The sequence below is a fragment of the Ciconia boyciana genome, chromosome 2, assembly GCF_034638445.1.
Source record: "Ciconia boyciana chromosome 2, ASM3463844v1, whole genome shotgun sequence".
NCBI classification, from domain to species: Eukaryota; Metazoa; Chordata; class Aves; order Ciconiiformes; family Ciconiidae; genus Ciconia; species Ciconia boyciana.
Genome location: NC_132935.1, coordinates 89716587 through 90004944, shown reverse-complemented (window position 1 = coordinate 90004944; position 288358 = coordinate 89716587).

The following is a 288358-nucleotide window of genomic DNA, read 5'->3' as shown; positions in this document are numbered from 1 at the left end:
ATGACAAGAAAACCCATGCTAGACTGCACATTTCCTCCTCTGTTACATAAGTGTTAATTAACAACGAGTATTAATGAAATATCACAAAGATTATTAATCCAGAGAAGCAGTTTGGCACTGAGGGCTTCGCACACAACTGAGTAGCCACTCATTAAGTCAACTGCAATAACTGGGAAGTATGCATGCTCTTTGCCCAAGGAAGTGTACAAATTATCTTTTGTTCAGATTGAAATAAGTACATTCAGAATGGACTAGGAACATTTGGCTTATCATTATGGTTCAGATAACAAATGGAAACTCATTTTATGCTGTGATAAAACAATTGTCAGGGTGAGCCCACATTTCGTGCTGGTGTTTCTAAACCTGAAAATGTCATACTACCTGCATGGTTTTTTAGTTCAGATGCAACAACCATGTTCCACCACTTCATCATCCAAGATATGAAGGAACAGCATTGCAAAGTTAGCATTTCTGCCATGGCATAAGGAGACTACCGTCAGTCTTCAGTTACTGCCTAACACTGCACATAATCTGAATGTAATCAAAAACATAGTAAACAAGGGCACATCCTAGTAAGCATCTAGCCCAGCTTCTGTCTCCAAAATGGACATACTATTTAGGAAGATCACACAGGCCTGGCCACTTTCTGTCATCCCTTCCATTCCCTCAAACCACCCCAATATTGAGCACCGTTGTAGGGGTAGCAGAGTGATACAAAATACATGTGTATTGTGTTTTCAGTATAAGTTATGCTTAGCAAAACATAGCTATTGCAATACACAGTTCAATTGCAATACCAATGAGATTCCCATTACCGGTCTTGTCTCTAAAATATGGTTACTATCACAATGCTGGGTATCCTGAGTCACTGGGAAGGAATACGTGGGTTGAAACCAGCTGAATACTGTCACTCTCTTCAAAATACTTTTGCTAATTTTTTGTACTCTATGTTGGGCTGAGCCATGTATTCACTCCCCCCATTCTAGTCTGGCTAACTCAGGGAGACATTTACACCTCCAATTAATCCACTCGACTGTTGTTCATCTAAAACAAAAGCCACCCTCTGGTCCCTTTTGAGTGAAGATAGAAGTCAGCTTCTTTGCATCATTCTCTGGGCTTCACGGGCACATCACCCTTGCCCATCTCCACTGAGCATTCTTCCATCATAGAGGTTTATTCATTGAGTCACATTCCACCCCTAGGGGTTTAGTCAGTCACACCGTGGTAATTGACTTTCTTCTTCATATCCATTGGATTCCCTTTATCCACATTCTTTCTACCATATTTACAGAAGTGTTACACAGTTAGCGAGGCAGGTCCTCCCTCCACAGAAACCACACTGACTCCCAGACAGCATTTATCCATGTGCTCATATTTGTTATTACAGATTCTGCCATCTTACCAGAGATATACACCAACCTCATCGCTCTGTAGCTGACAGAATGTCCTTAGAGCCCTTTTGCAGATAGGATTGCAGTGGCAATATTCTACTCCTCTGGTAAAGCAGCTATTTGTAATGTTGGGCTGCAGACCAAGGTCAGTAATTTCACATCTGAATTCCTTCAGAGTCCTCTAGTGAATACCATCCTAGCCTTACTTGATGCAACTTGTCTATCAGATCTAATATAACCCATATATTTACTTCAAATTGAGCTAGCTTCTCTGCTCTGTCTGTTAAAAAGGATGGGTCACTGGGAATCTCTCCAATACCTACAGCAAAGGCCAGCGTAAAGAATTCACCTTACTTCTCTGCTGCCCCTCTGACTCTTTTGTCATCAAGCAAATACCAGCAGCTACCTACCTGGTTCCCTGGTTTTAAAGTATTTAAAGAACTTCTTCATATAAGCTCAAGCATGGCACCTGCCATATTTTGTGGCCTTTCCTGTTCTTCTCACTTGGAGACTTTATTCCCACCACTTTTTTTTTTTTTTAATGTTGACCTTTCAGTTTTATTTGTTTTCTGTTTGAACTGCAACTTACTTGGTCTTATAATAAAAGGGATTTTTAACAGCCTCCAGACTGCTTGCATTTTCTTGCACTGCTTCTTTTAAGGGGTGTTGTTTATTTTTGACAATTTTTTTATTTTCATATAGTTCCAACTCTTAAAATTGAATATGCATGCACTGAATCTGTTTTGCCTGTTGCCTCCTACTACAACATTAAACCTAATTGTACTATGGTAACTACCACAGAGGACCTCAGAACTGGGTGCTGAGCAGCACTCTATCTAAACCAGAATGGCCTATTTTCTTGCTGTTCCGAGTAGTTTGTCTCAAACAGCCAATTATTGCATCTAAAAATGGAATTGACCTGTATGCAGTAGGTGAAATTTCCCACTATTGCTGCCTGTCTTAAAATTGCAGTTCGACAGATTTTAAACACTGTGTTCATTACCTTTCCTAATTATGGTGTGAACAGTACAATCAATACAATCTTATTATTAGTATCTGGGAATTCTACCCACAAGGATTCCATAGTACTTCTCTTTTCCTTTAAAACTTGTCCCATTACACTTCACATAATTTTACACGCACACAGAGCTACTCCCTTCACCCTCCCATCAGTGTAAACTGCTTTGATTCCTGTAAAGTTGGTAGCTTGGTAACATCACGTCCCATTGAATTTCCTCCTTCTGAAATGCTTGCTTGCAGGTGTCACTTAATGTCATAGGTTCTACATCTCTTATCTTACTTTTCAGAATTTAGGCTGGTATAAAAATATTTCAAAGCTTTTACACTCACTCCATCAACTTAATACCGCACATACGAATCAATTGGCATTACAGGTGAACTAATTTACCTCCTTTGTTTTTTGTGTGCTGTTTATTTCTCAGACTTTTCACAAGTGCATTGGACATTCTTCACATCACTTTAAACCAGGTGATCTTCTGTGCCTCTAAGCTTTCCCTCAATTTTTAAGTTTCAATATTCCTCTGTAACCTTTCTAATTGACTGCCATCAGCCTGACTCCATTATGATTAAGATGCAGCCCATCCTTCCTATACAGTTTCCTCTTGTCCAGAAAGTTTCCTCAGTTCCTAATATAACTAAATCTCTCCTTTATATCACGTGCTCATCTTGATATCATTTGCCTCATCCACACATTGAGACTTCAAATCTCTGCCTGGCACTTGGGATAAAAACATGGATGATCCTGTGAGGTCCTGGACCCTGGTCTCTGCTAAGCAGCCAAGTTAGACTCCTAAACACCTTTCCTACATCTTTGTGATAATGTGTACCTATATTGCTGGTACCAACACAGATCATAATTACTGTCTGTTCCCCCACATTCCTGAACAGACATCCTCTCATGTCCGTTACTTTTGTGCCTAGCACACATTACCATTGCAGTCCTACTTGATGTCAAAAAAGCCCATGTATCCATGTATCACTGAATTTCTCCTTACTATCACCTGCTTCTTCCTACTTGTGACCACCCCTCTGCTGTATCTTCAGTACAAGAGGACACTGATCTCAGCTGGAGCATGGATCTCATCCAAAAGACTCCTTGTTAGTAGAGTGTTCTGCATCTTGGCAACTTGGTCCTTTTATGTAGCACAGGGACTTCCGTAACAGATGTGAGGCTATGCTGCAGCTTTCTTGTCAGGCATCTGAAAGAGCCTCTCTGTCTCCCTAATTTACTTAAATTCCACAAATCGCAACTAAAGAGCACAAGCCTGTTTACTTGGTACTGGGGGATGCTTGCATTGTGTTGACAAATACAAAACCTGCCCTTTGGATGAGTCATTATACGTGCTGCACTTTGTAACAAACTGGGTAAGCCCTGCTCTGCTGGGGGTCTCCTGTCTGCATCTTGCGATTATTTTATTATTATTATTCTTTAAAATCTTTGTGGACTAATACATTTTAGTTTTTCTTTTGATGGGGTGATTACGGTTATTCTCTTAAGATAACCACCAACAGGTGAGAGATATGCAAGAGCATAAGAAGAAAATAACATTAAAGAAAGTCATCAACTATGCTTTTCCCTGGACCATGTCAAGATTTCGATGATAAAAAGCTACAGACTTTGTTCTCTTCCATATGTCTTGGGTGATCAGCTTTACGGACTTTAACTAACCTTAGCTGGGTATCCAGGCAGAAGAGATTTCACATTAAGACTTGAGCAGCAACCTGCACCCCGTATTGAATATTTATGAGGAAACTGCTGACCGAGATAGCCATAGCATCCTGTATCTCATGATGTTCACATTGATTTTCTGTATTTAGAGATACTAGAGAAAAACAAATAAGTCAACTCAAGAGCCCTGGTTATTAGCTCATATCAACTTAGGTATACACATGCATACAGTAGGTTATCTGAAGCAGGCCTAGCCATGTCAGTAATCAGATCACACAGAATGTGCCTACAACACCTTTGTCCTGGGCCTGATCCAGAGCTTTAACTTGTAAGCATCCTTACCTGCTGCTGTAGTGCGCAAATTATCAAGCAGCCATGAACAACGTCTCAGCTGGAGATGGCAACTGACAACACAGTAGCAATAAGAAACAGCTTGTTCAGCCATCCATCGGTTGTATCTGACTGGGTGAACACTTGTCTACTCCAGCAGCCATTTACTTACAATTCATTGAAAGCATCTGTAGCAGTGATTTTTATGGAAAAGGACTAGCTGCAAATTATAGCAGAGAGACTATTCAAGAAGCTACTCTCACTCAGATGTTTCTTATTGCACCCAGGAATCCATTTCTGCCTCCCAGTCCAATGTTTTACATGGCACACCATGCTGAATTAAAAAAAAAAAAAAAAAAGACCTCAAGCATATTAGGGAGGACAGACTTTTCTCAGGTTTTAGGGTTTTCTGAAGAATGAAATTTAACACAACCTAGGCTTGCTGGCTTAACAGTACAACTAGGCAGTTATTTAACCATACAGACATGCCTACAGAAAATTCAATAATTAGTACAAGTCAGTCCCTGCAGCTTTCTTTCAAGAAAAAGACAAATAGCTTTTTGCCTCCAGAACTCCACAGATTAAGTTATCCTGTTATTTCTAAAAGGTAGCTTTAAGTAGAATATTTTGGTAGTCTAGAAGAAAGTTTATAAAGTCTGGGGCAGATATGATGAAGTCTGCGTTCTGATTCTCCACAGAAAGCTTGTGAAGGAGTTGGCTAAAATAGAAATACAGTGGGGATAGAAAGGGGAATTAATTAATATTTAAGATAAAGCCAATTCATGAGTTTGAAACAAATCTACTTTCCATTCTATTCTTCTATTCTCCATTTTATTTCATTGCTTGGATCACTTAAAGGAAAAGAAAAAAGCAAACAGAATTTTTATTAAAATTATCTGAACTAACTTTTTGAAAATTTTCCTCCACTAAAAGCCTGGCTTCAGTAGTAAAAAGTAGTTTTTAAGCAAACCAAAAGATTTAATAGTTTTCTATTAACCTACCTAAAATCTTTTAGAAAAAACGCATTGACAGGGTTTATTTTGAGAAAAATGCCTTTGAAAAGAGATATATTTAAACAAATAAGCAAAAAAAGTGCTGATCATTGTATTTTCATCACTACGTACAAGAGAATTAGAAGCCTGATTGTAGAAGAATCAATAAGAACAGGTGGTCAATATAAAACAATAATTTTAAATAGCAAAGTAGTACACAGATACTTATAAATATCCTCTCTTCTGTGGGTCAGTTTCATGATCTCTACCTGTTGTGAGTAGCCATTGCTGGAACAAATGTAGAAGGATATAATTTTTGAACAGCCTGGGTGCTCTACAACATCTACCAAAAATCAATTTCTACCAAAAATCAAAATAAACAAAACTATTGATTACATACTCCCTTTTCTGTTTTGCTCCAAAAGACCTGACTACTTACCATTGTATCCCAAGTTAAAGAGAACGGACACTACGTTTTGCTTTAATAAATAGATCCTATTGCGAAGATGCTTAAAAGGTAAATCAGGACTTTGCATAACTGTGGGACACATAACTGCAGAATATAGGAATAACCTATACAGCACGTGCATTCAAAAGCCCTAGAAAGACAGCTTTGTAGTACTGAGAACTGAGCATTATAGCACATATTAAACCTGGAACCTGTAACAAACACATGCAAACAATCTGATATTTTTTTCATATTCCTGACTCTTCTCATTACCATCTCTCTATTTGCTACCCCTTCCCAACGTTTGTTCCTACTTGCAGACTATTAACAAAGCCAGGGCACCAAAGGACAGTAAAGTGAAAGTCCCCTCTTTTCTTCCACTCCATCACAGTCCTAGTGCTTGCCCCATTCATTGTAGTTTGGTTTTCTGAGTACAGCTCACTCCAAATACCAACCGACTTGCTCATTTGGTTTTCTCAGTTGCCAGGATCCAGAAACTACTGTACGCCCACCTTTTTATCTTCTTTCTCCATTTCATATTTACCACTTTTTTCCCTATGCAAGGCTGTTGTAGCTTGCTACAATTCCTATTATACCTCTTTCTTTGCCTATTGCTCAGCTACGCCTTTCTGTTCTAAGCTAGCTATGTCTCCCACAGTTTTTCCACTGGAATAGAAAACTGCAGAATCAAACAGAAGAGCAGTTGCTATGATATGTGTGTTAAAGACATCAAACAGCAACCACAAATGCCATCTTTTACCTCATTTAAGTTTTGTAAGTAGAAACAGAAAAATGTCAGTGTGGTTATGGAAAACTGCTATGCTGTTGGCAGAAAGACATCTCTGATACAAGTCAACATACTCATCTTGTCCCTCTATGAATTCTTTCAGCTACAGTATAATTAGCACACTTTTTCTGTTTTCTTTTTTTTCTTTGGAAGGAGGACAAAGAAATATGTTTTCTAATGTAAAGGATATGTTTTCTAATGTAAAGAAATATGATTTTGTTCAATTAAAACTCCTTATAAACATTGTCTGTAACATTAAAACCTCTTTCAGTATTTAAAAAAGAATTAAGATCAGAACATCTCGCAAACTAAATATCTCCTTTAATACATTTCTAAAACAGAAATGAGAGTTGAAACAACACTTTTGAAAGAGAACAAAACAATATCTGCTCCGAGCCGTCAACATTTTACTTGCAGACTGAAAGCCTGCAGGAAGAACGAGCTTAGAAGCGACACTAGGAATGCAGTTTCTGCTAGACAGGAAGAGGAAGCCAGTAGTAAGTATAGGATTTGCCAGTGATACATAGGTTCCTATTAGACTCCCTTTTAGGGGATAACTGATCCAAACCTCATCCTAAAATTAAAGGCCCTATCTGAACTGGGAAGAGGGGAAAGGACTAAAGCACCCAATGTGGGATAACAAAATGAGTAGGATGACTACCTAGTGGCTAGAGCTAGGTTGTTTGGTTGGTTTTTTGTCTTTTTTTTGTTTGTTTGCTTGCTTGGTTGGGGTTTTTTTGTTTGTTTGTTTTTTAAAGCAGCAACAGTGTGCTTGAGTCAGTGACACGGTTGGAAGCCAAAAATCTCCCAAGTCAAGACTCCTTGTTCCCTTTCTGGCCAGCAGACACTACATCCTCATTAAGGTGTAACACATACCAATGCTCTAAGCCATAATCTATTGATATAAAATAGCAAATTAAAAAAGACAGCATTGTTCCCATTTTGATCATGCCTGCAAACAAATCCAACCCAACACAATATGTTTGTGTCAAGAGAATACTATATCCTAAATAAATTAATGCAAAGATATAATTATGTAAAAAGCCTCAATACATTTCATGTTAGTGTTTATTATTTTATCTTAGTCTTAAGTACTACTGCAATTAAAATTTCATTATCAGCTAACAATTGACCCATCCCTGAACATTTTGTAATAATTAAAGAATATCACCCCTCCTCCAATTTGCCCTCTTGAGTTGCATAAATATACAATGTGCCTATTTAAAACTGAGATGCCTAATAGGAGCAATTAAAACTTTAACAAGTCAAACATTTAGCAAAAATTCCAAAACAGGAATCAGAAAAGCAACCAAGCAACCTCCTCTCTACCCCTTTTTATATAGTTTCCTTCTAAATTCAATAGCAAAGCCTGGGACACATGCAGGAAATCAATTAATTTGCTACTGCCTCTTTGCAGGGATTCATTAGCAGGCAAGGGAAAAATAGCAGCAGGTATGGGACATACAATTGCTGTCTGAATCTCTAACCAGAGGAATTTGAGCTGACAAAGAAAAATCGACTTCTAGCTGCGTTTTCCTATTGGTTTTCTATTCTTGCCTAGTTAACTTTAATAATAGCTAACCAATAGGAAAACAAAACAGCAGGAGAGGGCATTCCTGTGAGCCAAATCAATCTCCACTGAAGTGGTAGCCACTGCTTGCCCCAATCCCAGGCACCAGAATGCTCAGGGACTGAAAAATAAAACATCAGCAAAGTTAAAAGTCCAATACAAGCTATGGCATATCCAAAAGGTTAGTCATGTCTAATCTGTTCTGTTGCTGAAGCATGAGTAATGTCCTGATATCAAAGTAACTTTCATAAACATGAGTTCTGATTATTTTAAGTTTCATCCTTTAAATATAGTCTTCAACCCAGCCTCAGGTTGTTACAGCCCTTAAAATAACTGAAGAATCCTGCAAAACTTTCAAACAAAGGAATCTGAGTGCCCTTCACAATTCAATCAGCTTCCTCAATGACTCTGGTATAGCTGAAGCCTCCTGTGGCTTCTGTTTGAAATCTGGTATAACAAGTATCCATTTCAGAATACGAGATTGGTGTTCAAAGTTGAGGTTTTATTGAGCAGAGAAAGAAAGAACAAACAAAAAGAAAAAAACCCTTCAGAATTATCATCTTAACACACAGAATAGTTTATCATTTTACCTTTGGACTAACAGCAATAGAAAATAAAAAACAAAGAACTCTTTTCTTAGCAGAAGGAAATCTCTGAGTGGGTGCATAAAAGGAAATTAAAAAAAATCAGAATTAAGAATGATTCAAAACTAGTAGAGGCTGACTCAAAATCATATCCTCCCAAAACTGCTCAAAAACTTATAGTTACATTGGCACAAGGGATATTCACACTGCTAGTGAGGGAGGGGCTTTGGAGATGCTACGAGGATATCTTCCCTGCTCCAGGAAAGGAAAGGTCTTGGCTAGAAGAAACTGCGACAACATATGCCAAATATCCTGCTTTGCTATCCAGCAAGCAGCGGCTGATACTATCTGTTCCAAGCTCTCCTTTTTTTCATGCACAGAAGTACAAACAATGATGGTTTACATGGTATTTAGAATTAAACTCTGCATCTGGATTCAGATTAAGCCTTTTTTCTTCCTTGCTTCTAAGCGTATTTAATATTGTGGGTGGTATGGAACCAAGTGACCAACTATTAGTCAACCTAGAGTGACAGGTTATTCCTTTGATATAGTAACTTCTGGCAGCTCCCTATTTCAACTCTGTATTTCAGTTGCTTGGTTGTTTTCACATAAAAGAAGGTGCTTCACTAATCTCATTTGGATGTCCAGGAAGGGTATTTGAGCTAAAGCTGCTATCAGTATGAATTTAAGTTTAGAAAACTGCACAGAACTAATAGAAAGGAGAGCAGCTTCTTAGTCGAGAACACCTGAAGAAGAAACCAGTAATTCTCTATATATCCACCACTAGGATGCTCTTGTATTTTGTCTATAGTAAGGACTTAATGATTCTGGATAGGTAGCATCAGTTAAAGTCATCACTGAAACAATCTGCTTGTTATTTCTGGTTGGTCTAATCCAGTTAGAAACTACTTATTGCATTACCTTTGGCTTCTACAGTTAGTTTCATTATGGTGCCAATATCTGTACTTCTGTTTCCAATAAATATAGCTAGCATGCTATCTGTCCTCTTAATGAGGTTCATTAGGCAATATTTGTATCCCATTTTCAGTTTGTTTTTTAACTGTGCTAATGTTTCCATTGTTCTGGTGAAATCTTCCATGTTGGCAACGTGCCTCAGAAAAGGTATTTCAGGAAGCTTAAGCCAAAAATCAGTCAGTCATGTCTAAGAATGAAAATGGGTGCAACTATTTTTTTTTCTCATTTAGGAAAAAAGTCTGTTCAAGTGTGCAGCTGATGGTCTTTAACATCTCTGCACAGATGTGCAGAAAATAAAAATCTATCCAATGGAAAAATAAAAGGAACCCAACAACACTAGCTCTGATATTATCATAGATTGTATCATAATGTATACACATAACAGGGGAGAATTATGATTATTTGCATAATGCAACATCACTTTTTAGATTTTTCTGGCCTTTTACTGCTTGGCTTAGCAACTTTACTGTTCTTTTGCATACTGTTTATTTCCAGTAATTACCCCTTGCTACAAAAATGTTAGGCTTTTGGGTTGGTTCCATTTGGATTGGAAATTGCAGAAAAAAAATTAACAGGGTTATTCTCAGAGTAATTCATTTATTTACTGACACATACTCAAAGTCCATTTCTCTCAATAGTAGTATAAACAGGCAGAATGAATGCACTCACAAGGCTGCCATGTCAACCTTTTCCTCCTTCAGCTAGGTACACAGTTTTCTGCCTCTTCATCTCTGTTTCTTGAAAAAAAAAAAAATTCCATAATCCTCCATTCTCTTTCACCTTCCACATCGTTCATTACACCAAAAAATCATTCTCTGGTCACTTTATGCTATGTATACACCCAATTCCTGAAACTGGGAGCTCACCATTTGTAGATTTTACATTTGTAAGATCTACATTTTTGTAGACAATTTTATGTAAACAATTTAAAAAACAGCTGGTAATTCTAAGGTGTTTAGCTGAAAATGCATGAATTTTCACTGGACACACAAGAAGTCTGCTTTGAAAATGGGGTCTTTTAAGATGTTTCAGGCTGAGCCTTGAAATTAACCTGTTGTTTTGAAAAAACATGCCTGCATATAATAGCCTTCAAAGTGTTTATTACAGTACTAATGCTAACACAGTTCTGGAAATTTAGAATGCAGTGAGTTGGAGCAGTGGAAGACCCAGAAAGACTCATTATAAATCTAGAAAGCTTTCTCAGGCATCATGTGCCCTCACCTTTGTGGGAGGTGTACATGAAGATTAACAAGAAAATACCTTTTGCCGCCTCAGCAGCAGGGAGCAGAATAACGGTTAAAGTGAGCATCAGATGTATTTTTGAAAGGGAAGATGAGAACTGAATAGGTACTTCAGGAAGCAGAAGCAAGAGTTTTAGCAGCAAGTTAGAGTTTGCCAAGTTCAGTTCATTCCCCTACCCAAAGAATAAAATGGGAAATAACACTTAAGCTACTTTAAACATTCTAGTTTCCCTGATAAATCACATATCTAGACAAATACCCAATTAAACGATTCATTGAAATGAAATATATGTGTCTCTTTTTTCTATTGCTCTAATATTTCATTTTATAGTCTCGGTAACATTTTCAGGTGTGTAGTTACTGCAGAAGGATTACACATTTAATCTAGAGTCATAACTGAAAACTCATCACTGGGAACCAAGGCCAGGAACACTTCTGACTGCCAGGGAGCAGGACAGAGCTTGGATTCTTGAGAGCCTCTACCAGTATGCATAGATGTCACTCTTCTATACAGAGGGAATAGTGAACGAAGGTTCATAATGAGAGCCATCTTGGTAACAAGCTTTTTATTTCCTAACCCTCTCCTTACCTACCTATCTGGATTATAAAAACATAATCACTTCTCCATATTATTTTTCCCTGTTTGTTCCTGGTGGCAATGCTTGTACAGTTTGGTAGACTATAGGCATAGAAGAAGGCTCAAGAACAGTATTTGGTAGGTCCCATGCTACATAGATATTTCTGCCCATAAATCATCTGTGCTTCATTGCTGCATGACCACCTGATCTCTAGGCAGCTGGAACTTATGCACCACAGGCACTCTTGCTGTTGTTGCTCATGACATCATACCCCTGAAAAAGGATCATTCAGCCAACTTGTTCAACTGCATCTCCTACGTAATGTCTCTGCAAGACACCATACCTGGTGGCAGACTTGGCAGAGCACATACATCTGTACCTAACCTACCTACAAAGCAATCCAAAGCCATGCTGTGGAACAGAACTGACTCAGGCTTTATCCTGACAGCTTGTTTCTTGCATTGAAGCCTGTGGATGCAGATAAGGAGGCTGAACATCACATAAGGTTCAGCCATAGCACAAGTTGTTCTGGGAACTTTAACTATAACACAGAGGGTGAACAAGTACAGAATGAACACAGTGAGAATTAGAGAAGAGAAAAAACAGCAGGGAGGAAGAGAGGGATGGAAATATCCATATCCTCAGATATGCAAGAACAGAATAGAAGAATGAAGAGGTATTCAAAATACATCTCTGAATTAGAACTCGACTAAGGAGACTAATAATACCTGTAGAATCCAAAGTCATGATTTGCGCAGATCTGGAGAGGTAGAGCAAACGTCTGTAGTTTCCTGTGATAAGGTCAATTGTAGCAACCAAGTAAATTACTTAGTATGTATATTTATGGGAGCATTTGACAAGAGAAAAAGAGCGTTAAGTCCACACTGAAATGCACATGTATACAAATCTCAAATATTTCAAAGGCTGTTACAGCACTATACAAACAAGCCTTGCCAAGGAACCACTACCCTAGCTAAAGCTGAACAGCTGTGTTTTTGTTGCCACAGACAGATGTGAGTGAACTCCTAGCAGCAGATTACCCATGTTACCTATCAATCAGTCACTTTCCATGAATTCGAACAAAGGCATCTGGTCTTGTTGTTGTCACAGCATTGTTCCACGCTGTCAAACTATGCTTTCCTGACTGCTTTCAGATCCAAGAGCTATGCAACGGGGCAATATAGAATTGCAGCGATGAGGGTGTTATGTGCAGAAATTATTTGCTTGATGTAAACAGATCTGTACTTCAAGCCACATGCAGTATCTGTCTTTCCCCCCCTCTCCCCAGAGGATTTAAATTTTTTTTTTTTTTTTTTATTTTCCTACAGCAGCACATTACCGGAATGTAGAAGTCAATTATTATATCTAATCCCACACATTCTCCATACAGGACATAGGATCACAAAGAGAAGTGTTCAGAACTTCAAAAACACCAGACAGCTTTTAATCCTTATTTAGTTCCTTTCTGTATGTATCTTATGACTCCATTTTTAATTACAAACTACTTATTTTCCACAAGATTCCTACTTAAATCAGAAACTCAGAAAGGATAGCAATTGCTTCCTGGTTGACTAGTCAATATTGTGCTTCCTATTCAACACTCATTTTGTGACCTCAAACTTTATTTACTACCTGCTGTTCAGGTTCTGCTATGAAGACAGAATTATTAATTCCCTTAATAGATTTTTCTATAGCTCTCCTTATTCTGGCATCCAAGTACTTCACAAAAAATAATAATGGCTACAAAAACTCATGAGATGAAAAAAATATTTCTCCCATTTTACAGACATGGAACCAAGGAAAAGAAAAAGTAAGATGTGTAGGATTTCAGACACCTAGAATCAGATTTTTCAGATTAACTGCTTTCAGGTAAGTATTCATATCTTTATAGAACACGGCGCCTTGTCTCTCCATACAGTTACTTTGAACAATCTTATCTCCAGCCCTTGCAACTACTCTACCATTACATGAAGACCAGCTTTAGACTTTCTGTACAGCAAAGTAATTGCACCAGATCACATCGATTCTTATGGTTATTTTCTCTGTAGGTTCTTGAGTGATTAATAAAATATCTGACCTTATGGTATAGCCTCTCACTGGAAGCACTGGTTTATGATTCCTGTCCTAAACTGTACCGGCCACCTACTTCCACAGACCCTGCAAGCCCTAAGAGTTCCATCCTGACAGCAAGTTTTGCTCATGCTAACCTTTTTCCTGAATGTTTTAGGAAACTCAATTTTAAAAATTCAAGAAGTACCTTGAGGAAGAAAAAGAAAGCAACTTTATTAATTTGAAGTATTCACCCTTCTCTCTCAGACCCTTGAAGAAAGGAGGACATAAAAGAGGGAAGCTAAATACAGCATAACAGTAATTCAGAAGAAACTAAGCACTGCTACTGAATGGCAAGCAGAACTAACACATAAAACCTCTATTTATTTATGTTACTAAAAGATTCCTTTTATTCCCCAAAAGGAATAGCCAAAGACAGTTTTATATCAAGATATTCTTCCTTTCTCCCCCCCATACTCCTAAAAGAAAGCACGTTGAGAAGAGGTGAGTTACACCAAGCATACTGCTACCTCAGTGAATAGACAGGAGTCAGAGATGTCACCTGCTAGATTCTTTCACCAACTTCTCCTCTCCCTTCCTTTTATAGCTAACTTTAGTTCTTCAGTTGCAGTTAGTATGAGATGGCTTACACTGGGTTCATCAGTCCTCACTGTCTGTAAATAAGGTATCTCACTTAAGTTAATTGTCTAGACTGTACATAATCAAGAGCTGTCAGACGCAAACACATTGTTCAGGACAGGATAAGTCAACATCTACAACTACATCCTCATTGACTACACAGCCTGGATATCTAGGCTTCACACTTCACTTAGAACACTGAAGACAGAAGAGATAAACAACTTACTTTTAAAGCATAAGCAATTAGACCATAGGCAAGCTTAAATTATTAGCAACTATATTTCAAGACAAAAAGCATAGCTAAAAACTGCAGACATACTCAGAACTATAACATGAGGCAGCCTTCTTTAATTCAGGCAACTTGAGAAAAAACAAACAGCCCCTAGTTAAATTTTCACAAAGCTTTCATAGGAGATGCCCATTTTAAAAGAACAGCTGTTCCTGAACATTAACTTAGTCACAAACAATTCATTTTCCCCACCTTTTAGGTTAACAAACCTTTTCTTCTGCTCATCAAGTCAGTCCTCTCTAGCCTCCTTAAACTAAAGGAGAGAAATACCAATAACAGTAGAGAAATTCTCTAGTCACTGCAGCAACAGCAAATATAATGATTTCCAGAAGCCTGGTCTGAGCAAAGGCCTGTTAAAAACAGGAAAACAGCACAGGTGTACCAGTAGCAGAGCTAATGAGCAGCACATGTTTTCACTTAAAACCCTTAATTTAAAGCCTCTTCTGAGCCAGGAAAATCTTGGGAATAGAGATAACAGGCAATCAGCAACCCTATCAGCCTAAGAAATCAAGATTTGAATTCAATTTTATTGCCAGTATACTGCCAGGTCAGTACTTACTAGGTGGTTTTTATTTATTCAGTGGAGAAGAAGTCATGCTTTTATAGTCACATCAGCTAGAAAGGATTTCTGAGAGTAACAACAGAATGAGGAAAGGCTTTGAATTGTTGTGCGCAGTCATACTGCTTTACCTTATACTGTATCTCATTAACTTGCTTTATGCAGAGGCTTAGAACAGCATTAGGGTAATAGAGACTGAATAAAGTTTATCTTGTATGTACCTGTTAATTGTCCCATCTTGAACTTAATCCATGCCATTAAGTTCCATGCCAAAGTGATTACAAGCTTACTCAGGTGATCAGAAGAGATTTGGTCTTGTTCCACTGGTGCACAGACAGCTAAAGGTCTAGTAGCTTTCTGCCCTCTTAGCTCCTTGCTTTGCGCTCTTATGCTGCAGCTTCCGATAATGAAGGGAAAGCATGTTGGCAACCCACTGTGACAGAGAACCTGCAACAGTAATTAACAGGTGACTGCTTCCAGCCCCTTCTCTGCTTTGTTGTTTTAGACATGGGGATGAAAGGATGGAGCACAGACCGATGAAGAAACAGGAAAACATGGAGCCAGGACAGAAAGACAGGGACAAATAAAATCTGAGAGCCCTCCCAAAGCAGGCGGAAGCATCCACATATACGGTATCTGTTACCTTGTCTAAAGTACCTCTGCCCTTCCTTAAAAGGGCTTTGACGGGACAGAATTAAAGCCTCTTCCTAAAGACACTGGAATTGTTTCTACAAAGGAACAGGAGATTTTGGAAGATGACCTCCACGTGATGGAAGGAACACTTTACATCTGGAATTACCTCTATACCTTCCTAGTCCTAGCTTGCCTCACTACTGCCAAGTGGAAAGAACTGCAGAAGTCGTATTGCAACAAGAAGAGCCTTCTGGGTGCAGAAACCTCTGCCTGACTTGAAGAGGGGCCTCCAGGAAAACTCTGCTCACACGCCCTTGGCTGGGCAGCGCCGAGCACGCCTCTGCTCTGCAGGCGTTTGCTGCCTCCTGCTGCCCGGCCTTTGGGATGGCTTTCTAATTTACGGAAAGGCGGCTACTTTCCAAGGGATGCAGGGATAAATTTAGCATCTAGTGTCAAAGAGGACCACAAATTACAGGGATTAACACCCAAGTCGTTAACGCTATGTGCTCAGATATTGAATATGATGGTTGAAGAGGTCAAATAGCTGCTTGAATGAGTTTCTGGAACTCGGATTCTGCTAGAATGGAGGCTACAAATGCAGTTTACGTGAAAGGGATTATCTTTCAAGCCCCTGGTTGTTTGACACTCAGAAGATCCCATGACATGCTATGGTGCTTCCCTGACTGTGTTAAGTTTATTAGGAACTAGGAAAAGCGTGGTGCTCTAACTAGGCTGAGATGTTGGCAGAGCTGCACTTCGTTTCGTCAGAATCCCTCGCTCTTCTTCCTTGCTTAAAGGGAGCACTTAAAACATACCAAAATGAGTTGCATTTCTGGGTCAGAAAAATGCAGGTGACAAGCTGACAATAAGCTTATGTCTCATAAATGCCTACATGCTGTTTTGAAAAGTCTAGTAGATTTTAAAGGCCCGGGTTAAGCAAAGATTGCCTTTTCATCAATAGCTACTATGTTGATAAATATGTAGTTGTTCCTTGATTGCTGTCTGAATTCTTTATCTCTTTTGCTAATATCTTTATTAGAAATGGACTTCGGAGAATCCCCTGAGGTTGGTTGTTTTGGTCCATAGGAGTAGATTGTTTTTGTAAAATGGGGCAGAGATGACTCTGTATTGAAAGTGTGGCAAATTCTTTATCTAGCTTTAATTTTTACATAAATACATTTTTAGAAAGATGGATTGCTTCTTATGGGATAGCTTTAAAGTATATTAAATGCCATAAATCTTTGTCTGTAGAAATCGTATTCAGAAGAGATGGATTCTAAATGAATAGATTTTATTCATGTGGAGAAGTTTAAAACAATCATGACAAAAAGTCTTTCAGAAGATGCTACAGATGAAATGTTTATGCTCAACTTTTCTCCTGACTCCACTACCACATACCCAACTCTCATTCAACCCCCCCCTTATTAGAAATTGAAAGGTTTACTTTATCCAAAACAGAAGATTTTCAGATATTAAACTTTCTTGTAGGGTATTAGATTTTTGGTAATCTCATCTGGTCATTTGCCAGAATGCTTAGTGCACATGTTGCTCTAGTTAGATAAATGGATAATGACCAATGACTTTAGCTATCAGACTGAAGATCAGTGCTCCTAAAAAGCTCTCAGGTAAACAACAAAATGCATTGGTAGACAACACAAATGTTTACAGAAAGTGGGACTAGTGCATAACTCATGCATGCAAGCAAATAATAAATCAGATGGCTATGCATTTTAATAAACAAAGACAGTGGCAACTATAAGGCTGTTACAGTCTTATAGTCTTTAGCTGGGAACTAATGAACAGAAAACAGAATTGATACAAAAAGTATAAAAATAACCCCAGACTGGCACCACCAGCAATGAACTCCTCTGGCTGAAGAGCCTGGAAGGCTGATGACTTGCTGAATCAGCTCCACCTTTCTGCTTGAGGAAGACAGACACTGTAGACCTTTGGACCCAAAAGGAGTTAGCATGACACCAGAGAAAAGAGGCAGATACTAGGAGGATTTGGGGTACAACAGTGTTAGCTGGTATGAGGCCTTTGAAATTATACAAATGTTACAATTATTGTAACTGGACTAATGATAATAAATTTGCTGTATTTTTTATTAGGCTGTTAAAAATAATTAGACAAACACTAAATCCTTCGCTCTACATATACAGCATGTTCCCTTTTGCCCATAAGATTTCTGAGTATAACAGCTTGAGCTGGCCTAAATCCATGCTGCTGCTGAAAGATTCACTACCTGCCCCTTAAAAAATATAAATACTCATACTAATAGTAGTACTACTAATAATATTTCCAATCAGATTCGGTCTGTGACTGAGCAGCCATACTCACTATCGCTAGAGAAAGGAAAAGAGGTAGAGATCAGGGAGAGAGGATGCAAGACCATTCCTTGCAGGGCAAACCAGTTTTGGGATGAGTTTAAGCCCACGTCTGAAACCTCAGTCTTTGTGGCTTCTTAGAGTGGTTTTCTGTAAACAGTATATTTTCATGAAAATTCAAAAAAACTCAAGACATTTCCAAAATGTAAAATAAAGGCACTTATCCACAGCTGAATGGAGTTGGAGGGGGGCTTTAGTAGAACATTTTTGTGTTGGTATTTTGTCCTCACTTCTAATTTTTGTTCCATTTACTACGGCCACATAGTGAAAATCTTAGAAAACAGAGGCACACACAACACAGAAGTCCAAGTTAAACACATTGCATAGTCCTTCATTAAAACAAAAGTCTTTATTCCAAACTATTTTAGAGTTTTCTACAGCTGTCTTGTATTTAAATACTATACAGTAAACAGAAAGCCCACTGAGAGTCCAATGCCAAATATGGCATAAGTTTTATGCATAAAATAAAAAGTATTGTCAATAATCACAATTCAGTGCGTGAACCATACAAAATAGAAATCCTTCACTTACAAACACTCCTGCCTCAAAAGTAAAGGAAATGGAGACAAAGGGTTTTAATTTAATATTTATATTAAAAATGCTAGTTAAGTATCTATTGTGTTCTTCAAAAAATCCACACAGAAGTATTGCTAATGGGTATAAAAGTTACTTTTATATTTTATTCTTATATTATATTTTATTTATATTATATTTTATAGAAAAAACTTATATTTTCTTCTCATATAATAGAGGATGATGCTTTGGGATCAGAACTTCAAGCAGTGATCATTTTTCAGTCTTTCTGCTTACTGAAAATCAGAGAGTGAGTTTGTTCTCCCAGTCCAAGTGCTGCACAAGACTCTAGTTCCATGGAAATGAAACCACCTGCTGACATGCACATGCAGATTTACTTCTCAAAGAAGCCATGGCAGACAAGGAGAGAAGAAATAGGGGAAGTGTGGTGTTTTCTTCTGCTTTACCCTGATGTAAGTCCAGGATATAGCCAGGAAACATATCTGAGCCTGGTTGTTTGAAAGAGTTCTCTGCATCTTCAGTTCAGACAAAGCTTTTAAAGTAGCTGTTTCTACTCGATTTCCCTAGCTCAGGGCTTTGGGACAGGAGCAGCATGAATATTTGCAAGTTCTAGAAACCCTATGGAAGTGGACAGGCCAGCTGTAGAGTGGAAGTGTAGGGCTAGACTGTGGAAGCTAGAGATGTTCAGAAGCACACAGTATTTTGCATAGATCTTATGAAGTGCTGCCATGGGCTTCTGTAACACACACGGACTGATTTTGCAAATTCATTTATAATGTGAGTAGGCCTGATTTATACTGCACCTCAAGTAAGTTTCACCATATCTCAAAGATGAACTTACTAGTTCTGACCTCAGGTTAGAGGAGCTGGTAGTTAGAAATGTTAGAAACTTTCTTAGTGGCAAGAAATAGCATTTGAACACAGAAAAAAATATTAGAAATGTTTCCCACATCCTTCCACAAACAAACGCCACCCAAGCCACTGCTGCTGTGCTACATAAAGGGTAAATTAATATTAGAGATGCTATTCACTAGCATACTTAGATTCCAGCAAACCAGATGTGGTTGTTCCAGTCCTTATGCCAGTGTTATTAGCAAAGTTCACACAGTGGTTTGGAAATCTTTAGAAAGAAATGCCACATGAAGAGCAATATTATTACTACTATTATGCTTTATTTGGGAGGTTTGAGCTCTTTCTGTTTATTCTGTTCTTTGATTGTTAAAAACCTCAGTTGCATGTATACCAGGCACTGAAAAGATACCAAACAATGCATTTATTATCTGTTATTTATTATCACTGACCAAAGAGACACATACTACCTTTTCAAGAAAATAATTCATTGCCTTAAATAACAGTATGACTAACATTTATTCAGACGAGCCAGTTCTTAGAACATGAAGCTTCTGAATTATTTTTCTTTTAAATACAGAACAGAATTAAGCTTTTGTACTGCAGACAAAAGCGCTTTTATTACCTGACCACCTAAGTGGCAAGCCTTCTACATTATACCATAATTATGATTCTGGGATGCAAGTGACATACAATATTGCAAACTTTAGTGTTTCTGCTACTGACAGTGTTAATGCAGAATAATAAAGACATCTTTCATAATAAAGGTAATTGTAAAACGCTTACAACCAGCTAATAATTTAGAAAAGGTTATTCAATAAGTATACAAAAAATGCATAGCATGGGCTACACCAAGATAAAACAATTCCTGAACTGAAAAAAAAAAAAGGTAGACAGTAGATACTTAGATTCAAACTCATATCAATGCATATACACCACTTTAACATGAGATAATTCATATGTATGAGAATGTACGAGACTGAGAAATGGAAGTTTCACTGAGATGGGAATGTTTTACTTCCAATGCAATATTATTTTCCGATGCTTCTCTGAAACAGTCTTACTGGGAGTTTGGTTACTTTGGTCCTAGGCATGTTCACAGTGAAATCAGGGTAAAAAAACTCTATGGATAAAATCACAGTGGTTATTTCATTTACTTGCTGACATCAGTAGAAAAACAAATGAAATTTCTCTGGACCTACATATAGGTAGCAGCTGCAATTTTACACCTTTTTAAGTGCAGAAGCTAAATGAATAAGCCCACTTAATTTAGCATATAGCTGAAATGCTTCAAGTCGACCCCAGTTCAACAAAGCAGTTTAGTACACGCTAAAATCGATATTCAGCAAAGAATTTAAATATACATTAATCACCAAAGACATAAATAAATTTGAGCATGAACTTCGAAGCATGTGTCTGAGCGCTGCCTTTGCAAAGATATTTAGATGCCAAAATATGAATATAAACACCTTCTGAGATTTTCAGAAATGGCTAATTTGGAGAATTAATTCTCAATTAAATTCCGGAAGTAATTTGCACCTGAGTCATAACTAAGTTGATTACTAGACATCTTGCACTTTACAAAGCTAAGCCATAGGATCAAAATATAGACCCTTGACCTTCATTTTTGGTACTGGTGAAAGTAAAATAGATAATCATTATTCTCCTTGTAAATATCTGAGCATTTGGTGTAAAGAATGGTGTGCTGTGTACAACAAATATATTGCTGTGATGCTATGGATCTTTGCTCCCGAGGAAGACTTTATTGTTTGGCTGTACCTGATGGTATGCTTTCTAATGTTTGTGTAGAAATGAGTGGAGCTCAAATTTTTATTCTATAAACTCAGCAATATCCAGAAAGTTAAAAGTTAAATCTTTCCTAGGTGAAAGTTTAAGAAAACTTTCAGGGATAGTGAACGAGTAAGCAATACCTTTGTTTGTTAGGTTTAAATACCTTCCAGCAGTAGAATATAAAGCCCACAAAATTCACGTAGGTTTTCCTTTGGTGTAACACTCATAATGAAACACAAAGTGCTCCTTAGATCTTGCCATGTCCAAAAAGATTCAGTCTTCAAGATGCTCAGGTCAAAAAAGCAGCACAGTAAACAACAGCCATATGGACATAGTAGGAATCTAGAAATTTTTTTTAAAGAATATGGCTTGTCAAAATATCTTCTAAGGAAACAACTTCTTAAAAAATTGTAGAAAGTAATAATTGTCACAGGAAAATTTGTTGACAAAAATACTGTTGTTTTCATCAAGAAAAAAAGAGAAGGGGCAGGAGGATAAGACAATTCTATACACAATTAAAAATTAGTCACTACATGTGTATTCCTATAGCATTTGTTACAGGAAGATGATTAATCCTTATAGTAAATAAATATTACAGTAAGTAAATTTCCTACCTCCTTCCATCATATCTGTTTCTTTTCTGCTGAATTATCTTGCTTTTCTGAATACTGAGATACACTGAATAGTAGAAAGGATAAAGTTTGTCCCAACCACACAGATGCAACAAAACTATTTCATATTACCTTGAAGAAAAATATTTCAAGAAGAAAACATTGGAGAAAACATCTCAAAAAAGAAAGAATGTAGCAATATTTAAAAGTGAAGGAGAGTACACAGGAGCAACAGAAAAGTGATGACGGGATTTCAAAAAGCAAATACTAGATAATAGATTAAGAATGCAGAAACCTGAAGGAAGAGGAGACAGAGATATCTATTAGAAATAGTAGGAACAGTTAGAAAAGAACAGTGATAGCCAAAACAAGAATGTTTGTTGGGAGATAAATTGAGAAGAGCTGGAGTCAAAGAAGATAAAAACCAACCAAACAAAAAAGCCCACCAAAAAATCTAAACCCCAAAAGCAAAGCCCATAACAAAAAAATGGAGAAGAGAGATGAAACTGCAGAATATTTAACAGAGTGACTGACTGTCTAATAGGAAAATTGAAGTAAATCTCAACTAAACCTGGGAACAATTTGTCATTCTGCTTCCCATTTTGTTCAAAACAGTTTAGTTTAAACTTGTATCCCTTCTCAGAAGCCCAGCTAACAATCTGTTTCATGCAAGTGAAAAAGATCTTCATTATTCCCTACATAAATACCAGAATACACCCACAAGGTGTTGGCATGCAGTGATTTTTGGAACTTGGTTCTAGAGAATGATTCTGTGTGAAGAAGAACCTAGCACTTTTTGACATTTTCTGGTTTTTAAAAACCACTTAATAACACAAGCAGATTCTAATGGAGGCTCACAAGCCCACTATACCAACAAGAACACAAGCATAAATTGAAGAAGCCACACCAACAAAATCAGAATTCAGCTTTTTTTGTACATCTTTGTGTTGCTCCTCTCTCTGCACTGCTGTTCGAGAAGAAAAGATAATGCTTGCATTATGGTTTAGGATTATTTACCTCATAGCACGATGTGCCTGTTACAGAACTTGTGCATGAAAATGACAGAGGAAGAGGTCTGAGAGAATGGTGTTTTATTCCCATTCTGCCCAGCAAGCACAGCTACGTTGGTACATCAGAAAAGAGAGGGTATTTAAGCTTGTATTGTATAGGCCTCAAGGCATGGATTACCAGTTACCTACAATATATGAAAATGAAGCCATCAAACTTTAGTGAATTTAAGGGGAATTAGATACCTGTCATTGGTTCTTTTAAAAGTCTCAGTCTGAGAATCAAACCATATTTAACTGTCACAAATGGATAAACATGTGAGGTATCCTTATGGGTGAACATAATAATAATTGCTTAAAATAATAGTAACATTGATTTTTATTTGTTTTTGTTTTGCATATCAATATCACTTGCATTTTTTGTTTTCAATTCTAGTACCTCTTGTTCTTTTTTCTCCTTTTTTCTTTTTTTAATTTTTTTGTGTGTAGACTCCCAAGCCCAAAGAATCATTGAAAAAACCTACTGACTGTGACTGAGACACTTTTACAAATGACCACATTCCACTAAGCACTGAATGTGCATATAATAAATGGCTATTTCTATATTAAGAAGCTTAACATTCAACATCTACTGAAATTCTACTTGCACTAAAATGTTCAGAAATCAGCTTAGACTACATACTTCAAACAGTGAAGTTACCAAACATATTGCATTTTGCTTTTAAGTGAATTAATGCTCTTGCTTTACACATTATTTCCTGCACCTAGGAAGGTATACATCCATGGCCTATCAATTCCTACACTGTTTCCTCTGATACAGTGGAATACAATTCCTCTGTTTCTTCCTTTAAAATACTGGTCACTTACTATGTTTTATATTTAATATTAAATCTGTTTTATTTTTCTAGTTAGACACAGAGGTTAAATAGCATGTTTCTGTTTGAATTAGCTTATCTTTCAAAATCTGCATGACTGTAATTATCAGAGATAACAATTTCTGTCTGTAGAAGAACACAGACACTCTGCAAAAGAATCCGTATCTTGGAATCACCGGGTGAATCATTGCAGCTATTCTGGAAACTGCCTGCACAGAATAGCTTTCACTACTAGGGCCTCCCTTTTAATCAGACTTCACAACATTGTTTTAAAGTACCCTTCTTTTCAAAGCATTTTCTTCCTTTAAGACCTCTTGCAGTAATATTCATTGAGAATTAGCCCAATTAAGCCTAAAATTAGAATTAGCCAACGTTAGCCTAAAAAATTAGACTAAAATGTGAAACACATTACTGTCTCTCTGTGACAGCTGCCCCCGCCCCGACAAAGACCGGGGGCATTAGGACCGCTGCGTCCTTACTGTTCGCGCCCTTACTTTCGCGCCGTTAGGGGGACGCGTGCGGACCGGCACGTACACACCGTGGGCGAGGAGCAGAAGTTGAGGCCTTCAGGCCACCAGAATTGGCCACAGGTCCGATTCGACCGGGGTATAAATGGAGCCCCGCCGGAGGGCAAACCGGGTCGTTCCTCCTCGGAGCAGCGGGTCTGCGGTCGGGGGCTCTCCCCGTGGGTCGGGGGCTCTCCCCGTGGGTCGGGGGCTCTCCCCGTGGGTCGGGATGCCGCCCAAGGAAACTCCTCGAGGCTGAGAGCCCTCATCTCATGGGTGAGCGATTGTGCGCATTCTGGATCCTCGTTTCCAAAGCTGGCTGTGCAGTATTAATTCCTCGTACACCCTCATGAACTTGTGGTTTACTGATGTTGGCGAGTTGAATGATTTTGATAAGCCTCATTTCTAGTTAGTTTTGCTAAACAATTTTGGTTTAAGTACGGTTTAGTTTATCGCCTGCCTAATTCAATTTTGTAAGCCTCTGTGACATTAAATTGGCGAAGTCAGCAGGATAATGTCACTAGAGGAATTATTATGGAGGCACAGATGAAGCCCTTCTTCCCCAGCTATAAAATGGGTGAAGGAGAAGTGGTTTCACCCAGCAGCAGTTGTGAAGAGAATAGAACAATGCTGTGGAAATAATTGATGGTAAAGGGACCATGTGTGCCATCCTAGGCACCTGTTTAATTCAAGCTCAAGATCATCACAACAAGTGTGAAAGGCGAAACCAAAGACAATTTGAAGAAACAGAAATCAATTGCTCAAAAGGAGAACTGAAAAGAGAGAGTGGACACATCTATTAGAAAAAAAAAAAATTGAGATCATGCTAGCAGAAGTGAAAAAGCCCTCCAGTGTTGTCCAAATCCGAAAGTTAATTGTGGGCGCAGTTCCTGAGGATTGGGATGGGCACATTTGGGGAGACTCCGATGAAATTAGTTCTGAGGATACAGAGGAATTGGAGGAAAGGGACATGCAACCTCTTACTGAAACACAGGGGCATACAGGCCCAAAAGGTGGGAACCCCCAAACCATTGTTCAGCGAGGCAACAGTTTCACCCCCTGGATGGGATCTGAGCTCAGTGAATTACAAGCTAGGTTTTCGTGCAGAGCGAGAGAAACAGAAACTGAGTGTTTGCGGCATGTCTCTTTAATGGGGAGGGGGGATTGAATACTGTCGAGTGACAATGGGGCTAGGGAATTTTGGGGCCTCGGAGTGTTTCTGAGTGATGGGCCGGCAGGCGACCAGTCAATCATGTCTAGAGTGGCTTATTGGGCTGGAGGTGTGGACCCCAAAGAACAAGGGGAGCCTATTACTATCTGGTACTATCAGTATTACTATCTGGTTGGAGTTAGCGGAAGGAGTACAGGAGGCTGCTTGTATTCAGGCAATGTGTGAAAGAGGGCAGCATGGGGTACCGGTGGCTGCACCGGTGGACCCCAGCAACCTTAGACCCTTCATTAGAGGGCTACCGGATGCTTTAAATATACATGTTTAGTCCCTCAGAGAAAGGATCCCAGAGGGCCATAGAACACAATCAGCAAAACCCTCAGAATCCGCCCACACGCATGCTGACTTGGGCAGAGACGTTACCCACTATAGTTACTCAGGGGTGAGAGATGGGATGGACTGATCCAGGCGCTGGTGCAGACGGGAGTAGGAGGGTTCGACAAGCCAGCTGAAACCCCCACCCTGGATGGCCTCCCCGCAGGGAGACTGCCCCTTCCCAGCATAGACCGGATCGAACCTACAATCCAGGAAGGAACGGCCTTTGGTGAAAAGCACTAGCACTGGGAGTACCCCGGGCGGGCAGCGCTGCGGGCAATCCACTGACCATATCCAGAAACTGGTGGAATTGCTAGAGGGGAAAAACGAAGATAGAGGGGAAACACCGGCAACCCCCCTCCCCCACAATAGCACAGACACAATTAACTGTTTCATGTGTTTGTGAGGGAAACTGAATGAGTTAAAAACCTAGAAGCTGCGGTTTGCGTTTTGGGCCGCCCACTCCGCATGGTGAATTCCTGCCAATGGTCCGCTGACGAGGAACTTTATATTCATGTCCCTGTGGGTCTGAAGCGAATAAGTTTAGAGTTCTTAATTGATACAGGGGCCAAAATTAGCATTCTAAATAAGCAACAAGCTGATGAGTTAGGAATTAAACTGTCGAGAAAGACTATAAACATAATAAGGGTGACGGGTGCAGCAGAAAAATGTCCCATAGCTCAAACTCAATTTTGGCTACCTGGAGAAAAGTGGATGACAGCAGTGGAGGTGGCTCTAAGCCCTTATAAGGGAAATATAATGGAACTTGATGTATTAGTGGGCAAACGATGGTATTTGCCTAATGGCAAGGTGTGGAGTTTCAGAAGCAGAGGAGCAGAGGCCATCCATGTTAAAACCCTGCAGCTTGCTCCTGTGCTACTCCAATCTAGACTAACCTGTATCCCCCAATATCCGCTACCAACTGGTGCTAAATGGGGCACTTCAGAGGTAATTAGCGACCTCAAGAAGAGACAGATCATAAGCTGCGCACACTCCTCTTACAACTCTCCAGTCTGGCCAGTCCGTAAGCTGGATGGGCAATGGCATTTAATGATCGACTACAGGAGATTAAATAGTAATACCCCACCACTAACCACTGCTGTCCCAAACATAACTTCAATAGTGACGGCAATACAGGCAGCTGCCCCAACATGGATGGCCACCCTAGATGTTAAGGATATGTTTTTCATGATCCCATTAAAAGAGGATAAGCCCCAGTTTGCCTTTACTTGGGAGGGGAGCCAATACACCCTTAATTGACTCCCACAAAGATACAAACACTCCCCCACCATTGCTCACAATGCCTTGGCCTAACTCCTTGACACAGTGGAGGTGCCGTCAGGCGTCCGCATATATCAGTACATAGATGATATCCTAGTTGGTGGAGATAACAAAGACCAGTTGGGGCAAGTGGCTGGAGCCATGTGGAACCTGTTGACTAAAAATGGGCTAAATATCCTGCCTTCCAAATGCCCAGGTCCTGGACAAGAAGTTAAATTCCTGGGAGCTTGGTGGGTAACTGGAGCAATTGCGGTACCCGACAACACCCTGTCAGCTATTGAGGAGGGGCAAACTCCAGGCAATAAGACAGAATTACAGCAATTGTTAGGTACATTGGGCTATTGGAGAAAACATATCCTGGGGTTTCAGTGTTGCCCACCCTTTATATGACTTGCTCCGAAAGAATAAGGAACAGGATTGGACTCCATGACATACAGAGGCCCTTAATGTTCTCTAATGTAAAGGATGAACTTAAGGCCTATCAATCAGAGGCTAGGCCCACAAGACCCGTTGAGGGTAGAATGGGGGTTTGCAGAACACGCCTCCTATTGCAGTATATTCCAAAAGGGACTGAGGGGGCCAGCTAGACTTTTATTATTCTCTTCTACTTCATTCAAGGAAGCTGAACAACAGTACTGAGAGTGGGAGAAGGGACTCCTCTCACTTACTAGGTCAGTTAAGGAAGCGGAGGGGTTACATATTTTGCAAGATATTGTAGTACAAGGCCCTTTCCCTCTGCTAAATTTGGTCGTCAAGGGATCACCCCTTCCTGAGGGAGTGGTCCAGAAGGCCACAATATGAAAGTGGTATGCCTATCTAGAGGGAGTTAGTCAGTTACTGCCATTAAGAGAGGGTGCGGTCAAAGCCTCTAAGCTCCAACAACCTGTGAATCCAGACCTGGTTTTGCTGGGACAAGCCTATAAACCTTCCCTGATCAAAGAGGTGCCTGAACTGACCACAGCCTCAGATACACAAGGAGTGTGGTTCACAGACGCATCTGCCCGCCAAGTGGGATTCAGGTGGCAATATAAAGCAGCGGCATTGGAAATTGGTACCAGGAAAACGATTAAAGAAGAGGTTGAAGGCAGTGCACGAGTAGGATAATTGCAAGCCCTCCTACTGGCAGCAGAAAATAGCACCGCCATAATTTACACTGATTCCTACGTGACCTATAAGGGTGCCACGGAGTGGATATGCCAATGGGAATCCAATCAGTGTGAAGCAGGCTGTACAAAAGTCTGGAAAGCTGGAGACTGGCAGCAATTGTTAGAAATAGGCAAATCACAACCCTTAAGTATGGGATGGGTAAAAGACCACACAAGAAATGGAACCCCGGCCACGAATGGAATCAACAGGTAGATCACCTAGCCCAAATTAAGGTAGTAGATAGCGAAAAGGAAGATTGGGGACAGTTGGCTGAGTGGCTGCACATTAAGTGAGGCCACTCAGGGAAAGCAGGTCTCTATTATGAATACCAATCCAGAGGCTGGCCAGTGTGCATGGGAATATGTGAAGCAGTCCTTATGGCTTGTCCGCAATGCCAATAAGGCTCAAGGCTGATCACCCAAATCAAGCTTCAGCCCAGCATATTAGACAAGGCAAGGCTCTTTGGAGCACCTGGCAGACTTACTATGTCAGGCCCTTGAGGCCATCCCATGGGAAGGGATATATTTTAGTAGGAGCAGAGGTGGTATTGGGACTACAGCTGTCAGCACTGCCACCGGAGATCAGATGGTCCAAGTGTTGAGAAAGTGGTTTAGTATTTTACCCACTCCCAAGTGCATTCAAAGTGATAAGGGGTCACATTTTACGGCCACGGTAGTGCAAGACTGGGCTTGAGGGGAAGGCATCAAACAGGTGTTCCATACACCATATTATCCTCAGGCTAACGGTATAGTTGAACAGACCAATGGTTTGATTAAAAGACATGCTGACGTCTCATGCCACAACTGGGACATACGATTACCTCAGGCAGTCTTTATTGTTAACAACCGCTGGAGAAGTTATGAAAACCCCAAAATTCGAGCATTTTGTCCTACGGGACCGTTAATGGGCAGTGACCCTATACCAGATGAGAAAAGGGACCAGTTCCCACTACAGACATATGTGGGCCAACCTGTAATGGTGAAGCTACCCTCCATTGGTATTGTACCCATGACCCTGGCAAAACCCAGAGGCTTATATGCCTGGGAAGCTCTGGACGGGAGCAGAAAAACCCACCGTATTAGTGCTCAGTGGATAATCCCTGACTTCTAACCCTGAAGCTCAGTTTCAAGCCTGAGGCCCAGCTCTGTGTTTTTTTGCAGGACAATGAAAAAGTGGACTGCCTCGACGCTCATACTGGCAATGGTGATAGTGACCAACGGAAACGACTAGGACCTGGATGACAATATGGTAGCAAAAATGATAGTGGGATTCACCCAAATGATGAACTTAACCTCTGTAACAGTTTGCTTGCCCACATCCAAATCAGCAGGAGACCCTTTACCAATCTTTGTGCAGAACATTAACATATCGCTAACCCCTGCTAGCCTGGGAGCAATATAGTAATTATAGTTGAAGATTTAGAGAGATTGAGGGAAGAGGCTATACTTATATTGTCTACAGTTGGTCACCAGGTGTGCTAAATGCTAGTTCAGTATGGAATGCCAGATGTGATTACATTCTTCAGCCTGCCCATGAAGCCACGGGGTCGTGCTGGAATGGCACTACACCATGCCCCGAAATTCCATGGGGAGCTACTGAATATAGTGCGCGCTTAAGCAGTGATGACCTCTCCCTACAATATACAAAGCCATTAAATGCCTCACAGTGCATCAAACGCTGCAAAGGATAATAATGAATGTCCCAGCATGTGTAGTCAAAATCTGTGGGACTGCCCACTCAACTGCATGTGGGCCAGATACACTCATGCGCCCAGCTGGTATGGGGGAAAAGATAAGGTATTCCCAGTAGGGAAATCCCTGCTCTGGAGCTGTTAGGCAGAGATCAGGTGTAAAGACATAGATGAAATGTCACTGTTACGGCTATATCCTCCTGCTCGGGAAGCTTTAATACAGGGCTGCATATGTAGCAGTACCAGTTACTTACGGCCCTCTGCCCTAGACTGTAGTAAGACAGATTACTGTCGTCCCCTTACTACCATGCCAGGTTCATGCCAAACATCCTTCGTCTCTGCACCTCCTAACTTATTGTGGGCATGTTTTGATGGCTGCCTATATTCCCGATTATACCCAAACCATCCTGGGACTAGCCTGCACATTAGCCATGCTTGCTCTCTCTCCCATTTATCAGGAGGGATCCATGCCACACAAGTGGTGGGATCATAGCCCAAGGACTTGCAGGGGGAATGGTGGGAAGGCTCAACATGAGTGGGATGGTGGCTGGAATCAATTTTTGGGATGGGAGTTGCTCTGCTGCAGAACTGGCAGGTTATTCTGGAACTGGGCCTGTAGCCGTCATCCTTGGCCAATGCCATGTCTGATAGTTTGGGCCTATTAGATAACCAATTACAACATACCAGTAGAATGACTATTCAAAACCGAGCTGTATTAGATCTGATGCTGTTAAAGGAGAAAGGTGTATGTGGAGTCCTGAACCTATCAGCAGATGAGTGCTTTGTCCATATCCCGAACGTGTCAGCACCTCTTCAAGACCAGCGCAACAAAATTTAAAAAGTAGCAAGAGACTCAGAGGCAATTGTTGCTGCACTAGGGACTAATTGGTTGGGGAAAGTTTTCGCTATGTTTGTGTTTTCTTTATCAGGACGTCTAACCAGTCTTTTCCAATCTCTGATAATAGTTGCAGTTGTGATTGTTGTGATTCATATTGTTATAAGTTGTGTTAAGTGTGCAATAATGAAATCTGTGTTAACCATGGAGTATACTCCCTCAAAATCTGTTCATGTAATTGATGTTCCTTTAGACTCTGTTCCTATAATTGATGTTCCAGTACAGCCTTAAACAACTGAGAAATGATGATTCACAGTGAGCATCAAGCTTGCCAAGACTGCGCTCCCTTTTCATTTTGGAGGCAAGAGGGGACTGTACCACCACTCCAAGAAAAGCAGTCAAATCATGACTGTGGTCACGGGGTGGATTGTGTGGCAGGTGCACCCTCCCTGATAAAAGACCGGGTTCATTAGGACCGCTGCATCCTTACTTTTCACACCCTTAATTTTCGTGACGTGATGCACACCTTGGGCGAGGAGCAGAAGTTGAGGCCCTCAGGCCATCAGAATTGACCACAGGTGAGATTCAACCAGGGTTGAATAATATGGAATTGGTTGAATAAATGGAGCCCTGCCGGAGGACAAACTGGGTCAGTCCTCCTCAGAGCAGCAGGTCTGCAGTCAGGGACTCTCCCCTTGGGTCAGGGGCTCTCCCCGTGGGTCGGGATGCCGCCCAAGGAAACTCCTCGAGGCTGAGAGCCCTCATTTCATAGGTGAGTGATTGTGCGCATTTTGAATCCTCGTTTCCAGAGCTGGCTGTGCAGTATTAATTCCTTGTACACCCTCCTGAACCTGTGGTTTACTGATGTTGGAGTGTTGAATGATTTTGATAAGCCTCATTTCTAGTTAGTTTTGCTAAACAATTTTGGTTTAAGTACAGTTTATTTTTAGTTTATTGCCTGCCTAATTTGATTTTGAGCCTCTGTGACACTTTCTTTTTTTTATTTTATAATATTAATCTAGATTTCTATAGTAGTGGAAGTGAGAGTGCCTATCAGAAAGCATGCATAGTCACAGAAATTATTAGCAGGAAGTTAATTAGCACATCAACATTAAACTTGATTTATTCTATAAAGACATTTCCATTTTGACACCTATGCTATTCCCCTACTGTGACAACGGTGTTGTATAGATGAAAATAATTTATCATTCAGCTAGTTAGCTACGTGCTTTTTAGCAGTATGGACATAGCAGAGAACTCACCAAGAGCTGCTTAATTTGCTAGTCCATACTAAACTTCATATTCTCCTGACCTTCTTGCTAGCAGTATTTGAACTTGTCCAGGTTTGTCTCCCATTAGCTATACAGTAACAGCTGTGTAGGTGTAACCTACCTGAAGAAATTTTTTTCTTGTATAACAAATTCAATATCTTTTGAACAAAACACAAACACTAAATAAATGAAGCAATGGTAAATAATAGGTTTTTTTGTTTTGTGATTCTTTTCCTGATTCTGACAATTTAAAAATTTAAAATGTTTTAATGTAATTTAATGTAATTTAAAATGTGATTTAAAAAAAAAAAATGTTTTCCAACATAAGTTTAAGTTTGAGACTTAAAGCATAGCTGTACAACCAAAAGGACAAACAAACATCTTTTAGATTATCATTGACAATCTCTAAATTAACAACAGACCAGTAACATGAGGAGAAAGAACAGAAAGAACTTTGGTTATTTAGACTCTAAGCCATCAGCATTTCATTATTCAAAGCACCAGACATCATAGTGATTTTGTTATCAAAAATTCCCCAGTTTGGGATGACAAACAAAAATATTAGCTCGGGCTTTGCCTTCAACATTGTCAACTTCTTTAAAGGGGGGTCTGAATACTTATGAATTCTGTGGAGTGCTTAATGGCATCTCTTCTAGAAGTGCTCCTGCAGGTGCCTTGCTAGGCACAGTGAAGCTCCTTACAGGACATACTCCAACCGTGTGTTGCCTGTGTTTGCTTTCAGAATAAGATGTCATTAAAGGATTTTTGTGTTTGTATATTGTTTTCAAGGGGGAGGAAAATGATTTTTTGAAGGTTGAAAGAAAAAGTGCTAGTGACTACAACTGTTCTAAACTTTAGCCTCAGGAAGATATGACATTAATGACCTACGATACTAGGGTGGGAGGTGAAACAAGAGCTTTCTCAGTAAGCTGCACAAGGTTTTTATCAGATTGCTAAAAAAGTATTTCCATGCAGGACTGAAAGAGACCTGAATTTTGGAGAAAATTTCCTTGTAAAATACCAAGAGACACAATCAAATGATCTTTGTTACAACATAGCATCCTCAAAAGGCCCTCAGCAATTAGAGCCAATAAAAGGCTTAGGCACTTGCAAGCACCTTGCTTAGGCACTTGCAAGCACCTTACTATCTGCTTGGTCCATAAAGAACAATGCAAAACTTGAAGCTACATGCCTGGGTTTACTGCACAGTGTGTGTAAAGAATCAGGACCCTTTGCAGAACAGTCTCAAAACCACGTTCACACTGAGTAGAAAGCAGCCAGATAGCTAACAGGAAATTCTCTTAGAGTTTAGGTGCCTGTCCTGGTTTTAGCTGGGATAGAGTTCATTTTCTTCCTAGTAGCTGGTATAGTGCTGTGTTTTGGTTTGCATATGGGAATAATGTTGGTAATACACTGATGTTTTAGTTGTTGCTGAGTAATGTTTACACTAGTCAGGGACTTTTCACCTTCCCATGCTCTGCCAGGCGCACAAGAAACTGGGAGGGGGCACAGCCAAGATAGTTGATCCAAACTGGCCAAAGGGCTATTCCATACCATATGACATCATGCTCAGTATATAAACTGGGGGGAGTTGGCCTGGCCAGGGAGCAGCGATCACTGCTTGGGGATGGGCATCAGTCAGTGGGTGGTGAGCAATTGCATTGTGCATCACTTGTTTTGTACATTCTTTTAGCATTATTCTTATTATTTTCTTTTCCTCTGCTGTACTACTAAACTGTCTTTATCTCAACCCATGGGTTTTACTTTTTTTTTCCCAATTCTCTTCTCCCTCCCACCAGGGGTGGGGGGAGGGTGAGTGAGTGGCTGTGTGGTGCTTAGTTGCTGACTGGGTTTAAACCACAACAGTGCCTAATTCAGGATTTCAGAGGCACTATTTTTTCAATTTAGGATTTCAAGGAATGGAACACAGCGTGAGCTTGGTTTTTATCTGTTCCAAAATATGGCTGCTGAACGAGCCATTATGTCAATGTTCATAGCACCACCTACGTTTTATGTAATATTTCAGAGGTTTTGAACCCTCTCAGGAAATTGGACGTATAAGATATAGGCTGTTTTCAGCCTGAGAATGTTCAAAGCCATATTTCCTATTTTTCAATTTAGCTTCTATTAAGGAAGTGAGAAATGCAGGACTACTTTCAGGATAATTTCTGTCTTTTGATTGTTTAATATGAAATGTATAAACTCTGATGGAAACAGGACTCTTGATTTGTCCCACTTTTTTTTTTTTACCCGCATTTTAAAAATAAAGCCACTGTGACTTTTTGAGGGGTATGTCAATTTTAAAGGAAGTTTCTTATCTTTGCTCTTTTTGCTTCATAGCTGTAGTGGCTTTGCCTGGAAAATAAAAACAGCCAAGCCTCAAAAATTTTATGCAGTATCTACCTAAGCTGTATCTGTATAGTCCTATAGGTTTATACAAAATCAGTAAAGGAGAAAATCAGTCTAAAGGCTACGAATGAACAAGGTTATTGGCTTGTATAAGTGCAACAACAGATAAGAAATCTCTGTCACAAGATAAAGTGAATGAAAATGAAAAACAAAAATGCAAGCCAGGTAGTAATGGAAAAATCTTCATTAAAATAATTAGAGCATGAAGAATCTGGGTTTCTTGTAAAAAAGGTATGCATTTAATTCCTAAGTTGTACTCAAATAAAAAGAAACTTTAGAAGGAGTTTCACTGTCCGCTTGATAGCTACCTGTTTAAAAATAAGAAAGATTATTTTGTAAACTCTGTATCGCGATATTTGCAAGAAGAATATATATATAAAAAATAAAATAAAATGAAAGATGATATACTTTTCTTTCTTTAATGGAATATTTTGTGGAAAAAGATTTCCAAACTGTCATATTTCTTACAGTTACTTATTTAGAATGGTTTATTAAAAAAATTCATTTGAAGTATACTTCTGTTTATGAAAAGTAGTTCTCTACCAGTCCCACAAATTATTTGAGTGTTTGCACACTCTATTTACTAATTAACTTTATGTTAGAAAACACAGTGATATATCACAATGCCAAGAAGACTGATAAAGTCACCTTTGGGTTTGGTAGTTCATGAGAAAATAGAATTTATTTTAGGATGTTTAGTTTTTAAAGGGCTGTAATTCTAGGGAAAAAAACCCAAAACTTTTCCAGGTAAAATTCATAACGGGGCAAGGCTTACTTTATCACCAGACTTCCTAACTTGGTACAAAAGAAGAGTAAGATTAAAGTCCTACTTGAGTACTAATGTCTTTCTTGACTATTTTTTAAAAAGAAAAAGCAGAAAGATGGATTTTTATTCACCAAAAATATACATAATCCTGTGTTTAAACTTCAGTCATATGATTCTGCAATCATTAAACTACAGCAGAACTAATCATGAGCTGAAAATTATGCAAGGGATTAAGTACCTCACTGAATCTGGCTTTAGGAAACAGGTCTCTCTCTTTTTTTTTAAAATCATACTTTACTTTTAAGCTACAAATCAGTTTCCCTACAGATTGGGATAGACTTTGTCCTAGACAAAAATACTACCTGTACAGGTAGAGCTTTTTTTTCTTTTCAGAAGTGAACCAAATATTGTCACGAATTCATTATTTAATGAATCATTCTTGTTAACAGTCAGCTCTAACATTTTTTTCATTTTCACACATTTTACTTTGAAATACCGTTGAAAAGCTGAACTAGGCTTATGTGCACAAAAATTTTTACTAGTCTTGTTTTTATGTTGATTTCTATCATCTCCTTTTTTTTGTTAATTCAGAAAGTGCAGTCTTCTAAAATGTAGTTTGACTACGTCACTAAAAAAGACAAGAGCCAAAATGAAGTTAACACCTGAACAAATTCCTCCAGATCACAGCAGTGAATTAGTAAATCTAATGAAGCTTCAAAGTAATAATTGGTAAACATTTGCTTTGTACTAGACAACTCTCTAAGTATCAAAGCATCAAATCATTAGAACCACTTAAAAATGGAATTCAAATCTTATTAACTCCTTGGCAGACACAACATCTAATGTTTCAAATCCTGCCAGGACATGCACAGAAAACAGTTTGATTTGGAACATAAAAAGCATAAAATAATACACTTAATTCAAGGTTGTTGCTGTTAATGCAAAAATTAAATAAATCAGGATGCACAGCAGAGTGACACTAAAGGTGGCTTTTGAAAAGCTAGTGGTGATATCCATTTGGCAGAAGAAAAGTAGAGATTTTGGGGAAAAGGTAGGTAAGAGATCTTCAAATAAAACTGATATTAAAGCATTTACATTTTATATATTTAAATAACATCAGGAAAGATCAAATGCTAGAAGATTCAGCATGAAATAACAATTTGTTTTATCAAATATGACGAGAAATAAATTATTTTTTTCCCATGGTACTTAAGATATTCACCCTTTAGCCTTGGGAATGAAGCTAAAAATTAAAGCGTATCCTATTTTCTATGGTCATAGGTTGTGTTGCTTTTCTGTGGATTTTCATTGGTTAACAGTATTATGATCAGCATTTTAGCTCTTTTATGATAAGTATTTTAGCTGATTTTTTTAAAGAAGTTTTAACTGTACTACCTTAACAGGAAATCAATCAAACTGCATGTTTATATAGTTTAAGTTTGCTTAAGTCACTGCAGAAAACAGGGTCAACAGCAGTATCCCAGCTGTCATCAACAGCAGCTTTGGGCTTCCTGTACAGCAGCTGCTGTTTGTGATTTTATGATATGCCATATGACTTCATGGTATAGCTGTGTTCCTCAACATTATTCCCTAATACAAAAATTGATCAATTTATCTCTTCATAAAATCTGATCACATTGGGGATATTTTCTTAAAAATACCTAGCTGGCTACTGTACCCTGTAAGACACAGCCACATTCGGTTAGAGCAGAGCTATGCATTCAGTATGAAAGCCTTCCTGCCAGTATGAAACTTTTGGTATGAGAGAAGGTGTGAGAGATGATATGTTCTAAGGAAGAATGTGTTTATGAACACTTACTTACTAAAGGAAGGAAGAGGGGGGAAAAGAGAGGATAGATGCACTTTGTGTGTGTATTTGGCAGAAGGACAGACTCTTCAAAGTAAGACATTGCAGATGTATGTAGATTTTTGTTACTAGTTCAAAATAGCTTGCCAAAGTTTCACTAGTATCAGATTTCCTACGTTAGCACTTGGTGAACATAGTTTTTCATCTGACACCAATGATCATTTTCAGTTTGATATAGTGTACTACCAGTAAGGCCTTGCTCCTGGAAAATTAAGATACACAAATGCCAAACTGTTCCACAGTTGTGGAACAAATGCCAAACTGTTCTTCAACTGTTCCACAGTTGAAGAACAAACCCAGCAATAAAATTCTGCAAAGTTTTAAGCGCTAATCTCAAATGTGTGCCAAATTTAGCTAATAATATGCCTAAATAACTGATTTCTAGTTTGGGGATAAAATCGTGGGAAATTCATAGGTGGGAGATTTTTGTTTGGGTTTGGGTTGTTTTTTTTTAATTTGCATTAAACCAGAAACTTAAAATACTAGGAAAATGTCATGGTTATGTGTTTAACTATATAAAGGATTTGGCACTAGTGTCTGAATAGAAAGTGCTGAGTTTCACACAGCTCTAACCAGTTGTGGGAAATCTAATTTTCTTTTACTGTGAAGGTATTGGAGTTCTATGGAAAATGGTATACACTGTAATAATAAAACTGCTGAAGTTGATCCCTGCCCTGAATGAAAAATGCTGTGTGGTGCCACCTACAGTGAAAAAAAATGTTCAAAGGAAAAACTAATTTCTCCTCAGTCACCACAAACATGTTATCACATCTTACAGACCAAGTACCTCAAAACAGTCTAATCCAAAAACTTCAGGAATCCTTCTGCTGATTGCACTGGATTTTGGATTGGGCCCCTAAACAGGGTCATCCTGGTGTGGATGCTCTACTGTCATCTATGTATCACACTGGCAGATTTACTCGTGCAATTTCAAGTTACTCAGTGGCAGTGCAGATGAAAGCACTTCAGAATAGAAATAGAAAGCAATCCTGTAATTGATTGAATATATTATGTGGGTGACAGGCTGAAGCCACAGTGATTTTTTTTGTGACTTTGTATATCCTGTTCACCAGTCTTTACATTGCCATTTACACTGAGGTTTTATTTACATATATATATTTATAAAAATATATAGTATATTATATGTCATAATCCAAAGGGAAATAGTTAGCAACCTGCTACACCACTTAGACATACACATGTCTATAGGGCCAGATGGGATCCACCCAAGGGTACTGAGGGAGCTGGCAGAAGTGCTCACCAAGCCACTTTCCATCATTTATCAGCAGTCCTGGCTAAATGGGGAGGTCCCAGTTGACTGGAGGTTAGCAAATGTGATGCCCATCTACAAGAAGAGCCGGAAGGAGGATCTGGGGAACTACAAGCCTGTCAGTCTACCCTTAGTGCCAGGGCAGGTTATGGAGCAGCTCATCTTGAGTGCCATCACGCAGCACATACAGGACAACCAGGTGATCAGGCCCAGTCAGCATGGGTTTAGGAAAGGCAGCTCCTGCTTGACTAACCTGATTTCCTTCTATGACAAGGTGACCTGCTTAGTGGATGAGGGAAAGGCTATGGACATTGTTTACCTGCACTTTAATAAAGCCTTTGACACTGTTTCCCACAGCATTCTCCTGGAGAAACTGGCTGCTCATGGCTTGGATGGGCATGCTCTTCACTGGGTAAAGAACTGGATGGATGGCTGAGCCCAAAGAGTTGTGGTGAATTGGATTTAAATCCAGTTGGTGGGCAGTCACAAGTGGTGTTCCCCAGGGCTCAGTATTGGGGCCTGTTTAATATCTTTATCAATGATCTGGATGAGGGGATTGAGTCCACCCTCAGTAAGTTTGCAAACGACACCAAGTTGTGCGGGAGTGTTGATCTGCTTGAGGGTAGGAAGGCTCTACAGAGCAGTGTGGACAGGCTGGATCGGCGGGCCAAGGCCCACTGTATGAGATTCAACAAGGCAAGTGCTGGGTCCTGCACCTGCACTGCTATGCTACAGGCTTGGGGAAAGGTGGCTGGAAAGCTGCCTGGTGGAAAAGGACCTGAGGGTGTTGGTCAACAGCTGGCTGAATATGAGCTGGCAGTGTGCCTAGGTGGCCAAGAAGTACAGTAGCATCCTGGCTTTTATCAGAAACAGTGTGGCCATCAGGACTAGGGAAGTGATCATCCCTTTGTACTCAGCACTGGTGAGGCCGCACCTCGAATACTGTGTTCAGTTTTGGGCCCCTCACTACCAGAAGGACAATGAGGTGCGGGAGCGTGTCCAGAGAAGGGCAATGAAGCTGGCAAAGGGTCTAGAGCACAAGTCTTAAGAGGAGCAGCTGAGGGAACTGGGGTTGTTCAGCCTGGAGAAGCGAAGGCTGAGAGGAGACCTTATCGCTCTCTACAACTACCTGAAAGGAGGCTGTAGTGAGGTGGGTGTCAGTCTCTTCTCCCAAGTAACAAGTGATAGGACAAAAGGAAATGGCTTCAAGTTGTGCCTGGGGAGGTTTAGACTGGATATTAGGAAGAATTTCTTCACTGAAAGTGTTATCAAGAATTGGAACAGGCTGCTCAGGGAAGTGGTTGAGTCACCATCCCTGGAGGTATTTAAGAGATGTGTAGATGTGGCACTTTGGGGACATGGTTTAGTGGGACTTGGTAGTGTTAGGTTAATGGTTGGACTCAATGATCTTAAAAGGTCTTTTCTAACCTAAATGATTCTATGATTCTATATAATAAATTATATATTATTATATAATATTATATATAATATATAATACATAATTATAAAAATGTAAGTAAACTTGATATCTTAATGAAGGAGATTTTTTTTATTATGCACTTACTCTACTTTAATTGTGTTTTTATGAACTGCTACAGTGCCTTGAGCTTTGCAGTAAGGGAGTACTTTATATAAAATCATCATCATAACATTCATTTAACTGATGTAGCTAACAGTTGAATTCATTTTGCTTTCACAGTCACAGGGGCAAAAATTTGAAGGTGCTAGATTAATAACTTTGGGGTAATATTGTAAAACCAAGACCTTTATCCATCCCTCATATCAATTCCATCCATCCCCAGCTGCATCACTAGGAATCTTAAATGTCACTTTGTTGTGGTTTAGCCCCAGTTGGCAACCAAGCACCACAGAGCTGCTTGCTCACCCTCCCCCCCATGCCAGTGGGATGGGGGAGACAATTGGAAGAGCAAAAGTAAGAAAACTCGTGGATTGCGATAAGATCAGTTTAATAATTGAAACAAAATAATTGTAATAGTAATAATAATAATAATAATAATAATAATAATAATAATAATAAATTGTAATGAAAAGGAAAATGAGAGAGAGAGAGAGAGGAACAAAACCCAGGGGGGGAAAAACAAGTGATGCAACCACTCACCACCTGCTGACCAACACCCAGCCAGTCTCCAAGCAATGATCGCTGCCCCCAGGCCAACCCTCCCGAATTTATATACTGAGCATGATGTCATATGGTATGGAATAGCCCTTTGGCCAGTTTGGATCAGCTGTCTTGGCTGTGCCCCCTCCCAGCTTCTTGTGCACCTGGCAGAGCATGGGAAGCTGAAAAGTCCTTGACAGTGTAAGCATTACTTAGCAACAACTAAAACATCACTGTGCTATCAACAGTATTCTCGTGCTAAATCCAAAACACAGCACTGTATCAGCTACTAGACAGAAAATTAACTCTATCCTAGCTGAAACCAGGACACAGTGGTTTCAAACCAGGACACAAAGAGGCTGGGGACCAACCTGTCATTGTCTCCAATGACATCCTCATTAACAACCTGATAAAGCACAGACTACATAAGTGGACAATGAGGTGGAATGAAATCTGGCTCAACTACCATCCTCAAATGGTTGTGAGCAGTGGCATGAAGTCCAGCTGGAGGCTAGTCATTAGTGATGTGCTCCAGGAGTTGATATTGGGGCCAATACTTTTTAACATCCTCACTAACAACCAGGATGATGGGATAGTGCACCCTCAGCAAGTCTGCAGACAATACACAACTGGGAGGAGTGGTTGATAATGCCACATGGTTATGCTGCTATTCAGGACATTGACAGGCTGAAGAAACAGGCAGACAGGAGCATCATCAAGTTCAACAAAGGGAAATGCAAAGTCCTGCACCAAGGAGGAATAACCCTATGGCTGGAAAGCAGCTCTGAAGAGAAGGACTTGGGGTTACAGTGGACACCAATGTGACCATGTGCCAGAAATGTGTCCTGCATTAAAGAAGGCCAACATCATCCTGAGCTGCATTAGGAAGAGCAGTGTCAGAAGCAGGTGGAGGGAGGTAATCCTTCCTGTCTGGTGAAACCAGTGACGTGCCCATTTCTGGGTTCCTTGGTGCAATAAAAACAGTCGTACTTGAGTGAGTCCAGGGAAGGTCCATGAAGATGATTAAGGGTTTGGAGCACCTGTCATCTGAGGAGTGGCTGAAAAGGTTGGAACTTTTTAGCCTGGAGAAGAGCAGACTTGGGGAGGAATCTCATCAATGTGTATAAATGTCTTGGGGGCAGCATGTCAAACACTACAACAGGTTTCCCAGAGAGGCTAGCTGTCTCTGACCTTGGAGATAGTAAAAAACCAACTAGAGCAACCTGCTCTAGTTCACTCTGTTTTGAGCAGGAGAGTTGCACTAAATTATCTCCAGAGAAGCCTTCCAACCTCAACCATTCTGTGATTGTGTGGAGTTGCAAAGATCAGATATAGATTGAAGCTTCAGGACTCTAGGCATTCGTGATTTGTGTCTGGGTTCATGAATCAAAATGAATCATGATGGTTGGAATAACTAATTTTATTTTTATCTTGTATACTCTTTATCTTATCATCTCATGCCTTCAACATCTAAACTGTCTCAGTCAACAACAATTCTGTTTATAGTTATTTGAAATGAGTGTCAGAGGAGGAAAGGGTAAAATATTTTGTGTAAGAACTACCATTTTGACTGTAGCACTGTTCTTAAAGATCTCAATCCAAGTCTGGTACTAAAATAATCCTAGGCATGTCTGCAATCATGAAAATGACATTATAATCCTCAGGAAGTGTCAGATGAATTTGAAATGAAAGCTTGTTTCCTCTTTCCCTAACTCTTTGTATGATACAGACGGCACAAAGAAAACAGCAGAGTGTTTGGGAGGTTTTTTTCCCCTTCTGTTTTCTCATGGAATTTAATTTTTTAGATACCAACCATTACTTACTTAAGATGTACTTGAATTGTAGATATAACATTCTATTGGGTGTATGTGTCAAGGGGCTGGTAGTGGTGGGCTGCAGGGGCGGCTCCTGTGAGGAGCGGCCGGGGCTGCGCCGTGCCGGACACAGCCGGTTCCAGCCGGCTCCAACGGCCCCACCGCAGGGCACAGCTGAGCCCCTCAGCCACGGGCGGGCGCCTCGGGGAAAGCCTGGGGAAGGAAGGGCAAAACGCTGCCCGGCAGCCGGGGCTGAGGGAAACGGGGTGAGAAACAGCCCTGCGAGCCCCGAGGGGAGAGCAGGAGGAGGGCAGGAGCTGCTCCAGGCGCCCCGGCAGAGAGGCCCCTGCGGCCCCGGGGAGACCCCGGTGGGGCGGGTGTTTCCCTGCAGCCCGCGGGAAGGCCCCACGCTGGAGCAGGGGAGGGGGTGAGGAGGAAGGAGCAGCAGAGAGGAGCTGTTATGGGCTGACCGCAGCCCCCCATTCCCCATCCCCCTGCGCTGCTTGGGAGGAGGAGGTAGAAGGGTCAGGAATGATGGAGTGAAGTTGACCCTGGGAAGAAGAGGGGTGTGAGGGGTAATGAGTTGTTTTTGCATTTGTCTTTTTTTCTTACCATCCCACTCTGTTTTTAATTGGCAATAAATTAAAGTAAGTTTCCCTAAGTCGAGTCTGTTTTGCCTGTGATGGTAATTCGTAAGTGATATCCCTGTTTTTATCTCAACCCACGAGAGGGAGATTTTCCACCTATTTTCTCCCCCTATCCCATTGAGGAGAGGGAGTGGGAGAGGGAGAGCAGCTTGGGTGGGTGTGTGGCAGCTAGCCAACATCAACCCACCACAAACATTTGAAATTACAACTTGAAGAAAACTTTGCAGATAGATTAACAACTGCACTTTGGGGTACTTCACTTCCATTCCTTCTGGTGCATCTGATGGTTTGAAATGCTATGAAAGGCAATAAAAAAGAAAACATTTTGTTTAGGGATAAGCTGAAACTCATTTTCTCACATTTCTCCTTACCTGGATGTGCAGGTATTCTGAAGACTTAATCACCATCACCGCCTGCCATTGCAGAAGTAGAGCTCTAAAATAAAATATAAAAATGTCTTTACTACAATTAAAAAAAAATACAGATCATTAGGACTGCCTTGTCATCTCTCAGTAACTGAAAGTTCTAGACCTACATGACAGACTGTTGTTCTAATATATCTAGACTAGATAAAATAAAAATTTATCTGAATATTAATTCCATTTTTAGTCTTCTAGCATCAACTGAAGTAAAAAAGGAGTGAATCTTCCTATCTCACTGTCACCCCTTAACAGACCAGATCAGCAGATTGTGCCGTGGAAATTAAGAAAATATCAGTCCAAGATTCTTTTACACAACTTTGCCTGAAAGGATCATCTTCATTCTCCAAAGAATTTTTTGGCAGAGAACACATATGTGAAAGTCAGTCTATAGCTCTACCCCAGAACAGAGTTGATGTCTTAGTCTAATCTGCCAGTGGAGGCAGTTTACGGAAAGATGACAGACTTTACACCAAAGCAGCTGAAGAGCACATCTGGTTTGGGGATAGTCACCTCCAGTAAAAATGGTGAACTTAAAAAATGGGCAGATGCAGGAAAACAAAAAAGCAAAAGTCCTTAAATAATTTTCAATAGTTCAATAAAACTCAACTCCCAGATGAGCCTTTCTCATCTCATTAAAGAACAAGAAGATTCACTAAAACTTCTTGCACTCTTTTTTATTAAAGGAAATCTTCTGAAAGAGGCCATAACATAAGAACAGGTGGTAAATATCTGGTGAATACCATAAAACAGAGATAGGAGAATGTCCTGGTTTCAGCTGGGACAGAGATAATTTTCTTCCTAGTAGCTGGTATAGTGCTGTGTTTTGGATTTCATATGAGAATAATGTTGATAACACACTGATGTTTTAGTTGTTGCTAGGTAGTGCTTACACTAAGTCAAGGACTTCTCATCTTATGCTCTACTGAATGAGAAGGCTGGAGATGCACAAGAAGCTGGGATGGAGCACAGCCAGGACAGCTGACCCAAACTGGCCAAAGGGATAGTCCATACCGTATGATATCATGCTCAGTATATAAACTAGGGGAAAGCTGGCCAGGGGGCTGCTGCTTGGCAACTGGCTAGGCATCGGTCGGTGGGTGGTGAGCAATTGCACTGTATAGCACTTATTTTATTTATTATTATTATTATTATTATTATTATTATTTCCCCTTCCTTTTCTGTTGTATTCAACTGTCTTTATCTCAAACCACAAATCTTACTTTGTTTTTTTCTTTCCCCGATTCTCTTGCCCATCCCACTGGAGCGGAGAGTGAGTGAACAGCTATGTGGTGTTTAGCTTCCTGCTGGGTTAAACCATGACAGAGAAATATAATATATACCTTGCAAAGATACTTCTTGAAATACGGGGAGCAAATTATTGGATTGAGGGAATTTAAGAAAGTGCAGGTGTAGAAATATGAAGATATAAAATATGATTAAAACTAAAAAAGGATGTTGTTTAAAGTCTAAAAGATTTTTGTGCTTTTGTTCTGTTCTCTTTGTCCAGAGTTCAACATTTCCTAGGTCCTGAGAAGTCATGCAAAAACCTTATCTTGTTTTCAAGGCTTACTTCCTCTATGATTAAACAATCTATGATTAAGCAATCTATTGACCCAAATATGTAAGACAACATAGGACAATTGGTTATAGCAAGTGTAATTTATCCATTGACCATCTTTATCTACCAGTGTTTACTGTGAACTGTTGATTGAATTTCATTTATGCCAAGTGAAAGGATTTTCTGTAGTGGAAACGTAATCCTTACAGACATGAAAACAGACTAGCAAAGAGTGTTGGTTGTTTGGGTTTTATTATTTCTTCTTTTCTTTTATTTCTTTATTTCTTACATGTGCTTATATGCTTGGTAGAAAGACAGAATTTGATGGTTTCCATAGTAACATTTTGGGACAGCAGGCCAAGCAGGAAGGCCTTGTTCACCCACCTATGTTTTTAATACAATTCTACCTTCCACATCGCTGGCACAGAATATATACAGACACAGAGATATGAAAGCAAGTTGCAGGTAAGTACATTTGGAAAAAAAACAAACCACAACAAAGCAATAAAACCCAAATCCAACCAAATCTAACAGAGCTAGATGCAGATGATAAATATCCTGTCAAGGCAAACAATGTCAAGTAAGCTGAATTAATTTCTGAATGATACATAATCACCCATCATTTAATGGTAACTGGGAAATTTGGAAGTATTTCCTTTTCTCTTCCTGATTATGGGTCACATACAGACTCAACCTTTACACCTTCAGGGAAAGAACTGATGCAAAGAGAAATGTTGATTCTAATCAGCATTTAAGTGCTTGCTTTTGTTTTGTCGTGGTTTAGCTTCAGTCGGCAACTAAGCACAGCCGCTCGCTCACCCTTTCCCCCGGTGGGATGGGGGAGAGAATCGGAAGAGCAAAAGTAAAAAAAATAAAAAAATAAAAAAATTATAATAATATTGTAATGAAAAGGAAAACAACAAGCGAGAGAGAGAGAGGAACAAAACCCAGGGGAAAGAAAAAAAAAAGTGATGCAGCCACTCACACCTGCCAACCGATGCCCAGACAGTTCCCAAGCAGCGATTGTTGCCCCCAGGCCAACTCCCCCCAGTTTATGTACTGAGCATGAAGTTGTATGGTATGGAATAGCCCTTGGGCCAGTTTGGATCAACTAGCTTGGCTGTGCCCCCTCCCAGCTTCTTGTGCACCTGGCAGAGCATGGGAAGCTGAAAAGTCCTTGACAATGTAAGCATTACTTAGCAACAACTAAAACACCAGTGTGTTATCAACATTATTCTCATACTAAATCCAAAACACAGCACTATACCAGCTACTAGGAAGAAAATTAACTCTATCCCAGCTGAAACCAGCACAATGTTGACACTGGGCAGAAGCTAGCTAGAGCTTCTATGCTTGTATGGGATTTTGTAAAATCACACTTTCAAATTCTGGCTCCTAGCAGGAACAAAAAAATGCAGATGAAGGGTATACCTGCCGTCAGCGCCTTCTCACTGTCACTTACAGATCTCTGAGGTATTTAATGGAGAACTGTGCAGTGCCCAGCTCCAAAGTGCTGCCTTTTAGAGGATATCTTTGAGGTATCTCTTGGAGGTTGAACTTTCTGGTAGGAAATGATGAAGGCAACTTAAAACAACTTGCTTCCTCAACTGGAGTTTTATTCCAAAATAATGGAAAAGCTAACAACCTAACACCAAAAGCTAGAGCTGCTTGCCTGAAGGACCTCTCCAAGTCTCCTTTTTTCCCACACGCAGTCTCCCTATCTTTTTAAAATTTGCATCCCAGGTCTTCTATCTAATAAAAATTTAGCTTTGGCAAGCACAGGTGTGCACTTTCTGTGCAAATACACGTGCAAGTGCAAATGTAAATGTACATGGACTCACCTTCCCTATCCCTTACCCCTCCCCTTTTGCGTATTTCAGTCCCACTGCATTGGTTTATGATGTTCTAACACTAAAGAGTTATTCACTGTACAATCGTTAATTAAACATACAATCTTTGGATCACCTTGAATATTTCAGAGTCTGCGCACAGCATGATACTAATAGAGGTGACAAATTTGTTATCAATTTGTCCCTTCCCACTTGTTAATGTTAGGAGTTTTTGTTATCGTGGCTTCCTACTTGGTTTTATAACAAATAGACCATTACACTATTTATAAACATATCCTGAAAGCAACAGTGTGGAATCTTAAGCTCCATGGTTGGTTTTGTTTAAGACTAAGTATCATAGTAAGATGTGGATTATTGTACTAACTAGAAGAAGATGATTAATTTAAAAGCATTTTTTTAATAAATGCAACAAGAGCTGCTACACTTCAGCATGCAAACACCTTAAATGCTCTGTAATGTAACAACACAATGAAGTCATAAACAATGATACACAGTATAGGTACATCACGAATTAGTTGAACTTTCAAAACTTTATCTGTATTGTTTTTCATTTTGGTTTTGTGTTAAATTGTACTCCTGTTGTTACCTTTAACAATTTATTCTAATTCATTTAATGACTTTTTCTAATTCTAGGAAGATAATACTGAGATGAGGTGAGAATAGCTGGAACGGAAGGTAGTATGGTGTAAAAGGAATTTGGGAGATTGGAAAAGAAACACTTTTTTTTTTTCCAGGATATCATATTTTTTTGATGCATTTGCAAGCTCGCAGCATAAGGGAAATTATCAGAAACAAAAAGCTACAAAAGGCCACCTGTATGCTTTGGAGAGTACACTGCTGTTCATATGATATTTCTTAATAATAGATTTTAAAGTTGCATAGTCTTTTATAAGAAGGTTTTTCCTTTGAAAAAGAAGAGGCCATGTTTTAATATCTTATATGACTTTCTAATATCAATTGTGCATTGCTCATCCAAACATTGTTTTATATTCTTTTTTGTTTCACAACAATAAGATTTCATTGAATTCTTCAATTGTGTAGACCTGTACTGTTAACGGCAATATGGTATCATCCCACCTTCTGAACCGTTGATTTCTATTGTTACACTGGACTCCTCTGTGGGATGCAATAAAGAGAAATTATGATATTTACATTCTTCTTTCATACTTTTTGAGCAGCGAAAAGGCAGGATATGTCCAAAATGACAGAATTCATTCATCCTTATTGTAGTTTTCTAACTGATGCATGTACCCAGTCCACCTAATCTAAATCTGCACAGACTGTACTGATTTAAAGAACATATTTTAGAAGAGCTGCACTCGCATGTAAAGTATATCGTAGCACATTACTCTAGAACGTGAAGAGTGTTCAATCACCTCTGTAAACTCATACTCCAGGAATTCATACCAACTGTAGAGTGAACACTTCTCTCAGCAGTTTTCTAAACTTAGTTTCACTTGGATCAACGAAACCAAAAGCATAGTGTGGCTAAGAATCATTTATTTCCACCTCAGAAGTGATTCTGCTTGTCCAAAAAAAAAAAAAAAAAGAAGTTAATGCAAGGAAGCTCTCTGTCTGGCCACAGTATTTTTATAAAATACTGAGTGTGCACTAATTTTTCAGGTGAAAGTAGTCAAGCCTCAGTGCCTCTGGCCAACTGATTTTCAATGAACTTTCTGGAAAATGTCCAGAATTATATGTGGAGGTAATAGCTCAAAGGTGACTTATTTCTTTCCTTCATAAATATCAGCATTATGCCTATGCAGTGAATTAGAAGACTCGTTTTTCACTATCAGAAAATTTTATAAAAGAAGTAGCATGGACAGGGACAGTATTTGCCACTGTTCAAATTTTCAGTACTCAGTAAACAACTATATGAAAAGTTCTTATAACTTTCTCAATATTTTATCTTTTAATTTATCTTTTATCCAAACAATGTAGTTGTAGGCAGCACTATGTACTATATTATTACCATATAATAGACATTATATTCCCTCTCTGTATATAAAGATATAGACATATTCAGAGACACAAAAAACCATGTGATTAACTGTCAAGATTCATTACCTATTGTTGATAAAGCCCAAACTTCAAAAGAGAGCTGAACTCCTGTTTCACTGCTCCATTAAAGCATATCTTAAAACAATCAAACAGTTTAAGTACCTTGGTGAGTCTAGGCATTGTCTATACACAGCCTCTTCCTAAGACCAATTGCGTTGGGAACTATTTCAGATGGACTTGAATCAAGCCCCTAGTTAGGGAGCTTTTCCCTTTTGACTACAAAAAATTTTATATCTGCACTTAAGTTGGAAAGAAAGGATGGTTCTCAATAAGCATGAAAACCAAAAGAATTCTTTATCGCTTTCACAACATGGGCAATTACATTTGTATTTCTGTAGTTAATGGCAATTACCAGGCTGATTTTGCTTTCAGGTCAGTTTTAGAATTTTTAACTTAACAGTTTTACACTCAGTTTTTTCCTTGCTTTTTGATCCAACTCTTTCCTCAGTGGAATGAAACATTCATATCATTACTGGGCCCTTCTCTTCCTTCTCCACTAGACCCTGATGGTTATTGGCCTTGTCCTGGGGTTTAAAGGATGCAGTTTCAATACACCTGAAGAAGTGGACATTTAAATGCTGCTCTTATTTCCTACAAAAATTCTCTAACAACTAGGCTATTACATAAAAGTCCAGAATCACATCCTTCTCTGCCAGTGCCTAAAAGTTAAGACAGATTTAAAATGTTTTTATGAGGAAATCAATCCTGTCAGTCTGTGTTAGAGATGATTTATTATCACCTACTACAGACTGAGCCCCAAAACAGAGGACAAAATTAAAAGAATACTATTTTCAGATCCCAGTGATGTGCAAAACCAAGGTGGGTGTCAAGTTTCTTAGTATTGTTGAGGCTGTGGCTGTTCTGATCATGTTTCTGAAACACTGTTAAGCTGAAAAAAGAATGTAGCTATGACATCCAAGTTTGTATGAAATTGTATTGGAATAAAGAGTTTGTGAGGTTATAGTTTGAATATCAGGTACTTGAATCATGTCTCTTTCTCACTTTAAATACTAAAAATCTTTACAGAATGTAGTAACTACCTCAGTCTATTCATTGTTCATAATTTATTTATTTAAATTTTTCCTCGTTTTTGGGGGGTCTTTCTTAGATTTGACTTTTTAGTACTGTCCCATTCCTGGTCTTCTAATTGTGGCATATTGTCCGAAGACAGGAATGAAGGTCTACTTTAATCAAATTGAAAAGAAGACTATAAAAATTCCATTTCCTTTTCCATAGTAAATGTATTGAGAACCTAATTAACATTAAAATAATTTGTTTTCAGGATAAAATAGAGAATATCTTGTGAACCAAAACCATCATTTAGTTAAAATGCAGATTACAAGGGCATGATTTTAAAGATATCACACTTTTTATTTCTACAGACCAAAGGTAGAGATTAGATCGTATTAAATTGCATAAAAATGTCACAGTGTTCAGTGCTTTCTCCTGTGTTCAGAGTCTTTTAATCTGTGCTTATCCTTAAAGATAGTAATAATGAGAAATGTGATAATCATAAAACTTACTGTTCAAAAATTACACCTTCTTATTCAGTGCACCACTTCTGGGATTATATCTGCTCATTTTAATGACAACAAAATAAAGCTTTTACTGCTTTTTACTCTTTTTAGCATTGAAAAGTTAGAACAGAAAAGATAAATTTAATTTTATACTATCATGGTTATCATAAAAATTGTAAACTGAATTTTACTTATAGGATTTGCTTTACTAGTTACCATGCTCACATCAGGAATGGAGAGAAACATAATCCTTTTAAGTTGAATAAAAAGTTTTGATAAAACTAAAGTCAATCAGGGAAGATCTTTTTTGTTAAAATACAGCTCAGGAAATTCCAAGTGTCTTCAGATTCTTCCCCATCTACTCCACACGTATCATAGAAGAGCATCTGTCACAACACTGTGTTCCATAAGAATATAATGTTAAATATTTCATAGTTTGAAGATGGAGTGACAATCAGCAAAAAATCAAGTGCTGTATAGAAGCCTACTAAATAATGTTAATAAGAATGTAGAAAAACTTACATAAAGCATCAACCTGGTACTTTTTGTGCTTGAGTCTAACAGTGTATGAACAACATAAAGCACCCATTTCCTCTCCAGTGAAATGTATCATCATTTATGAAATAAGAAAAGGAAAAAATAATTAGTAATAATGAGTATCTGTAGACAGAGTATGGAAAATAAGGAATACTTAATGCAATTGCCTTTTTAGGATGGACTGTATATAGGTAGCAAATAGTTTTTCAGATTTACTGGAACACATACAAAATTAGCCATCTTCATGGAAAGAATATTATGCTGGTCAATAGGTCAGCTATTTAGTCTTGTGCTGCATCCCAAAGAAATCAGCTAAGGATCTATTACTTCTATATGCATCACTGTGTTAGATTTTTGTTTGTTTGTTTCTGGAATGCAGCAGTGTGGTTTTAAAAGTGTTGCATCAGTTCTACAATTAGTTTTCTCTTTGGAAGTGCTGCTGTAAACAAGAGGATTTGCTGTCTATCTTAGCCAATCCTATTTGTGAAACAACTTTAGTTCATTGGAACTTGATACTGGTTACAATGCATGAAATAGGATTCTGTTTCTACATTGCTTTCATTGTCTCTGCCATAAAGAAAATACGTTACACTATGAAAATAGCCAGTTACATATCATTGAATTTTCTCCAAGGCAAAGATAATCCTGAAAAGCCTTCATTTCTTATGACCTGGCAAAAGATCAGAAGCATTTCTTATCTATCTATCTATCTATCTATCTATCTATGTGTGTATTTATCACAAGGGTATCTGAGTGCTCAAAAGCATTTAAAAATGTATCCGATCAACTCAATGTGTTTGTGTCTTGTCTCATAGTAGTGGGCTGAATTCATCAATCTTGTTTAGTTATCAAGAATGTTTTTTTGTGTGATACATCTACAGGTTCTCTCTGAGATATAGGCAGTGATTCACCAGGGAGTGTGGGTTCCTATCCCTCACTTAATCAGGGAGTTGCTAATAGGCCAGTCAAATAGAAGTGATGACAACCCTATTTCCAAAGAGGCATTTTCATGAAGAGGCTTTGACAGAGAAAGACTGAATCTGAAAGAAAGCCTGGAGGACTCCAAGAAAGAAATGGGATACAAAAATTATCCACCACCTCTACAAGACATTCTTTGAAAAATTGAGTGGATGAAGCTGAAGGCCCTGAGCAGACTGGTCAGGAAAAACTCTGAAGTGAATCAGCTACGGAGAAGGAGTTATTGATCTTAGTGTAAGCAGTGCAAGTGTTGCTTTCCTTTTTTCCTCATCCATACCTTTTCTAATAAACATTTATACATAGAACACACTATTACATATTATATACATATATTACATACATACGCTTATACAGGTGCATATATACATATGCGTGTATAATCTTTACCTCGCATCAGCAGAGGAATCTAAAAACAGGGTACTACGACATTTTAACAAATCCCCTGATTCTTTGCACTGTATGCCGTCATATAAGCTGCAGGAACTGAAAGAGAGCTGTTACTGCAGGGCCAAGGGGATGAAATGTCTTCCACTGTCAGGACAACCCAGAAAGCTCTCTCACATGCTTCAGGGCAGCGCAGAGCATACCTGTAAACCGCAAAGGTCCCAAAGGAGTGCATGATTTTTGCCTTACAGGTATATAAGGCTTTTTATTTTCTTCAAAAGTCTTACACTCTTGGAAAGTAAACTTATTTATCTGGGAAGGAGACAACAGGCTGTTCTTTAAGACTTGGTAGGCTTTTAAAATGAGAATGTTTTTACCTTTCTGAGTGAAAGAGTGGTGAAGACTCAAAGGAAGACTGTCACTAGCAAACCACTCCTCCTGACCTTATTTTTTCCTTCATGCAGATCACCCAGTGCTATCATGGCCCAATTATGCTTCACAGATCTGACAGAATTACAGCACTTGATGACAAGATTACACTCTGTATTTTTTCTCTAATTAGCGTGTATCAAAGTATCCAGAGTCCTTTTGATTTCATACTCTGACTGATGATAAGTCCATATTTATCCCTTACGTACCTTACTGAGGATCCGTACTTCTTAGTCAGGATGTCAGATCACTAACTGTAACCACAAGGTGAGTAGTTTCTCCTGCAATGCTCACTGGCTTCTTTTCCTTCTGTCCTTGTTTAGAATGAAGGTGATTAGACTGAACACACTTACATGACTTCACTTACTTTCCGTAGTTGCACAATATGGCTTTATATTTTGTTCAAAGACTGTAGGCCATCACTTTCTTCAGGTATGACTGGATAACAACCTTTTATTTTTGTATTATATTAAGATTTAAATGAAAGAGAGGACGAAATAGGGCAAATCATCAATTTGTCACTACATTTGAAATTCCACTAACGTTACAGAGGTATCTTCTGATAATTTACCTTATTTAAACCAGATGGAAAACAAAAATTAAAAATCAACCATTCTTTCTTACCTTCTTGATTTTGCATATACCTGTACATATTGAACAGCACTTCAGACAGGAATGGCAAGGACCACATGGTTTTATGATCAAATACAGAACATTTAACATTTATAAAGAATAGGGTCAAAAGGAAAATCTACTTAGTTTTTTCAGGCCCTTCTTCTTTAGTAAATCTTCTTCTGTACATGCCTCTGCCAAAATAATTGCAACTGAGTCAAGACAAAATTACTTATTTGATTTAAAATAAAATGTTTTGTTTCTTTTTTGGATTCTTTAACTCCTTTATTTAACTTTTATTTTGATTCATAAAATATATTTTGGGAAAGCTGAAAGTCAGTGTGTGACTGATGTCTAAAAACTTCCAATTTTGATGAGTAAAGGGGAAAAAATGTGACAGTTTTCACAGTGACAGTGGGATTGGCTACTCACTGCTGCACCAGGATGAGGAAGGTAGATCAGGCTTTTTAAAAGTAACTAGCAGAATCAGCCAGCACCCATAAATTTGAAGTAACAAGAGAAGCAAATACACGAACACACAGGATGTCCAGCAATTCCCTAGAATGGGTTGGGAGCAATTTCCCCTACATGATATTCACAAAGCAACAGTCTTTGAAATATCATTCAGCCACTTTCTCAGAGAAATGTGAGCTCTTCATTGTGTTTAAGCATAAGCAGGCATACAGGAAGTGGAAAATTAGTTGAGGTTACTAATGACATACAGAAAAAATATACCATGAACATGTAAAGGCAAAATCAGAACAGGTGAGCACAAAGTGAAAAACAGTTTACTGTTGCTGCTTATTTCTGAGACTATATGGAGAATGAGTAATTTCCAAAATACTAGAGAAGGAAAAAATAATACCTTTCTTTTAAAATAGGTAAGGGAGTTGCAAAGAGAGGAAGAAAGATTCTGTGGAATTGTAGTCCACAGAACCAAATTTCAATTCCTAGAAAAAGAGAAGCATGATCTATTTCTGTAAATAGCTGTTAGATAACAAGGAGACTAAAGTCAATATGGATATAAAAAATAAATCAAGTCAGATCAATCTACCTTCTTTTTACAATACCATAACATGAGGAGTTTTGTAGACAGGAAAGATGTCATATATCTTGACTTTAACAAGGTTTTTGACACTGTCTCAGAGACATTCTCATAAACAATCATTGGATGTTTTAAGAAGAGGCTAAACAAACATCAATCAGCGGTGACACAGGTATAGCTCATTTCACTTTGGACATGGGCTGATCTTCTGAAGCCACTTCCATTTCTGTGATTTTAAGTAAAATTGGCTTCCCCAAATATTTGATATTTATTACTACTCCACTCAATTCTTGCATCATTTTTTCAGTAGTCATGTGTATTTGAAAATCATTACTTCAGCTCCAAAAATCTTGAGATTTAAAGTCCAATAGATGAAAAAATAAATGTTTTAAATTGCCTTTTAGTTGCTCAGCCAGACAGACAGACTTGCCACAGCAATCAGAAGGGTTAGGTTTTTTTTCTTTAAATTGAAATTAAAAAACCCATGATTCCTTGAAAGGGGGCTTTAAAAAAAAACTGTATCAAAAAGGGTACATGAAAATTAGTTTGAGCTTGAAATAGTCTCACATACCAGTGAAACACTAAGGAAACAAGCTGTATCAATAACATTCAAGTTTCAGACTCTATTAATAAAAGGGACAGGACTTCAAAAATTCAGCCATATGTTTAAAACAGAAATCTAACGTGAGGGAAAAGAAAATGAGAAATCAGACAGCTGGCTTGTCAATTAACGTTCATGTCAGAGACAGAATTCTCACTAAGTTATTTTTTGGTAGAAAATGTTAGTTAATTGAAATGACTTGTGGAAAGGCTTTTTCTCTTTTTTGGGGGTTATAAATTTATTGGTTTTCAGAACACGGGAAAAGAAGACTTAGAAACTATTAAAATGACTCATTTTGACCTTTAGTTAGAGTAAGAATTTGAGCTTGGAGAGATGAAATTCCTCTTGTTTAAAATGTATGTTGCTCCTGAGGAGAGGATGGTAGTTAAAAGGCATATGTGACCCTTACAAAAAAATTACTTTTCAACATGATTTACTTTTCCAATCTCAAGAACTCTTGCTGTGTTGAAAAACAGTTTCTTACTTGCATCTGCTGCATACCACAGCTATCATGGCCACAGATAATCAGAAGGGACTTCTGCATGTCCTGCCTGTGTGTGCTGATACAAAGTCCTGCCTTCCTTCAAGGAGCATTTGAAGTACAGGCCTTTACAGCCTTTCAAGAATGCTAAGCACTCTTGTCAGATTGACACTCCTTGTTTAATTACTACAGAAAGACAGGATATATATCTGCTTTCTTGTTATTAGGACATAATTATAATTGAATATCTGCAAGGATTATCACTTTAAATGGGATAAAAGTATAGGAGACTGTTTTAAATTTATTGGGATTGGAAAACTGAATGTTATTACAAGTCGAATACTGGATTGCACAGAGTAACAGGAGGAAAAGCTATGCACAATGGTCTTATACTAAAATGAAAAGGACATTCCTGAAGTACATTTTGAAATAAACATTTAAAAGACAGTTCTGCTATGTCAGTGTTGCCAAACTCATGTTTTAATTGACATTGATCATAAATGAAGGGCTACTCAAAGAGAAAAATCTCCTGGCCTTGATCTGAACCCCTTTCACCAAGTCTGAAAACCTTTTAGGAGAAATGTATCAAAGAAGACTCAGGGAAACATGATCTCACTCCTGCAGCCACCATGGAGGGTGGACCATGAAGAAACTCTCACAATTAACAGCTCAGATGAAGTGTGAAGTTGCTACTTCCCAAATACCAAGAGACAAACTCTGTGAGTACTTCCTCTGCATGCTGTTGAAGCACAAAATTAAGTAGGCTACCTTGAGCTTATTTTTAAATCAAAACAATAGATGGGAAGAGGCCACAGAACCAGATACAGCACTCAGCTATCAAGCAGATCCAAAAGCATGCCTTGAATCCATGGCAGGAGCTAGCTGAAAGAATTAACTTCTTGCATTCTCATTGTCCAGCCAGTGACTGAAAGTAACCTGGTTGCCTGGGGAATGGACACCACATCGTAGGTGGGGCCTGACCTCAGGCAGAGACTGGTGGCAAGTCTCAGATGTGAAGTGGTAGTTGGGATGAGGGCTTGATTATGTGACGGTTCCCCACACTGTACCCAAAAGTACCATCTGCACACTGTCACGGTAGCTCAGACAAGAAGCACATACCCTGCCAGGTTATTTTGGGAGACGGATGAAGGGCACCAGCAGCCAGTGCCTTCTGGATGGGATGCACTGCTTTCCAGCAGAGACATATGCTTGTGGTGATTTGCTCCAATTTCAACTGAGGAGTGACAGGCACCAGCATGTCAGCAGGCAGTGTCATAAGTTGCCTTTGTCACTAACAGCAAACATGTGCCTGCTGTCCTCTAATTTGAGTATAGGAAGAGTAGTGGTTCAAGATGCTTGCTGAGCCAAGAGTCAAGACTCAGATCTTGGCCAACAAGCAAGGTGAATATAACTAACAATTCTCCACATTGGCCCAAGCCATAGATCATCATGTCATCTTTCAGTAAAAAAAAATTTGTGCTTTATTTGTATCTTAAAAGTTTATTTTTCTTTCTATTTTATTTTTCTAAGATTAATTTTGCAACATGTGAATGCTAAACCTGGATGCACCTTTGCATTTACTAGTCCAATGCAGATTGTTGCTTTTTCATTCTGCATTTATCCGTCTTCCTCACTACACCATTTTGTCACTGCACATATTTAAAAGTGTCAGTTCTTTTCTCTTGCAAAGTTGGACTGTTTTGAGCTGAAGCTTCCACATAAATAGGAGCTTGTAACTGAACTTGAACTAATGAGCACTGAACTTGCATGTCACTTCTGGAATGTGGAGAAACACAAAGAAGCTAAAAATGCTTTCACTGGAAGCTAAAAATGACTATTCTTCCATGTCTGTTCCTAAGTAGCTAGTAACTGACTGAGCAGAAAAAGCTAGTGTACTGAATGCAGGACAAGACAGCTTATGACTTCTGAAGAGCTGTCACTTTTTTGTCCTCTTTAGCAGAGCGAGAATTATTTCAGCTACAGCTCAAAAAAAGTTTTGGGGGAAAAAAACCTCCAACCACTAAACCCAAAACACCAAAAACAAAACAAAAAGCCTGAGAGCTACCTAGATTTAAAGTTGCTTGACTTGGAAACTGTGGTGCAGTCTCTGCACACAAAGTAAATTTTAAGAAATAAGAAGAAACAGGCTTTTTTGTAATCTGGGACATTCACAAGATTCATTCCTGAACAAATCAAACTAAAGAAATAAGTCTGATCATTTAGCAGATCTGGATGGATAATTTTTTTTTTAGCGAGAGGGAATATAAACATTCCAGAGCATAAATCAGAAAGTTAACTCAGTTGTTATCTGTTGGTTTCTATTTGTTCTTTCTGCAACATTTTTCTAGTGGCTGCTTTTTAAGTCCAGTAATAATAGAAGGCTTACAAACACTTGGATGTATGATCACTCACCCTAATATTTGCAATGGAAATAAGTGACACAGTCATTAAAAAAAAAGCTTCCTGTGGATTAAATGATGGGAAAAAAAAGTCCTTTATGAAGAGAAAGGGTGAGAAATAAATACAAAATAATTCTGTAATTCATTTGTTGGCAGGTGTTTGAAATGTGGTTGCATAAGAAATAGGACTCTGCACAGTAGTAAAACAGTTTTTTCTTGAAATCCCAGGTCAAAGATTTGGCAGGCTCTAGATGTATTCAACATTATTTGAGAGTTGAGCAAATGTGATTGAACTCAGCAAATATGATCAGCATTGAGAATGCCTTCTGTGATGGAGTAGTAGGTCAATGAAAGCATAAAACAGAATGGGAGACAATGAATTTTAATCCAGGCATTTTGCAGATACATTACTGGAAGCCCTGTGGAGGGCTAAACAGATGCTGGAAGCCCTGTAGATGAATATACAGAAACTTTCTGAAATTATATTCATACAGAGCTCTGGCACTAAAACAACAAAGTATATCAAACTATACTCTAGGTTTTACAAAACCACCACATCTATTCATATGTTCAAAATCAATATATCTGGAGGCAATACCAATATATATTTTTATAGATAACCTTTGCTGCACAAACAGTTTCTGAATTTCCTAATATGATCTAAATTTCCCGTCTCTCTCTTTGTACTTCAGTTATTTCTGACTGCTGCAAAGCCCCAGAAATACTTTTGTTCGTGACTCCTACCTATGTTAAATTGAGATATCCAAACCAGGAAACAGGGTGGATCCCCAATTATTTGCAATTGAGTTACCAATTACAAGCTATTTACTGTTTTAATGTAATTACAGAAAGGAAAATTTCTAGCAGTTCTCTGCAGGCTAGGGAAGTGTTTAGCAATCACTGAAAAACATCAAACAATTTCTAGAAAATATAACTTTTCTATAAGGCAGTTTTCAAACGAGCTATGCTTAGATTCTGTTCAAGTCCAGGCATCCATGGTAATGTGAATCAGGTCTCAGTCTATTGTCTCCATACTCTACATATGTTAATCCATATAGGCCTGCAGGCACATCTTCTGTTTCTATAATATATATTTTAGGATTCTTTCTCAGCTGCATGCATCAAAGAAAGAAGAACTTGTCCACCACCCTGTATGTCCTTTTGAAAAGGCAGTGAAAGACTGTCAGCACTCAAGTGACCAAGCCTGCTGACTGCTAATTAGATCACTGCCCAAATCAGCTTAAGTGCAGCTTTTAGTAATCTAAACAAGTGCCTCAAACTCCAGATAAAGGTTTTGCTCTTTGTACAAAGAGAGGAAGAACAAAGAATAAAAGTTGGTAAAAGAAGTGCAGAGACACACAAAATCAGCAAAGAAAACTGTTTGCATTGCATCCATTAGTATGTGCAGAATACACATTATGTACACACAAATACTCTCTCTGAAGCTGACTTAGTATGTTTCCTTATAAAATTTTTCTTGTTTCCATTGCCTTGATGTTGTGTTAAGAGTTACCGTTGCATTGGAGTCTGAGGAGTGGCTGGGGGGGGAAACCCTCCTGTTGAGTCACGAGGTTCAGACAGGACCCCCTTGCTTTCTAAATTCCTTCTCAGAGAGGAGTCTAGGTGCGGCTAAGTCCAGTCTTAGTCTCAGACTTGGTCAACGGTTTATTTTCTAAGGACTGTATATGCAGCCATTCATCAGAGTTAAGGCGACAGTGTCAATTTAAACGCGCTGCACCCCCAGTCTAGTCGTGTTGCATGAAGTATCATGGCCACACGTAAAGAGTCTGGTCGTGTTCAATAACTACCATGGCTAGATTAATAAAGAGTGCAGTTTATTAGAGCAACAGACACACAGATTCTTTGGATTACTGGTGATAAATTCACTGTCTGCAAAGCACGTGCAAATACCAAGAGTATGAGTGACACTGCCGGCTATAAACGCATTAAAAGATAATAAAGCTACTCTAGAGAAATTTCTAAGTTTCCCAGGGAGGCACTTCGAATAACCAAGTGTTCGAATCTTACCCAAAGGCGTCCCGATGCGGGGGGAAGAGAGGCTCAGCCCGTCGGCTGATCCCAGAGGTCAGAGTGGTATGCGATGGTGTCTTCCCCAACATTCTCTTTCTCTTAAGCCATTTTATACTCTTTCACCTTTTGGGTGGAGCTTGAGTGACTCTAGTCATACCTTTGTTTAGGACTGGTGTAAAGTTTTCTTGCTTTGCTTTTAAAGGTATAGGCTAGGAAAAATTCAAAGCGCAAGCTCAGTGAGGGGTGGTCGCACCTTGGAGGCGGGTAGCTTTTGGGATGGAGGTGTGTTTTGGTATTATAATGATGTTATAATGAGCAAAGTTAATCAAAGGACAGCATTTTGTCAGAAACATGACAGACTGTTGGCCCAGGATGGCGAATGTGCAGCTTACTGGTCACACACAGTACCTTTGAGTTCCCATTTAATTGCAGAGCCTGGCCACGGTGTCTCCACACCGCTCCACCGTCCGAACAGTACCTTCTTAGAGTCAGTACACCAAGCTCCCCTGGCGTCACCGATGTCTAAGGTTACAGGCCTAGGGAACTTCCATGGAATGGCCTTGCATATCAGCTGCATTCCACCTGGGAATCTTCTTCAATGCTGTACCTTACCTAAAAGTGTGAATATAAGTTTAATTTCTAAGTCACCTCCAGCAATTATCCCACACTTGGTGAGGGGAAACTCAAATAATGTTGTGGTTTTTTCTTGTTTGTACCCCTGCTAAAGCAAATTTGGAGAAAATAAACCTCACCGGAGTCCCATGGGTGCTAATCAGACCCTTCACAGGCCTTCTAGAACTGTATGTTAAATCATTTGAGTTCAGCTCTGATTTTGTACACTACTTATACGAAAAGTTAACCAACAACAAAATCATCACCATACTTCTTAAAGCATGAGGGAAAATACAGTTAGCCTGTCAGGAAAATAATCCCTTAGAATATTTAATAGAAGACTCAAAGCTTTGGGAGGCAGTTGTATAAAATATTTACAAGGAATTGTTTAAATTAGAGATGAAAAAAAATTGCACTCCCTACGTAATCAGTATGCAAAGCTTTTTTTCCCCAGCATCTCCAGGACTACTCAACATTTTGTGGGCTTGTGCTTAGAATGAAAAGCACTTGAATTTACTGGGCAGTTAAGTAGGGTTTCACATATTATTTATATTCAAAGCTCAGCTTTCTTCTTCCAAAACAAGAAGCAGCACCATCAGAAGAGGGTCAGTTGTCACATAAACATTCCTTTTACAATAATACCTAACAGTAGAAATGGAGCATGACTTAAGTACACCTAAGACTCTGATCCCTTTGAAATACTGCCATCTCTTGAAGTACACAAAGGTTGATATATTTTGTCTGGTAGTGATAACACATCTTTTATTTCAAATTCAGTGATTACCAGAAGAAATTATAAAAGCATTTATTAGCTATTCAAAGAAATCTTGCCTACAGATAAATAATCTGGCATGATAGAAAAGGACTGCCACTCCCTAAAGTTAAACATTATTACAATTATATGTTTATTTACATTTGTAATAAAATATTAACTTTAACAGCTTTTTCCAATGATATCTTTATTTCTGCTTAGCAACAGTCTTTATTGATTTCTTTACAGAGTTAAAATAGGCATGATTTTAAAATCTCATGTAGAACACTTGATGTTAAGCAACACAGCAATAAAAACAGCTTAACAATCACATTAAGGCTTCAACCTTTCAAAACTCCAAGCAGTCAGATATATCACATCCACAACTTCCCGATTTCTTTTTAGAAATAGACAAAGCACCTAACTGAGCCTGAAGAGACCTACGAAGAAATACTAAGTATATGGGGAACCTATGCAGTCATTTTGCTATTTTGGGCTTCTTTCTCTATAAAACTATGAAAATGCTACTATGTCCTTTGTAAGCTGTTTTAAGATCTTCTTAGGAAATTAGCTATACATGAAATAGGCATTACTAACAGATAAGGAATACCATCAGACTGACCTGTTGCTGCCTTTTCTGATTGCAATGAAAACAAGCAAAAATAAAATTTTCCAATTATTAGAAAAATGAGAAAACAGCATTAATTTATTACTGGACTATCCAATGATTCACATAAAATACTTATCATTTATATAATTCAGGTAGTAGCTTGCTAAAAGTGAGAACAAGGAATGTCCAGAAAAAGGTCGTCTCTCTCTTTTCCGTGCTTAGCTGCACAGAAGGTAATTTTTCTTTATCACCTCAATGAAATGAAGGCTGACATAGTGGTAAAGTCTAACGAGATGTTTTAGGAACAACAGGAAGCAAAATTCTAAAAGCAATGCAAGACAAGTAAATGCAAGTTTATGAAAGTGAATTATACTCATGCAGTGGTTCATGGTTGTTATTACAAATCACCAGAGGAACAGAACAAAATGGAAGAAAAGAATGTTAAAATATGTACATTTACATAATATCTCATTTCCCTGAGCAAGTCACGTGCCAGAATTAGAACGTGTATTGACTGTAAACTGGTCAAGATTTTGCAAAGTTCAGTGAGGCAGGAAAAAAGTTTTTACCAAAGAGTATATGTTTGCTATAATATAGCAAAAATTTCAAACAATTGCCATAAATTTGTTCATCAACCTACAGAGTTTTAATTTGCAGACAATTTATGTGTAACTATAAAATTACCTTCTAACTTAGTCCAAGTTTCTAGAAATATAAATCATAAAAAGACAGAAAAGTAGTTCACTGCTCAAAGAGGTATGTAAGAACAATACAGATGTATTTCTCCCTTGCTTTACATCTGGACAAACATTATTGTCAAATTTACACTACCTTCAAATTAATGTAGAGGGATACCAATTCAAAACCATAGCATTTTGCACCTTCTTGTACAGGGCAATGATTACAAGCTGTGAAACTGCATTTTCATGAGAATTATAAGATCTAATTCTTTGTTGTAGGTTCTCACAACATATAAATATGTTTCCTTCTGTGAAAAACTTACACTGAGCAAGAAAACAGTCTGAGGCACAAATTGTATTTGCAGTGTTATTCAGACAGCTTGGTCACAACAGAAACTACAGGAGGTTTAGAGTCCCTGGGGAATCTCTTCCCTCACCTATGGGAAGTTGAAACAATAATGTATATTCTCTGTGTAGTGTAATCTTAACTGGAAACCCATAGAGGAAAAAAGAGTTTTTTCTCCTACTGAGGTTCTTAACAAAACAAATAGTGCAGGCATTTTCTTCCTATTTAAACAACAAATCTGACCAAGTCTCCCGCAGCTCTCCTAAAAAAAACCCAACCAACCAAAAAAACCAAACCCCAAACCCTGTGTAGTAATATTTCTGAAAGGATGTAGCTTGATTCTTCAATTGCTTGCTTCCTATTTACTCTTTCAAACTCATTTCAGATAGAGAATCAAGCACATAACCTAGGTTTTTTCTTCAGCCCTTTTCTGGATCTGTGCATCATTCAGAAACCAAATAAGGAATTGAAAGACTGAGCTACTTATTCCGGTGAGAACAGCTTTTCTGAAGGTGTGAAGCCCTATTGAAAGTCCTCCTAAGAACTGCTCTCCCACTATTAACTTTTATGTAACTGCTTCAATGATTATATCATATATTAAATCAGTGAATTATTAAAATTCATACTTTGCTTCATCCCCCATTGACATGCATATAAGCTAGTGTTAATAATGTATTTCTTGAATTATATGTGTATCTTTGGTATATCAATTTTAAACACGTTTATCTTTCATGTAATAGTAGACGTGTCATTTCTTCCCTGGTGCAAGTCATTGTTTTTTCAGGCTGAAATCTGGGAAAACATGAATGATTTGGATAACTCTTCCAAAATAACAATATCTTTACAATGTAGTTAGACCGTTCAGATTTAGTCTTCACTTAATCTGGAATGGACCTTTGTTCTCTTTAAAGAAACCAGATGAATGAATGACAGAAAGACATTTGATCTGTAATTTTGAATCAGTTTGGAGAATTTGCATAGGACTGACAAGCCAGTGTGTTAATAATTTTAGTCTGTATTTGTGATTAATCTCCACAGAGCAAAAACACTGACTATAAATATGTGAGAAAGATGGCATGGAAAATAATTTTCTTTAATTGGTATCATCAATGACGCATTTGCAAACGTAATTATTCAAGCTCCTTTCTAAGAAAGAAGTTGAGCTTGACTCCAGAAAGCAAAAATTGCTAAAGCATAGTTCATATTAGGCTTTCATATATCTACATAAACCATTATTTAAACAAAGTGCAAATTTATTTCAGAATCTTACTTATTCATCATTTTAATGAATGGATTTAAAATTATCTTAAAATTTTGAAAAGTTCCAAGTCCATCATCAAATTTACTTTCCTGACAGTAAAACTTTTGCATTACTGATGATGGTGACCCATTCTGTGGCTACATCTGAGACACCCTGTCCCTCCCATCTGGCCAGAGTACTACACTACATGTATCCTTCAGTTCTAAATTCTGGTCTGAATTTTCAATTATACTAGCACATGGAATAGAATATTAGCACTATTATTCTTCAGAAATCCAAGCCACAGACTAATGAGACAAGCGAACAGCACCCAGCAGCCTCTGAAATATCCATAGAAAAGATGCAAACTCTCTTATTTCTTTCTTTCTTTATTTTTACAAGTGGTATTTCTGATGCTGGTGAAGAATATGTCCATAAAAGTGAAGTTGTATGGTTGGAATTTGTACATCAGGAATTTGCAAATATGGTTGGAATTTGTACATCAGGAAAACTATGATATGGTTGCCATCATGGAAACATGGTGGGATGACTCGCACAACTGGAGTGCGGTGATGGATGGCTATAAACTCTTCAGGAGGGATAGGCGAGGCAGGAGAGGCGCTGGGGTAGCTCTATACGTCAGGGAGTGTCTGGATAGTTTAGAGCTCGATGATGGTGATGATAGGGTGGAGTGTCTATGGGTAAGAATCAGGGGGAAGGCCAACAAGGCAGATATTGTGGTGGGAGTCTGTTACAGACCACCCAGCCAGGATGAGGAGACTGATGAACTATTCTATAAGCAGCTGGGAGAAGCCTCACGATTGCTATCCCTTGTTCTTGTGGGGGACTTCAACCTGCCGGATGTCTGCTGGAAATACAATACAGTGGAGAGGAAACAGTCTAGGAGGTTCCTAGAGCGTGTGGCAGATAACTTCCTGACACAGCTGGTGAGTGAGCCAACTAGGGAAGGTGCCCGGCTGGACCTCTTGTTCACGAACAGTGAATGACTTGTGAGCCATGTGATGGTTGGAGGCCGTCTTGGGCAGAGTGATCACGAAATGATAGAGTTTTTGATACGCGGAGAAGCGGCGAGGGGGGTCAGCAGAACTGGCACCTTAGACTTCTGGAGGGCAGACTTCGGCCTGTTTAGGAGCCTGGTCAACAGAGTCCCCTGGGAGGCAGCCCTAAAGGGCAAAGGAGTCCAGGAAGGCTGGACATTCTTTAAGGAGGAAGTCCTAAAGGCACAAGAGCAGGCTGTCCCCAGATGCCGAAAGACGAGCTGGCGGGGAAGAAGACCGGCCTGGCTGACTAGAGAGCTCTGGCTCGAACTCAGGAAAAAGAGGAGAGTCTATGACCTCTGGAAGAAGGGGCAGGCAACTCAGGAGGACTACAAAGGTGTAGCAAGCTTGTGCAGGGAGAAAATTAGAAGGGCCAAAGCTGAGCTAGAGCTCAATCTGGCTGCTGCTGTAAAAGACAACAAAAAATACTTCTTCAAATACATTAGCAGCAAAAGGAGAGCTAAGGAGAATCTCCAGCCCCTAGTAGACGGGGGAGGGAACACAGTGACAAAGGATAAGGAAAAGGCTGAGGTACTTAATGCCTTCTTTGCCTCAGTCTTTAATAGCAGGGCCAATTGTTCTCTGGGTACCCAGCCCCCTGAGCTGGAAGATAGGGACGGGGACCAGAATGGAGCCCCCATAATCCAGGGGGAAATGGTTAGTGACCTGCTGCACCACTTAGACACTCACAAGTCTATGGGGCCTGATGAGATCCACCCAAGAGTACTGAAGGAACTGGCAGATGTGCTCACCAAGCCCCTTTCCATCATTTACCAGCAGTCCTGGCGAACTGGGGAGGTCCCTGCTGACTGGAGATTAGCCAATGTGATGCCTATCTTCAAGAAGGGCCGGAAGGAGGACCCAGGGAACTACAGGCCTGTCAGCCTGGCCTCGGTACTGGGGAAGCTGATGGAGCAGATCATCCTGAGTGCTATCACATGGCATGTAGAGAATAACCAAGGGATCAAGCCCAGCCAGCATGGGTTCAGGAAAGGCATGTCTTGCTTGACCAACCTGATCTCCTTCTATGACAAGGTGACCCGCCTAGTAGATGAGGGAAAGGCTGTGGATGTTGTCTATCTAGACTTCAGTAAAGCCTTTGACACTGTTTCCCACAGCATTCTCCTGGAGAAACTGGCTGCTCATGGCTTGGGTGGGTGTACTCTTCGCTGGGTAAAGAACTGGCTGGATGGCCGGGCCCAAAGAGTGGTGGTGAATGGAGTCTACTCCAGTTGGCGGCCGGTCACAAGCGGTGTTCCCCAGGGCTCTGTGTTGGGGCCAGTTCTGTTTAATATCTTTATCAATGATCTGGATGAAGGGATCGAGTGCACCCTCAGTAAGTTTGCAGATGACACCAAGTTGTGCGGGAGTGTTGATCTGCTTGAGGGGAGGAAGGCTCTGCAGAGGGACCTGGACAGGCCGGATCGATGGGCCGAGGTCAATTGTATGAGGTTTAACAAGGCCAAGTGCAAGGTCCTGCACTTGGGCCACAGCAACCCCATGCAACGCTACAGGCTTGGGGAAGAGTGGCTGGAAAGCTGCCTGGCAGAAAAGGACCTGGGCGTGTTGGTTGACAGCCGCCTGAATATGAGCCAGCAGTGTGCCCAGGTGGCCAAGAAAGCCAACAGCATCCTGGCTTGTATCAAAAATAGTGTGGCCAGCAGGTCTAGGGAAGTGATCGTCCCCCTGTACTTGGCACTGGTGAGGCCACACCTCAAATACTGTGTTCCATTTTGGGCCCCTCACTACAAGAGAGACATTGAGGTGCTGGAGCGTGTCCAGAGAAGGGCAATGAAGCTGGCAAAGGGTCTAGAGCACAAGTCTTAAGAGGAGTGGCTGAGGGAACTGGGGTTGTTCAGCCTGGAGAAAAGGAGGCTGAGGGGAGACCTTATCACTCTCTACAACTACCTGAAAGGAGGTTGTAGAGAGGTGGGGGTCGGTCTCTTATCCCAAGTAACAAGTGATAGGACAAGAGGAAATGGCCTCAAGTTGCACCAGGGGAGGTTTAGACTGGATATTAGGAAATTTTACTTCACTGAAAGGGTTATCAAGCATTGGAACAGGCTGCCCAGGGAAGTGGTTGAGTCGCCATCCCTGGAAGTATTTAAAAGACGTTTGCATGAGGTGCTTAGGGACATGGTATAGTGGTGGTCTTGGTAGCGTTAGGTTTACGGTTGGACTCGATGATCTTAAAGGTCTTTTCCAACCTATACGATTCTGTGATTCAGTGATTCTGTGAATTATGTACCATGTTCTAGAAAACAAATAAAAGCAAAACAGAGAATGCTCATGAAAATGTAGCCTCACATATGATATAAAATATGTTATTAGATGCTGTATGTTCCAAGAGCTGTATAATAATATTTTGTCCTAAATCAATTTACTCGGTGACAAATTATAAAATGGAACAAATCTTAAACTCTTAAAAATGAAACTCCTAAAAATTAAATGTTTCATTGAGGCTTTTAAATTAGTGTAAGTAATGCAGAACAATTTGCCAATACACTTCTAGTGAAAAGCTAAAAGCTTTATATTGAAATAATCTAACAGTAGAGAGAAAGGGCATTACATGAGTGAGGTAGAAAAAGGAAACTAACTGATACAGAACAAATGCTACCAGAATGAGACCCACATGGCATAACCAAAACTCCATTAGATCATCTAGGATGAATTAGACATAATCCAGAAAATACCTTAATGTTTCTTTCAAGGATAGAATTAGGAAAAATACTTGTTACTTAAACTGATTGGTTCCTTCTGGCCTCTGAAGAGGGGGGAGAAAAGAGTACCTTGGACAGATATGTATCATACATGGTTCTTTGCAGTTCGATATGCATTCTTACAATTAAAATACTAAAATTCAAATTAAAACCAATTCAAGAAATGAGATGAATGTCAGCAGAGTTACTAGTATTTGTATCAATGAAAAGTCTCAATGACTGTTCAACAGCTGGTTTATGAACACCTAAGACTGAATAATTAGTAGAAATCTATACTCCTGAATGCACGTTGCATAAGTAGGGAAAAATCCTGTCTGAGTTCCCTATAAGAGCTTTTCCATTGACTAAATAGTTTCTTGGAGATGTCATCCTTAATGTGTCCTCCAAGTTATTATCCTCCCTGTGTTGCACATTGCCAACTCTTGCAATATTATCAGAAGTCCCACAGTAATGTAATTTTTCTTTTTAATACCAGCATCTGGACTCAAGGGATACATGGGAATATTACGTTACAGTTATTGGGGAGGAGGAAGTGAGACAGGAGAGTATTTATTCTATTTGCAGAGTTGTGCAGAGAAACCCCCCAAATATCAGCTGCATACATTCAAAAGCCTCAGAAAATATAGGCGAGTCAAAAAAAAGGAATGCAGACACTTTATGTAAAAAAATAACAATAAAACTGGCAACTTTGTAACTTTCTGTGGATAAATGTTTGACTTTTGTTACCAGTTTTGATAGACGATGTGCAGATGGATTTAGTGAGACTGATAAGAAACGTATCTCAGTGGATCGCCTGAGATATCGACAAGTTTGGAAAGAGGAACCTGTTTTTTCAGGAGAAATTATAAAATGCAATTTCTGTGCAAGCATGACTGTAAGACTCAGGCAGCCTCTTGCTGAGCCTAAATGCACTGCTACATTTGGGGGTGTGGGGGGCATTCTCCTCCTGCTCAGCAGCAGAAAAGGTGCCCGCGGCGAAGAGGCGCTGTGCCCCCCCTTGCCGCTGTCGAACAAGAGGCCCGTGAGGGCCCAGAAGTGCCAACGGCCACCGTGTACCCGCTGGCCACAGAGCCACCAGCTGGAGAGCAGCGACAGGGGGTCACTAGGCCCCGGCTCCGCGGGCAAAGGGGTAGCAGAGGGGAGAAGGCGGCTGCGCGGCTGCGGGAGAGAGTCAGGTCACTCGAGGAAAACACACAGCGGATGGGTGCAGCCCCCAGTGGGACAGCGGCCTGTGACAGCCACCTCAGCCACTGCCCTGAGGAAAGGGCTGCAGTGGCAGCCGGCCTGCCCGCGCCCCTGCCAGCTCCAGTGTTGCTTCTGGTTTTCTCAGAGGTCATGCACAACTAGTTTGACTTGAAACTAGTCATGACTGGCTTTCGTTAGAATCTCGGTTGACTAAGTATTTACTGAACTTTGGTGTTCAATAAAAACTGACACAAGGTTTCGTATCAAAATTTTCATACAAATGAAGAATCTTTGTGGAAATATTGAATCCTTAGATGCTACAGGCTAAGTTCTGCCTTCATCCTCACTTGTGCCATTTCAAAAAAGCATCAGTTACATTAGTGAGCGTAGAATTTTACCCTGGGTTGACCAAATAGCGTGCTGAAGATGATAGTTTCTTAACCATTCTTCCAATTAACTCTAGAAAGGAGTCAGACACTGTCCTTCTATCCTTTCATAAGCACTTAGAGACATAAAATCCATATGCCTTTCACTCTCTACTGTCATACATCACAAGCTTTTACACTTCTTTTTACAGTTCCTTTTATACCCAGAACGGCCATTTCACTGTGTGTAAAAGCTTGTGGTGTATGTAATGGTAGAATAAACAATTACAGACTATAGATGACACATTGTACAAAAGGAGAGAAGAAACACAGCCTGAATGACTGTACAGAGTAAAAGGGATAATAGCAGAGGGGCACAGAGGATAGAAACAAGGGAGGCAGAAGCAGGTGTTAGATTTGGTTTGGCAGTCTATTTTCTAAATAGAGGGAACTGACAGAGTAAATTGACAACACCGTCTTCCCTATTACTTAAACCCTGCGTAAAGATAGAGAAGATAGTTTACCAGGAACTGGCTTAAATTAGACATGTAAACCCAGCATCTCAAAAGTGTTCATACACCTAATTCCCTGTGAAATAAATTAGTTAGGTTTAAGTCTCCTTATGCCTGAGTTCATCACCTGTGAAACAGGGAGAACATATACTGCATAAAAAATTTCAGTGATCAACACTACATTGCTATGATAGGCAATCTGAAAATTTATGCTAATATATAGTGCGTATAGAGGGAGGTGTGTATAGTCCCTGAAGGGGACAACTGGTACCAAGGTCAAATGGAATTGCCAGGGCTGACCAAAGGCCAGCCAAGGGGAGAAACCAATATGTCCGTCACACTATATTCCCTCTAGCTCCATGGGTTTCGGGATCTGCTTTTTGGCAGGACAGGATCCAGAGAAGCTCATGATAGAAAATCCTGTTAGCAAAAGGACAGAATCATAGAATCATACAACAGTTTGGGTTGGAAGGAACCTTTAAAGGTCATCTAGTCCAACCCCCCTGCAATGAGCAGGGACATCTTCAACTAGATCAGGTTGCTCAGAGCCCCATCCAGCCTGACCTTGAATGTTTCCAGGGATGGGGCATCTGCCACCCCTGGGCAACGTCTTCCAGTGTTTCACCACCCTCATTGTAAAAAATTTCATCCTTATATCTAGTCTAAAATAAGCTTGCTTTGCTTCAAAATTGTTTACCTCTTGTTTACCCTTTGTGTCCCAGGCTTGGCTACTATCCAGTGAAGTGGGAACTAGATGAACTCTTACTTAAAGATGTTTTATTTTCCTGGTGACAAGAAGAAAAACAAACCCTATCCCTCTGCTTTGCGAGCATAGGAAACAGGGTAATTTTTATATCATTTTTATACTATGTCTGTAGCCTGGTTTCCCAAGAAAATAACACTTCTTTCTGTCAGTTTCTCCCTGAAATCCTTGGAACTTGTTGGTCAGTTTTGATCATGTCTAACAGAGGTCTCGGTGATGTGAAGATCAGGTAAGCATCATAAAAATAGGAAGTTGTATAGAGAAACTTTATTAAAGCCTTCACTGAAGGGAAGAAGGATGAGCTCAAGTCTTTTTAAACATTAGAGACCAACAGAGGAGAAAGCTATTATAAATGACCAAACTACAGGAAAATTTCAATACAAGTTCACTATATTATACACAACAGTGAATCTAGCCACAGGACATGAATATTTAAGGAATCAGGCTTCATTACTTCTGCTCAGGATGGAATTACTTGCTTGGTTGTATCTCACTGGTATTTGGTAGTCCTCATCATGAGCTAGGCATTGTACAAGACATTATACAAACACAGAACAAAAATGTGTTCCCCAGCCAGAAAACTCACTATCTTGAGTAATTGCCTGGCTTTGTAGGAAGGAAACAGGAAGGAGAGCGGGAGAAAGAAAGGAAGAGAGAAAGAAGTGTACAGGACCCATTACTGTGTTTTTGCAGTTTTAGAAATGATTTTTTATGTTCTCCTTTTTTAACAGTTATAAGATCATCAATAGATTTCTTTACAGTCAGTTGATTTTCACTTAGCTGTACTGTGACAAAGATGATCAGTTCTTGACAGAACCTGACATACAGGTTTCCAGTTGGATAGAACTACAAAATTCAAAATATTGACAAATTCATCCCTGGCAGAACTGTGTAAACTTCAGCCAAGCATCCCAATTATACTTATGTGAATAGTCATTTTTAAGTAGTCAAAAAAAAATTTAATACACTCCAATCTTAAACAAAGAAAATGAGGATTTTGGTTCCTTCTTGTGGAAAACAAATCTATTTAGATTAAAAGATTAAAATTTTAAAACAATGTCTAAAAGCACACAGTTTATTTGAGAAGGATACTTGTTCCTCTAAAGAGCCCAGAGTAAACTGCTGAGAGTTATCAGTTTTTACCCATGTACACACAATCATGCCACTGATTTTGAGAACAACTCCAGAGTCATGCGAATAGGATTTACCCACAGTGGAAGACACTAATTGTCATACGCACAGGAGGGAAGGTTAAAATTTCAGATTAAATAATTTGAATTATTTGATTTGTCCAAGTTTGCAACCTCAAAGCTAATGTCATTGTGACTTTGTGGTTTCTATCCATGTATTCTTTGCAGTGCCCTAAACAGATTTCAGTTAATGGTTCAAGCCCTAGCTACATTAAAGATAACATAGAAGTCTTTGAAAGAGTAAGACAGTTGTAGTCCTTTAGGACAATTAAGTTTATAAAATTAAGGAAGAAGAACTTGACAGCTTGGAAAAGAAATCTCAGTGGGCAGGAAGAGATCTAGCTATGCAGTGTCTTTCTAGAGTTTATTAAACAAATCCAGCATGACCATTTTAGAAAACACCAAAGAACTGTATGATTCCTATGGACTTTTCCAGCACCACAGGAATGACCTTCAAAGCAGTCACCCACTTGTATTTGCCTCACCCGTGTTCTTTTTTCCCTTAAATCAGGTAAGAAGCGAAAACAAATAGAAAAAGAACAGCAACAAATGAAGCAAAACATTTCCTCCTGCCCCTTGCTCTAGCCTCTGACAGAACTGCTCCATCCTAGAGGAGAAAACACAGGTCTGAGCATTTCACCAGAACCCTGGTTGTTTACCAAATATTTTTATATATATTTTTACATAGTGTGGTGATTAAATAGACAGGCAAACTGATGGTCCAACTGTAAGTTTTGTCAAAAACCTTCAAATTACTCTTCCTAAAAATTAAAATTGAATAGTTCAAATATTGCTTAGGAGTGTTTTGGATAGTGCCAGGGCTTTTCTTAATATGTTCAAATGAACAAAATTTATTTCAAAGCAAGAACTTGAATGACAGTTTTTCCCATTGTAAAACATAGTCCTAGAGAGTTACACTGATTTTTATTAGTAAGTAAAAGACTCAGAAAAATGTGGACAGGTGACTGAACATGGTATTTTTCAAAGCTGTTTCATTAAAGCTGTGTCAATAAAAATCACAAATTTGCCACTGAAGATTATTGAATCCCAAATTCTATACTACCAATTCTGTGCTAATGGAAGTGTGTCACTTGCAACAATAAGTTTAAGTGAAATTACAATAAGTTTAGAGAAGTAGTTAAGTCAAGATGGCTGAATGCTTCAAATCAAGCCCATTGATACTGGAACTGCTTTTCATGGTATGAAAATTAATAAACTGCTATGAAAATGCTCAAGTGAAACTTACTGTAGAACATAACTTTGCTCAGTGTAAGCCTGTCATTCACTGCTTAGAAAATACCCCTGCTGAAATAATTAGATCAAGCGTTTGACTTAAAACTAAGCCCTGAAACATAGACCAGAAGTGCTGTCATTTAGAGGATGTAATCAAAGAATATTTTCTGCTTAATTCCATGAATTCTGCATCAGGACTGAGCCAGCATCAGGTAGGTTACCAGTGTGTACCGCTGAGGGACAAAATCCAATGGTGTCTTAAAAGACATTTATATTTACATTAATAATTTTAGTAGTATAATTTTTTAAAATTGCTACTATTGGGAGATTTTAGTAGGTTTCATCTTTTGCATATAATCCTTCTCATTTAACATTCAGAAAAATAAGATTTTAGCCAGGTACAAGTGAGTATAGTAAGTAAACACTGAAAAAATGAAATTTCATCCCATGGAAAACAATGAAGGCTTAAATTTTAGTTTCATGTTGAATTGGAATGAAAGCCAAATTTAGGATTTTTTTGTGTTACATGAAATATTTTGAACACATTCTGTTGCAAGCTAATGGAAATATTTTGCTTTTTACCCTTGTAATTTTGAGTGTTATTGCACAGATGTTATTCCAGTAATTTTACAGAAGCATTTAGATGAAACTGGTTCTTGCAAAATTTTTATTCAAACTAGAAGTTTCCAAGGGACTTTTTAAAAACACATAGCATCACTAGTTCTATATAAACTAGCATCACTAGTTCTATATAAACAACTTCAAAACCTCTCTCTGTACTCTGTTTTCCATACAGTAAGACCATTAAAATATATATGATATAGAGCTATATTTAATTCTCATATATTTAGGATCAAACTGTCTGTTACATTAAGTAGACTCACAGATTTCTATATAGCTACATCACTCTGCATCAGGCAGCTCCTTCCTTCAGAGCCATCACAAACATATGCACACATATCCCTGTAGGCACAAGTCTCCTTCATAGGAGATATATTTCTAATCCATAGATTCTGATGGAGGTGGCACATACACAACATCAATTTGATCTTAAGTTTTAGTTTGAGGGATTTTAAGGCCTGCATCTTATATTAAAACTGGTAGAAAGGTGCTTCCTCTGGATTAATGGGCCCACATGTGAGCTAGCAGGTATAGATAAGCAAATAGAACTAATGTTCTGAGCCTTTCTGTTCCTCATAGTCACAGATTATTCACTCTGATCACTCTGCTTTTTTGTATGATGCAGTTTCCTGCAGGGATTTTGAGATGCAGGTCAAAGTGAGAAAAATCTTTGAAGTGTTCAATTTATATGGATGAACCATAGCCAACCAAAATGATTCTTTGATGAGCTGTGTGTAGAATTCATCCTGAAGTGCCAGCAAATCATTCCAGAGGGGAAGGACGGATAAACTATTGAATTCCCTTCTTGATAAAAAAATGCAAGGGAAAGGGATAGAAATCACATTTTAATATAACATACTATATCCATATTCTCTATACAAACAGTGTATCAACAACAAAACCCTGTAATGGATCTCATAGAATCTACCTGTCTATGAAAACAATAATTCCTTTTTAGGATAAAACCACTTGAGATCAGCATGGAAGTGAAAACAAATAACTCAAGGTGAAAAGTTAAATATAAAATGCACTCTTAAGATTTTTCACCTTTGGCATCGTTACCTTAACGTAAGTAAAAACACATAGAAACTGACTTGTGGTGATCACACACATATGGAGAATATCCGTGTTTGATTTTTTTCCTTCTCAAACAAAGATTTTTTCTGTCTTAATGCCACAGTAGCACCTGGTCATTTACCTTATGAGCATTCCTGAGCAGCACTAAGGACTACAGAACACTGAGGAACTGAAAAGACGGATTGGCCAGGAGTGCAGAGATGATTTATAACAGATTTTTCAACTACTATTTCCAGTAATCCAGTTCCATGAAAGAAAAGAAGTATAGATATGCCGTCAGGATGATAAGTGCTCCTGCTTCTTCTGTGGAATTGGAAACCAGAGAAGTGCTTGAACCAATACGCTTTATTAATTTAATCATGAAAGTATCAGGAAATAGTATATTTTAATTTCTATATTAAAAATTGTTTTTATATTTACATTTTTTCAAATCAAGAAATGAGTTAAAAGGGAAAAGCAGTTGATAGGACATGGAGAAATGAGAGTTCAAAGAGCAGTGATGGACTTTAGAGATCATCATTCAGAGATGCTGTTCAGATCAGATATTTTTATATTCACTGCTTCCACATACTTGGTGACATCCAGGGACTCATTGACACTAGATGGTGACTGATTATGATTAGATGCCATTCTTGTAAGAATCACCTTTAGAAACTGTTATTTTGCAGACTGATTCTAACGTGTCAGCAAATTGCTGTCTCCCAGAGCTATATTTTATAAACAAGAGACGCTGCTCTCTGGAGACAGAAATGATTATGTGGAGCTGAAGTTGTTGCAGGGACTGGGGGAAGAATCCCTCTCTAGTAGAACAGAGAAATAAACTTTCTTTTTTTGCAGTTAACCAAGCCTTTCCTGAATACACCTAGAATATTGAGTTCTGGGTGGTTTTTTTTTTTCTTTTTTCTTCTTAATTAAGACCTTGGGACTAATGCAGAAGTGCTTATAATTTCTGCTGTTCCATTCCAATGGAATTCACTGAGTAATGCTAGTTTTTTTCTGAGCTCAGACAGTGGGCAGTTCTGCCTGTAATCTCTGAGGTAGATTTTAGAGTTCCTTGTTATCAGATATGCAAGGAATGAAAAATGTACAATGTGATTTAGACATCAGAACCTGACTATCAATTAAATGTACCTTTGAAATTAGAGTTCATTAATGCATATTCATGTATTTAGATTTTAGACTTTTAAGATGACTGGATGTAATACACATTATTCATAAAATACAATTTTCATGTGGTGTTAGTTTCCAAAATCCAATTTCTATTTGAAAGTTTGTTAGTTATATTCAATAAACTGATCTTACCTTTACATTAAAAACATAGCTATAAAAATATCAAAGTCATAATGAATATTGGTATTGATCAATTGACACTGCTAGCAATCAAAGTGAGACCATTAGGGCTGAATAAGTAGCCATTCCCTTAAAAATTAGTGAGGAAGCGTGAGCAGGCAAGGGAGAGTGGAACAGACTGCTGGGATGTTAGAGAGACTATTTGAAATGTCCTTGTTGGAATTAAGCTTGATTTCATCCTTTATCTTCTATGAAAAAATATGGATGTATTGGAAAATGTAATAAAAAATGTTAGGGAGCCTGGACCTGGGTAAAAGTCTGATGCCCCTGTAGTCAATAGCACCTATTTAATTTCAAGTAATGGTAATAATTTTAAATTATATAAATATTCTTAACTACCTACAACAAAAGGATGTCCAGTATAACAACCAAAGATGGACTGCAGTCAAATACAGTTAACCAATGTGTTCAGGTTCTCAGAACTATTATTCTTTTTAATAAAAAAGGACGGTTCTGGTAATTCCCTATTTTATGAATTCAGCTGCATTCTTGACGGCAACATTTATAGTGTTTGATGGTCATAGCATAAATCTACAGTAACAATGCACTGAATTATTGATCCAGAATTGGTATTCTCTGTTATTTTAATATGAACAATAAAGAATGTTATCAACAATCTTAGGAAGAACAGTGTTTCATTTTCTGTTAAAGAAACTGAGGACATTTGCTAACATTGTAAAGCCTGAATGTAGACTGGGGCTTTTCTGTTTGTCTGAATGTCTTCCATCAGAAAATATTAATCCATTAATCCATTGAAATAAGAAGTCAATTTAATCCTCTGTCTAAACTATTTTTAAAAAAAGCTTAAATAGCTCAGTAAAGTAAAAAAGTGTTGTTTTGACTTCTCCATATTAAAAATGTTTTAAATTTGAAGCTGTGTTTTGAAATATAAACCAGTAATTTAAATAAAATCTTCAAAATAAAAAAATATTTTAATGACATTTATTTTTGCTTAACTTATATTTCAGCTAAAATAATAATAAAGTTCAATTTTTTTATTTATATGCCCATTAAGGTTAGAGTATTTGAAAATTCATAAAAATAAGTTCACAGATGGATAAACTTTTTTTTAACCTACTTCTATCTGTAAATTCAAAATTCTGATTCATTCAATTTTGAAAGTTCAAATTCTAAACACTTCTGGTTATCATTGGTCAGATTATTAGCATCCATAAAGATTCACCAATACAAGTTGTGGCAAAGCTATGTGTCACGTCCCCATACTCACTTTAAAATTTTGCTTCTCAGATGTACACACACTTCTGAACACAACAGAAAAAGTGAAAGAAAGCACTTTCTTTCCCTAGAATTCAAATTTAGTTCTATGGAAAACACACCTGATGAAACAGAACTAGCTCCATTATTCCATTTATTTTCCTCTCCATTATGCAATGCTAGCAAGTGAGAGGAGTAAAGGCAGCAATGTGGAGAAAAGGATGAACTAAAAAGTATTCCCTTCCCCCTCTTTTAAAAACAAGTAAGCAGCCCCCATAAAACCTGAGACAGTGGAAGACTGGGCTTGCCTTGTCTCCAGAGCTCTCTTGTACTCCAGGTTTTTCCAGCTTGTGAGAACATTCAAATACTGAACGTTTCCTCTGTTTTGTAATTTCACAGCAATAGTAAAATGTGTAGGCCTCTTTCTTTTTCTTGTTTCTTTGCTAACCTGATCTTCACTAACCCATTGTCTCTCTGCATCTTGCCATAAAACAAAGTAAGGTCAAGGGACCTGCACAGAAGATCCAGTTTTTAGGAATAAAATGTCAAGATGGATGTTGTCAGATCCCAATGGATGTGATTAACAAAATAACAGCCATGTCTCCACCAACAAGCAAAAAGGAAACACAAGCTTTCTTAGGCGTTGTGGGTTTTTGGAGAATGCATATTCCAAATTACAGTCTGATCGTAAGCACTCTCGATCAAGTGACCCAGAAGAAGAACGATTTCAAATGGGGCCCAGAGCAACAACAAGCCTTTGAACAAATCAAATGGGAGATAGTTCATGCAGTAGCCTTTGGGCCAGTCCGGGCAGGGCAAGACGTAAAGAATGTGCTCTCCACTGCAGCCAGGGAGAATGGCCCTACCTGGAGCCTCTGGCACAAAGCACCAGGGGAGACTCGAGGTCAACCCTTAGGGTTTTGGAGTCAGGGATACAGAGGATCCAAAGCCTGCTATACTCCAACTGAAAAAGAGATATTGGCAGCATATGAGGGGGTTTGAGCTGCTTTGGAAGCAGTTGGTACTGAAGCACAGCTCCTCCTGGCACCCCAGCTGCCAGTGCTGGGCTGGATGTTCAAAGGGAGAACATCATGCAACTGATGCTACATGGAGTAAGTGGGTCTCATTGATCACGCAATGGGCTTGAATAGGAAACCCCAATCACCCAGGAATCTTGGAAATAATTATGGACTGGCCAGAAGGCAAAGATTTCAGAATATGATGAGAGGAGGAGGTGACGCGTGCTGAGGAGGCCCCACGTTGGGCGCCAAAAAGGACTGTGGTAGTTTAGCCCCAGTTGGCAATTAAGTACCACACAGCCACTCACTTACCCTCCCCGCCCTGGTGGGATGGGGAGAGAATCGGAAGAGCAAAAGTAAGAAAACTTGTGGGTTGAGATAAGAACAGTTTAATAATTGGAACAACAACAACAACAAAATTGTAATGAGAAGGAAAACAACAAGAGAGCAAGAGAGGACCAAAACCCAGGAAAAAAACAAGTGATACAACCACTCACCACCCGCCAACCAACACCCAGCCAGTCCCCAAGCAGCAATTGCTACCCCCCGGCCAACTCCCCCTAGTTTATATACTGAGCATGACGTCCTATAGTATGGAATAGCCCTTTGGTCAGTTTGGATCAACTGTCCTGGCTGTGCCCCCTCCCAGCTTCTTGTGCGCCTGGCAGAGCATGGGAAGCTGAAAAGTCCTTGACCAGTGTAAACATTACTTAGCAACAACTAAAACATCAGCATGTTATCAATATTATACTCATACTAAATCCAAAACACAGCACTATACCAGCTGCTAGGAAGAAAATTAACTATCCCAGCCAAAACCAGGACACACGTACAGATCACAGTCTATAAGGAGGTCATAAAAAGCCATTAATGAGGCAGTTGAGAAGCATTAGTCATTGAAACTTTTAGGATAATGTGAGGGGAAGAACACCTCTTTTTCTCCCACCCTTTATGTGCACTTCCTCTTCAAAGTCAACCTCTGTCAAGCTCTTGAACTACACAAATGTATGCATACAGGTTATGTAAAGGCTTATGAATACCAGATTTACATTTTTACCCCTACTTTAATTGAAAATGCAGTAGCGCTTACAAATTATTTCCAACCCAAGTTAGGGATTACGAGTTGATTAGTTCAGAACACTAAGTTAACCTGTTCGGTTTCCTGTGGGTGTTACAAAAAAAAAAAAAAAAAAAAGCCACAATAAAATATTAATTTTTAAAATTACTGCTTATTCAAATAATTAATTGTACTGGATCTTTAACTATTCAAGCAAGCCTACTTACAAGCCACTTTTTGGTAGTTTATACATAAAGTAGACCATTAGCAATTACAGAAGCCATTAAGCAGTTACATTCCAAAAGGGGGAGGGAGGAGAGATGTATTTTCTCATTCAATGAATCTTACTCAGTAATCTTCTTTACATTTAATAACAGCAATAATCTGAGGAAAAGTCCTTTCTTTTTTGACTGTGATCTTCTGTATTAACTATGATTTATTTGCAATGTGCAAGTCCTTGATTTTTCATTCTTCACACAGCATTAGTTGTACTATTTTAAAAAATGTTATTTCCTTGATTGCATTATTATAAAGAGAGATTCAAAATTCCCAACAAAGTTTTTAAGTCAGAACATTTTGAATACATTTGGGTTAAAGCCAACAGACACCCCAACTACCCTTCACAGAGGTGACTGGGACTAAGTAATCTCTGACTATAATAACTTGCATCCTCAGTGCTCTTTAGCCTTTACTCGTTAGCCTACACTCAAAAAACCCAAAGCATACATTTTCACATCTGTTGAACATCTGGTTAACTATTTCTCACTAAGCAAATGAATATTTATTAGGTGGAATGTATGTTGCTGATGCCTTAAGAAGCAGGAAACTACCATTCATTGTCGTATGGCCAAAACACTTTCTTGAAGAAAAGCTCTATAAAACAGTTGTCCCAGCTCAACATGTCTTAATCAAATATAGTAGTCTAATCTTGTTACTTATTCGTTTGTCAACATGGGAGAAATTCCTGTAACAAACAAACAAACAAAAATAATTCAACAGTAGCTAAAACTATGTTAATTACATCTACCAGCAACAAGGTCGCCTTCAAATCTTTCCTCACACACTACTGAGTTTACAAATCACAGAATGGTTGAGGTTGGAAATGACCTCTGGAGATCATCTGGTCCACACCCCCTGATCAAGCAGGGCTACCTAGAGCCAGTTGCCCAGTATGATGTCCAGATGGCTTTTGAGGTCCAGAGAGAAATTAGAACATTTCTAGTGTCAGAGGTAGCTGAAGAACCCATGAAATGTGGGTGTTGCCAAGGATGTGAAGAAATCACAGAATAATGTGATGTTTTTGTGGCATACTGTACATTCTCACACAAAGATTGAATAATTAAAGTGCTATAGAAGTAGATAAGGAGGAGAAAATCTGAGTTTGATAGGGTAAATCTCTCTGCAAATTTGATTACAAGAAAGCCATCACAAAAGATTTTAGAATTGTTCTTATCTGCTAGGTTAAAAAAAGAAGACTCAAACCATAAAAATATTTCCTAGGTCAATCTAATAACCTGAAATCACACACACCGATTTTAGTACTAATGTTGTAATAATCAAATGTAGATATAGAAATTCACTTAAAGATTGATGCTGATGCAGAAATTCACATAAAGATTGATGCTGCTATAGAAATCCACTGTAGAGCCCTACCCTATCTCCATAGGAACTTATACAATGTACCTTTGTCGAATAAGTAGGATGCGGCTGTCGAAAAGCAGAAGTGTAACTGATGTATTACTAGTCTAGTTAGTAAACCATGAAGAACCGCTTGGATCTGCCAAAAAGGTAGGAAACTAGGGGAAAGGTAATTCCGGCAGGGGGAGATCACAACCACCGACTCACGGACCACCTACCCCAGTTATACCCCTGACTCAAATGATAAGGTTGAAGAAAAACAACTAAGCATGCGTACTAATTTACATGCTAGGCGAGGAGATTTTAACCAACCACTTAACAGAACAATACTGCATATGTATTAGGAAGTTGAATATGTTCATACTTGGTGTATAAATAACTGTTAATTTGAAGGCTGTGGTGTGCTGTCTTGGGACAGGCACCCACATCCGCGCAAATATGCAATAAAACACCTCTGCTCTGTGTGTATATTGGCATTTTGCACGCTGGGTAAACGAACACTGATTTTTGGGACAACACTAACTGTAGTCCAAAGCAGATCTTCAAGTAAGGGTTTACAAGATCTCCACATAAAACATCAAATCTTCTTACTGGTTGCAGATAAAAAGAGTATTCTTGTCTTCAGTTGCTATGTGTATAGATATAAACCAGCTAAAAAATCAAGCTGAAATCTATGGTGTAACATGGAGAGATTAATAAATACTTTGGAGTTGTAATTCACAACATTTTTGTAGGTAAGTCGCTCTTGGAAGACTGGCTATTTTCTGCTCTTCACGGAGCTTGTTTCAGTATATCATCAGCTATGGAGTGCTCGTCCCCTCCTTGCTGCCATCACTTTTACTCCAGCAAAACCAGTTCTGAGACCAATTATGTAATATTCAAAATAAGATTTGACTCAAAGTCATATAAAAATTATATACAGCTAAAATAAGCTATACCTGTGCATGTTTAATTCAAAATGTTGGAATTTGAAATTGCTAATTAAAGACATTAGTGAATGTCAATACAGCATTATTTTAATGACTCCAAGATAATCCCAGAGCAATCAATTTAGATCAGAATGAGTTTATTGTAAAGTGCCAAAGGTGGGGAAAAAAATGTTTCCTTAGCACTACAAAGTAACGATTTCTCAAATGAATAATGCCTGCTCAGAATTTAACTAGATAATTACTTCATTTGCATTTGTTAAGGTGATAAGAGGAATGGAAAAGACAGCTCAGTGGGAAATGATGTAAGTGTTAAAAGGTGACATGCGAAAGACAGTGTTCCTCAAAGTTCTGGCTTACCAACAGAGCCCATTTTAAAAGGAACACATTTATTAACCTAAGCATCCTGGTGGGAAACAGACAAAGCAGAACAAATATATAATAGAAAAATACATTACATCACACAAATCTCTGACATGCAGTTCAGAATGACTGGAGGCTGGAGCAACCAGATATACTTCTGTTCTTGTTTGTATATAATGAATTTGAGGAACGACTAGAAGCCAGAAAACAAAACTGCTGAGGTCTATTTCCATATCTGCTATTGCAGTCTTGCAGAAACAGAAATTGTGCAAGTCATGGTCAGTCCTGCAGAAATAATATTAATTTGAAGTGAGAAAAATAATTTCAGCCCTGTATAGTGGCCCTGGAATGACCCTGTGCTTTATTAAAGGCGAAGAATTCTTCTGTTTTTTTTCAGCTCCAGGCTATCACATTTAGTTTTTGCAAAGATGATTAAGCACCTGCCTGTTTTTAAGTGCATGACAAACAACTAGACTTTTGACATACTTAAAATTATGTATGTGCTGTGATCAGTTTCATCTCTAATGCTTTCTAGCTGGTGGGGAATATCCACAAACATGTACAGTATACTTCTACTGGTGGTATATACATTGCACTGGTATGTTGTGGAGCTGGGCTCAGTGCTAGCATGTGCTCCATCCTTACTTAGCATGTGAGGGAAATAAGTTCCAATTTCTCTGAGGATTAGAGAGTTCTGGTGAATATGGACCTTACTACTTTTATGGTAAGAGCCATCCCCGGTTGCAATATTTACAAACCAAGGCCCATATGTGTTTAAATATGCAAACAACATAAAATACAGATAAGAACTTTGTAGGTTTTAGTTCATTGTCCAGTTGTTATGCAGTGGTCTGGCATATTTCATGTTCTAAAACTGGGCAGAGTTTTACACTTCAGGATACATGTAAATATCTTAACATCGCAAAATGTTTCTCCTTTGCAACTGAGTGAATTTGCCCTTCATGTGGGGTTCAGCAGCTTTGGTAGCAGCTAAGGTTCTGACTCCTTTCTAAAAAAGGGGCCAAGTATATCTAAATGAAGGGTTCTTGAAACTTGTGGGGAAAAAACAAAAAAAACTCTTGAGGCTCCAAGTGGACAAATAGTTGCTCCAGAAGTTCACTCTGCCTCTCCCTCTCCTCCCACCCCCAGCCTTCCCCTGATGTCTATCATTTTGATCAGTTAAGTAATACCATATTGCAGAAGAGGGGTTTTTGCCTTTATGCTGCTTCTTGTTCTTCTCTTCCCAAGCTTATACGATATTTTAGAAAAAGTGCACTATTTCTGCTGTTTACATGTTGCATTTCTTTTAATCAAAGATCCCACTCCTTCATACCCATTAGCCAAATCATAAGGATAGTTTATCATTGTCATTATCATTATCATTGTCTCAGAACAAGACCTCAATTCTGAAATGTTAAAAATCCATTGATGGACTCATTAAGGCAAAGTATTTCTTGTTTGGTTGGTTTTTTTTCCTTTTTCAGAGAAAGAGTAGGATAAGGGAAAGAATTATAAATATATATTCAAGTAAAATATTAATATTATTTCTTTGAAGAAATGTCTGAAAACAACAATGATAAGGATATATTTCTAAATCCTTCAAAATCATGATGAAAATCTATTTTATCAGAAAGTCCCTCAGAAGGTCCCTCAGAAGGTACCAGAGCTTTTGAGTTGCATTCACTGTGTAAGGAATTCTGAATACTTACCTTTTATTTCCATTTAGATGCTAAAGAGATACATCATGGACTATATTACTGAAAGTGACATTTTTGTCATCTGTTTTAATTCCAAGTTAAATCTGTAAGCAGGGAAAGCAAGAACATTATTCTGAACATGATAAGAAAAGATCTCTAAATGTTATCCACATAGTGTGTCTACTAGTCTTTAATGAGACAAGATTAGAAGGCCTGAATGAATAACAAGTTGGAATGCTGGTAAGGTAATTTCTGCCTAATTTCTGAGTTGTTTTCACATTATTACAGCAGCGTTCAAACTAAACGTTCTGTGTAGATAGTCAAGAAGGCACAAGAACCTTCGGGGGGGGGGGCGGGGTTAATAACACGACATTTTTCTACCAATTTAAAAAAAAAAAAAAAAAAAGGAAAGTAAAAGAAAACTCATCTAAGACTAATTACAATCAATGATGAATTTCAAAGTCATGAAAAAATTCAAGCAGAAAGAAATAATAATGTGAAAGATGAAAAGATGACTAGCTCAGTTGAAAGCCAGCCTGGTGGAGGCAGAGACTAATGTTGTTCATTACTGATCAGAGAAGGGAAGCCAAAGGCATGACATGTCATATCAGAAAGTGACATCATCCACACTTAAAAAGTCTATTTTGCGATATTCTTTTCTGCAATACTCTGTTTCTGCAATAAGGGTTCAAATGTGTTATAACAGTATATCAGATGTATGGATTTGCAGCATTTTTAAAATGCTGCTATAACAGGATGTTATAGCATAGACAAGGTATAGAAGCAACCTGGATTATAGTACACATCTGTCCATTTCCTTAAAAGCATGATGGTTATAATGAATTCCTTCTTTTTTTTTTTTTTTTTAAATACTGGATGACATCTGAGATATATGTATATATTGTGCCGATAATTGCTGTGTATAATTTGTGATGTTCTCAGGTGTTGACATGTTGACAACTGGAAAATCGAAAGCTGGATTGGTTTCTGTTTCCTAAAGCTGGGGGAGCATAATGTTGATGTTTTCTTCCTCGGTCTAGGTTTTGCTTGGGCTCATTTATGTAAGTTTACTAGCAAGTTGTACACTTTACTCTTTCTTCATTGGTATGTAGCTCCACCTTAGATCCCTGTTTACTATCTAAGGGGTGTGTTACATATATTGGATACTTGTTTTTGTTCTCTTTCTTACCCCCAAGGCTGTTTTTTCCAGCTCACAAGGATGCACACTTTGACAGCCAGTTATTGACCACTGGCAAGTTATTTGTAGTTCTGGGCTTTCCAGCATCATCCTGTATCTATACTTTCAAGGTCTCTGCTGTCATCCTGTGCTTTTACTCCTCCACACTGTATTTTATATTGTGGTCATACTGTATTCATTCTACACAAAATAACTATTTGCTGTATATTTTTATCTATAGAAATTAGTAACAGTAGCCATTACACCATGATATTGTTTTAGCTTTTGCTAGGCTGTATACAAAATAGGTAATTAGTATGCTCCTGGTCATTAGATAGTTGCTGGGTTTTTTTTAAAAAAAAGCCCTTCCAGGCAGGCCACAAGTTCAGAGAAAGCCTGATAGTCCTGTGTTGTTCACTTAAGTCCGTAGAGGGTCACTTGCAATGGCGGCTCCATATTTAATGGCTCAGTCCGGTAGCTAAGTACCGATTTCTCTTACATGGGACATACTGGCTACTACTGAAGGCAGTTTGCTCCTCTACATACAGCAGTGAATTATTAAGTTCAGAAAGTTGAGGGGGATTATGTAAAAGAAAAATAACAATGTCTTTATTTCAGGATAAATATGGTTTCTTAGATGCCTCAGCATCTTTAGCATTAATAGCCTTACCTCTCAGAACAGAGCTTGTATTTTTTTCAGAATTAAGGCATTAGTGAGTAAAGACATACCCAGAGTCACAGAAATATGCTTTCATATCAGTGAACAAACTGTACTGCAAATGACAAAATATAACATCTTGGAAAATTTAACCCTTTTCACAAGCTACTGCTCCCCAGAAACAAGACACCCACTCTTCCTATTTTCTTACTCTGTCCTTTGTGGGATAAGATTTAAACAGCACCAAAACTCCCTTAATATGAACTGAAGCCAACATTCAAATCATGTGTGTATGTGTGTGTATGTGCATGCCTCTCTGTGTTTGCGTGTGTGTGCATGTGCGTGTGTGAGTGTGCATGCATATATAAACCCAAGAAAATTTATATATAGCCAACAGATGTCAAGATCAGCCTTGTGACAGTGGCAGTGGCAATGGCAATACTTTTTTTCAGGCTGCCATTATACAAGCAGGTACCATAATAAGTGGGAGAGAAATCAGAGTACATAATTGCCTGGTTCAAGAGCAAGTACCAGCAACATCGAGAGCGAAACAGGTGAGATACGTAAAACAACTTTTGCAGTTCCAGCACCATGCCTTTGATCAAAAGTGCTCAGACACAAGTGACCTCTCATAAATGTTCTCTCTATTAAGATAAGCAAGATAGCATTTGATCTATTAACTGCTTATATACAGTCCTAAACCAGGATTCTACCCAAGCTTTACTAGTGCAATAGGTGCCAGTTACATGCATTGTTCTGCTTTTCTAGCATGTTTTATTTAGTCTTTAATTAGAAGGGATCCAGCACTTCCCAGGAAATTTTGAAGGACTTTGCAACATGTGTGCTATAAGCCTAATCTTGATATTTTCTCCATCATTCTTTAGTGAGAAATTACATTGGGAGAATCATAAAAAGATTGGATGTATCATAGAAAAATTTAGTTTGGAAGGGACCTCTGGAGGTCATCTAGTCCAACTTCTCTGCTCAAAGTAGGCCTAAACTTGGAAGTTAAATCAGGCAGTTTAGTCCCTTGTACAGTCAAGTTTTGAAAATCTTTGAGAATGGAGATACAAATCTCTCTGGGAAATTTGCTCTAGTGCTTAATCACTCTCACTGTGATTTTCTTTTTCTTTATGTCCAGTCAGAATTATCCCTGTTGCAATTTGTGACTGACTATTATTTGTCCTTTCGCTAAGGAAGTCTGAGAATAGTCAGGCCTCATTTTCATTATATCGTTGCCCCCCCCCCCCCCCCCAAATAGCTGAAGAAAGTAATTAATGTCCAAATGTCCATTCTACTATTAGCATTCTCTTCACTAGTCTTAAAAATCTCAGTTTCTTCAGTTTCTCCTTGTATGTTACATGCTTCGGACATCAGACCATTTTAGTACCCATTTGCTGCACTCTCTCCAGTTTGTCAGTGTCTCTTGTGCTGAGGAGAAGCATGGGGACTGAAAACTAGGCACAGTATTACAGACGTGGCCTTACCAATGCAAAATAGAGATGAATAATCACTTCTCTTTACCTGCCAACTGCACATTTACCAATGCATCAATATGCAATTGCTTTGGCCCTCCTAATTCAATCCCTCTATGGCTGGGTGGCACTGGTATATTTCTCTTCAGCAGTCTCTTCCTCTTCCCACCTCCAATTCCTTATATTTTTGTGTTTGAGCTCAGTCAGGAATTTCCTATTCAGCTACTGTGCCCCCAAGCTATGCCTGCCCACTGTCTTGCACAAGGGGATGGATAACTCCTGTGCTTTGAGAAGGTTGTCCTTAAAAATTGGCCTGCTCTCCTGGGCTCCTCTGTCCCCAGGGCAGCCACTCAGGGGATCCTGCCTACCCATTCCCTGAACACTGTGAAGTCTTCTCCCGAAGTTCAGGAACTTTGTTCTACTACACACCTTTCTCTTTTCTTTTAACATCTTAAACTCTACCATCTCGTGGTCACTGCAGTCAAATCTACTCTCGACTTCCACAAACCCAACCAGTTCTTCCTTATTTATGAGTAGCAGATACAGTAGGGTACCTCCTTTAGTATGCCCATGCGGCATCTGCAATGAAATGCCTCCCAAAATTTCCAGGCCTGCTTGCACCTTGTAATGTTGCCCTTCGAGGAAACATTAGGGGGTTTTAAAGTGCTCCATCCTGCAATCATGAAGCTTCTTTCAAAGGTGTTTGTTTTGCAGAGTTACCCTCCTGTTGGAACTCTAAGAAAACCTTGTATCTTTTACAAATACAAAAGAGAGTATTTAATAAACTTGCTAAGCCAATGCAATTTATAAGTTTTCTTCTTCAGTAATTAGGTTTAGTAAAGTATGATATATTCATTCTGTGAACCATCAGACAGAGGAGATGGTCAACCTGCCCCACCGCTGAATTGTTTTTCAATACTCTGTCTCCCATTTGGTTGAATAATCACATTGAAGAGTCAGTTTTACAAGAGATGGTTTCTGTTTCTCGATGTGGCAATTAAAATTATAATATAAGCATTGGATGTTATAAACTGAATCTTTTGTGATCAGGTAGACGTACAATAGGCTGGTTTAGGGCCAATGTTTGGTGTTATTCTTCAGATTAAGTCTTATTGGGTCTCTCCTGGGTAAATTTATTCTCTGTGCATAAACAAACTTCCATTAATGTGGCAGCAGCTGCTGCTTCAACTGTTTGGCTAGGAGCTGGGAGGAGAGCTTCCAACAGTATACAACTTTGACCTTTCCCAACAGGTTGCATTGAGCTCTGTATCACACAAGGAAGAAAAAGAGTAGTTTGACTAAAAATATTGATAGAAAGGCAGAGGAAAAAATAGCCTGGTCTGAAACTCAATGTGATAAAAGCTAGGTTTCATTATGTTGATCATCTGTTTGATTCAGGGCACAACAAAGTCATGGTGTTGAGACACTTTACTCATATAGTGAAAATATAACTACACAGAGGGGGACAACAGCAGCTTCTTTTCTGAAAATCAGAGAGTGAACAACTCTGTTGTTCAACTGAAGAGCCAATTCTACCACCTCTGCTCATTTCAGAATAAGTCTGAGCAAATATGTCTTTCAGTATGCTCTAAATGTCAATGGAGTCTGATATCCTGGACAAATCAGAAGGTAGTTTGTAAAGTGAGAATTTTGCAATAGACTCATGGGGAAACCCATTGGTAGCTTTTTTTCTTCTTTATCAAAAGATAGCAGAAGAACTGTTGTATTTTGACTGTCATCTCTGTCTCTGTGGCATCAGAGACTGCTTGTCTCAGTGTATATCATCAAGATAATTCACTTGTATGCGTAAGAATAAAACCTGATAGTAGTGGAAGACTGCACAGCTGTTTGTGAGGATGCTTTTGTGGGATTTTTACCAGTGGACTGTACAAAGAATAAGTAAAAGTTAATAAAGTTAATAAAAGGGTAGTGGTCTGGACCTCATAAACTTTGATCATTCACCTGCGATTTTGGGCATATTATTTTAATCTGTACTTTACTTCACCTTTGGAAATGCAGTATGAGAGTAAGATAGATGTGTCCTTAGCACTTACTTGTCTTTTGCACAAGTATTGTGAAATGGTCAGCTCTGGTTCAAAATCAACAGCATCTAAATGCACTTCACTAAGTTTTCCTATAGGAGTTTTCCTCAAAATAATTATAGGGAAGGAGCCTTCAGCACAAGAAAGACATGGACCTGTTGGACTGGGTCAGGAGGAGGGCCACAAAAATGATAAGAGGGATGGAACACCTCTCCTATGAAGAAAGGCTGAGAGAGTTGGGGTTATTCAGCCTGGAGAAGAAAAGGCTCCGGGAAGACCTTATCAGTACTTAAAGGGGGCTTATAAGAAATATAGTAGGGCATGTTGCAATAGGACAAGGGGTAATCGTTTTAAACTAAAAGAGGGTAGATTCAGACCAGATATAAGGAAGAAATTTTTTACAGTGAGAGTGGTGAAACACTGGAGCAGGTTGCCCAGAGAGGTGGTAGATGCCCCATCCTTGGAAACATTCAAGGTCAGGTTGGATGGGGCTCTGAGCAACCTGATCTAGTTGAAGATGTCCCTGCTCATTGCAGGGGGGTTGGACTAGATGACCTCTAAAGGTTCCTTCCAACCCAAACTATTCTATGATTCTATGATTCTATTTCAGACCATAAAATTGGTTTGATTGGGAAGTATGTGTCATAAATGAGAGTGAAGATGATGTTGGCAAAATTGGCCACAGCTGACCGATAAATAATTACCTGAGAGAGAAAGAGCACAATATGACTGACCCTCATCATGCATTTTAATTATGGGTTTTAATTGCCTTTTGAATCCCATAAAAATCAGTGGCCTACAATTCTTTAGCTGTTTTTTTCTTAGCTGTACAACTGTGCCAGCATTTGTCTAGTGCCTGTAAAATATTAGAGGACACACTGTCTTTTAGCAAGGGATGAAAAAACTTAGAAAGTTGAATTAGCATATCCTTTTGAATTTTGTCCTATTAAAAAACTCAGCTTGGCAACAAAGTTTCTTAGATTTATCACCTAAGAGAAACACCAGAATGCAGACAAGCTAAAAAACAGAAAAATAAAGTTTTGAAATGTAAAAGAATATATAAAAATACATATGCAGCTCTCCTTCTTGCAGTATTTATTTGTCTGTGATGAAAAAAAAAAAAACAAACCCACAAACAACAAAAACACAACCCTCAACAGCTGTAAAGAAAAGCAATTGCAGAGAAGCTTTCTTGTTTTATAGACCATTCAGTACCACAAGTGCAATGGCCCCTAAAATTATTTCTAGTTATTTAAGAGACCTTTGATTTCTGAAAGCTCTAGGGAGTTAATTTTGTGATGTCAAAGATACAAGTTAAAATGTGACAATTCAAAGATCCTCCAGGGTCCACAGATTCACTATGGAACTAATTTCTTACTCATTATGTGAATGAAATGCAGTAAGAATTTATTGGGTTTCATAAAAAAATGCATATGTGTACTTATATCTGTGTTTATAGAAATGCATCTGTGTAGCTTAGAATAACTCTTGCAAAAGCTGACAGAAAATGTTTGGAGGGGTTGTCAACAATTAATCCAAAAATTTAGAATTCAGTTTATTAATTCTTCCATAAAAAGTTCCCACTCATATCAGAGCTTTCTGCCCCTTTTGCAGCTTGGTCTTAACACAGATCTTCAGTTCTGACACTCAACATTCTTTCTTTCCTCTGAAGTTACCAACTGTTCTTCTTATCTGCATGTGTCAAATATTCAGCCTGCATTACTGGAGTAGATGTTATTCATAAATAGTGTTGCTAACTGTGCTGATGAGGTTAAACTATCTTCAAGAGGTCCTTGAAATTGGAGGAAAGGAATAAATGAAATAAGGATGTATATGGTTCAGGTAAGCCATTTTGTGTATAATCCAAAACAGAGTTGATTATCCAAGCATATTAAAAACTTTTGAGGCTGATAGATGACCCTGTGAAAAAATATATATAAAAAAATTTATTAAAAAAAAAAAGAAGACAAAAGGTAAGGTAAAAATGTCTTTTTCATGACCCATCTTTGAGTTTATTTTTAAATAGTGGGAATGCACTTGAAATTCCTGTTGAAGGAGTGGAGGGAAAGAGGACTTTCCGTGCTTTATCACACAGTGCAAGAAAAAGATTTGCATTCCAGAAGCATCTTACAAGGTAGTTTGGTCTCCATGAAGTTCATTCAGATCCAAGATTGAGGAACTAAAGGAAGTTATGGAGTCAGGCAGAAGACCCACTGTGGTGTAAAGCTGGAGATCACTCCAGGCTGCTCTGTGGCCAGCGAATCTTCTTTTGATGGAGATTTTCTGTTCCCATCTGCTGAGCCCAAGCTACACATAAACCGTTTCAGATTTCTACCCATTTTATCTCTTTGGAGGTCTGATATTTTTATTTATCATGCCTCCATTTTATCCTCAGGTTGGCAATGAATAAGCCAAGAAAATACCTATCACTTGTCCATATCTTCAGTTTGCCAAACCCTAAAAGCATAACCCAGTCTCCCTCCCTTCTCTCCATGTTTGCATTCACAATGTGAAAATTCTCATAAACTGTTGCATCGAATAATGGTATAGCTAATGTAAATTTGGATGTTTTATGCATATAAATATTTTCCCTTACATGGCATAATTGCAAGCCATATGTTGTCAGATTGACAGAATTTTTAGTTTGGTGTGTGTCCGTCCCACCCCCATGCCATTACTACTACAAACAAATCCCAGACAAAATTAGTGTAGTCAAATACTCTATCTGCAAACTAGTTAAGCAGCTACTCTTCACTGATTTGGGTAGTTCAGCATATCCATACAACAGGATGTGTTTCGCTCTTCTGCACTGTCAATCACAGTTTCTAGTTGCTACAACTGAGGGTCACACAATATTAATTCACCTCCTCCAATAAGGAAGGGAGAGGGACCTCATTATTGTAATAATAATTTTTCTGTTTTACCTTTTACTGTTAAGCCTTTCCAGAGATCTAACGCAGTAGATTATTGCCAAGAATAAAAATAAAATTTAATTTATAACTTCTTTCCCTACTTACATACCTCCTTTTCTTGGGCAAAGCTACCTCACCATCCTTGCTGTCATGGAATTAATGGCAGATAACACAAGTACTACTTCCTACTAAAAGGAAGCAATTTTTGTGCAAGTGTGGCAGACCAATATGAGTATGTTTCCTGTCTGAAGTTCAGTACGAAGTTGAAAGTAAAAACAGTATTGCTCTGCTTTAACAGCACAAACTGCAGTTGAATCATAAACAGTAATGCAGAGCTCTGAGGTCTGGGTATGTTTCCAAGAATATGCTCTTAAAATGAGAAATTTTCACAAGTACAGCTTCAGTAGAAGTAGGGCTTACATTACACTGAAATTAAATTTAAAGAAGTTTCCTCTTACTCTGTCAGTATTCAACAAGGTTAATAAAATTATTTATGCATTTGTCCCCCAAAATTTTTCTTTTCAGATGTCTTTGGAAGAAAAATTGATTTTTAATGGAAAGTATTAATCTGTTTTTCTTTTTTTATTGAATACATTAAACTTTAAAAAAAAAAAAAAAAGGATCCAGTAATCCTTTTGGGATTCTTTCTTTCATTCTTCTATATAAACTGAGTTTTTTGTCCAATTTTATCTGTCATAGTTTATCATGACACAGAGAGAAGATATGTAAAAAATTATTCTCACAGTGCAAAATGGAAAGCACAATGAGAAACACAAATAAAGGAGGAATAGAAGGGGAAACTAAGTACGCACCCAGAATTCCTATGAAGTGCTATGAAATAATTTCCCAAACAAGATTTTTTTATTTTTAGCAAAAGTGTAAGGATGCTAATTTTCAGGTTTGGGACAATTGTCTTTCACTTCCAAGCTTTTACTGGAAGAAAAATAGAGAAGCCATTTCACTCTGAATGAAACATGAAAACCAACTAAGGAAGGGTACAAAGCACCCACTCATACTCTTCTGACTCTTGGTCTCTTGAGCCATACACTTTTACCTGAAAACCTGGCACAATAACATCAATGGTGAGATCCCCTTTTGCATAGTAGCAAACAGACACATATAAGTTTCCCTTATAACATAAGGCATGGTCCTTTGTTGTTTGGCCTTTGTTTCTTCAGTTTCTGGAAAGTAAATGTTCATACCCATATCCTGTAGATATAAGTACAGATTTCTCATATGAATTATCTACATTTCATATAAACATAAGTAACATTTCTTACGAGAAAAGGGTGAGTCAAAACTATAGCTATGGATAGATTTTTGGTTGCAAAGATTTCTTACTGGGATCTACAATAGTGCAAGCTGGTTCAGACGGTGAGCTGTATTTAGAGCATTAATCCAGTAACAGAATGGTAAAAAGCCTTTGGTATTTTTAATAGGTTAAATTCCAGTACTTGTCTTGCAAAGAGAACTCAACGCTCAAATATTTCCTGACCTCCAATGTATGCAAAGGTGAAAACAAATCTATAGCCATGGTCAAAACCCTTACGTTTATTCATAACTAAACTACTTACAGACTGCTCATTAATTGCAGCCATTACTTATTAGGTTGTGATCCCTGGCTCCTACATTGCAGAGTACCTTTTACCTACCACCCCCTTGTTTTAATTAATCTTAGGAAAAAGATCATAATTTTGTTTAATGTGCCTAAAGGTGAGTAACTGAGAGCACTGAGAAACTTCTACACAGTTTTGTCAAGTACTGACCACTATATGTCACAAGAAAACCAGCTCCCCCTGTAAACCACAACCTTCTATCCCAATATTGTCTAACACCCTCTGTAAGCAAAGCAGTCTTAAACACAGCCATGGATGTATTCACACAAAGTCTTACTGGGTGTGCCTACAGAGCACACAGGAACAGACTCAAAGACCAGCCTGCATTTATATTTGCTGCCTGTCCATTTAATTTATCTGCTCTACTCTTTCTGAATGCCTTTTTGTGTAATCTGCACCCTGGAGCATGTACAAGCACATGCTAAGTAAAGGGGCTCTGGTCTCTGCTGTCAGATCTAGGTTACCGTATCTGGTCTTGCAAAGAGGGCCAGCTAGGACAAGTCTGTATCCTTCCCACCAGGACCATGATAGATCAACTGCTAGCAGAGCAGATGGGATTGGTAGGTGGCCTGAATGAAGCTGAATCCTGGCAGCCTGCAGAGGAGACACAGAGCCAAGAGACATGCTGGATCATGAGCACACTCCCAGGTTTACCTTGTCAGAGAACACAACAGTGGTTAACCTCAGTGGTGTCTCACCTACAAGGAGCAAGACCACAGCTGGTAACGCACAGCATATGGAATGAATGCAGAAACAACACATTGGAACTGTATAGCTAGGAAGGTTTTCTGGTTAGGGACTTTAACACTGATTCATTACTCTAAGGAAGAAATGTGTATGTTAGCAATATTACCTGGCTTGACTAGAGCAGACATGAATTAATTCCCTGTACCTAAACATGCAGTGGAAGAGTAAGTAGAAAGTTTGAAAAATGTGGGATGAATGTAAATCAAGGCAGTTTCTGACTTTCACTTCAGAAAGAAAAATGTTTTGCTGCAATAATCAAGATGACTCATTCTCTAAGCAAAAGTCTTGTTTACCCCCATCCACCCCTGAAAAGGAAAAAAAAGATAAAATCCAAGTGTTGAGTACATGTTAGTGTGGGACTGAACTTACCAGCTGGGACAAAACTCTTCCAAGAGTACAAGTAGAAAAATACAACAATCCTGAAGGTGACTGCTTATGGGAAATGCCATTAGTGAAAAAAATATTCTGTCATCTTGTAGTGTGTAAATTGATAGTGCTGGGCTTGACAGCTATGAAATTAACTTTGTACATTACGACAATGGTTCAAATCTTCTTCTCTATCTTATACATTAAACCAGAAGGGTATAATGGTCTTTGCAAATAAATAGAAGAGTTTTTATTGAGATTAAAGCAGAAGTGAAAAAGCAGTTGTCTTTGCTAATGGCAAATGGGAGGGTTTCCATCATCACAGGGTTTTACATGAGTGAATAGACCTTAAATAAAGATGAAAGCTTGGCAATACAAACAGTAAGCAGAGTATAATTTTCCTATTAAAAAAAATGCAACCCCAAAATTCTGTTATTCTTAAGCTTTCTCTTTCTGACTGCCTGTACTCAATTTTATATATAGGTTAAATCCTGCACTTTTATTAATACATGTTTTCTGATTAGTAATTAAGAATGTTCTAGTGTCTAAGAATTAAGGACAGTATTAGGGTACTGTAAATTGGCTAATTTAATCCCACACCCAGAGGATGTATTAATGACATAAATGAGAGAAAGAACATGAACATTAGAACAGTAGTAACTTATGAAAGGGTGTTTTTTCTAATCAGTTTGACAGATGCCTCACAAGAGCCTTGGTGTAGCACAGTCTTCTCATTCCATATGACAAAGGGCTCAGACTTCCATATGACAAGTGTTTCTCATACTTCCAACTCAGGTTTTCAGTTTGGTCCTTTTCTGAGTGTATAGTATACTGAAGCAACCAAAACTGAGTAGGCAAGGGGGCTTTTTTTGTTTGCTTGTTTGTTTTTAAAATGAATGCCAAAATATTTAGAACAGTGTGAAAGGGTTCCCCAAATCGTGCATCCACGGGATGGTTCCCACTCAAAAGCAGGTCATAGCTACTCGTAAGGGTTTATTCAGTAAAATGCTGACATGGTGAACTATATTGTCTACTATTTTCTTTATTAATTTAATATTTACAGTTTCTAAAAAATAAATTGACCTCTATAAGGAATAAATAATCATTTGGAAGGTTTTTTATTACTTTTTTTTTTTTAGATTTGCTTATGGAATTAAGATATGCAAAGATTTTCTCATAAGGAAGTGTAGGAATCCCAGCAGAAGCTAATGAGATACAACAAAATTACAACATATCATTTAGATGGTGTTTTTCATCTTTAAAATATTTACAGGCCTTAATTAACTAAACTGAAACACACCCAATGATATGCCATTGTTTTTGTTTATCTCCATCATTTTTGACAACTAGGAAAATATATAGAAAAACAATTTTTATGCAGAGTTGTGGAGTGTGTCCATGTCAGAGATGAATGTAGAAAATGGATATTATTTGTTTTATACAGGAGCCTTGATGTCATTAGACAGACATTATCTGATGTTAACAAATACAGCTGAATATGTTCCAGAATAAGAAAATGTAGATCTTTTTAGTCTTAGAATGTTTCATCTGTCTTCTACACATGGAATATTGCATTCCTAACAGTGTATTCTCTCATGCATTAAGTAGTTTGCTATTTGCAAGTAATTTCCAATTCCTCTGTTCCAGGAAGTGGCATAGATATACCAGATAACAACTAAATGGTTCATTTTGCTTGTTTCGTAATTTTGTCTCTGTGGTTTTTTCCCCACTGCACTTCTTGTTCAACTCTTGCCACAAATACCAAATCACAAGATGCATTTTTTTATTAGGTTACTTGTTTGTTTAGTAATTTTTTATTCTAGCTAAAGGTGTTCCTTCATATTGTGCACCAGCTAGAGCTGATTTTATTTTTTTATGGATATCTGTAAGCTGTCCTTCTGCTAGCTATTTCTTTGGCTTCATTATCCCACTGAAAGATCAAAAGCAAAATTTTATATGCAAGCAATGTGATGCAGAAACATGCTTATCACACCTCAAGATCATGTCTGCCTCCTAAAACAGAAAGAGACTTGTATATGCTGGATCCAAATAAACTACTTTAGTCTGTTCACACACTACCTTTCAGAGAACAAAAAAGAACTGTTTTCCTTTCTTAATTCTGAAAACTCACTTTTGTTTTCCTACTGTTCATGAGCAATGAACTGACATTTTAGCAGAACAATCTATCATAAACCCAAAATATCAGTCCTGAGTGCTAACAAACAGTATAGAGCCCATCCAGGCATACTGAAGTTAAGATTGCATATTTCCATATGAATGGCTTACATTTGTCCATACTAAACTTCATCTGTGGTTCTATCACCCAGGCTGTGCAACTGGCCTTCACCTTTACCACTCCATAGTACCTGTTAGTGCCAACTGTCATCTGACTATTTCTTTGATATTGAGCAAAGACCCTCCAGGGCATACTCCTGTAGTCTCCACTTAAAAAAAAAAAAGAAAAAAAAAGAAAAAAAAGGTCATTTATTTCAGTGTTTTGTTTCTTATCTTTTAATAAGTTATTTATCCATGTGGAGACTTGCTGTCTTATCTCATGGCAGCTTAGTTTCTTTAAGAGCCTTTGCTGAGGGATTGTGTTGATTGCCTTTGGAAATCAAAGGATGTCATATCAACCTTTGTGCACAGGCTCATTGCTTCCTTCAAAGAACTCCCACAGATTTGTGAGTTGTGACGTGAAAGAAGCCACTAGTTCTATTCTTTACACTAATTCTTACCAGTCTTTCCAGAAGAAACAAAGGTGAGCATCACTGGTTTGTGTTACACAGGTGGAAGCTGCTGGGAAGCTGCCCTGGAATGCTTTCGAAAATTGGTGGCATATTTGCTATTTTCAAGAGGTTGGACACCACAATCCGTAACTCACCTGTCACCAATTTGAGTTCCTTTAGGTCTGCTAGGTGAACATTTGCTGGTCCTTATTTACTGATATTTAAAAAGACGGGTAGTCAAGAGTCAACATATTTCTTAGGCCAATTCACAGACAGACTGATAGGAGATGCAACTGGTAGAGATTTAGAGGATGATAATATGCCAGTCAGCATAGTTTCTGGGCACATTTGAAAAATAAAACTCATAGCAGCTTTAATTGTTTTTGCAAGGTTGATTTATAAAGGTAACTGGTATAATAGGCTTCTATGGGGCATTTGACTTAATCCCGCATAACAGCCTGAATGAAATTAGCATCATATAGCATCAGTGGAAACCTTATTAATCATTTTAAAAGCAGTTTAATGTTAGATCTCAATGGTAATTTTAATGAGAAACAAGGATAATGTTAATAGAGTTCCACAGGAATCTATTCTTGGCCTCATGTTATTTTTATCTACAGTTTAAGTAAAAATTTGTAGAATAATACTAAATTTTTAATACTGCCAAAAGCGAGCTCAAATACCTAGGAAGAAAATCCAACTCCTATAGGTAAAGGTTGAAGACAGCACCACACATCAATGAAAAGACTTTCAAAAACAATTGCTAGCTGATGGTATTACACTTCAGATTAAACGGTGAATGCAATGCAGATACCCAAGTAGAGTAGTGTCAAATAAGAAAGAGGAGCTACTTTCTGTGGAAAAGGCTGTCACAAAACCAGCACTGATTAAATTATTTCAGGTTTGACATCAGTCATCAAAAAGGGGCCTGAATAACTGGAATTTAGGAAAAATGGCAGCAGAGTAGCTTGAGAGAGAGAAAATTTGCCTTCTAGTGAAAAACTTGGAGAATTCTATTTGCTTAGTTTACTCATGAGAAGATTAAGAGGTGTTTTTATCTTACCTTGAAGTACCAACTGAGGGAAAATATTTCTGAAAGTAGATGAGTCTTTAATTTGGATGCAGGGAAAAAATGTAACAAGGCACAGTAGTTGGAGGCTGAAGACAGTCAGGCTAGACAAAAAGTACATTTTTTTAACAGTACAAATAATTAACTGGTAAAAAGTTGCCTACAAAAATTATTAGATTTTTTCATTATTTTAAGTTACTGGATCAAGATCAAATGTCTTTTTATAACTCAGAAGCTATGAACTTCAGACAATTTGTTCTGTCTTATGCAGAGGTTCATATGGCCCATTTTGGCTTTAAAATTTATACATTTCCAGATACATTGTGTACATGAAAAAGAAATTGTAGCATATGGAAACAGAAATCTTTAAAGTCACAAATTATACCATTTTAACAACTCATTTCCATTTGTTTGCCATTTCTTTTCCTGTTTTCATACCAGAAAAATATTTAAATGAAATTAGTATTGTTTCACTGGAATATAAGAAGGAAATAAGTAGAACAATGTGTGTCAAAGTTCAAATAAAACGTTTAACATTAGAAAAACCTAGTCCTATTTTCATTGTTTGTCTTCTCTATAATTATTTCTGTTTATATTATGCTATTACCAAAGGATCCGAACAGGAGCAGGGTCTCATTGTTCTAGGTCCCAGAAGAGCTTACGATTAACAATACAACCCATAAAGAATATTAAATACAAAACTCTGTGGCTGCTTTTTTGTTTGTCTACATTCTTAGCAGTGGTTAATGGTTCCTATGAGCCTTGCTTCAGGAAAAAAAAAAAGTCTCAAATGTTGGAATCTTTAAGGAAGTTGCAGCTGATGAAGAAGGTTATTGATAGCAGGAAATTTAATGGAAAAAATATGAGGTCAGCACTGTTATAGTGTTAATTACCTTATCCATGGATATCCAGTTCAAGAAATTTTTTTTTGCTATATCATGAATTTTTATGCATATTATATATCTCCCCAACAAGTTGCAGAGAAGAAACTAAACTGCAGGGATAGAGAAAACCAGTAAATATTCGTAGTAAATCTGTGGTTGTTCTTGCCTACACAAGTATAAAAGTTTTTGCTAAATGCAAGCTGCACCCGCTCTATCTGTATTGTGTGTTCCATGTGTAAGACCGGACTAATTGATAAAACTATACAGAACAATGAGAGGACTTAATGCTGATAGCTGTTAGACACCATGACATAAAGGGATCCAAAACTCTAAAGCTGTTGTTATGCCTTTCCTGAAGCAAGTTCTGACAATGTCATTCACGCTAAGGAAGTGTTACAGCAGCTGTTCAGAATAAGCACCAGGCAAACCTACATAATGCTAATATGGACGAATAAATAGCACTTTCTCACTTAGCAATGGTCTCAAATTGATATGATACCTTTTACTGAAAATCTTGCATCTTCTCATTTTCCATAGTCTAAAGGAAGTGGCCTTTCTCATCCATAAACAGCTGCTTTATTGGTGGACAGATTCGACACACCAGAATAACTGGTGTTTTAACTTTCCAGAGCAAACATTTGACAGACAAAATCTGTCAACAGGAAGTCTCAAGTCTGAAAGTTAGAAATGGGTAGTTGACTGCAACTTTGCCCCTAAGGAACAGAAAACATTGGGGAAAACAGAACCAGTAATAACATTAGTGTGCCCAAATAATTTTTTTTTCTTTTGTCGAAGTGTTAATTTTAGAAAGTTAAGGCTTTCCATAGATTTTTGCATATATTTGAGCATTTCCACATGTGCAGATATTGAAGGTAATTATTCAAATGCATGCAAAGAAAATTGGGGTGAGGGGGAAGCAACCTCAGCACTAAACAAGAGCAATAAACGATGGGAAGGTACAAAGTAAAAATAAGAAAAGTTAAAGATCAGTAGGAGTTTGTTGTGAAATAACATGAAAATAGAAATCTGAAGAATCTTGAAATACACCATTTATTATATGAACATGCTGGTCACCAGCACAGAAATGGCAGATGTTTTGTGCTTGTGACCTGATAATTTTTAAACTATGATATCCTCTGGAGTTGGAATAAAAACCAATAGCTTGTAGAAAACAAGCTCTATTGAATTAAAAGAGATCCTTGAGAAAGGCATAAACGAAGAGCCTTATGATATCTTGCAGTTATATCAGTCTGTGCAACAGTTTCTGTTTTCATGAGCTCCAGAACTTGTGCTGCCTTTTCTAGTTTTATTACTTGGAAAGTTGATAAGGAAACAGCTGTAAGGTTTATACCCAAAATGATAACTATGGGTTTATATCTTTCTCTCTTTAATCTGATATTCTTCCTTCTGTCACTTGTGCTACAGAACCTTTTTCTAAGTACAGTACAAATATAATTTTGGGTTTTCACCAGGAGTCATGGCCTCTAATTGCTCTAGGCATTGCAATTACTTGCTGCAGTGTAGTTTAGTGCAAGGGCAGATGGAGATCCTGTAAAGCTCACTACATTTGATGCCACACAGCATACTTCATACGTTATATTCTAGCATAAGATGTTACTTAAGCAACAGATGTACTTAACCAAATATAGGCAAGTTTCTGAACAACAGATATTTACTTCAATATTGGTGTTAAGGTATTCTATTTGCAGTTCTATTTACATTGGGGCAGATTTTATTCTACAGCATGCTTAAACATATACTTAGATTCTATTGAAGCTAAGCACTCAAACAAACAGCAAACATAATGGTTAAATATGACCTACCATATTCCAAATTCAACAGAAGTAAAATTAAAAGACAGAACAACTTGAGTGCTCAAGGTCTGTAGGATAGGGGAAGAACTGATGGGAAAATGCAGATGAATGGGCAACGCCTAAGGATTCAGTCTTTTTTTCTGAAACAGAAGAAACAAAATTACCACTGATGTCTGAGGGGGCTGTGTTGTCCTATAGTGGCTTTTTTTTTTGTCAGCAGCTGGATGAGTATCCAAGTGAGAAAGTGGGAACAGATTGCAGAAACTTGCCTAATATTTTTTCTTATTGTACTGGTTTTAGCTGAGATGGAATTAGTTTTCTTCATAGCAGCTCATATGGTGCTATCTTTTGGATTTGTGGCCAAAACAGTGTTGATAACACAAGGATGTTTGGCTATCAGTTTCTTAGGGAAGCATTAATATCCTCTAAATTTCAATATGTAACTTTAGTTGTATTGTTGTAGGTAGTCATTGAAACTCCTTCAGTAACAAGTAAAGTATATGAAGATGATTTAAATAGCCTACCTGTTTTAAAATTCTCTTGTAGATCACAGATGGGATAAGTCACTCCAGGAATACCAGGCTATCTGCATTAGCTTTGGAGACATCCCATAGATCTGGTTTAAATTAAACACCTGACTTTCACATAACACAATGTAGGCAAGATAAATCTTGACCTTTATGCACTATTTGTTAAATATAATAATACTTCTTTATATTGCAGGCTCAAACCAGTAAAAGTAATGAAGATCTTGACACTCAAATATTATGCAAACTGAAGCCAGAAAAATATTTAAACATGAATTTGCAGATGTAAAAAAATTCTTTATCCATGTAGGCAATTTTCAGAAAGAAATATCTCTGTTACCTTGCTTGGTGAGATCCAAGAAAGACTTCAATATTAAATGACAGCTATCTTTAGCATAACTTTTTAAGATTTGGACTCCTGTTTCTGAGTTTCTCTAACTAAAATCTAGCCTTGCTAAAATTCAATGCAGGCTTATGTTTGCACACAAAGTATACAAAACTAAACAGGTATAAAAATGTATCTTCTAATTGTTCTCTCACCCTGTAGGGTTAAGACTAGATAGTCAAAATTCCTTTGCAATATGAGGTATAGCAAGTGTAAGCAACACAAACGATAGAAATAATAATTTAAACAGTCTATATCACTCTGAACAACTAGGGAGTGAACACATTAACAACAGTCTCAGAGAGAGAAACTTTGAGTGCTGAAAGTACTGAGAGATTGGTACCATACATTATGTCTGAAAATTACTAAGGGAAAGTTTAGAAGTTAACAAATGAACCCATTTTAAGGGAAATTGAAGCCTATCTATTTCCTTTCAAATGTGGTAATTTAATGGTTTTATAGTGTGCTTGCATGTATGAGATAGAGAAAGAGAAGGAAAATGTGATCCTTTCAAGAGAGTAGGACTTGAAAGACGATGCAGAGGTTTATACACTAGCTGCAGTTTACCCTCCAAGCAAATTTATATAACTGTAAACAAAGAGTTCCACTTATCTAATTAGGAAGTAACAAATGCATGTAATAAAATCTTAATTAGTAAATGTAATATTTGGTTTTGATTAAAAATCTAACATCTAAATCAACCTTTTGTATAGTCAGAGGAGCTCTACCTCTTTCATTTCTGGATAATAACATCAGTTTTATGTGGAAGAAGGGTCTCTTTTATGGGTGCATCTTACCATTTCCTGTTTTTCTGACTTCTTGTTTGCATTTCTTAGGGAAACAAGTAGAAAATAAAGTCAGACTAAAATTAGAGATTTGATTTTGAAAATTAATGTATATTATGCAAATTATTAGAAAATACTTAAGTAGGAATTTAATTTATTTTTCACACAGTGAAAATGGGCCTAATTAATGAAAAGCCTGCCAAGAAATTATTAGCTTTTATACCCTGCCAGTGATTCTTTTCTTATCTGACTGACATCGCAGAACTAGCCAAAAGCATTCTTCAACTCAAATGGTAGCAGTAGGAGTCTGTGTACAGATCCAAGGAAGAAAAAAAAACCACAACAGCCAAAATAAAGTGACTTGAGCCAATCCTTTGCTCACCTCAAACTTACATCAAGCCCCCTGAAATCAGATGAGCTATTTATGTGACTAAAGACTTAACTCTATCTTAAAAGGAGATTGTTCTAGCTTTCTTAAAAAATCCTGCTATGAATTCTCTAAAATATTGATTGGATATATAAGGAAGAGGTTCGTTTTGTTTTTTTTTCCATTTCCCATGCAGAACAGAGGGGATTTGGATGTCTGGAAAAGCTTCCAAGCCTATGAAATGGGAATTTACATACTGCTTTCACATATAACATCTCTGCAAAGATTCTAATGATGGGGCCATGCGGTTACAGCTGCAATGCTCAGAGCTAGGGTAGCAGCTATAATCATTCTGTGGCAACATCTCCTTGGAAAACACTGTTAAAAATGTAGAGCCCATAAATTATGTTTCCCTCTAACAACTATGTCTGTCAGGAGAAAACAGCAAGTGGTCAGGCCATAGCAATACAGGTCAGCAGTCCTCCTTTTGAAATCTGTACTCACACCTACATGAATGGCAGTATTCTGTGATAGTTTAAAACACACATCATTAAAAAAATGGAAAAATTTCTTGTCTTCTAAGTGGTCTTTCCAATTATATAGTTTCAAAAGAAAACTGATTTAAGTCTGAATCAAAAGAGTTGTCTCTCTAAGAACATACTGTCTGGTATCAGAGTACTGTCAACGTTAAGATCTGGTATAAATCCTGACATCTTTAAGATGTGCTCACGTGCAGTAGTTCAACCACATATAGTTATATTGTAGTAGAGATGTAGTATTGCAGTCACCTCACAGTGATTAATTTTCTATCACAGTTTTTGTTGCATATTCTGTTCCCTAAGGATACCTAATATGTCTACTCTAACATTGTTATAACACATTCTGGTGCATAAACTTTCAAACAGCACAGAGCAGCTCCAAGATCTTGATTAATAAAAATACATGCCTTCACTATGTAAGAAAAGAAGTCTAACAGTTCCAACAATGAGGAAGAAATGAAGAATTGAGCTGTTTGTCCTGTGAAGCAACAGGGATAAAAAATAAATGTGCATACATTAAGATAGTGTTTGATACCATGTGTGCTTAGGCCCTGTACTGGTTTTGGCTGGGATAGAATTAATTTTCTTCACAGTAGCCCCTAGGGTGCTAAGTTTTGGGTTTGTGATAAAAACAGGGTTGATAACATACCGATGTTTTAGCTATTGCTAAAACAGTGCTTGCAGTGCTGTGCAGTGCTTGCACAGTATCAAGGCTTTCTCCATTTCTCGCTATGCCCCCCACAGTGAGAAGGTTGGGGGCACACAAGAGGCTGAGAGGGAACACAGCTGGGACAGCTGACCCAAATTGACCAAAGGGATAGTCCATCCTCAGGAATAAAACCAGGAGAGGAGTTTATTAGGGATTGCCATCGCTCAGTGACTGACTCAGCATCCATCAGCTGCTTGTGAGTGATTGCTTTTACATCACTTGCTTTTCTTTAGTTTTGTCTTTTTCTCTCTTACTTATTAACTGTCTTTACCTTGACTCACGAGTTTTCTCACTTTTGCACTTCCAAATCTCTCCCCTCTCCCTCATCCTGCTGCAGGGGGAGTGAGCGAGCGGCTGTGGGGTGCTTAGCTCCCTACTGGGGTTAACCCACAGCAGCCCCTAATGCTATTTTGGTCTTAAGCATACAGTTAGTAAACCACACATATATCACTACTCTTATTGGTTGGAGAGGATTTTTAGTATTTTTATTTTTATTATTTTTAGAAATAATGGTCCATAACAGTGCAAGTACTTTTTTAAACATCACCAAGTAAGGCAGGGAAGGAACATCTAAAGGATCCGGGATTCATAAAACCTTTTGTGTTACTCCCTTTGTGGGGAAGGTGCATATGCACAGTGTCTACTACAAGATGAAGCTGATCTCAGCTGAACTCTTTGAACACTTCTAGAATACTGCTACTGTTATAAAAAAAGAGGAAAAAGATGCATACCTAATTTGCTGAATTTAGATACAATTGTCAGTAAATCATCAGACAAAGGGTCAAAACTACAGACATCAGAGCAGTTACTTTATCTCAGTTGCAGCATGTGCAATTTAAATATGTATCTGGTAGCACTAGGAAATAGGTAGGTTTAATAATGACTGATAACAGTAGCTGTTAGAGAGACTAGGACTGGATAGAGCATTTTCCTCTACGATCTAGCTTGTTTGTAACCATTTGCTGTAATTATCTGATGGACATCCAGAAAGAAAGACCTGATATTGACTCTGAAATAATTTCAGTGAACACATACATCAGCAGCAGATTAACCATGTGCTGGCTAGTGACCCCCTACATGATCTACCAGTAGAACATGGCAAATTCCTGTTGTGCGTACACCTGACAGCTCTAAAAAGGAAATTTGCCAAGCATATCAGGTTAGCAAGTGATTGCTTGCAAGCAAGTGATTAAATGGCAGATTATTTTCATTTAGCAAGAGGAAGAATAATGAGTCAAAAATGTTTCAGAGGGCTGAGAGCAGTGCAAACTGGCATATTGTGCCTGATGCTAAATGAAGTCACAGGAGCATGATTTAAAGGCAGAATGGACTGGAATAATTACTCCCTGTTTAGAAAAAATAGTTAGCTGATGAGGATTTGAAGGAAATCTCAGCTGCCAAAGGGACCAGCATTTCTGCTATTTGTGCTGTATCTGCCTGCTTCAAAACGTATTGAGTATGCTTCTTAATTTCAAAACACAGATATTCACTATTCATGCTCTCAAATGCAGTCTTGGCAGTGATATATGGTAAAGCCAAGTCTTGAATTGTAACTTTTTGAAAATAAGACAAAAAGTTATTACACTACGGAAAAAAAATTCCCTTCAGTTTTGTAATGAGAAGGGGGGAGAGGTTGAAGAAGTTTATCAAGGAAATATATAGAGCTTGACAAAAATGTTGACCAAATAAGATTATTATCTAATGGAAATTATTTTTTATTTCATTACTTTTTTTTTTAGTGAATATGTTCGGATAGGAATGCTTGACGAAACAGTGAATTCTCACCTAGCATTTTTATGAAATGTCATTAAAAAAATCAGAAAACATAGCTAGTCAGCAAATGAATAGCAAAGGTCAAATCAGTACAAATCAGTACAAACCAATCCCTTGTCTTTTTACTGACGATGCCTCGGCAATGTCAGTGATGTGCATGTGAGATACTCAGAGAATGAATGTGGCATCATTTCACAGGATTTTTCCAGTCTCACTATACAAACCTCTCAGTCATGGTAGTTACTTACTGCTTATAACCTAGATTCCTATTACACAAAGATCCGTGAGGTTGAGCATATTTTTCCCATCTCAAAGTTCTTTTGAGAAACCATCCAGTGCCATGTAAATCAGCAGCTATCCCATAGTCACAACAAAACTGCTCATGTACATCAGCTGACTATTATTTTTAACTAACTTCAAATAGAAAAATATATTCAAATAAAAGAAAGAGTGGGAATGGCCTTTAGCTTCCAGTGTAAATTTTACAAAAGGAAATTTGAGAAAAAAAGTCCATTATTTGCAGACCTTGCCTGGGTTCCAAATTATTAAGGAGTATAAGAAGTATTATAATAAACCACATGCTGTGAATCATTTATCAGTTTGTAGAAATATATCTGTACTGACTATAGACTGGAAATATTTGAATACTCTATGTAGCATACATAGAATATGTATATACATACATATACTCTCCTCTCTCTCTTCTTCTCCCAGAAGGAATTTGACTTGTATTCCTTCATGACGATCTAAAGTACATTCAGTGAATTTCATTGTTTTCCAATGGCAACTGTATTGAAACTATGACATGCAATTATTTGACTGGCAGGAGAAATGTCCAAATAATTTTACTCTATCTCTGTAGTCAGTAACACCATACACTGCACACAAGAAGGTAGAGGATGCCTTTGTGGGCATATTTGTTTCCAAATAAAGACATAATTTGTAATTCAGCTAAAGGACTTAGGGGACTTTGAGTATAATCAAATATGACAGAACAAATATAAAAGCGAATATGTTGGCAACAATCCATGTTAGTGGATGTGTGTCTGACTACAAGACTGACTTTCATTTCAAAGCACCTCCTTCCTCATTCCTGTATTGCTGGTACTATTATAATTACGTGGAATGAAGCTATTTTTTATTTTCATTGAAAACTGTTGATGATGGTCTACATAAAAGTCAGTCTTGCTTTTACCAATTCTTTGCACATGCTGCCTTGTGAGTATGGGAATAATCCCCAAGGCTTTAGTGAGTCTTACTGCATCTTCATGTTGAGCTGGCTAGCTGTACTGCACTTATCTTTCTTTTTCTTTCCTTTTTACACATAAACACCTGGGCTAGTTGGGGTAGAAATACACTATGATGTTAAAGGAATGGTGCAGCTGTATGAGATGATGCTGTTATTACTATTACCTTGAATGATACTTGATAATCCAATAGACATGCTCAAGATATAAGATCTTTCTTTCCCGACACTCTTGTGCCTTATTTTATTCCATGTTGTTTTCTAGCAATGGTTTTTGGCACATTACACCAATCCAAATATTTCTTTTTCTTCAAGCACCTGTTGAAAGAAATCTACTCTGCCTCCTTAACTATGGCATATCTTTACTATCTCTTGGGAAGCCATATTTACACTTGAAAGATTTGGAAAACCATTAGTTACAGCAAAACTCCCATTTTCTAGCAAGGATGTCAAACCAGTAGTGAAAATCCAAAGTGAGAATTAGTATTGGCAAAAATTCAGACTTTTCACAGACCGATATTTCTTCTTTTCCAGAGAAAGCATTCTAGAGTGTGTATTTTCCCATGGAATAAGCATTTTAGAAAAACAAAACAAAACCAAACCCCAAAACAAACAAACAAACAAAAACAGAAAAAAAACCCCAAAATAACCCAAAACCACACAACATTTTGTTACATCCGAAATGTTTGGTTTACTTGAAATGAAATGCACTCTGTTGTATCCAGCTACAGAGAAGCACATGGAGTGTTCCATGTATCCAGTGAGAGTACTGGGCTGCCATGCTCACAGAAAAATCCATTAAGATGAAATATGTGTTCAGAAATGTATACTGGTTCTGACAGGTAAAACGGACAAAAAATTCACCATGTACACAGCCCAGCAGAACAGGCTGCCCAGAGAGACTATGCCGTCTCCATCCTTGGTGGTTTCTAAGACCCAACTGGATAAAGCCCTGAGCAATCTGGGCTGAATTCAGTGTTGACCCAGCATTGAGCAGGAGATAAAGTGACAGCCTCACAAAATCCCTTCTCAACCTGAATAAATCTATGATTATCTGACACAGAAAACTAAAACCAAAGACAGACACACAAAACTCCTAACAGGATATACAGGCTTGCATTTCTTTCACTTAGGAATGGAGCTTATAATTTAAATAATTGGTCTGGATTATGGGATGTTATTTTCTAACATGAAAAAGTCAACGATCCCGAGAATTGCAGAGAAAAACCTACCAGTTTTTCTCCTTCTAAAATAATTTTGCCTGAAATGTTCATAAGACATAAATTTAAATCTATTAACTCCATATATTATCTTATTTTACTTACTAAATATATGTTATCTTGTTGCATATATATAAACTATAATGTGTGATAGTTAATGTACACCTAATAATACCTTAAAAATGCACTATAATAAGTAGATGTTTGATAACATTTCATTTTCTATACCCAGATTATATACCCTTGCAGTTAGAATAAATAATTTTAGGAAAAGCATTGTAACTCTTAACACTAGCTCTGATCTTACAGTGATGCCAGCTTTCCAGCATTCTGTCCAAGTCTTTCCTACCTCAGCACCACCAACACACATGCACACAAACTTAGGCTTGATGTTTATTATTCTTCCTGCACAGTGCTGGAAGAAACATTATAGTCACTGATGTTCTGAAAAGTATAGAGGGATTGATGCAAGAGGAGACTGAGATCATGCAGCTAAGATAGAGCATGAATAATAAAGTAGATCCTGTTTGAACAACAACTGCAAAAGACCTTATTAGTTTGACTTGAGCTTAATGTTTTGGAGATAGTTAACTGTGTGAGGAGCAGGATCCAACACGAGACTTGATCTTTTATACATCATTACAAAGAACTTCAGAGGGGCTAGGGAGCCCGTGGGTGAGAGCACCTACTGAGCATGTAGGAGTTCTACCTATAATTGCATTTCAGCTCAAATATACAGTTTTATTATTACCTATTCAGAAAGCTTGCAGACATTTTCAATATATGAGTTTAATTCCAGTCTGAAGAACCTCAGACACAGGCAGACTATCTGCTCCATAAATAGTTGATATTCCATAGGTTATTTTCCCATTTCCTTTTTTTAATTTTCTCCATTTTGCAGTGTAAACCACACTCACATCTGTATGCTTTCTCTCACAGCAGGCCCTCACAGAAGGTTCCTGTAGAATCAACTGACCAGGATTCTGCAGATAAATTAGAGTGAAAGGTATATGAGCTTTATTTCTTTAAAAGGGTGATTAAGATTGACAGAGTTGGTGCTTACATATGAAGACCACCAAAATGGAAATTAATGTGGCTGATTACAGAATGAGCCAACAGTGTAATGCAGTCGTGAGAATGATGAGGCTGTCTTATATTTTAACTGACATTACAGATATAGTCCTACCAGTGAGTAAGGAACTAGCAAGATGTTTAAAGTACTCTGTACACATTTGGTCATCTTTTTTTTTTTTTAAAAAAAGGTCATAGGAATGAATAGTTACAAGGTTGAAGAGCCAAATATGGAGCCTTTCTTAAAAGAGGAAAAATTTTGTCCCAGTACCTGTTCATATCTGGATAAATGATGTAGAACAGCAATGTCATTAAATTTTGCAGATATATAGTAAATAATGCTAAGAACAAAGCAGTCTTGCAAAGTTTGTAGAGAATATGCATTACTTGATAACAGAGCCTCAACTGATCTTATGTGTGCAGGTACGTATAAAATCATGTTTGAAAACTAAGAATGAAAATTATATTCACCAGCTAGGTTAGCCTGTGTTTTGGAAAGCGGGAAGTCTGAAAAGGCCTTTGCGAAAATGATATATAATTGACCCAAGATGAACTCTTGGTGCAGTATAATGCTAAGGTAGCAAAGAGAGCTGTGAAAACACAGAGATGTATAAAGGAGGAAATACTCAATGAAAATGAGGACTAGACTTTTCACAAAGCTCACAGAGGACAAGCATACAGGACACATTTTATGGCTCCTGAGAGTGCTTTGGCTGCATGTGTGTGACAGAGCTCCTTTCCTGCCCTTACGGCTACTCCAAGAAATGGTATCTTGGACAATTCCCTTGTTGACCAACTGTACCAAACAAGCAGAACCCACTGTGTTTGGCACGTATGCATCCTTGTATCACAAGCATCTCTGAAAGCAACTGATTTAAGTGATGCAGAAACTGTGGATCGCATACTAGCTTTCAATTCTCAAAGGGTACACAGCACACTACATAGTGTATATGTAGCACATTACAGAGTCCCAGCTGCATATTTTCTTACCTTTATCTTATATAACTCGGCTACGGCTAAGTTTCTCTCTTTCCATGCAGGGGATGAGACTAATTGCTGCAGACCTTGGGTCTCCTGCTCAGTCTGTGCTTTACTCACAGTGTGCTGACAACATGCCATCTTTCCCAACCAACATTTTTAACATTTAAGTCGTCTTTTATTTTAGACTCTGAGCTTTGGAAATAATTAGCCAAACGTAAAATATGCCAAGCTGTATATAACTATTTTCCATGCTATGGGCATAGACACTCTTACCTCAAGTAGTCTGCAGATGCTTACTCCATATATCATGTCTTTGCTTTTATTTGCTCCTTATCTTGGAAAAGCCACCGTTGGTTTAACTCCTGGCAGTCAGATTAGTATAAAATAGATACATTTAGAGACTACTGTATTTCTAGAAAAATTGCTATACTTGCTCTCCTTTTATTTTCCCATATCCTGGCATTAAAGATCATCTTTTAGAATGGTACATCTTTTTTTGGTGTCCATGCCTTAAAAAAGCTACAGACAAACAGAAAGCTTCATAAAAAACACTACCTGAATAACCTGAGGTTTGAAAAAGGTGGTTTGCAGAGTTTCTAGTATATCCAGGGAAAGGGTAAGAGGTGACTTGATTACAGCCTATAATTACTTACAATGAGAAGATTTCTGATTGCAAATAGCCCTTTAATTTAACAAATGAAGCATAACGAGATCCAATATTTGAAGGTGGAAGTTAGATGATTGATATTAGGATAGGTGCATATTTTTATCAGTGAATCTAATCAACTATTTGGACTATTTACCTAGGGAAATACTTGGTTCTTCATCACTGAGAACTTTAAATGAAAAGTGTGTGTTCATGAAAGATATGTAATAGCTCAAGCAGAAATTATAGACTTTACATAGGAAACACTTGAAGAAATTCTGTCTTGTATTATGTAGTTCTGTAGTTCTGACTAGGTGATTATTATGGCCCCTTCCAGCCCTAAAAGTTGAATGAAATTTAGTTCCATTAAAATCAATGTTAATTTTGTCACTGACTGGAATCAGGATTTCACCATCTGAGTTTACACTAGACTACTTTACAGCCTCACTAACACTGTAAAGATACCTTTAAGTATGCAGAAATGTAATCATATTTAATTCCCCTCAACACTTCTAGGGTGATGTAAAAAAGCCTTAAATGTAATGCAAATCGGGCATTCCTAACAACTAGAAATTAGTACTTTTAGCAACTGGGGCTGCAAGATTGTGCTTTAACTGGTCTCCTACCATGAAGTCTGAAGAAGCACAAACTCAAACTTGCCAGTTGCAAAGTTTTGCTGATTACAAGTGAAGGTTCATCAGCTGTAAATCAATAGAAGGAAAGCAAGTGCTCCTTCTGCCTTGTGCTTAAACTCGCATTGTCTTTGAGGACAATTGCCTTGGACAATATAGAGGAGCCTTTACATAGCACAAAATTGTTCTTTCCTCATCTGTAATACAACAGTAAGCCACTGTGTCAGAAGGCTGTAATAAAAAGTTCATGTGGTACAGTGACATTAATAATTAGATGTATTAAGAAATTTCAACGCAAGTAAAAATTATATTTAGATTTAGGATTTTCATTGCTGCAAGGAAGACATGATACAGTTATAAAAATAATCAGGGATACAGACAAGCCAAAATGAGTTATACTACTTAGATTATCTCTTAGTAGGAAAATAAAAGGATATACAGTGGAGTGAAGAGGAAAACCATAGATAATTTCATTTCTTAAGTGTTATTAAAAATAAAAAAACCCAAAGAACTCACCACTCATAGATATCAGAGAGACCACAGTGCTTAAAAACATTAGATATTATGTCCATTTTGTGTACTTAGATGTTCAGTAAGGGGGGGGTTAAATTGTTTAAATTTCTATGTTATTAAGTTTACATAGGCTAAATATGTCACTGTTACTGTGGAGCTGGAGCATCGTGTTTATCTACACAACACCTCATGGGGTAGAGTAGAGCTGTTATCTCCCATTCTGCAGGTTGGACTCTGTGCTGGTTTTGGCTGGGATAGAGTTAATTTTCTTTATACTAGCTAGTATGGGGCTATGTTTTGGATTTGTGCTGAAAACAGTGTTGATAATACTGGGATGTTTTAGTTGTTGCTAAGTAACGTTTATACTAGTCAAGGACTTTTCAGCTTCCCATGCTCTGCCAGGTGCAGAAGTTGGGAGGGGACACAGCTGGGACAGCTGATCCCAACTGACCAAAGGGCTGTTCCATACCATATGATGTCATGCTCAGTATATAAAGCTGGGGAAGAGGAAGGAAGGGGGGGACATTCAGAGTGATGGCGTTTGTCTTCCCAAGTCACCATTACGCGTGATGGAGCCCTGCTTTCCTGGAGATGGCTGAACACCTGCCTGCCCATGGGAAGTAGTGAATGAATTCCTTGTTTTGCTTTGCTTGCATGCATGGCTTTTGCTTTCCCTATTAAACTGTCTTTATCTCAACCCATGAGTTTTCTCACTTTTACCCTTCCGATTCTCTCCCCCATCCCACCGGGTGGAGAGTGAGCAAGCGGCTGTGTGGTGCTTAGTTGCCAGCTGGGGCTAAACCACAAGAGATTCGTGCAAAGAGCCACAAAACAAGATACCCCAAGGATTTCAGCACCTGACTGCGGCCTTTATCAAGGGACATCTGGAAGCATCTGTCAGGATGTCAATAGTGTTACGCGTCCAACAACTGAGCAAGCAATTCAGCCACAGGGACTGAGAAACCAAACACTGTAATCATTCAGCGCCAGTGCTGGCTGAGTGTGACTGTCCTTAGAAAACAGCAAAAGTGTCTCATCTCAGCTGCAGGCATCCTACAGCCAGCAATGTTGACACATGGACTGTAGGATAAAGAAAATGTTGTGCTTTAGCCCCCCCTTTCTTTTGTGATCTGGTAGACAGTAGAGACACAGACATAGTGGTAGTGAGTCCACCTCTTGCTAAAGGGATGAGGAGCACTGTGGATAGTGCAGGAATTGTTCATCAGATGGATTAATTATATCATGCACCTACATGACCAAGCAGACAGAGGAAAACCAGCTCCCTTATCCACCTCAAATGCCATTAAAAGCTCAGCTACTGGACAGATGCATAATGCAGAACGATGAGGCATATTTTGTGAGAAAAGCAATGTGTGGGTGCCTGTATCTGAAACAGTTCAGGGACAGGCATCCTGTGTGGGATGAGGCCCTTAGAGTCAAAGAAAGGTACAATGAGTAAGAACACATCAGTATGGCATTTCCAGCTGCCTACGTACCACACCACACACAGCTCATCACCTTCCTGCACCCTCTTTTGTAGTTGCATCCACTTAATCAAGAGAGGAATTTATGCTATATAGTCAGACCCTTTTTATCTGTTTTTTTGGCACAAAGTTCATAAATCTCTGTCATAGCAGGAATGTAAGTGCAGGCTTCCTAAATCTAAGGCTGGCACTCCAGCTTTCCAACTTAGGAAATTTAAATCTTCTTTATAGGTAAAAATAACAACTGTCATCACATCCTTTAGGGACAGATTACATGCTAATGGACCACTGTGAGATTTCTTGTATTGAATCATCTAATACTGGAAGTATTTTGGTCAAGAAGATAGCAGACTAGGGTCTTTTGTCTGTTTGTGAAGATAAGTCTAATTTTAAAATACAAATAACTCAAATACATTTGTATGTATAATCTGCACATCATTCTAAATGCTACATTATTTAAAAACCCTCAGGTAGGAGAGATTAAAAAGTCCTACCGAACTACTGCAATGAATATGATTTTTATTTATTATTAAATGGATATTAATGGACTAAAGAGATGGTAAATATATTTTACATAAAAATCATTTAGTTCTAATACAGCAAATGGAAAGATGACATGCTAATTTCTAACTTGAAAAATTCTTCCTTTCACATCTTAGCTGCTTTGCTTCCTTTTATATTGATTTTGGGTTTCCAGACAATGAGATTACCTTTTGAAGCATTCACACAGCAGAGCATAAGGACAAGGCTATAACAAAACCATTAGATTCATATAAATGAGTCTCTAAAGACTTGAGTAAAGCATTATTCTTTGCCCAGCAAGTGATCAAATTTCTCGTTTCACCCATCCATCACAGCAGGTGGTAAGGAAGGGTATTAAGAAAGCAACTAAAGTTTTAGTCCATCAGAGAAGAAATCAGACTTTTGATGACCCTATGCTGAAACACCCTGTTAAAAAGGAAAAAAAAAGTTTCAATTATGCTGTCAAACAATTCTTAGACAACCCTCTCATTGGGTTACGCCTGTTATTAACAAAAGACAGAAGAGGTAACATTAAATGTAACAGTAACCTCTATATCAATTACAAGACCAAGTACTCATGGAAAACATTCGTGTCAGTATTTCCCGTAATTTAGTACTCATGCACTTGAGCAGTAAGCAATGCAGCAAGAATATAAACTATACAGAGGAACTCATTTGGATAAAAATGAGATCTTGAGTGCTTAGACTCAAAACTGAACCATGTGCAGACTGAATTATTTTTTGAAAAAATCTGATTTTGTCATTGAAGGCAGAAAAGTTTCTTGTATCTCTGCATTTCCTTGTTCTCTGCTAAACACATCAAGAGACAAAGATGGGGTGGGCACAGGAGGAGAAGAGGGAAACAGTAAAACTGTGACAAGGGCTATTGCCCTGAAACAAAGCCTTGCCTGTGTGAAATGTCTGCCTCAAAACCAAACATTTTGGACTGACAGGGTGGACAGAGCACAAACTGAATGCAGGGACAAGCGGAGCCTGCACTACACTGTTACATGTACTGGAAAAGCATTAAGGGCAGTCCTGAGGGAGATGCCTCAGTCCAGTCATTTTTTTTACAAATTTACAGACATAGGTGTATTTCTTTATTACAAATAAATAAGATCAAATGATAGTTTCAAAATCGTTGTCATTTTTCCATCAAAGTATTTCATTCTAGTCAAATTATTCTTTGTGTTGTTTATTAGAATAATAATAGAATATATTGATTTTTAAGTATTCAGTGGCCATAGAAATGGTAAGAAAGGCCACAGAAAACATTCCTGTTTCCTACATTTGCTTATGCCTTCTCTCAGGTGACTGGTTACAGTTACACTGAGGAAGCAAAACATAAGGAACAGGATCATAGCAGATCTCAACAAAGGTCAGAACTGTAGCATCTATTTGGACTCCTAAAAGGTGGGCACTACAAAAGCTGAAAAGTGGGAATGTAGTTGCACCAGGAATATTCACTGAAGCATAGTCATGCTCCTCAGCTCCACGTAAAATTAATGCTGCCTGAAAAGCCCACATTGAAATTAAAAGAACAAAGAGCTGACCGGGAGTCTGAAACTTTGTCCTGTACAGATACTTGGGACAAGTACATAGAGGTACAGATCCGGTACCTTTGTATGTTTTGAAAGTAACAAATCAAATGCTTCAAGGGAGATAGGTAGTGGTATACATTATTTTCAGGCCTTGTTATTGTCTAGAAATAAAATAGGTAGGAAGCTACATAATACTGTCAAGACTGAGGCAACTCAGGATGTGTGGGAGCAGAAATGCTGATGGTGGAGGTTATTTGATGTAAAAACCCCAAGAGGTATTCATAGTTTTCACACATCTATAGGACTGCTGAGTAAGTGAATGGGAATTTGAGAAGCTGGAGAAGGATGTCAGAATTCTATATGTAGGCATTACATTATATTTTCATCCCAGTTTACTAATTTATTTTTGTAGATCTCCACTTGCATAACTGCAAAAGTAGGAGGGACACGACTTGCACTCCCTGGTCAAAGAAACTGTGTGTGAGTAGGGCTCATTTATTATAATTACATCTGCATCACCCTGCCATTTGGTCTTCTATCTAGGGAAATGTTGGCTACTTAGCATCAATTTTTGCTTCAGCCTTCTGCTGTATCCCAGCACCACCACTACACCATGCAACAACTAGCTTTGATGTGTAAGTCAACATATGGCCATTAAACTATTGGCTTCAATTATGAACATAAGGACTCAGAAATGTGACTTATTAGTATGAAATTATTAAGTTCCTCCTAGAAATGTGGCTTCATCTTTCAGTCAAGCAAAAATACACACAGAACTAGACTTACAAGATGCAATTCTCTCAGATGTTTCCATTTTTATTTCTTTTAAAAACCCTTCCTTTAATAAAAGTTTTATCACATTTAGATCATTTGAACTTCCTCACATTTCTGTGCCTCTCTTTTGATCTTTTGATAGATGCTATACCTTGGGGTTTTTTGGTAAAAAAAAAAAGCTTGTAAATGGCAGTTTCTGAATCTTCATATGTATACAAGATGAAGTTTCATGTCAATTTTCCCCAAAAAATATTGCCGTAGAAAGCCCAAACTAGTTACCTCTGAACATTATTCTCAGGAAAAGAAATTTGGAAGTACTTTGGTCTCCTGTTGTGGTGAAAACTCACCCAAAGTTTTTGAATTGCTTGTTTAATAGTGATAAACCAAGGATGTTGTTTCCTGTAAGCTCTCATCTTGCTTTCTCTATTCTGTATAATTAATCTTTCCTGTCAAGTTTACCATTTCCCTTTGGTATTCTCATTAACATTAGTCATTAAAACAAGATTGGTCAAAGCGCTGGAAAATCTACTCTAGGGAAAGATATTGGTTGTGCTTTATATCACTTTATTTAGAAAGCATACGCTATTCTACCAGAGTAGTTTAAAATGCTGCAGTTATTTCCCTGCAAGCTTCAGTGTTTTGGATGATTAAAATAGATTCTCACAATATTTTTATGACCTGCTATAACTTTTCCTGTCTATTCCCTGTCTTTATACAAAGATACAAGGAGTAGGACACATATGCATCACCTACTTAGTTCCACAAAACTTAGAAGGGCAAATAATGGAGAAAGTGACACAATGCTTCAGACAGCCCTTGAAGCTTGATTCCAGGTTCCTAAAATCATAGAGAAATAGGGTGGGAGGGACTAAAAAATCACCTAGCTTCTCTGTGTCCCCAAAGCAGGGTTAAGTACAGTTACATATTTCTGATGGATGTTGTCCAGCCTTCATATATGTTTCAAAATATTTGTTACCTTCTCCCTAATAAATAAAAAGATTATAAACCATAAATTAAATACTATTCTCTGTGTGAAACATTATCTTTTATTTTGACTTGTAGCTAGTTCTAACCTCTTCCTCAGCTAATGCATCTTGGAAAATAACCACCTGGTCCCTTTTTACAGAACTCAATAAATTCACATGGTGGAGAACATGCTAGCGAAGATAGTTTGGTGGGAGAGTTAGAAATTAAGGACAACCTGTTTTGGTGCTCTTAAAAGGAAAAGAGAGAGAAAAAAATCTTTTGTGCTTTATGTTTCCACTTTCCTCAGACAACTTCTACATAGATTGTGACTGAACAAACATTAAAACAAAATGGGGTTTGGCGTAAGCTTCCCAGTAGCTTACATTTATGATAAGCTGATACAAAATTAATTTTAAGCAGAAAATCAATTGTTTTGATACTAGTAACTTCCAAATACTTCACAGACGTTTCTGTCTTGTAGCCAGGCCTCTCCTTCTCTTTAAAAAATACTTCCCTGAATTAATAATTTTCAATAATGTATCACTTAGAATGGAGGGTTGGTCATAGATATGAATGGAAGATTGTTTATATCGGAAAGAAAATTAAGTGCTGCTTACTTTGCCAGAAATAACTGCCTCTGCCTCTGCCACTGCCTCTGCCTCTCCTCCTCTGAAGCAGATTTATCACCATTATTCATTCCTGTATGTTGTCCTAGGGAACTCTTTTATGTGGAAATGTCACTTATTTTCAGATGCCGCTAACTTAAATTGCTTTACAGTTTCATTAAAAGCCACCATTGCTGCTGGCTGCTCAGTAGACATCTCCGATAGTAAGCTCTGGTGTGCTCTTTACAGCGAAGTTGAGAGGCAATTAACTTGTGCTTTCCAGTTTCCCGATAAATAAAACATTTTTAGGAGCTAAATGGTCCTGTTTCCTCTTTTTCATTACTGGCCTACGAGTACCTGCCATTTTCAGAACACTGCAGAACTAAGGACCTTTCCAGTTTCTTGCATTTGTAAGCCCCAGCATGACAGCCTGTGGCTGTGAGCATGCAGCACGCTCACTTATACTAGAGATGCTGCTAGTCTGGCTGGGGTCTATCTAGGCCCTTAGACCAGCCAGCCTACTAGGGGACACTGAGTACTTTTCCATTCTGCTATACTAAGGTAAAACATTTTTTTATGTCTCTAAACCCCTGCTTTAGAGAACAGGGATGACCAGATAGACTTTTGACAGCTAGCTTTTTGCTTGACTTGGCTTCTATGCTAAAATGTATATTAAAATAGACAACATACTCATTCGGGTTTCAATACAGTGAAGGTTTTCTTATCGGTTTATAATTGCCATTTTGGAAATAAAAGAAGTAATTTACCTGTTTCCAATTGTAATCCTATCTTACACATTCAAGAGTTAGGTTAGACTTCACCCCAAGCTCTACTTAAAGAATTATTTTAGGTTATTGTCCTGGTTTCAGCTGGGATAGAGTTAATTTTCTTCCTAGTAGCTGGTATAGTGCTGTGTTTTGGATTTAGCATGAGAATAATGTAACAACACATTGATGTTTTAGTTGTTGCTGAGCAGTGTTTATACTAAGTCAAGGACTTTTCAGCTTCCCATACTCTGCCAGGGAGGAGGTGCACAAGAAGCTGGGAGGGAGCACAGCCAGGACAGCTGACCCAAACTGGCCAAAGGGATATTCCATACCATATGATGCCATGCTCAGTATATAAACTGGGGGGGAGTTGGATGGGGGGCAGCAACCACTGCTCAGGGACTGGCTGGGCATCGGCTGGTGATCAGTTGCACCACCTGTTTTTTTTCCTGGGTTTTGTTCCTCTCTCTCTCTTGTTGTTTTCCTTTTCATTATGATTTTTTTTTTCAATTAAGCTGTTATTATAACAACCCACAAGTTTTCTTACTTTTGCTCTTCAGATTCTATCCCCCATCCCACTGCGGGGGGAGGGTGAGCAAGCAGCTGTGAGAGAGTACATACATATGGGAAAAAGGTGGGGAAGTGGGTTTTATTTGTTTGTTTATTTTTTTCTCCCGGTGGCTTTAGATAATCAGATCACCATGGGTTAAGATGGGTGGAGAGCTTTGGGTTTCTTTTTTTCTCCTTATACTGTTCTGTGGACATAATAAGCTGTCAGCAATTCTATTTTTAAAACAAAAAAATCCCATAACCAGAAAAAAAATATTATTACTTCCAGATAAAATGTTGCAAGACTGAAACTTTCTGCAATAAAAACATTTCAGCTGTTCTTGCACCTGACTGAGATGAAATAAATTGAGCCTGTGAATCAGCAAACTCTTTATATGCAGAGGCATCATATGACTTGGTTTGTCATCTCTCCATCTGCTGGCTGGTTCAAACTCTACTAAGCAGCTTGGGTAGCGCAAATAAAGAGGGAATTCAGAGTGTTTGCAAAAAACTTTATTGATGGCATACAGCTTGTATTCAGTTTATGTAAGAAATGAACAAAACCGTTGTATGTGTTAATATACCATAAATTAAATGTACTTGCTTTGTTAAGTCATATAAAGAGTATGATGGCAGATACTGAGCAATGGAAGCAGTAAAGTAACATTGGTCATTGCCTATTTGCCATTAAATATTATGCCATGCTGGGTGATCCTGGTCTTCCAAAGTGTATGTTGAATGGGATACAGTGAGCAAAAAATAAAGGGAACAGCAAGGAGGACAGTGTTATAGGAATATGATCACATATCACGTATGTGATATGGGGCCTTACAGAAAATAACAATAATAGTAGCCTGTTCTTACATATGTTTCATAATATCATTATCATTTTTCCTATTTTGTAAGTGGGTAACCTGAGCCACGAAGCACTGAAGTGACAACAGGTCAACAGTACTTCATTAGGCTGTGCATCTAACAGGAGTTTAGCAGCTAAATCCATTTTAGTTGACATACTGTACAATATTCTAAAACTAAAAAGAGCACGTTATGGGGGCATGCTTGTTGACAACATGGGATTAGTTAAACCTGAGTAGGAGTTTAATGACAAGCTCAAAAGTCCAGAGTTTGGATGACTTTTTATCCAGGCAAATCAATATAACAGCAAGATATTCCTTTTAAAAACACATGAAAGGGGTACTGAGTGTGACATCACTGCAGACTGGGAGAGGCAAGAACAGCACAAGTTATGGCAATACTCTCTACCTTCATGTCCCCTTTTTGCTTACAAAAAGCCACGGGCTTACTTCTGCCAGACACACCAGCAGGTGCTGAAAATGCGTAAGAAATCCTCAAAACAAGAAGATACTGTGTTGAGATTTTAAATTTCCACTACTGTCACTTAAATTGACATGGCTATAGCCAATATGTCTGACCTGCTGTTGACTACAACTGTGGAAGAACAAGCACTAAGAGAATAAACAGGCACCTTAACTGTATCACACTGCCTTGTGGAAAACTTGTGTCATTATTACTTTCCAGAAAACTTACTGGCATTATCTAGGACTGACAACTGCTGAGAACAAGCCACATAAACAGCTCTTTGAATCAAATTTGATTTTATCATCAGATGCTGTACATTGGCTTTCAGGGCAATTTTAAGCCTCAATGAAGCCAAGTTTTCTGTGACTTTAGGACCACTTCTTTCTGCTACCCTATTTTTAATAAAAAACATCATTTCAGCAGGCTCCTTGACATGTTTTTGAGGGAATGCTTTTGACATCCCTTCTTAAGTTGAACTGTAGATATATTTTATTCATGTTGGCTTCTTCCTACAAGCACACTTGAAAAGCAGCTGGCCTCTTTCCTCACCTTTTGGTGCAGTTTCCTAGCACCTGCCATTTTTATAGTGTCATACAAATTAAAGATTGTCTTTCTTCATTTGTGTTTGTATACCGCAGAGTAAGATAACCTTACAGTCAGAAATAAGAAATAAGCATGATTATCTTAGGCTTATCAGATACCTCTTTAAGTAAACAAAAATGTGCATGAAATAATTGACCCATTTTTCTTCAAGCGTATTGGGGCAGACCAGGAGTAGCTCCACAGAGATTTGTGAAACGATGTTAACATAAAAGGCTAATGAAGATGGATGCGGTGCAAACTTGGATTTTGAAGCTATTCCACAATGGTTAATAGCAGAGAAGACAATCCCTGAGGTCCCCTTCGGATGCTTCAAAGCCAGTATACTCAGTGGACAGCGCTAAAAGGAAACAACTTTTCATGAGACAGAAATCTAACAACGGTGCTTTCTGGTGAGTGTAGCTTGAGACTATATGTCAAATAAAGTATCTTCTATACAATGTAGCTGTAAACCAGCAAGAATGTTTGGCTATAGAGAACCTAAACAAATTGATCAGCCACAATATATTTTTTATTTGAAAAAGTAGGTGTAGGAGATTTGCTAAAAGATTAAGAGCGTAATGTACAGTAACTTGAGTGTTCATATCCATAATACTAAAATATGGAAATGGACATTTTAGCAATGGTACTTCTCTGCTAATGTTACATCTACCATTCATGATATGCTGTCAGTATAAAATTCTAATAATAGCCTCCTATATTATATATGTCCTCCTTACCACTGAAGAAAAAAAAAAAAGAGCACCATAAATCATAAGTAAAATAAGATCCTTGCGCAAATCTTGGAATAATAATAATAATAATAATAATAATAATAATAATAATAATAATAACAACTACAGGTCCCTTGCAATGAAATATTCATTTATTCTACCTTGCATATGAACTTTTGCCCTCAGTTGATATCAATAAAATGTGACACTGAAATGCAGTTAACATGACACATTTTGCCCAGATTTTAAAGGAGCTCTCTGTAGTATTCCTGCATAAATTCCTGTGGATATGTTAAAGAGAGTTTATGTATGACTTATGAGATAGATCATAGACTTTCATTAGAAATCCTTTCGCTCTTATTTTTAGACTTCCTGCTTATTGCTTTTATCATTCCAAAAGATATGTTGCTAAATGTATCTCTAATTTTTTTTTTTTTTTCCCTAACATCATCATTCAAATTCAACCATGTAGTAGATTTTTAATCTATGATAAAATAGTACACAGGTAGAAAATATTAAGAACCAAGAAAAGAATCTGAGTGTCAGTTTGCAGACTTAGATGAGCCTGAGATTCTCAGAGCAATACTGGGAAAAAAGTACCTTTGTCCTTCACATTGATGGGCAAAGAACTGAGTCTTTCAATGTGATGTGCATAATGATCTACATCAAAGAAAATGGGTACAGAAAGCTGATGATTGCTTTTAATCTCCTCAGATTACTACTACAACACCTAACATTTCCAAGACTGGAACAGGAAAAAAAAAAATAATTCTTCATTTTTAAGTTTTAAAACTCATGTGAAAGAAGAAAAGCTCCCATATAGCTAGAGGACTGAGTTTTCTCCACTTCATTTCTATTCAGGATTACATCATGTCTTCCAACATGACAAAATTTTAGTCCTATTAAATAAAAGTGCCTTTAACTGCACTTGGAATAATACCTTGTATTTCATAAAAGGATGCATGCTTTATACAAATAGTGCCAAACATGGTAGAAACATAAATTCTTCCTCATCCTAAGAACAGTCTCAGCTCTGATTGGAAGGGACCACTGGCAGTGAAACAACCATATTTATCATGGCATGCCAGAAGTTGTAATGATATGCATGGAAAGCAAAGATTATAAACAGAAATCTGGAAGTGCCCACGTAAGTACAACACCCTATCTGTATCCATCGCAGTTACCAGTGTTTCAGAGAGAAGAAGAAGCAAGCACACAAACCCCAAACCAAAATAATACCCTCCTCCCTAGTTCTCCTGCTTTATTATACCAAAGTGACATTGAGCGTTGAGGAGGAAAAAAAAAGGTTTCCTGGTGATCAGCCAAAACTAAGGCATAAGATTAATGCAATATGGATACTGGATGTCAACATGCTGGATGTTCAAGGATTCAAATCACAGGATTTTCTGTGACACCTTTTTTGTCTCTTAAGAAAATCCTACTTTCCTCATTCAAGCATTCTCTTCTTTCACCAAACAGTACATTTTTTTGATTCCTTCTCATCCCTCCACATTGAGACAACATTTGTGCTTTTACATCATTATAACTAAAGATATGATGTCCCAAAGAAGAAGGGCATGGTTAGGGAAGATGAGGTAGGCTCTTTTGACAGAGGTCTACCTTTCTCGCTCCTCCTTGTCTGCAGGACATCCATACTGGGGAGGTTGTGGGGGAGGGGAAGAGAGAGAGCCATGACCCAATGCTGAGAACCCGCAGCTTAAGGAGAATTGAAAGACTGCAGAAAGGAGCAGGAACAGACAATTTGGTTTCACAGGGGTCAGAAAATAAAGTTTCCTGAGGCCAGAGTGCACTGAGCACAGTTGGCTGAAACTCAAGAAGCCACTGGGCTAGCTGACCCCAAGTTAGAGAGCATGGACATAGTGGGCAAGGAAAGAGTTAACAAAAACCCTTTTTATTTCTCTTCTGACCTGGTCACTTTGAGATGTTGTTATTTAGACTGTAAATATTCCAGTTGAAATTCTAATTGTTTTTTCTTTTGTATTGTTTGAAATCCTCTTGGTTGATTTTGGAAAGCGCTTGCTAAGAAAGTCTAGGCTGTTTTACTCAAAGCACAGGGGTCTCGACAACATCAGCACAAGTGCCACCATTTCTAGTCTTTTACTTGTTTTCCCTCAGTCTTTTTCCACGTGGAATCCTACTTGTTTCCTCTAACAAATATGAAACAAAAATGTTGCTTTTCCCTCTCTAAAGGTTGATATGCAGACCCGTAAAAAAGATAACTGGGAGCAATAAGTCATTCAAGTCCTTCTGAATGCTACTGGCATTAGTCCTGAAAATCCTTGTTACAATTCCTCTACAAGAGCAACTAAACTTTTATGAAATATTTACGACTTTTCAAAAATTATTACAGTGGTGTAGCAAGTACCTTACATACAGGCCATCTGCTTTAGTGCATTGTTTGATGGCATGTTGGCATCCTATTATGGAAAATATGAAGTAAGGTAAAATAAAGTTCCCCAAGATTTCATAATTTATTTTGTATAAAAGTATCAGCAAGGAATATATGAAAGAGATGACTGTTTTTCTTTAAAAGGAGATCACATGAGAGAGCGAAGGAACAGGACTTGTACAGAAAGTCAATGCAGCAAATTTCTAACTGTTAAAAGATTTTAGGAATGGAGAGTGCCAGTGATCATGTTCAACAGCATTTCCATTTTAATTGTGAAAAACCTTAATGAGTGGCTTAAACAGCAACCTGAATTAGACCTCTGGTCACATATGACCCACAGTGGTCATTTCAGCCCGCAGCAGGCTAAGCAAGCTTTTTACACTCTTTCTCTTACGTTAAAACAAAACAAAACAAAACAAGAAAAAAGGCAGTCTGAGGTGGTTAAGCAGAAGTAATGACATGAAAATCTCTGCATAATTTCTATTGTAAATAAAATAATCTTCATTTTCCTTTAGAAGCTTGGATTTCAGTGTTTCTGATATCCTAAAGGACTTGTTTATTGTAACAATTTCCCGTAAGTCACATGGAAAGGTGTTTTGTGGTTGTTTTTTTTTTTCTTTTTAAATCAAGGAACATCAACTGTTCTGCTGAAATGAATCGTCAAAACAGAGCCAATTCACCCCTTGCCAATTAAGAAACAAATTAAGAATATACGTAGTGGTTATTTGAATACAGAGCAAGAGAAAAAAATGTGTAATCCTGTCCTCACAGATTTTCCTCTCCAAGCCCTGGGAGGAGATAGATAGTTCCCCAGCCAACATCTTAGGGACAAGAGGTTGCCCTGGAGTGGCAGGTCTTTCTCCAAGAAACCAGACAGTTTTTGAAGGACATGCTCAACTGTATGATTGTAGAGTATTGCATACTCTACACACAATAGTGTGTATGCAGAGGGATAGCACCTATCAGGATATACGTTGCTATTATATGTGCACTGTCTGCAGAAAATATGAAAAAGTACTCAGCAGAACATAAACAAAATATATTGAAGTGATACAGGGCAGAGAATTCAAGGTTAAAGATAGATTTTGATCCAAATATATAAGCAGCATTTAACTAATGTGAGCTGGATGCTGGAGAATAAAAATCCATAAAAGGATTAAAACCAGCTGGCAAATGACACTTGGGGGCCCTTTCTGACAGTAGGAGGGTGATGCCTACAGACAGGAGGGAAGCAGCCGTGAGTCCCCCAGGGGAACCTGAAAGACTGCCCTGAAGGTTTTGGTCTGAAAAGCGTGGTATGGGAGGGGTAGGGAAGCACAGACTAATGGTACTGATTTGCAAATAGCAGATCACCACCTCTCCGTTTTGTCTCAAGTCTGTATATCTGAGGGGAAGAACAAGTGGAAAACAACATTGCCACAGAAAAAAATGAGTATTTAGGAGCCCTGTAGTCTGAAGGGATAATCACCTTTCACAGGATGGTTTTTACATTTCCAGAGATTTCTGTGCCTGTTGCTGTGTTGTATATCTCAAAAAGAGTAATTTTCCTCTTCAAAGAGAAAATTTAAGGAGTACTTATATAGTCTAGTCTTCATTCAGTTCTTAAAATATTAACTGCTAACTCATGAACAGCAAAGTGGCAAAACTCAACACTCCTGGAAAAAAATGTATTTTCATTGTGAATTTTAAAAATATTTAAATTATTAAAAAGGTGTAATCCTTAAGTCATTATGTCATTTCAGACCCTATTCCTGTCTTGCCTGTGTTCTCACAAGAGGAATCCTCACCATCATCCTGAGAAATCTAATTGTGGTAGGTTGACCTTGGCTGGCTGCCAGCTGCCCACCCAGCTGCTCTCTCACTCACCCTCCTCAACTGAACAGGAGGACAAAAGAAGAGGGAAAAGCTCATGGGTTGAGATAAAAACTGCGACACTTACCAATTACTGTCACGGCCAAAACAGACTCAACATGGGGAAAGTTAATTTGATCTATTGCCAAGTAAAATAGAGTCAGATGAGAGTAGTAAAATAGAGTCAAACTAGAACACCTTCCTTCCATTCCCCTTTTATTCCCAGGCTTAGCTTCACTGCTCCATGCCCTCTACATCCTCCCCTCCGAGGAGCGCAGGGGGATGGGGAATGGGGGGCTGCGGTCAGTCCATAACAGCTCCTCTCTGCCGCTCCTTCCTCCTCACCCCCTCCCCTGCTCCAGCGTGGGGCCTTCCCGCGGGCTGCAGGGAAACACCCGCCCCACCGGGGTCTCCCGGGGCCGCAGGGGCCTCTCTGCCGGGGCGCCTGGAGCAGCTCCTGCCCTCCTCCTGCTCTCCCCTCGGGGCTCGCAGGGCTGTTTCTCACCCCGTTTCCCTCAGCCCCGGCTGCCGGGCAGCGTTTTGCCCTTCCTTCCCCAGGCGTTCCCCGAGGCGCCCGCCCGTGGCTGAGGGGCTCAGCTGTGCCCTGCGGTGGGGCCGTTGGAGCCGGCTGGAACCGGCTGTGTCCGGCACGGGGCAACCCCGGCCTCTCCTCACAGGGGCCGCCCCTCCACACCCCACTGCTGCTGCTGCTGCTGCTGCTGCCGCTGCTGCCGCCAGCACCTGCACTTTGTACAGATACAAAAGCAAGAAATAGGGACACATTTATTATTCTGCTTTGCAGGAGGCAGGTATCTTGGGAGACAGGTAGAGGAAGACTCCAGTATTCAGATTCTCAGAGAAGCAACATCTTAGACCTATTGATAAAATCTGTAAACAAACTTGCTGCATTCAGAATTACAAAGATGTAGTAATTCCTTCTTTTTTTATAGGTAATGATTTTTATTATTTATTATTTCATTGTATTACAGTATTTTCACTATAAAATAACAAAGGCAATGAAGAGACCACATTAAAGAGCAGATCAATAAAACAGAGTCATCATAAAATCTGTAAATAAAATAATGTTGTGGGGAAAATATCCCTGCTTGAAAAAGAAACTGATACAGCCATCAACAAAAACAATAGATCTATTAAGAACAACAATACTACCGCCTGCAATCATTATGTAAATGCAAGCTCTGTGCCCACTCAGAAATAACCTGTTAAGCAGAATACTTATGAACCCACATGATTAGGCACAGCATGCATAAAGCTGACCACTTCCATTGCAGGGGCATTACAAAATGACAGCAGGGTACATGCAGGATTTGTCTCTTAAATCCTGAAACTTGCATGTATAAATTCAAACTGAAATTGCAAGAAGTCACACTCTGATATTCAAACACCATTAGTGGCAGTTGCCTCAAAAGTCATTTTATCATCTTACAAGCCACGTGATTCTAATACAGTAATAAAGTTTTGGGGTTTCTTCTGCCTGTTTTTTCTTCTTTTTCCTGATGGTTTCTTATGCTCAGCATTCAGTGCACGTATACATTGAACTTTGGTCTGTAGACATCAGGCCTAAAAGCTTTCATTAAGAATTAAAGAAAAAAACAAAGGAAAAAAAGGTTAATATTATTCCACATCACAGTACTCGGGAATTTAAAACAAATATGTAACATCAGGAAGCTTCTAGAAAAATTTTGAGAGCTGAAGACACTGGAAGCTTAGTAGCTTTGAATTGACTCAAATGATATACTTACTAAAGGAGGAAAAGAAAAACAACAGACTCTGAATTTGCTCCTGAGCAGGTATTTCCTTTCTGTCAGTTTTAGCATAAGATCTAAAACATCATGTCATATCAGCGATACCCACTTCACCTTCTGTTTTCACAAAGCTTTTCGCTCAGGCTTCAGCTGGTGTTATATATGAGACACACAAAATTATTTTTTATCTGCCTGGCAGTGACAAGAGACTGTTCAACCTAAGATGTCCAGGGCAGAAATTACAGAGTAGAAAAAACCCAGACGTTTTAGAATATTGTGTTTTCTGTGGGAACTAAAGAAAACCTGCCTAAAACTGAAGGTTACCTGCACATTTCTGTAAACTCATTTCAGTCAGACAATTTAATCACCTGATGAGCACTTGCCAAGCCAAGAAAACACATCTGATATTCCTTTCCTGATGTCTTTGACAGTACAATCTCATCTTCCCTTATACTAAGACAATCTGTTGCTCTCTGGGATACTAGGGTCTCCTTCAGTTCTGCATTCATTCCACTCTGGTTTCTGATGTTTGTAATTTTACTGTTGTGCAAACGTTATCTTGAAATTCTTTCAAGCAGAAAGTGCAGCACATGGAGCCTGTAACAATACCATGGCACGGTGACCTTACAATTCCCATACCCATACCTAAGTAGTTCCATCAACCATAGTAAAGACTTGTAAAGCAACAAAACCACAAGAAGGATTTCTTCATTAAAAATCCTGTGTTAAATTTTTATTGAAAGAGTTTAAGAAAGAGAGGGATATAAGTTTCTGCTTTCAAAGAAAAAAACTGCTAGATGTTTCTCATTCCAAAGGGTTCCATTAAGTGAAAGCTACAAACTTTTGACTGAGGAATAAGAGTTAGTTCATTGCTGTTGTCTCAATAATCGTATTAATTCTAGCAGAGCTTAAATGTTCTAGTAACATTGGACTGGCAACTTAACATTTATAAAATATAAATATAATAACAGGCACAAAGTTTATATATATAACATAGCTATAAATATAAATAATGCTTCATACAAGAATGCTAGAAGTATTTTATTTTTTGGAGAAGTATTTTCTTTTTATCTAGACAGCTGCTCAACAAATACTTTTAGAGAATATATATAGGAAACAAATTTCACCATCTAGTGCAATTTTCATACCTTTTTCTAATAGATTCTATATTATGCCTGGTTTTTGGCTAAACCAGAGCACAATATTTAACATAAATATATAAAAATACTGAAGAAATACTTTGGGGGATAATGAGAGAAAGAGGGGTGTTTTGGACAGCATCTTCATTGCCCCAATTAATGTGTTTGTATGTCATTTAATGTTCTTGTACCCATTAGGTCACAGCTGCTCAACAGATATTCAACTTCCATGCTCCTGAGGTGAAAAGGTAGCTGAGATTGGCCAGACAGTTTTCCTCAATTTTTACTGCAGCTGCTTTGGTTTCATTGCATGGGGTTACCTGATTTTTTTGACTGATGTATGAACATAAGCGACTGACCATAGATCCCAGAGACTAGTCTGTCTCCCCCTCCCTGCTATAATTTATAGAAAAAAAAAAGTCATAATGGGAGGATAGTGAGCAGAAATTTCAAATCACAATGTCTTGCTTTGGATAACGAGAAGATTTAGGCAGTGAAATCAATAGACTACATCCAATAAAATAAAAGTTCTGTATCCATGATTATTTCTATTTTTAGCCCTAAATCTCTGAACTCTGATAATTAGTAATTTTAGCTGCTATATCACAAGAACATAACAGAACAGAGCTGCATGTTCAACCTGTCAAAGCTGCAGAATTTCAGTGTAGCGCAATTAGAGCTAGAAAGGTTCTCACTTTTTAAGAGACAGTGTCTCTACTGAATATAAAACCCCATACAGTCAACCTAGTAGCCTGTGAATGTATGCAGGACACATTCACTGGGCTGCCTGGCTTGGAGGCAGAGTTCAGCCGTGACCCTGTCTTTCCTCATGTCCTCCTACCGACAATTAAGAGGCTAAATACTCTCTGTGACATTGGCCTGGCAGCTGTGCTCTTCAGACACACAAGATGGCCACATGATCAGGGCACTCTTCTAGGAGTAGGATCTTAGTTACAGCTGTTCCGGTTTAAAAAATTGTACATACACTTCAAATTGTACATTTTACGTCCATCAGGTTGTTAGAATTGTGGATCACCTACACTGGACTGTGACCTGAAATATTTCTTAAATCTATAGTGAGTTTGGGTATTGGTATTTTTACTGTGATTAATCCTATAATATGAATAAAGGATCAAGGCCCTACTGCACTAGGCACTATGAAGAAGAAAAAAAAGTATTTCCTTTATTTCTCTATTTCCCTAATGAACTTTTTTTTAATTAACAATGACTATACTATGTGATCAAAATTTATTCTGCAGCGTAAATTTACACTGAGAGAAAAGGGTTTTAAAATATTTTGAATACTTTAACTCATTCAGAAAGTAAAAACATAAAATCAGAGCTACCTTGATGATTAATGAATAAACTCACCTTCCTGTGTATAACAAACAGGCAAATTCTGTTTGACTACATATGTTCCTGAATTACATCACTGATTAAAACAATTACAGAAGCACAGACAGATTTGTGCTGTCTCATCCTGGGATTACATACATCCCTTTTGCGGCAACTTTCGTCCTTCTATCACAGTAGCCACTAGAAACTAATGTATATGGATCTGTGCTACCTCTAACACTACATTACACTTTATTATCACCTGTAACACTGATCTGTGCTTGTCCAAGAATTAAAATCTTCCATTTAACTCAGAAATTTGCAATGCATGCTCCTCTTGAGGCATTGCCATGCTGCATACTTTATTACTTCTTTTTCCAGTATAAGGAACTCCAAATTTCATTCACTTTTCCACTTTGTAAAGAACAGAACTAAACAATGCTAAAGAATCAAGAAGTTACAGTTCATGTTTATAAACATTTGTATTATGACCATGCATGTTTCATGATTTTAACCAGGTGGCTGTTTTCCACAATACCTGAATTTCTGCAGGGTAAAAGATCGTGGTTTGGAGAGGCAAGGCACTATGTCACTTCGCTGTTCTGTGAGGGCAAGGAAGAGTAGCTCTTCTACCTGCCAACTTGTCTTCCAAGTAAAATCCCTCTGGGAAAGAGGTTAGCAGGGGACATCCCCTAGTGCCACAGGAGGTGTGAACTTAATTCAGTGGCAGGCATTCATCTGCTGAGAATAGGCACAAGGGGGTAGTGAAAAAAGCAAGATCTAGCAAACTTGCAGCTCCCTTGGGCAGGCATGTCAGAGAGCTTTTCACCTCCCTTTGATCCTTTTCATATAGAATGCCCCATGTTTGTATTTGAGTTTATTTCCTAGGATCCAAATCAAACAGTTACTTTTATCTATTCCTGTCTCATAAAGTTTACTACCATTAGTACTACCATATGTAGAGATCCACCAATCATGTAAACTACCTGATAACTCCAAAACTACCTGATAACATGTGATCTACCAATCATGTAAACTACCTGATAACTCCAAAAAATGAACGGGGTGCTACAATAAAACAAGAACTTTTCCAAAGTTAGAAAATAATGACAATAGTTCTCCCACTTCTAGTTACTCACTAAGGGGTCCAAATGTTGTTAAAATTATCTTCATATATCAGGGCTACTGTAGCAGTTATTTCAGCTGACTTAAATATTCTGAAATTTCTGAAATAAACTTTCTATTTTTAGTGTTTTAATATTGTTTTATTCTCAGAATAAAGAAAGTATTATGGACAAGATTACCACAGTAATTAGGTACAAAAGTACCTAAGTCCTTTAGGAGTCTGAATTTCCATTGACTTTGGGGAAGGGATGTAGAAACTTTTGAAAACACTGACCAAAATTATTTTTCCAAAGTCACACAGGAGGTCAGTCACAGAACTAGGTCTCTGGAGTGTTGGTACAGTCTCTTAACAACAAGACCATTACTACTGGAACAATCATAATTGCAAACAGATTACATTTCAATTAACTGCAAAAAAAGATTTTGCAAAGGAACTGAATTGTAATGAAGTCTACAACATTTTTCTCCTACAAACAATCAGTTGAGGAAAACATCACATGTTTGTATACAATTAGAAAGAGAATCTTCCCTTTGAACAGAGCACACTGTCATTGCCAGCTATGTACTTTGGCCAAAACTGTTGAGGGATTTGAATAAAGTAACTAACTAACTAACTAAATAAATGATATTCTATACCTTATCAGAGGCTACTGTTTTTTCAGCTGTATTAAAGCTTTGGAATACCCACGCTAAGGGAAACATTCTACCTTTTATAACATTTTTCAATGTTCTTATCTCCTCAGATGGGTTTCTAAAGAGCAATCCAGATTATGGATGCAGAGATAACATTGGGTTAAGCAAGTGTGGTGCAAAATTTGGAAGGATAAGTAAAAGAACAAAAAAATGTAATATTTCCCTGTAAATTAACTTACTGTGTACAGCAGAAAGACAGTAATAATTACCAGTTATCTACACATATATTCTTTTCTGTAGATTTAGGAGAAGGCACACTGAAGCATGAGAAGATTTGCACAAAAAAATACAGTTTATAAGTTATTAAGAAATCAAACAAAAGCTTTTAGATTGTGTCTAGTTTTCCCTACAATGCGATTAAAACGTATCTCCTAACTTGTGGCTTTCTAAATTCATTCTGAACTCTTGCCTCTAAAGGTGTGCAGAAGAAAGAATTCCCTTGTTTTCTGGAGTATGACTCATGTAAAGAAAAAATTCCTAAAACACAGATGTGTTCAAATGAGACTTTTGCAGGCTTGAGTACTTCCATGGTTCCAATGACAGGACTGATGGCTTCTTGTGATGTTGTGCTCGCCCCTCCCCCAACCTGACCTTTATCTCCCGTAACCCTGCTCAAGCAATAACCACCCGTGGCAGTCGTAACGGATGCATCTGGTCGTCATGGCTGCATCTGGCTCAAAGTGGACTTGGGAGACAGATAACAACACAATAGCTATTGTGTGATGCACCCACCTAACCAGAGTGAAGAAACTAAAGTCTGTGGTCGGCATGCAAATATGACTATGGGTCAATCATCTTACCCCCATAAATAGTGAGCAGCCCAAGAGCCCTTTGAGCTCTCCTGCACAGCAGCGGGCTGCACGCCAGGATCTCCCCTTGAGCAGGGACGCCTCTCAAGGTTACTCCTCAATGTTGAGAGATTCCTTGCTGCAACAGATCCTCAGTAAGTAACTAACAGTATGCTAAAATTTGAAATCTTAGCTAAGTGATCTAAAGAATTGATTGTGCATATATAATCCTTTAGACATAAACTGTTGACCAAGTCTGGGGCTAGGATTTGATCCAGCTGCACCTAGACTTCTCTCTGAGAAGGAGTTTAGAAAGCAAGGGGGTCCTTTTCTGAACCTCATGACTCAACTGGAGGGTCTCCCTGACAGTTTTGTCCTGTCCTCTACGCAGTAAATCATGAAGTGTACCTTGCCATCAAATCTTGTTAAATCACTGTTGCATTTACCATTGAACCTTGTTAACTCACTGTTTTATGTCAATAAAATATATTTTTGCTTCTCTCTTACGAGTGAAGTGCATCACTCCATCTGCGATACTTCTACTCTTGATCTGCTTAAAAATGCCTTTTTAAAGGCATCGTCTTTGCTTTTGATGAACCACCTTTCTCAGGCTGTTAACAAAATCCACCCAACTATTTCCCAGCTAAATGAAATCCTAATTGCTCTGTGAAGTTTTTTGAGCAAGAACTGCAAGCATATTTTGTACTGGGTCCATCAAACTTAACCCTAGAGAAAGCTCTCTGTTTCTCTTTCTCTTTTGCCATGTAGTCCACTTCCCAAAGACTTCTGATTTTCCAGCATGCATATTCTCTCCTTTTCCATACAAACATGCCTTTTAAGTCCATGGAGAGGCAGTACTGGCATCATCATAAGCCAGCAAGCACAATGATTAAAGTACCACTGCTCAGATTGGGCCTTCTCTATTTACTGCTTGGGATAATTATTAACATTGTAAAATATCTAGCTACCTCTGGATACTAGTGTAGTAAGAGATTTGTGCATCCTCTTCTGTCCAAATACGTCAGTGTCTTGATCTACCTTGAGCTCACTAAGTTAAGCAAAGTCCTCCTTTCCTTTTGTTCAGACTCGTGTTGTTTCATGCCAAAAATTTGAATGGGGCTATTATTACACAACAATAAAATGTTTCCATGTATGTCCTTCCTACTCCCCCAAGGAAGAACTGGTAAAAGTCTCTTCAAACTAGGTGAACCTCTCCTATAACCTATGGCTTAGATAGTTTTTTTGTTTCTTTAAAGATTCTCAAATTATGTTTTGCCATTAGAATCTTTAATGATGTAAAAACCTAATTGCACCCTAATTAAATGTAGGTACTTTATAGATTGTGATATACTCTTCAAAATATACTCTGATATACTCAAATTCAAAAAACATGTAGGTGTGGCACTTCAGGACATGGTTTAGAAGGCATGGAGGTTGACAGACTAGATGATCTTAGAGGTCTTTTCCAACTTTACTGGTTCTATGATTCTATGATTCTTTCTTATTGTAGCAATTTAAAATTAACTTTGCTTTAAAATTTACTTTCTATTAAGAATATTATTATTAACTACAACTTTCTACCATTATTTGAATTCTTCTGGGCAGAAAACAAAAAGAAAGCTGAAAAGAAGGGAAAGAAAAAAAGAGAAATGGGGCAAGCAGAGGGGTTGGAAACATAAAAAAAACCCCAAAACAGTTACTGTCTTTATAAACCTTTTATCTTTAGTCTCCAGCATATTGTCTCAATGCCAGCGACATTTGTCATGAATCAGTAAGTGTAAGGTGTACAAACCAAATAAATCTGTTAAATAAATACTGAGCAATGAAAATAGCAACGGGCAAGCATTGAGAAGTGGAAAGTACAGCCATGGATTTTGTCCATAATAATTTCCTGGAGACATCTGACATGCACTGCAACATTATCTTTTTAAGCAGTCCTCCAGACTGTGGCTCCTGAAAAAAAGAAAGTATTTCCCAACTCTCCAGAAATAAAAACCGTAGTAATGAAATGACTCTGTGTGCCATGTTTTACCGTCTTAAATACCATGGGAGTAACCACTGTAACTTTCGAGGGCAAAACTGACAACTTCATAACTGTACATAAAATATTGTAAACAAATAATTTTTGTTGACAAGAATGATTCATCACACAAGAAATAGATTTATAATCAGACCTTTCTCACTTTGAAGACTAGACAAACACCTGTGGTAATGTGGATCAACTGTAACATTGTTTAGTTTTGGAGGGGGTTTTTTGAATACACATGCACACACACAGAGTTACTTGTCTGGCTCAGAGAGCCTTTCAAAGTAATAACGTTTTGGCAAATTTCTTGACTAATGTGTCTTCAAAATTCTCCAGAGCGGAAGGGAGTGTTGTATTAAAGACAAAATATGCTTCTGTGGGATTTCACCTGCCCAAAGAAATAAGCATGTGATTCTTTGTTTCATCTGGACACACAGTAAAGTTTAGTAATATAGATGTTCAGCTGGAGGTTCACTGGGTAAATGTTAAAGCAGGGAACTGTAAAATGCCCTTAGACCTAACAACAAATATCAGTGCTGTTTGATGGCAGAATTCAGTCATGGCCCTGATGAACTTTACAAGTCAACTTTATTTTACAGTCTAGAGAATTGTCTCAAACTTTTAAAAGCTGAGCCCAACCTCCAGAGGGGAGTTACATCAATCATGTCATCATTCTATCTCTGTAAAGACCTATCCCTCTGCATTTATCCCTCTGCATTCATCCTCCCTCAACACCACCGTTATTGCAGCCAATGCTTGTACAGGATACTTCCTTCTTTCATACGTCATTGAATTGGTGAATATTAATAGTGACATTTTAAGTATTACCCATCACATCCAAATTAGTGCCTGTTAACTAAGCAGGGAGGTTCACACAGCAGCCCCTCATAGAATGAAATTAGATATAATGGTGCTTTCTGGCCTTAAAAAATCAGTATTGTCATACTTATTATTAGTTCGGTTATTTATATTATATTCACATTCCAGCAGCTGGTTTTGTTGAGGGAAACAGGAGACTAATTAAGAGCTGAGAAAAAATATTTGTAGAACTCATAATTTTCATATGAACATTTTAAAAAGATTTGTGCTAAATAGAAAAGCCAAACTATGTCAGTGAGCAAGGCAAATCAGCAGTTTTGAATTGTAGTGCTTTGCAAAACTATCAGGGATGACTTATAGGGGCAACTGAATTAAAAACTCCTTTGGTGGAACACCAGGTCCGCCAAATTGGCATAAATGCATGACCTTCACTGGCCTTGGAGTCTTAAGGTCTCTCAACGCCTGTTGATTTTTCATGTTTATTCCTGCTAATAGGTTTTTGTGATGTTTACTAAACAAATAATTGTGTTTATTCCTTTTTCTACAATCTCCTTTCAGTCTGTTAAAAATGGAAAAAAAATGTTCTGTCAGTCTTGTTTTTATTATGGAACCAACACCAAAAGCATTTATTACATTTTTGCCCAGCTTGCATTCTTGCTCAACTCACATAAACTGCAATAAATAAGCTCTGAAAAAGGATGAAAGTATATTTCAGAATTTGGCTTCCAATGTAGGACTATTTTGCTGAAGTTACTTCAAACTGATGTGGGTAAGCTATTAAATAATTTTACTAAATGTGAAAAAAAAAAATATCCTTTTAAGAAAGTCATCTTTAAAGTGGTAAAATACTAAGTCCAGACATTGTTCTGAAACAGTCATGTTTACATCATTGTACAAAAAGTTTGTCTTGCTAGCTCTGAAAAAAAAATATCAAGTTCCTCAGTGATACTTTGCCTTGGAATTTTATGGTTTGTAAAATACTGCTTTATATAATCACTTACAATTATTTATTATCTTGTAAAAGATAAGTCTTCTGTGGAAAATTACCTCTTGCTCAAAACACATGTATTATTTTTGTGCATGTGGAGTTACGTGCATTTTTTTTAAGTAAAGGTATTTTATTTTTCATCACTGCACACCGAACACAATTAATTTTCAACCTAAGGTTATATTTTATTGGGTAGATGATAGAAATTTTTTGCTAGATTCAGCAGTCCTATCACATAGATTCAGAAACAGTACAGTAGAAGATCACAGTTTTAAACACACGTGGTTAAGAGCAAAGTTGGATTCACAACTAACACTGTGATGTGATGGTATATAAAATGGAAAAAAAATATAACCAGATGAAAAATAATTTTCCATTTTAAAACAATCTTAGTTTCCAAGAACATTCTAAGCTAGGTCCATCAAAACTTTCCAGTATTGGCCTGTAATTACTTTTACAATTTTTTTTTATATTGCCCCTTCAAACTAAAAAACAAACTAAAACAAAACCCCTTAAAAATATCCTAAATAATTTCTTTCATTTTTTTCCTCTCTCTGTGAAAAAGGAGTTTTATTTGAACTGATCCATTCCTAGAAATATTTTCTTTTTCAGTGACCTGATACCTTCTGACATTCCCAGATTGTAAATGCAGGGCTACGGATATTTAAACTAACATCTTGTGAATGGAAGACTGCATACATGGACACAATAAACAGATAAACAGAAACACGAGGCACTTCCTGCTCAGAGCAGATTTTACTTTATAATCTCACACTGAAGTATGCCAAAATAATACAGGATCAAAACTGAGGGACAAGTGCCAGTCAAATTAAGGTACAACAGAAAATATACATAAAATGCTCATTAATTCTAAATTATACGCAGACCAAAAATAAATTTTGTATCTATGAGTTCATCAAAACTGTTCAGGCTCCACCAAAGACAGTAGTAAAAACCCTTTCCTGCTTTCAAGGTAACCAACCAAGATATCGTACCAAACAACATGTAGTTTGGACTAAACACTTACTCAAGCACACAGGCACAAGTTTTAGGTGGACTGCCTGGGGCAGGGTCTACAAACATAAGCAGAACTGCCTTCAGGTCAGCTCTGGCAGAGTAACTGTCACACAGATGAAACAGCCAGGAGGGAGGGAAGGGGGTTGTTAGCTTTTCCACTTAAGGATCCCAAACACTAGATTGAACCAAGTGACAAGATAGCTATGGTCCTGCTGTCTGGTTTGTATATATCAGAGGTTTATAAAGCCAGGTTTACGTTTACCACACAGACAGAAACCAGGGAGCATGGGGGAAAAAATAGAAAAAACTTTTGTTAGAGGGCAGAGAAGAATTTGGGATCAGCCAGAAGGAACAGATGCTACTGCTGGGTTAAGACAAATCCATTTCTTCAAAATTCTCCTTGACTCACTTTTAACCCCTTTTGTTTCTTCATCTTTCTGATATCAGGACAACCCAATCTGCACCCTTCACATTTGCGGTAGTGACAATTCAATTTAGCTTTTATTGCAGAGACGTCTTGAGCCAGATCTGGCTACATACTGGCTTAACCCCCTCCTTGGAACAGCTGAGCAGCAAAAGGTGAGACTGAACTTGGGTCTTTTGTGTCCAGAATAATTGATTCAGCTGGGATAAAGAACTAGATCAAGTACACTTGTCTTTGACAATTAGTAATATTCTCACTCCTATCCACTGATGTTAGGAAAAGTTTTCCTTTACTTCAGTGGGCACTGGGTTGACCCTTAACCATACTTAGCTAAAAAGATTATTTGTCTCTGAGTTGCATGCCTTGCCTTGGCTTGTGCCTAATATAAAACAACCCCTGCACCGTCTGTTTTTGAAGACTCCAGGCGGATTCAATATAGCATTAAGGGTTTATGTTTGTACTATCTCTGTTTTGTGAGGACCCCTCCCTCCACACAGAGAATGAAAAAGAGTCTAATTTTAAAAAGAGCAAGGCAGAAAGTGAAAGAAACACTTCCTTATTGCAAAACAATGAATTCATCAGTGATGCAAATCCACTTCCGATTATCTTTTATTTTTGTTATTTTTCCTCAGCCACCAGGAGCCTCACATCCTTCTCCACATACAAAATGTCAATGTCTGTTTCTTTGACTGTCCATTGAGCATTTGAATGATAACCATTCATCTGTCTCTCTGCATGCATTCACAGCTAGGATTGTAATGGAGCAATCAGCTGCGTGGAGCCAATTACTGTAATATGCTACTCAAGAAAGCTGATAATGGAACCTTATTTATTTATTTATTTTGAGCAGGACATTTTAGTTTAAGTATCAAAAGAAAGATGCCATCATTAATATTAACCAGGAGCATTTTTAGTTTATTAATTTTTTGAATGATATTTGCTAGTCCTAATTAGCTAACTGTTTTTATCATAATAATTTTTAAGGATTTCTATTAGTTCGGGGAAGGAATTTAATTAGAATATGACATTATTTGATACTGCAGGGAGAATTTAGATTCACTAGGTAAAATTAAATAATGTAGCCTTAGCCTGTGAAATGTTTTTCAAATTATTTAATTAGCCAATTACAGGTTATTTAAGCTGTACATGTTATTTACCTTGAGATACAATTCCCAGTGTGGTTTGATTCAGCTGATAGGTTTCAGGTTTGCTCAGGCAGTATTTGGACTTGGTGACTTTGGCAATGTGTATTGTTGTTAAAAAGGCTTGCTTGAATAACAGATCCTACAATGCCATTGGTTTTGTGGATAACCCTGTACTCAAGCTTAAATTCAAAGTTTCACATGGTTCTCATGAGCATTCTTACTACGCTGCATTAAAACATATCTGTTGTCTACCTAACTTTTTTTCTTTCAGTCCATCCATTCTGAAGAGAAATTTCCAAAATGCCATATATACTATCACAGAGAAAATAAATAAAAATATTTGAGATCTACAGTTCTACTTCAGTGAGTAATTTAGTATGCTGTAAAGTGATTGCATGAACTCTCCCTTCCCCCTGAAAAAAACCTTAACCACAAAAACATGTCTATATTTTTCCTAAAGCATTAAAATGTAGCTCAGTTTAAGTATCAAAAGCCAGGTGAAGAGCCAGAATCACACAGAGAGGCAAAAGTCTTTCCTTGCTTTATATGGATAACAAGAGGCCATGCTCTGTCACCCTTTGAACACTCTAGAGAATGCACAGGCGAGCAAGAGTCCTTATTATGATATTCTTCTGTCCTGAAAGGTGTATGACTGTGCTGCACCCTTGCATAAGGAATGTTGTATTGCTTTCCAGTTTCCTTAAGAACCACACTTAACTCCAGCTGAGTTATAGTATTCCTGCAATTCAAAGTATGTTGTTTGTCAAGTAATGAAAGCAAAAACATGCCCTTTCATAGTAGGCTGAGACCTTGTTCTATGGTTAAATGAACAACGTAACAGGCCACTACTAGAGAAGGCAAGTAGCTCGATCCCTGCTCACAAAAGACTTTCTTGCTAGAAGAGTGAGTTAAAGCTGCAGTTCATGAAGGCTGCTGCTGAAGGTGGGCAGTGGGAGCACGCAGCTCTAATTCCCCTCAACCTGTAGTGAGGAACCGCATCCTAAGGGTGCCATTTCCTGTTATTTATAGCTTAGCCTACCTCACAGTTTGGTGATAACCAAAAAGGGTGATCCCACAGCCACCTCTGGCTTAAAATTAACAAGGCTAAGTGTTCTTTCCTCTACTTGACTAACTGCTCCTCATCCCAGTTAAGGGTGAAGCTTCTCTTCTCCCTTCAGTGAGCCACTGGGTTGTCTCTGTGTGACATGCTCCTGACAGTAGACTATGTCTGATGCCCACCCATGATCCAGCCTGGCCTTGGCCTGTCTCCAGGGAGGTGCCTGATGCCCGTGGCTGGGGCTGCCTTGGTGGCCCGTGGCTGCCCTGCTCCTGGCTGGGGTAGTGGGATGGGCCCTGGCTGGTGAGGCCTGTTATGCACTCAGAAAATTCTGTTTACTACGAAGAGATTTCAGGAGGCTGTAAGCCTTCATTTTGAAGTTTCAACCGGTGCAGATAAAAGAGGGGTAGAGGCAAATAATGAAAATAGGAACTACCTTCAGCAGATCTGGAAAGAGCATATGAAAACTTATAAAATGAGAGAATAAAATAGGTCTTGTTTATCAATAGTGTTACTGAGAAAGAAACCAAGGAATTCCTAAGAAGATTTGTGTTTCAGTCAGTGCCCTAAAGAACTTTAAATCCAAATTCATTAAAAAGAAGTAGGCTATAACTATAATTTGCCTTTCATTGGAGAAAAGAGGGACATAAATGCAAGGTGTTTAACGTTGTAAAGAAAACTCCATGGCAGAGCTTACACTGAGCCAAGGTTTCTCATTGTTTAGAGGTATCATGTAATAATGAGATCATTCTCATCTTTTTGTCCTTTGAACAAAATGAGTCTTTTCTGGTTTACTTTCTCAGGCCTCTCCATTTAGGTCAAAGAGACGAATTACTAAAACCTTGCTGTCTGCGGCACAAAAGACAACAGCTCCTCATCCTCCTCCTTAATAGAAACATGCCATAAAAATTATAGGGTGCAAAATGTTAATAACACAAAGTCTAGAGTTTCACTGGCAAGTTTCTTAAAGCGCTCCAGTTCTGGGAATATTTCATATTGTTAATTATCTAGGTAAAACAGAAAGAAACATTTTCTTGCATACATTACAGTCACAATATGCTATTGCATTAACCTGTAGTGATATTTGCATTGACCTATAATGGCATCGCGTATACAATGCAGCCATCTCAGTCCCCCTGTACGTGCTAACAGCTCAGAAAAGTTATGGCATACAGCTGGAGCTGTATATCTGGTGCTTCAGTGACATGAATGGCAGCATTACGTGTCTGGCACTCCCCAGGATCACAGTAGGATTTCCGAATAAGTTTCTTTTTTTCTAACTTGGTATGGAAATAAACAAGAAAAACAGTGAGGATCTGAGCTTGAGGATCATTCTCTAACGTGCTCTTTATCACAAAGATCTGAAGCAAATCAGTGACAGGGTTTTCCCAGCTAGACTGTTACAATGTGCTTTATCCTTGGGGTTGTGCTTAAGGCTCCAATCATACTGACTACAAAGCTTTTGCCCTTATGAATTTCTCGAAATGGGGGCATGCCTCCCTCATGAGGGGAGGTGCAGGAGATGCATATTGAAGGGCTGTGGAATCAATAAATTGGTTTGCAACAGCAGAGCATACTAGTTACATTTCAGGGAGGAGAGAGGATGTAGGACTTACTTAGGCGATGCCTTTTCTTAAGGAAATCAAAAGAATGAGGTTCTTCTATAATGAAAAAAGAATTAGATTAACATGGCTGGTTCTGTGACAAATACCAACTACATGTAAATACACATGCACAAAATATATGCAGTATGTCATATCTCATCTTCAACTCTGTACTGCATAATGCTTCACAGCTGGTGGCAATAACACGAAGTAAAGCAGCCTTTCAGGTAAAATGCAAGTTTGAGTTTCCCTGTAATAGAGTAAGTTGTGTACATAGGAAAATACCTGAGTTGCCTGCAGATTGGCTTATGCTCTGCAAAAGGGCATTGATTGACTTACAAAAGGCAATTGAGAAATTCCTTATTTCATTCAGCTTACATTCAAAGAACTCTGAAAAAGACCATTTTAAGAGGTAGTAACACTAAGAGACAAGTTTCCCTGCATATGTAAATGCATGAGCTCAGGTTTTGTGTGCACTAATGACTTTTACTGAATTTTTAAAAAGTAAAATGAACATTTATGAACCAACCATGAAAGGGAAATGTAGAAGGAAGATGCATTATACATTATGAATAACTGCAACTTGGAGGGGTTAATGATTTAGAACTAGATCTAATAGTCTGTATAAATGCCTACATAGAGAAGGAATTTTTCATGATTTGTAAGAAATTAGATATGCAGTAAAATGAATTATACATTAATTTAAACATCTGCCTTTGACATACTTCTGAGATCGATGTTCTGCTTATTGGCCTTTCTATACAATAGTCTTTGCAAAGCAAGAACTCGGGTAAAATAGTTTCAAGCAGAAATCATTTGCTACTAGAGCTCAGTAAAACATCTTAACAACATAACTTGCTTTATGAAAGTTCTGCATTAAAAAAAATCTACAACATTGTGGGATAGTAGACCACATTATACAGGAAATAACTTAATGAACTGATCTATTTTCTTATTCATGGCCACATGGACTTTGCTTCTTATTTGCAATTCTGTAGGATCATTATGGCAATGACACCAGTTGCAAATGTGGAACAGTAATCTGAGGACAGCAGTTCCGCAGCATGTGAGGTTAGTCCATTTTTCTCATATGGTTGTTCAATGACCGTCTCTCCAGAAGTCCAAGACAACCGCATCTCAAATTTTGATCCAAGAACTTTGGTACAGGGAGGTAAGAGCAGCACCCTCCCACCTACAGCACAGGTCATTCCCTCTCTTTGAGAAATGAGAAAACGAACTTCTCATTTCGCCATGAGAAAACGAACTTCTTCCCAACCTCTCTCCTTGAAGACAAGAGAAGAGTTTTGCTTTCACTTTGTACAAGCTTTAATAGGCTACTTTTTCCCAGTATGCAGGAAAGCAGAGCAGAAAGAAGGCTTTCAGTGCAAAACTGGATTTGGTGTTACAATTGAAACTACAGGAATCATCATTTTCTCTAGCTTCAATGATTATTAATAAAAACCTATAACAACATTAAGGACTCAAATCAATATTCATATTACTAAAATGCTAGGAAATCCTTAATGATTTCATTTCCCTTGAGATTTCAAGCATATTTAAACAACGCTAGGCCAAATCCTGGCCTGTTGTGCATTTTGAAATCAAACTATTAAATCTCTGAGTTATTTCAGCAGATTTTTATGGGGTACAATTAAAGACAGAATTTATGATATTTATAGTTACCCCCAAAGACACATTGTTAAAGTTTAACTTCAATTGCTGGATTTAGCAGAAATTATCTGGAGGTGTGAGAATGCGCATATGTATGCCAAGACACTGGAGAGACCAGAAACTAAGAAGAAAGAAATGCATTATATGAAACAGTCCTCTTCCTGAATTTTCTAATTTGTGAAAATGAAAGCCTTCTGTGGGGGTCACATATCTCTTAGTAACCCTCTGCTGGAAAATAGACCCCGATAGAGCGGGTTGCACGGGACATCAGTATGGCTGCCTGTCAGTGTGCCTGTGTGAGGTCCTGTGTTGCTGGCTCTGCTGCAAGCTACTGAGGAGGCCAATTGCTCTGGAAGCCTGAAGCCCCGGTTGTCTCCCTCCATCCCTGCCTTGCAGTTTCTCAGCTGTCTGGGTTTCCAGAGATTACGAGAAACCCTGGCTCCTGGGAAAAAGCGATACAGAGTGATTAATTCTCCCTCACAAAGAATTACAGCATTTGGAAGTTCTGTTGCAAAGTGGAGTAGAATCAATTTGTTATAATCTTGTACACTCTAATAAATATTTCACTTTTTTAATCTGGAACAGAAACACATGCTGTAAAAATACACAGCCAGAAATGAAAAGTCTTTTGATGTGAATGTATACAAGTTCTTAAGACTGAATTTTTTTCTGTTACTTGCTATGCACAAATACCCTGCTGAAGTTGATAAGTACAAATGTTTTTTTGTACCTCCAGTTTTGTTTTTGTTATGGAACAAGTAAAGGTGAAGATTGGCTATAGACTCCATATTCTGATTTGGAGTTAGAGATACCTGAACAATTTATATTTTGTTATGTATAAGTTTATTCTCAAACACCAGGCATGCATACTTGATACACATATGGCAAAAAAGGAGAATTACATTTCTCACTTTACTATGCATACGTATATGTATGCACACAGATACACACACACACTATATTTATATTCATATCCTAATTCTTTCCCTTTATGAGCATTTTAAAAGCTTAAATTTTGAAAGGAAAAAGAAATAAAATTTGGTTTTGTGCAGAACATATATCCATCCTACTCCAGTCCAGTCAAAACCCCCACATCCAACAGCCCAAGATGCTGTCAAGTTTATAACTGAATTCGAAGTCATCTCTATTTCCATAAGAAATGAAAAACAGGCAAACAAGTTGCTCATACAACAGCCATGTAATGGGTTGTTTGCTATTTCTGTTCTGGTTCAGCTACTGTTATAGCACTAGTACACTGGTTCTGCTTCTGGGAGGAGCTGCAATTCACATTAAAAATTGTATTATTTCGCATATAATTTCAATAGCACTGTGGGCAGTAATCTCAGAAAAGGTACCCTTCTGTGGGATGTCAATACTTTGACCCTAAAAGAATAAAGACACTGATCAGATTTAAATTCATATTCTGTGTTTCTACCAACAGTAAAATGGATTCCAGTATAGCTATGAAGACTGAACCCGCTTCAGGCTCTGAATAAGCTCCCTGGTTAGGAAGTAGCAGTTGTTTCAACACAATGTTATCTCTCCATGTTAATTTATTTAATTACGATGATTTATAGGTGATATTGCTTCTGTCTCACCTTGATGGTTGCAAAGACATTATTCACTATCAGACGCTGTGCCTTTTGTCCAATCTTCTAAGTGTCACTACTAAGAGAAACTATGCAAAACATTTTAATTAATACTGAACACAATCAAAGTGAAGAGAAAAATGTTCATTGCACTGCTTCAGAAAAAAAAAGTTATAATAAATGAACCCTTTAATGTTCCTATTTGTAGTATTCCAGTGAACTATAGAGGTGTCGTGGTTTAGCCCCAGTCGGCAACCAAGCACCACACAGCTGCTTGCTCACCCTCCCCCCCGCAGTGGGATGAGGGAGAGAATCTGAAGAGCAAAAGTAAAAAAACTCGTGGGTTGAGATAAGAACAGTTTAATAATTGAAATAAAATAAAATTAAATTAAATATAATTCTCAGCCTGGAGAAGAGAAGGCTGCAGGGAGACCTTATAGCAGCCTTCCAGTACTTAAAGGGGGCCTATAGGAAAGACGGGGACAGACTTTTTAGCAAGGCCTGTTGTGACAGGACAAGGAGCAATGGTTTTAAACTAAGGGAGGGCAGATTTAGACTGGATTTAAGAAAGAAATTTTTTACAATGAGGGTGGTGGGGCACTGGAACAGGTTGCCAGAGAGGTAGTGGAGGCCCCATCCGTGGAAACATGCAAGGTCAGGCTGGATGGGGCTCTGAGCAACCTGATCTAGTTAAAGATGCCCCTGCTCTTGCAGGGGGGTTGGACTAGATGACCTGTAAAGGTCTCTTCCAATCCAAACTATTCTATGATTCTATGATAAAATAATAATAATAACAACAACAACAACAATGAATTGTAATGAAAAGGAAAACAATATGAGAGAGACAGAGAGAGAGAGGGGAACAAAACCCAAGAAAAAAACAAGTGACACAACCGCTCACCACCCACCGACTGATGCCCAGCTAGTCCCCTAACAGCGATCGCTGCCCCCCAGCCAACTCCCCCCAGTTTATATGCTGAGCATGATGTCATATGGTATAGAATATCCCTTTGGTCAGTTTGGGTCAGCTGTTCTGGCTGTGCTCCCTCCCAGCTTCTTGTGCAACTGGCAGAGCATGGGAAGCTGAAAAGTCCTCGACTAGTGTAAGCATTACTTAGCAACAACTAAAACATCAGTGTGTTATCAATATTATTCTCATGCTAAATCCAAAACACAGCACTATATCAGCTACTAGGAAGAAAATTAACTCTATCCCAGCCGAAACCAGGACAAGGGGCTATTCAAAAAGGGTGATTTCCATTTTTATCATTTAGAAAGTATCTAATTTTATAACATTTTAGAATATTTTCTGTTTTTTCTGATCTAAGTGTATAACTTATGCTTATTTTGTTCTGTAAATTCCACACTTCCAGAAGAAAAGGTGAAGGGAAACCATAGAGAAGGAGCATGAGAGAAAATATTGAAAGCTAGTCAGGCTATAAATTTTCTAATTATGGTACTAATAAAGGATTATTCAAATGCTGACATTGTGACAGAGAGATCTTCTGACCTTCCTTATCATCATTTTCAGTTCATCTACTACAACTTCCATATAAAGTTTCTGCTAACAATGTTTATTTTGGTCAGATTATTTTATCTAGGCATTTGTTTGCTCGATTTTGCTAGTTACTTATCTGACATCTCTGGCATTTCTGACTCTATACCCAAGGAAGATCTTCAACATAAGTTTCCCACTATACCAGTGCCACATTACCCTTGTAATATGGGTTTTTACGTTTAGTTCTTTTATCCAAACCTATGCTTCTTACTAGAAAATTGTTAGAGCTGCAACTTGAAATGACCCAAATTTATTATATAAATACTCTGAAAAACCTTGAACTAGAAGTGCTGCAGCCAGCTAATCAGAAGATAAGATTTTTCTCCAGAATGTCAAGAGTTTTCATTTTTATTCTCTTCACATTCTTAGAGTGGAATTATAAAGAAAATTGCTACCTTGCAGCTTTCTCAAAGACCTTTATGTGGAATTTCAAAATCGGCATATGTAATTATGATTGTTATTGCCATTGTTTGTTACAGCTATGAGAAGAGGTATCTAAACCTGGTGTATATCAACTCTGCAAATTAGTGCACAAGCTAAAAGTATGTTTTCTTCCTCCCTCTCTTTTTTGGTCTTTCCCTAACTCCATCTTAGAAACAAAGCTCAATGGAGGGACTATTTTGAAAGGATATTTGTAACTCAACTCAGATTTCTTAAAATCACATTTAAAATTTTCAGAGAAATTTGAAACTATTTTAGAGGAGGATAGAGGGGAAGACCAAGTGAAGATTAATCCTGGATGAATTTGTGAACATTGTACCTTCACAGTTTTTCGCTGAATGCTGAACATCTATTAAACTGACTGGAACTGAGAAATGGACCAAATTTTACCCTTAGCTACATGTTCTGCAATTCATGGTAGTGGAGATTTTAGAGATACGAAACTGGTCCATTTAAACAAAACAAAAAAAAGTCCTGAGGCTAACTTTAAAGGTTAAGCAGTCTTTCCTCCTTCTCCTTTGTTTCTTCCTTCAATATTGCCAGCTTCTTTATTTATTAATTTCAGTTTCCAAGATGCTCAGATGGTGGATGGAGCGTCTTAGTCTAGTAATGACATGAGTCTTCATTCCTTCTTGTAAAGAAAATAAATTATCCCTGAATAAATGAAAATAGATTATCTCTCTGCTGCTATGTCAGTCTTCTAATACTTTTCTTCTGGACCTCTTTGACAGTGGTACCAAAGCAACATTCCTCAAAGAGCTTCATAATTCCTGTTTGGGAATTATATAGTTTCTCTGCAATGCAGGTCAGTCCTTCTGTCTCCCAGAGTAAATCACCTCTGTGTACAGGGGAAATCTGCATATCCACTCAATTCTTACTCATCATAAATTTTCTCTGTGAAGGAAGACTAAGTCTCAAGCACAATGTAGACTTCTAATTTATGTTTCTGTATGTTTAGGTACTACAATAGGTACATAAAACTACGTATTAAAAAACCCCTCCTCTTGCCACTGAGATACTGTAAAGTCCTTTAGATTTAAATGTAATACAGAGAAAATGGTTAGGATAGTAAGGGTCAACTGAATCAGGGCAGACAACGGGACTTAGAGATAGAGAAATGGAGCTTGGAGTTATTAATTGAGGAGGATGTGGTATCTCAGCACACAGAAAGAAGGCTATCTATCTAACTGAAGGGACAAAGAAAGGATACTGGTAAAAGAGCAAGGAGATGAAAGGATTGAACTTGTGACATCCCCTAGCACAGACCTTTCCCTGTTACCAAAGGTGAGCTGCATGTGTAAATGGGTTGTACAACAAGGCCCAAAGAGGTAAAGCTGTGATCATGAAACTGTTTTGCTCACATTGACCTCATCAAACAACTGATGCTCATAGGAGGATGGGTTTGTACATGCAGAACAGCAGTTTCAATGTGAAAGGGAAAATATTGCTGAGCTATAAACTCAGGACATACTTAATGAAGCATCTGAGTTTACCTGGTGCAGAGACAGGCAATGGAATTGAAGGGTGGTCACTGCTAAGTATATTACAAGAATCCTATCGAACTGATGACAATTCTCTTTTGTTGAGAAGGAACTTACCAAGGCTAATTCAGGGCTTTTGGTAAGCCATATAAAGTTTCACTCCCACAGTTTTAGATGCTTTAGTCTATGTACTCTGAAACATATTATAGGCTTCATATTAAAGCATGTACTAAACAGAAAAGCAGTCAATCATTTTTATTGTAATAATTTGCTAAGTAGGATTAGGACTAGCCAGTTAAAGATATGATATTCACAGATATAAGGGTCTGTGTATTCACTGTGAATTGAAACACGTTGAGGCAGGTCAACATTGTGGCTTTCATTTACCTAACTCAAAATTGGAGCATGTAGTAAACACTGCAGACTAACTGTTAAAGGATGAACTTAGTAAAAGAAAAAAAAAAAAAGGACTCAAAATATGAACATAATCTAGTAAAAAAACAGAGTTAATTTATTGTAAATGTTCAGTAAAACATCAGTAAAGGAAGATTTTCATTAAATATATATAACAAGACAGTTTTATAAAAAAATTACACCTTTTCTCCTTTTGAATTAAAATACAGCCAGTAGTGTTCATTATTTATATTTTAGGCAATATGTGAAATATCTACATATTATTTTGGTCTACGAAGTAGTATTCAGTAATGCAAAAATGAATGTAAGTTCAATATATTATATAGTTTCACATATGTAGGATTTTTATATGCATAAATAGAATATTCACTCTGTGAGAAAAGAAAGTACATGCTACTATATTTTGGAAAAAAGTATTTGAATCTATCTTCTCAATGCAATAATTCATGCCACAGAAAAACTTTATACCATATTGTTGTATGGCTTTTTCAGAGAGTTAGTGGGGAATAGGCAAGGCACAAATAGTTGAGAACAGCAACATGACAATGAGTTTTGGGAAGGTTTATGGTGGTGTCTGTTTTTAGGCATTTATTGCAGTGGACATAAACTCAACTTATACCTTTAGGGTGTCAATTGCAATACAGTTGGCCAGAATGTTCCCAGATACCTGATTTAATAAGAACTAGGTAAAGATAAAAACAGAGGGAGGAATGAGAATGAAGTTTGAAGACTAGAGGCATAGAACATGACTGAAACACCATTCAATATTTGTTCAATATTTGTTCAATTGTTATGACAAACGAGATTAAACCTGATGCTTTGCTGGCCAGTGATAGTGATATGAGGAAAAAAATGTTTCAAAGAAAATATTTACCATAGCAGTCAATAGCTAGAAAAAGTAGTCAAGCCTAGATGAGAGGAGGAGAAAGAGGACACCGATAGAATCATGGTAATTAGTAATGCGTATCAGAAATGGTTACTAATGGGACAAATCTCCAAAGAGAGGAGGAAGATGGGTAATCTGGAGTAGGGTAATTAAGAGGAACCAGACTAACATTCTTGTTCAGCACACACCTCCTGTTCTAGCTGAGGCAAATCAATATTTATGTGTCTGCCTAAACAACTCCCTCCTCCTCCACCCACAGCATCTCCTCCAGCGACTCCATTAGAGATGATTAAAGGAAAAGGCAGATGCGACTATGAGAGAGGGAGAGAGGGACTGAGGAAATCCGTTTAGAGCAGAGTCATACCTGACTTTGTCAAGAATGTAAGGAATCTCCTTTTCACATTTATAAAAATTTCTATGGTAGTAACAAGTGGTACTGAAGTGAAAGCAGAACAAATGAATTACTACCATCTTTTGATAACAGATCCACTGATGATAATTTTCATCAACCGTCCACCAACAAAAGTCTGGCCCAAAAGAGGCCAAAACAATGAAGTAATTAAAGGAAAAGTATGTATACATCCAAGATGCTACCATCCATACAGAAAACAAAATCTTTTGTGGACTTGGATTGCCATCTTTTGGCAGAGGTCATAATGGACATGACATTTGCAAGGATGACGGGAACAGGTGCAACACACCATCCTTTTTAATTTCCTTTTCAAAGGGAAAGCTTTAGGATGGATCATCCTTAAATTACTCCACTGTTACGTGCAATGAACACATCACTGTAATTCAGATGTCGTATCAGAAAGATATGCTTTTGTTCTGAAAACGTAATATTCTTGCAATAAACATAAAGTTTCCATTAGAAGGTAATAGCGATATTTGATTTATACTTGTGGTGTGTAGAATACTTCTCTTGAGAAAAATGTGGGAGAAGTAAGGTAAGGAAAATGCAAAGGAAGCACCACTAGGCTGCAAAGACTTGTACATTTCCAGACAACCATTTTGAGATGTAGAATGTTACAGTATCCTAAAAATTGTCAATTTATTTAAAAAAAACCCTTTCTCCAATTGGCTTCAGCTACAATTCAACTCTATCTTAAAATAAACAGTACAACATCATTTGCTTCAGAAGATTATGTGTATTTATATTTCATTATTAATTAAACATCTAAATTTTCCTAGAATGAGTAGTGTATTTCTGCCTAAACTTTCGTGTCATATTTTTTCTGGGTCTTACTTTTCACCTTGATTACTTCAAAAAGGCCAAAGTTCAGACCTCACTCTGAGTCTGTGGTAATTCATTTTGCTTTAGAAAAGAATGGAAAAGATGTCTGTGGTGGGTTGACCTTGGCTGGCCTCCAGGTGCCCACCAAGCCACTCTATCAGTCCCCTTCTCAGCAGGACAGGGACAGAAAATACTATGAAAGGCTCGTGGGTTAAGGTAAGGACAGGGACAGCACTAGGCAGTTACTGTCACAGGTAAAACAGACTTGACTTGGGGAAATTAATTTATTGCCAATCAAAAGTCAGAGTAGGATAATGAGAAATAGAAAAAAGAATTAAAACACCTTCTTCCCCCCCCTCCCTTCTTCCCAGGCTCAGCTTCACTCCTGAATTCTCTACCTCCTTCCCCCAAGCACAGGGCGATGGGGAATGGGGGTTGCAGTCAGTTCATTAGATGTTGTCTCTGCTGCTCCTTCCTCCTTACACTCTTCCCCTGCTCCAGCATGGGATCCCACCCATGGGAGATAGTCCTCCAATAATTTCTCCAATGTAGGTCCTTCCCACAGGCTGCATTTCTTCATGAACTGTTCCAGCATGGGTCCTTTCCATGGAGTGCAGTCCTTCAGGAACAGACTGCTCCAGCATGGGTCCCCCATGGGGTCACAAGTCCTGCCAGAAGACCTGATCCAGTGTGGGCTCCTCTCTCCCTGGGTCCACAGGTCCTGCCAGGAGCCTGCTCCAGTGTGGGCTCCTCTCCACGAGGTCACAGCCTCCTTTGGGCACATCCACCTGCTCCAGCATGGGGACATCCATGGGCTGTAGGTGGACATCTACTCCACTGTGGACCTCCATAGGCTGCAGGGGAATCTCTGCTCCAGTGCCCGGAGCACTTCCTCCCCTCCTTCTTCCCTGACCTTGGTGTCTACATAGCTGTTTCTCTCACATATTCTCATTCCTCTCTTCCAGCTGCTGTTGTGCAGCAGCTTTTTTCCTCTTCTGTTATCACAGAGGCATTACCACCGTTGCTGATTGGCTCAGCTTTGGCCAGCGGCATATCCATCTTGGAGCTGGCTGGCACTGGCTCTATTGAACATAGGGGAAGCTTCTGGCATCTCCTCACAGAAACCACCCCTGCAATACCTGCACTACCAAAACCATGCCATGGAAACTCAGTACAATCTCTAACATGTTTACCAGCAAATTATCCAGAATGATAGCAAAATATTTAATGAGAGCTACAGACAAGGTCTATGTATTTATATTTTTTTCCCACAAAACAGACTACTAATAATTAGAAAATTAGAGAATGCATTAAAAATATGATGTTTTGGAGATGCACTCTCCTCACAAATGTATTATAAAGTGATGTCCTTAAAAGGAAATAAATCACAACTTAATAATCTAGAAGGTTTTTGAGCTCTATTTTCCAGCCATTTTTTAATACCCCTTTTCGAGTTTATCATTCCATCTTTCCTCTGAATTAAATCATTACCTAATTCAGTATTCTTTAATCAATAGTTCTTTTCTGATACAGAAGTCTCTCATATCATAGAACCTTACACATACTGCTATTATTCTATTCACTAGTTAAACAGGTAATTCCAGGAGAAGTATTTTAAGTATGTTTTCAGGCAAATATATGTTTCTGGATAACCTGACAACTGAACACAATGATCTATTGGAGACTATAGGTCTTCCTTTGATGAAAAATTTAACTTGCCAAAGAACACAGCAAATGGAAAAACTCCCACCAGATTCCTTTCAGGAAAACTGCACCTCAGACTGTCTTGATGGCAGAAGGAAAGATGCTACACTGTGGTTTCAGATCTACCATTATAAAGCCTGCCCAAGGTACTCTGAAGGTGCCATAACCAGAAATTATGTATTACATCCCCAACAGAAAGAATTTGTATGGGTCTATTCATTACGTGACTTTGAAACCTTGCTAAATTAAATGCCCAAATCACATACAGTTCTTCTTGGATGCGCATTTCTATGACTGGTGTTTAAACATTATAATCTGTATGGTAACACAAACATCTTTTTCTAATTTGGGAGTTCATATTAATCAATATTTTGCACTATGGGCAGTTTCAACAACTTCAGTGCAGAGAAATGTTTCTTCCAAGATGAAGGTGGCAAAATCTGGTCCTTTTTGAGTGAAAATGAGAACTTGGGCCATTCTGTGGGAGCATTTTCATGTTCTGCAGAAAACTCCATTATAATGTCTTAGCTCTGCCCTACTGAACCTGGAGTACTTGGAATAATCAGTGCCCTTTTAGCCTGTTTTTTCTGCAAATGATGTAAAATCAATCTTAAAGGATTCATGTCTACGCTTTTATGTAATGTTTACAAACACAGAAATTATATGTAAATTAATGTAAATCACCTGTTTATATGCACTGTAGAAACTACCTAAATCTCATTTGTCAGGCAGCAGGAGGGAAGAAAGTCACAAAATGGCGGAGTGGTAGTAAGCTGACCTAGAGGCTCATCACTGCAAAATAAGCTATTTGACAATAGAAACAAACAAACAAACAAACTAGAGCTATAATCTTGGCTTTTACCCAGAAAAATAGCAATAAGCAATGAAAAGGCAACTGACCTATTCCATAGAAAGAGATTTACCATGGAAAGTGTTAGATATTTCCTAAGTGCATCTTGTTGATGCTAGGTACTGAATATAATGTATCTAAAATCCTTCACATCTCTCCTCTACTTAATTGATGGAATTAATTATACTGGAAGAAAAAAACAGAGGAAAAATGGTGAAATTTTTTTTTGTTTTCATATCCAACAGTAAAAGGAAAGAAATTAATGGAATACTAGAGATTTCTGTGAGTTTGGGGACTGAATTTGATATTGTGTTACTAGAACCATTTGTGACTTTAAAAAACCCACTGGCTTTGAGAGGCTTTCATTTTTTGAAAACTGTTTTATACAGTTCGTCAGAAGTTTCCCTCCAGCATGTTACTTTTTCAAGAAACTGTATACACATCTTCCTTTATACCACACCGGCAGCACATAGGGGACTTAAAATGAAAGTAATTTACCTGCAGGTCTAGAACAGATACAAGGCAGATTATAAAGCACTACTCAGGTATCTTGAAAACTCAGGATCAGTATCCATTACCCACTGACTATTTTGCAAAGCATACATAAAGATATAAGGAAACAGAAGGAGAATGAGAAAAAAAGAATCCTTCACTTGTTTAGGGAAAAAGCTTTGAGGTAGACACACCAGGAAGGCTGTGTGCAGAAGATTCAAGATCTTCTATAGATGGCATTTTTTCCTGTTGAAATGCACACACCAGCCCTCTAGTATTGTCTGTGAACAGATTATGTACAAACATGTTAAACTTGGACCTTGTTCCCAAGAATGTGACATACTCTTCATTTGTTCCTGAGAACATTAGTCTGTTTCTCCATGAGGTAACTTCCTTTAAATGCATTCCTGTCTTTCATACGACATTTGCCAACAAAAGCTCTGAGGCTTACTTCCCTTGCTTTCCTCCTAGCCCCAACCCTCAAGCATGCTGCAATCAGGGGCAAATGTACATTCACATTTAAGCATCAGCAAGATTTCCCCAATTTAATTTACTTGCCTGCATAAATAATTTTGATTTTATTCCAAATTCTGATTTTCTTTGTTCCAGAAAAAGGTTGGTAAATGCAAAATATTCCATTAATAGGATAGAAGAGCTCTAGGGCCCATAAGTTTGTGCACAAACTTACCACTGACTTGTAGGTTTGGAAAAAAACTCCTACCATGAAATACTAAAATAGATTAATCTAGAAACTGTGTGTTAGAAGTCTTCATTTTCTTTACTGAAACATCAAGTATTGTAACCTACTTCCTACATTATTATTTGGATTGCTCCTGAAGTTTCAAAAATTGAGTTTCTTTGATGGTTTTCTTCTTTCTTTACTAAGATCTTATTTTGGAAATTGAAGCAGTTAATAAATAGCTGGGCATTGCCCAAGCACTTATAGAGAGTAACATACTGGCAAAACATAACACCGTAGTTTGTCACAAACACGTTAATGCTAAATAGTACTTGATGCTGTTTTAATGATCAGAGTTAATTGTCAGCCACATATTTGAAGAGGGAGGAGAATGGAAAAGTTGTTGAACTGTTGAATTAAGTTAGATCAGTTCATAAAATCAGCCAGCATTCCAGTATGGGATAGGCAGCTGTCGTGGTTTAACCGCAGCTGGCAACTAAACACCACACAGCTGCTCACTCACTTCTTCCCCAGTGGGATGGGGAAGAGAATCGGAAAGGTAAAAGTGAGAAAGCTCGTGGGTTGAGATAAAGACAGTTTAATAGGTAAAGCAAAAGCCGCACACACAAGCAAAGCAAGGAATTAATTCACTTCTTCCCATGGGCAGGCAGGTGTTCAGCCATCTCCAGGAAAGCAGGGCTCCATCACGCGTAGTGGTTACTTGGGAAGACAAACGCCATCACTCCAGATGTCTCCTCCTTCCTTCTTCTTCCCCAGCTTTATATGCTGAGCATGACGTCATATGGTATGGAATAGCCCTTTGGTCAGTTGGGATCAGCTCTCCCAGCTGTGTCCCCTTCCCAACTTCTTCTGCACCTGGCAGAGCATGGGAAGCTGAAAAGTCCTTGATTTAATATAAGCACTACTTAGCAACAACTAAAACATCTCTGTATTATCAAGCACAAATGTTTTAAGCACAAATCCAAAACATAGCCCCATACTAGCTACTATACAGAAAATTAACTTTGTCCCAGCCAAAACCAGCACAGCAGCTTGCAAGGAGTTAACATGTTCTTAGCGCTTTGTGGTCTAAATTACTTTTAGAAAGTAATATCCATATTGTACCTTGAAGGAAAGCCTAAGCAGTAAACTTGAATGGCTGCCTGAGTTGGTAATCATTTCATAGAGACAAGACACTGCACAAGAAATTGCTCTGCAGATAAGATCCCTTGCAGAAGAATTAAAATTATATTCATATTATTGATGTTCACTGGGAGCCATAAAAAACACAAGACAGCCAGGAAGTGGCATTTGTTTCAAATCACTGTCAGAAGCACCTGAAGGACACTCTCAAAGTCAGTTTGATCAATGATGATGAATATATTGGTCAAGCTTTCAGTGCAACTATAATGCATTTGGAAGCCTTGAGGAAATACATCTGGCAAAAGGAAATAGGACAGATATGAGATATCCCTACTGCAAAGCCTTTCCTATGACCATTAATCCAGAAATGTGCACTACCTTACTGAGCAAAGTGTCTCTAAATTCTTCCATGTCTCCTCCTCAACTCTGTTTATGGGGCTTGGGATCTCCCCTGTCCTCAACTCCTTGATATAAGCACTCTGAAGAGTGACCATCTTTTCATGTTTTGAAAGGAGATCAGCAATCACGCTGTCTGAATGAGACTTATGATCCCCACTGCCAACACATACATTTTGCTAGAGGTGTCAAGAAAGAAACCATTGTGTGATGGTTGCACTGGATCTCTGACTGCTGTGGCTGGATGCTAATATTCTGTGGGCATTTACACAAAGCTGTCAGTAGTGGAAAAATGTCACATGAAAGTTTAAAGATTTAACCTGTGAATCTGATGGGGACGATGGCTGCAGGTAGGTGGAGGGTGGGAGGGAAAGAGATGGAATAGTATATACCACCTGTTTGAACAAAGGCTTCTATATATCACAGAAGAGGCAGAGATAAATAGAAAAGAAATCAAATTGCTGGAACCAATGTCAGAAACAAAAAGAATCCAAACCAGAAAGCAAGAAACGATATATCATTACTTAAACTGAATTGGATTACTGGAGCCCTTCCATGAAAGTCATGATTTGTTCTCCTTTATAATTTAGTCTTTTCTTCAGACACCACAACCCATGAGCAAAATATTCTGAACTACTACAGCATATGGCACTTTATGAGGGGGGGTGACTGATATTCTGCAGTTAGCAGTGACATTGATGGCACTGCATAGCAACAGGAACCTGCAAATATTTGAATTTTGTTTGAAATAAAACTCATTTCTATTTGTTGTTTTTTTGAAAATTATTTTCAGTTAGCTTCACACCTATGAAAAGTGACAGATTAATGTCACCAGGGCTATCAGTCTGCTATTATATTATTGCACACAACAGATATGGCCTTGTCAGCTGCCATAGCTGTGAACTTTAACTGCGTTCCTTAGGGGTGATAGGATAGCATCCAAATCACTTAAGTACTTTGATATCTGAAGAGTATGTTGGGAAGTGTATTCAGAATACCATACCTCATAAAAGAGACAACAACAATTTGATTAGGAGTAATTTCTGTCTGTTCTTCTATTTGCTGATTACTGGAGCAAATAACAGTCAAAATAGCTCAAACAATTTAAATATGTGTGCAAAAAAAGGCTCACTGAGATGTTTAATTAAAAATTATGTGTTCACTTGATGTTTTCCAATATCTAAAAATGTACTGTAAGCACTTTAATGATTTATGTTCTTTGCTGGTTTTTTTTTTAAAAAAAACCAACCATGTGCAGTTCTGGAAAATGAAGAATTTTTTTTGTAGGTGACATTGTATGTTTTTGAACATTGTAGTAACTTACATTTACTGACCATATTTCTTGATACTGCATTTTTTCATTCTTTCCCCTGCAAGTGTTTCATTTGAATTCAGGCTCCCTAAGAGCTGTAAAACCCTGCACATGAACTTTTGCTCACAGAGCACACAAAGCATGGATTTCAGCATCATGTCTTCCCTGTACTGCAGGTCCTGTTCCTGAATTTAGCAGGTATAGAGAAAAGCAGTGAGTAACCAACTAAATGCTAACATCTTACTCAATTATAAATTGTCTTGGATGGAATATAAACATACCTTTTAAAGTTTTGTTAAATTAGGGCCTAAAAGAACTTAGTCGTACTAAGAAGGCTGATAATAAAAGCATCAATTAGTGTTAATTTTGGCAATGTAGTCCCTGAAAACTGCTTCTTAATTCACACACTTGTAGGATGCCAGACAGACAGCAGGCAGCAATAACTTTCAGTTTCTTTTGCCCTGTAGCCTGGTTCTGCACGCTCACATATACTACCAGCAATGTACTTACTGTTGTACATTAAACAGTCTCCAATCAATAGGCTAGATTTGAACTGACAGCTATGCTATGTATTTCTCCATTAGCTGAGGCTGTTTTTAACAGATACATGTACAAGCAAAGGAAACTAAAAACATTAGAGCTCTGCAATTTTATACACCACTGAAACACAAACAAAGACTTATTATTTACCTTGGGCTTTCTAATGTTGGAATTAAATATGTCATTCTGCAACTATATTTCCCTCACTGCTGATACATTGGGAAATGATTGCATTTAAGACTTGAATAAATAACTTAATGATTCAGGTCAAAATCAGTGATTTGTATTGAAAGAGTCAAGCTCGTTCATGTTCTGAACATTCTTGTGAGAGCATTTAATTTCTTGAGAAGAAAACTTTGACATGAATGGCAGAGAGTAGTTAGGATCAAGTATAGATCTCATCATCATGCTTCTTTACTTTAAGGATAGTAAATACTGTATGAGGTTTACAAAGTTGGTTTATTTTGCACATTAGTCACAACCACGCTCTTTTCGATAGGACAATTAAATAGACCATTAGTCATTTTATAGGGTATTTATTCACCAGCCAAGAGGAAATTGTTACTCTGCTCTGAGATGAGCTGGGTAATTCCTGACAGGTAAAATCAGAAACCTTCTTCAGAGATGTGTGCATATCCAGATGCCTACCTTCAATTAATTCCAGCAGCAAGTTTTATTACCCTGTCCTTATAGAGTGCTTAAGTACCTACGCAGTAAAGTTCCTTTCAGCTCTGTAGCAAATTAGTTGCTGGATCACAGAACTTGCCTCTCAGGAAAGGCAGTACAAAAGCTAAGGTCAATTAAGTTTGATTTGGCTTAGCTTACAGATTCATCTTTAGATGGCCTAAAATGACACCAATTCACAAACCCAATTCTGATCTCTTTAAAGTATGGTTTGAAAGATGCCTGGCATCCTTGTAGAGAGGCAAAATATAAAAAGGTCCTCAAATTTATGTCTTCTTTCACCAAGGCAAGCCCAACTGTCTCTTTGCAAGGTCACAGCTAGCAGATTGCAGCAACTTTAAGCAACAGACTTTATATGAAATATCCATTCATACAAGTAGACTGTTCATCTAATTGAAGAAAACCACGTTCCAGCCTGGCACTCAGCACGCAAAAACAATTTCAGTGCCTCCTATAGCTACCTCTTTTTCATGGAGAAACTGTACCTTGCTCCATGATATTAGTGTAACATGAAACATACATTTGGAGGCTTTCAATTGTGTCTGTTATACCCCAGTTTAGACAGTGCTAATCTGAACAGAAGGGAAAGAGGGAAAAGAAGGGGACTGATGTGGAAAAATGTACCAACAAATACCAACAAATTTATCTAGTTTATGAACACAAAATCTTTACAGATAAAAAGTTTTCCATCAGCCTGCACCTTACATAATGCAACAAGGCCTGATAAAATAACTCCTTGTGGTAAGTTGACCTTGGCTATCAGCCAGATGCCCACCCAGCCACTCCCTCACTCACCCTCCTCAACAAGACAGAGACAGAAAATAAGATAGAAAAGCTTGTGGATCACGATAAAGACAAGGACACTTACCAATTACTGTCATGGACAAAACAGACTCAACATGGGGAAAATTAATTTGATCTATTGCCAAGTAAAATAGAGTCGGATAGTGAGAAAAAAAAGACAAAACTAAAACACCTTCCTCCCCATACCCCCTTCTTTTTTTTTAAGATTCAACTTCACTCCTCCATCCCCAACTCCTCTACCTCTTTCCCCTGAGAGAGCGGGGGCAGGAGGATCGGGAACGAGGGGCTGCGGTCAGTCCATAACAGCCCCTCTCTGCCGCTCCTTCCTCCTCACCCCCTCCCCTGCTCCAGCATGGGGCCTTCCCGCGGGCTGCAGGGACACACCCGCCCCACCGGGGTCTCCCCGGGGCCGCAGGGGCCTCTCTGCCGGGGCGCCTGGAGCAGCTCCTGCCCTCCTCCTGCTCTCCCCTCGGGGCTCGCAGGGCTGTTTCTCACCCCGTTTCCCTCAGCCCCGGCTGCCGGGCAGCGTTTTGCCCTTCCTTCCCCAGGCTTTCCCCGAGGCGCCCGCCCGTGGCTGAGGGGCTCAGCTGTGCCCTGCGGTGGGGCCGTTGGAGCCGGCTGGAACTGGCTGTGTCCGGCACGGGGCAGCCCCGGCCGCTGCTCACAGGGGCTGCCCCTCCAGACTCCGCTGCTGCTGCCGCTGCTGCCAGCACCTGGGCACCTGCGCCCGGCACATCCTGCTCTTTCCAGAGAGAACAGGAGGCCTGAGTTTTCAGTACTGGCAAAATGGAAACAGGCATTACTTTGGAAAAGTCAAAGGAGGTATGCTGATTATTGTTGACTGTAACTAATGTGATGCTTTGATGTATGCAATGGAGATAGATCGTTAAAAAGCAGGGGGAGGCTATTTTACTGGGAGATAAGTTGTTTGTATTTTGTTGACATAGGACAATTATTTATGTAAAATTCAGAGAAGTACTAGAAGAAATAAACTTCTCAATAATTGAAGTGGTTTTGTTCAATTTTAAAAGCAGAAAAATATATCTCATCTTAGGGAAGATTTATAAACGTTTCTGGTATTTCAAACGGGTAATGCCCTTGATAGTCTTTAACTGGCAGAACTTCTGACAAATGAACATTAGGATGTGTTTTATAACAGGAACCAGCCTCTACTTATCTCAGCCCAGAATACAGATACCATACATTCACACTTGTGATGTCTGTAGGTCCTCATTAAGCCTCTTCTTACTTCTGGGACTGAACCAAACACAGAACCCTTGTTACATGAACACTTTCTTACCCTACTTTTAGCTATAGACCAAGACACACAACCACCACCTATGACAGAAGCTACCTTAATCTGATTTTGAGATGCTGGCTGTCTGTATTTCTAGCTAGCCACTAACTAGTTTGACAAGTAGCCAAGTCAGAAACCACTCCTGGGGCTAGTGGCAGCCAGTTCCTTTACCTGGAATCCATGAAAAATGCTATGCTGCAGAGGAAATTCAAGAAGACCTTGTCACCCCTTCCCCTTGAAGGGTGCTGAAAATGGCAGAAATGACACTTGAGCAAGAACTATGGTAAAGAAGTACTCTGGCAGCCTGTTCTGATAATTTGAGATATTGGATTTAGCCCTTCAGCAAAGCTAAGATAGCAGGTGGTTTGAAACAACACACCATGCCAGACAGATGCAATATTCCTGAAGACTTACAGTCTATGCTCAGGTCCACTAGTACACTTATATTAGTGGAACTCAGAAGAATAAATCACACCATTAAAACAAAATTATGAATATGTGATTTGTACTTAATTTAGTAAATTAGGCCCTTTTAAACATGCAAATTTCATTTGTATGAGTCATTAAACCTAAACTAATATTTCAAAATATAATATCTTAATAAGTTTGATTATCAGGCATGTTTTATTAGAAGGATGCTCAGTTTCTGAATTAACAGCCCTCTCTTCCTCAAAGTACTAGCAAAATTTAGCTGAACTTGTGCTTTGAAATGATCAACAGTAGCTCATATGCATGTTGTGAGAAAATTGGCACATACTTCCGCTAGCAGTCACAGGAATTAATCCTCAAGATTTCATCTCACTGACATGAAATTATTCCCTCCTGAGTCCACTATATTCCTTGCAGCATTTAATAGATAATTATTCTTGATCTACTTTCATGACCTACTGAGTTCCATTCCATTAACATTTTTGGTTTTTTGCTTAGACTGAGTTTCTCCCTGTATTTGCTGCTCCTTGTGTCCTTCTGTCAATCTGCATTTCATATTTTGTATAAGCTGTATCCACAAGCTGATGACTAGAGTTTAGAGAAATTTAAAAATACATTTAGGGCCACTGAACATTAATGCTTTGTTCTTGTGGATTAAAGGGTAACATCTAAGAACAGGAGCTGTAATCAAAGTCATGAAGGCGGTCTACCAAATTGATTGTGATGTTTTAACAATGATGCCTTTACCAAAATCCTTTAACAAAAGTCAACAGTAAGCTCTTTATTTTCATTAGTGCACTGATGAAACCATTGATGAATCCACCCATGTCAGCTTGTCCTACAGCCAAGTCTATTTATTTGAATCAGATGGAGACACACGTTCCCTGAACTCTAGTGATGGCCATGTTGTAGAATCACTGTGTTAGTTTCAGCTTCATCCCTTAGGGACCATCAGAGTAGCAATGACATTAAGCAACGCTTCATTCTTGGATTAGTATTTTTAATTATATTAGATGATTATAGACGTGAGCAAAAATGGCAGAAGTGATGACAAATGGATTTTCCAGCACAGTTCATTAAAATGCAGTTCATGCAAATGTCTTAAGGATGTCAAATAGGTGAAAATATGTAAGACAGGCAAATCAAAACTGATTATAAAAGCTGCTGAAGAAATAAGAGTAAGATAAAAGTTGACATGAAAGGTTAATTTAAGCAGTGAGACTGTTTTAAGACCATTGGTCTTAAATGGTTATGTAAGACCACTATGCTGAGATAATCTAATGATTGTTTTTTAACTTGCTGCAATCTGGCCTCTAGTTTATGCAGACATTGTGAAAATTGCCTTTAGGTAGCTTGGATACCAATGAAAGTATCTCTCTATCTCAGCTCAGGATGGACCACAAAGCCATTGAAGCAACTGACTAAAAATTGTATAGCTAAACTACAGTGATATCAAGTGCATGCAGCCACACTGCACAGAGCCAGAGAGACTGGCATTTCGGATAGGAGCATGAAGTCATTAAGCAAGGTCTCCCTCTTTCCACGCACCTGAGTCTGAGTGACAGAAGGCATAGTCACTTCATGAGGGAAGCACAGAGGGCACAGCTCCTGGGAGCAACACAGCACTATTTGGAAGCATTATCTTACTTGAGATGCTGCTTGATGAATTAGATCTACCAAACCTGACAGAACTGCTTCCAGTGCTACCAGGGTACTGACATGGGCAAACTAATCAATATATAATCTAGGTAGCATAAATGTAGTTTAGCTATTTCCATATAGATTAAACCTTTGACTGTACTGTGGACATACCCTAATTTACCCAGTGGTGATGGTAGTAGCAGGTGTGTTGTATTTATAAAGTTCCTTGCACAATCCCACTACTGAAGAAAGTTTTTCTTATGAGAACTGTGAGGTGGTTTTCTTGCAGGGTTTTTTCATTCCACAGTTTATTGGTATTTTGATGTGGTTTTCTTTAAGAATGTTGTCTCACTGAGTGGCTTTGATATAGTTAGAAGATGTGGAATGGATGTTAGATATTAACCTGCCAAAAAGAGGTTCATTGCTGTGACGGACAGAGGCAGGGGAATGTTCTATTGTTTTAAGCAATGTGCTTAGTTTGAGGCAAGAAATTGTGCTTTATTATATTACTAGCAGTATTATTACTAGGTTAGACCCACCTTGCCTTAACTGATATCCATATGATACTAACTATAGGGAACAATTCTTTAATTACTGGTATCATTAACATTCTGAGTCAAGAGTTTACCGTACACAATAACACTAAACCAACTAAGAAAAGATGGACTCTGTTGTTTCAGAGTACAAGCACAATAACAGATCTTTAATCCAAAGAATTTACAATCTAAATAGTTAAGAAGAAATGTTATCCTTATATTTTGTGACTCATTCCTACTTTAAAGAGCAAGGCTGCAGGAAAATTCATATTCCTGAAGTACATACTCTAGAACAAGTACTTTCTTAACTATACATGTTAATTATGAAACCTGGATCCCTTTAAATTCAGTAGCAAAGCTCCTCCAGATTTCAGTGGGTCCAGAACTTTGTTCTGACACTATTTTCCTGTTAGTTTTGGAAACTATCAACTCCAGAAGTCCTTCTGCACTTTCTAAAATTCAAAGTTTATACTTGTTCTCTCTTCACTCTCTTCTATAGTATCACCATCTAAGTATTGCTGTGTGGTACAGAATGAATGTCAAGTGCTCCCCATTTATAAGGGATATAGATTTGAAGTGTTAATATGCCAGCTATTGACATTTCTAAAGAATACTGCTGATTGGTATTGCAGCCCAGAAGCATCTTTTCAACACTAGAGCAAAGGGGATACATCAACAGTAGCAGTACTCAATCATAAAATTTTGACAGCATGGGACAACAGAAATTATTCCTCCTTCAAGTCCCAGAAAATTCATTTTGGAACCTAAGGGAACATGAGACCTCTGAAGAGTTGCTGTTTCTTAGATTTTAATTTGTCTCACACTTTGTCCTTTCTTCTACCTGCAGGCAAACATCATCAACACCTTACTATTTCTGCTCCAGTTATATTGACTCTTCAGTTCTCTGTATTTGCTAATCTATTGATATTTTTCTTAAATACTCTTGAAATAACTGTTTTGTCAACCTTGTCCTTAAAGGCAGACAAAATCCAAACAAATCTGCAAATCAAATCAGCAGAGCTATGGATAATAACAAAGGGAATGAAGCTGACTATAGCTGATTTCTTCTTGCTGCTAGACTGAGCAGACTGCTTCATTGCTCCGCACCTGCTAACCATAAGACATATATCTGAGAAGTGCAGATAAGATTACTGCTATAATTTCTTCCTAATCCTGTTTCCTTTGTTCCTATGAACAACCGCCTGGATGCAGCACCTGCCATCACAGACAACCATGTCATATAATCCCTTTCATAAACTTATCAAACAACATTTTAGAAGTATTTAGGCTTCTTGATCCTGCTATTGCTATTTTGCTCAAAACCATCACAGCTCTTTTTGTTAGAAACTGTCTTTTGTTTCTCATCCTTATTTAGTTCACAGCTAGTTTTTACCCATTTGATCTCTTGCCCAAAATTGTACACTGGTAAATAAGGTGAAATGATAAGCATGAAGTAGGAAAATGAGCTATTTTAATTAAGAACAGTCAGAACCATTCTGTTCAGATTGTGTTAGACTAAATCCTGCTCCTTGAAAGCCTGCTGGGTGGTGTGTCTACTCTGTTTGGGGGGTACTAGGATTAGCTTATGGAGATGTCCTGGTTTTGGCTGGGATAGAGTTAATTTTCTTCCTAGTAGCTAATATAGTGCTGTGTTTTGGATTTCATATAAGAATAATGTTGATAACACACTGGTGTTTTAGTTGTTGCTAAGTAATGTTTACACTAGTCAAGGACTTTTCAGCTTCCCATGCTCTGCCAGGTGCACAAGAGGCTGGGAGGGGGCACAGCCAAGATAGTTGATCCAAACTGCCCAAAGGGCTATTCCATACCATATGACATCATGCTCAGTATATAAACTGGGGGAGTTGGCTGGAGGGTAGCGATCGCTGCTTGTGGATTGGCTGGGCATCGGTTGGTGGGTGGTGAGCAGTTGCATCACTTGGATTTTTTTTCCTCTCTCCTCTCTTTTGTTGTTTTCCTTTTCATTATATTATTATTATTATTATTAATAATAATAATAATATTAATATTTCCCCCTCCCAATTATTAAACTGTTTTTATCTCAACCCATGAGTTTTCTTACTTTTGCTCTTCCAATTCTCTCCCTCATCCCACCAAGGGAGGAGGGTGAGCAAGCGGCTGTGTGGTGCTTAGCTGCCAACTGAAGCTAAACCACGACAGTCCTTTTTGGTGCCCAACGTGGGGCTCGAAGGGTTTGAGATAATAATAGTTTAACCAGAGCGTATTAAGGAATTTAGATCTGTTAATAGTTGCGGGCCACAATATTGATTCATCTATTCTCGATACTGGTTTATCTGATCTGCACCATGCTCATTTTTTGCTGTACATGTTAAAGACTGGTGTTGGTTTTTGCAGTTTGCTGTGTTTTGCAGTGCTTAGTGATGTTTTGCCTGTGAGATTTGTTATTAAAACAGTGGCCTTGAGCTTAATTTGGTACCTGAGTTTTGTACTGAAGCCATTCCTGTACTTCAGGTACCACCTCATGGAGACAATTAGCAATTATACCTCTTCCTCTGAGAGGTTTTTTTTGCAGGAAATACAGGATGGCACCTTTGCTACCTTCTTCTATGATGTTTCCTCCTTCATTACAATAACTTTTCAGTATCTTGAATGTCCTTGGGTAGTTAAGATCCTTCTGTTGGTATTTCTTGGGAATATTGTTTTGGTTTTGTCTAAGGTTAATAAGCAATTTAAGAATATCCTCCAGAGATCTGCCCCAAGGCTGGATAGTTATAAGTGGCAGGGTGTGCGGGATAGCATGGGAAAATGCCTAGGATGGTCGGCACCTCCAGTGTTTTGGAACTTCACCCCTGAACAAGTGCAGAATCCTCAAAAATTAGTAGAATATTTGGAAAAAGTATGTTGTCACCCTGTCATTTCTAGGGAGACACAAATCACTGCAATGTGCTGGGGCCTGGCCCATGCCTACCGAGTCCTGTTCAACACTATTCAGGACCCTCAAGGGGAAGAGATGGTTTCTGGATCGTCAGATCCAGACAAAGTGACGAAGCAACAAGGATCATGGCTACTGCAGCCCCCCTGGCGACAGATACTGTGGTTGAACCAGGGAACCAGCCCATGTCAGTATCAGTCGGCTCTATACACAGGAAGACATCTTCGAGGTGAAAGTCAGCTTGTTTAGAAAGAGAGGATGAGAAAGCAGTGCCATCACAAGGAGAGGCAGAGGAAGAGGAAGAGGAAGAACTTATGGACAAGAAGGAAACCCCCGATCCCTATCCCTGAGTGATCTGTGAGATATGCAAAAAGATTTCAGCTATTGTCCAGGTGAGCACACTGTCACCTGGCTGCTCCGATGCTGGGATAACGGGGCCAGTAGCCTGGAATTAGAGGGGCCACCTCCAGCCAGGTGGAGGAAAGGGACAACTGGGTTTACTGGACTGTGTGGATTCAATGGCCTGGCACATCAGACCCACGGAAGTATAAGGCTCTAGTAGACACCCATGCACAGTGTACCCTAACGCCATCAAGCTATATAGGGGCAGAACCCATTTGTATTTCTGCAGTGATGGGGGATCCCAACAGCTAACTGTATTGGAGGCTGAAGTGAGCCTAACCAGGAAATGAGTGGCAAAAGCACCCCATTGTGACTGGCCCAGAGGCTCCGTGCATCCTTGGCATAGACTACCTCAGGAGAGAGTATTTCAAGGACCCAAAAGGGTACCGGTGGGCTTTTGGTATAGCTGCCTTGGAGATGGAGGAAATTAAACAGCTGTCCACCCTGCGCGGTCTTTCAGAGGACCCTTCTGTTGTGGGGTTGCTGAAGGTCGAATAACAACAGGTGCTGATTGCTACTACACGGTGCTACTGACGCATTGCTACCGCTGGTGCACCGACGGCAGTATTGCAACAACCAAGACTGCCTGATTCCCATCCATAAGCTGATTCGTCGACTGGAGAGCCAAGGAGCGATCAGCAAGACTCGTTCACCATTTAACAGTCCTGTATGTCCAGAGTGAAAGTCTAATAGAGAGCGGAGACTGACGGTAGACTATCATGGCCTGAATGAAGTCACGCTGCCACTGAGTGCTGCCGTGCCAGACATGCTAGAATTTCAATATGAACTGGAGTCAAAAGCAGCTAAATGGTATGCTACAATTAATATCGGCAAAGCATTTTCCTCAATCCCTTTAGCAGTAGAGTGCAGGCCACAGTTTGCTTTCACTTGAAGGGGCATTCAGTATACTTGGAATCAATTGCCCCAGGGGTGGAAACACAGCCCTACCATTTGCCATGGACTGGTCCAGACTGCACTGGAACAGGGTGAAGCACCAGAAGACCTGCAATATATTGATGACATTGTGTGGGGCAATACAGCAGAAAAAGTTTTTGAGAAAGGGAAGAAAATAGTCCAAATCCTCCTGAAAGCTGGTTTTGCCATAAAACAAAGTAAGGTCAAGGGATCTGCACAGGAGATCCAGTTTTTAGGAATAAAATGGCAAGATGGATGTTGTCAGATCCCAATGGATGTGATTAACAAATAACAGCCATGTCTCCACCAACTAGCAAAAAGGAAACACATGCTTTCTTAGGCATTGTGGGTTTTTGGAGAATGCATATTCCAAATTACAGTCTGATCGTAAGCCCTCTTTATCAAGTGACCCAGAAGAAGGATTTCAAGTGGGGCCCAGAGCAACAACAAGCCTTTGAACAAATCAAATGGGAGATAGTTTATGCAGTAGCCTTTGGGCCGAATGATGCAATGGACTGTTAAAGACTACACTGAGAGCAATGGGTGGTGGGACATTCAAACATTGGGATACACATTTAGCAAAGGCCACATGGTTAGTCAACTCTCGGGGATCTGTCAATCGAGGTGGCCCTGCCCAATCAAAACTTTTACGTACTGTAGAAGGGGATAAAGTCCCTGTAGTGCACATTAAAAATATGCTGGGGAAGACGGTCTGGGTTACTCCTGCCTCGGGCAAAGGCAAGCCCATTCATGGGATTGCTTTTGCTCAATGACCTGGGTACACTTGGTGGGTAATGCAAAAGGATGGGGAAGTCAGCTGTGTACCTCAAGGGGATTTGATTTTGGTTGAGAATAGCCAATGAACTGAATGGTATGATTTTAATTGCTATATAAAACTGTGTGTCATCACTTTTATGGTTGCTATACACCATATCAACGGTATTTCAGTAAGGATCACACAGATTAATGAAGAATGAACTTTGATGAAATCAAGCGAAGTGCAGCAGTGATGGAACCAGAACTGGCTTAATCATGCAACAATCCAACACCACACACTATCTCTCCTGCCCTGAAGGACCATTATGACAGATGGAACCCAAAGTCATGGACGAAATGAACTCAACGGACATTTTAGAGGGATGGCCCATAGACCAAGGGAATGATATCTTTGTGTATATATCAAAAGACAGGGAAAGTGGTGGTGATTAATTGGAATGTATTGGAAAGTGTAGGATGGGGTGGATACTGTCCTGGTTTCAGCTGGGATAGAGTTAATTTTCTTCCTAGTAGCTGGTATAGTGCTGTGTTTTGGATTTAGCATGAGAATAATATTGATAACACACTGGTGTTTTAGTTGTTGCTAAGTGATGCTTACACTAGTCAAGGACTTTTCAGCTTCCCATGCTCTGCCAGGTGCACAAGAGGCTGGGAGGCGGCACAGCCAAGATAGTTGATCCAAACTGGCCAAAGGGCTATTCCATACCATATGATGTCATGCTCAGCATATAAACTGGGGGGAGTTGGCCAGGGGGTAGCGATAGCTGCCTGGGGGCTGGCTGGGCGTCAGGTGGTGCGTGGTGAGTGGTTGCATCACTTGTTCCCCCCCCCCCGATTTTTTTCCTCTCTCTCTCTCATTGTTTTCTTTTCATTACAAATTATTATCATCATCATCATCATCATTATTATTATTATTATATTTTATTTTTCCCAATTATTAAACTGTTCTTATCCCAACCCATGAGTTTTCTTACTTTTGCTCTTCCGATTCTCTCCCCCATCCCACCAGGTGGGGAGGGTGAGCGAGCGGCTGTGTGGTGCTTGGCTGCCAACTGAAGCTGAACCACGGCAGCAGATCAGTGTGTCCCACATTGATTTTTCAAGTGTAACCTGTATGAACATGCATATGACAAGAATCACACACGTTATAGATTAAATCAGCTTAGTGACTTCTAAAGTAGAACTATTTCTTCTTGTTCTAAAGGAACAACTAGACATAGATTTTCTTGAATCATATCTTTCTTTTTCACAGCATTTTCATACAACCATCCTATGGTCAATTAATATATCCAGTCCCTGCTCTTTACATTACCTGAGAATAGCTATCTTTTAATAGAAACATTTTTCTCTAGTTGTTAAGTACATGACGTTGTGTTTGTACAGCTGAATTTCATCTCTTTTCTGTTACTTACCTCTTCAAGACTGCTCCATTAACAGCATCCCTCTGAGTTGACGCTTATATTCTGTAAAACTTGTTGCAATCTTCCTTTTTGGCCTGTCTACTTTGTAAACTTCTCATCCCTCTTCTTGTTTAAAAATAACTTCTTCATCATCATGTTTGGTACTTAATGGAAGCTGTAACAGATAAGATGACTGTGAAACAGTCCATCTTCTCTAAGAAAGCTGTAAGGTCAATCTAATACTATTTTGTTAATGTGTATCACACACACATCAAGGCTTTTTCATTTGACTCAATTGCTATAATAATTATTTCCTTTAAGATTTATTCTAACTGCATAGCCAAAGTCATTCTGAAAGTCCTGTAGGTGCCTCAGTAATTTTCTTTCCTTTCCATTCAACTAATACAATTACTGATTATCAATACATCTTTTTTTTTCTTCAAGCCTCTATTTGTTCCATAATGATTTACATCATAATAACATAACAAATTATCACTATTCCCTAAAAGATAGAATACAATAGAATAGAATCATTTAGGTTGGAAAAGACCTTTAAGATCATTGAGTCCAACCGTTAACCTAGCACTGCCAAGTCCACCACTAAACCATGTCCATAAGCACGACATCTACACGTCTTTTAAATACCTCCAGGAATGGTGACTCCACCACTTCCCTGGGCAGCCTCTTCCAATGCTTGACAACCCTTTCAACCTTTTCAACCTCCCCTGGTGCAACTCCAGGCCGTTTCTTCTTGTCCTATTGCTTGTTACCTGGGAGAAGAGACTGACACCCACCTTGCTACAACCTCCTTTCAGGTAGTTGTAGAGAGTGATAAGGTCTCCCCTGAGACTCTGCTTCTCCAGGCTAAACAGCACCAGTTCCCTCAGCCACTACTCATAAGACTTGTTCTCTAGACCCTTCACCAGCTTCGTTGCCCTTCTTTGAGCACACTTCAGCACCTCAATGTCTTTCATGTAATGAGGGGTCCAAAACTGAACACAGTATTCGAGGTGTGGCCTCACCAGTGCCGAGTACAGGGTCATGATCACTTCCCTAGTCCTGCTGGACACACTGTTTCTGATAAAATCCAGGATGCTGTTGGCTTTCTTGGCCACGTAGGCACACTGTCAGCCCAACACCCCCAGGTCCTTTTCCACCAGGCAGCTTTCCAGCCACTCTTCCCCAAGCCTGTAGCGTTGCATGGGGTTGTTATGACCCAAGTGCAGCACCCAGCACTTGCCTTGTTGAAACTCATACAACTGGACTCGGCCCATCAATCCAGCCTGTCCAGATCCCTCTGTAGAGCCTTTCTACCCTCAAGCATTTCAACACTCCTGCGCAACTTGGTGTCATCTGCAAACTTACTGAAGGTGCACTCAAGCCCCTCATCCAGATCATTGATAAAGATATTAAACAGAACTGGCCCCAAAACTGAGCCCTGGGGAACACCACTTGTGACCGGCCGCCAACTGGATTTAAATCCATTTACTACCACTCTGGGCCCAGCCATCCAGCCAGTTTTTTACCCAGCGAAGAGTACACCCATCCAAGCCATGAGCAGCCAGTTTCTCCAGGAGAATGCTATGGGAAACGGTGTCAAAGGCTTTACTAAAGTGCAGGTAAAGAACATCCACAGCCTTTCCCTCATCCACTAAGCGGGTCATCCTGTCATAGAAGGAGATCAGGTTAGTCAAGCAAGGACCTGCCTTTCCTAAACCCATGCTGACTGGGCCTGATCACCTGGTTGTCCTCTATATGCCGCGTGATGGCACTCAAGATGAGCTGCTCCATCAGCTTCCCTGGCACCGAGGTCAGACTGACAGGTTGGTAGTTCCCCAGATCCTCCTTCCGGCCCTTCTTGTAGATGGGCATCACATTTGCTAATCTCCAGTCAACTGGGACCTCCCTGTTTAGCCAAGACTGCTGATAAATGATGGAAAGTGGCTTGGTGAGCACTTCTGCCAGCTCCCTCAGTACCCTTGGCTGGATCACATCTGGCCCCATAGATTTGTACATGTCTAAGTGGTGTAGCAGGTCACTAACCATTTCCCCCTGGATTATGAGGGCTTCATTCTGCTCCCCATCTCTATCTTCCAGTTCAGGGGTCTGGGTACACCAAGAACATCTGGTCTTACTATTAAAGACTGAGGCAAAGAAGGCATTAAGGACCTCAGCTTTTTCCCCATCCTTTGTCACTACATTTCCTCCCACATCCAACAAAGGATGGAGATTCTCCTTAGCCCTCCTTTTGTTGCAAGTGTATTTATAGAAACATTTTTTTATTGTCTTTTACTGCAGTAGCCAGATGAAGTTCTAGTTGGGCTTTAACCCTTCTAATTTTCTGCCTGCATAAACTCACGACATCCTTGTAGTCCTCCTGAGTTGCCTGCCCCTTCTTTCAAAGGTCATAAACTCTCTTTTTTTTCCTGAGTTCCAGCCAAAGCTCTGTTCAGCCAGGTGGGTCTTCCCCACCGACTCATCTTTCGGCACATAGGGATGGCCTGCTCCTGCACCTGTAGGATTTCCTTCTTGAAGTATGTCCAGCCTTCCTGGACTCCTTTACCCTTCAGGACTGCCTCCCAAGGGACTCTTATCAACCAGTCTCCTAAACAGGCCAAAGTCTGCCCTCCGGAATTCCAAGGTAGCAGTTTTGTTGACCCCTCTCCTTCTACGAGAATCGAAAACTCTCATTTCATCATCACTGTGCCCAAGACAGCCTCCAACCATCACATCACCCACAAGTCCTTCTCTGTTCACAAACAACAAGTCCAGCACGGCACCTTCCCTAGTTGGCTCACTCACCACATGTCAGATGTTTCCCCTGCTTCCTTGAAATACAATTTCCTCTGAGTTTTAGCAGCTCTGATTTGGAGAAATTGGCATTTTTTACAGTTAAGTTGTTAGTATCTCAGTGAAGCTGATTTCACAATAGCTCTATGCACACATGTTATCAGGGTAAACTGTAATCTGCAGTATAGAGTATTTGTAGGCGTGCCATAAATAGTTATCTTACTTTATGAAAATATACCTTTTTTAAATCAAGAATTTGAGTTACAACCCACTTTCTCTTATTCTTCTATGTGATCTGGTTGTAAAGCTGTTTTATAACTTTCCCGTGTCTGATACATTACCACCACTAATTGTTTTATTCAAGTTCTCACAAAAAACTTCATTAGTTATGATGACCAAGAATATCCAGACACCACTATTTCTAGCACTTTTTTGTCACCAATATATAGTGGGGAAATAATTACCAGTAACGTTGCAATTTCTAGTAGCATTAATCTCTCAAGTAAAATACAGAAGTCTATATTTATCTCCAACCCTTGAGGCTTGTGGAGAACTCTTGTAAGACCACCAAAATAAAACTGCTTCTATCACCTTTCCTCAAAGTAACTTTGATCAAAATAAACTTCTGTTTGCTCCATTCTGTCTGATTTTATTTCTTTACAATTTATCACTTCATTAACCAACAATGCTATCCTACCATCTCAGCTTTCATTATTCATTCCTGACTATCACATAGCTTTAAATAAGTGTGTTCTAGTCATGTTATTAGATATTGTACTCACCAGTAAAAAGCACATATATTGATGGAAAATACACACAAAAGGAAAGCTTAGTGGTCAGAACTGGTCAAAATTAATAAAACTATAAAGTAGTTGTATGAAACTAGAGTTTACGGATGCAAAGGTATGTATAATCACAGCTAAAACCAACTTAATAAATAAAAAAGTTGAGGTCATAAAAGGGCCACTCAAGCACAGCTTATGCAATGCATTAAGAAGAACAAATTGAAAAATTAATTCTGTATTGATGTCTAGCAGTAGTTTTACAGTTTGTAGCTGTAAATAAGTAACTGTTTGTTGCTCATAGACTTTACTTTAAATCTATCCTCAACTGTTTTTTAGCCTGGACTTCATAAAGAAGCAGAAAAGTTAAGAAATTAATGGAATTTACCTGAGTACACAGTAGCTTCTTTGATGTAATTTAGACAGGAATGGATTTTTTTTTTTTAACCCAAAATGATGTTTTAAATCAGAACTAACAGGATCAAAGCAGGAATCACTTCATAAAATGCATTTGTTTCTGTGATGCTTAGATTAATTACCCTAACAGTCCAATGAATATCTACAGTGTCAGTGTCCCCCAGGGCCTTGGATGGCTCTTCAGACACCTGGCGTCATTTCAGACCACAAATATAATGCAGACGCACATAATTTTCAAAACAGATGTTATCAACATTGCATAATCTAATTTTTTAACATCAATAATCTAACACTCAATCTGGGTTTCCATTAAGTCAGCTCAGAGCCTGCATTTCCAGGTCCAGCCTCTTGATCCTGTTGCTCCCTGCTCCTGACAGGTGCATTTCTGCCATGCTTCTGCTGCACCTGCCACCGCTGGCCTGGCAGCTCAGGTAACCTCCTGAGCTAACAAGGAAGGGCAGGAGGCAATCTCGTCTCACGCAACTTCACCAACTTTCTGGTCTCAGATTTTTAAAGAATAACTGCTTTTTTCTCCTACATGCTACTGAAAACTAAATTTTCTTAGCTCCCAAGTTTCACTCTAAGTCACTAAGTATTTTCCATCCTCTAGCTACCTCACTGGGTGTTCAGAATGTGCTAATGGACATTGCATCCTACCTGGTCTAAAATCAACAGACTAGTAACCATTTGCAGGGCTCTTTTGACTGTACAGTTTATGAGGTAGAGGATTTCTAGCTCTTTGAGGCCTAGTAAGAAGGCATTATGAGATGTTTAACTGTGCATCCTCAATATCTTCAAAATTTTATGTGCTTTAATACATACACACTAGTTTCTAAAGTTAGTATAATGCTGAAAATTTCAATGGGCGTCTTTCAACAAGTCTTTTTCTAATTAGTACACTTAACTGTTTAAAAATATGCTTTATTCACCATTTTAGTCTTAGCCATAAAGCTTTCTTTTCACTGGAGTAAAAAAAAAACCCCAAGCTTCAGGTGAGATCCACCCAAACTGATATGCAATGACTACAAACAAGGCTGAATGTGCTGTCCCCACCTGCCTTATGGAGGCGTTCAGCATTCTTATTGAAAACTAACCCAGCATAGGTCAGCCACTGTCAACAGGACACTCAGGTATGATGGATAGTAGCTTAATTTTATGCATACTGTAATTCTTACAATAGTCCCCATGTATTCAAAAGATACTGTTTTGAGGAAGATAAAGAATTTTTTTATCACTACTTTAAACATAAAGTTCATGTGACTATGATATTATTCTATAATAATAACAATAACATGTATAGTAATAAAATAATAGTTTCAATACATGAAAGTACTGCAGTTTTCCTTTCCTCCCAAATAAATAAAGATTATGTAGCACATTACTGAAATTTTATATTTTCAATAATGGCTGAAATTAGAAAGTTAATTTCTGCTTCATCTATTTACAGAAATAATCTGTACACCTTGCTAAAATAGACATATTTTCTGAATTAAAATAAGCTTTAGAAGTATGTATATTTTAAATTTTTATATTCTGTTGACTTGAAATTATAGTTTTCAATTGAGGTAGATCTTAAACTGGGCCTTAGCCGCCTGTGACCTTTTGAGCACTTATTTATATATCATTTTGTGGCCAAACTCCTTGGTTATTTACCTTATTGTAAATGCTGCTTATATAGATGGTCCAATAAAGCCATAGAAGAATTTTGCATAGATATAATATTGTATAGGTACTGTATAAAATAATATACAGTGCTATAGATCTATGTTCTAAATCCTTTACATGCAAAGAAATTGTGGTAGTGGTATTCAGGCTGAGAAATAGATGCATTGAATATATTATCATGAACTAGACTATTAGCCTGTAAATTGTTATGAATAGTGGACAGTAGACAGTAGTGGTGTCCCTGGAGATCAAAAGGAAAAATAGGAATCAGAAATAGAGACAATATGGCTCCCACATCCTCCATGCTCCAAGAAGAAATATACTGAAACTTGCTTTCTCCCTCTCCCTCTCCTGAACAGAAAAATGGTTTTAAAAGCCAGCAAAAGCTTCCTCCTCTTTGTTCAAGGAGATACAGCTAAGCCCCTTAATTTTCCCATGAAGTGTTCAGTAAGGGTCATTATCTGAACTTGTATAGAGTATGTAAAACATTTCAGAATCATTCAGTTTGAAGAACACTTTATAGGAGCATGATATTGTGTTTTTTTTAAGAGATGTTTAAAAGTTTCCTTCTTCTCAGTCATTGCAGCTGCATTTGCAAAGTGAACAAAAGTAATTTCAAAGGGAGTGAGAAAATGCAAGCTCTCCTTCCACTTGTAAGATCAGTTATAGCTTGACTGTACTGTGCTAGAAAAATTAATGTTTGAATGACATTTCCACATGCAGTACCAGTTGTGAACTAATAATTTCTATGCCAGGAAACATGCATGCATTTAGGGATATGGGAATTTTTATTGGATTAAATTAGGCATACACATAAATTCTAGAAGGAGTAGGCCTTTATGTTTCAGGAATGAAGGACTGCAATGAGTAATTCAGGAAATACAAGACAACTTAGTCTTATCATAGTTTTTTCATTTGCTGTTTAGGTTAGAGAACAGACTTACACTTTGGCCAAAATATATTTGTCTTTGGGTTAATTTGGAAGGTACTTAATTACCTAGCTGGCTTGAGTGCTCAGTACTAGAATGGGAGATGAAAGAGCTTTTCTTTCACTTTGCAGTTTGCAGGAAATGATATACTTCTGTTACTATTCATATTAATTTATATGTTACTTTTACACAGAGCTTCAGGATGTTGGTGGATTATTTTTGTTTTCACTGTTGACAGTGATCATTTAAATAGAAGGTATTATCTAAATTACACTAATCTAAAGTGCTTCTTGTGACACTTTTCTCACATATGGGGAAAAATATAGCTGAACATTTCTATTAGCACAGGAAAGACACTTCAAGAAAGAGTGTACGGTGAGTCTTCAAATACTTATAATTGACACCATTTAGTGGAAGCTTAGTGCCATGTATCTTTTTAACGCCTCATCATTCTCCAGTGTTAATGACATATTCAAAGACCATTGCAGACCCTTTTTATTGCTTAAACATTCAATAGTGCCAAAAGTACCTTTGGCTTGTTCATGCCATACACTTATGAGTATGACACTTGAGTCATGCTTAAATCCACACTATAACCATAAAAGATGAAGAAAAGCATGTTAGTTTTGTCAAGACTGTCACTTCTTCAGCTGCCTCTGCTTCTGCCCTTGTCAGTTTTTCTTTCCCTTTCTCATACTTGTTCTTTGTCAAAAGGTAAATTGATATTTATGAAATTTAGTCAGTAAACTGAGGGCCCATATTAAAAGCATTACATTTCCATAAGGAAACAAGCAATAACAATCATGAACCAGTGCTTGTTCGGTAAAAGCATAACAAAACAAAGCCTCGTTTCCAAGGTTTTTTTTTCCTTTTTCCTATATCCTACTCAAACCATAACCTGCTGCTTTAAGCCCCACATTATATAGGCTGAATTCTTTGAAATTCCTTAATATTCCATTTATGTATCACATCAGCTTTTGTGTCCTGATAGATTATCTTTCTATCCTTCATTTCAAGGGATAGTTCTACAAATACCACCACAGGTCTTCAGAGAACAACCAAAGTATTCATACCTTTGGCCAGGCAGCCTCTCTCCTCTCCTCTCCTCTCCTCTCCTCTCCTCTCCTCTCCTCTCCTCTCCTCTCCTCTCCTCTCCTCTCCTCTCCTCTCCTCTCCTCTCCTCTCCTCTCCTCTCCTCTCCCTCCTCTTCTCTCCTCTCCTCTCCTCTCCTCTCCTCTCCTCTCCTCTCCTCTCCTCTCCTCTCCTCTCCTCTCCTCTCCTCTCCTCTCCTCTCCTCCTGAAACTGAAGCTGTATATCTCCTTGTTTCATTTCTCCAACCTCCATTCAGCTGGGCTAAAGTTTTAATTTCTGTTTTGAAGCAAAGCATGGCAATTTTTCTTCACTGCTCATGTCCTTGGTCTTACTAACAGTCAAAGTCCAGCCTGCTGAAGTTGCCACTGTCACAGCTGGCTTGAAGAATGACTATTCTGTGCAGATAATGGAATCACAAGAGAACACAGCATTTCAAGGTGTTTCCTTTCATCTATTCTCATTTACCACAAAGGTAACACTTGCAAATATAAATGGACTCAAGGCTAGTTCTAGATGCAGTTTAACATTCGTCATGAATTCACTCTAATAGACTCTTTAATTTTTAATATTTATTGTCATTTTGTCATTCACATTCTGGATGAGTTAGTGTAACTCTACAATAACTGATAAACATTTTACTATTTCCTTTACATTTAAAGTAAGAACAATGAACCTTTTATGCTAATCATCCAATATTTGACTAAAGAGTATTACTAAGTAGCCTTGCAAACTGTTTGATTCCTTTAATTCCTTAATTCCCACGATTTAAATGTGTCTTTGGCATTTCATCTGGGTCAGGTACTTTCTATTATTAATCTTCTGAAGTGCTTCTGCAACCTTTTCTTCCTGCATGCTATATATCATTCTCCAGTTTAGTTCACAGGTTCTTAGTACCTTTCTCAGGTTATCTGAATTCATCACTTTTTCAAAATACTCATTTTTGAAAATTTATTTAAATTCAATTAATCGTTTATTTACAATATACCATGCTCACTTTTAATGTAGGTGAATTCATTCATTGCACATAGTAACTGGCAAAATTATATTTCTCCTCCTTCAGGTCTTCCTACTCGGTGATTAAATTTATCACTGTCTGCATCTTTTTTCTTCCCCTGAGCATTACCGTACGGCAGTGTAACATTATTCAAGCGACTAGGTGGCTGGGCCTTCACACATTTCGGATAAAGATACTTTTAGTGTGCCCTTTACTTGTTTAGCCTTGATATAACTCCAATGTCCTTCCACTCTGTGTTTCTACAATTTTCTGCCGATGAGGGTAGATCACCCTTATGTTTTGAGGAGGTTGTCCTTGAAGATCAACAAGCTGTCATGGACCATTATATCCTTAAGAATGGGATCCCCTGGGAGGAGATAGCCTCTCAGGGGAAGCTGCTGGCCAGTTCCCTGGGCAATCCCAAGTCTGCTCCCCTAAAGAGTCTTTATCTCGCTGTTTACCTTTCCTGTTTCCCTCGGAATTTAAAATTGCAACATCTCATGGTCACAGCAACCAAGACTGTCACCGATCTTCAACTCCATGACCACTTACCTTATGCTTGAACAGTAGATGCAGCAAAACATCTCCTCTAGTTCGGCTGTCCAGTATCTGCATCAAAAATTGACCCTGACAGACTCCAGAAATCTGAGCCTGTCCAAGTTGTCCTTTCAGCAAATGTCAGGCCACGAGCTCCAGGACCTGTTATTGTGAGGCTGTTTAAATGAGACATTTTCCTCCTGTTCTTCTTGACTGGCAGTCTGGAGCAAATTCCCACTGCAATTACCCCATTTTGGCCTCCCCTCTGATCATAAGCTCCCAACTTAACTGTTGCCCGTTCTACAGCAGGGCTCTCTGTTTGTGTTGGGTTGACCCTGGCTAGAGGGTAAGTCCCCACCCAGTTGGCTCACTCACTCACCCCTAGTAGGACAGGGGAGAGAATCAGAAGGGCAAAAGTAAGAAAAAGTTGTGGGTCAAGATAAAAGCAGATTAACAAGTGAGGCAAAGCTGCACATGCATGCAAAGCAAACCAAGGAATTCATTCACTACTTCCCATTGGCAGGCAGATGTCCTTTCACTTCCTAGCGGGGAAGACCAACAACGTAACCGTGAATGTCCCACCTTCCTTCTCCATTCCCTGAGCTTTTATTGCTCAGCATGACATCATATGGTATAGAATATCCTTTTGGTCAGTTCAGGTCCCTTGTCCTGGCTGTGTCCCCTCCCAAATTCTTGTGCACACCCAACCTACTCACTGGTGGGGCAATGTGGGAAGAAGAAAAGGCCTTGGTGCTGTGCAAATACTGTTCAGCAACAGCTAAAACACTGGTGAGTTATCAACACTGCTTTAATCACAAATCCAAAACATAGCACCAGATGGGCTGTTATGAAGACAATTAACTCTATCCCAATCAGACCCAGTACAGCATTTGAGACCATGAGCTGTGCTGCCACATCTCTCTGATTTTTATGACACCACAGCAGTATAGCTGTGCACCAACACCTATTTTCTCTTTACTTCCTGTGCTGTATGTTTTGTGCACTGATATTTGACATGGGGCTCCAGTCATGATTTTCTGAGAGGAATTGTGAGAATGTCCCCATCTCCTGTTCTCAGACTTGCCTCTAGCTTTAGTCTCCATCCCTTGAGGTACTTAGTTCAAAACCCTCCTCAGGTGGTAAGGAAGTTTGTTTTTCAATATGTTCTCACCCCACTTTGTCAGAAGGATCCCAACACTATCCAGTAGTTCTTGTTCCTTGAAGAGGATCACGTGGTCATAAAATCCAAAGCACAGTCTGCAATACTAGACAGATATTCATGTGCAGGATGCATCCCTTCCTACTTAAGCCTTCCCTACCAGGATCAAGGAGAACACAACCTGGACGCCAGTGTCTTTCATAGTATCACACACCTGTCCAAGTCTTTAATCCAGTCAAGGTTTTCCTTGGCATTGGTGCCCACATGAGTGAGCAACAAATCATTATTAATCATTATTACATCATATTAACATAATGTCTATGAACTTCAGTTGTGGATATTGTGCTAGTCAGTGCATATAAAAAGTTCAAAGCTGAAAGACTTATCTAAGAGAAGACAATATGAATATAAATAGGAAAATATAAAGGTACAGTAGAGAATAATTCTTCACCATAATACGTGTTGATCGCAGCACATAGAGCAGCCTGCAACATTACAAACTTTTTGTTTGTATGATGATAAAAGACTTTTGGGAAAGAATTTGAAAGAGAATAATTGAAAAAATATATAGATGGGGAGCCCTATTAAAAAATGAAGGGTTGCATGCATGGTAAAAGGCAGGAATTTGCTTGGTTGAAAAGGTAGGCATACTGGAAAAAGGATTCCTCCCTGTGAATGAAAGGGGACTGAGAGATGGGCAAAAAGATGACACTAAGCTAGGAAGAATAAAGCTGAAACTTTATTGGCTATAGAAGAGAAATCAGTGAATGGTTCCAGAGGAAGTTTTAGCATGCCTGAAGTAACAGCTCAAGAAAAAAAAATCCGTGTAGCAGCACTCTGAGTGAATGTGCACTGACAAAGTTTTATTTGCTAGGACTGTAGAAAGCATGTTGTAAAAAAGCAAGATACAATCAGAAGAAGTCTGAACAATAAGTTTAGTTATATGGGTGAAGACAAAAGGCTTTAGTGAACTAATATAACTTTTCTTATCCCTATCCAACTCACTAAAACTGCAAATCAATGTCTAAGGTGAAAAAACCGTAGGCTGGAGTGACAGATAACATTTTTTTCTAAGATGTTGTTTGTGTGTAGATGTTATGATTTAACTAGAAAAATCTTTGGTTGTAGGATGGAGAGGCTATAATTGATGCACACAGGCAAAGTAGTTTTAATCACTGAGTGCACTAATAGTATCTATTTTATTGTCATCTGACTATCATATCATTTGTGGCATTTTAATTATATAGTAAGACTTAAAAAAACTGGTGGACTAAATATATAAAATGGCCCTTTTTTGTGTAATTAATGTAATTCCATAATTTCTGGTTTTAATAACTTGCAATAAATATTTCATCAAAATGACTATAATCAAGTATCTTTAAAGTATTTTTAAGTTTTAACATCAAAGGTCATTTTTTTAGACAAAACATTCTATAGCAGCCTGCAAATTAACACATTTTTACTGCATTATTGAAAATCAGCCTAACTGCCCTTCAAATGGATTAGATACATAGTCCTGTGTTCTTCCCAGAAAAGTAGAGTTTTACTAGTATAATTAATGCATAGTCAATATGATTTTCATCATGATGAAACCTGGGATATGTAATTTTTTTAAAAGCTTTAGCACAAAGATAACTAACTACCTGTTGGAGGTAGCTGCAAGGGATTACTCCTTTCTGTACAAGTACATTATGATTGAGTTTTAGTGGTATGCAAGGTAGAGAGTTTATTTTATTCTTGTGACAATGATCATTGCTGTAACGGGGATAGTAGAAGTTCCAATGTGATTTCTACCTATTGTGTATATAGGCTGCTAAGGAAACCTCCTCATCAGCAGTCAAGACTTTGACTCTTCCACCCCAGCAGTCAACAAACTCTGAATAAGAAGTAACAAAACTCCACCGACTACTATACAGAATAGAAGGACTTAATAACATCTCTGTAGACTCTTAAAACCATGGATGTGTGAGGAGTGATTTAGAAGCAACCTATCTAAAGAAAACAGAAAATATCTGAGGGAAGTCCAAACTATCAGCTTCCCAGAAGTTAGTGAGCCAGTAAGTATTAGACCTTTGTGTGAAGGGACCTACACTTATCTGCAGATATGTAATTTGAAATACTTGTTTTGGTGTACTTTATCACATTGATGGCATTTTCAGTAACGTTACCTTGTTTATGATCCCTCATGTGACAAGACGCAGCATAGCAGAGGAAGATGAGGTCTCAACGACCTAATTCAGTGTGTTTGGAGAGCGGGAAAACAACATAAAACCTCTATTCTAAAGATGATGATTATTATTTCTGTATTCACAGATGTGGTTTTGAATGTAGCTAGCTGGGTGAATATGTTCTGTGCAGATTTTGTATTTTGTGTTTGTACTTTAATTTGGGCAGCATTCAGGTGTTGCTACATTTAAAGAAAACCTATAAAATATGTTTATGAGTACACTAATTTTTCTAGTGTACCGGGTGCAGGTGCCCAGGTGCTGGCAGCAGCGGCAGCAGCAGCAGCAGCACTGGGGGCTGCAGGGGCAGCCCCTGTGAGGAGCGGCCGGGGCTGCCCCGTGCCGGACACAGCCAGTTCCAGCTGGCTCCAACGGCCCCACCGCAGGGCACAGCTGAGCCCCTCAGCCACGGGCGGGCGCCTCGGGGAAAGCCTGGGGAAGGAAGGGCAAAACGCTGCCCGGCAGCCGGGGCTGAGGGAAACAGGGTGAGAAACAGCCCTGCGAGCCCCAATGGGAGCACAGCAGGAGGGCAGGAGCTGCTCCAGGCATCCCAGCAGAGATTCCCCTGGAGAGACCCCAGTGGGGAAGGTATTTCCCTTCAGGCTCTGGAGAGGACCACATGGTGGAGCAGGTTTGCCCTGAAGGACTGCAGCCCGCGGGAAGGCCCCACGCTGGAGCAGGGGAACAGTGTGAGGAGGAAGGAGCGGCAGAGAGGAGCTGTTATGGACTGACCACAGCCCCCTATTCCCCATCCCCCTGTGCCGCTCGGGGTGGGGGGAGGAGGCAGAGGAGTCAGAAATGGAGGAGTGAAGGTGAGCCTGGGAAAAGGGGTGGGGGAAGATGTTTTAGTTTTTGTCTTTTTTTTTTTTCCCCCCTCAAAATATTACCTTTTTTTATACTTGGCAATAAATTAAGTTTTCCCCAAGTCAGGTCTGTTTTGCCCATGATGGTAATTTGTAAGTGATGTCCCTGTTTTTTCTTGACCCATGAGCTTTTCGATCTTATATTCTCCACTATCCTGTTGAGGAGGGGGAGTGAGTGAGCAGCTGGGTGGGCATCTGGCAGCCAGCCAAGGTCAACCCACCACAATCAGGCTCCAGTTTATCAGGAAACAGTTTCACTATGAAAATATAATGTCTTAAAGAAATTACTTGTTAAAACTGATTTCTGGTCACACCCTGCCTAAGTTCTAGTCAGAACTAACACCTGGATTCAGCTTTGGTTTGTTGTTTTTTTTTTTATCTTGAGTTGCTCATTAATAAAATAGTTAAAACTACATATATTATCCACAAAATATAGCCATCTCTTTCTCTAGAAAATACCTAAGAATTCATTTTGTCAGATTTCACTTAACTGGTTTAAGGTAAATTTAGTTTAACACTAGAATAAAATAAATTATGATGATGAATACTAACTAATCAAAGTACTGGAAGTCATTGTGCTTGGTTGAGAAAAAAACAGGATAATGGCATGGAATTGGACAGATTCATTAACACCTATTCTTGCAGCCTTTCTTTCCTTGTTCACCCTTCCAAATTTCCCCTCTGTTGTAAGGTCTCCCCTTATGCATTTTTTCTTAGAAAGAGACAGAGAAGACATGTAAGAGACATTTTCTGTAGATAGGGAAGAAGAGACAATCATGGGGTGAGATGTCTTCAGTCTAAAACGATAGAGTCCTATTTGATGGAGTCTTTCAGGAAAGCTGGGTTCCATAATGCAGTTGCAAAAATAGTGAGTTATTGCCCATCACCAAAAGGGATGTGTATTTATTGTAATATCCATTAACAAAACCTACAAAACTGAAACACAACAAAAAATCCCAAACAAGCCACCCAACAACAATAACAAAAAGACTACCAGAGAAAGCATTCTGCAGCTCTCTGAATGCTATAAATAGAGTATATTTGGCCTCCAGTTTTTCAGTGCTTTGACCTGATTGGAAAAAATCTCAATTTTTCAATCCTGCCTGTGTGAGATTGCCAACCCTACACTACTACAGAAATGTAATGGTGGTTCAAGCTGAATGGAATTTGGCAAGCTGAATGGAATTTGGAATGGAATAAGTCCCTTAATATTTTAAATGGGGTTTTGTAGGGGTTTTTTTTTTTACTATTTTTAAGTTGAAGCCCTGTTGCAATATGCTAATGCTGGAACATAATGACAAATGGTGCCTGTAGCAGCTCCTTTCCTCAGCAGTTGTTCCAAGCTATGGAGCTTATTCTGACACAGTTCAGCTCTGTGTCCTGACTCCACACCCTAGACTAGCAAAACAGTTAAGTATATGCTTGATAATCAGCATCTGCTCAAGTCCTGCTGATTTAAATTTAAAAGATTACCCTATGAAAGCTATAGCAAGGACACGATCTCCTTAAGTAACAGTACTAACAAAAACGTTGGTTTTGCCCATGTCTCTGAGAACAGACCAATGGTCTTAAACATTTCATGCAGAGTCTGTGGGCCACATCTTGGCTGCTCCTGACACCTAGGCTAGCTAGATTAAAGCTAAAATGGCTTTGCCTCTACAAGCTAAAAGCAGACCTTTGTTTAGACTTATTCAAAAGGAACAGTGTATGAACAAGTGCTTTACTGAGTAGGGACTGATAAAAAACGGACTTCAGAATTAAAAACAGAGAAATGCCACAGACTTTTCCAGGAGACTGCAAGACAGTTGATTATTTGATTTTTACAAACAAAAACTTACTGTTATATTTCCACAACCACAATTTTACTATTGTAGCTTGGTTTTGCTAGAGAGGTGGTGTATGGAAGGTACTCATGTCATATGGGTACCACAATCAGGCCATAGCTGGACAACTGGTGATGCTACTGCTTGAAGGGACGTAAGCAGCTGTAACTGTCATCCAACCTTGACTCTCTCAATTCTATCTCTGTTTTGGCTGTTACATATCTGTGGGGCTGTATAGGAAACTGTCTGGGGAAGGTTATACTACTGCAAATATCTAGAGAGCTCTAAGAAAAATACGTTCTCAGAATACCTTGGTAATATAATGTACGATGTTAATTCTAGGAGTAGTGTAGGCAGCATTTAAAAAAATTTAATATCCAGCTGCCAAGCCAGTGTATGTCTTGCAACCACAGTCTTTTCTGTCAGACCTACACTACTTTGTACTAGAGATTCAGCACATGGCATTTTATGAAGTAGCACTTCACTTTGTCCAGCGTTGACTATGACAGGTTCCTCCGCTCCTAACAGTATTTGTAATAGATTTTATTGCAGGAGTGCCCCTTCTTACCTCCCTGAATAACAGTCAAATAGTCAGCAAAAGACATGTAGACCTGGCCTCAGCTACCAGCTTTGGAATTTAACCAGGGCAGCACATACTGTGTTGTAAAAGGAGCACTGTTTGGTTACGGTCATCATACTGAAATGATTTGCAAAGCTACAGTGAAGGTTTGCATATGACTTTATGAAACATCTTTAAAAAGCAAAATCTCTACTCCATGGAATTTAGTCAGAAACTTAACCCCCCCAAAAATATTAAATTGTTAGGTTACATGAGAGAGGGACAGAGAAGGAATGAGTATGGGACAGAACACTTACCAAGAAGCCTCCAGCCTTAAAATTGCCCCATCGTATCACAAAACTAAGAAATACTCTTCATGGTATAAGAAACTGTGTTTGGCTAGTCTATAACTGATTTCAAAATATTTTTTTTGTCTGTTCTGTGGTAAGAATGTAGGTGTTACTACTTACTCAGCCTACTATTAGACTCTGGTGCACTAGAACAAGATTCTCCAGGGATGACAGGAAAAACCTTGTCACAAATGCACAACTTGCTTATGGCAGAAGCTATATCCTTGTCCTTTCAGTCAGAAGTTAACTCATTCCTGCATATAGCACTTCCAATTGAATAACATCCTCAATTTAGGTAAAATATTCATCAGTTTTTTTGTATAAGGATCTAACATTTTTGCTACCAGTATCTACAAATTGATTATCATAGTTGTTCTTTTAACATCTACCCAAATGTGACTGTAATATAAAATTTACACTGAAATGAAGAGAAAGAGCCTAAAGAAATGAGATTACCGAGATTACTATTTATCTTCTAGAAATCAAGAAGGTCAAAGTCAGATTAGTATTTAATATTCAAATTAAATGTCATGAGCATAAATATGTAAACACTGTTAATAAATCTGTGCATTTCATTTCAAGCTGTGGTTTAAGTATTGCTTAGGTTTAATACACTTGATAATTATTTTTTAAAATATCACTGAAAATATTATTACTACTGTATTGAAAAACATCCAGATTGGGTTTCTTTCTTTGATTTAACTAGCAGTTTTTAAAATCTCAGCCAACATATACTAATGGGTATTTTAGTATATGCTGGACTAGTTAAGATCTGCCTAGCACCTTGGAATTATGAAGGTTTTCTAAGAAATACATCCTTAAAAAGAAATGTGTTGAAAAATAACTGGTCAGTGTACCAAGAAAAGTAAGTAATACAGTAGGTATATATTTGTATATAATAGCTGATCTTGTATCAAGAACTGATCCCCTGCACCTGATAACAGTACTGATGCTATAAATTTACTTAAAGAAACATAAAACAGAGTTCTATCGAGTGAAAATTGTTGATGAATATTTAAAAGTCTGATTTGATTTCTGCACTGTGTTGTTACACTTGAGAGAAGGCAGAACTCTTTCCTGGCCAAGACAAAATCTTCGCACTCCAGATATGATCATTCCCTCCATGAGTGTATGTAGTCAAAGGGATCGTTATGAGCAGATAAGGTAGATAAAAATTTCCTTTATTGTGTAGGAAAAAGTAGAAATGAAACGATCTAATACAATTTATCCAAACACAGGACACCTAAACCACGTTTATGTTCTGAATGCAAACCAAATCAAATGCAAATGATTGCTCAGTACTAGAATATTTAACCAAAGCCCATTTAGGTCTGTGTAAACAACAAGGGAGATAATATAATTTTGCTCAACTCAAACTACCTCATTGGTTTTCCTTTTTGTGAAAATACTTCAGGTCTTAGCAGAGAAATATCATAAAAGTAAAGGATAACAATAGCACAGCTGTGCAAAGAATACACAATGTTTTCAATTAACAATCAAATTAAAGATCAAAACTGAATGTATGACCATCCAAAACTTTGCTAGTCCCACTATTGTAAACTACTGTTACTTCAGCTGAGTAATTATTGTCTTTGACATGAAATTAGTTACACATAGTGAATGGCAGATGGAGGAGAGATCTGAAATGCTGTCTTCAGAAACTGGGAAAATAAATTCAGTCATGCCATACTGATATCAAAGTCAGTATTAGAAATTAAACGTTAACTCCTCATCACGTGAACGGACTGGCATGAATCCTTTGAAACCTTTGTTCATTCAAAATTATTTTAGCATTTATGCTGCAGAATACATTTAGGAGACAAAAGAATGTAACATTCCTTGGTTGAATAGGTTCAAGCAGTCAGGAAACATCAACTGGACAGTGGGAGGTTTTTACATTACTGTTGTTAAATCTTGTGACTTGTTTATCTGTTTAATATAGCTTAATTAATTGTTTCCTTTTGTTCTGAAAGTCTCTTTTCAGTGTGGAATAGACAAGCAACGGATACTAGTGCATGGGTTATGCTGGCATATTTATGTTGGCACAGTAGACAATAAAAAATCAGTGATAACTACCTAGCCTTTTCTAGCCAAGATAAAACATCAAATAAGAGTATAGTTCCACCTGATTTTCTCTAACAAGAGAAAATCTAACAATTGAAATCAATTTTGAAATCCTCCACCCTACTGCATTGTTTAAATAAAAAAAAGTGCAGTTTTACTGTGCAACAACTAGTTCAATTATCATAAGGGGTGAACTGCAGCAAGGGTGATTAAAAAAAAAGGATTAGAGCAAAGATGAGTGACCCTGGATGGTAGGGATATCTTAAGCCAGATTTTAGTGCAAGAAAAAAATGTTCGTGAAATAACATTTTCTGTATGGCTCAAGGATGAAAACTCCTTCTGGGGGTGTTTTTGGGAGCTAGGCAACAATTTACCTGGTGACTGCTTCCACTCCTCCAAGTGATGAATCATAAGATAAAACCCAACAGAAGTTTTACTGTAAACAGAGGGCTTTTTGCTAAAGGCTAAGAGGGCACCGGTGCAGAACAATAGAAGGAAGCTGTTTGCAGAGGCGTGAGAGGGAGACCTCCCAGCAAAACATCCCTGCATGGAGACCCAGGGCCCGGGGCTCCTGGGGAAATCCACCTGAGCCAAGAGGATCCTGCTGAGCAGGAAGAGCAGTGAAGCAAGAAAATGTAGATGGCATTTATTACTATATATATACGAGCTAAGCCAAAGTGATATTTTGGGTGTACAGGGACTTTAAAAGACCATGGCTATTTGCTTTCTTTGTTGTATATCCCCAGTGTGACCAACTTCCTAGTCCAAGGGAAGCAAGGTGGAGGGATAAAACTAAGGCAAGGCCACTAGACTGCTTAGGCCACAAGGTCTGATTTTTCTTGACAGGGTAACAGAGACATGTTCTCTTTGTAAGATATGTCTTTGGCCACAGAGGCCAAAACCGGTCCTGAGGCATACGCTAATTCCTCTGAGAAGTCTGATGTTGTGGGATTCAGGAGAATCAATCTCATGAACATTCACAGTGGGAGCTTTGTCATAACAAATGTGTCATTGAGGATGCTGTCATGGATATCCATACTGACATGAATCTTTGGAGACACATGATGGCAATCAACTAGAAGTAACATGTTATCATTACATCTATATCTCACTGAAAAACAAGTCTAGAAGAATTTGATATTCAGAACTAAAAGCTATTTTACAAACAGAGAAGGTTCAAGGAGGAGCCAAAATGGATTCAGAGAGGGGAAAGAATGTGCTACCATAAGAAGCTGGGGAATTTCAGTTTACATAGTTCTTCAAACAGAAAGTTAAGAAATGTTAGATTGTATCCTATAGATACCTGGTTTATGAGGAAACCCGTCTGCTTTTGATGACCTCACTTTATTAAACCAGAAAGTAAATTAGATTACCAAGGAAAGAATGTGAACATCAGGTATGAAATCAAAATATTTACAATACTATAATTGCTAGTCTTTTAATATGCTTCTGGTTTTACCAGATAAGGAATTTGGGTTCTGGCAATAGCAGGAGCAGATAAGTGAAAGTCACATTCAAAGATTACATTACAGTTTTACTTTCTGGTAGAACAGTTTTCAGTATCTGAGAGATCAACCAAGTGCAGTGAAATGACAAAATATTACCATGGGTGCAGAAAATTTTTGTACCTTTTATCTTGGAAGACAGTACAGAAAATTGAATTCAAGCTAAATCGAAGAAAACAATATAACAAATCAGTCAGGTTTTTTTACATTCTGATCAAGTGCAAGAGATGCTGTACATTGGATCATGTGACAAGAGGGATTCACAGGTCAGACTGCATGATACGGAGGTTCCCACAGGTCAGGGCACATGGCAAGAAACGTGAATCATGACAAGGCATGAGCCCAGGTTCTCTCTGGAGACTACATTCTCTTCTAGATGCTACACACAGCTCCTCCTCCATGCATTAGATTAAATTTCTCAGTAGGTCAATCTGCTATGTCTGGAGTGGGAGAGAGATTGTAACTGAACTGGAAAAGCATTACCTGCAAACCCTGAAGTTGGGCAGTACGAGAGAAACACAGATGTGTGAATTGTGCATAATGCTGAAATTTGACAGATCTGAAAATAGGTTTCTGTAGGCATTGGCAAAAAATAAAGGGAATCTTGTTGTATCCTGTGTTTTCCCAGTATATACTACCAATAGATTTGGTAATTACATTCTGAATCAGCCAGCTTTGTTGCAGGGAACTGCCCCTTTATTGCTCATTAACAGTGGTGCAGGTGAGAGAAAAACTACCAAAACATGTAAAAGTATACATTATAGAGGTCAGTAGAAACTTACGCTAGTTTAACTTAAATTATCTTAAATCTTGTTCCAACCAGATCTGTTATGCTGAGAAAGTTTTGTATGTTTTCACACACCAAGACTGTGGTTCTCTTTGGAGCATTACTTCCAAGAAACCTTGGCCATCCTGCTGGATTTCCTGTTTCTATAGATGTGACCAAGACACTCTGTCATTTTGCAGAATGCTGGATCATAAAGTAGTTTTCATGGAGACTTGGAGTATCAGACCTGTGCAGTACTGATTCAAAAACTAAAGAATAATTATCAACAGTTCAAGCAAAGCTTAAAATATATTTTTAGCCTTTACATGCACCTGGAAATTTATAGCTCATAGCTCCTGGATTGTGGTGACCTTTCTTGAAGGAAAAAGATTTTTTCTTTAATGGAAAGCTTGTATTTTAAATGAAAAATGACCATGAGGAATTCTTAACATTTTCTTTTCCCACCCTCTGCTGGGAAAAAGAAAAGGCATCACATTGCAGCAGCAATTGAAATAGAAGGTAAAATGTTTTTATAACAGAGTTTTTATCTACTTAAAAAAAAAGGTTTGTAAAGAAAGCAATACAGAATTGTCCTCCTCTGTATTTAGTCAAATATCTAAATTTCTTCTAGGGGATTTTAAGAACAAAACCACCTAAATCAACAGAGAAGATTTTTGTAGATATAGTTTCAAAGCCTCTCTATTATGATTAGGGAGTACAAGAAATTACTATTGATTGTTGAACACTTAAACTGATGATTTTATCTTCAAAAAATCTTGAAGAAAATTGCCGTAAAAATGAAGGAACATGAGTGTTATTTTGTTCCAGCTCTATCCACCTAAAAGTAGGTGTCTGTTTTGAGGCAGATGTCTAAATCAATGGAGACAAAACCAATGCAGTCAATGGAGTCTAGAAAACAAGGCAGCTGGCCAAACGTAGATGACTACTTTGAGATGAGCTGAATATCTTCCCAAACTCTCCTGGTGCTATTGACTGGATCTCCAGTGACTGTCACAGGTGCTAAGTTTCCTACATCTAAGAGTGTTATTGAAGAACTAAATCCCACCTGATAAGTGTACTCAATGTTTGTGTACAGGGACAAGTACAGATTGACACAACTTCTTCTAAATTCCTGCTTGGATCAGTCAAGCAATATGTTTCTCCAGTGTAGAAACATAATTGTGTTTGTGGGCCCAGCCCCCAGATAAGGAGCAGGAAACATTAGCTCATACAGTGGCACTGACTTGTGTCCAGCTGCCTTTGAATGTGGACAGAAAAGCAGGCATCTGTCTGCACCCCATTGAAACATACTCATAATGAGCTACTCTAGCCTTGCTATCTAGTAATTCAGCATACATACAAGATTTTATTGCCAGAGACTACATTACAGATTCAGTGTGCTTACGTCACTGCTTCTCTTGAAGATATAATCTTGCAGTGTGGGTCACAGTGAGACAGGACTTTCAGCTGCTCATTGAATCTTATAAGAAAGTTCCTTTTCTCCCTGCTGTTCCGTGGTTCTGGCATCAGCCTGCTACTCAGCTGATGCTGAAGCAGAGAAAGTAAAGAGATATCTCTCTTCTAACTATAGCTCTTGATATTTGTACCATCATCTGATAACAGGAGCTCAGCTGACGTGGGAGCCTAGATATGGAAGAGGCCATCAGCTGAAGACCAAAGTTCAAGCATGGAGAATTCAAGGAAAAGGAGTATTTTCACCTCACCTTTCCTCCTCCATTGCACAATGCCAATACAAACTGAGCAGAAATTGCAAATGTCTGAAAGGTGGTTATAAAATATTCTGTTAATCACCTCTCATTTAGATTGAACAGTAAACGTACTTACAGACACGTACAACCACACTCCTTAGATGTGGCCTGTCCTGGACTTCTGGGTACCCTGAGTTGATATGATTGGTCATTGTATGAGATGACATATGTTGTGCCTGTGTACATGCACAGCATACTTATTCATTAATACCTTGGATGACTGACTGAACTTCCAGCTGCCTTCAGCCACAATGCTGCAGAAAAGCATTTGACAAATTTTTAATGGAGCTCTCCAGGTGGAAATTTCAGACAGTCCCAGAGATTCCTCCAGGCAGCTCATGCTCTGTCTAAACCAACTGTTAGGTATAACCTATGTGTTTCAACATATGCTTCAACTACAAGCCTGGGTGAAGATCTGCCCATCCCAGAGACCCCCCTAGGCAGCTCTTCATGCAGAGTTTACCAAACTGTACATAGGTAAGGTACTTGTAAAGAGGCCAAAGAAACTGTACCTACAGGTGCAGAAATTACCACATGGCAGTGAGTCTTTTGTACATAGATAATCAATAGCAAACAGATCATATATATGCTGAAGTGGTCATGTGAGACCATGGGTCAGCTGAATTATCAAAAATTACAGAATGGCAGTTCAGGGTGTCTCACTAGATCCAGCTGAAGATGTTGTTCCAAGCACTCTTGCAAGGGAGACTCCCATCATCATCTGGACAGTGACAGACCATCCTGTTCAGGAGATCTGATCTCCCGTGCAAATGGCAAAGATCCCAATAAATTAATCTTTTTTAGCAACAACAACAAAAGACCATGGGTATCTGCACAAAAAAAAAGCTTTGCCAACACCAATAAAAATAGTTTCCTATACTACAAGAAGTATGGAAGATGCATAAACAAAACCAGAGATTCCCCTGTGTAGACAGGGCTTTGCTGAAGGCTGACTACTGCCTTCCCTTATGCAGGATTTAAATCATTCAGATACCTTGTACTGGCTTACTGTGGAAGCCTTAATTTCCTCCTGAAATAAGTGTTTGTTTTAGAATTAATTTATTTTGACTGAAGTTAACGAAGTCCATTTGTAAACTTATACATCTTGAAGTGTTTAATTTTTGTTATGTCTTCTCAAGAACCTTCTGCTATAAAATAATTAGGAAGAACAGAGAAAAAAAAGTGACAAAATTAGTTGCATTTACAGTTAAAAGGTGCTGTTTCTCATTCTAAGATTTGCCATTTATATGTTTTAAGAGTCAACAGCTATGTGGAAAAACAGTAGCTTCTGTGCCAATTTTTACTTGAATGAATTGAGCTACATGCCAGAAGATAGGACACTTTATGAAATTGTCTTTTTATATGTTACAGTATGTGTCTTGGAAATTTTACAAAAATTATGCCATCTGGTTATCCATTTGCTCATTATCAGCCATACAGTGAGGGAAAAAAATATAGTTTGTTCAGCCTCACTAGATTCAAACTAAATCAAAAGTGCAATTTGTTTGATCTAGTATAGTAAGATATGTCTGCTGGGATTGATTAAAGTAAAAATACCGAGTGCCACAATCCTACAGTATATTTCATCATCAAGGATGTTTCATTTAGTTCTTTGAATATAATATGAAGATAACAGATAGATAAAACCATTGTGTCATGCTAAATGCTTCAGACCAATATTTATAAAAACTGGTATCAGTGAAACAAATGAAGATGCCTGTAAATTAATTTACACACATAATAAATCCAGTACATTGGAGTGCCTAACACTGAAAGATTTAGGAATTTTTATTTTAAGTCATTACAAAAAGTCAGTTCATGATGCAAAAGATACAGAAAGTTTTCAACATCTTTTATATTAGTATCATAGAGCAATTACACCACCTATTATGCATGACTGAAAGCGAGTATTTGTTGGAAAAATGATAGTTTAACTACCCAGCAGATACAGATTTCTATAATACCACCGAAAATGAAGTACCTACAGCATAACCACTGAAGATCTGATCCATGTCTATCTTTGACATATCAAATTGTTTTCTTTTGTTCCAAATGTCAAATTCTTAAAATTGAAATCCTTTCTTCATATGAGCAGCTTTTCAGAACTGAGAGTTTATGAAGTAGTCAGGCTTTTAAAACCTAATGAAGTAGTTCTCAAATTTACCTTTGGCAAATACATGTTAGTTAGAATGGTATTCGCCTCACAAATATTTAGCCACCCAAAAGCTGGTGTTGCAACTCAGCTAGTTAGAGTTAAATTTAAAAAACAAGTAAACAAACAAAAAATCCCATAGAATAAAAAATGAGAACAATTATTTTGGGCCATTTGAAAAATTTGACCTCAAATTAATTATTTGGTGTCTCCTGATTAGAATCAAATATATAAATTATGGTTGTGGCAATGTTATTTACCTCCTACTTTTAGCACTGCAGGGAGTACATCCATGTGGAATATCTAAGGCTAAGGGTTAAATTTCTCTTCTGCTTAATTTAGAGAGAAGATAATAAATTCCTGGAAGAGCTTCTTTCATCCAGCTACAAAATGAGTTTCTATAAGTTGGACTCTAGGCTATAATTCAGAAGTACCTTTGCATATTTTTTTTTCCTATTTGGCTAATTTTCCTTTTCCTATTCATCAGTCAACAATTTTGAAATATTGTGAAGTCTGTTGAAACCCTTTTTTTACAGGAAATGGGAAAAAAGAGTGTGCATCAGGCCCTGAAAAGCAGAACTTCATCACAAACTTTATGGCAAACTGGTAAGTGTGTGCAGCTAAATATCTGCTTACTATCTAGTGCCTATTTCTTGCATCTGTTTTAGTCCAGGCTTTATCTTGTGACCATCACCATGATGTCTGTACAGCAAAGGAAATGATGACTAATTATTTTGCACTCAACAAATCAATTGATTTTCAGGATTACATGAATCACTACATGTGAATACTGTTGTATGTCACTGCTTATGAAACTGCACTTGAAGAGAAAAACTGAATAGAAATGTTTCAAATTTTGGACAGGAAGTACTTACTGATTTTGTCAGTGGTCTAGCACAGGGAAGTTCAGAAACAGATGCTCTTTGATTATATTAATTTCCCATTTTCTATGCAAAAGCATAAGATTTTATTTTCAGATCATGCCATGAATGTTAGCCATTAGCCATATTCACCATTATTTTAAAATATGAAAACACTGAAAAATAATTTTAGGGAGATGACCTTAAAAGAATATGAGACATATATTAATTATGTCTGGCATTGATTACCTTTGAAATTAGTGAAACCCTGACCTGCTACAAAGCTCTTGTCTCACAGTTTATAAAGATTCCAGTTTGTTTCCTGTCAATACCTGCTTCACAGGGAGCTAACACAGATGGCGTGTTTGTACCAACCATACTTACGATTTGATTTACATGAAGTTTTTGTCAAATCCTATTCTCAGATTAGTCTTTGCTCTTCACGGTGTTCTGCTACTTCAGTAAGACAATATTATCTTTCAATTCGTTGGTATTAAGAGATCAAGCCTTTCTCTCCCCCCCCTTCTCCAAATTAAAATAAATTTAAGTGATACTGATTTGTCTCTGTCAGCAGCTGAGGAAGGGAATGAAAAATCAACTTGCTGCCACTTGACTTTATTTAAGACACAGAAGAAATATCCTTACGTACTATTAGCAATATATCTCCATAAGAATAATTCAGCTGAACAGTTTCTCATGGAGAAGTATGTTTTTACATTTTACAGAGGAAGTAATAAAATGGCACATCTTTTGTTTTTCACAGTGTCTTTCAAAACTTATAAAAATATTTTAATCTAAAATGAACCTACCAACTCCAAACAAAATTGCCCACAACAGAAGAAACTGTTCAAGGTTATTGTAAAATATGTATATTGCTTTTGCTATTCTTTATTTAACTTGCCATTCATATGAGCAGAGTATTGATCCTGTTTTTGTGAAGCTGACTTGCCATAGTACATCAGACACTGCCTTACATTTGCTGTTCAGGTACTGCCTGCTGTATGTTAGGCTAGTTAGTTCTGTTGTCTGACATTAAATGGTTTGTATTTTGGTTTTCATTATGTTGCTTGGATGCTTTGTGAGAGACAGCCTAGAAAGAGACAAAACAAACACTGCTGCTTTATAGATCAGTGTGTTGTGTTGTAACTACTTGCTAATGCTGTACAAAGGTAGGTATATCATGTTCCAAAGGGAAACAGAGCTGAAGGCTACCATCTGAAAGACAAAGCAGTGCCAGATGTTGAAGACAGCTGATAAAGGCATCCTGGTTAATGCAGAACTGACCTTGAAAACTCTTCAGTTACCTGTACTATCATATGTTGGTATTAAATAATCTGAAGATATCATCCAGAACCCAAATCTCCCTCCATAAATTGGGCAGCAGCAGTCCTATACATATAGATGCTGGCAGTGCTGTTGGAGGCCCTACTTAGTTCTGGCACCTAGCACTTCTTACTCTGCCAACAGCAGCAACTACTATAATGCTTGCTCCCATACTTTGTGCTGAACTGCCCTTTTAGAGGGGCTCTCCCCCTTCCTCCCACCTTGAGATGGCTGTACAGCTCCCAGTTAAATGATCCTCCTTGACATACCACAGAAAAATCACGTGTGAGTGGGGCTGCTTGTTTTTCTGCTTACCTCTGGCAGCTGAACAGTGAGGCTTTTCTGGGCTCTTCTTGCACCAGAGGGGTCTCACTGACTTCAATATCAATACAGAGGTTCTCTTTTGCCTCTAATTCATGTAGAAGGAAAGGATTCAGCCCACTGAGAAATGCCATGAGTAAGTTACCTCACTGTATCTTCAAAACTTCCTATGATTGTAGAACAAAATACAATTTCACAGAATTCCCTGCAGCCTGAATTATAAAATTTTCATTCCCATCAAAAGGTATTCACTGAAAAAAGAGTCACTAAGTTTATTTAAAAATTATCTTAAGATACTTTTTTGTAACTTTTTAGCAAGACAAAATCTAAAAATGTGACATATTTGAATACTGTTTCTGTTTTGCTGTGTACATGTCAACTTCCTTTAACCAAATAGTTCTGTGCAAGCACCATGATAGTTAGAATCTGAGGATGTGGTGGTAAAGCACAAATAAGTAAATAACAGAGGCTGAACATGTTTTGTTCTAAACTCTGGGACATTTTATAATTATAATCAGAAACAATAGGGTGCATATCAGGCTATGCAATTCCTCTTCTCAATTCCCAAATTGAATCATATTAGGTGTGCTGTATAACATGGCAGATATCTTGTCATCCCTTAATGATAGAAACTGCCTACCATTTGCCTAGGCAGATTTTCGGGATGAAGATTTTGTACACCACTAGCTATAATGTACTTGAAGTCAAGTAAAAGACAATCAGAAATGAAAAGGAAAAAATAATTTTACAAACAGCTCTTCAAGAAATGCTTTTTCCCCCTTCTTTCAGCACTCATTTAGTTCCAAATATTCCTCTGTATTGCCTTGTGCTCTCTGTAGCAAAACAATATAAACTGCATTGGGTTATTTTTAAAATCCACATTTTAAATTTCATTTGCAAAGTTCTGTCATTGCTCCTCACATGGTCATATTATGTTTATCAAGAAATGAGTCATACAAAGTTGAATCCTGGCATCACAGGACATCTTACACTTGACTTCTGTGGGATCATAAACTTGATAGAACAAAGCCTTACTGGAACTCCATTGACTAAGATAACATCCATACCTAAGTTGGAATGGGAAAAAAGCTGGCTGCTAATCAATGAAAAAAATGTGGGGAAACCAGCCAAGTGGACCTTTCTCTCAATCCCAGTCCAGTCTTCTCAGGACTACCATATACTCAGATCTTAATGGCACACTTCCTTGTTCTGGGAGCCATTAAAAACTCATTTTATATGGCAGAGGATGAACCAGGTGCAAATGCTCTGTTAATATAACTAGACACAGCACTGTGGACTGTGTCATATTTGGACCAGAATTCCCAGTAAGATCTATTGCTAAATAGCTATATAATAGCTAAATGGCTTCCATATACATAATATGTGAGTTTCTTGAAGATCAATGTCCAGAAAAGATGATAGCTTTTCCAAAGGTTAAACAAAACAAGGAAAAAAAATTACAAAAGTCAGTTTTTTTATATGAACACGTAAATGAAAATTATTTTTAAAACACGCCACAGCAAAAGACTGGGACTGCTAAAATTTGGACTTTATTTCTGTGTAACAACATAAATTCTAAGCAGATATTATGCAGCTTAAAGTAAGAAAATTGTCAGTGACAGTAAAAAGCAGACTTCCACACATATGTAATAGGAAGCTGCCTTTCGTTAAGAGTTATAATAAACAGGCATGGCAATGATCCACATCATAGTCATCACATAAATGTTTGTCTCATAACACTCCTCATTAACAAAGCCTCTTCATCCACAATTAAAAAGTGTAAGAAAACTTACTAGTACTGAGTATACCACCATTCTGTATCCAGTATCAGAGTTGATAAAGCAGTCTAATACAGAAAAGAAAAAGAAAGCTGTCAAAGGAATATTTCTGCCATTTACCAGATGGTGCACACTTTGCATGTTTAGTGAATTGAATTTAAATAAAGACTTAGAAAAGAATATCTTTCTAACTACCTGTAGGCTGAAGAATTCTTAAACATATTTGATTTAATATTAATATAGTATGTTTTACCAGATGATTTATTTGATGTAGTAAGTAATTTATTTGATCCAGTATCTCCCACATAATACATGGCATACCTGCTGTGACAGACAATATATCTAATTCAGTAAGGCAAAAGTTTAATTCTACAGCTTCTTTGCTCTTCTGAATCTCTTGAATAAAGATATATTTTATTAGCTTACTGCATATTCATTTCAGTTTAAACTATTTCAGGTCCAATATTATGTGCATTAAGAAAAAGTAAACCTAGCTCAAGAGTGAAGAGAAAAAAATAGAACATAACAGCTTTGCAAATGTGCTTGCATACAAACCACTTGACTTCAATATGCTACTCTTGATAAGTGATATTTGTAATTAGGAATATTTCAACAGCTGCTAGTATTCATGAAAATATCAGTAATTTTTAAAGTGTCATGAATTCATATTAGCATTCTATTATTACTCGTTAGTTAAAAATAATGTCATGTAGCTGAGGAACAGAAACATTATCATGTATCCATTCACGTGCACTGAATTGTCAAAGATATTTGCAATTTACCTGTAATCTGAAAATTGGCATCCAAACTGTTTGATGCATAATTAAGACATAAGTGATACATTTGTAGACATTAGGAACAATCTCAAAAGACACACATAAAATGTTCTGGCTGATAATGCTGTTCAGTGAGATTTTGTAAATACATGCTAGTTCTTTGGTGCATTACTTTAAGTGATATACACATTGCAAGCAAAGTTAAATGGAATGGCAAATTTTGAAATAATTCCTAATCTTTAAATTATATTTCTTTCTGTATCACAAAGAAAATGAAAATGTTTGCAGAACAGAATTTTTGAAAAATCTGAGATAGAAAAATGCTTGTCAAACAACATGAATTTAGAGCATCAAAAGCATTCAAGGCAATGGAAAAGGGAGTCTGAAGAAACTCTAAGTAGAATTGGAAAGTTCAGTTTTGATAAATCACATTTTTATTTAATGGGGTAGCAAGAATAAAGCCTTCACTGACTTTTTTTTAATGTGCTGTATTTCAGACTTTGTGAACTGGCCTGATATATGTTAATAATTCCTGCATATGTAATTGAGAAAATTGCAGCTCATATTTTTCCCAATCAGAATTTCTCCATCAGTAACAACAGTACAGTAGTTCAAATGTGTAGCATCAAATCCTCTCTATGTATAACTCTAAAAAGCATTGCCCTATAAATTTGGAATTAAGTGGAATGCAGGCTGTCAGATCAATAAACTCATTCTACATTCACAATTGGATACATGACATTTACTGTATTTTACTTGTGGAACCAGCATATTCAAACTCTCCAGTTTCTGTGAATTTATTCCTTCAACTTGATGCCATTAAAATAGAGGTATGTGGAAGGCCTAAGCTTCAGTCTCTTGATCAGGGCTTACAGCTGAACCACACTAAGGAGAGTAGGTTTATTGAGAAGCAGTTGTTATGCCAACATAGTTATACCTAGAGCTGTTACACCTAGATATTACACCTAGAGTAAGCATTGAATGATATACACGCAGAAGCAAAAGACTCAAATCCCCCACATACATTCTCTCCAATGAAAACAGAATGAGATTTTATTCACAATAAAGTAGATGTAATTTATAAGTCAGAGGAATTGTATTATTTTATAATAAGTAAAAAATGTTAGTGATCTACTCAGAAGTCAGGATCTCTCCTGCTGAAGTTGTGCCAAATTATAAATAAATAAATAGATAGATAAATAAATAAATAAATAAAGTCTACTGCCACAAGGGGCTCTGAATCTCTGTCATGTTGGTTAGGAAGCTTTCCCAGAAGTGGTGAGTCTTGGGTGTCAGTTGTCACTCTCCTCGCTCCAGGTTGTATATTGCACGTACTCTGTAATTACTAGACCAAATCCTCTCAGGGGAGAAAGGGAACTGAGTCAGATTTTCCTAATAGCAGAGTGAATGATTAAATCACTACATAGAAGACGGTAAGGGAAATCACAAATATATCATTGTCATCTTTCTGCATTTGTTTGCAGGAGTATTTAAACACTGACATACTTTAGGCAAGAAGTAATACTTCAGCTACTCAATACAAGTATAATTCTGGAAGGTAACAGGAGTCTAAAAGACCATAGAAACCTGGGAAACTTTGGTGATAAAAATTAAATAAAATGTAAATCTTTCTCCATGGTTGTTGGGCAAGGCCTTTTAATACTAGTTTTGGACACAAGCAACTGAATTCTTCTAAAAATCCTCTTTAGGCTTCTCTATTCTTTTTTGGGGGGCTTCACCATTAGATCTTGTAAAAGAATGATGCAATCAGGCAATAGCATCTTCTGGTTCATTTAAATAAAACTGTAGGAGTGATGCTTTAAAACCACTTAAAAGGCTAGAAAGCCTCACGTATAAAGTCTTTTTGAATATGGTGCTTTCTACTGGTCAGTGGGTTAGCCCATCAACTTGCAGTTTCCATCTCATTTAATAATATGTATTCTTCATGCAACCCTTAATCACAGTCGAATCCACCCAGGCACAGAATCCAGGCAAAAGTGAAAAAGCACACCAGCAGCTCTAGCACATCCTACTGAATAGACATATGACTGCTTGCCTTCTTTAAAATGATTGTTAATTCACTGAAAACTCATAAAAAAACACCTCCAAACATACTTTTCATTAAACTACAGGATCGTGTAGAAAGATCGGCATTTATCATGAAAAGTGGCTTCAACAGTCTCTCAAGACTCCTGTTGTCAGGTGGTCTGTTGTAAAAAAGCTACTCTTTCTTTGCTAGGGAGACCGATCAACTATTAATGGTTCCCAGATTCAGGAAATCTTTTTATAAGATTTATGGGAGTTCGAGAGAAATTGGTATCTTTATTCTGCCTGCTTGATGCAGACAGATGATGAAACTAGATGTGTGAGGAATCTACAGACAGCAACAGTTTTATACTACTTTAGAAAAAGTTACTTTTTTGATTCCTAGACCATGTATTTTTTTCTCAACTTCAACAAAACCAAAGAAACAATTAAACAATATGTTTCTATTGTGCTGATAATATTAACCTCACTCACAAGTATACAAATGCACCTGGCATATTCACTGAGTACTAAAACTTGATACAAGTTAATAGCTAATAATCTGAGATTGTGTTCAGGGCTAAATTGCTAGCATTCCTGGTTAAGGTAAGAGTAAAGCTGAAATGCTCCAGCTCTCACACAAGATCTCCAGATGATACTCTTAAAACATCACACATTTTAATAATAATTTTCAAGATTTGGGAAGAATGATGAATGCTTTGATGAAGATGATGATGTTTGAGCAATGCCTGGCTGAGAATTTATGTTGCTGAACTTCCCATTGAGTAAGTGAATGATATTTATATTTGCTTATATTACTTACAATAAAAGAATTAAAATCCCTTAATTATTTGGGACAGTAAGAAAACAAATACACACATCTTCTCCCTGTGCTTTGTTCCAAAAAACTGACAATCCGTTTTTCCTCCTTTCAACTAAAAAAGACTCTGCATTCAAAAATCTCTTCACTAATGATTTGCAAATTGGATGTTCCTATGGACTAGGATCAATGAACTAATCCATTTTACTGTATAATTGTATTTAATAAGTTATACTATACACAGATTTTTCTGTCCTTCAAGCAGCAACTTACACTATACAGTTGTTTTGCTAAAATCAATAGCAAAAGTAGCAGTAGCATAAAATAATACTTAGCACCAGGAAAGCTTGCAAAAGCTAGCACATAATGACTAATATATTTATTTATATGTCAATGCCTGCCTAGAATTCATACATTAAAAATTAACCTTTTTAATAATAGATATTCCAACTTGAAAATGAATGTGCTCTGCATGCTTACTGCTCCTGAAAAAAACAGACACTCCTCATTTCTTTATCTTTGTATTTTAAGTGGTGCAGTCTTCTGATGTGGTCTAAGAATTATTTTCTCTCTACTGAGAGACAGAGACCGCAGCCTCTAGCTATATAAACTTTTACATTAGTGATATTAATTTTCTGCTACCAATGCAACTAAGACAGAATATGCTTTCATTGACATTTCCCTTTGAAGTGAAATCCTAAAGCTTTAATTTTTATTAATGCAAATCCCTGATAAAAAGTACCTTATCCCTGGTCACATATGAGGCAATATAAGATCTAAAGACATCTTTGCTTTCAGACTTCAGTATAAAACAGCTGCTGCCTGCAATCATACAACCTTAGGCTCTGATAATGTCAGCTTTTATAACGCAAAGTAGGCAGGGACAAATTGCTACTTGAAAAGGAGACTTCCAAATAAAATCCTAAAATTCTGGAAGATGGTGAAAGGATAATGGAGTGCTTTAGAGAATCTGAACCTGTGAAGCACTTAAGAGACAGGAAAACCTCACAAAAAATTGTATGATGGCTGTGATACAGCAAGGTTCACAGAAGAAAATAAGGAAATGGTGGTTTCCTAATGAATGCATTCCTTACAAATTCACAATTACATGTCAGAAAGTTGTGATGTCTCCTGTCTATTCTGTACTGCTATAAAATAAATGAAATCTTTATGATTTTCATATGGTTACAATAAGAAGAAAGGTCAAAGGCCAATAGCTAAATCATCATTATCGAAAGAAGTAGTACAGTTGTCAAAAGCAGCATTGTGGAGAATGGGATACAGAATGCACTTAGTAGCAGATTCTGGCTGCAATTCTATTTGAGCTGGTCATGTTATAATAAAAGTATGTAATTGTTCAGTGCATCTTATCACACTTCGCAAAGGCCACTGTCCTGCTACCTAATGACATGTGCATAGATATAAGAATTGATGTTGTTACACTGTTTCTCCACATATGCCAGTCTAATCTTAATGTTTTCTACTTCTATGGGAATTTAAAAATATTTAAATTATGAAATATCACACATATACAAAATAGTAATGGCAGATTGAATTTGGGCCTCTGGAAGTTAAGTTTTCTTACAGCTTTATTGTATCGACTGAATTCTGCAATGACTTCTCATCTGATGTAGACCAGATCAACCCACAAAAGTCCAGTCACCCTCAAAGGTGATTGCGCAGGGCTGGTGGCAACTCAGTAGCGCTCAGCAGCTTCTTTGTTAGTCACAACCATGTACCTTACCAGTCAGCTTGGAATATGGTCAGATGATTATAAAGAACAAAATAGATACAGCAGTATTTATCCTTCCAAATGAGGAGTTTTTCCTCTAGCATCACTGGTATCAACAGTGTACTGGAAGCAGCAAATAGTTGTTTGTGCCCATTATGCCTGTAAACCACTAAAAGTTTATACAAAGAATCAGCTACATTCCGGCCCTCCGAGAGGGCTGAATTTGTCTCTGACAGAATAACTGCATTGTATTGTCAACCGTTGCACACATATGCGTGTTTAGTGTTCAACTGAGCTACACAGTTATTCCACATTAAGAAGAGAGCAACATGGTTTTTATTCTCTCATGTGTGCTTAGAAGGACCTTTTCCAGTAACTCATAGCTTTCTCACAGATGTTTCAGCATTTAATTCCTCTGTGGTTTACTTGTATACAATACTTCACAAATGAGAACTTGACTTTTACAGTCTCTGACAGAAGCAAGCTATTTTGAGGTACTTGCTCATGATCTAGTGGGTGAAAACACCATTCAATATTTATTTTGTAGGACGTACAACGCACACTAAAATTATCTTTGAAGGAATTGTAATAAATTCAGAATTTTGACAGAAACAAAAACCCTCAAGTGTCATAGTACATATTATTTCATATGTTACTGTTATCTTTTTTTCCTTTTTTTACATATGAATGAAACACAACTTTTGAACAGTACGGCCTTGATTTGTTTTGTCTTAAAATATGAGGAGCTTTTCCTTTGATTTTAGTTAATGCTGGGTCAGGAAGGATGGATGAAATCCTGATGTTTTCTCCAAGAAAAAAAAAAAAAAGAGTAAGAACTTAATTTACCTTATTGGCAGACACAGAGATGAAATTTAACAAAAGAAAGCAGATGTAAGCAAAGGGTGGTCAGTAAGCATTTCCTGGAAAAGAGAGACATCATATGTGAGAAAAAGAAAACACCACCAGCCACAAGTGCCCAACCATTTCCGTACATGAAGAGATTCAGACACTTGTGATGACAACTGACTTGGATATTTCTGCCTTTGCATATTGGCCCAGACCTTTATGAGACTACATTTCTTCAGTGCCAGTTACAGAAATATGCCATAATGGTCCTATTTACAAATTAATCTGCCTCCATTAAAAACAGAAAGGGTGATTAACAACAATAGTACCCTCCATTTCTTCATAAATTAAAAAAAAAAAAAAATCACACACACTTAAACATTAAGAGATTTAGTCAAACTTGTTCAAAGCACAAATATGAATGTCACACCAGTTTTATACTAAACACCATGAACAGAAAAGTCTGTTCTTGTTTTAACAGCTATTTTACGCTGTAGCACTTATCTTGCCACTTCAGTTCCTGTCTTGCTAACACACTGCCTAGCTCTAAGTGCACAGATGTATAGCTATGCCTTAAAGACCTGTGTCATCGCAAACATTTTCACATACGGTTTTCAGAAAGGCATTTGACCTTAACACACTTTGCCTATATCATCCATAGTGCAGAGGCTGAAGTCGAAGACTAGCTAACCTTCTAGTAACATGCTGTTCTCACTGCTGGCAATTCGTTACAGCACTGGCTGGATGAACAGTAAATTTCAGAAGAAAGTCCTATTGAAGAGCTGAGTATATTTGGCATGCTACTGGGAGCTCTGTCCAAATGATACATTGAGTCATTGGAACAAGCATTACAGAAGCTGATTTAGTGGTAAATACAAGTTAACGGTGCAAAATATTCCCTAGCAAAATAGAGAATTCCTTTCTACATGTTTTGTTTTCTAAGATGACTTTGCAACCCCTGCCTGTAGTCCAGAGCCCTAAGCATCTTTGCATGACATACACGTTATGTGTGTCAAAAGCTTTAGCCAGGAAAATACTTGTTGAAATGGCTACAGTATCTGCAGTGGATAGCAATTTATTCCCTGATAAAATAAGTGCCACTCACATACATGCAGAAAATCTTTACGAGAGCAGGAACTTTGTTAAAGTCAACTGAATTTAAGCATATATTGTGCTGATGTCTGAACTTTGAAATTCGGAAAGATACTAACTGTTGTTTTATTACTAATTAATATATTTTCCATTTTATTCATTTAAGTGAAAATAACTTCTGTGGGAACAGCCACCACCAGAGAAATGCATTAGTTTTCATTTAAATTCCATGCTGAGAATACAGGTCTGTAAAGGAATTGGGACAGACTTTCAAAGATATTTAGCTAACTACTAATGCAAACTAGATATCAGGTAGGATATTCAATATATCTAATCAATACAGAAACTTTCAGAAATCCGTTTGCATGCCAGTCTGCTTCGTTGGGCAATGTAAATATCTTCTTATAAAATATTACTGATGGGGTTGTAAGTGTTGCAGAAGCTGTGTATTTTCTACACAAAAGGGAATGTCACCATTCAGAGTTTATATTATTATTATTACTTCTGTAACCTTAGAAATGTGGAACCGGGGGGGGGGGGGGGGGAGGGGAGGGGGGGGCAAGTGCAATTTGTCTTTACATATGAGGAAGACATGATTGAATAGCCATGCCCAGGACCCAGTTTAAAAAAAAAAGCAAAATTACAACTGTAACAACTTGATATTGTTGAATAGAAAAATTATTTTGTATCCCCTGCTATAGAAAATGGTGTTGTACTTTAAGTTGGGTTCCTATGGCTTTTTTTTATATCTTCTTTCCAGCTTTAGTGTTATAATAAAAAAAAAATAAATTAATACAGACATTAATTATTTATCAAATTTATATTAATTCTTCTCAGCAGACAAAGATCATTTTGATCACATCTCTGCCTTGCTGAATACTTGTGGAGAAACCTAGAGATTTACAGGAAAGACAGAAAAATAGAATGTTACCAATCCATTTTATAGCCTGAGTTACTTTGCTGCCACAAAGAACAGAGATATGTTTTCACTTGTGTTCGACTATGCAAAAAGTTGTCTATATAGTTTAGGAAAATAGGACTACACAATTCACATTTTTTACCCCTTTATGATTCAGTGCTTGATGGTGTTGCAAAATTCTAAGCAGAAATTTAAGAATAAAATGATAGCAAATTGGTAAGCCTGCATTACTTCTGTGATATATATTACATTACCCCCACAAATTTTGTCTGTTCCTTAAGAATAAGGAAGAAAATATTTGCGGAGTTTTTGTTTCATTTTAAAATAATTAGCTTGTTTTCCTTTTCAAAACATTATCTCCTGATTATATATCAGACATTATTTGTGAACAGAAAATATGTTCAAATTATGTGTTTCCCCTTCCCTTTATATTAAAATTCTTACTAAATATTTTGACTGTTTAAACTAAGCTTCCTGAAAACCTGCATGAATTTGAATAATTACAAATTCCTTTACTTTTTCATTCAGAGAAGATTTTCCTAGTGAAATAACCACCATAACCAATCAACCACCATCATGACAGATTGAGTTTAGTGTAAAGTATTATCTTTCCATCTCTGTCTCAGTCTGAATGTATTTGCTTTTCATTTGAATATGTGTCCCAAGATTTTCTGCTAGTTTTCTAAACTCATTTTTTTAGTATAGAAAATACTCCTTCAGCTACTAAATCCACAGTTTTAAAGGCAAGTTTAAATGCAAAATTAAAGTTTATTTATAGACATTACTGAAAATTTCCAGGCCAACTTTGTCATTTAATCATCATTAGTGTGTATCAAAAAAAGAACCGAAGACGTTTGCAAAGAAATAAGGTTTATTGTTAAGATTATTTGCAAAATGTTTGTCAGAAACCAAAAAAAAGAACAACTGAACAATTACAGCTGACTTAGGTCAAACTTTTGGAACAAATTTTTCAGCAAAGCCTCTGAGGCAAGGAGCTCTGAGACAGAGGACCGCGTCGGGGGACTGTTGCTGGATCGGCTAAACTGCAGCAAAACCGTGCAGGGAAGGGAGGAAAAAAAAAAAGAAAAAAAAATCTCCAGCCCCTAGTAGACGGGGGAGGGAACACAGTGACAAAGGATAAGGAAAAGGCTGAGGTACTTAATGCCTTCTTTGCCTCAGTCTTTAATAACAGGGCCAATTGTTCTCTGGGTACCCAGCCCCCTGAGTTGGAAGATAGGGACAGGGACCAGAATGGAGCCCCCATAATCCAGGGGGAAATGGTTAGTGACCTGCTGCACCACACAGACATTCACAAGTCTATGGGGCCTGATGAGATCCACCCGAGAGTACTGAAGGAACTGGCAGATGTGCTCACCAAGCCCCTTTCCATCATTTACCAGCAGTCCTGGCGAACTGGGGAGGTCCCTGCTGACTGGAGATTAGCCAATGTGATGCCTATCTTCAAGAAGGGCCGGAAGGAGGACCCAGGGAACTACAGGCCTGTCAGCCTGGCCTCGGTACTGGGGAAGCTGATGGAGCAGATCATCCTGAGTGCTATCACATGGCATGTAGAGAATAACCAAGGGATCAAGCCCAGCCAGCATGGGTTCAGGAAAGGCATGTCTTGCTTGACCAACCTGATCTCCTTCTATGACAAGGTGACCCGCCTAGTAGATGAGGGAAAGGCTGTGGATGTTGTCTATCTAGACTTCAGTAAAGCCTTTGACACTGTTTCCCACAGCATTCTCCTGGAGAAACTGGCTGCTCATGGCTTGGGTGGGTGTACTCTTCGCTGGGTAAAGAACTGGCTGGATGGCCGGGCCCAAAGAGTGGTGGTGAATGGAGTCTACTCCAGTTGGCGGCCGGTCACAAGCGGTGTTCCCCAGGGCTCTGTGTTGGGGCCAGTTCTGTTTAATATCTTTATCAATGATCTGGACGAAGGGATCGAGTGCACCCTCAGTAAGTTTGCAGATGACACCAAGTTGTGCGGGAGTGTTGATGTGCTTGAGGGTAGGAAGGCACTACAGAGGGACCTGGACAGGCTGGATCGATGGGCCGAGGTCAATTGTATGAGGTTTAACAAGGCCAAGTGTCGGATCCTGCACTTGGGCCACAGCAACCCCATGCAACGCTACAGGCTTGGGGAAGAGTGGCTGGAAAGCTGCCTGGCAGAAAAGGGCCTGGGGGTGTTGGTTGACAGCCGCCTGAATATGAGCCAGCAGTGTGCCCAGGTGGCCAAGAAAGCCAATGGCATCCTGGCTTGTATCAAAAATAGCATGGCCAGCAGGACTAGGGAAGTGATCGTGCCCCTGTACTCGGCACTGGTAAGGCCGCACCTTGAATACTGTGTTCAGTTTTGGGCCCCCCACTACAAGAGAGACATTGAGGTGCTGGAGCGTGTGCAGAGAAGGGCAACGGAGCTGGTGAAGGGTCTGGAGAACAAGTCTTTTATGAGGAGCGGCTGAGGGAACTGGGGTTGTTTAGCCTGGAGAAGCGGAGGCTGAGGGGAGACCTTATTGCTCTCTACAACTACCTGAAAGGAGATTGTAGAGAGGTGGGGGTTGGTCTCGTCTCCCAGGTAACAAGCGATAGGATGAGAGGAAATGGCCTCAAGTTGCACCAGGGGAGGTTTAGACTGGATATTAGGAAATTTTACTTCACTGAAAGGGTTATCAAGCATTGGAACAGGCTGCCCAGGGAAGTGGTTGAGTCGCCATCCCTGGAAGTATTTAAAAGATGTTTGGATGAAGTGCTTATGGACATGGTATAGTGGTGGTGGTGGTAGTGTTAGGTTTACGGTTGGACTCGATGATCTTAAAGGTCTTTTCCAACATATACGATTCTGTGATTCTGTGATTCTCTAAATTAATAATTTCCTGGAACTTTCAATAAAAGGAAAGAACTAGCATGCTTTGACATCTAAGCACCGCTTTCCTAAATATTCCTTGAATCAGGAAGAGGAATCCCGTTTCCACTCCTCTCAGGCAAGTGTCCAACAAACAAGGCTGCTGTGATGTTATCCCTCTCATTCAGGAGTATCTGTGTTACATTAAATTAAGATGCTTAGGATGTACTTTGATTAAACTAAATTTTCATTCCTCAGTAAAAATTTTTTCTATAAAGTGCCTTCTATCTTAATCAAAGTACTTTTTAGCACGTTATGGAATTGTAGCGAGTGGATGGCATCAACTCCCTCTTCCTCTTCATCTTACCTGATCCAAGAGCCACATCAACAAAGGCAAAGGCATGTTTTCTTGCATTACTGAGGATTTCTTTTTTTAGTTGATTTGCATCCAATATTTTTTTCCTGTTTGTTCCATGTTCACATTAACTCTCCAGATCTTACATTTTGTGATGCTACATAATCACAGAACACTTCCCATGTTGCTCTTTAAAAATTTATGTCTATTTGTGAAGTGTGATATGAAGTTTTATTTTGTTCTAGTTTGGTCTCAGTCTCTAACTTTTTTAATATCATGGAAGACTAATGGCAGTTGTAGCAAAAATATGTTTGAACTTTTGTAAAATGTCAATTGCTTAGTCAACTGGATGCTTTGGGTTTTTATTGATTTGCCATCAATAACGCAATGCCAAAATCCAGTCCAAAGGCTTCATGATAGCTCATCACATCTCACACAATTCAATGTTGTATAAAATGCAGTAAAGAACATTCCCATCATATATTCTCTTCTATGGCAACACTAAAAATATTCCTTCAATATTAAAGTTTTTTGAGGTTAAAAAAATACAGTGTTGTCAATGTTATTAGAAATGAAAGAATTTTTAACATTTTAGCTATGACTAATATGACATAGAAGTAAGCATTACATCCAAGCAGATAATTCTCCTTTCTTAGATCAGTCAACAGAGTTTTGTTTGCGTTATATTCTAATATGCAGGGGTACACAAACCAAGACAGGTGTTAAGTTTTAATCACACCTCTTAGTACATAACCAAGGATGGGTATCATTGAAAGCAGTGAGAGGCTAACCAAGACAAGAATACTTTGGATAGCAAATCTTCAATTACAATTTTAATTCCTGGTCAGGCGACAACTTAGATGTGCATATCTTTAAACAGGCCAGGGAGATCACTAGTTTCTATAATTTTGTCATAGTTTCATTGACATTAATGCAGCTTACAGACATTAAATACCAGATCCAAACCTCCTTTCGTGTTTGGTCACATTGATTTCACACATGTGCTCAAATCTTTGCATAGCTAGAAACTTGCACTTTGTTGGTAGGATGTTAAATGCTCTTTAACTGGTCTAGATTAATCATACAGAAGTTCTATAGATTTTTCTATCTTTTGTAATTTTACATAATGCTTTGAGATGACCTTAAAACTGATAGAATCTTCCTGTAATCATCTACTTACCGCTGGCATTTAAACAAACACAAAACACTTCACAAAGCTTACAACGTTCTGTTGATTTCCTTTCAGAGATGCAATGGGAATAGTGAAATACTTTTGTGATTTACACTGTACTTAAACTCTCTCCTCACCACTAAATGCAAATCCACTTTATAACACATATTCTGGTTGGATATTTAAGGGATTTCAAAAATTCAGTCCCTTGGGTATGAAAGTTACACCCAGAACTAGATCTGGGTGAAAATATTTAATAATTGCAGACAAACACACCATGTATAGTGTTTTCAAACAATTACTGATTTTATAAATTTGTTTACATCCATTGATTTATTCCTTTTGATACCTCAGCCAAATAAAAATGAAGCTCAAAACCAAAATGGCTCAGTTTAATATACTAGAATTAATCTTTTCTTGTTTGTTCAGTCAGTGAGTCACTGTATTGATGTATCTTTTAATTAAAATGCAGCAACCAAACTATTTCATATTTCATCAAACTATTTCAAATTTAAAAGACAAACAATGTAAATGTTTAATGCATTTTGTTTTCCTACAATCTGAAACAATTTTTAAATAATCCCTTCCCTAAGATATGTTAAATGCCAGCAAATCAGAAAGCCTATTTCTTGCTCAGTTTTCAGTTTGGAGATATGACTTCTTCCACATCTGACTGAAGACAGTAGAACAGGCAATGACTTCAGGCAGTCAGCAGCTATAGTCTATAATATGGCTCTAATATTAGTTAAAATAAAATAAATTTGCGTCTTCCTGTTTTGTTTTTTTTTTACTCATAGGGACATATGACTGGTTATACTCCCTCACATAAAGTAAGGAATGCTACAGAAATGCTTTTTCCAAATATCAGATTCAGATTTTTTAATCTAGTTACTTTTCACCACTTACAGGTTCATGTTCATGTTGTAATTTCTGGCAAAATCAAAAAAAGCATTCTAAAAGTTTTTCTCATTGGAACCAGATGTTGTAAAGCAAAAGAGCTGCATAGAGGTAAACCGAGTAAAACCGATACCAGCAAATGAAGAGCTGTTTCCTGAAATCCAGTGAAAATAATAATGCTAATATATAGGGAAAAGATAATTTAAAACTATTGTGCAAATATTTGAAATAAAAATGACCAGGCATTCCTGTCCATAGTTTCACACCTGATGCCTTATTTCCATATATTAATTTCTCATTTTATGATACCCACTTACAGTATCTGACTTGGCTACCTCAGCCCAGAATATAGACAGAAATGTTTATTGGCAGAGTTTCATCCATTAAAACCAAAGAAAAATATCTTGACCATAAGCTTTTCGGTGGGACAATCTGAGAATTCTTCATTGACTGATTCTACATGATGGTAATTTCCATATAAAAGCAAGGAGATTGCTATTATCTAAATTACCATTTTGTGTATATTCAATTGCTTCTACAGCCTTAGAAAGTACGAGGATGTACTCAGTTTTAGCACCTTTTAAAAACTAAATTCATCAGCTGTGATAAGAGCATGACTGGAGATTTGTCACAGATCACTGAAGCATTTAACTGATATTGCACTAACCTTTCTGCTCCATCTGAACCTGAACAACCTTCTCACAGCGCAATCAATGAAATGAGCCTTCCCATTCCTAATGACTACTGCAGGGATACAAAGTTCTGAGTCCTGGAAAATTACAAACACTAAAATGTGCTGTTTTACCAGATACCTTTGAAGACAGTTGTAATATGCCATCATCTGAAATTTCATATTTCTAGCTGGCAAATTGTCTGCTGCAAAGAAATATGGAAGAATGAGTGCTAAGTAATTCAATGATAATTAAAATCATGCACCAAATAGATCGATGATGAACTTCAGCATTTTAATTTTTCTGGTTTAAAAAAAAAAAGGAATCTAAGAGGATTGTAGAAAGAGTGTTGACAGCTTTTGGGTAGGAATTAATTAGAACATTTTATTGATAGCAAGCACAAAACATTTATAACAAAGATCTCATTAACTTTTTGATTCTATAAATTTTAAAAGTAATTTATATGGCTTCAGTTATGTTTAATTCTCTTCAATTATGTAAGATTTTTCCATGCACATAGTCAGGCTTCCTTGAGGTCAACGACAAAATTTTGCAGGGTTCAAAGGGAAGAGAACTTGGTCCTTCTATGAAGCATAACATGAATAAAATAGAAAAATGAAAAATATGTTTTCATATCATTTGATAAAGTACTAGATGTGGAACTGTAAATACCACAGGATGAAGATAATCTTTACATACTCCATCAACAAAAGGTTTCACAATCGATAGGATCTTCTAACACTAAGACTGATATTTTGTGCTCATTCTTCCATACCAGCCTGGGTGATAGGTTTAATGTTATAGTAAGATATGCAGTAACAACAGAGGAAAAGGGTTTACATAAACTTTATTTCTTGGAAAGCAAAGAGGATAATTTAGTTCAGAAAAACTGAGTTACATCTTTGTAGTAATTTTTTTTTTCATATTTCATCAAATGCTAGACCTCTTAAAATTTGGCATGTTTAGGTTTACAACTTTAATAAATATGCTATTGACATTTTACAATAAGAACAAAATTACAAGGTACGCTAAAACTCACAAACACTAAAGCATCAAGAAAAACAATAAAGTATAGACAAAAATAATACTTAATATCTTATGTTAAATCATTAAATAACTTTTTTAAATTTTTCAAGAACACAAATTATTTTCTAAGTTCAATTCAAAGTCAGTATGACTTTGTTTCTCAACAATTAATCCCTTTTAAAATTGGAGTTCACATCAGTGAAGAATAATTGAATATGTTCTAGAAATTAATCACAAGATCTTAAGATGCAAGAGAATCAGCAGATAGCTTAGCCCAGTTTTTTCCACACAGCTCGATATCTGAATTACTGCGGTAATTTCTTTGTGCATGTGTATTTTAATTTTTTAAAGGGTTAGCCTATTTTCCACTGTGTACCACATATCTTGGTTTCTGACCAGTGTTATCTGACAGAGTGGTCCCACAGGATCTGCGACATAGTTCACAGCTTGAAAGAACCCCAACAGACGTGGGCAACTCATCAAAACTGGGATGGTTCTTACCTACAGCATTGCACCAAACGTCTGAATCACTGGACTTGTGATGCACACACAGAGAACAGTGATTTATAAGCTGTGAGATCTAACTCACCATCCATGAGCCTAAGTTGTGCTCAGGGCCTCCCACATGAGGTAGCTTGTGGCATTTGTTTGCACTTCTCAGCTCTGCCCCACTTCTGTTTGTAGAAGCAGCAGCCACAGCTGAGCTCTGTGACCTAAAACAAAGAAAAACTAATGCCTCTGGAAGTTTTGCACATGTAAGCCAACATTTCCAAAAGGAAAACATTTCATCCAGTTCCTCACCGTCCTTTCAAAACTTCCACGTACTTTTAAGTACCAGAAAGACAAATATTGAAACAGTCATGTTATGAATGTTCGGGGTTTTTTTTCCTGGTACTTATCGCACGAGTCACTAAGTTCATAAATAAACCTGATGTGTTCTGGTATACTGTTGCAGTATTTTCAGTGATGTGACTACTTAGCTTGTCTACCTTTGCAAAGTCGCATCTAGATAGTTGCTAAATACTCTTTACTCTTGTCTCCTTTACCTGAAAATCAAACAAAAAACCCCAAAATTTTTTATAATGTTTTTAAAATAAATTATTTGGGGAGGGGAAGAAAAGGAAACAACAAGAAGTTGGTTGTATGCCTAAAAAGTGAGCCATTGGTCATGTGTTTGTGCAAGTATACCAGCTTTGAGAAGGTATCTTTGTAATCAAGGGATAGGTAGGAAGGGAAGGGAATAGGCTTTATGTTTTCCAAGTGAGAGCAACTCTGGCAGTGGATGTGGCATTGTATGAACCTCCCCCCATGACCAAGCCGAGCACAAGCTGAAACGTCGCAGTCAAGAGCTAACAGCAAGTCCAGCATGCATTTACCCTGCACACCACACACTCCCCCAATAAATTAAACTTCTGTGTTAATATAGTGTGCATCATCTATTTCATCAGTATAGCTGAAAGCTGACAGGACAGCTTATTTTGTTTTCTGTGCATTTTCTGCTACATGCCACCTTGTTGAAGATGTATGGGTTGGCAGATGAACATTGCCTTGACCTTTTCATTCCTTTTACCATTCCTCTTTTATTCCTGGTTTTCATTTTGCTTTAGATTTCTTAAAAGAGTTTTTAGTTCAAAAACTCTAGAGGAACAGTAATCTCAGCCTAGCCCAGCCCCCTGCAACAGGAGACAGTTACCTACAATTTAACTTCCAATCTTTCCCCTAATTTCAAACTTGAACAAGTTTCACTACCTCTTTTAGAGCATTAATGCTTTCTTTACAGATTTTCTTTGAACGTTTAGCCTAATTTTACTTCTGTTCTATCACTTGGCTCTTCACTTATATCACTTCTGTTCTAACACTCAATTATGCTCTTTTTTGCGATTCTTAAAACAAATCCATGCTTTCATTTGACATTTACACCCTCCTAATACATGAAGAGTTATGATATTTCAATCTAAACCACCATTTTGCAAAGCTTTAAATGTATTTTGTCTTAGTATTTCTTCAATTTGTCTGCCCTTACAGCACCTTAATTGTCTGTCCTTACAGCATTTTAATCATTTTTTGTTGTTCTTTAATTTCCCTGTAATTTGCATGAATAGTATTGAATTGCACATATTTCTCTCCATACACTTTGCTGGTCACTCACCTTCACTCCATTAATTTTAGAATAATAACTAGAATTCTAAAGTATAAAGGGAACTTTAAAAGGCAAAGCAAGTTTTTAAATGGACTGCTGTAAATATTTTCTCTACACATCAGACTTCTCACTTTTTCCTATTAAGTAATAGTCCAGCATGTTTGTACTCTGAAATATCAAGCAACAAAGCTTGCTTGTACCTTGGGGACAGTGGGCTTCATCTCCACCATTTACATTTTGAAAAATATTTCTTTTTGTTCCATCTTAATGACATATAATGACCTACGTTAGCAATAGGGTGCAGTGCCACACCGTTAAACTCGTAGAAAATTTTTACAAGTAGCAAGTTTCCATGTATATATATTTTTTCAAACACTTAAACAAACTGTAGATTTGTGGTGTATTTGTGGCCTGCAGAGTAGCCTGCAGTGGGTTTTTCACTGAATAATCCCAGTCTTGCAGAAAAAAGGTGTGCTGTAACTTAGGATAAGGATGGAAAGGAGAAGATAACAGATAGTTATAAAGTCCTCTATGAGGTAGTGGCCATTTTATCTGCTTTTCAAAATTTAACACCTAAATAGTCCTCTGTCCATGGATTTGACTAGGATTATATTTGAGAGACAAAGAAAGCCCAGGGCAAAAGCTGGAGTAGAGCTACAAACGGACTGTCAAGGGAAATCAAGGAGTATAAAAACTCTCTGTACTGAGGACTTTTAGTGGTGAAGGGATGGAGTGCCTTGCCTGTGAGTCCACCAAGCCTTGGTCCTCATGGGGGACTTCAACCACCCCAATATCTGTTGGAGGGACAACACAGCAGGGCATAAGCAATCCGGGAGGTTCCTGGAATGCGTAGATGATAACTTCCTTCTCCACGTGACAGAGGAGACAACAAGGAGAGGTGCTATGCTGGACCTTGTTCTCACCAACAAGAAGGGGCTGATGGGGAATGTGAAGCTCAAGAGCAGCCTTGGCTGCAGTGACCATGAAATGGTAGAGTTCAAGATCCTTAGGGCACCAAGGAGGGTGCACAGCGAGCTCACTACCCTGGACTCAGGAGAGCAGACTTTGGCCTCTTCAGGGATCTGCTTGGTAGAGTACCATGGGATAAAGCCCTGGAGGGAAGAGGGGCCCAAGAAAGCTGGTTAATATTCAAGGATCACCTCCTCTAAGCTCAGGAGCAATGCATTACAACAAAGAGGAAGTCAGGCAAAAATGCCAGGAGGCCTGCATGGATGAACAAGGAGCTCCTGGACAAACTCAGACACAAAAAGGAAGCCTACAGAGGGTGGAAGCAAGGACAGGTGGCCTGGGAGGAATACAGAGAAATTGTCCAAGCAGCCAGGGATCAGGATAGGAAAGCTAAAGCCCTGATAGAATTAAATCTGTCCAGGAAGGTCAAGGGCAATAAGAAAAGCTTCTATAGGTATGTCAGTGATAAAAGGAAGACTAGGGAAAATGTGGGCCCTCTCCAAAAGGAAATGGGATACCTCCCGGTTACCCAGGATATGAGAAGTCTGAGGTACTCAACGACTTTTTTGCCTCAGTCTTCATCAGCAAGTGCTCAAGCCACACTGCCCAAGTCGCAGAAGGCAAAGGCAGGGACTGGGAGAATGAAGAACCACCCACTGTAGGAGAAGATCAGGTTCGAGACCATCTAAGGAACCTGAAGGTGCACAAGTCCATGGGATCTAATGAGATGCATCTGTGGGTCCTGAGGGAACTGGCGGATGAAGTTGCTAAGCCACTATCCATCATATCTGAGAAGTCATGGCAGTCCAGTGAAGTTCCCACTGACTGGAAAAGGGGAAACATAATATCCATTTTTAAAAAGGGAAAAAAGGAAGACCTGGGGAACTACAGACTAGTTGATCTTACCTCTGTGCCTGGCAAAATCATGGAGCAGATCTTCCTGGAAAATATGCTAAGGCATATGGAGAATAAGGAGGTTATTGGTGACAGCCAGCATGGCTTCACTAAGGGCAAATAGTGCCTGACAAATTTGGTGGCCTTCTATGACGGGCTTACAGCATTGGTGGATAAGGGAAGAGCAACTGATGCCATCTACCTGGACACTGTTCTGCACAACATCCTTGTGTCTAAATTGAAGAGACATGGATTTGACAGATGGACCACTTGGTGGATAATCAATTGGCTGGATGGTCGCACTCAAAGAGTTGCAGTCAGTGGCTCGATGTCCAGGTGGAGACCAGGGATGAGTGGCGTTCCTCTGGGGCTGGTATGGGGACCGGCGCTGTTTAACATCTTTGTCAGGGACATGGACAGTGGGATTGAGTGCACCCTCAGCACATTTGCCAATAACACCAAGCTCTGTGGTGTGGTCGACATGCTGGAGGGAAGGGATGCCATCCAGAGGGACCTCGACAGGCTTGAGAGGTGGGCCTGTGTGAACCTCATGAAGTTCAAAAAGGCCAAGTGCAAGGTCCTGCACATAGGTCGGGGCAATCCCAAGCACAAATACAGGCTGCGCAGAGAATGAATTGAGAGCAGCCATGAGGAGAAGGACTTGGGGGTGTTGGTTGATGAGAAGCTCACCATCACCCGGCAATGCGTGCTTGCAGCCCAGAAAGCCAAATGTATCCTGGGCTGCATCAAAAGATGCATGACCAGCAGATCGAGGGAGGTGATTCTCCCCCTCTACTCTGCTCTGGTGAGACCCTACCTGGAGTACTGTGTTCAGCTCTGGGGCCCCCAACATAAGAAGGACATGGACCTCTTGGAGCGAGTCTAGAGGAGGGCCAGAAAGATGGAGCACCTCTCTTATGAAGACGGGCTGAGAGAGTTGGGGTTGTTCAGCCTAGAAAAGAGAAGGCCCCGGGGAGACCTTGTAACAGCCTTCCAATACCTGAAGGGGGCCTACAAGAAAGCTGGAGAGGGACTTTTTACAAGGGCATGTACTGATAGGACAAGGGGTAATGGCTTTAAACTGGAGGAGGGTAGATTTAGATTAGATATAAGGAAGAAATTCTTCACTATGAGGGTGCTGAGCCACTGGAACAGGCTGTCCAGAGAAGTTGTGGATGCCTCATTCCTGGAAGAGTTCAAGGCCAGGTTGGATGGGTCTTTGAGCAACCTGGTCTAGTGGAAGGTGTCCCTGACCATGGCAGGGGGGCTTGGAACTAGGTGATCTTTAAGGTCCCTTCCAACCTAAACCATTCTATGATTTTTAACACAATGGAAGAAAATTAAAAGCAAACATAAATATATCATTCCTGCTAAATGTTGCAATTTATAGGGGTTAATGGATTTATTCTTTTTCTCACTGCATAAAATGCTTCTTTTCAGATCACAGTTACCATTCCTTAATTAAGAATTCACAAAAGTGCCATGTAAATGTACATAATTTATTCCCATCATATTGAAGGTCAGGGAATTCTGCCAGTGAATGAAACATTGTATTCCATAGGAAAAATGAAACAAATACTTCTGTGTCTGATATGAGAGATTCATTCCTTAAATTGACATAGTCATAAATCTAAATTAGAGCAAGCAGCACAGTCAGGGTAATATCTAATCGGTCTTTCAGCTCAGGATTTCAGAGGCTTGAAATGGTGATTACTTAATAAGGCAAAGAATATCCAAACCTTTAAAGGCATACATGAATGAGCTTTTTTGTCAACTTACTTTCCTCTTTGGAAAACAGAAGCTGGTGCTGCCACTAATCTCTGCTTTTTTATGTGTACCAGAAGGCAAGTTTGGGGCTTTGATGACTTAAGAGGGTTTTTATCATGTTAGAGTTGCCAACAGCTGACTTAGTGCAGAGCCAGGGAATGAGGCAGACGTATGACCAGATGGAAGAGTAATCTCAGGAGGATTGACCTTACAGGAAAAAGTTAAAAAAAAAAACAAAAAGTGCCTTAATATCTTTGGCTTCTGGCAGTATGACCAGAGCATCATATGTCTGTGTCCTTCCAAAAAAAATCCCATCAAGGTTTCACATACACTTCAATACTGATAAATCCATGTCACAGGCTGTATTCATTTCTACCTGGAGGATGACAGTATGTCCCTTTATTTAATGGTGACAGGAAAAAGCAGTCAGGGCATAATCTGGACTGCTGGGTTCTCATGCTTATCCCTTCTTCTGTTTCACATTGGCTTTGTCTGCTGTGCCCCAAGTGCTTAACGTAAAGTAGAATCAAACTGAAGAAACTGCATAGGAGACACTGATGCTGCAGAGGCTCCTATTTTACAATGATCTTAGTATTTGTAACCTCCCTAACACTAAAGAAAATCTTGTAGGGACTCTAGAAGCCAAGTAGGTAACAGTCAGTATGGAAATCTGGCTTAAATCTGGTGGGGAAAGAAGACGTATCAGAGATCCATTTAAATTCTTCCTGCTCACTCTAATCTTAAACAAACCCTCCCTCCCCCTGCTGGTCTTCCCAGTTTGGGAGAATTTGCCTTTAAAGCTTTCACTATCATCTCTCTGTGTTGTGTCCCTGGGTGTACACTAACAGCATGCTTGGTTTTGTAGGATAAATTAATGCACATCTCATGTCATTGAAACATTCAATGAACTCCACAGACAAAGATGCATCCTTATTTATGCCTTCTGAGGTGAAAAAACATCTTTTTTTTAAAGACAACAGAGATGGTATTCCCAAGAATAAAATAAATCTTAAAGAAAAGATATGAAAAAAGTGGAGAGGGAAAGGCATTTCTCCCCCTCAGATTTTGAAAGTTCAAGGTAGACTTTTCAACTTTTTCTCTCTAATCAACATATTCTAATTTAAAGTTAATTCTAAAAAATACTCCCTCTTATAAATATTATTTAGGAGTTTTGAAATTCATAAAAAACCATGAAAATATGCTAATCCTTGAGATAAAATTGTAAGAATCAGTCATGGTAGCGTAAATCAGGTATCTCTGCTCTGAAAGCTTGAAGTGTATGTTCTTGCACCCAAGGTTTGCATGTTTCTTGTAAAATGAAATGTACTTTTAAGAAGTTGACTCTCTCAGCAGAGTCTGAGCAGAGTAGTGCAGCAACACCTCTCAGTTATGAACAGTCAGTGAGAAACTGACAATAAAGCAAAGCTTTCCCAAGAACCTCAGGTACTCTGTGATAACTCAGCAGCATACATCTGAAATCAGCTGGGAGCCTACAAGAAAGTTAATCACCTTGAACCTCTTCTAGTTTTACAGCAGAGTTTTTGTTGTGCCATGGAGTCAATTCTCCTTAAAAGCGAATGGCCAGTCGGGTTATTCTCATCAACAGAGTGGTAATTGCAGCAAGGGCTGCACAAGAGAGTGCTGCAAATCCATGAAAATGTGCAGAACTGGTCAATTCTTGCTGTACAGCTGTTTGGCAAGGCTGCCAGCATGGATCAAGAAAGACAGGGAAATCTTCTGGTTTTAGATTTCAAGGGCATGTTTCTGTACCCTGGTGTAGATCACTGGTCTACTGAGAAAGGACAGTGGGCTAGGAACAGTCCTCCTTTCTGTAACTGGAAGAGAGGGCAAAAACGTGTCCCAGCACGCCTCCTGTGTGAAAGTGAGGAAATTAAGCAGGGGAGAGAGAGCTGAGAAGAGGTTTTTCAACCATGGGAGGGATACATTTGAATAATTATGTCTTCCAACTGAACATAAGAAATTTAGCTTACTATTATCTTGGCACATAGTACAGTCATTCATTTAAAAATCTCTGGTTCACACCTGATCCTTTTTAAGGCAAAGCAAAATTTATCATGTCCCACATTGTACTAGATTACCTGAAATTTTTTTGCACATCATGGAGTGCAAATAATGTAGCTGATGATACTTTTTTCTTTGATTTGTTCTTTTGGTTCTGGGGTTAATTAAACTCTATGCATTTTTCATCATAAAAAAGTAATAATGCCAATATCTAGTCACCATTTGGAAATTTCAGTTCAAAACCCAATGGATAAGACACCAGGATGTCTTCCATCTAACCTCATGGTGTTTAAACTTTATTTTGACAGTTCCAAAATATTCCAACCAATTGAAATGTCACTCTCTGTTAGACACTGCACAGTATTTAACAACAGTCATTTTCCAATGAGCTTACATCTAAAGAGAATGATAGATTAGAAATAGAAATAGAAATAGAAATAGAAATAGAAATAGAAACAGAAACAGAAACAGAAATAGACATAGACATAGACATAGACATAGACATAGAAATAGAAATAGAAATAGAAATAGAAATAGAAATAGAAATAGACATAGAAACAGAAATAGAAATAGAAATAGAAATAGAAATAAATAGAAATAGGAATAGGAGTAGGAATAGGAATAGGGAAAAAAAGTAGGAAGGAGGTGAGAAAGAAGTAAAAAAAAAATAACCCACACATGTCTACTTGGTCTTTTTTATGTTTCTTCTTTCTTTATATCTGTTTCAAATCACTAATCAAACCTACTTCCCTATTAGTAAGCTGGAGGAGGAATTTAGTTGTTGCACTATATCTTGAATGTCTGTTGATGGATGATGGATGAGAACTCAATATGAAATATGTTCAGTTACCATCTGCCTCGCATAACAGAAAGGAGCTGCTAACAGCTACGACATAGCCTTACCTGAAGATGGAGGCTTCTGCTGAAGGAGTCAAGGTCCTGCATGAAGCCAGCATTGAAATCTCACCCACAAATCAGTACATAACCGAAGAAGATCCAATGTAGAAGTCAATTCCTACAAGGAATTGCGCTTTTAACAAGACACCAGATACAACGTGCTGGTGTTTAAAACCCCAGTCCAACGTAGTGCAACAACACAACCTTGATTCGACAAAGTCAGGGATGCAGGAAACATGTAAAAATGTAATAAAGGTCCTGCTAACTGAAAATGAAAAAAGGACAACATTGGCAATGGCTGTCACCAAAATAGTAGCAGCTTGATGAGGATCTAATAAAACACAAAAATCTAGTAGTCTAATAATTCAGGAGAATGATTTTGTAGTTTATACTCACTGCATCTAATACAAACTTTCTTCTCTCAGTCAAAGAGAGGAGACAAAGCTGTGAGAGCACTCAGATGGCACTCCCCACATGAGCACAAATGTTTTCTGATATCCAGCTTTTCCTCAGTGGCTGGCAATTTTGGTTCCAATTGAATATATTTTTAAATCACTTGATTTTTTGAATAGCCTGAACTTCTACCATTTAAAAATACATTATGAAGAGGACTGTTTAATCAGCTAACCTAAAATCAACAGTGACTTCTGAAAATTTACAATTTAAAAAATTGCAAAAGATTAAAAATAAAAATTACGTTGCATCTGATGACTTGATATAAAGACAAAATTGTCTATGAAACAAAAACGTAAGGAATCACTTAGACATAATTGGTTTCAATAGGAGTGAACCACACATTCAAATCCCTCTCATCTCTGTTTCAGATTCATTTCAGATTTCATTTCTAATTCAACAAATAAAACATTTAGAAAGTTAAAATAGAAAGTTACACCCATTATCAAACAGCTATAACTATTTATATACCCTCTTCTGACACCAGCAGATGAACTGAAGTCAGTGCTGTAGAATGCCCAGTAAGTTACTGCAATCTGAGAAGATTTATAAATGAGAAATCCCAGAGTTGTAAAGATGCCATGGTATCTGTGTGGTCTGTTTGTGCACAAAGACTCTGGATGCTGCAATATTCATATGTTTCAGTGACCCCTCCTGTCAAAAATTCAGATATGTGGTACTGTCTGGTGAAAAGCCAGTAGAAAGATTGTTTATGTTTTCCAATTTAATTGCTTGTAAAACTGAATCAATATTAATCATACTAGCTGGCAAATAGGTAAGTGAAATCAAGGAAGTCTACTGTAGAAACAGCAATATAGCATTAAATTCATACAGCTGCAAACTTGACAGCAGTCACTGCATATCTGAAAATCCATTTTACTTCCTCTCATATGCATATGGTTACAGCTTGCTTTTCAAATAAATCTGATCAACATTTTGTGGTATTTGAACATTTTCCCATCTGGTGGATTGTTCATAAAACTCATTTTCCCTGATTTAGTGAGGCTAGAAACACACCAGCCTGGATGGTTTTAGATTTGTATTTGGAACTTCTGGGTTTTTGCAGTCCCTCATATGTCCCATGATATGTTCCTAATTTTACAACAGATTAATTTATGTTTTAAAGCTAATAAGCCAGGTGTCATGGTGTTTGGCTATTCTTTGCTGCATTATGGTATTTTATTGCAAAGGGTCACGCTCACTGAGTCTCTGTGCATTTTATATCAAAAGATGAAATGGCTTTAATTTTTAGAGGCATTTTACTTCTTTCCTATAGCGCTCAACCCTCTAAAATTAGTCTGACTATCCCAAAAAGTATTAATTAGTCCATGTGCAGGTCTTACTTGCATTGCACAAAATACTGCTTGCAACCAATTACTTTAATGGTCCAAACTAAGTAATATTTTTTAAATTAAATTAAGACATTAGTATTTCCTGTACTGATTTTTATTTCAGCAGTCTTATTGTTTAATGACCCCCGAATGCTGGCACAGTGCAACAATTAAGGCAACGTGGGAATATCATAGTAAATATCTTAGACCACACCTGTGATAAGTCATGAACACCACTCTTTCTGATCACTAGAAAGTACGGTAATTCAAAGTGTAGAAACCAGATATATTCAGTGTTCAGTTCAAACCCTAAATCTGTTCACTAGATTATAGAAAACCAAGAAAAAAGTGAAACTTATTGTCTTGTAATGGGCATATTTACGTTACATGTTTCTGCTTCATACTTGAATCCAAACCATTTTGGTTAGCCTGTGAGTGGTCAACCTGAGCCACCAGAATGTATCCCATCGTTGCTTTTGTCCTCAGTCATTTTCCTTCCAGGAATTTGGTAAGTTTCTGAATTTCTTCTTGTCTTGACATTACATAAGGCTGACAATACTGCCCATGTTGCCATCCTCCCACATGGCAGCCAGTTATTAGAGCAGATTCAAACAGATATTGAAGTCCCTCATTGGATGGCCTACATTAGGTGCCACCTTCACATTATTAAAACATCAATCATGGTAGAGCCCTTGTGGTGTGCAGGGAGCTACTGAACTAAATGAAGCAGAATGAACCTCTCTGTCAAGCCAGTAGAAAACACACTAAGCTTATTTCAGGAGTTTCCCTTTGCTTCTCAGATATTACTCAATTCTTCAATAGAATTTAAAATGTTTTCCTTATTAGATTATGCAGTGTTTAAACCCATCCTCCCATAGTAATGTTGGTAATATTTGCTTTAAAAACCACCACCATCAGACATTTTCATCTACTGTATTATCAGTTCTGTTTAAAATATGTTAACATTTTAATAGGAAGCATCTCCCTGATCTTTTTGGCAAATGTTCTCTTACTTACTGCTTTCTCTCTCTGCAGATCTATGAATATTGCTGGTTCTCCATATTTTCACCCAATATAGATTCTAGTTTGCTTATGCGGCAGGCCCCAGCAGGTTGGATTTAGAGAGCAGAAGCTTCATAAGATGAGAAAAGCTTTTGAATGCAAGTCCCTTGCTCAATGGAAAAATGCTGCAATTGTTTAGCGGCTGTTGATAAAAAGCATGACTGATACCACCCCATATTTTTAAATGAAAGCAATTATGGCAACTATGTCTTCTGTTAATCTGAACGTTCCTAGGTTGTATAAAATGTGGTGTGAACATACAACAGATTGAGCTTCACAGAAAATACAGTTGGGAGAGAGGATAACAAGTGGATCACACACAAGCTGCTGTGTCAGACACTCTGCTTCTCAGATCAAGCAACCTAGACATGTACTCCATAAGAATTATAAATACCTAGGGAATTAAAAAGATTAAAGTATTGATGTGTATGGATGCTCTGAAGACTAAGCTGTGAGGCAGATTTTGAGCTAGCCTTATGTGTCACTTGGACACATGCATGTAAGTAATACTTCAGACATCAATAGCATTTGTATCTGTCCTGAAATCTGATTTTTGAGGGGATTTGAGCTTCTAGGCAATGTTACTTTGAAAATCCTACTCTATGGTGTCATTCATTTTATTTCATAGCAATTCTGTATTCTATTTAAGCATTATTTTATTTTTTCAAACTTTAAAAGGGTGGTGATTGTAGGGAGTGTTTAGCTGGAGAACAGTTGAAGGACAGCTACATTTAGATCTTAAATCTTGCTTATGAGGCAAGATAAAGCTTTAAAGAAGAGAAATAAATCCAAAAAAGGCAATAAAAGGTAATTTAATTAGAGACCTGGCAACAAAAGTATGGGTTTTATAGCATCATCCATTGATAAGTACTCTTTCACCTTTCTCTGCATGGGAGGTTGTCAGTTTTACATCCAAGAATTTCTTGGCATCACTGAACAAAAAAGTCACACTTTTAATATAGACCAAGGCTGAAGGCAGTTTAGCAGGATTAAGTATTAGCACATCAAAATCACTTGGAGTATATTTCTTCCTTTCATAAAGCAAATTAATGCAGGTAGTCATTAAAGAAACAGGTATATTAAAACAGAATCAAAGCCATACATCAAACCTCATTGCAAATCTTGGGGAATATGCCTTTACAATAATATATGACTTGACCTTCAGCTCCAAATATCCATTAGACATTTCTAGCTGCCATTCATTCCAAATTAGTAAAGTATACAAAGTGATTTACTCCTGTGAATTGACATGGTCTGGATCATCACCAAAAACATATGCCTATCTTATTAAGTACCTAATCCACTTTTCCCTTGATAATGATTCTTTGCACTTACATTGCACTTCATCTTTTCAAAGAGATCCACAAAGTACTATGTAGTGCTTCCTCTCTAAATAGAGGAAAAAGTTAATTTTCACTTGGGAGATACTGTACATACAAATTGGACAGGACAGGCAGCTAGGTTCTAGTAGTGGAAGCTAGTTGTTTCTTAAGATATTTTTTAGAAGTTCTTGTAGTATATGACCTAGGGAATTTGTGCAGGTATTATGAACTATGAAAACCATTCAGAGCAATTGGTGATAGGTAGATGGCTGTTGGGAAATGAATGCATCCCCTTCACTTCACCACTGTTTGCCTTACTGGGTTGTTTAGAAGGAAACAAGTGTTGATCTCTCACTTTCTTATTTTGCGGAGGGACAGCCTCAAATCCCTAAGTAAATGGCAATATCCAACTTAATTTTTAAGACAGAATCAAGACAGGAGAAAAAATATTTTCCTTTCTTATAATTGCAACAACAACAAAAAAATATCAAATAAGGTGATATAATTGACTGATCCACCCCTAGCTCAGATTCCTTTTCTGAAGATGCACTACAAATCTCTCCCTGGCTCCAAACCTTAGTTTCCTATGGATTTCTATGATTAGAGCTTGTATTTTGCTACTGTCTCAGCCCCTGGGCTTCTAGGCCCAGATCTGAGGTAGGACAGCCTGTCAAGTATTAGGCCTTGATATTTGGTCTCCTGCCTTGAGTCTCAAATTAGCTATTCATTGCCTCCTATCTTTGGGCAATGAAAAGCCCTTTGGGAATTTATCTGAATTAATATCACTGTGGATACAGTGAATTTGTTTGGCATGCAGGGAATGTTTGACAGCTAAAAAAGTAATAGCCAGTTCTTCTAAAGGTATTTTGGTGTCATATACATGTTACTTAGAGTCGTAACATATGTTGTGTATAATAGCTCTGCAGGATAAAAACAAATACTTAGAGCACACAGCCATGTCTCTGCTTTCCCCCATGATCCAGAAACCATTCTGTATTAATCAGCACTGCTAATGATCCTAGGCTCTTCCCCTTTCCAGCCCTCCTTGTGACCACACACTCTAACACCCCTCTCTATTATGACCTTTTGTTTGGCATTTTTCCACTTTTCACTCATCTGAAAAATGTTATTAGCAAATCAATGGTGTTTAGCATGGTCCTACTCACTTTAGACTTGGCCAATAGCTGAGTGTGCCGATTACCTCATCCATTGTCAACATCCAACAAGTATGAAAAACCTCCTCAAAGTTCTTGTGCACAAGCACTTTGAAAAAAGATCATAACAAGTATTTTATCAGATCCATATTACATGTCACTCTTTTTCTTCAATTTAATGATACTTCAAGGCTTCCAATTTCTGGAAAAGTCGGGAGTTATATAACCACTATTTTAATATAACACAAGAGATGCTTGTCTTTCTGGCTTAGAGCTCAACTCATGGGAATATAAATCTCAGTCATAATAGTGAAGTAACCATAAAATGTTCAGAACTATGCAGTTTTAAGAAGCAGAACCAAACTGACATTCTTCTCTGATACGTGAATGCAGATTTGGTCATTAGCTTCTTGTGTACTTTACTGATGTAAGTAAACTCTTGGTGTAAGAACACAGGAACTGCGGAGCAGTTGTACTGGATGACACCAGGACACTTTCGCCCACTATCTTCTCTCCCGATGTGGCTGTGAACGGTTGCCTAGGCAAGAAGACAAGAACATCATCAGCTTATGCGATACTTCCTCCTAGCATGCTCCCATGCTCCAACGTTGTCTCAGGGACTTCCTAAGCCATCTTTGTTATTCTGCAGCTCTTACTGGATTTCTTTTCTGTCAGCTCCTCCAGTCTCCCTTTGGATCAACAAAAACTTCTAGTGTCTACAGGATATTTGACTAGGAGTTCTCCAGCACTACTTGTGAAAGTCATCAACAGGGAATGAGATGAAGGATCTAATAACTTTGTGAGCAACGTCACCACCACGCAGAGTACATCTGCACCACAGTTAGATTTTTCTAGGTATCCCTTAAACTTGCTTTCATCTAGCTATTTGGTTTACCAAGAGGTGTAACAATTCTGTTAAGAAATTCATCCATTAATTTCTGAGTATCCCAAATAGATGTGTACACACAATATTGGATTTGAGACTATTGTGACTTCACTATTGTTAATATACAGACTAACTGGATTAAATTCACCCTAACTAATTGGATTAAATTCAGTCATGCCTCCTGAATGCTTGCACAATAACAACATTCCCAAAAGGAAAACAAAGCCACCACTGCATGGGAATGGGATTTGGGAAATAACACAGGGTAGTAGCTGTCCAGAATTATGCAAGGCACAGACTGTCATTTGTCCATCTCAGCCTTACAGAATATTATGAAAATATGATTCAAAATTCAGCTTTTGTGGCATATAAGTAAACAACCAGTTTTCTGACAAAGTCAATCAATCAATAAGCAAAGCTAATTTTTCTGGGAGAGCAGCAAAATCATGAACCAGTCCAAATAATTTTGCTCCCAGGAAAGTGAAGCTAACATTTTTCTCCCTCTTTAATGTCCAATTCATATGTAGAAACTACTGTGACTTACCCACAAATATTGCACTTTAGCCTTAGGACTTTTTTGTTTAGGATATTCAGCATTTAATTATATTTTTGTTAAAGGATACACAAACATCGTCTATACTTCGTATTATTGCTAGCTTGGACTCTTATGTTCTATATGGTTGAGTGATTAAATCTTTTTCAAACGATGTAGGTACAGTCTGGTTTTGTACTAGCCTTCTGAAATGGGACCTACATATTTTTGCACCTACATATTAAATTCTCACTGAAAATAGTTGTTGTTGTCACACATTTAGCATAGCGTAAAAAAGAGTATATTTTGCTAAACCATAAACTGTTGCTGTGTAATCTTTTAATTATATAGCCAAAGTATAAAGCACTAATAAAAGACAGACAACACATTTTCAAAGAATCAAGTAAGTTCTAAAGTTCAGTAAAAACAATTCTCTTCAGATAAATATCAGTATATTATATTGGTAAAATATTTAAAATATAAGAAGCAAAACAATTCCCAATGTTTAGAATAAGACAGCAGCAGATAAAGCTAAATTCCAGTTCTAGATAATTGCTACAAAATAGATTTGCTTGAGATGGTTCAGAACACATGAGCGTTTCAATGACTATAGCAAAAGTGTTATTGCTCTGTTATTTGATGAAGGTGTCAGTCTTGATCAATAAGGACTGTAAGGCTTAGGTAAATACTTGTCAATGAAAAAGTCCTTCTGGATGATTATCTCTGTAGAACAAGTACTTCATGTCTCCATAGCACAAGAGCAAAAATGTTTATCTGTGGAAAGTACAGGGTTAGAGTAGAAGACATTATCATTAATTACTTCTAAGCAGCAGTGGAAGTGCTTCAAGGTTGTTTGCTGCCTGCAGACTTGTTAGTTTCTTCATGCAGTGTGTCACAAGGGAGAGATTTTTGAAGCAATACCAGTACTCAAAAAAAAAAAAAAATCAATATGATGTATGACTCTAATCTCTGCTTTGCAGATGTTAATGCCCTGTTTTCGACAGTAAGAAAAAAAAAATCTCAAAACATCTAAAGAAGGCAAAGCTGGTGAGTTCATAGTGCAAAAGCAATAATATTGGTGTTAAAGCAAAACTATTACATAACTTGGGCCGATGGAGTGCTTTGCCCCCCAAAAAAAAAAAAAAAATGTTGCAAATCTGAAAATTTCCACAGAAAGTCAAACCTTCTGCGGCTTCTGCACACCGTCCAAGGGTTGTGTCATATGTGATACTTTCAAAAAGCTGAATACAATAAAAGTGGCTTCCATAAACTGCTAGATGCAGTGTTACCCTCTGAGGTTATCATCTCATGTTCTGCTCGTCAGAAGAGAGCTTGCACTAATAATGTCATGCTTCTAAACCCTGCTTTCATTCTACACTGTGTTTCTACATGATGAAGAAGCCCTCAATTAAGCCTTAGAACAAGCTGTAGATTGCTACCTTCTGGCACCTATTCTGCCCAGAAAACTCATTTCTGAGGAACCTTTGCTTTAATAAAAAGTAAAGCAGCAGTGTTTCAGGGAACAAAGCATGGACTCCAAGACCTGAACTCTTGAACTCTGGCCAAACAGCCTTGGGCATATAATTTTGCAGCTCCCTCTCCCTATATGAAGTCAGGATGACTGAATTCTTGAGTAGTTTCACTGTGTTTTCCCTACTGCACCCTCTGTGTGAAAACTATGTTTCACTTAATTGATAAATAAATAAATAAATGTTCGAAAATGAAAATCATGTGGGCTTTTTTTCATTTTGTTTTAGAATAAAAGTATTTAGCCCCTTTACTTTTGTTACATTTTAAACAAAACATGAAAATGTGCATGTGCCAACAAGGACACATGCTGCATTGAAGAGAGCCCATTCATGTTTTTTAAAATGTTATGAAATGGCAGGACAAAGAGCGGTCCTCTGTGTTTAACTGGATCAAGGACTTTACTGTTAAAAAGAAAATAAAATGCAAAGGGTGTCATAAACACATGAAAAATGACAAATTACTATGATACTTACTTGAAATGGAAGATGACAGACTACTAACGTTCTCACTGAAGGAAAAGGTTAAAGAGGCAGTATAACACACACATTGTGTAAGCAGGCAGAATGATGGAAAGCCTCTGTCCCTTCATTAGATGAATATAAAATTAGAGGTGTGTGAAGTAAGAAGAAACAAATAGAATGCTATCTTCATGCACTACCTCAGGCTTTTTTCTTTTTTCTTTCTTTTTACCACCAGAGATTCAGCTTTTATAGAGTCTGAAATATATTTGTATAAGTATGAAGTGTGGGCAGTTGTTTGACTTATTTTTCATGTTGAATGAACCTTCACCATGGGACAATATTTTCAGCTACTCAACACAAAGTTAAAAGTGTTACACCATCAAGACAAACATTCACTGGATGGTCACATCCCCAAGTGTGCAAAATGCTGGAAGCTGAGTCAGCGTTCTTTGCTTTGTACATTTTGGAAGTATTGTACATACCTTAGACCTCTGGCTTAGTGTCATCCCAGAGTTGATTTACAAAACAAACCACTTTATACTGCTGAGACTGTGATTAAAAGATAAAACTGCAAGTTAGTGCCTGCAGAAATTGGGCTTTGATAATTTGCTACTGATAAAGAATCAGTGCTTGCCAACTGATACTTCAAATTATGTAGCTTTTCTATCAAATTATACTTTCATGTTCTTTAAAATACTGGAGTACTCTCCACCCATGTGGCAGACATGTAAGCCTTCCTCTGTCAGAGTGCATACTTGCTAGAGTTGTTTTTAATCTTTTATTTGACAAAAGGTATATAATCCTTGGTAATGTGAAATGGACCACATTACGTCACCAGAACTTAGACAATTACTAGACAGTATTTAGCATAGCCCTTCTTTTCTACTAATTCCTCATATTTGTCTAGCTGATTTTCTTTATTTCTTTCTTCTTTCCCCTTTACAGGGGAAAATAGGATTTTGACAGCTTGAATAACATTGTACGAAGCCAGTGTGTTATCAGCAGAGCTTGAACAGGGTGGAAAGGAAAGAGGGGAAGACATCTACAAAGTACTTACATATTAAACAAACCTTGCTACAACAGCATGTGCCTCCCACAATGAAACACATAGTACGGTGCCAAAAAATCACAGATGCACGCTGCAGGTACAGCTAAAGCCTGACACTCAAGCGCACGAGGGCATTTCTGAATCCTTGACTGCAGTGCTGTTACCCTGTAACATATTTCCACATTTTGATGTACAGTCCTACTCCTCTTCAGGAGCTGTGAAAAGTTTGTACATGGAATCAGTTGGCAGAAAACAGAAAACTGCTGGGACACCAGAGACTGCATCCCACTTGTGCTACAAACTTCCTCAGACAGCTGGTACAGCAGCGAAGGTTCGCATTCAACCCCACTTAATTTTGGGTTGCTAACTGAGGGGTTCTGTAGCTGAGGGCTGCTGTTGGTGTCCGCAAAGAGAAACAGGAGCTCCCAGAGCATGGCTCAAACCATCGGCTAAAGACGGAGATTACAGCAGTTGTACTCTTACTGTAGCTGTCTTGGCAAAGATGTATGTATCTATGCCTTAAAACTCAGGCAACACACTGGTAAGCTTTTGGGCACCTGGGCACCACATCATGCTCAAGATTTTTCAGCAAAATGCAGAGCTTCTGTCAGAGTGTCACAAAGGAATTAGTGGATTCAGAGTGGGGATTCACAGCATCCCAAATGCTGAAAAAAGAGATGGGTAAAGCAGGGGACAGGAAACACTTCAGACAGGGTTGTGACCAAAAGAAATTAATCCTATCCCTTCTTTAACTCAAGCACACTTATCAGGGCTGCAGGGGAGTGCCTCCTTCTACTAGTACTGGAAACATCCTGAATCCTCCTGGAAAATTAGGCAACTAGGTCTTCCGTTGTAAAAGTGAGGAAGACCCTTTTTTTTTTTTCTTTCAAAATATATCTGAAACAGAATGCAGTAAGAGTAGTTGCCCTCCTGTATTTAATAGTTCAGTGATTACAATACTCCACCAAGACATGAGGTGCTAGAAGTCACAGTTTCCATTTCCCGGAACAGGGATTTAAATCTCCATTTCCTGCCTTTCAAGAAAGTTCCTGAATCAACAGTATAGACTGTGCTGTTTGGGAAAAAGGATGGCAAGAAGTAATTTAACTTTTGCTATTGAAACTGTTCCACATTCTGTGGAATAATTAGATGTTTGGAGGGAAAGAGGGAGGCAAAGCTAGAACAAGAAATAATATGACTCTTTAGCCTAATGGACATACAACTCTCTTGGGACAGTAGAACTGTAGATCATGATCTCTGCTCTTATATAAACAGTTATTGGAGCATGTCACATTTCAGCTAGCAAAATCACCAAGACAGCAGGACATTTTATTAGGGAGGAGAAAAAAAAATGTTTAATCTGTCGAAGTGGAACATCTGGTCACTTTTGCTTATATTTTCTGATGCTGGATTAATATCACACATTTAATGTGCGTGCATTTAAACTGTATTCTAATTAGATGTTGAAAGTATTCTGGTGCCACTTAGCCAAAATGCCAAAATATTGTTTTTTATTGCAGTCAGAAGCTGCTGTGTTTACTAATACTGTGTTGTTGTACCAAGCTTTCCTTCACCAAGGTCCCATCATCCTACAGTAAGCAGCAGGGGGGTACTAATCTTCTGCACTAGCACTTCAATTTTCTCATTACAAAAATTGGCTTCATCTTCCTGGCTTAGGCAGACCCTGATCAGTGTCGCTCAGACCTTGGGGGCCAAAGATTAGGAGCAGCAACAGCAGAAGAAGCGCCAACTGCAACAGCAGATATTTTAGCAACAGCTGTCTAGTTTTGTATGCTCCTCCTGGATATCAGTTTGAATGCTCCAGCTTAGCCCGCTTGAGGTGTTTGTCCCCACTATGTATTACAGAGCCAAGTAAGAGTAGGATGCTCTTTAGAATGAAGCAACAAGCACTGTCATAACAGCTCAGCAGATTGTTAGCATCTTCGTATATAAGTAAAAGCACTGAAAGAGTAATCAGAGTAATGATAAAAGAGTAACAATATAGGTACACAGGTATAAACCCAAATCATCTTAAAATCATGCTTTGCATTTGTACTGAGGCTTGTACACAGTGCATTTCACTATTTTTAAGTTTCATAGCATATCTGAGAGGACAGCAAATTTCATTAACCCCATTGTGGCGATGAGGAGACTGAAACAGAGAAGTCCATCTTTCATGCAGTGTCAATGAGCAATTAAATGGCACAATGGAAACAGCAGCCCAATCTCTTAACTTTCAGCTTCATGCTCTAACCACTGCTCTAGTCAAGAGAGTGAATGGGTCATTTATTCCTGAAGTATAGTTTCCACTTCTGTGTTCACATGCAGCTGCTGTGTAGAGAAAGAAATTAAAAACATAGCAATTCCTATTAAATTCCTCCATTTGTGTATGTCTAGGAAGGTACAGGGCTTCCTCCACCCCGAACTATGAGTACTTATGCATAATAGTGACACTCCAGGTAATCAGACAATAGGTTAGATAATTATTTGATTTCCCTTGGCATCTCCTAGGTCTGCAAAATAGTATTGTAATTATAATGAATAATTAGTATTTCTGCTTTGGAATAAAAACAAAAAAACAGAAGATACATGAAAATAGATATAGATATATATATAACCCTTATTAATAAAGGAAAGAATCACAATAATGCTAATAGTTCTCCTATAATGGCTATTGGTTTTACCTATGCTTTGTTGCTCTTTACGCTCTGGTCTTGCTTAGTAAGAGCAGTGGAAATTCTTACAGGTTTTACATGGCATCAACCCCAAATTTATTAATTTTTGGCAAGGCTTAATCTTGAAGTTTCAACTTCATCCACTAACATGTCAACTGGAACATAAATATTCACAATAACCAATTTCACCTCTTCAGAAAAGTGTTGCTACTTTCCCAAACAAAATAATTTGTTTTTCAAAGCTCTACAAATAACTGCCTTTATGTTCTGCAGGAACACAACATAACAGCTGAGTTCTAAAAATTGGAATAATGTATCTAATAAAATTTCCTACAATTTCTAGAGAGTTAAAATGTAATTACCTGACTTGGAATTTGTCCAAGGTCTAATATTAACAGTCTCCTTTCATGAAGGCACCAAGATTAGTGTTTCAGAATTTCAGTTTTATGTCCCCTTTCAAGCATGTGACCCCAATAAATTATAATAATGAACTTAATGCCACTGATTCTTGAAGTTCATCTGTGCAACAAAGATTCTCTCAAATGGTCACCTGAAGGTGCTTCGTCCCTCCCTGGGTTCGTTTTCCTGGGAATATTCTCTTGAGACAATGTCTTAAAGACAAGGAGTCACATGTAGGATTCAATATTGAATGTGTCAAATTATATTCCTTTATGCTACTAGTAAAGTACTTGTCATAACGTCACTACTTTCATCATGAACTTAGAAGTGTTCTAGCCAGAGTTCTTGCCTGGAATTGCTCCTGACACTTTAGAAAAAAATAATTACAAATAAAAATGTTGAAGCTACAAGGAGCCATGGCAAAAAATGTCTAGCATTACGAGCAGATGGAAAACAGGGAACTGAGGTACTTGTAGGACCGTTCTCCTTTATACTCTCTCAGGCAAGTAATGTTTAATGTGACTGTCCTGCAAAGCCGACAGACATGGGTTGTTTTTTTTTAAAAAGTGCAAGTTTAGTTTCCTGCAACCACTAATCACACACACGCAGAAAATTTGAGCAATCCTTTGAAGACAGCAATCAACTTTCTTCCCCCCTTTTCTATGTTATCTGTATTATATTTTCAACTGTGAAAGAAAAAGCAAAAGACAATCTGAATCAACTTTTGATCTCCTGAAAGAGTATCTACTGACACTCCCCTGATCAAAATGGGTAGTGATAAAGACACAGCCTCTGAAAAAAGCAAAGGGAGAAGGATATTTATTACGTCTTCTCATTTAGGTTAATGTTAATTGTAAATGTTCAGAAATGCGGTGGATCTAGAGGCCACTAGAAGATAATGTAATGAGAAGTTGTATTTAACCACTTGTTCAAATCAAATAAAAAACCTGAAATACATTTTATTTTCAAAAGTATCTTTAAATTCTGTTTCTATTAGCAAAAAATTATTTATAGGAATTCTGCTGCCCTGTTAGTATTTTTAGAACACAAACCAAAGCCCTTGGGGATAATAACTACAGATCTGCATAAAGACACATAGCACATTTTCTGATTGACTGTCCTGAATTTTTCATTTTACTCTTTCCTTTTTAAGAGATATAGCCAAGGAAAGACACAGTACTATATTGTCTTGGTGACCAATCCCAGATGATTAATTAGAACTTTGAAATCATTCTGAAATCACAATATCATTAATAAACAGCTCACAAACAACACCTTTGCTGAAATCTAGTAATATTAAAAGCTTCTCAAAGTACACTGAGTAACAATTATGGTCTTTTTAAAAGTCTGTCTGATGATAATTCCTTAGCTAAAAACATGGCCCAGTGCTGCTTTTGAGTAGTTTTTAATTATAGGATTTCTTCAGAACCCAAAAGCTAGCAACAGCTCCCTGGATTCACTCAGGAACACTGACGTCAAATTATTTTATATTCTGTATCACTAACTGGATTTTCTTATGCTGCCTCGAGTTCATCTGAGGGGGTCTTCAAATTCTAAGCCATCCCCATCTTATTAACAAGTGTGAAGTCATACACTGCAGAGGTTCTGAGTAGAAACAAAAAAATCTTCCTGCATAAAACTCTTAGAGATATGATCTCTCTCTACTGCCCATCCACCATGGCGGAGTACTTTACAGGTCATGGTTATACCATGTCTCAGTTAAGGTATTGTCCTTTTCTGGAGCTTTGACAAATAAAATTAGCCCTGCACGTACGTATCCAGAGCCATAAACATGCATGCCTTGTTAACTGTATTATCACCCATTTAGTACCCAAACTACAGCTTCCAAGTGGTCATATTCTAAGCAGACACTTTCCAAACCCAACTGTATTTTTCTTATGCTGCACCAGAAAGAGCTTCCTGTACACCCTGGTAAACCCGCCTTTGCCATGATGTACAAGAAAAACAATGACAAGAATTAGATTGCTGACATGCTCAGAATACAGAATTACTGATGTAGGGAAAAAAAAATCCTTTCCTCTATCCTGTTTTTTACTGTTTTCTACCTGCATTAAAAGCTATCTGAGGCCTGTAAGAAGGAGAAAGGGGGGGGATTCAAATATGCAAATTGCATATGACACGGCACTGAACCTGTATGATCAGGAGTCAGAGATGCTGTTCCAATACAACTAAATCAGTAACAGTGCCTGAAACATCCCTAGTCTTCTCAGTGTGCTTATAGCCACAAGCCTACAAAACATTATGTCTCCACATATCCTTGCTAGATCAAAAAATGACCTTATACCTCCTTCCTGAAATGACAATATTAATGGCACAAATATGAAAAATGTATTGGCTGATTTTGTGGAATTAGAAAACTTCCTCTCATGTGTGCCAGGAATGTTTACAGAGCTATTTCTCTCCTGCCCTCCCTGTTTGGTGTGACGCTGCTGTCTGGCAGCTGTTGCAATGTAGCTTACCATCAGGACTGGTTCAGCCAGAGGCACTCAGCCTCTTCTGTGTATTCGGCATGTTGTCACGGAAAAGGCAATGCACCGTGCAGGCGACCTAAAAGAGCAACACAAGGTTGGCTGGCAAAGAAACCTCGCTCAGGAAAGGGAAAACATTTGGAAATCCTGGGACAGATGGCAGATGGGAGCCAGGGGTTTAAGCAGGACATTTCTTACGGGTCCACAACTGCACGTCTGTCAATTTGACATGTATGTACTTAATGGCAAGCAAAACTTAAACAGATTATAGCCAAACTCAGAAGAATTGGTTAGGGTTAGAATACGGGCTGCTAGTAGGAACCGATGTGGTTTTCAGCTCTGGCCAAATGATAACAATGTGTTTCAGAAGTGAATAATAACCTAGGATTACTGATGTCAACTGAATTAATTTCTGTAAGTCAACTGAGCTTAGAAATGAGAACAGGCAGAGAAAGAAAATTTTACTGGAAAACTTTTCTTATTATTCTCTAGTCCAAATAAGAATAAGATCATTTGACTATTTTGGCTTCTGTGTGATTATGTTTATTTAAAGAAACAGAACACTATTTAATTATGTATGTGAATACTTGGAACACATAATTACTACCCAACAGGCAAACTCTGTTTGGGTTTGTTGGAATGCCAATGGGCTTTTATTAGTTCAGCCCATCATTCTGTTGTGAAATGGAAATGAAAAGTCGAAAATATGTTTTCCTTCTCTAGGGATCACTTCAGCTCCTTTTTCCCTTTATTTTATCAGACTTCTTGTTGCTATGGGGGTCTTGAAAGCCTATTATTAAAACACCCTGCAGTCCTAAGGGAAGAAAAGCAAGCTGGTGCTGCAGATGGGAACAGTGTGAATGGAATAAACTATAAGCACCAAAGAATTCCAATAAATGCAGTAAAGTCTATGCTTTATTCTCTTTTCTTTCCAAAGTTTGGTTGGAGTTTCTACCTTTTACCTTTCATTTTCTGTGAATACAAGGTAACTCATAGTACCATCTAAATATAAAAACACAAAAGTAAAAAACAAGTTAGTTATGCTGGCTCTTCCTGGGTCTCCTTCTGCACAAAACAAGTTAAACCCAAGATAATCTATTCTGTACAGACATCCAACCTGCAGCAGGATTGGAATTAATATAAAATATTCATCACAGAAATGACATCTTCATAGCTCTTTCAGAAAAAGACAGCAAAAGATACAAGAAACTCTTGCCTGTTAAGCACTAGTGTAATCTACAGGTTAAACCTATTAAAAACTTACCTGAAAGTAGTTTTTACAATAATTTCATCATCACATTCAAAAAAATTCTGGAAAATAAGTAAGATAGTCATCAGGATCTTTTTTATAATAGGTCTTGCAAGAATGAAAACTTTGATACAGGTAACACATAAGCTTTCTGGAACTTAATTGCAATTGATAGTATGAGTACTTACCATATTTTTATTACTTTTCTTTTCTTTAGATGTATGTAGTAAATTTTTAACATGGCCAAAGAATATCCACGAACACTGATTAAGATGATGATGTTGAACATCAGGTGAGTCACAGAATCTTCTAAAAATTGGGCAAAGGGCAAGTCAACTTATACAAGTGGAACGCATCAGAAGGAACAAAGACATTTCCTGTATTTCAAAGACAGCATCTACATTAACAGAAAGTCAAAGATTATTTTGTAAAGACCAAATGATTCCTGATCAACTGTGGACCTTCTAGTGACACATTTCTGAACACTAGGAAAGAAAGCCACAGCATGAATGGGATTTTCTCTGGAACAGAAGGAACATATTTCCTCCTAGAAAGTCATGTGAACATTTTTTCCAGCATTTCCTTTAATTTCAAAAGACATGCTGATTTGAGAAATACTAGCTTTATCTTAGAAATATTTCATTCCTTGTTCACATCATTGTTCTTAACCTCAGCTTTGGTTCTGTATTCACTTCAGCCTGCTTATGACTTCCTATATCCAGAGTGGACCTGCTTTCTCTTTTTTTTTTTAACCTGATTTTTTCTTTTTATTTCCTTTGATAAGCTTGGCAGCTAGTTTTAGTCTATCTTGATCTCCTGCCAAGAGGCTCTACCTGAAACGCATTCAATGCCATCAGCTGAAGTTTGTCGGGTCCCTGTAATAGAGTTGGAAAAATTTTGTAGAAGTTTCTAGAAGAAGTATACAAATGCATGTACATGTATATACCTAAGCACAGGATTTTTAAGGTACTACATTATGCATCAACAGAGGCAGTACTGCTCTTAAAGCTCTTCCTATCAAAAACTTTTTCCTGCCTGCACAAAACACCTGTTGCTACCGTTTCTATATGATACCATTCATATAAACATACTGGCAAAATGAGTACCTGCTAAATGTGAAAACAGTGGCTACTGGGAAACAAAAGAGAGACAACTATAAAGGAGCCTGGGCTTACCAAAGTACATACTTATATACTCCAACAGAAGACAAAATATGCTTTTTACACTTATTTTTCTACAAGCCTCCATTGATTCCATTTTTGAGAGCATTCAAGTTGAAAGGCACAATAAATACAGCTTTGCAGCTCCTCTTCTAAAAATGCTTTTAATACAGGTGGCAGCTGAACTAAAAGACTGGAAGAAGAAAAAGAAGTATTTTGTGTCTGGCCAGAATGAATAGCCTGTCAGGACTTCTTTGTGATTTTGATTTTTGAGAGAAACACAGGCACTGGTAAAGTGATACCATAGTGGCTACACAACTAATTACTCCCAGCTCCATTCAAACTGAGGCTGAATATACTGCTACAGCATTAGGTAGAATACTTCCCATTCTACCCACCACACGTCCACACACACTTTATTCATCATCTCCTGATACGGAAATATATTACAGATTTTATTACAAAGTACCTTATGCACACTTATAAGTGAGTTTGTTTCACTTTTCCCTGACCCACAGAGGCCTAAATATTTACATAGTAGTTTTTGGTTTTGAATTAATTGAAGTCCATAAATAGCTGCAAAATGCCATAATCAACATATTGCTCAGCTCCTTCCCACAGGCAGTGTCCAGCTCTGAGGCCTTCTGTGGAGAAAAGCTCTTTCCTGGCTGACTGACAAGCACTCAACATGAAATTGGTTCGTGAAAGTCAGAAATGCAGTAATCTTACCCCAGAGTCACATACATTGTGTTCACAGTACGTACCTGTCCTTATATGGCACTAAATGCATCAGGATGAACTGATTTCATTAACTTTCCTGGATCTAGATTGGAATGGACAAAATACTCTGAAGCCTTTATCATCAAAGAAATGTTCTTGAAAGCTAATATTTGCATTATACCTTCACAGTACTAATGTGTAGTGCAAGACTCGGGAGCTCCTTAACTTTATCATTAATTTGCACCAGAACTAGATTAACACTTGTTCTAATCTAATTCTAGCATAGCTGAAGGGAAAACCTGAATGTGAAGCTGACATTTTGTGTTTAAAAAAAACGTTATTTAAAAAAGTGGGCAGGAGGGGGAGGTGAGGATGGGGGTGTTAAAGTGTCGTTAGCACCATAATTTTCACATAACTCTATCTTCAGGCTGAAGGAAATCCAACAATTTCTGCAAGTATGTTGAAAGGAAAGTGTTCCAAATATAACTGTAGAAGAATAGGAAGTCTGGACAAGGTATTACACCCTTTATTATCGTACCATTGTGGACACTTTGATAGTAGGGCAGAAATAAAAAGGTCAATAGAAATAGAAGTATAGAATGTTTCATTCAAATTTGAATTGATAATAAAGATAAACTGTCCCTGGGTAACATGAATCAGTGATTCTACTAAAGTTGTTTCAACTACTACCATAAAATATCTCCTTTTTCAAAACTTGTGTGGATATTGGGCTGAGTATGGATTGCAAGTTGTGCTAAAATGGTTGAGTCTTTCAGGACTGTGGCTACCAATACAAACACAAGAAAAATAACACTTTTTGTTAATGCTTCAGGACCTCTTCTAGTGCAGGGATATTGTAGTTGGCAACCCTATCAGGGGAATTCTCCAACCTCCATAAAATTATGGGGAAAAATATATAATATTCAGATGAATTAAGTGCTATTTTATGTCTGTATATTAAGCCATTGCTACTTTTTCTTAGCATTAATGAATTAAAATAAAAATTAAAGAAGTTAAATAATAAGCCTCATGACATCTCAAAATTCAAAACTAACACAAAAAGAATGATAGAAGTTTAAGGACCCCCTTATGATACAAGTTTATTTATAGTAGTAGTAACAGATCACAGTACTTACTTTAGAACTGGAGCTGGGCAAAAAAGTCTTTTAATATCCATCTGGCAGAAGCGTCTGCGATTTCAAAAGCTACTCTGCTTGTCTGTTTGTGATGTAACTAACATCTTACAAAGTTTTTCAGCAGAAAAGAGAAATATGTACCAACGGCTTACACACTAGTGCTGTAAGCACATCTTCGAAGTGACAGATGGCCAAGTTCAAGTTTCTAGAAATGGAATCTACATTTCAAATGAATACACTGTCCAGTACACTAGTGTTAATACTGATATGCCTTTTCTTAACTAAGAAACTATCCCAAATACAGTTTCCACAGAATCAAGTTTTCCTGCCATCACCTAACACACTTTGTTGAAAATTCCCAATGCATACTTCTCAAATAATGTTAAACTTTCCTTGAACTGTCTAACAGAGATTAAAATATTAACTAAAGATATCAGAAACCAGAGTTCTTATTCAAAAGGAAATTCCACTATTTCAAAAGCTGCTTCCATTATGATTTCAAAGAAAAATCTGAAACTTTAAACATTTGCATTAGAATTATATCAATAGGTGTAAAACAACAATTTAGAGACTGCAGTTCCATTCAATTTTATTTATGCTAGGAGACTGTAGAATTGAAAAGGAATTAAAATAATAAAGTAAAACTAAAATATTTTTCATTAAAATGGAAAATTTTGCAATATTGAAACAAGTCAAACAATGCATTTTGAATATTCAAAGTATAATTTTGGTTATAATTAATATTTTTCTGTGAAATATTTTTATATGGGAAAAGTAGTTTTATTAAAAAAAAAGAAAGAAAGCTATGCCAACTTTTTGGGAGCAATTATCAAGTTTTTCTCATGATTCAAAAACATGTACGGCACCTTACAAATTGTATGGGAGCAATATCCCAACTCAAGGAATTTAAAGTTAGTATTTAACATGAGATTCAATGACAGGAAAGTGCAAAGCAGACTTGCTAGATGTCTGTGTATTATAATTAAAGACCTAAAATTTTTTATTTTTCACCGATGCTTTAAAACAGTCTTTTTATATCTGTCTATTTATATTTCATCCTTGCACCTTTCCCTACAAATATGGGTAAGATAATGATGGGTGTTCTTGGGAGACTTGGGAGACTTCTTGCTGGGTAGATTTGGTGACACCACAAGAAATACGTGTGCAAGAAGTCAAAAGGACTAGCATATCTGAAGATCAGAGGTTTTGAAGTAGAAAGTCAGAAAGGAAGGCAAAGGACCCATAAATCACGGGATCAGAAAACACAGATAAGAAATTCATTGTCATGTGTTGCACAACTGGTGATCAAACAAAGTGAACAAGATGAAATGATAAAATTATCAAAGGTCTCTTCTTTTTCATTTATTAAAAAAAAATTAAATAAAACTATTTTAAATATAGCTCTTATTATCCAATAGGATGTATGGGCTTCATTTCATTTGAATTTAATGCTACAGCTATTTTTTTTTCTAATAGGTAACACAAAGTGAAGACTGTTTAGTGTGCCCTCAGGCCAATACAGAAGCCTTACATTATTCTGCTTTTCTCCTGCCTAGCACAATAAAACAATTTTATCTTTAGGATGTTTATTTCTATATATAATGAGTGGAATAAAGTCTTTAGCCCCTTAATAGGCAGCTCAGCTACTGCTTAAATTCTGCTACTACGCTTCAGAAGTGCTGTTGTCTCTTTGCCTCATTGTCTGAATCTTACAGGTAAGTACATAAAACTTCTAAGAACTGCATGAACATCCCTGTAGGAAAATAAAGTGCTTTGTGCTAAAACTTTTGAAATGAACACTTAAAATGTTTCAGGCTGTTGGCCTTCTTTATTAATGCCCTAAGTATCAATTTGAATGGATTTATGTCTATCATTTGAATCATGACCAGTCTCAGCAGTACTGTATTTATGAGTTAGTTGCACTGCATTATAACGACTGCTTAATAAAAAATGATACTCATTAACACAGATCCGAAAACAAAAAAATCAACAATTTTCACATTTTTCATTTTTTCTTTTGCCGCTTTTTTGTTAAGAAAAGGGGAGAGGTAACCTGTTTTCTCTTTTTTTATTATTATTTTTATTTTTTACGTTTCAGCACCTTACTGTGACAGCTGTTGGTTTCACGTAACCATTAAAATCTGTGTATCTATTCTTTGTTTCTTCCAATTTTGCTATAACTAAATTTCATTAACACTTTAGGAAATGTGAACATTTTCCGTCCATCTGCTAGATGGCTTTTAAAACCCATTTAGTTTGATTTAGCAAATCTGGAAACAGCTGGCAAAAATGTATTTTTATTAAGTTCCTCAGATTCATATTTACAAGATATGTGACTTTTGTAGTCTTTCTTGAGGTCTGTAATTGGTTTCTATTTCTCAACTGTACAATTTCTTTCTAAATGCTAATCAACCAGGTGGTCAGATGTTTAGTTATTCTGCACATTAACCAGTTTAACGCGTCTCAGTTTAAATGTCTAGAGCTGATGATTCAAATGATATGCTTAAAAACTATAGGAATGGTTATTTAGTTTTCAGTCATTACCTTCTCTTTCTTTCTAATTCTGAAGTTGATTGTGACAATTAAGTAACCTAAAAAAGAATGTGAAAAAACAGGTTCCCTGCACTGGGTGCCTGTATACAAAAATGTTGATATTTTGCAGGCTCTGATTTACTGTCAGGGTAAAAGACTGGGGGATAGACACTGGTTTATGCCCTTCTCATTAGCTCTTTCTGCTTAGTTTTGGATGTGAGAGCCTATATTCACTACTCTCATTCACCCTTAACTTGCTCCAGTTCTACAACAGGAGGCATTCTGCAGCCAGCAAAAAACACCAATTCATTTCTACAGTGGTAAGTCTGGGATTCTGTTCTTTCAGAGCTGCAGAAGATATGCCCGTGTGTGTGAATCTATTGACACAGAAAAATGATGCTTTTGAGCATCTGCTACATCTTTGATCTGTGTCCTGGTTTCAGCTGAGATGATAGAATTAATTTTCTTTATAGTGGCTGGTGTGGGGCTATGTTTTGGATTTGTGCTGAAAACAGTGCTGATAATACAGAGATGTTTTAGTTGTTGCTGCACTGGTCAAGGACTTTTCAGCTTCCCGTGCTCTGCCAGGTGCCCAAGAAGCTGGGAGGGGACACAGCCAGGGTAGTTGATCCAAACTGCCCAAAGGGCTATTCCATACCACATGACGTCATGCTCAATATATAAAGCTGGGGAAGAAGAAGGAAAGGGGGGACATTTGGAGTGATGGCGTTTGTCTTCCCGAGTAACCACTACACGTGACGGAGCCCTGCTTTCCTGGAGATGGCTGAACACCTGCCTGCCCATGGGAAGTAGTGAAGGAATTCCTTGCTTTGCTTTGCTTGCGTGCGCGGCTTTTGCTTTCCCTATTAAACTGTCTTTATCTCAACCCTCGAGTTTTCTTACTTTTGCTCTTCCGATTCTCTTCCCCATCCCACCAGGGGGGAGTGAGCGAGCGGCTGCGTGGTGCTTAGTTGCCAGCTGGGGCTAAACCACGACAATCTGCTACATCTGCTTAGGGCTGTACCCTGCCAGCTGACTTTAACTATTAAAGAGGGGCTAACCTAGCCAGGGCAAAAATGTGATGGTGTGAAAGTAGATTCCTGACAGAATAATGCTTAAAAAAACAAAACCAAAACCTTTAATACCACTTGCCCGCCAAGCTGCATACAGTTGTAGTAAAACAGCATCACTGAGATGCTTTGTATCAAGCCATACCTGGTGGGGTTTTTCATCTCCATGAAGGTATTTCAAGTTGTCATTTTGAGAACATGCAATGAGGAGTAGATGTCCACAGAGCAGTACCAGGATCAGAGATACCAAAGATAAGCCTTGAGTCACCATTACTGAACAAATTTATTCTGTGCTTTGTTTAGATCATTCACATTTGTAAATAAGGGTTCTATGTTTTATTTTTATTTTTCTATGACCTGACACATAAAATACATTTCTGTCACCTTCTTTAACAACGTTAATTTGTGATCAGTTTCAAGAGATAATTGAGTTCCAGGAAAAAAATAATACTATAAGCATTATCTTTTAAATAAGCATACATAAATCAGAAATCTGTCATAATATTGTGGCAGTGGTGTATGCATCATCTTCATGCTCAATCTATTCCCATAGATTCTTTCATTATCTCCAGTAGGTGCCATTGGCATGAGCAGAGTCAAAGCCTTCCAACACATTTGGGAATCCAGACAGTACAGATAAATCTTCACTCACTTTCTGCTGATGAGGTTAGCTTCTTTGAAATAAGGGAAATATCTGTGTTCCAAAATAGCCTCTGAAAATTGTCACTGGATGCTTTAGCGCAGAAAGTTGCCTAATTTGAGTGATGTTTCTGAATAAAAGATTGAAAAACTAAGTAAATCATGCTCATATGACATTTTGCAATATTTCTAAATAGTATACTGATAAACAAGTACAACTTTAGCCATTGGAAAAGTTCCACATAGACACTAAAAGCTCCCTTTGCTCCACAGATCTTGCACCCTCAGATTCTAATGGAGTTTTCAGATAACAAGAATTAGTTCTGTTGAGACAGTATTTGGGGTTTATGTAACCTATACAGTGGCGTTCTACCATATCTGTGTTCTAATTATGCATACATGATGTGCATATCCCACCAGAATAAGTCCCTAAGTCATTAAACAGTAAGATTCAGACGGTCAACACATATTGCTAAACATTCATGGATACATCTGTCAACTCATATCCTTATCTTTTTGTGTAAGTAGTTCTGATACTCTGAAATGTAGTGGTTAAAATTTCATTAATGCAAAGCTGTACGGTGTAGATTTTTAATAAGCTAAGTTATGAATACTATAGTTTTTATTGATACAATGAACTAGAAACACATTGTCATTAAAAGCTTCATGTAACAGCTTGGCTATATTTACCTGTATCAGTCAGCTGTTGACTAAATGTTGACTTATCGTTGAAAAAAGGTTATGTGCATTTCACTACGTGTCAGTAAGGCACGTAGCTTACCCCTGTGGGGTATAAAAGAAGCCACAGTGACAGAGAATGTAAAACTGGCTTGGCCAGTAGCAGTTTAAAAGCATAGTTTTAACTCTGCATGTTTTGATACATGCAATCTATATAACATGGGATATCTCTGTTAATAACAAAGCAGCATAGGAAAGAGATGGCTATGTGATGGAATATATTTAGAACACTTTAGAAGTTGTACTTAATTACACTAATCATTTCATACTATCAGCTCTCAAGTTTATGCTGGCTTTACATACATGACAGAAGCCCAACTGAGAATAGCAGAAGAGCATACGAAACAAATTTCTCTTATTTCTTACTCATTCAGCTTCTCATTCAGGCTCCCCTCCCCTCCACAAGCTTCTCTTACTCCCCTGAAAAAGCAAGAGTAGCAGGCAGAAGTGTGTGATCAGACACTGCTCGCCTCCATCCAGTGCAGACCAGCAACGGTGCTCCCTTCCACCCCCTGCTCCAGCATAAGGGGAAGCATACCGCTGAGGGCAAAGGGGCCTCACCAATCTGAGATGTACCCGACTACATCTGTTAGAGCCTGAAGGTGCTCTTGAAACACAATATACCTGGTGATAGTCCAAGTAAGTGAACCAAATGTGGGATTATCCGAGTAAGCAGTTCTTAAAGAATATGACACCTTCCTTTTTCCCTCCCTTTAACAACCCAAAAGTCATTTATACTCATTGCAAGGATTCAAACCATGGTCCCAAGCATCTTAGCCTCTCCTAATATCTAGGATGTTATCTCTGGGCAAGCAATACCAAACATACTATTCAGAGCTAAGTTTATTGCTCAGAAACTGGGTGCACATCAGCATCCCTCACTCCTGTGTATGAGATGGGATTCAAAAGCCTGATAATTTGGGGTCAGAAATCTAAATTTATCTTCCTGCCACAAATCTTAGCCAAAATCCTTTGCTATTTTACAGGGATAGCAACTCTTCTCTCTTCCTGCATGCTTTTATTAAGCTCCCTAATTTGTTCCAAATTCTTCTCCTTGGCTCCCCTTTCACATCATTCACTTGAAAGCCGGACCTAAGGATGGACCAAGATGACTGGTCAAGGCAGAAGCAGAGAAAACAATACTGAGTTTGTGGTTGTTCTGGTATCACTGGTATCTCATACAAGATATTCAAGCGAGTGTCTTACTTTTTGACAGGCTTCTCTTAGACACAAAGACAAAGCAGCAGGAGACATCAGAAAGTAAAGGACAAGACTGATGCGGTGCAGTAACATTTGCTCAAATTTCACAGATCAAAGAAAAGCTTCCTTGGAAAGTAACTGGCAGTATCATTTATTGCTTTTGTCACAAGTTGAAGCCCACACAAAAGCACGGCTCACATAAGTGAAACCTAAACTACATCTGTCCAGTTCTGACTAAATTAATCCCATATGCACTGGAAAACAAGGAAGCAAACAAATGAATTTTGCTATGTAAGTGTTATTAGCTTCAAACCCTTATAACAAGGTTGGGAAAAGAGATCAAAGGGTGATAAAAATTCCAGTGACAACACCAGATATGGAGAAAATCAAAGAAATATGGGCAGTCTCCCTATTTCCTTAGATATGAAGAAAGGCAATGATATTGTTGGCTTTTGCCAACAGTCTAATATAGAAAGCAATAAATAGTGAAAACAGGAGCCCTCAGACGTGCAGGAGGAACTCATTCCCTTCAGGGACCTCCAGCAACAAGTCGGAGCTGAGCCTGAGATGGAAGCACATGTGTAGGGGTTAGACCACCAGCCAGGATTTGGGCACACTGAGCAGTCGGAGCAAGTGTCCAGTTCCCCTGGGTCCCTACTGCTCATCTAAATAGGGCTGTGGGACTGAGCCTTGAGAGGTGGGACTGGGAGGTCCACGGGTGTTGCAGAACAGAAATCACTCTCACCCACTAGTCCTATCCTAAGTCATATGTGTTAAGTCAGTAAGTGGTGCAGTGCTGGTCTTTCACCTATCCCACTGTAAATTCCCTAGTTAACAGATATCTTTATCATCCTTAATTTTCACTTTTTTATTTCCTATGGCCAGAAATGCCAGTTTCTTATGGGCTGCATGATGCCTTTTACCTACAGATTTTGCAACAGTGCACTGAAGACTTCTAGAACATGAACAGCTTGATGGAAGAGAAAGACGTGAAATAATGTTTCTGGCAAAATGTTCACAGGAGTTATGGGGAATAAAAAAAATGAGAAAACTTCAGAAGAATATAGTTTTCCCTCAGGGATGGTTATGGCAATGTTAAATATAATCACATTTTCAGGATTTCTGGAAACAGACAATAGACAATATCTGCAATTTTTTCCTACAGATTGTCAGCAACTTTGAATCAAAATATTTCTAAGCATTATCATTTAGAATTGCTCAAGATCTTTTACCTTTACCAAGGCATACTAGGAGCTCAATTCAAAATCAAGTGCTACAAGCAAACCTAGCCAAACAGAAAATCCTGTGATCCCAAAATATTACTCTCCCCTTAAAAAAAAAACAAAAACAACACAAACACCCCACCCAAACTCAGAGGAATTAAATTTGCCATTTTAAAAATCCTTAAAAATCACAATTCATGAAAGACAGGAAATACACGTATAATATGCAGCTCTTGTGATAACTCAGACCCACCAGGCACATACAGTCATTCCGTCTTTGAAGGGAAACTGGCTCTAATACACAGCCTACTCTGCCAAAACAAGAACAAAACCAAAAAGAAACAAACCCCAAAACACCGCATTTAGGAAGTTATCAATACAATTGTCTTTTTTTGTGAGGTTACTCTCCATCCCAGGACATAAGAGAACATATATCAGTGTTGCTAAATACAGTCATTATTTTACTCGTGGATCAAGTGAAGTCACAAACCTACAAATTAGGTTGAGGTGTAGTATAGAAACGTTCATGTGTGTTTCTTCTTCTGGTTTACTGCAAACAACTGGTGTATTTGTCCCCGGACAAGTTTGGTAAAGGGGCACACTGACCTTCTCACTAACCACCCAACACAAGCTACACAGTGATATGTAACTCAAAGGAAGTTTCTGGCATCCCTGAGGGTATGCATGTGTCTCTTCCTTTGATCAGACACAGTCAGCAGACAGAATAGCTCATCCCATTCTCCAAACTGAATTGTGATTATCCAGTCAGGCTTGTGAAGCACCTCTAGTTAATCCCTCAGTGCTACTGAACACAACCTCATGCAATGAATGCATTTATGAATATGTTATTTTTGGAGGTTTGAGTTTCTAAAATAAAACCTAGATTTAGGTACTAGGTGTGGGGCTTGGTCTCATTGCCAGGGAAAGAAGGTAGATTTTCAGGCCTGACAACCAAATTGTAAAAAACAAAAAACAAACCAACCCCACACTAAATAAATAAATAAAAATTAAACTGCATTGTTTTAAAGCCTGTCCCATGATCTTTGTGTATGCTGTGAATGTTAGTCCATCACAGTAGAGAGTTAGATTTACAGAGCAATGAGACAAAACCAGCAGCCTCTGAGGCAGCAAAGCATATAGCAATGTTCATGTCCTCTCTGAATACCGGGAACTCCAGGAGCCAGAAGGCAGAAGCTTTCTGTAAAGCTGTCCAAGAGAACAAATGTAGGGCCTTGGAGCATAATTAAGAAAATAACTACTTCTGTTTGACATTCCTCACCAAAGAACGTGTTATGTCCTATGAATTCAAAACATGCAATTAAACAAAACATATTCCCCCTTCTCCTGTTCCCCAAATAAAGTAATCCAAAGACGATCACTTTGAATTGCTGGCTGTATTAGCTAGCACAGCCATCAAATATTCAGCTGGGAGCCTGTCTGAGCACAAATGCTTTAAGCTGCACTCCAAAAGTCAACAAACATAAGAAAAAAATACCACTTCATAACTACTATATACATGATTATGAATAATTCCCTGGCAGTTATTTAAAGAAGATTATACATCAAACCCCCTTCTACTCCATATTTTTATGCTTCCAACTAAAAATAAAGGACAAACACAGCATTAAGTTGAGTATTATTTGCTGCATTGTAGAGAACTTATATGCGTTGGTTGTGGAATATGCATAAAATAGGACCAAACCGAATGCCTTCACTTTAACTTTGTTAACTTAAAATCTAACAGGACAGATGTTTACAAATTGGTATTTATCCTGCTTTGTTTAAATAATAGTTTGAGCATAAGGATGCACATTATCAAATATTCAGTATCCATCTCCAATTAGTTTCCTTATTATTGGTGCTCAAGGTTACACAATACTACATGAACTGAAGATGTATATTAGTTCTACTCCTGACACAGCAAAAAGGGAGAATGTTTAAAATATCATTGATGTGTTTGTTTTGCACAAGAAAAAAAAACATAACATAAGACGATTCCTACTTCTTCCACCTGCCGTCTGATTCACTGACTATGCAGTATAGTAGTAAGCGGGAGAGCAATCTTGTTGAAACACACATCCGTAAGGGCCCCCTTGACACTCCCTAATCTCCTAATGGCAAGATCTAGGGCACCAGGTAGGTGTCTAAGATCCCAAACCTCAGGATCAGGAAGGATGGGTGATGCTTCTTGACAGAGCATTTATAAAAATGTGCCATTTCAAATTTAGATATTTTATGAATGCCCTCTATTTTGAGTCCTCTCCTTCTAATTAAGGGATTTCTATTCTTTATCTTGCAATCTGCAATGTACCAAGGCTTTTACCTCCCAGCTAGGCAGCAATAACTACCTTATTCATATATTGTCATAACTTTATTTGCCAAAAAGTGCATGTAACCTTCTTAAATTAATAAGACAGCACTAAGTATGAAAACTTGCAGAGTCACAATTTCAAATGTACCTGACTAATGCATCTGTATAAAAATGTAAATTTCATTAAAAATACATAAATACTAATTTATACAGTAGTCATGCTCCAAAAGGTCCCCTGACATAGAAAAGTGGAAGACCAGTCATTCAGGGGTGAAAGAAGGAGAGCACCCTGGAAGCATATCTGTTGTGAGTTTCTAGGTAAAAGCTAAGCTAAACCCTTCTTAACACTGTGCTCATGCACTTTCACAGATATAACAGATGTGTTCACTGAAAGAAGAGAATTTAATCCATACTGTGCATTCGCTGAAGCAAGTTTGTAAATGGAAATAGGAGTTTTAGAACAGAAAAGGCACTTTTGGTAGGTTCAGGCTGAAGGGAGAACATTCTGGTGATTAAAATGACTGTATGTCATTGTTTCTTTGCTCCCTTCTCCATATGGCACTTAATGGGTACATAAAAACAGGCAATATTTTAGACAAAACTGAATAAACTTAGCTTTCCTAAACTAGCAAATGCATGTGTTAGCAGTGGATGTAAATGAAAGCACTATTTTTTTTCCTGACAATTTTTAGACTTCCTCAAGCACTTTGTGAGAAAGGACATGTTTTCCATATACAGCTGTTAATAAACAACTTACGTACAACTCTGTTGTTTTATTTTTGCTTTTCCTCCTTTGCTCAGTGGCATAAAATAGTACTGGAAATTTATAGCTTGAGTGTCTCCTTAAAATTAACTATGGTATTCACTTCCTCTGAATGCTACAATGTAAAAGCTGTTTAACTTACCAAATCATGTGTAATGTTAATTACCATGATCAAGCAGAAGAATTTTGTGCCAGCCTTCTAAAATTATACTTAGTCATTAAAATAATACTCCAGATAAAATATATTTTTCCTCTCACTTCAGTGTGAGGCAGACAACTGTATCCTTGGTATTGGGCTGGTGAATTCTTAGGACATCTTCACAAGGCAGATTAACTTTTAATGCTCTGTCAATCACTATATGCTCTTTACAGTAGCATATAAGAAGCCCTATGAAGATTAAGATCCTATTGCTTTAGGAACTGTACAAACAAACATTAAGAGAAAAGTCTATGGTATAGAAAGGTAAATAAAGAGGAGGGACACAGTGAGACTAGGTGATCTCTAGCAGATCAGCAGAGCAGGTTGCTGTCAGAGACATGAATGGAACTCAGGTAATTCCATTTTATGGCCAGACCCACTGGGGTCATGTTAGCTAAACTTCTACATAACAAAAGCATTGCAACTATACAACACCTCACTGAAAAATCTTAACTAAGCATCAACCTCACTGTCCTTTTGTACAGCTTCCAGTGCCACTGCACCTCTGTACTTACCAGATGATGGCAGTGCATCAGACAGTTTTCTACATTTGGGACCTTCTTGGAGGCAGCTTCACCATACAAACCAAAATGTGAACTGTCTGATACTTTGGTGCAATTGGTTTGTTGGACTTTCTATAGGCTATCAAAAGTTTGAGTTATCCTTTTCTTCAAAATTATGCCAGTCCTTGATAGAACTGAGATAAAGTGGATTGAATTTCCAAACTAGTATTTCTTCTTTCTGTCTGACAGGAGGCAAAACCTGTATTTTCTAATCTAGGGTATATGCAGACCAATGAATAAAATGTTCTTTCTTATCAAGAGCAAGACAGGAAAGATTATGTTAAATACACCCTGATGGCAAATTACTGACCTCAGCCTACATACACTGCATTTGCAATAATTAGTGCTGCTGCATCTAAATAACGCTCCCAGTAAAAAACAGAAACTGACCACAAGCATCTTTTTTGACTTACTGCAGATTTAAAGTCAACTGGATTTGCTTAAATTGTCTATTTTTGGTGGCATCTGCAATACAACCTAGTTGGTTATCACATTTCACTTGAGATTAATCACCTAAAGTAGAAAGGTTGACATTTTAAGTTAAATGCTGCTCACAACACAATGTATTTTGCACTATCTCGTGACCAAATCAAAGTAATGTATTGAGACCTCCTCATCAGTCATTATTACATCGTATAACTAAAAAAAAGAGACTTCATATTCTGTAAGCTAGGTAGCATACAGTACTGTTCTAGGTAGCATACAGTACAGCATACTGTACTGTAATAAACTACTGAGATGATCATATTTGTTCACCATATTCTTGCTACTTCAATTGATAGAGAATTTAATTAAAATATATTCTCCTTATAGAAAAAAAGGAATGAAAGTGTCATTTAAGTTGTTTCAGTGAATAGTTTGGCCATATCTACTTCAATTTAACGAGTAATAAAGGAGAATCTTTGTTTATATTTGAAAACTTTATTCAATTACATATCCAAATACAATCCAGATGTCTCTACACAATACTTTGTGTGTATGTTGAATAGTTTGTTTGTTCCTTTTGTTTGCTTACTAAATAATGAGAAATGCTGCTGTCCTTTACTTAAGTTTTTCTTTTGGCAATAAGCACTGAATATGCTAACCAACATCTGATATACAGCTTACTAACTTCTGTAGTATTTCTTGGAGAGGATCCATTTTTCCTCTCTGGCATTATTGTCAGGAGATTTACCTCAGACTCTCTATTTCTGTAGTTTTATCTGCAGCAGATAATACATTGTGCTCTACTTCTATTCTCCTGAAAAAAATAGCATTGGCACAGTCAGTAAAATCAGTGAAATTTAATGGATTGTTCTATGATTTCATTATTTTTCTATAGTGTACCATTCAACTGCTGGCTTTAATGAAATACCCAAGGCAATTATAATATGCATTTGAAATTACTCTGAAAACAAAGATTAGCCTTTACATGAATAATTTACATAAAATATTACACATAGACACAAATGTGCTTTGCCAATAGCTCTGTTACCTTGCCTCTTTGTTTTTTCTACCTCTGCAAAGCCATGGTAAATCATTACTACACAAGAGTGTATTGCAGAATATGTGATGGAGGACGAAATGCACACAGCTTCTGTTGCTTTTAACCGATGTTTTAACAGTATTGAAAAAAGCAGTAAAAATTCACTTCCTTGAACTGATGTGAGTAGTCATATAATTTTGTGTCACTGAAAGTTCATACTAAATTTGTCTTAAAGTGTTAGGTGCATTAATTTGTTTAATCTAAGAATTCAGAAACATTAAAAATTTTCATCTATGGGCTACCTTATGGGAAAATATGTTAACTTTTTCTCTACTTAAGCATTCAGAAAACACAACACAGTAAGCCCTCAACTGAATGTAATTTCTCAGCAAAGAAGGTTGGTGGAAAATACACATTTTTGTTCATGTTAAAAAAAACAGAACACTCTATTGAAAAGTTGCCCCTTTCAACAAAGAGGGCCTTACATTCCAGAACTTTAAACATGTCACAGAAAATTCACATTGTGACTCCCATGAATATGTGGCTAAAGTGTTGAAAATAAAGGTTTCTGAGAAATAAAAAAGTAAAAATATAGCTGCACATGTTCTATGCAGTCTTGCTTTTGGTCATTCATCTCTGAGGTCTCCATCTGGACTGAGCTGGCTTTAAATCAGGGCTCACACTACAACTTATGCCACTTCATGCTGATGGTAGAGTAACATTGGTACAGCGCGGGGGAAAAGCAGGACATGGCTTACACAACAGAAGAAACTCAGTATAGCAGGGGATGTAGGAATCGGAGTCTAAGTCTGGTAAGAAGAGAGTAAAGAATAGTTTAAACAGTTCCCCAACTCCAAAACGTGTCTTAAACTATCTTAAAAGCCAAACAAATTAAACGACTTAGTTCTGTGTACACTTGAGTCCAATCCCTAGACTTTGGTTTTTAAGAGTCTTAGTAGTCCATATAATGCTGCTGGGATACAAAGTAGCCCTGACCTGGTTATCAAGCATGAACATTTCTTTACTGTCTTCAAGTAAAACAGAAGTTGATTAACCAAAAAATTGCTTCCATTCTCACTTAAATCCTCTTTTTAACTATTGAATGCTTTCATCTTTTCCTTAGTATTTTTTAAAACTAGTTCTACCCCTAAAAATTCTGGCACGTTACAAGATGTTACTTCAAAGTGTCATCAAAGTCTTTCAGCTTGACATTTTAAAATGTAAATATTTTTGCAGCTTTCCTATTCCTATGTAATTTTTTTTTACTGTTACTGCTGCAAAACTGAATTTTCAAGTTGTCCTATTAATCATCACAAATACTGCAGAGTGCTTCCTGAATGTACAAACTGTCGTATTTTTGTGTGGATGTTTCTGCTCCTTTTTTTCCTTCGCAAAAGCTTCCATTTGCACTTGGCAGAGATATGAAGCTGCACTTCTGAAGCAGCCATTTGGCATCTGGTTGCTACTTGGTGGATCTCTTCCTTACTGCCTTACGACTACCCCTATTACCCTTTCCCCTGTGGAATGGATAATGCAGGGTTATAGTTGTCGCATTTAAATGGCAATTGATCATCATGAGAGACAACCACTGCAAGAGGCATACTGTAGCTTAAGTACCTACAGTTTAGAACAAACTAGAAACATTTAGCTTGAAGAAGGCAGCCTCAAGCTCTCACAAACTCAAGCGCTAGAATTACAGAAACAACTTCAAGAAAAAAGTCCATGTATTCTTTTGTGGTAAACTGCTTCAATAATAATATACACCAAGGTATTACAAGCTTTTCCATTCCATTTCAAAAAGCATTAGAGCCTTAAACTTCCAAACTCATTTTCTCAGCCTTAATAGCAACCTTAGCAATGTCAAAGTAGAATAAATTCCCAACTGCCTGGAATGTGTCACAGTCAGAGGTGCTAATCTGTTGATGTAAGCATATGAGGTCAGCATTAATACTTTGTATTAGTGTTGAATCTACTTGAAAAAAAATCAATTTCAGCACTGTTGTCTGCTAAGTTATTTATGGCTGCAAGCAAAAGATGATTTGAAAATAAAAATCTCCATAGAAACTGATGATGGACAAGACCTAAGAGAGGCCAGGAAGAGATTCTCCACTTAATCTCTTACACAAAGATAAATTTTAAAATTCCCATTTGACAAAATTTAAAAGAAAGCCTTAAGCTGTAACTGTGTTCATTGTATTACTAGTAGTTTTACATCTAAAAGTAAAGGAGGATTTTCCTAAAAGACTTCTAAAAGAGAAACAATAAAACATATTAATCTGGAGTCAAGGCTGACAAATTTAACTCCTAGATGAATATAGTGAAACAGATAGGAAATTCTAGGTTAAATTTCTGGTACAAAAAGGTACAAATCACTTCCTATTTTTCAGACACTATTTAATTCATCTCGTCCATGTCTAAGTATAAATAGAGTAAATGATTACTCACTAAGATTATCTCTGACTATTCTTTACATGGTTTTGTCATACATTACTGGCATGTCAGAAATCTACACAGTATCTTCTCTTTCAGAATTTCTATAGAACACTGTATCCACCAAAAAAAAAAAAATCTGCTTATCCTTTTTAATTCTATACAATCAGGTCATGGTGCCGTGATTACTGCTGCTAGATCTTCAGTATAAAATTGATACTGATGGTTTGCCGACATTTGTGCCATTTGTGTTGGAACAACCTGAAGATGAAATAAAGAGCTTATGTGATGCTGCCCTGGTGCTGCAAGAAGACTGACAGCACCAGAAAGAGCCTGTCAGTGAAAAAGTAACACATGAGTATTTCTAAACATACTTAAACCAGATGGACCATTTCATATGGAATCAGCATTCAGAGCACATGGCCTCAGATTTTTTTAACTTGGAACTCTGAGGCTTAGAGGTAGATTTAATGTAGTGTTGAATAATATTTTCAGATACCTGACCTCTGCAGATAGCAGCTGAGAAGTTGTGTTTTTTCTCTCATAAATGTTCTCAAATCCTCTACTGTCTCCAGTGGACAACAAAATTAGTAGCAGAAAACAAGGAAATAAGCACTAAAATATCCTAATTTCCAGGTGGCTAAACTAAAGCCATATAAGCAAAGAGCGCCACACGAGGAATCAATCTCACAGCCTAGGAAAAGCAAATAGTGCTGATGCAGAGACTGCTTAAAACCTTGTCCGTATGCAGCCACCAACTTCCATCTCTCCTCTTTCAACAGGCCATTCAGCTGATGTATAGTAACGGCAAAGTTCACAGGATAATTCACGTTGGAGGTGACCTCAGGAGGCCTCTCGACCAAACTCCTACTCAAAGCACTTCAGCTGTGAGATCAGATCAGACTAATTTCTCAGGGCTTTAACAAGTCTGGTCTTGAACATGTTAAGGAATGGAGATTGCACAACCTTTTCATGCAGCCTTCTTCACTGTTGATTGTCCTCAGGGAGAAAAAGCTTTTCCTCATATCCAGCTGGAACATCCTTCTCGAGGTCACAGAATCACTGAGGTTGGTAGACACCTCTGGAGATCATCTAATCGAACCCCCCCTGCTCAAAGCATGGTCAACTAGAGCAGTTTGCCCAGGACCATGTCCAGTTGGGTTTTGAACATCTCCAAGGATGGATATTCAAATTCTACAACTCCTCTGGGCAACCTGTTGCAATGTTTGACCAGCCTCACCATAAAGAAGGGGGGTTTTTATGTTTAAATATAATTTCCTATATTTCAATTTGTGGCTATTGCCTCTTGTCCTGTCACTGGGCACCACTGCAAAGAGTGTGGCTCTGTCTTCTTTACTCTCCCCATCAGGTGTTTATACACAGTGCTAACCCCCTGACTTTCTTTTCTCCAGGCTGAACAGTCCGAGCTCTCTCAGCCTCTCCACACATGTCAGATGTTGCAGTCCTTTGGTTATCTTAGTGTCCCTCATTGTTGAAGACATTAAACTGGTCAAATGCCAGCACAGATCCCTGTGGTACTCCATTTATTACTGATCTCCAGGCAGAGTGGCAGAGTACAACCCTCTGAACCCAACTAGACAACCAGTTTTTTTAATCTATCTACCTATCTACCTATCTTTTTCTGCCTATCCAGACTGTAACATCCTAAACTGGATACAAGGATACTTGCTAAATCCATGCTGACTGTCCCAATCAAAGTGAAGATGGCCTGTAATTCCCCAGACTGTTCTTTAGCTTTTTTCTTTTTCCTTTTGCCTTTTTTTTTTTTTTTTTTGAGAGGGGTGCAACATTCTCCTTCCTCCAGTCACTGAAGATTTCCTTGATCTTCATGACTTTTCAAAGAGGATTGAAAGCAGCATCACAAGGATATCTGCCAGATCTTTCAACACTCTCAGGCTCAGCCTGTCAGGTCTCAGGAACACATATGGGTGAAGTTCTCACATGCAATCTCTGATTTGATCCTCACTCACTGCTGGTATTTCCTCTCCTCCTGCAAACCTTCCACTAAGCATAGAGGCCTGATAGACCACACCAGCGAAGACTGAAGAAGGCACTGAGTAACTCAGCCTTATCTGTGCCCACTGTCCCTATACCAACCATGCCATTCAGCCACAGTCTCATATTTTCCTTATTCAGCCTTCTATCACTAATGTAGCAGTGGAAGCTCTTCTTGTTGCCACTGATGATTCTTGCAAGTCTCAACTGCATGTAAGCTTTGGTTTTCCCGACAGCAAACCTACATTCCTGGACAGAATTCTGAATTCCTCATTTGTAATCTATCCCTGCTTCCACTTAATATATGCTGGTTTGGGGGTAGGGTAGGGGGTTTGGGGTTTTTTTGTAGGGTTTTTATTTGCATTGGATCTCTGCCAGGAGTTCCCTGGTTAACTAAAGATAGTATTTTGATAAGTCTGCTTTGATAAGTACTTTTCCTGAGTACTGGCATAGACCATTTTTGTGCTTGTAGGATGCTACCCTTAAAGCCCTGACAGCTTCCCTCATCTCTTTTTCCCTTTAGAGCTGCTCCCCAAGTGATCCCACCTACCAGTTCCGTAAACAAGCTGCAGCCTGCTTGCCTGACACCAAGGGTCTGGACTCTGTGACTCTCCTTTCTCCCTCAACATCTTCAGCTCCACCATTTCATGGTTACTACAGCCCAGGCTGCCATTAATTGCCACATCCCCAGTCAGGACCTCTTTCCCAGTGAACAGTAGATCCAGCTGTGTGTCACCCCTGGTTGGACCAACCAGTATCTGTATCAAGGAGTTATCCTTGTCACCCTCCAGAAATCTCCCTGACTGCTCATATCTCATCATGTTGCCCCTCTAGCAGATATCAGGGAGGCTTGAGTCTTCCATGAGCACCAGCATCTGTGATCCCAAGACTTCCCTGAAGCCTCCTTAAAAGAGGCTTTTCACAATTCTTCACCCTAACCCAGTAGTCTGTAACAATCTTCCCCCACGCTGTTGACATCACTGGCCTCTTCTTAGATCCTGACCCACAAGTGCTCACCAGACCATCATCCATCTCATAAAAGAGCTCTATGCATCTGAGCTGCTCCTTTGCACAGAGGGCAGCTCCTTCCTCTTCTTCCCTCCCTGTTTTCCCTACTGAGCTGCTACCTGTCCATTGCAGCCTGCTGTGTCAGACACTCTCTGTTGGCCCACAACGGACCACAGTCTGTAGCTGACCCTCCTCTTGCAGTTGGGGGTTCAGTCTCTGCAGGGTCTTTGTGAAGACCCCATCAATCTCCTTCTCACGTTCCCTGGAGCTGCTCGATGAGTTCACCTCCCCCTGCAGATCCTTAGCCGAGTGATAGCCTCTCAGCCCACACACACCTACAGGCAACCTCCTCCGTCTGCATGGGCGCTCCCTCCACCCGCACAGGCCCTGGGAGCTGCATCCTCTCCCCAGACCCACTCCGTGCCCAGACCTCCCATGTGCCGCTCCAGTAAGCGCTGAGGATGGCACTCTGCAGTGGTCCCCCACCACTGGTATGCTGAATGCAGCAGCTCCTGACACCTTTCCATGCATGCTCCTGCACAAACTAATGCGTCTGTTAGCGGCTCCTGGGAGCTGCCCTCTGGGCTGGCAGGCAGTGCAGGTTTCTACCTAGCACCAGCTGAATGGGGCTTATCACTGCCTCTTCAGAAGTCAGTTGAAGACAGAAGGTTAAAGTGCCCTTTGACCAGCAGTAGCTGATGGACACTATTAGAAACTGACACTTTGGTAACAGAAGTAAAAGCCTTTAGGAGCTATGCACCAGTAGCTGCACCAGTACACACCAGCAGCACCAGCACACACCCTGAGGCTCCCAGTTCTCAGAAGATCTGGAAGCAGAGCCCACAAACTGCTACTCAAACCACTGTGTCTGCTAGTGACATCTGTTTGCACCACTTGTTTACTGAATAAGCCAACTACAGATGACTAAAAGATTATCAAAATGCTCAACTTTTCATCAAAACAGACAGTGTGGTAAAAAAAAAAAATCTTTGGTGGAAACACTGCAATTTTTCAGTGTTTCAAGATCTAAAGGAAATATTTCTTTTATCTTTTTAACTCCACTGGATTTTGACTTCACTTTCAGGTCAAACATTTATGTGAATAAAATAGTTAATGTTAATGATTTTATTAATAGGATTATTAGATATTTTCTCATCAACAAAATGTGCAGAAACCTTGTAAAAAATTAACTTTATGGTGCTGACCTTTTGACATATCTTAATTGAATCTTTTATTACTGTTTCTATTTTGTGAATATCTTAACTGCTTGGCTTGATTCTGGACAAAAGGAAATCTTCAAACACTGAACTTTCCTAGTGATCTCTATATTAGAGAACATAGATCATCTTCCAAAAGTACATAGCCTGAATTAAAGGAAGGAAAATACAAAGAGCATTATAAGTATAGAGACTATAGAGACTAGAAAGTCTCCAGAAAAATAATATCACAAAACAACAACGAGTTTGTCCATGTACCCAGGTTGATAACTGCACAGTAAAATGACAAATAAGCACATACAATATATGGACCCAGTTAGCAGCCCTTTCAGCAGGGGAGTATCTTTTTTTTGTTAATTACAGGATAATATCTTTCATAAATATGGTAAACTATTTTAGTTAAGTATTTTGGAATGGGTGGTAAGAATGCAGGGTTTTTTCATGCTGCAAGAAATGTGTCCAGAGCATGAATAGACAGGGAAGTACATTAGCCCAAAACCTGGAACTGGTGAAAAAAAAAATTTGAAACAAACTACATTTGCGAGACTTTGTCATTTTAGAAAGATACATTGAACATTCCACCAATGGTATTTTCAATGACAACGTACTCTCAGACTTATCTCAAAAATTTCTTGCTTACGTTCTCTTGTATGTCCCCAATCAGGTTAGCTACCACAAACTAAAAACCTAAACTATAACAGGAAGTTTGTTCTTCTCAGATAGCCTGTGCTGAAATAACATTTCCATACCTTACAAAAAAATCCCAGATGACAAAATGTGCATTCACATCAGGTAATTTACATCATAAAGGCTATATCCTTTAAGCATTGTTATCCTCTCCAAAGGCTTTCAATTCCACCTTCCTAAAATTCTGCTGAAATTACTTTTTTTTCTCCTAATGCATATTGCCATTCCTCTTCAGATGTTTCACAGTGATAGTAAAGGTTTCAGTACGATTTTGCCATAAGTGTTTCTCACACTGTGGTCAGATTTTTGCACAGGGAGTTAGAAACAGATCTGTAAAAATGCCAGCTGCATTTTTCTAAAACAAGGTTTGGTTTTTTTCGTGCATCCACTGCCACAAGTCTACATATAGCCTTGAACACTGGACTCTTATATTCATGTTTTCTTCCCAATGTTCCTTTTATCCTTTGCCAGAAGTGGTAGATGTCAGGTGTTATAATAAAGCAGTCTGCAAAAATTATTCTCTTTTTTTCTGGTTCCACTTATAAATTGATACCCTGTTCATTTCATACTGGTATACTTAGCTCTTAAGTAATGCTTTCCTTTACAAGACTCAGAAGAGATATCTCAGCTCCTTAACTTGTATAGTAATGACACACATATTGCCAGAATTTAGCAAATGTAACATATAAGATTGTTAACAACAGGCCTGAAGTATTTAATGCCAAGTGTTTCACTAGATGGCTTTGCATACAACTAAACACGTAAGTTTAATTTGTTGATTGGAACAGCATAACCAGTATTTTTTCTTCTACTAATGGAAATGTTTACTACACATGGAAGAGTCATGCTATATTAATGCAATAAATGCTGCAGGAATTGGGCCACTAACTCTCTAAAGTCTTATCATATTTTACTATTATAAATCATCATACAAGTCTACCAAATTCAGTTGCATTATACATGTAAACAAGAGTTGAAACAGGCTTTTTAATATACAGGAGCTTCTATGCCCACAATTAAGTAAAAACTTGACAATTGATTTAACATCAATTGTCTTTGCACACATGAATTATACCTTTTTTTTTTGCCCCCCACAAAGCATGGCATAGATTTCTAAGTCTACAGGGATCACTTTATGCACTCCAGCTCTCATCCCAGTATCCTTACATTTTGTAAACTTTTGAGACTGAAGCGGAAGCGAGTCTTAATGTACTATTTTTCTTATGCTTTCATAAAAATAAGAAAAGTTAAGTTCTGTGATTTTAATATATATTATGTTCAAGCTCTGAGCTAGGATTGAATCAATTAGAGTGATTTTCCTAGTCAGAGATACATATGTGACAACTCTAGTCTCTGTTTAATGACATAAATAGCTTACCTTTAGTTCTTCTGAAAAGACTTGAGAAGGTTATCCTATACATAAATGCTCTATTTCAACTGTTCTTTCCATATACCTATGAGATTCATTTCCATTACTGCTAACAAGTTTCAGGCACAGACTCCATTGTATCAGACACTGTATGTACTGAGACCAAAAGGAAGGTCTATGTCCAGACAATTAGCCATTTAAACATAAGGCAAGAGACAACGTGAGCATATGAAATGACAGCAACATATACACAAACAGTAGAATAATAATGACTGGCAAGACACGCTTTGGCCACTTTTGCTAGTAGTGTAAGTCATTTCACAGGTTTTTGTAGACATCAGAGAAATTTTTGACGAGATGGGCTAGTCTACTGTGGCAGACTAGGAACGAGGGACATTATTAAAAGCAGCAAGAGGAGTCTTATACTAATAGTCTAGCTACCTGAGATCTAATTTTCTTCCATCATTTTGGCAGCTAAATTGAATTGGTCAAAAACTTTACTATTTGCAACTTGCAGAGCTAAGCTTGGGGTAGCAGATGCTGGTCAGTGTAGAGACAAATAAATGTGTACACATTTGTGTTGGGGAGGGTCACTGACACTTGTTTCTCCTGATCAACAATTTAACACTGTTCACTTACCCCAAGGGCACAGGTCTTTTGTAACTGCTGCTTGAGATGAAGTTGTAATCACTGTAGTTTAGCACTTTTAAGGCCCACTTCTGTTCTCCTGCAGCTTAATCCAAGACCTAAAGATAGCAACTAATATGAGCGGCTACTGGTGATCTTCATTCAGCAAAGTTAGTTATAGATTCAACTTGTAATGATATCCATGCTTAGGTCCTGAATTTTGCCCAGCTAATTTTACATATACTAGTATAAAGTCAGTCATACTAATAAGGTGATTATGTCTTATCAAACTTTATATATATTTTGTTTTGTCCAGAAGCATAATATGACCATTAAAATATAAAGAATAATCCTGTGTTTACAATACTCTTTAGCTACAGCTATATGATTATTTCATTCAGAGTATTTTATTCATATCCTTTTTTTTTAAAAAATATTGCACACAGGTAATTTGGAGTAAAGTTTAACGAAGTTCACTCTATAAATCCACCTTCATATACAACTTTTATACAAATCTCTTCTTTATTTGAAGTTAAACCAGCGAAAAAGGAAAAAAAAGTCCATTTTAATTTTTAATTTGCAATGTTAATCCCAAAGGCTTTCAAACTGCAAAAGTAGGACATAAACTCGTGCTGTAGTTTTTGGAATTATAAACATTTGGAATGTTCAAAGAAATGATCCATTCCCAAAGTTGTTAGTAGGGACCTACAGTATAACTTTTTGACCAAAAATGCAATAAAAATGCTGCCAAAACATTTTATTACTGAATTTAAGAGGAGTGCACTCTGTTAGGAGATCTACCAGGACCATTTCTGGGAAGTTGGAGATTTGCCTAGACAACACCCTGCAAAAAGACGTGAAAAAACCCCCACAACTCTAAACCCAAAAATACAGAAAAGTTTTCTCAAGGTGCATATACTTGCAAAAGCCAGAAAAAATAGCAAAAAACCCGTCCCTATAAATAGAAAACAAAAGAAAAAGTACCAATCATGTTAAAACTGGAAGAGAACAAAACTTTGCAAACCCATAGTGCAGAATTGAAGAATTCAGCGTGTATGTTCCCTTAAAGATCAGAGAAAAAATATTCCCTGCATAATCTATCCCTTTTTTCGGAAGTTCACAGTGTTCAGTGGGGCGCAACTGGTTGCCTGTAGATCAAATCTGGACACAGAAGACTCCTCTCCTGTCAGCATACTCCCTTCTCTTCAGGAAAGGCAGAGAGTAGATGTTTAAGTTGCCCATGGCATTCAAACGTTGAAAAGCTGGCTCCTGCATGCAGCCTAGTTCTAGCACCTGAGCTCCTGCAGCTGGCTGAGAGGAGGAACAAGTGCAGGCACCTCATTGCCTTCAGATGGCCCTCATACCCAAGGGAGGGATGGTGGGGTTAGGTGAAGTATTGATACTGGAATATGGTTTTACAGAAATGGGACCTCTCAGGTCTATCTACATCTCTTTAGACTTGTTTGTTTGCTTGAAGGATTTCTGAAGCTGTAACTTCATCCAGACTGCTGTACTGCAGCTCCATAGTCAGAAATGCTAGGGAGCAAACATGAGTGTTATCAGCAAGAAGATTTCTTCTGAACGTTCATATTACACACATGTATGTCTTGACTTCAGAGTCAGGTTTTGAAATAAGGAAAGTGGTCTAAAATCTAGCAAGTTGCAGATACAAGGAATCCCCTTTTACAGGTTTATAATTTGCCATGAATAAGGTATACTCGGAGAAGCTAGGTAGGATCTTCAACCTGTTGTTCACCTCAAGAAACCAAAAATGAGAATCACAATGTCTCTTATCCATAGAAAAGATCCCTTATGAGCAGAAAATTCTCAAACACCACAAAACATGTACTTATTATTTATCTGCATTTTCTGTTTGTGTCAGAGAAAGAGAATCCAGTATCTCTCCTCCTCCCTCCCTTTCCACCTGCCCCTTAAAAAACATCTATTTCTCATCACAGAGACAAATTGTCATATGCATAGCTCAGAAAAGGAAACAGTCAAATCAAAATGCATGCTGAACCCTTAGCAACCTGGAGTGATTGAGAATTGTATTTTCTAGATTAGCTGTAACTGCCTTTTAAACAAAAAGGCAGTTTTAAACAAAAAAAAAACTGTTTGAGGAGTCAAATAGACTGCTGAAATAAAGCTACAGGCAACATTGCTTTTTCTTAACGCTCCAAATGTTGCTACCTCTATTTCTAGCTCTTCTCTTTTTCATGATAAGGGCTTTAAATTATATACTTCTAACAACTTCCTAATTTTCTGCTTTTTTCTTTTTAATTTCCTAAAGCTAAAACTGGTTTTTATCATATCCATCTGGCTTACCTCATTATAACTGTCTGATTGGAATTATCTTCCCCATGGCTTTGCTCAGTCCATATATTACTTTGCCTCCGGGAATCTACAATCTAGTATCCTCACCTTCCTTCTTTCTCAGTTTTTTTAAATTAGCTAATGAAACGGATTTAGGAATTATATTTTCTTATCATCTGAGAACTGAAGTTGTCTTTATCATACCTCTCACTGAGTTTGCACACAAATGGCATCTTTACAGGCAACAATGAATGTAAATACACCTCTTAAGCACTCAAATCTCTTGCATACTAAAGCAAACAGAACATTGTGGGTTTGTTTGTTTTCTAAGTGAATGAAACATCTATTAAAATGACAGCAAATATGTGGAGCAGATTTATGTAATTATGGCTTGAATGTCAGACAATAATGTAATCTATAGTATTTAAGTAAGATTAGCATTACATCCAATACATTTATCACCCTGTTCCCTTAGGACTTTGTTCAGAACTTACAGAAGTCAAGGGAAAGAAATTCATTGACGTCAATGAACTTTGAGTTAGGTTCAGACTGTTTATTCGTTTTGTGTGCTCTGGTACCTAAGAAGGTACTTTTTCTTATCCAAAGCAGTAAGATCCTTCCTTCAGAGACTCCAATTCTGCATACTGTCAGCATAAAGACTAAGCAGCTGACAGCATTTCTGAAACCATGATATTATACTAATTTCTGATGCAACTGAAAGTAGAGTGCATGAACAGAATGATTTGTGCTGTAGATCACTTGTTTGTTTGCAAAGATAAATTTTTTTTTCAACTGACCAGTGTGTTGCATGATGGCTTTCCTGCCAAAGTTGTGTATCATACATAAGTGTCCCAGATTATCGTAAGTAGAAAATCTGAGTAAAGTGTTTGTGACACAAGTAACTTGCCTTTTAGAAGTGCTAAGTACCTACCTTCTGAAAATCATGGTAGTTTTAAAATATCTTACAGTTTGGTCACCAAAAACCCCCAAACAAACAAACAAACAAACCAACGAAGCAATAAAATCCAAAAGTTTAAACTGACAAGTTACTATATATTTCTGCAAGAGACAGAATGCATGTCACAAATATTAATTGCTGTTCATCATTTACCTATTTCCAGAAATGATAAGCAAAGATCCACCTGAATATAAGATAATAAGAATATAAGATCCACCTGAATAAAGATCCAGCTGAATATAAAAAAGGACATGTACATGTATTGCCATTAGAAATGGAAACAACCTGTATAGTCTTGGAGGCATAACTCACATTTTATGGAGCATATCATTGTACGTGGTTGTTTACGAGACACAGAATGGCATGACAAATGAGGTGTGACACAGCAAGTCAGCTTTAAAATAAAACAAAACTCTTCTATTTCTGGATCTGCTACTTTGGATTATGTCTAAACAAAACATATACATAGGAATTGAATGATAAAATATTCAATGCATTTGAAATGTCAAGGGTTGTGGCAGTTCAGCTAGAGTTAAAGTGAGATGGAGGGTAGTTTGGCTTTCCAGCTACAGAACAGAGTTTAGCTAGATCTTCATGCCTAATTACAGTTTAGATCTTCATGCCTAATTACAGTTTAGAATAGCCTTCAAGAAATTGAAAATTATTACAATAGTTTATGAAAACAGATTTCAGGTCATTTGTGTTCACTGATTCCTCAATACTGAAGGCTAGGAATTATTCTTAAACATATTCATTTTGTAGAATCAGTTTATATATCAGCAACATATGGTAACATTAGAGTTGAGAGAAACTCAGTTCTTAGCTACTGAAGTGGTATATTAGAGAAAAAAATACCAGGAACAACCAACTAGTATTGGGTGTTTTAAATGATCTGATAAACATTGCCTGTTACATTTTTTAAATTCATACAAAACCACGACATAAGTGAATACTACCCCCTGAAAAGTTTTTACATGAGTCCCTCTGATAATGGCATAAGATGCAAGTTATTCAATTGAAATTATGACTACACTATTGTAAAACCAGTTTAGAACTACAATCACGCTTTAAGAAATCTTAAAGGTACTTTGGGATAGCTCTACTATATTCCATTTGATCTGTGAATATTAATGAGTTACGGATTTCTTTCTCTGCTCCCTTGTTTTCTTGTATTCATAAAAGCAAATATAGAACATAATAAAAATTAATATCAAAGCACAATATTATCCTTCTAATATAAAAATGCCACATTTGAAAACTGTTATTTAATTATTAAAAGTAGTTGAATCTCTTAGAAGCTTACTCTCTGCCACAATCCTGTGAAAGCTGGCTGGGAGTCCTGACTGTAGGCTATAATACCTCTCTCTCATTAGTAATAGTAGCATTCTGGGAAGTGCTTAACCAAAAGGATATTCAGTGAGTCAGAGGTATTCTGTTGAGAAGTCTTGAGTCAAGACTCTGACCATACTGAGAAACATGAAAACAGTTCTCCCAGTTTTGCAGAGAAGTCTCCTGGCCTTTGGGGAAGACAGGAACAGGCACACCTGTATGCGTGCCCCATATGCTCCAAAGTCATTTCTTTGTTTGGTTGGTTTTGTTTTGAGAATAAGGCCAAATTAGCAAGAGATCTCAGGAGAAAATCAGATACATGTCAAAACTTTGGTTGTTTTTCTCTCTTCAATAGAAATGTAGACTTTGGCAACAGGGGCTATCTTATCACTCCACCTCCCAAATGTGAAAAGCAGTGATACAGAAGATGTAGATTCCCTTTCCACAAGAATGGACAGTGACAGGACAAGAGACAATGAGCATAAGTTGATTTAGGGGAAATTCTGTTTGCATATAATAATTTAAAAAAAATATTCACCATGAGAACAATTAAACGTTGGGATGGGTAGCCCAGAGGATTGATGCAATCTCCCCTGCTGGAAATATTCAAGACTTGGCTTGACAGGTCTCTGGATAACCTAATCTAAGGTCCTGCTTTCAATGGAAGGTTACACTAGATGACCTCCAGAGGTCCCTTCCAGCCTAAACCTCCCTGTGATGTTAAGAGAGGCAACATTTGCTATTATCCAGGTTAACGAAGTTCTTCATGCTGGTGGCTTTTGTTTTGATGTTTCAATAGTGGCTAAACTACCATGGCTACAAGAAACTTCAAGAGTAATCTAGACCATGAACCTGTTTTAAGGCAGCATCAACTATACCTGTTATCATACTGATGATCAGAAACATCATGGCTTAATCTTGAAAACCTTACTTGACCAATGCCTTACAATCAGTACTGTAAGGAAGCTGTTATACTCCTTGTGCCTACCTTAAAGCTTTCTCACTGCAGTTTAAGCCTATTACTTATTTTCCAGTCAACTATGGGCATAATTATTCTTTTCTTTTTCTTAATCAGTTTGGAACGTATTTTATAATATCCTCCCTCTGTCTCTTCTTCAAGCTAAGCAACCCCTTCATTCTGCCTTTCGTGATGGGTGCTGGACCTAGATGTTTAAAATAGAAAAGCTCACAATTTTGTCTATGGAGACAGCTATCATAAAAGACTTGGTGATTAGTGCTTTCCTCCCCCCCACACGTTCATTGAAATCATTGGGAATTGAGCACATAAGTACTACTGTGGAAGTCTGCCTAAATTTAGTAATTGTTCAGTGTGATTATTGGATTTCTTTGTTAACTCACCTTTCTGTCTTTGATGTCAGAACTTTGCAAAGGGACGTTTTCCTGTAGCAGAATTTGCTCGTTAGTTTTATCTGCATATAATGTAGGCAGTCAAAGCTGGTTTATAAAGGCTCTGGATTCTGAAATAAAGATGAACTTTTTAATGATAGGGAAACAAAGGGAAACTTTAATGAAAGATTACTTGAGTTTTGATTCAAAATTGTGACCTTTTAAATAACATGTACACAAATTTATCTTATTTTCCATTCTTTTTGTTGCTTGGAATTAGGAATAAGTGAAAAAAAAAGCCAACAGTTCATGATCCTTCATATATGTAAACATCATCTAATGTACTGTCAGCAAGCCCAGGACAGAAATATTGCATTAAAGTACTAAGGGTTGCAAATGAGTTAATGTGCTGTAGAACTGAGCCTGAAATCAGAGTCCAAATGTAAATCCTTGCAGGATACTCATAGCTTTAAGCTCAATAACTATTAAAATTATTTCTAGGTATTTTAGCCTATCACTAATTCTAACCTTGTCTAATTTTCACTGTACCATGCAGAAAGATACAGAAAGTATGACCTAGATTGAACAGTGCAAAGAGAAAGAACACACAAGGGACACACTGATGCTAGCACCCTAATTAGAAAATGAAACAGTTAATCAGAGAAGAAACATATTTTCCTTCCATAATACAGAAATTGCTCTAAGTACACATAGTAATGTCATCAATCACTGTCTCTTCCATGGAGAAGAAATTATTGGCTTACAGTGTTCAAAAATGTTGAAGTTTTTCCTTACTCAAGAGCAACATAGAGACAGATCTATTAATTTTATTACAGAACAGAAATGGAGGCACCACAAAGCAGACATTTAAATAAGATTAAAGCTATGAGTTAAACTGACAAGATACAAGAAAAGCAGTTAAAAATGACACCGAATATTCCTATATGCCACTGTAAAATGTAAAAAATAAACCCACACAGCAATTATTCATTCCTTGCTTTTGTAATCTAACAAAAACTGCTTGTATCATATAAACAATATTCTTTTTTATGGAGGATTACAAACGTCCTTTAAAAATGTGGCAAATATAAAAAAAGCCCATTTATTACAGTGTAGACAGCCACTAGATATTATTTGCAGTGTGTTTATCAAACTGGTAACCACATATGTTTGGCATCCATTAGGAGAACACTCTTGCAGCTTATCTTTAGAAAAATTATCAAATACATCTCTGTCTCAGCACATAGCTTGTCCTGTGGTGAGGTATGTATTTTTGGGGTCCATTCCTCCAAACTGATGAATATTTGATGCAAGTTGATGCAGATTTGAGTGAAACTTGACAATATTCATGGATAATAGAAAATATTTTCCTCCTAACAATACATTAATAGGTGGGAGAATAATTTCCTATTGCCAACTGTGACACAGCAGAACATGCAAGTACTATATTATTAATACTGAAACCTATGGTCTACACACAACAGAAGACTAAGTCAGAGCAATAGCTGCAGATCAAATCAGGGTAACCATTCCCAGCTGACTGTTTTGCTTCTCTTCTGAGATTGTTGCAGTAGGTCAAAATCCTAAATCAATTACAGTGAAAAGAGCAAAAACAAAAACAAAAAAGGTATTTTTAAGTAGGTGGAAAGAATGGCTAATAATAATTAAAAAACAAAATAAAACCCACCTAAATGATATATCTCTGTTGCATTATGGCAAACGCTCAAAGCTGTAGCTTGTCAACAATTCTCTTCTGCAGTGTGCTGTGCAGTACCAATAATACTACTTTAAAGCCTGTTCCAACTGAGATTTCTCTAAAAGGCAAATGAGCATTAGATGACCTTCTTCAGTTCTGATAAGCTAATTCTCAGTTTGACCATTAAACATAAGCCATCACCCCCTTTTCATCCCCCTACCCCTCACTCCTTGCTTCTCAGACCAAGACTGTAACTTATTTTCTTCCTTAAACCAGCATACCCAGAATGAGCAACAGAAGATTGCAAATGAGCATAAAAACATAGCAGTATGTTCTTGAAATCTCTGTATTAATACATCAGAAAACTCTAAAGCAACATTTCTCAACTAGAGGTATGGGTAAGTTATGCCATACAACATGCTTCTGCAATAAGATGGCAGGGATAATGCTTGAAGGTGTACCATACCTTACTTTCCTGAAAACAGGTCAGCATTCAAAAGTTTGGGAACAGTTTTGATGATAATCATGGTTCAGTGCTTATAAAGTAATATTTTCTTAACTGCTAAAGCTTATTATGTTTTAAAGAGATAAAATCTGACGTTTTAAGTTAAGAACCTTAGACAACTAGGTTTAATTTTAAATTCAGAGTGTTAATTTTCAGTCACTATGAACAAATTCCTTCCAAGGAGACCACATCACATCTAAGCTATTTGTGTATAACTAGGATAACAGTCTGTATGTTTAATGCCTTCCAGAGGGGAAGCACAAAATAGGGGACGCAGAAAGGTCTGCAAATACATTGTTTTCCAAGTCATCCAAACCACTAAGAAATACAGTAATCAGGATGGAAGAGTCTTGCTATACTTTTGAAATCATTCAGGTATCATGCCTCCATTCAGCCATACACATTACCCTTCTTAGGGTAATAATTTGAATGGTGGAAAAAGCACAATGTCATAGAAGCAAATGCAGAACTGGATAATATTCAGAGACAGAAACTGACATTTGGGTAGTAAACAAGCAGTACTGAAACTCAGTAAGAAATGCCCACAATGACTGTTAAGATTTGTAGGGAGGAATCCTTTCCTTTATTACAAATAGTCCCCATGTATTCCATGCAAGTATCTCAGCTGAAGATGCTGGCAAGCAAGCTCCAAAATGCCTTTAATCAGCCAGTGATGTTACAAGGATTCACGCTTTTTTTTTTTTTAAAAAAAAAAGCAAAGCAGCTTGTTCATGATCAGAAGGTATAAAGGGGTTAGGGAGAAAGGAAAAGGAAAATAAGGTAAACCAGAGCACAACCAAATGACTTATTGGTCCAGCAGTTGTCCCCCAGTGAAAAATTCTACTGTTCCTAGGTCCCCAGATTCCATACAGCTGAAAAAACACCTATTTAATATCTTTTCACCTATTTAATACACATTTTCACAATCTCAATAAACTAATTGAATCAATGATTGATTCGCCCTTCCCCAAGCTGAACGTAGTCTGTGCCAGTAAACTTTCTTGCTGACTCACTTCTGCTGCTCTTAATGCATGCACTGAGGAAATGCAGCTAATCTCTGGATCTAGCCACCCTGTGATCCTCCAGGAACTGTTGCTTGGAGATGTTGTATTAGCAAGTTGCATGGAAAATGCTTTTCCCTCCTCTCTCATGTGTCCAGAAATCCTTACAGGCAAAGATACACAGTGAGAATGAAACAGAAGTTCATCACCTGACAAAGACAATAAGAACACTCACAAACTGATCATGTCTTTTAAGAAGTTTAGAGACATGTATAGGAAACTTGGAAGGAGGGATGATAACCATGGTAGCTTTCATGAAAAAAAAACCCAAACCATAAAAACCCAAACCTAATTTTGTATCTTCTACTTACCTCCTGCTTTATGAATCACCATTTTTTATCAAAGATTAGAATAATTAGTGATCAATCACTATTAAAACCAAAACACTGTTCATAAGAGCACTGGGTAAAGAATGCAAAAAATATTCTGATTTTCACTTGTCTTTCTATCCAAAAGTATTTTAATTGAAGGAGTCTTTGGCTTTGTTTTTAAATCCAGTATTTTACTTTTGAGTTGCATTTCCTAGTTTTGAACTCTTATCATATGAAGTTTATTACTGTGGTACATATACCATTAGTATATTATATGTAAGTTTATTATATATGCGGTATTAATATTGCATGTATATTTCTCTAATATGTACAATATTACTCATTAATCTGTTCCAATCAGCGTAAGTTATGGCTACACTTGTTCACTTTGTGTTATTTTATTGTAAAAGTAAATTATAACAATTAAGTATCTCCTGTAGTCCATGTTTACCACCTATCCCAGTTAACTGATCACTTGGTAGCTGAATGGACTACTTAAAAAAATTTTCATTAAAGAAATTAAGCCACAAGAGAAAGAATATTGTCTTTGTTCACACATGCAACTTCACTTGAGATTGCTGGAAGTTATCTGGAAATAACTAAAGGTAGCCTTCAACCCAGCTGTCCCTCATCTTCCATCATCCTGTTCCAGGCATATTAAAATTTATGAAAGTCATTCTACTGTTTCACTGGGATTAGGTCTATAAATACCAGAAAGCTACTTCATAGTATCTGATAAACTCACAGCTACTTGAAGATTCCTGGATGCTTCCTGAAAAGCTGGTGAGCTATCATGTGCAAAGCAAATTATTTGAATTATCAATTAATCAGAATTACATAGTGGTACAGTAGACACTGAATTTGTCACCTGAAATTCAAGAAAAACGTACCTTTCTGACCAAAAAAGTCCAGGTACAGAACAACAAAACATAGTTCCAGCCCAGACATTGCAAAGAAGGAAGGGAAAGAAATAATACTACAAATTGTATACCCATAAGGCACCCGGAACAAAATTGCTTCCATGGACAAAATTAATCACTGCATATTTTGTTGAAAATTACTGTTCTTTTAATTACCAATAGTAAATCTATTCTCAGTTTTTATCAAGATGTGATGTATTTTGTATTATGAAACCTAACTCTCATTTCTGGAGTTTCTTAAAGTCTCATATCAGTCATACTGCATTTAATAATTTTTCCTTCTCTGCCCTGATTGATATTATCTTTGTACACTAAACTGCACATAACACATCATTACTAATAAACAGGCCACAACCTGGAACCAAAGAAATCTGTAACATTCAACAAAACAGAAGGATGTGACATATATCACACTGTCAGAATATTCATTAAACCTTGTCAAAAAAGGCTCTATACAAAATCAGTAGGGTCATTTCATTTCCCTGAAAATCCTAATGTCAGGTAATGACCCTGAGAACCTGTGACAAAACTCATCTTCATCAGCCTTTAAGAAAAAGTAAATTGTGAATGCATATTCCCAAGGACCTGCTCAGCAGCATTCCCTGGTCACATACAGCAGATGAACTAGTGTTTGGCACTCATTTTTGGTGTCTGGCAATCATTTCAGGTGTCAAACACAATGTAAGAGTGTAAGAGTGTCAGGCCAGTAGGTTCCAAGCTATTTAAAGGGGTTTTTTCTTGCTTCCATCTATTAGCATCAGTTTTCTCTCTCCTTTCTACTAGTCCAAACCAAAATCATCTCCATCACATTTTCTTTTTCTGTTTTCAGTGTTATCGTGCTCAGAGCATATGGATTAGATAAGAAAACACAATGTCAAAATACCAATAGGTACCTGATTTTTCAGTGAATGTTAAAATAAAGCTTTCAATGCTTTTAACTTCATCCATCATCAATATAACTAATTGCTATTTACTTATTTCTGAAGTTTCATTTTTTTCTTAAAGAACAGTGATAAAGCAACATTTTGACCAAGGCTTCATTACACACAAACAGCAATACTGAGCATAGAAAATATCATTATCTTATACTAGTGAAAGCTTTTTCCCCACTGTGCTTTTGCTCACCAGAATCAATCATTGATTTATTTTGATCACTGTCTTTATAAGTACAACATAAATGCAACTATTGACCCCGGAGAGAAAAAAACTCATCTACTCATGAGAAGCAGTGCAAATGACCCTATAATTTAAAAATCTTTAAAAAGATCAGGAGAAAACACATTTAATAAGTGAGGTGGTTGAATCACTAGAGAGTTGGGTAGCTGAATGGCTTCTAGTCTTCATTTAACATGGATAAATCTAGACACAGTGTTGAAACTTTAACTATCCCAACTAACACAATGAGAAACAAGATTGTCTCATGTTATATTCATGTTATTCTGTTTAATGAAAAAACACATACATTAGGAAGGGACCTGCAAGACTCTCACTCTCATTTTAGGCTCATTTTAGGCTTCTTGAGTAGGCTGCAGGTAAAGAAACAATTACACACACACACACATAGAGCCTCTTTTTTATGATTTATTTTTCTAAATGTTTGTGTGTAATGCAGCACATACTGAAAAGACCAAAAAGTAAAAAATATAACCTGAAATTGTTCATAAGGTATAAATGGTTTAAAAAATAAGAGGAAATTTCTTCTAAAATAAATATCTCAACAATAGGTTCCATCAACCATCTGCTGTTCCACATAATATTAAATATTTGAAACCAAATCTATTTGGCAAATATAATTTAAGGAATTTGACTCAAGTGTTCCAGATATATAACATATTCTAAAGGTGTTACCAATACAATGAATAAGGTTCAGTTAAAGGTATATCAAATATGTTAGACACTCCTTCTGCAATCAGAACAAGAAAAAGGTGCATTTCTTCTGAAGTAGTTTGTCTTCCTTCCCCAAGCCCCTCTCTGCTCACAGAGCACCACTCATTTGGTATATGCTGTGCTTTAATAAATGAACTATAGCCCTGTTAATAAAAGGAAGCAAACAAATTTTCCTTTAATAAAGAATGTCATGCATAAGATTTTTCAACAAATGTTTTGGTAATGGCAGTCTTTACAGTCCTTGCAAAACTAAACCATTTTGTGGATTTATTGGTCTTCTGAAGGGCCTGTTGTTCGTGAAAATTAAAGGCAATTTCCACTGGTAATAAAATTTACTATAAAAATACATTAGATGCCATTCATGTTTCAAGGTAAGAGCCAACGTCCAGGTTCCAGCACTGTCTTATGTAAACTTTCTTGCTCCTCCTTCTGTGGCTTCAGATACCGCGCAGTTTGAGACAAGAGCCGGACAAACAGAAGTACACTATTATTGTTACCTGTTATGGCAACTTGTATGAGCTTTTATTTTTAAAACAACAACAAAAAACAAAAAACAAAAAATAACAAAAAAAGGTCACCCCAATTAATTTAAGAACATTTTCAGCACCTGCGGAAGGTGACATTCTATTTTGAGGTAACATTGGTGGGATTCAGTTGCCTGAACATTAGTACCCGAAGTGCCTTTTTAGACACCCTAAAGTAATTGAACATATTCACATTAGACTGACAAGAACTATATTTTCAAGAAGAAATATCTTTTTTTCTTTTTACACAAAAAAGGAAATAAGATTGTGTGAAATTCAATTGCCTGAATACAGATTGTCTAGCTCCACCTCAGGATAACCCACTGGCCTTCATTTCTTCCAGAATGGTGCAAGCTGTTTGTCATATCTGTCAGCTCATTCAGATGTCTCAGAAGTTTGTCACTAAAAGCCAATATCTCAGTGACATAATTTTTTTAAATCTTCATGAAAATATATTTTTTGGAAAGTCTTCGAAAAAGAGAAAAAGGAACCTTGAACTATTTGAAAGATTAACTAGCCAAATATTAGAGCTTAACTGGAATGCATTTCATGAAAAAAATGTTTAGAGAGTATTAAATGGGCATAGATTCCATGTTTTCATTCCTTGCAGTTTTTATTATATATTAACACCACAAATAAGAAAGGAGAAAGTAAAACTTTAGGCTGTGCAGTTCCAATCAACCAACACTGAGAAGTTTTGGTCTTGCTATTCTATAGCGCTCTCTCTGAGCCAATCGTTTTCTGAGGAACTCATAATATTACTTCTTCCAAGCTGTACACCTGAAAATATAATTTTCTGTTAGTATTTCAATGCTTCCTTCTTGTTATCTGTTTTTCTTGCTCATTAATTTAAGTAATACCCCTTACAGCACCTGTCCACTTCCTTTACTGATGGCTAGCTGTAGAATCTAACACACTTCATTTACCTCACTCCCATACTTTCACCTGTATATTTTTTCACATCTTTCCCACTGTTTTCATGCAAGTAGAAGAGCTGCTGTGAGAAGCTTGAATAAGTAAGCCTAATAAGGATGAAAAAAAGGTCCCTTTATGGCACCAAGTGGGATGCAATAAAAGATTACAACATGTAAAACCAAAGTAAAGACTGGAGAAAAGCTGATGACATGGATTTGAAAAATGTATATTTAAGACTGACAGAGATTAGGACAGCTTTATCTTTACTGCAGCTTTATTAACTTCACTGAAGTTACATCAGAGACTCAGCTATTGTAACACAAAGAACCCACATTTATTGCTTTTTAAATATTTGGGTTTTTTAAAGGTGCCATTATTTTTTAGCCTACTGTGACTGTCAGCCCTGAAAGATGAATCCTTATGGGAATCTACCAGTGATCTATCTACACAACAGTGCTTCAGCATGAATCATCCCTAAACTGACAACTCACACTGCTGTCTAGAATTTAGCAGTTTCTTTTTCACCTTTGCTGATATGTTTAAGTAGCTAAATAAGTGAAGCAATTTATCTTTTTATAACTTCATGAAAAACTCTTTTGCCTTTTTCTGACTCCCCACAATTCGTGAAAGAAAATACAGATAAGAAGATTACTGAAATTCAATACAATATTCCAACTACAACTGAAAATGAGCAATGTAAATGAGGCATAAGTACAAAACTTTCTGTTCTCTATTAGTCTTCTGTTTACACTGGCAATGAAAAGGAAGCTTCCAGCCAGTGGAAACACAGGATTCTTCCAAAGCTTTCCAATAGCCAGTAAAAATAAACAACTATCCCACCACTTCAGAAACAGAACTTGATCATTTAATGGAAAGGTTTACAAGATGTGGGTGCAAGACCAATCTCTATAGTGTAGACAACCCTATATAAGCCCCAAATAGTATTGTTTTAAGGCCACTTGAACAGAAAAACAATGATACTCAATCATTGTACAAGAACTAATAAGTACAACATAAACAGAAATTGTCTATACCTTTCTCCTTCTTCCATGTCCACTTCAAGGAATGTGTCCTGATTACATATCCACATAGTCTTCTAAACATATTATGGTAAAAAATTGTAGGATGTACATTGTACATACACAGTGGATGTGTCAAGTTGTAATTTTGTTCTTTGCACTTCTGTTTGCAGAGAAGAATCTCCATAAATATATATTTCCTAGAATGAAATTACATTACAAAAATCTTTAGCTCATTTAAATTCAGAACCACATTGTAACACTTCAAGCCTGCAGATGTTTAGTTTTGAAATGAAGCCATTTGCCCATATAGTGTGATCAGTTTATATATGTTGTTATAGTTTAGTCATTGTTTGAGTTGATGTCTGACACAAATGAGTCTTTTTTCCCCCCTCTAACATTTAAATTTTCTTTTTTACTATTTATATGATAATACCATCATGACAAGATCATCCCCTGTTCATGCAATCCTTTCCTTTCATGGTGCTTTGAGAAGCATTAACATCACTTGCATTTTCCTCTTTTTATGTGAAGGTTGAATATCCAGCTGTTACCTTAATTAAGTCTGCCACAGGCAAGGACCTGGCTTTACATACCTGCAGAGAGAACTTTCATGGTGTTTTAATGACTATCTATAGATTGAGCAAAGTGACTCAAGAGCTAATGCAAGCAAAAGCTTAGCTCAAATGAGTGCCAGAGCTGTCAGTTCCCAATTAGGAGACTTATTTGTCTCCCATAACAGTGAACTATCCCAAATTACATGTTTTAGCACTGTTGGTTAATCTTTTGCCACGTGACAGATGGAAGTAAATCAGTTGACTTATGTTAATCACTTCCAGGAAGTGAAAATTATTTAAATCTTGGCACAGTTTTGAATTTGTGAGGACAGCATTAGGACATATCACAACAGCAACCCATTATTTATAGATAAGGTGTCATCTGAAGTGAATGTGGGGGGTGGAATGAGTGGCAGGGAATATGGGGAAAATGAAAGGCATTATTCAACCCTTTCTCAAAAGGTCTCCCACTTGAGGAGAAAGCTTCTGATTGTTCATATCTTGCATATTTTATGTTTTTACAAAGCTGAATACAATTTTCAGCAAAATCAAGTTGTTATCATGTGTATATATAGAAAAAATGCATACAGGTCTCTTGAAGAGATGTTTGACAATTTATACGTAGCAACAGTATCAGTGAGTAATAAGTAAACACACCTCTACTAAAAATAAGAAATTAAATTTAGCACTACCAAAAAAACCTGGGATGAATTCTGTATGGAAAAATGGAGAATAAGTTTCTTCATTAAAAAATGACTAAATAATATTCGAAAACTTGTGAAACTTCTATTAAGACCTTTGACACGTAGCTCTAAAAAGCCAAGCTTATGGCATGAACCTTGGACTAGTGCCTGGTAACACCTGCCAATATAAGAGCAAACTGCATTTCAAAGCACAAGAAGTTCAACTCCCAGTTTGCTTTTTGCAATTTTCCCCTTTTTATACAACCATATAATAATGTGGAGAACAGCTTGGATTTCCATGGTATCTCGTTTTTCTAGTGACTGCCCTTTTGACAGGATTAATACTGCCATAATTGCAGTAAGTTATTTGATGGATACGGGCTTTCAAATACTTTTATTTAGTTCAAAATCAAATGTGATATAACATAATTTAGGAAAAAAGGTAATAGGATCATTATTTAAATTCTTTCGCACTTTAACTCCAAATTCAAACTTCCACAGGACTTCAACATTCGGTAAGGAATAATGCCTCAGGATAGAAAGGAACCTATTCTGGGAAATGCCAACAAGGAGTGCTTCAGAGGCATATTTTTTATTGTAAAAATAGAAAAATAGTCCTATAGTTATAGAACACAGTTTGCAATTTAGATTGCAGGCAAGTAAGCAGGTGCCATTTTACCACTGATCATTAACTTGACCTCCTAGTGCTCATAAAGGACATTACAGTCTTAAACTGCATAGTCCCATTGTATCATCACCACCTTCCTACTTACACATACATTTACTCACTCCATTTCCCCTATGCTCTTACAAATAGAGCTCCACTTCACTGAGATTGCAGGATAGAGGCACTCGGGGCTGAATTAAGATTACGTGGACATTAACAAATTCAAAACCCCTCCCGAACTTTCCTGATTTATTTTAATACACTTATCTTCCTTATTTGGCTCCCTTTGGAGAAGGTTATTTTCTGTGCTTCATGGCACTCAGTGCTTTTCCATGAGCTTCAGAAATTCTTGTGCATATAGGTAGTATTATCAGGACTGATAATTAAAAAGATATCATTATTTCATTCTGAATTGGATATGAAATTATACTAAGAATTCTTAGAATCCCCCCGTACCCCGTATTTTTTTTCTGACAACCTTTACAATCATCTTCAAAAAGGGTGCATTTTACTCTGGCTCACAAGTCTAACTTGCTTGTTTTCCTTCTTCTACATAGTGATTTTGTACTGTGTGCTGATTGATCTACTTTCAGAAACACACCGGGTTAATTATCATTCATGCTCACAACAGCCAGCACACATGCCACTTGAATGGGTACATGGGATTCTGCAGCGCTGTTTAACCAAATGAACAGGCCACAGAAAATCACGGTGCTAAATATCACTTCCCAGATAATTGACTGTGTCTTGGGTGCTCCCTGTCAACTTTCTTTCACATTTTGTTGATGTTTTCATTGCATGCAGAATGTTGTGTCTTTAAAACATAATACATAAAATTTTGTTTTACAGTATTGTTTACACACAGAATTTTTTTTTCCTGGCATATAACATACATAAACAGTAAAAAATCTCCCATTCAGAAAAATCAGAGTTAAAAGTGAATAATGAAGTTACGAAATAAACTTATGACCTTGTTGGCCTTCAATCTGTTCAAAAGCTTACAGCTATATGTAAGCATATACAGCTCACTGTATTTCAATCAACACACATACAAAATTATGTATAACACTATTATTCGAATATGCTAGAGTTGGTCCCCTGAGGTTAAACACAAAATTCCTCAAGCTGTAAAGAGTTCTTCAAAATCTCCTTCTCTACAATTGAAAAGATTTCACTGGTTAAAAGGTGGTATCTTGTATTTTTTTTCCTTTCCATGCATCAAAAGTCCTGTCTGCTCTGCCATATTTTCCAAACAAGTTGTGTTGAACTATTACAGATATCCATATCATACTTATGTCCTTAAATTCCAGCTCCAGTAATATAGAGAGCTTAGCAGGAAAGATAACACAAAGATCTACCAGTACTGAGCTTTCAGGTGGGGTCATCATATGGCATTCTGCTGCATTGTATTCACCTTATAAAGCTGTCATTTTAAAAGTAGGTAAGTATGTATCTCAGTGGAGTATCAGATTATTGTGATTCATGAGTAATTGGGAGAAAAAAAAAAGCTAAACTGAAACACTGGAAGTCTGCCAGACTGAGAACTGTAACATGACTGAAGTGAAATAAATAAATAAAATTAAAACCAAAACCTCATCTTATTAACATGAATAATGCCATTATAAAACATAATACAAGGGGTTTCTGTGTGTTTATATTGAAGTAAAACCAGCTTTTGTGTTCTATTTTTTTCCACTTTATTAATATGGCTATTTGACTGTCCAATGGCTACACATACTAATTTTTAATGAGTATGAATTTTGAGTTTTAACTCATTTCTTGCAAGATATATATAATAAACTACAACCTTAAGTCATAAGAATGTTTATGTCATAGCAAGCTATAGAGCGGGCAAACAAGTCTTTTTAAAAATAATGGAAAACCAGGGGAACTAATAATAGAAACTATGATATAATTTCAGCTTGATTTTCTCAAAGAAATTTTGCTTGACTTAACAAAAAGGGAATCAAGTTTCCTGGAAAGTAAAATTCACCTGTAAGTAATTCTTGAAGAGCAGAAGCTAAAAGTTTCAAGATTGACAAGCCTAGATATTGAAAATATATCAAACTTCAAAACGGATCGAAGCTCAGAAAATACTTAAACTGTTATTGATGAATGTAAATACAATACTTTCACTCATAAAATAGAAGTATAGAGACTCACATAGACTAAACTTAGTAGACATAAATATACATACATTTATAATATAGATGTGTTTTATCTAAAAAAAATTAAATATATATAAAATATGTAAAATGTATAAAATATACAAATGAGACTTGGAAAACAAAGTTAAAAATAATAGAGTTTGGGTCTTCCACCATTTACATTGAGTATGAATTTCTACTCTTAGAAAACAAACCTTGAAACAAAGCAATAAACAATAACTCATGAAACCAGCAAAATTTCTATTTCCATACATAGGAAATTTAAAAAACACATATTAGTACACACATGAATATACAGCTGATACAGTAGGTTTGGGGGAAAAAAAAACCTAAGGAAGAGCATTATTAAGCATTTGATAATGCTTGTTAATTATTTGTTAAAATGGTAACTGTTGGAGGAAAAGCTGAGAAATATCTGAAGTTCTTGGTCACAGTTTAAACCAAAGACTACAGTCTGATTCCCACAGCATTTGATAAGTGAAAATTCACACAATCCGTGTCACCTCTTGTTGAAATTAATGGCTTGTCAGCAGATGCAGAATTTTAGACTACCATTGCAGTGAAGAAGGTGAATATATTGTGAACAAGCTTTTAAGTCAGCTGTTTTTCAACTTGGCTGTTTCCATTTCATAAGAAATGAGTTTAAACTCTGTTATAATTGTGATTGTGACCTCCATGTGGAGAAAAGTACAACATCAAGTGGAGTACCACAGAGATCAGTACTGGGACTTATTTTTATAATTTAATAGTTTCATTAAGAGCATACTGGAAGATATTAAGTCAACCTATTTTTTTTTTTCACAGCCAGATTTGAAAGAAAACAAACAGGAAAATGGCAGACCTAGCCTCCACACATATTTGGGTATTTTGGAATAGCAGCTTGCCTTCAATGTAATTGCTTTAATATTAAATAAAGAGCAGCTGTATACCAGGAGACAGCTAATAAACACAGCCCAGATAAATATTCCTTGACAGCAATGTATGAAAACAAGATGAAGAAACACCTATGGTGTGTGAAACTAAATAAGAATTTGCTGTATTATAATGTCTGAATAAACACTCAGTGAACAAGTAACTGGGAAGATCGCAAACTAGAGAAGCATTACTTTTTCTGCATATGCAAAACCAGGTATGTCTGCATCTAAAATAAATTTTAATCACAAACAAAAACCACCAAAAATAAAGGAGACTGATTTCCCTTTATACTAGAGTATAGCTGTATGTAAGGGGATATGATGATTTTTCATAAATACATTCAGCAATGTACAATTGTTTCAAGACAATCATAGAAAACCAAGGCAAGAAAGTTCATTTAATCTCCCTTATTCATTCCCAAGACCTATACCAATGCCATTCTTAAAGGAATATTTCTGTGACTATTCCAAGGATATTCTAAGACATCTAAAGATTGGGTCTCTATAATCTCCTTCAGCAATCTATTTTAACACTCTGTTCTCTAATAATAAAATGCTTTCTGCATGTCTTATCCAAAGATTCCTTGCTAAAATTTAGACTCAATACCTCTTGTCCTATTCATCATGGTCACAAAAAAATTTTCCAATTTTTTGGATCAAAACAGTGTAATTTTTTTACTTATTTGAAAAACACTTAGGCAATGGGAGGAGAGAAGGAAGGGAGAGAGATTGAAGGACAATCAACTCTTCTTTAGGATAAATAATTGCACTTTATTCAGATCTCTCCTTATAAGCCATTTGGTTAGATACCTAATTATATTTTTGGTTCTGCCCAAGTGTTATATACTTTTTATATAACTTTGTATAACTTTTATAAAACTTTATATACTTTTTATATACTGTTATATTTTTCAGTGTTATGTACTTTTCTTGAGATGCCTATGGCTATAAATAGCAGCCCACAGCTATGTTTGCATTAGTAAAATAAATACTTCCACGGAACACTTCCAGGCTGTGAAACTCAATTTCTTCTACAGCTCAATTGTTAGAATGGCTCTTTGTCATATTTTGGCCCATACAAATTAGCATTTTCCAAAACAATTCTCAAGCACAAAAAAGGAACAATTCCCAGTAGGTGTTCTAGATCCAATCATCCTTTTCTGAAAGGCAGGAAGTGGTATAATGATATGATATGAGCCATTCTCTGTCAGTTGTTTTTCATGACAGAGTCCCTGGCATATTTAATTTACTAGAACACACTTAGCCTGACCAGGGTTGAGTCAAGTGAAAGGATTACTGCATTTCTTTCATAGATGGAAGTATTGCCTTTTACATATAAAGCAAACATTGGCGTGATGTTATTAGGTCATATCCATCTTGTGATCCTTTGTAGATCTTCCATCTTTTTCTTAAAAGTGTTCTTACTTATGGAACTGACAAATTAGAGAAGAGACCTTAAAAAAAACAAAGTGCAAATTTATTTTGAATTTTAACCCAGGCTTCAACATACCTGATGGTACCAATGGTCTTTCTGTTGCCTTGAATTTAATAAACATACCATCTATTCCACCATTCAATTCCTTAACAAAATTACTCAATACTATTGGATCCAAGACAGATTTCCTGCAGATTTTTACTTGATACAGCCATTATTTTCATCATTCAGAATAATGTATGTCAAGTCATTTAGAAACTAACAATATGTAAAGGTCTACAATAGTTTGAATAGTAACCATTTTGGGAAAGAAAAAAAAAAAAAAGAGTGGACTTCTATTCCTTTTGTGAAATGTTAGGGGAATAGAATGAGTTAAATGACTTCCTAGGGCCCTGTTCACACCTATTCTCTATGAATTTATGCTTCGGATAACCCAGAGGTATTTAGACAAAACAGAAATTCCAGTGCCGTGATGCTGAACACTACATCCAAAGCTGATAAAACAAAAATCTGTAGTGTTTTTATGGATGTATTATGTCCTATACTCTTTTGGGACCCTGGGACTAGAGAAGTCAGAAAGGATCCAATGTTAGACCAGCCTAGACAGTGACAAACTGGGCACAAAGGCTTTCCCCCACAGAAGGGCTGCAGAAGGTAAAACATTACAGATGCTAGAGCTTCAAATCCTTTGACTTGCCCCCTAAATTTCTGATCTTCTGAAATGTACAGGCATCCCTAATGTTTCTTTCTGTGATCCAAAGGCTATACCTTTATAGGGCTGATTTTCAAACAGCTGTTGTTAGGATGAAAGCTTTTCTTTAAATGAAATATGTCTTTGTTCTAAAAAAGCTGGATGAACTGCACTCCCATTAACTACTGCAAACTTTGTGGATTATAGAAGAGTTTTGTTACTGACTTTTTTCAAGGGCTACTGTTTTGAGCTATGTAATTATCCAGGCTTTCATATTAATAGAAGAAATGGTTCAGACTAGTGTGATCTTTTGAACTTCAGAATCAGTGCTTTATTGTGGGATTCAGAAAATGTAATCTGAAACTTGTGCAACGCAGCAAAATTACAAAAGGCATACTCTTAATACAGATTCTAATGAATAGGGTATAATCCTAGTGAGATGGAACATCATATAGTAAATAGTGGTCTATAATTTACATTTAAAATTAAAATTTTCTAGTTAGGAAAGTGAAAAACAGACATTTGCTTTCTGTTTTTTTCATTCCATTTTTCTCTTAAATGCAGTTTACTAATCTAGTTCATCTTGTCCACATTTTTACAATAATTCTATTTACTAGTTTACCTACCCTGTCAATTATTACAGCTTGATTAAGTGAACACTCTAAACTCTTCTAACACTAATGTCCTAAACTTTGGTCTCCTTGTAAACTACAGTAGAAACAGAGAGAACAATAAAGACAGAATATTAGACATTGCACCCAGTAGTTAAGACATACATCTCTGAGGCAAGAGAATATGACTTAATATATAATAAGGTCAAATATTTAACGGAAACAAAAGGAAATTCAAAATATGTAGCTTGAAACATTCTACAGTTCCATAAGTAGAATCCTTTAATGTTTTTGCATATTATATTTGAGAACCACGTTGAAGAGAAGCTTTCAATTTGATATGTAAAATAGACACTTTTAATATTATGTAAGATTCACTTAAAAAAAAGAAAA